The 288,358-nt window shown below is 40.6% G+C and overlaps 1 long non-coding RNA gene across 2 annotated transcripts; it reads right to left on the bottom strand.

The window, feature by feature from the left end:
• Positions 1 to 103,848: 103,848 nt before the first annotated feature.
• LOC142829470 (uncharacterized) lies at positions 103,849 to 223,470 on the bottom strand. 2 transcript variants are annotated; one of them, XR_012903890.1, is made up of 4 exons: positions 223,350 to 223,470; positions 115,851 to 115,904; positions 107,437 to 107,481; positions 103,849 to 104,836 (listed from the first exon to the last, which is right to left on the bottom strand). It is a non-coding gene; the product is annotated as an uncharacterized LOC142829470 (long non-coding RNA). The 2 variants fall into 2 exon arrangements; XR_012903889.1 differs by lacking the exon at positions 107,437 to 107,481 and having other exon boundaries at positions 223,350 to 223,455.
• Between the last annotated feature and the right edge of the window lie 64,888 nt (positions 223,471 to 288,358).

Raw genomic sequence — 288,358 nt, 5'->3', positions numbered from 1 at the left:
ATTTTCTAAAAGGGCAAAATTTGGGATTCCCTATATTGCTTGATCTTGTCTTCTTCAAAATAAATGTCTTTTCCAAACCTTCCTTCTCTGACACATGCTGAATTGTTTTGTTGTTATTCTTGGCCAGTATGACACTATTGATGGCAAATCTGTGTTACTGACCTTGCCAGAAAATTGAACATTGAATGTCATCCCAGGGGACATCATTTAGAAGTTCTCTCTGAGACTTGTTGTCATTGTCATTGTCACACTAATGATGAGGTAGTTATGACAAATTGTTAGACCTAATCAATGGTTAAATATCCTGCAGACATATTGTACTGAAGGTTACAAAGAAGGTCAGCATTTAAGCACGACAATTAGTGCGATAGCATGTGTGTGTACTATACAAGAAAAAAGCTGCAAAAAAGGAGTTATAAGGTTTCAGATTTTACAGTAAAAGAAAAAATTCTCCACCAAATTCAATAGTTTCTCTGGGAGATGCCAAGTGCCCAGTAGTTTTGAAAGTCAGGTCATTAAGGGTACATTTACATAGCATGCTTATTTCAAAATAAGCTATTTCAGATTTTTTTTCCAAAATACCTAATTTTGAAACAGCATGTCTACAGGGAAGCCTCGAAATTTGTCAGAGGCAGGCTTCTCTAAAGTGCACATGCTAAGTTGAATTAAAACCGCAGGAGACACAGGGGAGTAATTATTTTGAATGGCTCTGGAGAGGAGCTATATCAAAATAGTACCAGTGGCACAGCCACACTCTGTCTACATCTACACTGGCGGCTTCTTGTGCGAAAAATATTTTGCAGAAGAGTTCTTGTGCAAACAATCTTCCACAAGAGTGAGTCCACACTGCTATGGGCTTTTGCGCAAGAGATGTGCTTTTGCGCAAGAGCATCCATGGCAATGTAGACACTCTCTTCCTCAAGAAAGCTCTGATGGTCATTTTAAACATAGGGGCTTCTTGCAAAAGAAATTCATGTTGCCTGTCTACACTGCCCTCTTGTGGAAGAGCTCTTGCGCAAAAGGGCTTATTCCTTGTGGGGAGAGGAATAACTCTTCCAGAAGAAGCCCTGTTTTCCGACACTGTACTGTAAATGTACTTGCGCAAGAACTCTTGTGCAGTGTAGACAGCAGGCAAGTTTTTGCACAAGAACGATTTTTCTTGCACAAGAAGCTGCCAGTGTAGACATAGCCTACCGGTATAGCTATTTTGGAATAAGCATTATTACTTGTGGAATGAGGTTTACATAGCTACATACATATTCCTTGTGGATGAGGTTTGAAATAAGCTGTCCGTTATTTTGAAATTATTTCAAAATAATGGAATGTTTTTGTGGACACTTTCATTGTTATTTTGAAATAACAGCAGTTATTTTGAAATAATTGTGTTGTGTAGACACACCCTAATTGTTTTGCCCAGATAAGGATTTAGGAACCTAACTTAGGGTACCTATATTTGAAAAGTTTAGATCATATAATTAGATATTTTTAAAAGGGGGAAAGCATCTAAGCTTAATAGGATCCTCACAAGGAGAGTAGGATTTTGGCTTGTTTGGGGACCAACATTCTTTGACTTCCTAATGACTATTTTCCTCGCCAGCATTATGCGTGTTGCTAAGACTGCTAGAACAATTTCAATTGTTCCTTTTGCACAGCATGCTGAGGCATTCTATAATTCTTTCCCTGTGAATTGTGGGACAATATACCTACCTTACTGGACATATGACACATATTTCTGGGGCAGAAGGCTGGGACTAAGAATCTGCTGGTGCTCTTCTGCAGTTTAATTTATGAGGGTATGTCTACACTACAAAGTTAGTTCGAACTAATGGACGTTAGTTCGAACTAACTTTAATAGGTGCTACACTAGCGCTCCGCTAGTTCGAATTTAATTCGAACTAGCGGAGCGCTTAGTTCGAACTAGGAAAACCTCATTTTACGAGGATTAAGCCTAGTTCGAACTAGCTAGTTCGAATTAAGGGCTGTGTAGCCCCTTAATTCGAACTAGTGGGAGGCTAGCCTTCCCCAGGTTTCCCTGGTGGCCACTCTGGCCAACACCAGGGAAACTCTATGCCCACCTCCCGGCCCTGGACCCTTTAAAGGGGCACGGGCTGGCTACGGTGCCCGTGCCAGGTGCAAGCCTGCCAGCACCCAGCCAGCAGACCCTGCAACTGGCAAGGATCGAGCCACCCACCCGATGCCCCCCAACCCTCCCCCTCTTCCCGGGACCAGTCTGGCGGCTCCCGGGAACTTGTCCGGGATCGCAAGAGGTGGGCACCCGCCTGGGCACCCGCCTGACCTCATCCATGATCTCCGCACTAGGCACAGGAAAGTGGCTGGCTTGGGCAGGATAGCTGCCAGCCTGGCCACCCAGGAGCAGGTGTGCAAGAGAATCAAGGGGGTCCAGTGAGACCCCCGACCCTGAGCCCTGAGCTTACAATGGCCGTCCTGGGTCAGACCAAAGGTCCATCTAGCCCAGTAGCCTGTCTGCCGACAGCGGCCAACCCTAGGGACCCTGGAGGGGATGGACCGAAGACAGTGACCAAGCCATTTGTCTCGTGCCATCCCTCTCCAGTCTTCCACAAACTTTGGGCAGGGACACCATTCCTACCTCCTGGCTAATACCGCTCCATGGACCCAACCTCCATGACTTGATCTCACTTCCCTTTAAACTCTGTTCTAGTTGTAGCCTTCACAGCCTCCTGCAGCAAGGAGTTCCACAGGTTAACTATTTGCTTTGTGAAGAACAACTTTCTCTTACTAGCTTCAAGCCTGCTACCCATTCCTTTCCTTTGGTGTCCTCTAGTCCTTCTTTATGGGAACTCATGAAGAACTTTTCTGAATGCACCCTCTCTACCCAACCCCTGCTTTTAGAGACCTCTATCCTGTCCCCACTCCATCTCCTCTTTTCTAAGCTGAACAGTCCCAGTCTCTGTAGCCTCTCTTCATCTGGGACCTGTTCCTAACCCCTGATCATGTTAGTTGCCCTCCCCTCTCCCAGCCTTTCTCTTCCCCTCTCCCACCTCCTTTTCCCAGTCTCCTCCAGTTTTGTTCAATAAAGACAGAGTCAATGTTGGAAGAAACGTTATCTTTATTTTGTACATCAGGAAGGGGGGCTAGGGAAGAGTAAGTGGAAGGAGGTGAGGGAGGAATGGGGTACGAGCCCCCGATGGGGAGGACTGGGCTGGCTCTGCGGGCTTCTGGGGGTGGAAGCTCTCCTGCAGCCCCCCAATTGCCCCCTCTCCCCAGATGGCAGCCTGTGGCAAGTGCAGCCGGTCTGATGGCCGAGTGGTGTGATGTGCCCAGTGTGGGCACTCCGGGCACTCCAAGCCAGGACTGGTTTGCAAGCGGGGCACCCTTGAGAACTGTCTGTCCGGGGTGGGAGTCGGGTCGCTTTAAGCGCAGCCCTCGGCTAGCCTGAGACAGCATCTCCACGCCCTAAGTCCTCCTCTGATGCCCTGCCGGCACTGCTTCCGGCCATCCTTAAGCCCTTTTCAGGGTCCACTCAATGTGGACATGCTAGTTTGAATTAGCAAAACGCTAATTCGAACTAGTTTTCAGTTCTAGACGCGTTAGTTCGAATTAGCTTAGTTGGAATTAACTAATTCGAACTAAGTTAGTTCGAATTAGCGCTGTAGTGTAGACGTACCCTGAGTGACTAACTACTAGCATTCAATACTGTGAAGCTGGGAGCAAGTTGCATGCTAGAGGTTGTGTGTAAACTGGCTGGAGTGGCTGTTCACCAGTAAAACAGTTGAAAAGGCATCCCAGGTTGGAGAACACAGTTATTCAGAAGTACAGATTGTACTCTGGGTAATGTCATGGGCAGGAGGGAAGAGTCCTGTGGAATGGCACTGAAAGACTAAAAGCTTTCTAGTGATTCAGTTTGTATTCTCAATGTAAAGAGAGAGGGGGTTACTTACATGAGTGTAAGGAACACCCGGATTTTACCCCATAGCTCCTTATAAACCAGGTAGTCCAGGCTGAAAGCAACAGAAACACAAGTTAGAGGAGTTTGAATGTGGAAAGGAAGTGGTCTTGAAGTAAGCTACAACTGAGACAAGGCCCTCAAGTGAAGACATTCCCTTGATAAACTTTACCTTTAGCCAAAGAGCTAGTGTGCTGATTGGAGTAAAAAACAGTCACAAAGTGGTTTCTAGTTGGGATACAGCCCTTGTGCACCTCTGAGATTATGCAAAAGGGTTATCATCAATCTGCTAATGTACCAGAGACATTGGCAAAGAGGAATTTTCAGCTGGCACATCTGTGCCCTGCACTCAGTCCTTTGCCACCTCAGGCTACGTCGTCACTACAGGCTTCTTGTACAAGAAGCTTCTTGTGCAAGAGTGTGGCCACACTGAAAGAGCACACTGAAAAAGTGATACACTTTTGTGAAAGAGCATCCAGACTGCATGGACGCTCTCTCCAAAGGAAACTCTGATTGCTATTTACAGAATGGCCACCAGGGCACCTGAGCTTTTTTTTGATTACCTCTTTTTGTGCCAAAAAACTCCTGTTCTCCATCCACACACACCTTTTGCGCAAAAAGGAGTTATTCCTTGTAGAAGGAGGAATACCTACATCAGAAAACCCCTCTGTTCTTTCATTTTGCTTGTGCAAAAAATGCGCTTGAGGTGTCGACGCACTGCAAGTTTTTGCGCAAAAACTCTGTAGTGTAGACCTAGCCTCAGTGTACCAATGCAGTATGTGATTTTTAAGAAAGAAGCAAGTATGGATATAAAAATAAAGGGTAAGTACATATCTGCCCTGTGAGAGAGATTTTAACAGAATTTTACAAATACAAAAATTACAGGATTTTTCAAATGGGAGTTACGAATTATATATATGCACTATGTTAACAGCAAAAGCAATAAGACATTCTGTCGTACAACTTTAAGTAGAAGAGCTTCAGTCAGCAGTTCTTGTTAATTGTGGGGAATGAATTGTGCTCATAAGAGTATGTAATAATTATATTATATCATAGTGATGAGCAAGTAGCAGCATTTTAGCACTGAGTATGTCTTTCATTGTGTTTCCCTTAAACAAAATTTGTATACAAATCCAAACCCTGATACATTTAAATATCATCAAACGGAGTTTATCTATGACTCCCACCTGACTACCATTTCTGATATAGATCCAGCACATGGAAAATTAAAAGATAAGTAGCATGATTACAATCAGATTAGTGAACCGAGGCAAGTAAATGAGATTGCAGAGTTCTAGGAGTGAAAACTGTACATCCTAGAGAGACTACTTTACATCACATTATCCTAAAATGACTACATATAGGATAGTGAATGGTAAAAATTCCAACCCTTCTGATTATACTATGAGAATCAAGAGAGCTCTCCTTTTGTTATAGATTATTAAAGAATTATTTCCTGTCAGAACTTTTCACTTGGCACTTACTACTAACTGAATGACTCACTGAGATTGATCTGTTGTTCACATCAGAAGAATTAGTTTTTTATGAGTAGAATTAAAATGAGAAAGAAACCCAAGAAGAGACACCGTTTTCCTTTCATTAGCAATTGTGAGATTGGCCAAGGGATGAATTCAAGAGAATTACAGCCAGGTGTATATGCCATGCATTCAATCAAAAAATTACCTGGATGGGGGCCAAGCAGCTTTAACAATGAATGTACGAGCTAGAGCTAGTTTCAGTCTTTCAGCATTTCAGGAGCCAGAAGAATAGGTTAGGTGAAGAACTTCAAAGGATTTGGTTTCGTAGCCAGAACACAAATAGGCAGAGCTGTGCCTAACCTCAAATGTTATTGGAAACCTTTCACACATCACTAATATTAACCCTGTAGTTTTAGGGATGCCATTTTCAAACCTGATTTATGTCCAATGTAGAAAGATTCTGCTAGCTTACAACACCTATATATCCTTGTCACTGAAATGTCACACCACTTGCCACAATTTTATATGAAACAATGCTCATGTCAGCACTGAAGATTCTAGAAAAGACCTATAGGGAAACACTTTATGAAATGGCATCATGTAATACAGGATATTGGGTGCAATTGTTAAGAGCTCCTTTCACTTTTTTTAGCTAAAATGTGTTTAGACATTTGGTGGGCAACTCCTGCTAGTGCAGATAGCTAGAATTAGACTAACAAATTGTCAGAGTAATTGTTGGGGATTTCAAGATGCCACTCAATTGAACAGAATCCAGTTGTGTCCTAGAATGTCAGTAGATACTCTACTTCACGCTGAGCTTGGCAGTAATCACAAACTTTCACCTTGCCTTCAAAAATAGGCAAATTATCTCCTGAATTTTCACATCTCCCCCCTCATTCCCACATTGATTTTTGAAAATGAGTTTTTAAAAAGTTACATTGTTTCAAAAAACTCTGTGGTGTCTTGGAAATTGGGTTCTCCGTTACTTGTAGTCTTTAAATTAACTGTGAATATCTTCCTCAGCTAAATCATGGGCTTGATACAGAAATTACTGGATGAAGTTTTCGGCTCTGTGATATTGCAAGAGGTTAAACTAGATGGTGATAACCACCCCTTTCTGGCTTAAAAAATATGAAAATGTTCTTAGGGTTTTTTGGGAACATCAGATCCCAAAATTGCCTGGAATACAGAGAAGTACTTTAATATACACAAGTTTACATACTTCATACAAAGGATTGATCAATTTTTTCTGTCCTTCTCTGCTCACTTCTAGGAAGTTATATGATAAAAATAGACAACGTTATTAGAATGGAGACCATGAAGCCCATGAGAGAACTAAAGATAGCAGATGGCCACCATTATAGCTTAACATTGTTCTGTCTTATTACTTTTTTGTCTTCTTTAGCTCAAGAGTTCATTAATTCTGGGTTGAAAAAAGAAACTTTGTGCTCACCATCTCTCTGTAGTTAGCAAGTAACTTATTACTTACTGAGTACTCTATTTGCCCTTGATTTTTGGATGAATCCAAAGTAAAATGCTTTGGGGGTAAAGATGTTATGAAGGCAGGTTTTTTAAACTCATTCTTTCAAGTGAAAGAAATATTTTTATCATCAGTGTCACCTAGTTTTTCTATTTGTTCTCAGTTTATTACTCACGGAGGTATAGTATAGCCAGCAGCTTTTACCTTTAAAAAAAGAAAACTTCACATGCAAGAAGAGAGATCTATATCAAAACATGTGTCTTTTACTTTTAGGTATTTCATTGTTCAGATCCACATGTCCATTAAGGTTATAGATCTAAACAGAATTTGAATCTTTTATGGGATGTTTTAGTTCTATGAGAGTGGAGAAAAAAGGCCTACAAAGAATACAGTTCTTGTAAACATCAAGGAAAAGTGAATGCAAAATTTGATAGCTATTAAACTAGAAAACTGGCCAAACCTCTTCAAAAATTACTTTCATGTGGACCTTATAAAGTTAGAATAAATTGCATGTTTTTATATCTTTATCTATATATATTTTCTAAGCAAATCTCTCAGCTATTCAAGTATTACATAACGTTTTTGGTAGAGAGCATATTGAAAGTTTTATGGGCCTTTAAGAATTAATAGAATCATACACTATTAGAACTGGAAAGGATCTCAAAAAATCATCTAGTCCAGTCCCCTGCCCTCACGGCATGACCAAGCACTGACTAGGTCATCCCTCAGAGGGTCTAACCAGCCTGCTCTTAAATATCTCCAATGAATAGTCCCAGGACAGTTTTACAGCAGACTTGGGTAACATGGACAAGCTAAAGAGAACTTTTACCACATGACAGAAGATTTGTATGGTAGCTATTAAAAAAATCGGTGTCTCTCAAGTACTTTACCTCAGGCTTACATGCTTTACTCTGGATACTTTCTATAATGTTGAAAAGTCAAATTTTTTATATCACTTCACATTGGCAGGAAAAGAATGGTGGGTAAACAAATAAACCAACACAAACAAAGAAACAGTTATACATGGAACAAAAGAGGTCTATTCTGCCCCCCCCCCCCTTCCTCTCCCATTCAGGACTATAGCCTAACTTCAGGGTCATATAATTTACTGATAAAAATGCAAGTTTTATGTTTAAAGATAAGATTACACAAAAGCTAGCAGGTTAGTACAAACCTCCTATTACCTTTCTATCCCAGAATATTTGTATATTTAAATACTGGAGTAATTCCACATGTAGCCCCCAAAACTATTCTTAATCAAAACATAGACATACAAAGGCTGTTTACTTGCTATAGAGAAAACAAGTGTTTATATGAAATCATAAGAGGACTGAAATTAAGGAAGTTAGGACAGTTTCAGAGGTATAAGTTCATGAAAATGTAAGGGATAAAAAAGTGGAAAGCCAGCTGAAAAGGGAGAGGTTGAGGAAAATGAGATAACATGGAAGATTAAGGCTTTCACAGATTGAAAACTAGGAGTGCAACTTTTAATGTGACTTTAAGAACCTTTGGCTAACTTCCTAGCTGTGTGTCCTCGTCATCCTCCACACTGTGTTTTCAGTGTGATAGCATTGTATTATGAACTCCTTAGAGTCTATACAGTAGAAATTCAGGGCAAGCCTTTTAGATCTCTTGCCAAGTATGACGACTCTCTGTACTGTAACTTATTGCGTGTAAGGATTTAGGATAGCCCAGGTTGCATTGTTAGACAAATTATTAATGATAAAGTATTGTTTTATGGGCATATTCAGTTGAAAGCTGGATTAAGACAAAAAACCTCTACGGCTGTGTCTAGACTGCAGGGTTTTTTCGAAAAAAAAAAGTAGCCTATTTTCAAAAAAACTTTACCTGTGTCTAGACTACAGCCACGTTCTTTCAAAATTAAATCGAAAAAACACGGCTTTTCTTTCGACGGCAGTACTTCTCATTTCACAAGGAATAACGCCTTTTTCGACGGAGATCCATCGAAAATAAGTGAGCATGGACGCAGGGAGCCCCTTTTTTTGAAAATAAGGGCCTCCAGGAAGAAGCCCTGGTGGACAATCTGGAGCATGCCTTACATGTCTCTGGTTCCTGTCTGCAGTCATCTTTTAAAGGGACAGTCACCCTCACAGTCAGTTGTAGCAGAAAGCAGCCAGAGCACATGGCTGTTCCAGTGCAGCCATGTCTCAGCCCCAAGACCCTCCTGGCCCTTCCAGAGAGCCTTCTGGGGACCCAACCAGGGGCTCCAAATGCCAGGCACCGGCATGGTCTGGGCCAGAGCTCAAGACCCTTCTCGAGCTCTGGTCAGAGGAGGAGGCCTTACACACCCTAAACACCAGGCGGCTAAATGTGGACATTTTTGGCCACATAGCAGAGGCCCTGGCCCAGAAAGGGCACCACCCCCGCACCCAGAACCAGGTGCGCTCTAAAGAAAAGGAGCTGTGCCAAGGCTATGTAAAGGCCAGGGAGGAAAGCTCCTGTTCTGGGGCAGCTCCCCGCTCCTGCCCCTATTATTCGGATCTGTCCCAGATCCTTGGTGGTGGGGAAGCATGCACACTACTGCGTCTTGTCCCATCTGGCTTGGGGGACCCTGTGGTGGAAGCGCCAGAGCAGGACCTAGAGGAGTCCAGGGAGTCTGGAGATGGGGAGATGGTGCCGGAGGAGGAGGACAGCGAGGAGATGGTGACCCTCACTCTGGAGCCAGTCACCCAGACCCCAGAGACCTCCCAGGTGTCATCTGATGCCAGAGACGAAGCAGCAGGTGAGTGCAGTGAGGTCGTATAACACACAGGGTGGGGGAAGTGGGTGCACAGTGGGTGATGCACAAGGGAAACCTGTAATGTTCACTATGGCCATCATGCAGCTGGCTGTGCATGTGCCAGCGTGTTCAGTGGTAGAGTGTGACACATGGGGGTGAGCCTTACATGTCTGTGGTTCCTCTCTCCTCCTGGCCCTCTGTAGCCAGACAGGAACCCCCCCTTGTAACATCCAACACGCGGCCACCACCTCAGGGATGTTGTGTTCCCCCATGTCTAGCCGTGTGAGCAAGCACCGGAATCTCCCTTTTAAACATCCGAACGCACATTCCACCTGGTTGCGAGCCTGGTTAAGATGAGTATTAAACTGCTCCTTGCTCACATCCAGGTGGCCGGTGGAGGGCTTCATCAGCCACAACATCAGGGGGTAGGCGGCATCAGCCATTATGCACACCGGCATGTGCACGTCCCCAACCGCAAAGTCACGATGAGGGAAAAATGTTCCTGCCTGAAGCCTCCGACAGAGGTATGAGTTCCTGAAGATGTGGGCCTCATGTGCCTGCCCTGACCGCCCAACACAAATGTCAGTAAACTGGCCATGATGGTCGACCAGGGCTGGATGACCATTGAAAAGTAGCCCTTTCTGTTAATGAACTGGCCTGCTCAATGAGGCAGTGCACGGATTGGAATGTGTGTCCCATTGAGTGCTCCTCCACAATTCAGAAAGCCAAGGGCAGCAAAGCTGGCCACGACGCTGTCCAGCTCAGAATTGATGGCCCTCACCACCGGCAGAAAGAGACAGGCAACAAAATTTTAGAAGGGGCGCCTTATCTCTTAGGAGGAGAACGCACCACCCACCTTCTCCCTCAAATACCCCGGGAATCCTCTCCTCAGAACTGCTCCCCCCCCCCCCGCAGCTCAGGGTGAGTGGAGGAGCTTCCTCCCACTCCCACTCCCACTCCCACTCCACCTTGCCCTTTCCTGACAGTCTCCCTTTCCCCCCTCAAACTGTGACTGTCCCCCAACAATGATTTACCTCCATCAGGATGGACCCAACAGTAGACCTGCCCACTCCAAATTGGTGTCCCATGGAGCGGTAGCTGTCGGGGGTGGCCAACTTCTAGAGGGCAATAGCGACCCTCTTTTTCAGGGGGATGGCAGGCAGCAGGTGGGTGTCCTTCCATTGCAGAGCTGGGGCGAGCCAGGTACACAGCTCCTGGAAAGTGGCCTTCCGCATCTGGAAGTTGCAGAGCCACTCCTGGTCATCCCAAAGCTCCATAATGAGCTGGTCCCACCAGTCAGAGCTGGTGTCAAGCCTCCAAAAATGCCTGTCCACAAAGAAGTTTGGAGGCAAGGGCAGTGGGGCTGCATGACGGGCAAACCCTTCGTACCTCTGGTCTGGGACCAGATGGGGAAGTAGCCTCATCACTGTGTCATGCAGATGCAGCAAAACTTGCAGTATGATGGTGTGGGGCCATCGCCTGCCCAGGGGCAGGTCTGGCTCCATGCCAAAAAAAGAGGTCTAAATCAGAAAAACCTCCAAACAAAAAACCTGCTGGGGTGACCCAGGAAGCTGGGCACTCCAAGCAAGAACTGCAATACCTTGCTTACCTCTGAGAGGGACAGCAAAGGCAGCTGCAGGAGCAGAGCAACGGGTGTTCAGGGGCGTCCCTTTCACCACGCATCTCTGCAAAGGGCAGGCAGCAGTACCCGGAAGGAAATGCTGCCCCCATACCCTGGCAGAAGCGGTTGTGGGTGGCTTTTTCTTTTGAAAGAGCATCCAGCAGCCAGGACACTCTTTTTCAAAAAAGCAGATTGATTTTCCGATCCGCATATTGTAGTCTAGATGCTCTTTTTCAAAAGATGCTTTTTCAAAAGTTTCTTTCTTTCTTTCTTTCTTTCTTTCTTTCTTTCTTTCTTTCTTTCTTTCTTTCTTTCTTTCTTTCTTTCTTTCTTTCTTTCTTTCTTTCTTTCTTTCTTTCGAAAAAGCGTCTTTCAAAAGAGCTGCGCAGTCTAGACGTACCCTAGTATAGAAGTATGAATGGGGCAGCATTAGCTAGAAAGCCCTTACGTATGCAAAATTTGAATTTGGAGACACTGGGACCTAGCGAAAAGACCATGTTGCTGCTAGTTTGCAACTTGAGGTACAAAGTTTGGAGTGGGACAGGGGCAAAAGAGAAATGGGACCTTACTACTTCTTGAGGGATTGCTTGGAACTTGTTTAGGAGACCTGAATGAAAGATTTAAGGAGACTGATTGAGGATCTGAAGTAGGGATAGGTGAGGAAAGGTGAGAATGTGAGAGATTAGGGGCACTAAAAGAAAGGACAAAATAAGATAATGTTGAGCAGTAGAAGAGAAAAATAAGATTGGGGAGGGAAGGTGTCAGGGAAAACACAGTGAAAGATGAGAAATCTGGAATCAAATGTTTGATTAAGGTCATATTAAGTTTAGCATCAAAGATTTTAGTACTTATCCTAAGCAAATTGAAACAAATGTCTGAAGCTTAAGAGTTTCACATGAAGAACCCCTGAGGTTTTTTTAATCCCTTTTATGAGGAATCACATTAGACTTTGGTTGAAAAGGTATCTTTTGAAGAAATCTTACTAGAAGGCTTCTATTTAGAACACTCAAGAAAGTATCTATAATATGTAAAATGGCAAACAGAAAAAAAGTTCATGCCTTTGGTAAGGGTTACTGAATAGTTTAATTCGCAGCATGACAGGTCAGGGGAGCCAATGTCAGGAAAAGAAAAACAATTCAGCATTTAGAGTTCATGTAAGCAAACATACCAGGGATGTTCACAGCCAGAGTTTATTAAATTAAAGTTCTTTACAGGCAGGGTTCCTCAGAATTAAACAAAAGGGCTTCCTGCAGCCAAATTTCAAATAAAGATTAGAAGGGATTCTCACAGCTAGGATTCATTCAAAGCCACAGAGAAGGGCTTCTCACAATCAGCATTTTCCACCTCTTACAGTGTATATAGCTCTTTGATCACATTCAATACATTTAGAGGATTTCTGAATCTTAGTCTCTTTTCAGACCCTTGGGATTCATTAACACATTTCACCTAACCCCTGTTTCATTTCCTACCTTTGTCTTATAGATAACCTCTTGCATTAACTGTTCAGGAGATAGATGCACCAGGAAACAATTGCTTAAAGGGTTGAAAAAAATTGTTTCTTTAAACATCATGCCATTTTGACATATGAACAGTTTATATAAGGATAAGATACTCTTTTATTAAATCTACTCCTTTGGTTTATCTCCCCCAATACTGTGCACTCAGTATCTTTTTTTACTATTCAGGTAACAGCTAAGGTGATGGCAACAGAACTACTTATGTGCTTAAAGCTGAACACTTGCTCAAGAGCTTTGCTGATCCAGGTTCTAAGATATTTACCCATCATCACATCAATTCTATGGCAGAGCTGGGATCTGAGACTAGGTCTCTTGAATCCTAATCCAATGCCTTTAGTTATTCACATTCCGCTCCCTCTCCATACCATGCTCCCGTTGGATGCATGTACACTGCATGATAACTCAAAATAAGAATTTGAGCTACACAAATTATGCATCTTATTTAAATGCTATTTTGAAATTGCTTATTTCATCATGAGGCTCTGTCTATATGGCACCAAATTTCGAAATGAAGTGCTATTCAGAAATGTCCCTTACTCCTCTTAGAATGAGGAGTATGAAGGACGTCGGAATAGTGAGCCTGAAATAACGGGCTTGCTGTGAAGACACATGATAACTATTTCAGGATAGTACTGTATTCCAAAATAGAGTTGCAGTTGTATACATACCCTTTCATTAGGCTCCTCTGGGCTTACTCTGTGAAGGTATGTCTACACTACCCCCCTAGTTCGAACTAGGGGAGGTAATGTAGCCATACGGAGTTGCAAATGAAGCCCGGGATTTGAATTTCCCGGGCTTCATTTGCATAAAGCCGGCCGGCGCCATTTTTAAATGCCGGCTAGTTCGGACTGTTAGGAAGCCTAATCCGAACTAGCTAGTTCATGCCACGTGTAGCCGTGCGGCACACAGTCTGAACTAGCCAGCATTTAAAAATGGTGCCGGCCGGCTTTATGCAAATGAAGCCCGGGAAATTCAAATCCTGGGCTTCATTTGCAACTCTGTATGACTACATTACCCTCCCTAGTTCGAACTTGGGGGTAGTGTAGACATACCCTAAGAGCCCTACTTCGCCTGGAGCCTCTTTCAGAGCCATAATGAACATTCTTTTTGGCACTCAAATGATTTCAATCTACTTTCACAGAATAGAATGTCAGAGGAATCATCATGATCATCTTGTCAAACCTCCTGCCCTGCCCTACACCTTGGGATTTCACCAAGCCATGGGTTGCATGGTTGAGCTTTGCCAGACAGACAACCAGTTTTGATGTAAAAACCTCAGGTAATAGAAATTGAAGGCATGAGATGGGATTACCTTGAGACCACCAGTTTTTAGTTTGTTTATATACATTAATTTTAATTTTCTGAATGGCTCCAGGAAGTCTAGCTGATATTCAGAAAATGAGAGTGCCAGAGGAATTTATTCTCTGAATTTCAGATAAATATTTCGAATTAGGATTAAAGACAACCAGACAACCAGAAGCTTCCTGTACTGACACATCCAGAGTTATTTAAAGCTTTCCTTTTTGGCTTTCCCATCCAATGTCTTCATGTTATAGTTTAAATGTTCTTCAAAATTGTAATTACGTTTTCAAAGAGGTATTCGGTTTTTTGTACATGGGGGAGTGGAGGTCAGAAAATATTTTCTTTTATTTTTTTTTCTCAGATGCTCATTAGGAGGTTTGGCAGTGAAGTAAATGGATCAGCCCTAACATTCTTCTCATAATTTCAGTACGTATTCTAATTCCTCGCTTACCCTGAGTAACACCTGACTCCACAAATATCTCCATTTAAATCGATGGGACTATGCATGAGCTATCGTGCTAGTCATTGTGAGTAAGGAATGATTATTGGGATATTAGTAACTGCTGATATTAGACTTACTAGAGGAAATTGCTTTTCATTTGCAGCAGGACATGTTGAGCTATGTGAGGTAAAACTGCACAGAACTAATTTTTGTTTCTTAATCTAGTTTGTATTCTTTTTTAAACCCAGTTGTAACACAAGAGACAACACTAACCTCACTGGTTCTGCTTTCTGTGTTCTGTTTCTCATAACTGTGTGGGAAGAATGATGGAATTAAAGACACTGAAGACTCTCCAACCAGAATGCTGAGCTGATTAATCCTGTTGTAAATGTAATGAGCTAAAATGATATTACTGCTTCATGCATTCATACTTGATTTATTTTACTGTACATTCATGAAGTCAGCAAAATGAAGACACTCTTCTCAAATAGCAGCAGAGAGGAAAATTGCCTCAAATTTCTTATTAAAAGGCTTTCTATTTTGGTATAGCCCTCCTAGTTGGAAAAAAACCAGGTGTACACTCTGGTGTGGCTTGAAGGCAATGACTGTCACAAATCCTGACACCACATCTCTTTTTTTTCCTGATCCCTGTTGCTAATGAGGTAAATTATCTTTTCAGTTCTTTTAGTGCAGTCCCTATGATGACAGTTGCCTCTGTGTAAGTGTGAGCAAAACTTGGTTCTCTTTGTTATATTGTCATTGTTTCCTCAAGCTTTGTGGACTGGCTAGCAGAGAGAGTTTTATTTTTTACTTTGCCAAACATAAATTTACTGAGGGCGACAGAATCTATGCAGCCTTATATAGATATCGCTTCATTCTTTCAACTAGACTGAGCAAAACTGCTCAGTGAATTCTCAGAGGAAGCCATGTAATATATAAAATATCCCTGGAGGGAGGGAATAAATACTATTTAAGATATTGAATTGTTGGAATAAAGCCAGTGATGCAATTGTTGTTCAGTTACATTTTTAGATGAATCATCAGATCTTGAGTTAATCCCTGGCTTAGGGCTCAAGGAGTCTGTTTATTGTTGTATCCTGAACCAATGGGGGGAAAAGATATTTTTAAACAGTATCATTCTTTATCCTTTTAAAAATATTAGATAGGCATTCTCCAACTGCATGTGCTTCAAAATGTGGTGTTATAGCTGGTACCAATGATTAACTTAGAAAGAGGAGTAGATTTTGCAATTCCATTTCCTGCTTTTTGCTCAAGGAAGCAGACATTTATTTGGCCTGACTATATCATGAAAAATGAGAGGGAGAGCAACATAAAAAACTAGTTCTTAGCTTAACATCACTAAGGAAGGTGGTTCCTAGAATTAATTTAAAGCAATTATGCTTGGGAAAAAGAAAGCCCAGCTGCAAAAAAGGATTTATTAAAACATTTGGAATGTATGACTTAATCCTTGAGAATAGTTAGTTCTTCACTTCTGTCTTTTCCCTTCTATTCAGTTAAAAGTTCTACAGCAATGCTTTGTCTTTGTTTATGTGCCTACCTATTGTCTTTTAACTCAACCAATAGCTGCCAATTAAATAACATCTTCTCATTCCCCGTCACATATATATCCAGCTCCTCAAGCAATAGCCTAAACAGATCTGGCTCAACCAAAGTTATCAGCAATAACTTCTGTGCCAATAAGTTTACTCATTAGAGATGCAAATTATAGTGTTGGTCATTTGCTTGTCCTACCCTCCCTTCCCAATACAACTCCATTTTTTTAAGGCAACAGACCTCATAAACTTAATTACATGCAGTTAGGCTTAACAGGGAAAGAAATCAGTCTAATCATTTCATGTTATACATGTTGCAAGGGAATGAAAAATTAACTTGTATCATTGCTATAAGGGAAAAGCACAATAAAGAAGAACACACAGCTGCCTACAAGGAAACGACTTGGTGGTATTTGTAAAATTATTCAATTTTTTCTCACAAAATATAAATGGCTTGCTAATAACTAAGGGGAGACTGTGCCCCTGATTGGCTGTCATTAGCTACCGTATATTCCGGCGTACAAGACGACCTCTGAAGTTAAAAAACATCCCCCAAAAATCGGGGGTCGTCTTGTACGCCGGATGCCCCGCCGCCGGAGCCCCTCCGCGGCTTTGAAAGCCTCGGGGGAAGCCGGCGGCGGGGCATCCCAGGCGCGCATGGGCTGCCCGCCCGCCGGAGCCCCTCCGCGGCTTTGAAAGCCTCGGGGGAAGCCGGCGGGGGGGCATCCCAGGCGCTCCTGGCGGCTTTGCTCCCGGTGCCTCTGGTCTGCTGGGGACCATCTCCAGCAGACCAGGGACACCGGGAGCAAAGGAGGCGGAAGGGCGCTGGGGTATAAGATGAAACCCTATCTTTTAATTAAAAAGATAGGGGGTCGTCTTATACGCCCAGTCGCCCTATACGCCGGAAAATACGGTATTCTCCAAATATCTGGGTTTGTGCAGGATCTCCAGCTGCTTTTTAACCCTCCCATTCCTAGAGTAGGGCAACTGTCTCACTACAGAGCCCCTTGACTTCTTGACTTCACACACAAGGAATAAAGTGCCGTAAGGTACATCATGCCACTTTCAATGTGATTACAGTGTCGAGTTAATGAACATAACCACAAAGGCTGGTATTGTTTATCCTGTTTGAAAAGAGTCAAGTCCCTAGCTTCTCTGTTAGCAACATGCACGAGAGAACAGTTACTGAATATCTTTTAAAGTGGCAGTAAAGACAATTCAAATCCACCTCTTGGGCTCCTGATCTATCTTTTATTAACTCCACTTGCTGTGTGCCTGCTTCCGCTGTTACTTACATGCATGAAGCCAGAACTCTGTCCATAGCATGACACTGAAGCAAAACTTTCTTTCCTTTCGCTATTCCTTATGTTCACCTCCAATTACAGAAAGAACAAAACCAAAACACTGTAGTATGGTGGGTAAATTTCTCTCTTTGAGGAGAATTGTGTGTCTCCTGCTTTCTTTTATCCACATTCTGCCATATATTTCATGTTCTAGCAGCCTCATATAATGACCCAGCACATGTGGATTTTAAGAACACTTTCACTGAAGATTTGAAAAAATAAAAAAGAATGTATCAATGTGAGATTTCTAAAGATAACATCTTGTTTGTCTTTAAAGTGCTACATAGTCCTGTATTTTGTTTCAGCTACACCAGACTAACATGGCTACATTTCTATCACAGCACTTGATCCTAAGTTAAGGAATCTTAAGTATGTTCCAGATCTGAGAGGGATAAGGTGTGAAACATGGTTTCAGAAGTCTTAAAAGAGCAACACTCCAATGTAACACTCCAGTACCTAAATCACCAAAAATCCACCTTCCGCTGGTGACATCTGACTTAGATGATGAAAACTAATATGTGTCACCTCCACTGTTTTGGATCCTGTCATTACTACAGATGTATGTCCTCTGGAAAATGGTTAAGTATGAAGGAATATATGACTTTTTAGTGCGTCTGGCATGTAATATCATGCAATGCTGGATACAAGATGTAGGGATTAATTTGACAGATACTTGTGCAACATGTTTTGTACTTAGAGAACCCAGTATAGGGCCTGAGAATTACTCCTGCTGGCAATACAAGATGCCATGCAAAATGCTTGTTCTCCCTTTTAGGTGATGGTATACAAGAAGCAGACAGAATTATCTCCTGCAAATGTAAGCCAATGTGTTTGTTTGAGCAATTGGCTGAACAAGAAATAGGACTTACAAGAAATACATGTAGGCAAAGTTTCACATTGCTTTATTTTGAATTCAAATATGTAGTATGTAATCCCACTTATGTAAGTTCATCTTTCAAGACAAAAAGATTTCAAATATATATTTGCACTGTAAAAAAACCAAATGAAATACTAATTCACCCAATACCTGTTGTGCAATAAAAAAGAGAGAGCTGCATACTTTATATTCTGTGTTCTAATTGAAATTAATATATTTGAAAATGTAGAAAAATATCCAAAAATATTAAATAAATGGCATTCCAACAGCATGATTAATCATGATTAAGTTTTTTAAGTGCTTGACCACCCAAATGTTATCAACATGTCCTTTCCCTTGTGTCTTTTGATTATAATCTGTCCAGGGAAGGCACTGTTGTTTGTGGTTGTACGGCAGCCAGAATAGTGATGATCTAATCTTGATTTGGACCTTTGGACACTAATATAAATAATAATAGTATTTTGTGGGGTTACCTGTGTTTTTAAATTAATGCATTTCACCATGCATTTCACCATGTTCACTACCGATGCTAAACCCAGTATAGTCTCATTGGGTCAACTGGAAAAGAAAAATACAGGAGGGATCACCTAAGATATCAGAGATATATGTAAACTCTTTGTCTGTTAGCTCTACTTAGGATAAAGTTACTACCATGGGATCATGTCCTGTAACAAAATCCAGGACGTGCAATCCTTATGATGAGGCATAACATATGTTTTTGTAGGGACATGTAATAAGGAAGCGTATTGGACTTTTTAGGAGTAGCAGCAATAGGGAGGTGATTCAAGAACATGCGTCAATCAAAAACTGAAATAATTAAAGCCAGAGAGGAGAAGGGAAAAAATCCTATAGAAGAAAAGCTAGCTCTGTGGACACTGATGGACAAGGATTTAAAAGAAAGGTCTGCATTCCCAGCAATTCCATTTCCATCACCAGGTGTTTATTGGATAAGCTTATACTTGCACCCGCACACACACAAAGATATGCCCCCTCTATAATCAATAAAAGCTAGAATCATTGCTATGACTCAGGAAATTCATTTTCTGAATGTAGAAATAAGTAAAATAACTTCAGAGACCCAGCAAACTGCCCTAAGCTAAAGGGCCCAGAATACAAGGCAGGAGGAGGAAAAAAAAGAGAAACTATGTTGTAACAAGTTATCATGCACATATAACAGCACAAGACATGACAGACCTGTTGCTCATCAGGTTTCCAAATGCACAGTTATTAAAATAAGTAACAATGACTGAATAAATTAAATAGAAGGCTAATTAATGCAGCAAACCCATGCAACAGAATAAAATGAAACCAATCCCTCCCACCCACTTGAAAATATTTTTTTATACAAAGCAGCCAAATGCATCAAGTGAGATCACTGAAGTGCTATACATAAAAATTCATAGATAATGATAGGCATTCAAGGGCTAGGAATTAGCAGAAAAGAATTCACTGCACAACTTTAATTGTGTCATTGTACATATGCATTACGATACAGTCTAATTACATGACATGACCACACAGAATATTTTTCCATAAGACTCCTCTCTCTTTCAGTACACAGGCAGAAAGCTGCTCAGTGGACACAGATTTTCAGTCTTGCTTCTTAAACCTTGTAAGCCAGTATGCAGCTATCTTCAGTACAGACTCTTATCTCTGATGAAGACTTGAACTAAAGGTGTAACTGAGAGCAGTAGTAGGCTGTAGTCCCCTATTCAGACCAATCACTATATTACAGTGATTCCCCAAACTGTGGGTGCACCATCCTAGGGGGATGTGATATGGAGGAACATTTGTAGGGATGGCAGGGCCCTTGCCAGTCCTTATGGGGAGTGGGCAACACCAAGCCCTGTCCTGTCCTTGGCATCAGCAGCAGGTCCAGCCCCAAACCTCAGCCTCTACCTTGCAGCCTCATCCTGAGCCACAGTTTCTGGCTATTGGCCTCAACTGTGGGACCATTCCCAGTTGCAGCCCCTGGCTCCTAGCCCCAACTGCCTCCCCACTCTATGATTTTATGAAGAGGAGTGCATATTTTCCTGTCTCTAAGGAGTTATGTTTTGAAGCCTCCTTCAATAATAAAGTTTGTGGAGTGCACACAATTTTTTACATCAGTCAGAGGAAGAGGTGTTGCAGTATGCTATCCTCCAGGCTAAATTGTATTTTGATGGATGAAGGCAGCTAAGCTGATTGGCACAGACATCTCATTGTGGCTTGGCAACATTCCCACTGCAATTAGAATGATCAGAAAATTAAGGAACAAGTGTAGGAAAGTTCCACTGGTATGTAAAAGTGGCACTTTTCTGTGATTTATAACATTACCAAATCTCAACAGGCATACATAGAGAGAGAAAAACACACCTGTATGACCTCAGGACTATCTCTTTGAAAAATGTTAACATCTGATACAAAGCACCAAAGCTCTACAGCTATTCAAAAGCACGCGAACTGGCAAAACTATTTATTTTCCCATAATATTATTCACAGATATGGCTGAACTGTTTGTGCTCAAGCTTTCAAAAAAAATCAACCTGATGCACAGAGCAAGAATGGACAATTTCAGTCTGAATGCTTAAAGTCTGGCAAAATTACAAGCAAATGAAAACGTGGGCAATATTAACTATAGACATGATTGTACATGCTATCTACCTCAAGGGATTTGCACAAAGAGAGAGAGAGAAAGAGAAAAGAAATTGGCCAGTTATCATAGCTCCTCTATTCTACAGGGAGGTCAAAATAATGACCATGCATTGTATGTTCTGTAAAGTGAACTGCTATCTCACCTTGTACCCTTGGGTACTCTAATGTGTGCCTTGTACAGAGCTGATGGCTTTAATTAATAAATAATAATTATTTTGGGCAGATACCTCACTGATTTCAGCCATCAGCTCACAGTGTCAACCATGTATCTAAGGTCATACAACATAACACATATAGATGACTCAAGCTGATGTGACAAGTTGCTACTTGATGGGGAAACTAAAAGTTTCTCCAAAAGCCATATATATATGGCTTGAAAAAACATTTCAATCTATCACAATTAATAAATGGCTCTTGGTCAAGCCAATGACAGTGCTCTGATCTGCAGGATGTCTGCTTGCCGTGCTATTACAGAGTATGTGACCTTTATATTTAGTGATGGATGACAACTTTTGAGATATCATTAATAGGTCAGTAAGGAGCCTCAAAATAGTTTATTCACTACAATGGGAAAGTAACAATCTTCATAATTCTACAATGAAAGAGAAGGATATTGCCTGAGAACAGACTTCAGGAGAGCAATATTGGCAGATATGGATTGTTTTCAGACTTTGTTATCCACAAATATAAGTGGAATTTTCATTCCCCTTTTCTTTCCATCAGTTGGAAAATATATTTCAATATCTGAATTTGTTATTAGCTAGCTGGGATGGAATATAACAAGAAGCACACATGGTCCTTGTCCATTCTTTTAGTGCTTGTTTGAAGCATACACAGGGCTTTCTAAACAAGTTTAGTCACCATCACTTTTAATGAGTTTAGAGATGCTGCCTTAATTCAGTATTGATGAAATCCTAGCTTACCTTTAGTATCTCTGAGGCGTAAAGCTGTATTTCCTCATGCAGAGGAATAGTTACTTAGGCCAATGAACTTCTTTAAAATGATTATTTGTTTAATTTCTTTAAGAAATATGGTCTTGTGGTTAAGACACTAGTCTGAGACTGCAGAGATCTGGATTACATTCTGGGCTCAGCCACTGTGTTCTTGTTTGACCTAGGAAAAATCATTGAATTTTTCTGTCTCTCTGGTTCTTCTCGATGAAAAGGAATGTGAGTGTTTCATCTCTTACCTGGCTTTATATCCCTTGAAAAATACATGAGCCTGTCTTATGACCTTGTTACCTCTGACTTCCTGTTAAACCTCAGATGTCCATAAATCTCTGTGTCATTGTGACACTACCATACAAGGCGCCAGCCCATGCCAAGGGCCCTATCCCTCGCTCAACATTGAGAAATACATAGATGGAAACCAGTTTGGCTCATCTGCTTGTTAGTGTTGTTAAAATAGATGTCAATTTCATAAAAACCTATTTAGACTTGATGAAATGCTTGTAGGATGCTGCATGTAGCAATCTCACTTTTAACATTTGTATCTCATGGTATACTGTTATACTGAATGTTCACATTGGGAGCCTCTGATACTATGTAATTTAGAAAATAGGAAAGAAGCTGTAAAGTGCTGCACACATGAAGGCCCCTTGAAACTAAATGAGCCATGAAAAGGAGGCAGGCGCAAACACTCATCCCGTCAGTTTGAACTTTGGGGAAAGGGAACCAAATTGACTACCAGTAGAAAAAGTATCACTATCTTGCTTCAAATTTAAAGAGGACAACATATCTAAGTATAAGCAAAGGATTGCCAAGTTGCTTAGTTTGCTGTGATATGCAAGCTTCTATGTTCCCTGAAGCTAACCAAGTTTCTATTGCCTTTTGGAACCCAAGCCTGTCTCTCATTTATGTGTTCATGTTTAACCTTGTAAATAACATCTCCTTTTCCTAGTTAATAAATTTTAGTTAGTTTATTATAGGCTTGGCTGTAAGTGTCTTTGGTGTGGCTTTGAGGTAAGCAACTGGTTCCAAATAACCTGAATATTGTGGTGGTGGGGTGTATGTATGTGTAAGGGGCCCATCTAGCACAAAATAAAGCTTTTATGGGTAGCAAGCCTCTGGAGTATGCAAGGAGACTGTCTGAACTCCTTGGCAAGACTACTGTAGTGTCTAAGGAGTTCACACTTGTTTTTTGGTTATGAAATCTAAGTAAAGAATTTGCAGCCAGTTTGGGGTTTGGGTCCTGTTTCTTTACAAAGCCTAGCTGACCCTCATGAGCTACTCCAGAGAGGGTGACAGTAATATCCCTTCAGCTTTAGGACCCTAAGGGCTCATTTCTCCTCCAGCTCACAGAGAACAGAGAAAAATAATACCTTCTTAAGGGTCTGATCTACCCTCCTGTAGTCTTATCTCTACCTTCAGGGTGTTTTGATCCCATTCCTTGAGTGGTTTTCTTTCAACCTGCTGTAGGGTAATATTATACCACACCCTCTTATCCTAGCTGGTACTGGTAACCAATTTACCACAGCTGGAGAGAGAGAGCTACTCTGTCCCTTAAGGGCTGTGGCAGAATTGGGATTCTACACTCTACCACATAGGGAAATGAATACTTTCCTGTCTCAAAGGGGTATAATGGGATAAATAAGTGTTTTTATGTATTGAGATGCTACAGTGTGGAGAGGCAGACATCCTCATCAGAAAAGCCTTAAAAGTGAAGAATGTGTGAAACTAATTATGCAGAACAAAGTATACAATTACAGGTTTTGTTCTTCTCTTCCAGTTATTAGCAACGGCAATAAGAACCTGTACATCTTGTGTCTTAGAAAGGCTTGCAAGTCAGCTAACATACTTAGGGTATGTCTACACTACAAAGTTAGTTCGAACAAATGGACGTTAATTCGAACTAACTTTCATAGGTGCTACACTAGCGCTCCGTTAGTTCGAACTTAATTCGAACTAACAGAGCGCTTAGTTTGAACTAGCTAAACCTCATTCCACGAGGATTAAGCCTAGTTCGAACTTACTAGTTCGAATTAAGGGCTGTGTAGCCCCTTAATTCGAACTAGAGGGAGGCTAGCCCTCCTCAGGTTTCCCTGGTGGCCACTCTGGCCAACACCAGGGAAACTCTACTGCCCCCCTCCCGGCCCCAGACCCCTTAAAGGGGCACGGCCTGGCTATGGTGCCCATGCCAGGTGCAAGCCTGCCAGCACCCAGCCAGCAGACCCTGCACCTGGCACGGATCAAGCCAGCCACCCGATGCCCCCCAGCCCTCCCCCTCTTCCCGGGACCAGGCTGGCGGCTCCTGGGAGCTTGCCCGGGACTGCAAGAGGCGGGCACCTGCCTGGGAACAACTGTTGCAACTACATCATGATTGTTCTGAATGAGTTACTCTGTCTATACTGTCCATTGAACTTTGTTAGCAGCAGTTTATGTAATGCAACCATGATGGAAAATGAGTTTCAATCATAGTTCTGTATTTGCTACTCACTAGAGCAATTTTTCCTTTTGCAAGAACTAAGTAAGCTCATACTAGGCTAGGCCATAGTCTACTGCATTAAAGTACCTAGCCTCCAAGATGCAGTTTCTATAAATGATCTTTTAAGTGTGTTAGGCCCAGACATTAAACATGTAACAACCATGTTTGGAAGTAACAATGGGACAACTATAAATCAGAGGAAGGGGAAAGGAAGTAACATGTAATTGTTGAAAGTGATATCCTATGCAAAAAAAAAAAAAAAAAAAAGAAGAAGAAGAAGAGGCGGAAAAGTTGCATATAATTGTTGAAAGTGATATTCTACGCAAAAATTATGCTCACAAAAATACAAATCATAAGTGATATAACTGAAATATATTTTGAAATGTTTCAGTTTTCAAGCATCTCAAAAGCATCATCGTTTGCTTCGACAGAAATTTTTGCTCTCAATAAAAAGTGTTCTGTGACTTTAATGAGCTGGATCTTGTGCTCTCTTAAGCAAATCTGGCCACAGCAAACATTTTTATTAAGTTACAGTTTAAGGGGTGCTAAATGCAAGGTTGCAATCCAAGATCACATATAACTGAATACAGCCTTCATTCTGGTTTTTAGGTAGGAAGACAGATGACAGCATATAATACCTGCTGTGTTCTGTGCTCTACACTAGCTACTATTCACTTCTGGATGACTGGTTACTATCTATAAAATTCGAAGTGACAAGTTATCTCAGAACCTGCCTATGCTGCTTTACGACACATAAGATTAGAATGAATGCTTCCACTATCTGCCTCATGGGATAGGGAATTCTCACTTGTTTTCCATTAGAACTCCATCCAGGTCCAAATGTTTTCACTAAACCTGGCTGAAAAGCAGAAAATATCCTTGCAAGGGTTTTTTTGTTTGTTTTTGTTTTGTTTTGTTTTTAAATGTGTCCTCTTGTTTGTCAGCTTGGCTTGTTACTTTTAGAATCAGAAGTAAAACATCTCTTTGATCAGTCATTTTGCTAACAATAGTTATCTGAATTCCCTGACAATTAGCCTAGCGACTGTTGCTCACCCCCTCCATTCCTCTCAGGGAAACTGGTTTGGTTGATTGCTGCACAGGGTCATACAATACATGCTCCTTATTTTGAGAAGGTTATTGTATTCATTGAATCACAGCAATGTAGCTGTGTCTGGAGACCACAATGGGGAAAACCTTATAAATACCTGAATAATGCTAGATATTTAATTGGTTTCATTATACTGTACAACAGTCTTAGGCAGAAAAATCCTTTATGAATCTGCAATGTAAAAAAGCAAAATAAAATGCATACGTTATTTACATTTTCATTCTTAGAGATTTCCCATATACTGTTTTCATGTTGTAGAAATTTTCATTATTTATTCCTGGCTTTACATGTTCTCCACTTTTCAATATTCCATTATCCTTAATGAAATTCTCTGGGGGCTTGTGAACTAAGAGAATGTTAAAAATAGCTTACATACCAGACAGCTGTTTGCAATTTTTCACAATTCTGTGTTTTATTCACATGTACCTTAGCTTTCCAAAACCTTGAGAAATATACATAATTTCTCGTATATATATAGTGCACGTAATAGCACAATCTTGGAAAACCATGCCACCGAAAATGCATTTCAGCTGACTGAGCTGTCACTCCAATGGCACACATGCAACTTTAACAAATCTGCATCTCTTTTAACAAAGCAGGACAAATCTCTAACAGCTATTGTTGTCTTTTGGAACCTGGCAGGTTTTTTTTTCCTGTTATGATAAAGAAATGAGGATAAGAGTTGTGAACATTCTTGGTGTAATCTTAGATTATTTACCAAAAAGTGTACAAAGTCCAGTTTCCTTGGACACAATAGAAATAAACAACAGGAGGAGCAAAGTCTGTCTCTCTGCTTCTATTCAGGGTCACACTCACACCAACTTTTGCTGGCTTTTGTTTTCCAATACACAAAGCCTAAAGCCAATCCCCTAACCTGCACTTTTGCCACCAGGGATCACTTTCTTAACTTATCAGGACTAGCTCTTGCCTGTCACAATTTTCATAGGGACACTGATAAAACAACCAGAACCAAATTCATCCCAGTTTATGTTAATGGAAAGAAATTCAGCTCAGACCATTTAAATACAAACACTGCGGCTGTGTCTACATTGGCAAGATTTTGCGCAAAAGTAGCTGCTTTTGCGCAAAATTTTGCCACCTGTCTACACTGGCCACGAATACTTGCGCAAGAACACTGATGTTCTAATGCACAAAATCAGTGCTTCTTGCGCAAATACTCTGATGCTCCCGCTCAGGGATAAGCCCTCTTGCGCAACTGTTCTTGTGCAAGAGGCCAGTGCAGACAGGCAATGTTAATTTCTTGCACAAGAAAGCTCCGATGGCTAAAATGGCACATCTCTTGTGCAAAGGCACATGCCAGTGTAGACGCTCTCTTGCACAAATACTTTAATGCAAAAACTCTTGCATTAAAAGTATTTGCGCAAAATCTTGCCAATGTAGACGTAACCATAGAGAAAAGTAAATATTTACCCAGTTCTGTTTTAGAAGGTCATCAGATGCCAGCTGACTTGTTGCAAAGTAGTCATGCCCTCTGTAGTTTGGAATAATTAGCTGACTAATTGTTATTTTTCAATTTCATTTATTTAATTAATCCATCCACTGTTGGCAGACTGTGTTCCATTCATCTAGTTTCTCTCCCTAGGTCATGCTACTATTCTTGCTATGATTTATCCAATGTTCTGCTTCAGTCATCCTGCAAAGACAGATTGAAACCTTGAGAATGTTTTGATGCCCCTGCTCCAAATCCATAGTCTGTTCTGTTGCTACATCTCCTCATAATCCCTCCTACCTAATCATGTCTAACTGAGTACTTTCTAACTGGATATGAGGAAATCAAATTACACTCAATGATGATAAAAAGAACACATCTATATAAACAGTCACCAGATGAAGAGGAAATAGAGATGGGTAGTGACTATGGTATAGCAATGTGTGCAAGTGGTAGAATGTAGCTAAGAAAACAAATAATCCTGCAGAGGCCAATCCTAAAAAGTTGATGATAGAAGAGTTGATCTGACTATCAATGGACCAGATAGCTAGAAAACTCAGATCACCTTCTCCCAACAATAGTGGCAGAAGATGCAACAGGGGGGCTATATCTGCACGGCAGGCTCTTTTCACAAGAACAGTTGTTCTTGCACAAAAACTTTCCGGGTGTCTACACTGCATGAGTGTTCTTGTGCAAGTAAATTTACAGTACAGCATTGGAAAACAGGCCTTCTTCCAGAAGAGTTATTCCTCTCCCCATGAGGAATAAGCCCTCTTGCTCAAGAGCTCTTCCACAAGAGGGGAGTGTAGACAGGCAACATGATTTTCTTGCACAAGAAACCCCTATGGCTAAAATGACCATCAGAGCTTTCTTGCGCAAGAGAGTGTCCACACTGCCATGGATGCTCATGTGCAAAAGCACATGGCAGAGTGGATGCTCTCTTGTGGAAGACCTTTTGCGCAAAACAATTCTTGCACAAGAAGCCTGCAGTGTAGACATAGCAGTTGTTACAAAAAAGGGATTCAGGGATTGGATAAGGTAGATCTAATAAAGTATTAGCCTGTGGGAAATGTTTTTCTGTACTACTGAGTGTCTTTTCAGGTTTTCTTGCTGGGAAGAATCCACCTAGGTCACTAGACTGTACCACTTCTAACAGAAGAGGCTCAAGGTGCATACAAAGCCCTGAGTGATACTCAGTCAAGTTCATACCCTGATCTACAAGTGGCCATCATCTTAAATCTGCTGGAGCTTACTCTGGTGGGTACTAACAGAAGCTTTGGGCAGAGTGGTTTCTGTAAGAACTATAACCTGTGCAGTAGTTGGCAACTATGGCAAGGAAAGTCAACTGAAGGAAAAATTAGGAGCTAGCCTGAACTACCATGCCTTGGAGGAAAGATCAATTATGGTCACCATGGGGCAAAGTTTTCTGATGCAGAGAATTGCTAGCAAGGTTCCATGCGTGAGCTTTTGCTGCAAAAAAGCAGAGCACATGCAAAGAAAATGTTTCCTCATGAAGTAGTACTGTGTGGGTTGCTATTTTAGCCAAGAGGAGTGTTTGGGCTCCCATCTAATGAGGCTATCTTTGTCTTGAAGGGACATGGCCCTGGAGCTATGTTTTTATTGGAGGGAGGAGGGGAGAAGAGGACTTTGCAGAATGCTGACCCCCTTAAAGACTGGTATTTTTGTGGAGTAGAAACAATGAGCTGAGGCTAATAAGAAAGAAAGTGTTGCATCAACAGAGGGATGTAATAGCAGTCTGGAGAATGCTGCAATAGTACACAATTTTCGAGCAAATATTGGTAAGCTCCTACATTTCAGGAAAGGGATTGGTTGGGGAAGAGGTTCTGACCTATTACACAGAGGAGGGATACCTATTCAGAATAGAATCCTGGATAGATGAATGTCAGAGCTGGATTTACCCCCGTGAAAGGAGTCTTGAAGAGCAGGTTCTGGTTTGAGTGAGAAGGGAACTTAAGAAGGGCCCAAAATGGTGGATGTAGAAACCTCCATCCATATGGATCTCAAACAATGCCTAGGTGTGTGATGATTGACATCCAAGTTATGACCCCTGGGATGCATGGATCACCCAAGTTCCTTCTCACGGTGCATGGGAGCAGCTACTGGATTAATGCCAGGCAGCTCTTGAAGAGTATGATTGCTTGCCTGTGTTTGGCAGGTGAACTTGAAGGGAGCTGGAAATTCTATAGATATGGGGCTGGTGTCATAAATAAAAGAGATAGGGAAGGCAGGCTGAGATTACAAAAACACCTGTTTCTGTTACAACTTGCTTTGGGGTGGGCAAGGTTTAAGGGAGAAAGGCATATAATGTAATAGGATGCCTTTTCACAGGGCTGATCTCAAGATGCACTGAGATCAATAGTCCCCCTAAACTAACCTCTTGGGTGGCTGCTCAGGAGAAATTCAAATGCTACCCCACAGATTAGCAGAGTTCCCACAGCTGGCAGCATGTGTTTCTATGGATGGTGTACAACCACACATGCCTCAGTGCTCATAACAAAATTTATTCCACATACTGATGGGGGAAAAATAGAGAGAACACTACTGAGATGTATGAAAACTATAAACACCATTTGAAATATTAAACTTTATGATTATTGCATTTTTATGTGAGGGCAGTAGAAAGAGAAAAATACATGATATGGTAAAGGAAATGTCCTTTAAAATAGTGTCACTTATTTTTCATATGTGGCTCCCTCTCCCCCCATTCCCATCCGCTAAGGTTTTCAGCCTACTAGCAATCCACAGAATAATCCAGCCCTGATTTCAAGATGAGTCCTACCTGAAGAGTATCTGGTATTTCAGATATAAAAGGTGGCAGGAAGTTGCAGGAGAATGGGATTGAGAAAATTAGTTGAAATAGTCAGAGGCAGGTGATTTGTCAGCAAATGAGACTGTTGAGCTTAAAATTGATGAAAGATTTTGTTTGTCTCAGGACCTTTTGAATTCTCTTTTGGACTGCTCCGTTGCCAGTTCAGTGAAGAATGAATTAGAAGGTTTTGGGCTCAGAAGGAAACTGCAACTTTTGGGGATTTTCTCCTTTCCCGGTGAATAGGGAAAATAGATGTAGATTGTGGTCATGGTACTACAGAGACCTAAACTGAGGTTCCAGATGTTTGCTAATTATAGTTCCATGGTTTTTTTTGTCAGATTAGTGTTAAGTAAACATGACTGAATCCTGCACAGTTCAAACTGTGCAAGTGACATAACTGTCTTGGAAGGTTAAGCACCCAAGGCTTGGCACCAAAGGAATTGAAATAGATGAACCTCTTGATCATAGACTTTAAGGTCAGAAGGGACCATTATGATCATCTAGTCTGATTCCCTGCACAATGCAGGCCACAGAATCTCACCCATCCCCTGCTAGAATAATCCTCTCACCTATATCTCAGATATTTTAGTCCTCAAATGATGGTTTAAAGACCCCAAGATACAGAGAATCCTCCCGCAAGTGACCCGTGCCCCATGCTACAGAGGAAGGTGAAAAACCTCTGCTCACACCTACATTGCCATCCCTGCCCCTCACACCATATTTCAGGAAATCTCCTCCAAGTGTATCTGAAATATTCATGGGGAGAATTTTGGGTTGTCTAGACTTCTTCCTGAGCTACATGGGCCACTCCCTCCTATTTAGAGAGCTAGCAGGAAGATGCTTCAGGGGATTTTCCCTGAACACTGGCTAAGTCTTCTAGTTATACATATTTTGGAAGTATTTCTACATTTTCAAATGCATTTATTTCCATTATAGCCGGTCTCCTCATTTCAGGTAGGAAATCTAAATGCAACTATGAACTGGAATCTGCTAGAGTAAACTCCTTACATTACAGAAAATACCTGAGCTAAATCAGACTGTCAAGCCCAAATAAGCCTCTGAGGGTATGTCTACACTACCCCGCTAGTTCGAACTAGCGGGGTAATGTAGGCATACCGCACTTGCAAATGAAGCCCGGGATTTGCATTTCCCGGACTTCATTTGCATAAGCCGGGAGCCGCCATTTTTAAAACCCCGCTGGTTTGAACCCCGTGCAGCGCGGCTACACGGGGCACGAACTAGGTAGTTTGAACTAGGCTTCCTAGTTCGAACTACCATTACTCCTCGTGAAATGAGGAGTAACGGTAGTTCGAACTAGGAAGCCTAGTTCGAACTACCTAGTTCGTGCCCCGTGTAGCCGCGCTGCACGGGGTTCGAACCAGCGGGGTTTTAAAAATGGCGGCTCCCCGCTTATGCAAATGAAGCCCGGGAAATTCAAATCCCGGGCTTCATTTGCAAGTGCGATATGCCTACATTACCCTCCTAGTTCGAACTAGGAGGGTAGTGTAGACATACCCTGAGTTATGCTATATTTCCTGGCTGAAAGGAACTCCTATGCAATATTAAGTTCCCAATTTGGAATAAAATCTTGAGGATTGAAGCAGGCCTTAACCAAGACTGAATTCCAAACTGAGTAAGAACCTTAGATCTAAAGCAGACGTCCATCAAGGAAAATTCCAAATTAGGATGAGTCCCTTTAGGGTTATAGTTGATTTCATATTTCTTTCACATGCCTCAGAATGGATACTAACAGCTATAAAACACTACAGCCTTCTCCAAGCCTAAGAGAACTCAACCAACAAAACTCCCAATCATTAGTATACTTAAAATTCTGTTATTCAGAGGTAGGGCAAGTGATATAAGGAAAGAAAAATATCCTAAAAAACACAATTAGAGTTTTTTAATACAAATAATGTACCTTGCTCATTAAACTCTTTTTGTAAATCAGCACCCTGAGACTCCATATTTTCTGTGTTGAACAACTTTGTAGGACAAATCTTGAGCCATGTTTGCCAAATTTAGATGTTGGATTAAAGATACTGGAACAGTAAAGGAATTTGACTTTGATGGCAGTACTTAGTTCTTGGGCTGAGATGGTAATATAATATAGTTATTTTAAATGGTCATTGGAGATTAATATCATGACAAACTTAGCCTTCATTAATACTTTTGTAATATGATGGGTAAATTTGCCAAGTGACAAATAATTTACTTAATTCTACCTCAGTTGCCAGTAAATAAGTTAAAGAGCAGCAACACCAGAATATCTTTTGTAGACCCTGTAAAAATCCAGTGTTTTGTGTTCCCTCTCCTGGCATTGGAGCAACTGTACGAAAGCTATTCCCAGAGCTTATATAAATCAATGAATAATGATATCTTGGCACAATGAAGGTATGGATAACTTAGAGTCATGAAACTGACAACAATATAACTATGTTAATTTCAGCTGCATTCCAAAACTAAAATCCACCACTAAGATAATGGAAGGAATGGAAAATAAAGTTATATAAATTGAAGATATCTTTATGCTATGGGATAACTTATCAGAAAGGCACCTTCTCTTTTGCAAATTTAATTATGTCTCCAAGTCTTGCACCTGCATTTTTGCAGCACTATTTTCACTGCAGTCACAAATCAGACAGATGGAAAAGGAATTAGATTAGTACCATCATTTTACCCAGGGACAGATTCTGCTCAGAATCGCATTAGAGCATAACTTAGTTACTCCAAATACAGGTTGGATTCCCCTTGCCCAGCACCCCTGGGATATGAGTTGTCCTGAAGGAGAGATTTTGCTGAACCAGAGGAGGTTATTTCTGCCTCCCTTCTCCTGGATCCCCAGCCCAGCTTCATTCCTGGGCTGACCTCCAGCAGGCTCCCCATATGCAACCAGACCTGCTACCCTGCCATGGCAGCCCACAGTTTTGCTGCTGGGACACTCAGTTTTACCACGGAAAACCACTGCCCTGCCACCAGTACTCCCGGCCCTGCCAACCCTGCCATGGCAGCACCAGCTCTGCTAGCCTGCAGTCCCACTGCTGGAACTCCCGCTCCCCTGAGCAGCTGAGGTTCCCATCCCCATCACCACTATTGGGGCAGCACCAGCCCTGCTGCTGGGGCTTCTGGCCCACCAGCCCTGCTGCAGCAGCATCATGGTCCTGCCGCTGGGGCTCCTGGCCACCCTGCCACCAGTTCAGCTGGACTCCCACAGCAGGGTTCCTAGCCACTGGCCTCGCTGCAGCCAGCTTGGCTGGATTTGCAGCTCCCATGGGGCTCTGCCTCTGGCCCTCCCCCGGGTCTCTTTGGTCCAACAATTATTTGTATTTTAATGCAAAATATTTAAGTAAGGCAATAAATAATGTACGGCTCTGGAAACACTGACTTATAAATAGTTGTAGAACTGCATGAAGTAAAATAGGCTAGAGTGTAATCCATAAAAGTTCGGCTGCTTCCAGCACAATGTTCCACTGAGAATCAACCAGGTATTCCTAACCAACCTTTTCATTGATTCATCCCCAGAGGAGTCGCTGTTCATTCACCACTTTTGGACATCAGAGCCTGAAAAAAGCATGCTAATATACCATCAATTAATACAATTTTTCTCTATGGAAAGAGAAGCAAATGTCAAATTACATTTTATGTATCATTGCCAAATATTATAGATCAATTAAATAAGAAAGAACAAAACATTTTAAAATCTCACAAAGCACAATTGAAATCCAGCATCCAAAATGTGAAATGTTTGCTGTTTATTCCTCTAGAGTTCAGTGTTAAATTTTCAGTGTTCATGTCTAAAACTATTCTCCTAGGATGCATTACATTGCAAAAATCATGAACTGGAAAGTTGCTTGCAGTTTATTTCTGCAGCATTGCATGTAATACTTTCATTTGTAACTTTGGAACCATTATTATATGTTATATGTTTCCAAGCCCCAGGAGCAGCATAGACTATCCAACATTATCATACAGATTTTCATAGGGTTAGTATTATCCTATTCACCAGCTGGAAATTTCTTTCATGTTTCCTCCTGACAATGCTTAGTTTTAGTTTTCCGGAAGACTCACCAAAGAACAAAACACATATAAAGTGATTCATTTACATTGGTGTAAAATCAAAAGTAAATCAACCAAAATGACCAATACAAAACTGATGCAGCAAAACCAGTGCTCCAGTTTAAAGCACAATACAGCTACCACACTTTTAATTTTTTGTAATTATTTAGCATATCATATGATAGTATTACTCTACTTCAAAATGTATTCATCATTTATTTTAAAATGTTTTCTCTCCTCTGTCAGTGGATTCATTGGAGGTATTTTGGATTTACACTGGTGTAACTAAGAACAGACTTTGGCCCTCTGTTCTTCCCGCAGTTGTAGTCTTTCTGATATAGTAAGGCACTACATCCATTTGTGTGTCAAATGGTAGTATAAATACTTTATGGATGCTGCTTCCCTACATCACACAGGAGGATAAAACCATAAATGTTCGGAAGGTGCTTAGATTTTACTGAGCTGGAGACCACAAAAGTGCTTGAATAAACAGACAAATGCTTCCTAAAGTATTATTGTAGTGGTACAGCTATGCCAAATACCACAGTTTGTACATTTTGGGTATGTCTACACAGCAGGGCTAAAGTCAAATTAAGCTATGCAACATCAATTGTGTAGCTGAAGTAGAAATAGGTTGTGTTGGCTTTTGTCACTCTTCCTTTGTCTTCCCTTACTCCTCATGAAATGAGGGTTACCGTGAGTCACAGTAAGAAGTCCTCCAGCTCAATATTATTTCAAAATAAAGGCTTATAGTATAGATGCACATTATATTATTTTGGAATAAAGTCAGTTATTCTGAAATAACTATGCTGTGCAGACATATTCTTTTGAGTCAGAGTGTGGCCAGCCTTGCTGTGAGTGTATGGAGGCTGGAGGACTCAACAAGTTCACCCTGTCCAACCCCCACTTGTGCTTCCAGTTCAGGACTCACCAACAATTTTAGTCCATATTTTTCTAATGGCTCTTACCCAAGTAGAATGATGGAAGAGTGAGGAGGTGATGGAGATAGCATGGACCCTCCTTCCTCACACTCACCAATAAAGCTTGTTGTCTTCAGAGAGAATCATAGCGTTCCCTCAAACAGGACATCTCTCTTTGCACATAAGTCCACCCACTGGGCAGAACTTCAGCTTATTGCCACAAATTAAATTTATACATGCAGTACAGGATGAGAAGAATAAAGCGTATGTGGATAGAAATCAAATCAGTACAGGAATTGCCAAGAAAATTAATATATTGACCTGGAACTAGCACTTCAGCTCCCAAACAACCATCTTAACCTTTTCCCCAAAAAACCCTCTAATTAAATATTATCAAATATAACAAAAACTATTTTTCCAGGACTGAAAAATTCACTTGATTTTTTTTTTCATGTTTTGAGCCCCCAGACTTCCTGGATAGCTGAGATTATAATTAACAGCAACAAATATAATTGAACATGCACTTTATACATAAGAATAGTGCAAATGATTTCTCTCAGACTACTTGTATGAAAAAGATTTGCTGGACCTCATAGGATTTCTTTTCCACCATTTCTCTTCTATCTAGCTAAAACCAACGGATAACAAGAAATCTCATGAAACAACCTGATTTAAAGGCCCAAGAGATTTGGGTAAACATCAAGAAGGAATTTAAACTTTTGGATCCTTTCACAAACTATAGCACTTGAGTTTTAGCAATCACTAATTGTTACCATGAAATAAAACAGAACACATGATATTTTCCTGGCTCAATACATGAATGAGGTGTGTTACCATGTTAGGAGCTTCTACTTGTGGATGTAGTTATGAATGTCAATGGTTTGTGGCAAAAGTAATCCAAACCAGATAACCAAATAATAGAAAATAGTAACAATTCAAAAAGCCCAGTCTTTGAGCTATGTATGCTTATTATCTCACAGGATAAGACCCTGGAGAGGGAGAATCATACTGCCAGCAAGGTTGGAAATCATTACTTCACTTGATTAAGAATAATACTGAAGCTGACACCTTATCACATGCTCTGCTGTACTGCGATTCATTTCCTTGTGCCACTTGGGAGCATTTTAACTGCAGCCAGATCAGCAGTCAGTTTGAATTTTAAGGAATATATTAAAAGGACTATAAAAAGGCATCTTTCATTCTCTTCATATTCTCTTGCTGTTTGTAGGGACTAGAGGTATGTGAAAGCAGGGGTTGCTTTGGAAAATGTTGCTGTTTCATCACATCAAAAACCTTAAGGAAATACAAAAGCCCATCCTTGCTCAAAACATCAGGCCATGAAAGGCCAGATGTATCTGCTCAAGCCTCTCCATTGTGGAGCAAATCCCCTGCTCAGTTAATGGCCTGGGTAGTTGTGATGGACACTTCACAGATCCAGAGTCATGCCCAAACCCTACTAATACTCTGTCTCAATTCCATGCAAGAAAGGGCTGTGATGTGCAGTTGAAACATACTGATCATCTCTTTACAGTCCCTGGTAACTATAGGTTCTCTTTTCATGTAGTGGAAATGCACCACTATGCTTCCAGGAAAGACTCTTCAATGTAGGAACAGAATTTATCTCAATGTAAAAATATGCCTCCAATGGCACAAGAGATAACAACTTTATCTCACTGTAGCTGATGTCTCTCTGTACAAAAGTACTGTATCCTGTTATTGTTATGCGATAGATGAGGCTTAGTTCAAATCTCAAATAATGAGGTGGAAAAATATATCAGTTCTCAGGACTTAAAAGCATTGTGAATAAATGGGGCAAGTAGTGTCAGGAATGCCTCAATAAATAGACACAAAGCCACTGAGGCCACAATTCAAGGGAATAAATTCTTAGGGAGCTGGTTTAAAATAGTACAAAGGTCTGAGCTATTGAACAACCTGGGTAAACTCGGACTCTAAAACCAAGTTACTACTTAGTTGAAAGAGAAACAAAGTGAATATGAACTCTCTGCTAGTCTATTACTCATTTTATTTAAAACATCCATATAGTTCTTATTAGCATCAATATGGACAGTGAAAAATGCAACATCAACAGTAATACAGAATTAACACAAGAATTTCAACGAGCTATCTTCATTCCATTTTAATGTTCTCTGTGTTTCTTCATTCCTCCCTCAACAGATTAAAATATTGTTGTGCATGGCTTGTCATTTGAAAACACTACCCCACTGTGGGTATGCTTACACAGCAACATTATTTCGAAATAAGTAGAGTTATTTCAAAATGATGTCAAAATACTGTCAAGCTGGAGGGCTTCTTACTCCGACTTCTGTAACCCTCATCATATGAGGAGTAAGAGAAGTCGGAAAAAGAGTGCTCTATTTCAAAATCAGTGCTGTGTAGACACTCCCAATTTCGAAATAAGCTATTTCAAAATAAACTACGCAATTGATGTAGCTCAATTTGCGTAGCTTATTCTGAGTTAAACCCTGCTTTGTAGATGCACCTTAGTATGATCTCCACTGGCATAATGATGTTGGATCCAGTTTTGTTGACTTTCTCATCACTTCACATCACACTTCCCGTGCACCAGAAAATCCTGTCCTAAATATGGAGCTGACAAAACCATTAGCTTCTTCTGTGAGTTCCCCTATCAAATGCATTTTTTCCACTGATTGCCTAATTTTACCACTTTTGATACGTTATCAATAAACTTTAAATGATATTTTAATTGCTAAATGTTAGCAAATGTCAATTTCATTAACTCAACCAAAAATATTCCCATTGATAACAGAAATTTATAGACAGCAAAGTAAGAAAAATGATGCTCCAAAAATTAGAATTTAAGTACATTTATTTTGTATATTTTGATATGTGATGTTGACAACTTTGATTTGATGGTTATACATTTTAACTTTTGGAATCTTAATGTCTACTGTCATTAACTAATTGTTTGACTCCCCCATACTTTCATGCAACTGTGAATATTTAAACAGATACGGACAAAAAATGCTTGAAACCCATAATTTTGCACAATTGTGAGAATGTAAATTGATAAAAATATAAAAAACACTTAAACATTGATATTATCTGTCAAAATACAAAGAAATAATTCAATTCTGCCAAACCTAACTATATAACAAGAGGAAGGCTTTATCACAGATACTGGAGAACATGAGTTTCTAGGTATTTCAATTACAGAATGATAATAACAAAATTATAGAATTAGAATAACAAAATAGAAAGATCCAAAATAGATAGTTTGTTCAACCTAAGTGTTTTGATTGTCCTGATGGGCAAATGAGCTAGGTTGATCAAATAAACAGAAGAAATATTATGACTTCATCCACAATCCAACTCAGACTTGATAGTTTAAAATTAAAAATGTGGTATAGGAAGCTGCTTTGATTTCTTCAGTGGCATTCACGTAGTACTAAAAATGGAATGTAACCTTTAGGAAAGCTTTCACAGATGCAAATATTTTTATAAAGAAACATTGCATTTCTAAGAAAGTGCTGAAGACTAGGGATGTTTAATATTGGTTAATTGAATAGTCAATTAACCTCATGAATTCTTATCAGTTAGTCGACTATTCTATACTGCCCAGGGGTGGGATGGAAGCCAGTGAGCTCTGGCCCCACCCCCGAGGAGCCCCTCTGCTGTATCAGAGGCAGCAGTGTGGGGTGCCAGGCGGAAGCAGATCCACAAGGGGAGACAATTTAAAAAGCAGCTCCCCTCACAGACCATTGCCCTGTGCTGCTGCCTTTGATACAGAGGCAGCTGTGCAGGGTGGCAGCAGTTCCTGTCCAAGGGAGGGGCTGAGCTCCTGGACTTGGCATGAGCTGGAACTGAGCTGGGCTACCTTCCCACCTGGCTCTTAATACACTTCTAATGCATAGCCTTAGCAGAGTGCAGGCAGCCACTAAAAAAATTACTGGCAGGTGGTGTGAGGGGAATGAATGTAGTCTATAGCACTAACCTAGAAGCCACAATTAATCAGTTAATTGACTATCCTATTACATCCCTACTGCATACATAAAACAGTGCCTGATATTTTCACATTTTAAACTGGAAGACTTGTAGAGCTAAAATAGAGCTCAATTAGACATTCCAGTATAAAACTGATTAAGTTTTCTAAATCCATCTTGTACACTGCTGATTTGTTACGTAGGGGTTCTTGTGAGTGTTGGGTTTCTGGAAACCAGGCTTTATGAGAAAAAATGAGAGCTAAAATATTTAAGGAAGCATATATATACATATTACCTGAACTTTGTTTTTTTAATATGAATATAAGAAAATAAGATACTTTCTGATGAATGAGTCTTCCAATAGGGCTACTAACCTTTGCACTAGTTGCCAGTATTTCCAGCATTCATTTTAATATGGCTTGATGTGCAGGGGATATAGCTTGACTTGTTTTGTTTGCTTGCAGCATACAAAGAAACAGTGAGCTACAGCACAGGAGGAAGAGACTCACAACTCCATTCCAGCTGTCACTCAAAGCCTCTTGAAGAACCCAAAGGAACAGAACAGCATCAACCCCTGCACATCAGTGGTACTGAACAAGAAAAGAGAGTTAAATATAAATGAAGAGTAGTTGGTTTCATGCAATGGCCAGAAGACCAGTATAGTCACTTATTAAAGTAAGCCTAAAAAGAGAAGGTGTGCTTGCTCAACTTTTGTGCCATTTAATTCTATTATACCAAGAACTTTGTCCAAGAATGCACAGCTGTTTGAAATATGGACCTTATGATGTTGCCAGTGACTGTGACAGTAATGAAGGTTAAAGATGTACAGAAGCTGCTTATGAAGTACAGGCAGTCCCCGAGTTACGCGGATCTGACTTATGTCGGATCCGCAGTTACCAACGGGGTTTTTCTCGCCCCGGAGGACGGAAGCGGCGGGACGCCCAGATGTGCCGCGGTCCCGCCGCCTGCATCCTCCAGGGCGAGAAAAGCTGCTCTGCGTCTCCCTGGTCTTCTGGGGGGGGAGCCACCCCCAGCAGACCAGGGAGACGCTGAGCAAAGCCGCGGAGCACACGGGCAGCGGGACAGCCCAGACGTGCCGCGGCTGTCCTGCTGCCGGCGTCCTCTGAGGCTTTGCTCCCCATCTCCCTGGTCTGCTGGAGACCAGCAGACCAGGGAGACGGGGAGCAAAGCCTCGGAGGACCCGGGTGGCAGGACCGCGGTGCATCTCGGTCCGCCGCCCGCGTCTCCCTGGTCTGCTGGGGGGGGGAGGGCGCAGCTTGTGCGCCCCCCCCCCCCCCCCCAGCAAACCAGGCTTTTCTCCAGATGCCTGTGATAGAGCAGCCCCAGGCGTCCTGATTCAGCCGCTACTCAAACTGACCAGCGCTGACTACAGGAAGCCCGAGGCAGAGTTGCTCTGGCCCGGGCTTCCTGGAATCAGGCACTGATCAGTTTCAGCAGCAGCTGACTTGGGGACGCCTGGGGTTCTTAAGTTGAATCCGTATGTAAGTCGGAACTGGCGTCCAGATTCAGCCTGTTGAAACTGATCAGCGGCTGATTCCAGGAAGCCCGAGGCAGAGCAACTCTGCCTCAGGCTTCCTGTAGTCAGCCGCTAGTCAGTTTCAGCAGCGGCTGAATCTGGATGCCAGTTCCGACTTACATACAGATTCAACTTAAGAACAAACCTACAGTCCCTATCTTGTATGTAACCCGGGGACTGCCTGTATATCTAAATAGTCCGTGATTTCAGGAATGTTGGGAAATTGTATTCATGTGAACCTCTCCCTTTTCTTTTTCCATTTCCTCCATCATACTGGAATACATGATCAGGGACATCCTTAGGATTAATGGGGCCCCATGAAGTATTATTAAACTGGTGCCCATATTCTAATGGCAGCCTGGGGAGGATGATGATTTTTTAGAGATGTGATTTTATAAACTTCAGCAACACACTAATGAAATATTTTCAACACAACTTTTAAATGAAATTCCTGTAGACTAATACAGTAAATTCAAAAAGTGACAGTATATACCTGGGGTTGGCAAATGCCTTCAGTGGCTCTTTCACATGTTTGATGTTCTGCTAATAGGTCAGTGTCGCGAGAATCACAGGTCCGATAATGAATACCCAAGGGGGGAAGGACAGAACCAGGTGGACAGTTTTATCAAATAAAAAATATTTATTTATGACAGTGGTGAATTTATAGTATTTATTCTAAGATTTTAATAGACCGTGTTAATAATGAATTTACAGTATTTATTATATTTATTCTATGGTTTCTAGTAAAACGTGTCAGAGATATAGGGATGGGAATGGCAAGGGGAATAGTCTCTAATCTTAAAATATCCAGCTACAGTAATAAAATAACAGTGATAACTACAAACTCTTATGTACTACCCACAAACAACTACAACACTAAGCTTATACAACAAGAAAAAATCAAATCATACATACCAACTTACACAACACACGGAACATTTCACAGATATCGGTTCGGTTGCGAAGGCCTTGGTTACACCTGAGAGTCGGGGGAGGTGGCTGGTCGGTTGATCAGTCCGGCAGCGCTTTGAAGTATACGAGAAGGCACACGCACGGTGGTACGTGTGTTGCGAAGACCTCCTAGAGCAAACTGTGCCATGGGTATTTATCCCCAAATCTGCACATCGCTTTCCCTTTGCTTGCATATTACCATATATGGCCCAATGGTCACCAAGTGGGGAGTCTGTGTCCCAGGGGTTGGGCCGAAACTGTGCAGGTTTCATGCGACCAGGTAAGCCCCGCAGTTCTCACGCCAAGGTGATGGGTGGGAGAGTCTGAGGCTATTTTCCCCTTTTCACACCTTTCCTTTTTCTAAAGGCAATGGTATACAGGAAGGGTGCGGCCGGTTTCTCTCAAGGAGTACTGCAGAACAAGAGCGGCCTGGCCAAACTTTTTTACTGGGGGGGGGGGGGCAGTTTCTTTTCTCTAACAGTCAGGAAGGCATTTTCAGTTTTAAATTAACCATATCCCACACTTTTAGGGTAGCAGACACAAAACCCAGAGATCCCACTTTTGAGGAAGCAAAGCCACAGACCAAAGATAAGAAAGGAGGTTGGATGAACATTAAGACCTAGTATTTTCAGGTGTCCTATGCTGTTGCATATTCTACATATGGGCGAAGACTGCCCTGCATATGATCTCCTTTCATGTTCCTGACAAGTTTTCACAAATACATAGCACATTCAAAGAGGGAGGAGGCAGAGGCTGGAGAAAAATCTAACATGGAATCCTAGGCTACATCTAGACTGAATCCCTCTGCCAACAGAGAGATGCAAATCAAGCACATCGAAATTGCTAATGAAGCAGGGATTTAAATATCCTGCTCCTCATTAGCATAAACAAGGCCACTACTTTGTTCAAAACGGAGGTTTTTTTGAAAAAAACGGCAGTCTAGACATGGATCTGTCGAAAATATACCCTTTTTCGACAGATCCTATATTACTCAAAAAATAAGATTTACGGGATATGTTGAAAAAGGGTTTATTTTTGACAGATCCGCGACTAGACTGCTGTTTTTTTGAGAAGTAAAACCCCTCCATTTCGAAAAAAAGTGGTGGCCATGATTATGCTACTGAGGCACAGGATATTTAAATCTCTGCTTCATTAGCAATTTTGATGTGCCTAATCTACATCTCTCTGTCGACCAAAAGGTGTAGTCTAGACACACTCCTACTCTCAAATATTTAAAGTAAAATTGCAAAAATGAAGAAATATTTAAAGTTAAGTAGATAGTAGGAAAACAGCTTGAAAAAAACTAGAAAATGATTGGTTTCATATTTTATGAAAATTATGTTGTTTCTTTTTTGTTGTATAATCATAATGATTGCTTATGCCTTCCATAAGGTGTACAAAGAAGCAAATGTTTCCAATTCAGGCCAGCCCTTGATGGCACGTACAGCTTGCAAGCCTCCAAAAGTCCATAATCATGCTTGCACAAATAGTGAGGCTACTCATGTGATCAGGGCCGCCCACAGGAAGTGGGAGGCTAAAGGGTCACTTTTCCTGAGGGGCCTGGCAATTCAAAGGGGCCTGGGGCTTCTATCCACTGCTGCTGCTACTGCTCTAGAAGTGGCAGGTGGAACCTCATCCCCCTTTGAATTGCCACTGGAAAACCGGAATGATGCTCTGCTGCTATGAACAGCTGCGTGGGTGGGCTGGGCTGGGCAGGGCGGAGAGAGGTTCTGTGGTCTGGGCGGTGCCAAGTCCTGAATGCCCCCAGCACATCCCTTCTGCCTGAGGTCCCTCTCCTTTTGGGCATGTAGAGTCACCCCCCCCCCTCCTCCACATACACCCCTTGTCCCAGAGCCCACGGTAGCTGTCAGTCCTGCTGAATGTGATTACAACTTCTGAATTAATAATGGTATCACTGCCATTTGGTAATGACAACAGAGGCTAATTGCTCTATGTGATTTCATACTTTCAGAATGCATGACATTAGCTATATTCAGTGATCTAGGGCACCGCTTAATATTACTTGCCACAAGCCATGCATAACAAGTGAATGCTTATAATTTGGGAGCTAATAAATAGATGTAATCAAAGGCCATTCATATAACAGCAATTAATGTTACTGTATGAATAATAAAGATGCTAACAAACATTGGCTTCAGTGGGAACAGAGTTTGGCCAATATTGACCTCTTTTGAAAATTCACCTCTAGAATAAGCTTTAGTCAAGTGCTTCATTAGAAACTTTCCTTGTTTGTCAACATCATTAAGATGAGTCCACACTTTTAGATAATCAGCTTCTGCGTAGGCATTATTATAGTTAAGGAGAGACATCTGAAACACTTATTTTCCATCTTTGCATTTAACTATTCTATTTGCACCTGTGGGGAATCCGTGTAAAAAAAAAAATTAACAATTCTGCACATTATTTCAAAATTGGGCAAAGTTTTGTCAAAATAATACAATATAATCATGACTGCTTCAGTTGTTTTGATAATTTATTTCAAAATACTTGTCAGTTAGTGTGTCTGTAATGTTATAGACAACAAAGAAGATTTCCCCAGAAGTAGAAAGTTAAAGAATCCCCTGTGACAACCCAGTTGCTAATTCTCTGCTCTGCTTTTATTTGGAGCCTCATTCTGAGTATCTGTTACAGGTTTCAGCTGGGCACACTGTGGGGGAAAACTCGGCCCCTCTGGTCTTTTAGTCAATTTTTGTTTTTTTCTCCTTGCCCCAATAGGATTGCCATATAGTGGCTCCCACATAAAGGGAGGAAGGGAAGAGGGAAAAGAAAGTACAGTTGGGAGTGATGGAGGGGATATTTGGGGTGCCAGTAGGGTGTGTGTACTCGAAAGGGGTATTGGAGGGTACCAGATTCATGTGGGTGTTTATTTGGAGCTTTGTCTGTATGTACAGGAAGAGGGTATTGTGGGACTGCTGGATGGGGCTTAGTGGGGCCTTTACTCATACACCTTCCCCTCTGCACCCCAGAGCCCAGTTGTAGGGCCAAGCACCTGCCCCTCCCTCTCCTTCTGAGTCTGGACATTCAGAGGAAGAAATAGCCTGATGCTGGGATCCAGGCTTGTATGGAATTTCCCATATGCCACCTCTTTTCTTCAAGGCATGTTGGAAATGGCAGTTGCTGCTAACCCTGAAGCTCCCTCTCCCAATGGCTGTGTCCTCTATTTGTGAGCTGGGGAGACAGGCTCTGGATAAGCCAGCAGCACTGCAGCACCAAGTATGCAGGACAGAATGATATTCTGTACAAAACATTAATTCTGCCCAAATTCTGCTTGCTCAGTAGTGTAGAATTTCCCTCGGGATTCCTCACTATAGAACATCCAAACAGAGACTCATTTTTATTCATAATAGTTCAGTATGTAGAGCATGTAGGCTTAAGTGATTGATCAATCCAAAAACCAAGTTATTTGAAAGATAAAACTGTCTAGAGGATAGAACTATTAAATATGTGATACTTAACTCTGGCACTATTGCCAGAATTTCTATTTTATGATTAGCTAGCAAATGAAAGTCTGTTTTTGAAATGGCAGCTTATTTATTGTGCAGTGCTGAAGTACCAGGGCATCTATGGTACTTTTCAAGATTTCAGTGGGATGCCTAGTACACAACTGTGCACTGATCCTCTGCCCATCAAGAAAGTAATGTTATTATTTTGTACTCCATCAGGAGGCAATTTAATTAAAAACAGCAACAATAAAAATGTTACAGCTGAAGGTGACATGAGAAAGTGATAGCAAATGATGCTGTCTATGAAGCCATTGTGGTTCTTTGTGGCACAGTGGCATAGAATAAGATATGTGTAGGAAAGGATTCAGTTGCTAGTAGCATGCATTCAAGCATGAATCATGAGCAGAGAGCTTATATTCCTTGTAAAAGTCAGCAGGCTACAAGCAAACGTCTGGGTTCTTGAACATCCATGCTTTGCCAGTGACAGCAAGGGGAAATGTATGTGCAAAGATAAAAGTAAGGGGAACTTGGGGGAAGCGTCTTGCTTTCCTTTCTCTGCCAAAAGCAGAGGGAAAACATTGTTTTCTCTCATTCATTTGACTAAGCAGCATTGCCACTCAGATTCCTTTCTTCTGTAGCTGGTCCAGTAAGAGCTTCTCCTCCTGTTTGAGTCTTCTTTAATTGTTGCCCACCATCAGTGGCAACCTTTGCTAGCTACTCCCTCAGGCCTGGTCTACACTAGGACTTTATATCAAATTTAGCTGCATTTGGTCAATTTTCTATGTGATGTGTCCACACTACCAAGCCTATCACATCAACTTAAAGGACAGCTGAAGTCAATTTCAGTATTCCTCCTCTTCATGAGGAGTAACGCTATTCCTGACCTTGCCTGGTAAAATTTACAGTAGTGTAGACAGTGTTGGGCAAAAGTCAAGGCTATTGGCCTCCAGAAGGCCTCCTGCACTTCCTTGCTTTGACCACCCTGGCCAGACCTTGCATTTCTACTGCTCTCCCAGGTCAGCAGAATAAGCCCCGGCAAAAGCTGAATTGCACTCCCATGTGGCCAGCATGGTGAGCACATCCCAGAGCAAGCAACGCACTGCACCACACTAAAATGCACAATAACTCTGTGATGAGTTCCCAGGGGCCAGTCTGGAGTGTCCAGGAGATCTTGGAAATCAAAGCATGGTGAAATCAATCAACTTTTTTCTGAGCTCTGAGCCAGAAAGAAGAACATGGACATTTATGGCAAGATTGCAAGTTGTCTGGTAGCTAAAGTCTATTTAAGGGATGCCCGGAAGTGTTGAGTCAAGATCAAGGAGCTGAGGCAGTCCTACCACAAGACAAAGGAGGCAAGTGAACATTCTGGTGCAGCACCCCACACAAGCTGCTACTATGAGCAACTGGACATGAATTTGGGAGAAGGTTGACTTCCTCAGTGTGACCATGAAGTTCAGCCAAGGCATGTCTGGTGTGAGCATGGAAGATAGCATGGTGGCTGGGAGAGAGGAAGAGGAGCATGGACAGCCATCTATTTCCATGAGCCAGGAGCTGTTCATGTTGCTGGAGCAGTCCCCTCCTTCCAGGATGTTTCCAGTCCAGCACCAACCTTGGGAAGGCACTTCTGGTGAGTTCAAAAACTTTTTCTAATTACAAGTTGGTTAAGGCAATGGGGCATGATGTATGGTGTGCTCAGGGCCGGACTGAGCCATTCCGGCACCCCGGGCAAACAGTTTAATTGTGCCCTGTGTTGGGGGAGGGTTTATGCATGGCCCCGCCTCCGCAATGGCGCGTGGGGGAGGATGCATGCATGGCCCCGCCCCCGCCCCCGATCCCGCCCCTGCCCTGGCCCTGGGTGTGCTCTGTGATGGTGGGGTGCAGAGAAGCTTGTTAATGTGCCTGTAGATGGAGTGGGAGTCTTGTCTACATAGCTCCATGAAGCACTCAGATAGGAACCACAAAGCACTGCAGCATAAGGCCCAAGTTTATGGCCACATTCAGTCAGCATCCACTCCCGATCGCTTGGTGTGATTTGGAGATGACTGATATCTCTCATGGCAACCTGAATGAAGGAGGTAAGGAACCTATTAGCACTTTCCCTGGGAAGACTGAACACAAACCCTTCTCCCTGTAGGCTGGAGAAGAAGCACTCTCCATGGGAGTCCACTGTGTGCCAGACCTGGCATGTGCTGGACACAGTAGGAAGCTGCCTTCTCCTGTCCCCCACCTTCCACATGCAGGCTCCTGCCCTGGCTGGCCCCTTACCATGCCAGCCTTCCTCCAAACTGATTGTATCCTGATGTTCCCATGGGAACTTTGTGCACCTGCTGTAAAGTGCCTGCTTGAAAGCAAACATTTGGCCTTGCATGGAACACATCTCCATTGTTTTCGCAGAGTCCTTTGGTGCAGGCTAACAGATTAGAGTTAGGCTTAAGACAATGCTTCGTCTCTATTGTCTGCCCTTGTAACTTTTCATTGCAGGTGGGACAACAGCCAGCTCACAATGTACTCCCCCTCTTCCTGCATCTTCCCACCTGGCTCAGATCCACAGGCAAAAGCGAACAAGGGAGGATACATTCCAGGAGCAGATGGACTGCAGGACTCCCGCAAGGAAGAGATGTGGGCAGAGCACTGGACCAGATAGCTGAATGCCAGCAGAGAAGAGCCTCCAAGACGCAGCAGATCAGACAGCAGGAGACCGTGTTTGCTTCCCTGACTGCTGTTATGGAGTTCCTGGACTCTTCCCAGAATCCCATCTGACTCAAGAACACCCCGGTCCCTCCTCTCCCAGCACCATTACTTCAACTGGAAGAGTCTCTAGGGATCACTGGGACTCCAGTTCATGCAATGGGGTTCTCTAAGGTATCCACAATTCCCAGAATTACAGTCCTCCTTAACAGAATGTTTTTGATCTCCTTGGCTACTTGTATAACAGCAGCACCCACTGTAGGTTTCCCCACTACAAACTGATTCCCCACTGACTAGTAGCTGTCTGGTGTTGCAAGCTTCCACAGGGCAATTGCCTTGCACTTTTCTATACTAAGAGTATGTCTCATTTGGGTATTCTGGTGCCTTAGGATAGGGGAAAGCCATTCACAAAGTCCCAAGAACGTAGCCCTGAACATTCAAAAGTCCTGCACCCACTGCTGATCATCCCATCACAACATCATGGTGCAGTCCCAGCAGTCTGAGCTCGTTGCATGGTGCCAGAACCAGCAGCACACTGTGTCCACAGAATTGACTGGCAGCTGCAATAGTATCAGTGCCAGGCTTTGCATGAGCAGCAACTACATGCCAAACCAAGTTTCATCCTTGTCTTCTTACTGGAGGGGTGACATGCGTACTCTCTCAAAGTAATACACCATTAGGAGCATGATGACACACATCAGCATCACAATGGTTTGCTGCAAGCCAGACTCCATGCTTGCGCTGATCTGTCATCTGCACGGGTGACCAGTGCACAAAAAGGTGCAAGCACACTGCTTCCTGTAGCAAACCAGGAGGGACTAGATGATTGCATTATGGGACGCTGGCAACATGATCACCACTTCCCAGTGGCAAGGGAAGCATTACCTAGACTGCTAAGATACCCAATGTGTGTTGCTCTCTGAGTCAATGGTAGGTTTCCTAATGGGGACACACTACTTTCAACTATATTCAATTCTTCCCGGCAGTGAGGACACGGACCTTTGATATCCCTACATCAAGTGGTAAGAAATCTACTATAGTAGATTCAATCTTATCTTGTAGTGTAGACATGCCTCCAATGACTGATTAAATGCTCTGAATTTTGCCTTCCTATGAAACTCGCAAAAAAGCACAGATTTTCAAAGACCGTCCCCTAGCAAATGTATCACACATGCATGTACCATATTATTGAGCCATTGGAAATACCAAACCCAACCAGTGTTTTCTATAAATGGCTCTGTTATGTCCAACTACCCATTGAAACAGCATCATTCTTTGCTGGGAGAAGCTCCATCAGCACAATATTAAAATAATTAATTTTCTTATATTTCAGTATGAGAAGATCCTGCTTCCCTGTTCATTACTATGTCAAATGCTAATTAGAGCTTATGGAAGGTATGTGCAAGGGATGTATCAGGGTTGAAGTCACACACAATAAGTCTTTATGCAGATCCTAGGCATTCAGTCAAGATGAAAAATGCCATAATTAAGTGTGTGTTATTTGAATTATTTTTATCTATGATACCTGTACCATAATCCTCTACTATTTATCTAAAAATGTAAAACGATGGCCCCAGAATTGATCAGAAAGAGTATAAAAAAGTGCATAGACAATGAAAATAAACACAAAAAATAACATTTTATATTGTAAACAGTATAGTAGAACCTCTGAATTCTGAACACCAGAATTACAAAGTGAGAAGTCAACCACACATTCATTTGGAACTGGAAATGCACACTCAGGCATCAGCAAAGATTAAAAAGAATAAAAACAGAAAAGCAAATATTGAATCATAGAATCATAGGACTTGAGAGGTCATCTAGTGCAGTCCCCTGCTGTCATAGCAGGGATAAGTATTACCTAGACAATCTCGGTTTGTTTAACCGGCTCTTAAAAATCTCCAATGATGGAGTTTTCACAACCTCCTTAGGCAACTGTTTCCAGTGCTTAACTATCTTGCCAATTAGGAAGTTTTTCCTAACATCCAATCTAAACCTTGTTCTTCTCTAGACTTTCTCCAATTTGGCTACCTCTTTCCTGAAATGTAGTTGAGGCCTAATCAGCACAGATTTGAGCAGAAGAATTACTTCTCATATCTTACTTTCAACACTCCTGGTAATATATTCCAGAATTATTTCCTCTTTTTTTGCAAAAGTGTTCCACTCTTGAACCATTTTTAGTTTGTGGTCCATTATGACCCTCAGATCCCTTTCCGCAGTACTTCTTCCTAGACAATTATTTTTCACTTAGTATGTGTGCAATTGACTGTTCTCTCCTAAGTGGAATACAGTTATCTGTTCAACAAACTACTAAAGAAAAAAACCCAGCAAAACAGCATTTTTCTTCTGCTGAGTAAAATTTCAAAGCTTTTTAAAGTCAATGTTAAGTTGTAAACTTTTGAAAGAACAGCCTTAATGTTTTCTTTCAGAGTTATGAACAACCTCCATTTTCCCAAGCTGTGCATAACTCTGATGTTCATAACAACGTTAATTCGAACTAAGCTAATTCGAACTAACGGATCTAGACTAAAAAACTAGTTCAAATTAGCGTTTTGCTAATTCGAACTAGCATGTCCACACAGAGTGGACCCTGAACCAGGCTTAAGGATGGCCGGAAGCAGTGCCGGCAGGGCATCAGAGGAGGACTTAGAGCGTGGAGATGCTGTCTCAGGCTAGCCGAGGGCTGCGCTTAAAGGGTCCCGACCCCCACCCGGACAGACAGTTCTCAGGGGTGCCCCGCTTGCAAAGCAGTCCTGGCTTGGAGTGCCCGGACTACCCACACTGGGCACATCATAGCACTTGGCCATCAGACCGGCTGCTCTTGCGGCAGGCTGCCATCTGGGGAGAGAGGGCAATTGGGGGGCTGCAGGAGAGCTTCCACCCCCAGAAGCCCACAGAGCCAGCCCAGTCCTCCCCATTGGGGGCTCGTACCCCATTCCTCCCTCACCTCCTTCCACTTATCCTTCCCTAGCCCCCCTTCCTGATGTACAAAATAAAGGACAATTGTGTTCAAAAATAGAATCTCTCTTTATTGAAGAAAACTGGGAGACTGGGAAAAGGAGGTGGGAAAGGGGAAGAGAGAGGCTGGGAGAGGGGAGGGCAACTACAGTGATCAGGGGTTGGGAACAGGTCCCATATGAAGAGAGGCTAAAGAGACTGGGACTTCTCAGCTTAGAAAAGAGAAGGAGGAGGGGGGACAGGATAGAGGTCTCTAAAATCAGGAGTTGGGTGGAGAGGGTGCATACAGAAAAGTTCTTCATTAGTTCCCATAAAGAAGGACTAGAGGACACCAAAGGAAAGGAATGGGTCGGAGGCTTCAAAGTAATAACAGAAAGTTGTTCTTCACAAAGCAAAGAGTCAACCTGTGGAACTCCTTGCTGCAGGAGGCTGTGAAGGCTACAACTAGAACAGAGTTTAAGGAGAAGTGAGATCAAGTCATGAAGGTTGGGTCCATGGAGTGGTATTAGCCAGGGGGTAGGAGTGGTGTCCCTGCCCAAGGTTGGTGGAAGGCTGGAGAGGGATGGCACGAGACAAATGGCTTGGTCACTGTCTTCAGTCCATCCCCTCCAGGGTCCCTAGGGTTGGCTGCTGTTGGCAGACAGGATACTGGGTTAGATGGACCTTTGGTCTGACCCAGGACGGCCATTGTAAGCTCAGGGCTCAGGGTCGGGGGTCTCACTGGACCCCCTTGATTTTCATGCACATCTGCTCCTGGGTGGCCAGGCTGGCAGCTCTCCTGCCCTAGCCAGCCACCTTCCTGTGCCTAGTGCGGAGGTCGTGGACGAGGTCTATGATGTCCGCACTAGCCTAGGCGGGTGCCCGCCTCTTGCGGTCCCGGGCAAGCTCCCGGGAGCCGCCAGCCTGGTCTAGGGATGAGGGGGATGGCTGGGGGCATCAGGTGGGTGGCTCGAGCCATGCCAGGTGCAGGGTCTGTTAGCTGGGTGCTGGCAGGTTTGCACCTGGCACGGGCACCATAGCCAGCCCGTGCCCCTTTAAAGGGTCCGGGGCCGGGAGGGGGGCAGACGAGTTTCCCTGGTGTTGGCCAGAGTGGCCACCAGGGAAACCTGGGGAGGGGTAGCCTCCCACTAGTTCGAATTAAGGAGCTACACACCCCTAGCTAAATTCGAACTAGGCCTAATCCTCGTGGAATGAGGATTACCTAGTTCGAACTAAGCGCTCCGTTAGTTCGAATTAAATTCAAACTAACGGAGCACTAGTGTAGACGTCCATTAGTTCGAACTAACTTTGTAGTGTAGACATACCCTTTGTCACTCTAATGTTTGCTTGCAGTCACAGTCACATTGACAAAGAGAATCTTCTATAGTAATATTCAAGTGGCTAATGAGATTCAATATTTTATTCTATTTTATTCTATCAGACAAAAGACAATAACTTGTAATTCTGTGTTCCATCCATAGTTGTAGAAGGAAATATTCAAAGTGATTTTCTCATTAAAATAGTTTGGTTATAAAATACATAGCTTCAGTGACATCGTTCACATCATAACCTAAATGTCATGACTGAGTCTAGTCTCGACACAATTGCCTCACATCCCCTCACCTAAGGGGGTCAATAATTGAACCTCCAAAATCAGGACACACAATCCAGAAAACTAACACTATCAGGCCTCTGAGACTATACATACGTGACCTCACATGCTGCTTCTGAGATGCAGAAGGATCTGATAGAGTCTTTGCTCATGGAGGCCCTGGATTCTTGGGGTAATGAGCAGGAGGAGAGGTGTGGCTAGCTTATTCCTCCTTGCATTTTGATGTCTTAAGCTTTCTCTCTCATTGCTTCTAGAGACTCTCCTTTCCAAAAGATGATAGGTCCACTTCTAAAAGGTCACTTCCCCTGGGTAAAATTCTTTGGAGGTTTAAACCCAATAGAAACTCCTAGAAAGGGAAATGGGGAGGTTGCTGAGGCTGAGTGCCCCCAAAGTCCTGACAGTGCTATGGAAAGGGGCAGGCAGGATATTAGTAGGAACTGCATAATATTATCCTTTCTTCCTTCTCTCTTCTAATGTTATGGCTCTGAGAAGCAGATGCTTTCATGAATTTGTGAATCAGGGCTTGTTATCCACATCACAGAGAGAAAACATTTGGTACCTGAAATGGGGCATGCTGCAGGACTTCAAATGTTTTAATCTTTCATACGGTTATATAAGGTTAACTTTTCAGAGTACTGATTTTGTTGCAACACATTACATTTAATTACTGACCATACAACATAGTGACTATGGTAGACCATGAATCAGTAACAACTTTGTAGCTTTGTAAAGTAATTACTAGGAATCACATAAAGGTCCCTCACACAAGGATGCAGTTGTCCCCTCAGGTTTTATAACAATGGGAAATGTGCATTTACAAAGTATTTGAAGTCAACAGAGAAAGTCTTAGGAGCATTCACAACCTCACAATCATTTGAGAGGAATAATCTTTCTTCTTCTTGGGTGTTAGCTCCTTAGGCTATGTCTAGACTGCAGGCTTCTTTTGGAAGAAGTTTTTCTGGAAGAGATCTTCTGAAAAAAACTTCTTCCGAAAGAGAGCGTCTACACAGCAAAAGCACATTGAAAAAGCAATCTGCTTTTTTGAAAAATAGCATTCACACTGAATGGACGCTATCTTGCATTTAAGCTGTGATTACTATGGATAGAGTGGCCACCAGGGCACCTGCGCTTTTTTCTCTTTCTCGTCTTTCAAAAGAACTCCCTTTTCCCCGTCCATACATGCCTTTTTCCAGAAGAATTCTTTTGGAAAAAGGCTTCTTCCTCATAGAAAGAGAAAAATGGCCATTTTGCCGAAAAAATTCTACAGTGTAGACTTACCCTTAGTGTGACACCTACTGGAATCTCCCTCCATCTTTAAGATTTTTGGCCCCTTGAGTCATAGGCTAGTATTTTCCCTAATATAAATTTTCAAAATCAAGGAAGAGAACTGTTGAACCTCTGCATTGTATATCTACTAAACCAATTGCACAACTATCTTCCTATGCATCATTAGCACTCCATCCAGCATGCACTGAGGCACAGTCTGTTCTCTGTGAAAAATTTCCTACAGTTGAGCAAGCTACTCCTGAAAATGTCAGTTTGAACATGCACATCTGACTCTTACTAGAATTTGGCATACAAATCCTCCGAAGATAGTACTTCTACTAAATATTATCTGCCCCGTTCACAGCTCTTAGGGCCAACTAAGTTATGCATGTGCCAAAACCACAGAGTGACTAAACATGCTTCATCCCAGGGCTGCAGGATCTGAACTTTGCCTGCAGTTTTTGTTCTTGGCTGCTGCGAGCTACTGTGGCTCCAGGTGCAGGAACTGAGATCAAGATGACTCTCTGTTCCTCTCTTGTAGGGTTGCCAACTTTCCCAACTGGACAGACCAGACACCATTCACAGTGTTGGCATCCAGTCTGGGAGAGCTGGCAACCCTCCTCTCTTGTGCTTTCAGTGCTGCCCATGGTGGTGCCCATGCAACAGAAGAGGGAAAGGAAACTGCATTGCAGGATGGACAAACTGTGAGCAGGTGGGCTTGGATGAGGAGACAACAACTGAGAGTGTTATGTATGTATGAAGTGTGAAGCAGAAACTAGAACTGCACAGGCCCTTAAGAGGAGCCTGCCAGGGCATAAGGAGCTGGGAGGCTAGGGAGATACACTGTTATTAACTGGGCAGAGAGATTGGGACAGGAATAAAGAACCCAGGTTGGGTGGGCACTTGGACCAAGGGGGGGGGGGGTTGATGAAGTGTGGGAGTGGCGGGGTGAGAAGACTGGCACAGGCATAAGCTTCTAGGGTCAGGGAAAAGCTCAGATGAAGAACTGAGGAAAACAAGATTTTAATCGGGCCAGGAACAGACTTAAGGGAATGGGGACAGAATTATCAGTGACCATTGCAGCACATTCCTTCCCAGAACCAATAACTAAATCTAAGGTTTCTATATCTCAGCTTTCTGCTGCTGTCAGTAAATATCTGAAACCAACTCAGGTTTTTGTCTCATTCCCCTCTAGTGGCTAATCCTCATAGCAGTGGTAGGTTGTCAGCCTGTCAATTGTTCTGTTATCTTAAGTGGCAGAAACCTCTGCTGTGGATTTAAATGTTCCAGCTCTGCTGATGACTCATGTGGGAAGGTGGTCAATACTATGCTCTATTATTTTATTTTATTTTCTCTCCTTCAGTGTTTCAAAATACCTTGAAATGACACAAGGGTCCTTTGGGAGTAAAAATGTGACCATGTAATTAAAGACTGAAGGTATATGTACAAGTGAGCTGCATGGGCAGCTTACATTCTGCCATTTAATAACTTCTGAGTTGCAACTTTGATATTCTTTTTGTGTAGTGACTGATGTATAATTCAATTTGATGGTAGGAGCAGGACATTTTCTTAAGTAATCTTTTAGTGTTGCTAACTTTCAGACCAAACAATACCAAACACCCTTGCCTCGCCTCTTCTCCAAGCCCTGCCACACTCACTCCATTCATCATCCCTCTATAGCTCACATGCTTATTTTCTCTGGTCTGGGGAGTACTAGGGAAGGTGCCTTTTCAACTATGGGTTTGGTCATAAACTGGACACCTGGTCACCTTACTTTTAGGCCTTATTCCTCAGCTCTACTTTTTTTACTATTTGTTCAAGTTACAAAGGCCTGGTCTATACTACATGGGAAGATCGAAGTAAGATACACATCTCCACCTGCGTAAATTACATAGCTGGAGTTGACACATCTTACATCATTTTTCTGTGCTATCCACACAGTGGGAGGCAAATGGGAGCAAATGCTCCTCGTGAGAAGGAGGAGAACCAGCACCAATGGGGCTGCTCTTTGAGTTCATTCTAGTGGGTCTATATTATACCCACTAACTTGAACCCCGGAGGATCGACTAGGGCAGCGTCGATCTTCTGTGTAGAATAGATGTTCCCAAAGTGTATCTAGATCTGTTTGCCCATTCACTATCCATACACTAATGTCTACACTAACTAAAATGCAAATACCATACTTATAATGAGTATAGGAACATGCTTGTCAATTTGAACATTCAAAGTAAATCATCTCCCCTACTCTATACCAAGCTAAAGAAAAGATTCAAGACTTGACATATAACAAGGTTTATTGTTAAAGGCATTAAGCAGTGTCCTGACAATAACTATAATTAATGTTGCCACTGCTTTGACCTGATTAAACACTGAACAATACTACTGCCACTCTTTGACTACCTTAGGCCGGTGAGCAGCTGATGATATATAATAACTTTTGGCAGCCAAGTTAATTATAACATAGCTGAGTGCATTTCTTCAGTGTGAAAATATTTTAAAAAAATAATGGGAGAAAGAATTGTAATGAAAGCTGCCAGAATAATTCTAAATATTGCTAACAAGCATATCTAATATCTCAGAAATTATTCTTTATTTTTTCCTATTACAGTGTGTTCTTAACATTTTTTTCTTTGCAGATTGCACAAGACATTAGCAGCTAGTAGATGAACATTTACTCATACCGCTGCTCCTTCTGAGCTTTCTAATGACGAAGCCCATACAATTTCCCAAAAGGTTTACAGGAGTTGAAGGCTGTGATTTTTAGGTGCTTCAGGAATGTGCATGCCAAATTCTCATTAATCTGAATGAGAGCTGGACAGTTAAATCTCTTATGCAGCATTGAGTATTTTAGCCAAAGTGATGATTTCAGTTCTATGTATCAGAATGCTGACATTGACATAGTACATATATTTCTTACACTGAAACATTAACAGATGGATGGGTGAGGTGTGTACAAAGCAATTACACCCACTTAGCAGTAATGAATGACACTGCTACATTCCATTTTTTCAGGGTACTTTGACAGATTTTGGCTGATGAAGTTGGGATTTAGGAAACATACATTACACGTGCATACCATACATCACTGAGGTGTCTTTAAACATGTTGATGAGCACCGAATGGAGAGGGATTGCCTCCTTATAATCGAATGTATAAAAGATAAATAGATAAAGCACCTGAAGAAATGTAAACTATTGTCTGCGTGGTTTTCATAAACAAAAACTCTGCCCACAGCTTCAAGGATATAAAATGAAAATCCGCTATGGTCGACTGAAAGACTCTCTGTACCTGTAATAATTATTGAATGAAAGCTGTACACAACCTTTATTAACCTATTTTTCTTTGCATTTAAGTTACTATTTGACCTTCCTTCTGCAATACTCAGGGGCTGTGTCTAGACTGGCCAGTTTTTCCGCAAAATCAGCTGCTTTTGTGGAAAAACTTGCCAGCTGTCTACACTGGCGGCTTGAATTTCCGCAAGAACACTGACAATCTCATGTAAGATTGTCAGTGTTCTTACGGAAATACTATGCTGCTCCCGTTCGGGCAAAAGCCTTGTTGCACAAATCATTTGTGCAAGAGGGCCAGTGTAGACCGTACTGTTTTGCGCAAAAAAACCCTGATGGCTAAAATGGCGATCGGAGCTTTTTTGCACAAAAGCACATCTAGATTGGCACGGACGCTCTTTTCCGAAAATGTTTTTAACTGAAAACTTTTCAGTTAAAAGCATTTCCGGAAAATCATGCCAGTCTAGATGTAGCCAGGCAGTATTTCATAGTGGAACAATGAAAGGTAAGATAGGATTGCAAATAAATATGCCTATTTGTTTTTCAAAAAGATAATGCTTTTTACTATGTTTCTTCAAAATTGTTCTGAAATAAAACTCTCAGGCTCTCAAATTACTTTCCAAAATTTAACCCCATGTGGAATTAGCTTGATTCTTCACTGCCTTGCCCCTTCTCTAGCCATTTATACTTGTGTGATGTAGGTGTGCCTTTGTGATTGGCAAACATTTTATAACAATTTTGCACAGCTGAAAGTGACTGTCCTAGCTGCAAGGCAGTAGAGTCAGACTCATTATTGTCATGGCTCCTTCCTCACTCTGGCATGATAAATGCAGAAGTGGGGGCCAGCAAGTGTACCCCAAAGCCTTATCTACCAGGCTTTGGTATAAAACTTCCCCCAAAATCTTAAAAACCTAGATCTTGGGAATAAAACTTCCGCTGCCACCACCCAAATGTTGATAAAGAAATCAGGGGAAAGATCATTTGGGAAATCTCACCCCTAAAATAAGAATCAGGGCACACAATTAACCACTTCCAGATTAATAAAAAGAAAAGAAAGAACTTTTATTATTACAACAATATTCCAGTTGCAAGTATAATGACTAGATAGGAAGGTAACAAAATATACTCATGGAGAAACTCCATAGGCCTAGAACTTAGTTACAAAGAAAAGCCAAAACATCATTTAAGCAGTGCCAGACATCAGATCCCATACCCAACCCTTAAAACAATAAAGCCTAACGAAACTACCTAAACTTTACCCTACTTACAGAAAATGAAGAACGGTGTCTTGGAGAGAGAGAGAGACATGCTTGTCCCTCTCTGTAGCTGCAGAGGATTCACCCCGAGAGACACAAAAGGGAGAAAGGAAAAAACCCAAATTCCTTTGTCCCAGTTTGAAAGTCCCACCTACATTCCTACTGGTCACTCCACCTGGCTAGGTGTAGTTAACCTCTTAATCCCCAGGCTGCTGGCTAACCCTCATAATCATGACAATTATTTCCATGTTTCCCTCTCAGGATATCTGTTGCTCAAGGCATGCTTGAAAATACCAGCATTTCTTATTGCCTGGGTGCAAGAGCCAACAACAGTGACTTTTGTCTTTTCTTCCTTTCACAGAGCAATTATAGGAAACAGCACGCAAGTCATGTGTTCCAAATTATTTATAATTATATAAATATATATAATTGACCCATTCTAGTTTAAATGTCTGGGCTTCCCCAGTTTTTCTTTGAAGAGTGTATTACAATTATCCCATAATTAGATTCACAGACCCAGAATTTGAAAAATAAATTCAAAAGAAATCCAAATATGTACTCTAACCACAAGGTTAGGTGAGCTCTGGAACAGGTTGCCTAAGGAGGTTGTGGGATCCCTGTTGTTGATGGTTTTCAAGAATGGGTCAGACCAACACCTTTTAAGAACATAAGAACATAAGAATGGCCGTACTGGGTCAGACCAAAGGTCCATCTAGCCCAGTAGCCTGTCTGCCAACAGTGGCCAACATCAGATGTCCTGAAGGGGGTGGACCGAAGACAATGATCAAGAGATTTGTCTTGTGCCATCCATCTCCAGCCTCTGATAAAAAGAGGCCAGGGCCACCATTCCTACCCCCTGGCTAATAGCCTTTATGGACCTAACCTCCATGAATTTATCTAGTTTCTCTTTAAACAAGAAATAAATAAGAGATGATGTAATTATCTCTGGTCCTTCCTCAATGTAAGATGATGGAGCAGTTTACATCTATGGCCCTTCCAGATCTATATTTTTTATGCTTCTATGGTAGAATACACTAATGCAGTATTAAAACATCCATACAACCTTCACTCTGACATGATTTGATGCTGGCTAGATCAAATTCTAATTCAAACCAAATTTTGAAATCTTGGAATCCTCCATGATATCGGATTGCAATTTTCCAACCAGCTCTAATATTTAGTATTTCCATCTAGCTCTAATATAATTAGAAAGTCAATATAGAAAACTGTTGTGAAACATAATTTACTGTTCAGGTTGCACTGATACTGCAGTGCTGGATCCCAACGTAAGAACTAGATGGATGGGTGGATAGAATATGAGTAGGGTTAAGTAGCTGATAATAATAGCACAGAATGAGTACATAGGCCCTCTCAAAGGTCAACAAGGACTTAAATATGCATGACTGATCCATGCACTAAATTACATTTAGCTATAGCTTTTCCAGTTTTCCTTTGAGAATCTCTTTTGGCATAATTGGCTAGAATTGTAATTCTTTTCTCTCCTAACACATCCATACTAGGGTCTCAAAAACAGTATTATTATTAGACCTAACAAAAAAATTCTATCAGCTGTTAGCAGTAGTAGAATTTACTGTATATCCTTTTTCAATCCTTAAGGCTCTAAAGAGCAAAACTACTATACACTTCTCACATCTTCAGCAAACCATTGGTCCTACTGAGAATAAATAAACACAGAGCTTTCCCAGCATAATATGAAGCCAGTGTTCATTCCAGCTGTTGCATAAAAGGATACATCAGGCTCCATAGAGGGAGGTTCAAATCACACACACGCTGCAGACCCACACAAGAAATATTACTCTTACTTGAATCACGGGCTCTCAAAAGCAAAATAACAGTTCCAGCACTTGAGTTAAATGAAAATGCAAATTAGCTGCCAATAGTAGCAATACATGTCCACTTTCAGACTACTACTCCTGAGAGGACAACTCATAACAATGCTAAGCTTATTGGCCTAAGATTCAGTCATGAAATCTGTTCTGCTGGAGTGAATGGTAAAACTACCTTTGACATTGAGTGAGAGGGCACATTTCAATAAGGGTTTTAATATGAACACTGACTCTTGAAGATAACAGGGAATACATTAGGTTTTGAGGAAGAATCCTGGCTTGTTCTACAAAGACACATATCCTACTTGCTAAAGGAGTGGTAAAGGAGAAATTACATAATGGAAAAGTTGTAGAGGTGGTTGAAAAATGGCAAAAGGAGAAATTTTGAATTGTTTCCATTTCACAAGTTTTGAAATGGCAAAATATTTCATTTTTATGATATTTTCCATGACATTTTTAGCCATTGTTTTTTCTTAAAACTTCAATCAAAACAATGTTCAAAATAAATAAAGAAATTACTCTTTTACCAAAATTCTCTATGCATCTACACAGCACCCTAAACTTGAAATAAGATGAAATTTGCACAACGCAAATTGTGCATCTTATTTTGATTCTATTTCAAAATAGTTTATTTTGAAATTTGGCAGGTCTACACAGCACCAAATTTTGAAATAATACCCTATTTTGAGACATTCCTTAACCCTCATATAACAAGGGTTTCAGGGATGTCAAAATAGAGCACCTGTTATTTCAAAAAATATTTTGAAATAATGGCTGCAGGTATCCCAAAATAGAAGTGCAGTGTAGACATATGCTTACTGAGGACTGGCCTTTTGGCAAACATAATATTTCTGAAATGATTGTGATATAAATCTTTTTTACAATTTTCATGACAAATATTGCAGAACACTGTGCAAAAGTCCCCCAAAATATCAATAATGTCAACAGTGTTTAATGTATTTTTTTAAAGGGACTATTTGAGAAAAAGGAAAATAAAAACAAAACACCTTTTTGCATGAAAAGTTTCAAACAGCTCAGTGAAGTTTCCACCTTACTTCCCTGTTAAAACTCTTTTTAAGGCAAGGAGATCTGGTCCTTGGTTACCATCTCCACTGACATGGAAAGAAGAATTTGAAAGTTGCTCCAGAATTGTGTTTTCTGAATTATATCCCAAGGCAATCATTTGAATCACACTGAATTCTGTAATATAAGCACATTTCATCTAATCACCATTTTAGATAATTCTTTGTGTACATAGAAAGAATGAATAAGAAAATATGACTTGGTTCACATCAACATGAATTTATATTGGTGTATCCTCTAGAATACTTGGTTTAAAAAAATCTTCACAGGCCTCTCAAGACAAACTGCTATGGTAGGCAAAACTTTAAAGTCCCCATCCCCCCACCAACCGATATTCTCAACCAGGGGATGACCCACCACATCAGACTCCCTAGATGATACGGGTGAGCCTTTTGATGGTTCAGATAACAGAAGTGGGAAAACTAAGGTCCAGATTGCAGCACAGCTTAGGTTTTTTCCCAGCTGCCCCTTGTTGTGATGGTGAAGAGACCAGACCTAATTTAGGTGAGGGATATTGTGACATAGCACCAGAGGTTGAAGCACTGATCAGATTTGGCTGAGTAGTCCTAGCTGCCAAATTTGGCTGTAGCTAAAGCAAATGCTATATATACACTATAGTTAAGCATCTCCTGAAAGTGGTTTTGCATCACAAATCTGCTAGGTTTTGTGTTAATAGACTACAGTATGACACTGAAAAGGGACTCGTTCCAAAAATAATCCATAAATGGAAAGTGAGAGGGATTTTTGTCTGTGACTGTCACAAAATGGGACAATTCGGAGATAGTTGTTTCATAGCACTTTTCTAGATTAAAATGATGCCTAGCATTAGATTTTCTAATATGAGGCTGCTCATCAGAAACACCAGTGTGAGCATTTGGTTCATCCTTGGTAAGAGGTTATGATCTGCTTCTGTCATCAGCACTGGATTTAAAAAAAAAAAAAAAAAAAAAAAAAAAAACCCTGTAGGAATATACTGAATAATTCAAAGCTGGCAATTTTTTTGAAGGGACTGAAAAGTAGTAGGATTTTTTGGATAATAATTTGTTATTGAGGGTGGGAGAGCAAACCATGTATGGCAAATTGTAGAAGAGATGAAGAAAGGTGAACAATTTCTGCAAGACTTTATCATTTTGGGGAGAACAATCACATCTGGCCAATAATGTTGCATGTAGTACATGAGAATACAAAATTTGTCCGCTATTTTCCTTTCTAGTGATAAGGTTATTACTATCTTTAGACAGGCTTATTTTCATATGTTTCTGATTGGTTAAAAAATTAACCTATGGCCTGGATTCATTTAATGCTGGTTTTATTTTACAGAACTCAAAAGAGCTCTTGGCCTGATTCATCTAAGAAATCTTAATGTAACCTTATCCTGCCCATGAAAAACTTTAACAGCTGAATCTCTGTACTTCTAATTTATATCTCTTGTGTCAGATTCCTCTTCTTTACTTCAGTGGAGTTATGTTCACTTCCAGGAGTCAGATTAGCATTTTGTGCTTCTAAGGTAAAATTTTCCCCAGTTCAAATTCCGCAAAATCCTATGTATTGCTTCATTCCACACTTCAGCCCTTATATTAGCATTTAGGTAGGATGTAAGGGATGCACAATGCCTTGTGCAATTCATCTGATGATATGTCTAGACTGGGTCACAGGGGTGTGAGATGCGGTATCTGCTTCCACACTGGCCCTTTAAGGGTTAAAACCCAGCCCTGGGAGAGGACTGGAGCAGTGGAGTTGTGGAGTCAACAGGTGTGGCCAGAATGAGCCCATTAAGGCCCAGATGAGACTGTATAAATAAAGACTCCTTGAGGGGTGGAGACAGACACATTCTTTTGCTGGTTGGGGAGTAGGAGGGAATTGCTGACAGGGAAGCCAAAGGCTTCCCTAGACAAGGCCTGAGAATACTAGGGAGGTAGTTAGGGCAGGGCTGGGGAAAGGTGGGCAGGGCTGAGGTAGCTCTGGCCAGACAAAATCCCAGGCTGCAAAGAGGCATCCAGAGTATGCAAAGGCAGCAGGTCCACATCCCCTTGCCAATGATGAGTGGCCATTTCAGACTGCAGTTTGCCCCTGAGGTAAGGGGCTAGATGAAGACTGGCAGTGCATCACTGAGGCAAGATGGGCATAGGGGGTTATGGGTTCCAAGAGGGGGAGAACCCCAAAGTGTAGGGGCACTGTGACAGGACAGTACCCAGAAGGAGGACACCACAGTCTGGGAGGGTCGTGGGTCTTAACACAAAGGTGAAGAATAGGTAACAGCAGGTGTGACACCAGCCAGAAGGGGGTGCTCTAGTACAAAAGAACATATTCTATGAGTGACAAATAGGAGGTGGTGGTGAGTCAGACTGTGTTACAAGATGGTACAGTGAAGACAAACTAGAACATATTCATTTTGAATACTAATACTTTATTCCAAAGAAGTGAAATCCCACTTTTCCCATTGCAGAACATGTTGTATTCAGTTTAGATAGCATCTTTCATTCAAAAGATTTTTCAAAATGCTTTATAAATAACCAATTATATATTAGCAAGGGGATGACTTGATTAGTAAATGGATGCAGTGATCCACCGGAGATGCAGTAATAGGGTGTAGTGATGCTTTGCGCACAGTATATTAGAATTGTAGCTTAGCCACTTGTCCCCTAACATGAAATACTCTTGGGATAGCTGATCTCCTGATATTCTAGACCTTTGCTTCTGTGCTACAGCAGTGACTGCTCTTAATGAATTTACATATTTCTTAACAAGATTTTATTTGATGTTTAATTGTGAGGTACCACTGGGAACAAACTGTAAAAACAAGCAGACATTCCTACAAGCATTGAAAAAATAAAGTAAGTAGTCTGCAAACAAAGAACCTGACATGCTCTCGTCATAGTCCACCCTGCTTACAGGTCAATATGGACTATAATCTTTTACCAAACATCTCCTAAGAAGGCTTGACACTGCCCAGAATATTACAATGAATATCAGGCAATGGATAAGGAGTTGCCACAGCAGCATAAAACTTACTGTGTCTTTAACTTTATTACAAATTATCTGACAATGTGAACTTAATAAGCATATTCAGTTTTCAAATCTTCATTACTATGTTGCAGTCCCAGCAGGTTTCTGTCATAGAAATTTCAAAGACTCATTTGCAAGTAAAATATCAGCAAATAAGGAAGCTAAGTAGATTTAAGAGGGCCAACTGCATATATGTTGATAAAAGCAGCAGTCAAATTTTTCATTTCCAGCACTGCATGACACAAAGTTGGACCACTGAGAAGAATGTTTTATGTTGCCATTTCTGGTTTGGAAGACATTTCCCCCCAGAAGATCAAAAAAGGCAGCATGAAACTACTTTTAGCTAATTGTCAGTTGAGAGAGCTTCTTGTCATTTCAGGAGCCTGATTCTCCTCTCTCTTATATTAGTATAAAATGGCAAATTTCACTGAAGACAATGGAGCCCCACTGGTGTAAAACTGTCAAGAGGAACATCCAGACTTTGAGCTGAGTAATGCCTTCTTGACACAGGCTAATAATAGTTGCAGCAACCAATCAAACCCACAGGATCAAACCCACTTGTTTACTCCTTAAGATATGTCAAAGGGTAGCACAGATTGTGAATTACCATCAGCTTAGATGCATGCTCATGAACATATGGCCAACAAAGGAGTGGATATAAGAAAGGAAGTGGCAAAAAAAAAAGTGATGCTGGGATCAGCAGGAGAGAAACTTATGGGCTACGTCTAGAGTGGCATGATTTTCCGCAAATGCTTTTAACAGAAAAGTTTTTCCATTAAAAGCATTTGCGGAAAAGAGCGTCTAGATTGGCACGGACGCTTTTCCGCAAAATCACTTTTCGCGGAAAAGCGTCTGTGCCAATCTAGACACGGTTTTGCGCAAGAAAGCCCCGATCGCCATTTTAGCCATCAGGGCTTCTTTGCGCAAAACAATACCGTGTTTTCTATACTGGCCCTCTTGCGCAAAAACATTTGCGCAAGAGGGCTTTTGCCCGAATGGGAGCAGCATAGTATTTCCGCAAGAACACTGACAATCTTACATGAGATCATCAGTGTTCTTGCAGAAATTCAAGCGGCCAATGTAGACAGCTGGCAAGTTTTTCCGCAAAAGCAGGTGCTTTTGGGAAAAACTTGCCAGTCTAGATGCAGCCATGGAGTCTTGTCCTTCTGTCAGGCACTTCTCTGCCTCTCCTTTGGTCTCCTAGTAACAGGGCTGCCAACATAGATAGGTAAAAGGAGCAGCTACCAAGGGGCTTACTACATCTGGGGGCTCAGAGGTGTAAATCAGATCTAAATAACACCACAGAATACTGAAAGCCATGACTGATGGCTTGCAAATAAACTTTATGGGACCATAGTAAACTTGGCCACACATATGATAAGTGGACATCTGGCTAACTAAAATCATTCTAAATCATAGATGTTGCTGAGTTGCTGAGTGCCAGAGTTGCTGAGTGCCGGACTAGAGAGGTTCAAATTCTTTTTGCACCATTCCAATTGCACAAAGAAGGCATCAGTGAAGATTCTGTTAACTGTGTGGTCTGGGTGGGCACAGGCCAGGGACATGATTCTACTGAAGGGGTAGGAGGCTTGAGACTGGTTTAAACCACTAATGCCTCTCTTCTTAGTTCCCAGGCAAACTGAAATCTGTTCTGGCAAGCTGGGGATCCAGTCTAAAGTACTGTCAAACACAAAGCAAACAAACTTGAAATAAAAAGGGATATAAATATTTGATGGTGTGTCTGTTATAGTAACCTTTCAGGATACTTAGTACTGCAGTATATAAAACTTTCTGGCTGAGATTCTTCTGGTACAAAATTCTGCTCTGGTACAAATAAAGAGAGGAACTTCCTCATCCAGATGAAGAATTTGGCTTTAATGTTTTTCATATGATATCAACACTCTTTTTTCTATGCCACATATATAACAATAACCTTCAAAAACTTTTTATCCGTTTGTTTTTAGAGTAATTTAGCACAAGTCACAAATAATAGGTTTCTTCTTAAGCTATGTTCTTGTAATGCTCATAAAATGGAATTTGTTGCATATGATCTGCATGGAAGAAACATTGTTTTTTTTTCATTTTTATTGTGTACTTGTTAATCCATTCAAAAGGTATTATGCTAATTATAACAGTGTAGTTCACGTTCAGCATCTGAATTGCTCATTTTCAAGTTTTTTTTTCCAAATTGTAATCTGTTAATTACTTGTTTAATGGAGTGTGTAATTACCTACTTTAAGTTAGGAAACTGTTTCCATTTCAAAGTGAGAAACCCATTCCAGGAATGAAAGTATGTAAATGCATTCCTTCCAGATACAGTATATAGCTTTTGCTTCCCTAATGGTTTCAGTTGGGTATGAAAATAAATTGTTGCCTACCCTTTTTCTATAGCTCTAGCATTCGAGTAGATTGCCTCATTACACAAGGAAGAACTGTTTATTAGAAAACATGTGAAGAGGGGTCTATAATGGGAAATAACACCTTTTTAATTAGAGCTAGGTAGGAAATGTTTTTTTTTTCTGTAGCATGAGAATTTGAGGTTTTCTACATTTTTCTCACATTAAATTGAGACTAAAAAGTGAAATCTCAAAAGTGTTCATGAACTGGAAATATGGAAAACATTATGATTAGTTCAATCCAACCATTTTGTTTTGTTAATTTTAAGTGCCCTCAATTATTTTACTCTACGGTTACTATGCATTAACTTAAATTTTAAAACAGTCATTTTGAAAGGAAAAGGAGGTGATTTTTTGCTTTGAAATTATCAAACTGGGACATTGAACATTTAGATTTTGGAGAAGTAGTTTTCTTTCCCAGTAGGGTAAGCGTGATACTCACTGACAGGAGCATCTGAAGACAGATACTGAATCATTCTTTCCTGGTAATGCTGCTTTTCCAGCTCACAATATCCACTTTTAGGTATGTCTACACTTGCAGCCTATTTCAGAATAGGGCTGCAAATGTAGGCATTTGGAATTGCAAGTCAAGCCCGGGATTTAAATATCCTGTGCTTGATTTGCATCTTCCTGGCCGGGCACCATTTTTGAAATTTACAAGCCCGGAATAACTGCCCACGTCTACACGCAGCAGTGAAACGGGTGTTCAAAATAAAGCCCTATTTCGAACTACCTGCTAAACCTCATTGCAGGAGGAATAACAGGTAGTTCAAAATTGGGCTTTATTTTGAATGCCCGTATCACTGCCGCGTGTAAATTTCAAACAATGGCTCCCAGCCGGGAAGATGCAAATCAAACGGTGGATATTTAAATCCCAGGCTTGATTTGCAATTCCGAATGCCTACATTTGCAGCCCTATTCCAAAATAGGCTGCAAGTGTAGACATACCCTTTCAGACTCTAATGACCCTGAAATGGGCCTGTACAGCTGTTTTACTTGCCTGCATATCTGAGGTTGCTAGTGCTTTGTGATCCCCAGAGTTTCAACCTTCTGGACCTCTACCCTTCAAAATAGAATTCTTAATTTTAATGTAACTCTTATCCAACTTCACCTCTTTCCCCCCATATCTGATCATTCAAGAACTTATGTGAATGCTTAACTTTCTATAGGTGGTTCCATAATGAAGTCAATGGGAGAAATGTTGGCCTTATTAAAGTCAATGGGTTCACTCCCATAGACTTCAGTGGTGTCTAGATTCAACCAATCTGACTACTTAGAGAATCATGTTAAATACATGATTAAATCTCTTTGCTTGCTGCATTCCTCATCTGCGGTCTCACATCTAAAATGAAAGTGTAAGTGACTCAGAGAAATATATTTGTGTTATTTATTCTGTAAAATATCTAGCTAAATAAATAGTTATACATAAAATTCTGAAGTGTTTGTGCTGCAGTATCTGTTAGTCTAGTCGCAGCCTTAATTTTAAAAAAGGCAAAAGAAGGGGGTTGCAGCATACCTCTGAAAAAGAAAGATAGACTAACACTCATCCTAGACTTGGGCATTGCGACAAGCAAGGAATAAACAATTACATAGTTGGAGTCTAGATTCACTGAAAAATATTGTACAACTTTAAATATTTTAACTCTCGGTTATCATATTTTTTAATTCTTTTGCATCCTACTACAAACTTCTATGTTGCAAGCCTTAGTGGTAAAATTTTTTTTTGTTTTTATGTGCTTTCAGGTCCTTCAAGAGCTGAGGGTAAGTCTCATTTATGTAGATATTTGTCACCTAAATATTTTAATCTGTTAATTGCATGATTGTCAATCACTCCTTGAGCTCTTTTGTTTCAGTTTGCACTCCAAGAGTTGGTACTCTTTGTGATTCTTTCTCTATGTAAAAGCTATTATTTTTAATCCTTTGTTAACCTCAGTGTCATGTTTCTCCCACACTGTAACAAGATATTTTGAGAGAAACAGCTCAAAGTCTACTGTGAAAGGCTGTTTCCTGAATTTACATAGAATCATCAAAGTGGATACAGAGTTTGACAGCTGGAATGTGGCTGAATCTATTTGTTTTGCTTTGCTGCTAGTGTTACAAAAATATCTTTAAGAAGCACCACTGGCTTAATGAACAAGGCTTTCACCTCTGGAGGCCTAGATCCAAATCCTGTTAAGGTTACAAATGAGTGAGTTTTGGTGGTCTCTTCTAAAACTCAGTGAATATCTGTCCACATCACTGAATCCCACAAATGAATTAGCATGATTGGCAGTTCTGACCAGAAGTGACTAAAACCAAGACAGCATGATTGTTGCAGATCAGGAAGAAGGTGCATTGAAGGTGTGTAGTAGTTTGCACAAGGCTTAATTGTATTCTGCTTGGCTCTATTAAATCAAAAACATATGAACAACCAAAGAATAACTTTTTGCTGTAGGTCAGTGTTTCCCAAACTATGGGCCGAGGCCTGGAACTGGGCCGCAGGAAAAAAATACCAGGCCTCAGCATGGCTTCTGGGAGGGGAGCAGAGCGGGGTGGACTGGGAGGAGGTGTGTGTGGGGGGAGGGGGAAAACTGGCCACCTGGAAGCAGGGTTGGGGGCAGCATGGATGTCCCACGGAGATCCGGACGGGCGGGCGGGCAGCGAAAGCAGAGTTAGGGGCAGTGGGGCTGTCCAGCGGAGATCCAGGCGGGTGGGCGAAAGTAGGATTAGGGGCACCCGGGATGTCCAGCAGATATCCGGTGGAGATCCTCTTGGCTTCCAAAATTCTTGTCAAATTAATTATAAAAAATTCTGTATTAAAAAGGGAGAAATGTTTCCTTTTGTACTTAAAAATATAGAATCAGGACAGTTGCCATCACTCAGAATTAAATAAATAACTTTCAGAGGCAGCATATGGTAATCCTGTAAATATCTTTAAATTTGTATTTCTGCCTGTTTTTCCACTGCAAAAAATCAAAGGGGTCTTTGGGAATTTTATTCTTTTGTTCCCCTTCACAAAGATGAATGTGAGCCTATATAGCCAGGTGTGTAAGTTGATAAAAGCAGTACCTCCAAATAACTATATTTAAAACAATTCTTGTTTAAGATCCAAATTCTGTATGATTCTTTTCTTTCTTTTTCCCCTCTCCTAACCCCACGAAGTCAAATATTTGACCTAAATGGAATCTTCTAAATAGTTTTAATAACTTAACAATGGAATTCTGTGTTTATATAAATATATAGGGCTAAATTCTATCAAAATGCTATCAAAACATATTGTATAAGAAAGGCAGGGTAAGACTCAGCAAAAGTGCACCTCAGACCAATTCACAACCATGTCTGTACACAGTTCCAAAGTGGGTATGGAATGAAGCAGAGGTTTTTGGAAAGAATAGTAGTATCAGACTATGTAATGAAAGACTACATTCAAATAATACATATATCCAAGTGGGGAAAACTTAAGATTGTGAAGGTAACATTAGAATCATAGAATCCTAAGGCTGGAAGAGATCCGAGGGTTTGTCTACACTACCCTCCTAGTTCGAACTAGGAGGGTAATGTAGGCATACCGCACTTGCAAATGAAGCCTGGGATTTGAATTTCCCGGGCTTCATTTGCATAAGCGGGAAGCCGCCATTTTTAAAACCCCGCTGGTTCGAACCCCATGCAGCGCGGCTACATGGGGCTCGAACTAGGTAGTTCAAACTAGGCTTTGTTCCACGAGGTGTACTGGTAGTTCGGAATAGGAAGCCTAGTTCGAACTACCTAGTTCGAGCCCCGTGTAGCCGCGCTGCACGGGGTTCGAACCAGTGTGGTTTTAAAAATGGCGGCTCCCCGCTTATGCAAATGAAGCCCGGGAAATTCAAATCCTGGGGTTTCATTTGCAAGTGCGGTATGCCTACATTACCCCACTAGTTTGAACTAGGGGGGTAGTGTAGACATACCCTCAGGAGGTCATCGAGTCTAGCCCTGTGCCCAAAGCAGGACGAACCCTAACTGAATCATCCCAGCCAGTACTTTGTCAAGCTGAGACTTAAAAACCTCTAAAGATGGAGATTCCACCACTTCCCTAGGTAACCCATTCCAATACTTCACCACCCTCCTAGTGAAATAGTTTTTCCTAATATCCAACCTAGACTTCCCCCCTGTAACTTGAGACCATTGTTTCTTGTTCTGCCATCCATCACTAATAAAAACAATCTCTCTCCATCCTCTTTGGAATATCCCTTCTGGAAGTTGAAAGCTGCTATCAAATCCCCCCTCACTCTTCTCTTCTGCAGACTAAATAAGCCCAAATCCCTCATCCTCTCCTCATAGGTCTTATGCTCCAGTCCCCTAATCATTTTGATTGCCCTCTGCTGGACCCTCTTCAATGCATCCATATCCTAGAACTGGATGCAATACTCCATATGTGGCCTCACCAGTGCCGAATAAATGGGAATAATAACTTCTTTAGATCTGCTAGAAATGCTCCTCCTAACACACTCTAATATGCCATTAGCCTTCTTGGCTACCAGGGCACACTGTTGACTCATATCCAGCTTCTCATCCACTGTAATCCCCAGGTTCTTTTCTGCAGAACTGCTACTTATCCAGTCAGTCCTCAGCCTGTAACAATACTTGGGATTCTTCCTTGTTGAACCTCATCAGATTTCTTTTGGCCCAATCCTCCAATTTGTCTAGGTCACTCTGGACCCTATCCCTGCCCTGCAGCGTATCTACCTCTCCCTCTAGCTTAGTGTCATCTGCCAACTTGCTGAGGGTGCAATCCATCCCCTCATCCATGTCATTAATAAAGATTTTTAACAAAACCAGCCCTAGGTCCGATCCTTAGGGCCCTCCACTTGAAACTGACTGCCAACGAGACATTGAGACACTGATCACTAACCGTTGGACATGACAATCTAGCCAGCTTTGTATCCACCTTACAGTCCATTTATCCAATCAATACTTCTTTAACTTGCTGGCAAGAATATTGTGGGAGACCATATCAAAAGCTTTGCTAAAGTCAAGGTAAATCACATTCACTGACTTTTCCATGACCACAGAGCCAGTTATCTCATCATAGAAGCTAATCAGATTGGTCAGGCAGGACTTGCCTTTCGTGAATCCATGTTCACTATTCCTGATCACTTCTCCCTCTTCCAAGTGCTTCAAAATGGATTCCTTGAGGATCTCCTCCATGATTTTTCTGGGGACTGAGGTAAGGCTTACTGGTCTGTATTTCCCTGTATTATCCTTCTTCCCTTTTTAAAAGATGGGTACTACATTTACCTTTTTCCAATCATCTGGGACCTTTCCTTATCTCTACGTGTTTTCAAAGAGAATAGCCAAAAGCTTTGCAATGACATTTTCCAATTCCCTCAGTACTCTTGACTGCATTAAATACAGTCCCATGGATTTGTGTATGTCTATCTTTTTTAAATGCTTCTTAACCTGTCCTTTCTCTGCTGAGAGCTGCCCACCTCCTTCCCATAATGCGTTGACAAGTGTGGTAGTCTGGGGTCTGACCTTGTCTGTGAAGACAGAGGCAAAAAAATCATAGAGTACTTCAGCTTTTCCCACATCATCTGTCTCTAGGGGTGTGTCTAGACTACATGCCTCCTTCGACGGAGGCATGTAGATTAGCCAGATCGGAAGAGGGAAATGAAGCCGCGATTAAAATAATCGCGGCTTCATTTAAATTTAAATGGCTGCCCCGATCTGCCGATCAGCTGTTTGTCGGCAGATCGGGGGAGTCTGGACGCGATGCCCCGACAAAGAAGCCTTTCTTCATCGACACAGGTAAGCCTGGTTTCACGAGGCTTACCTGTGTCGATGAAGAAAGGCTTCTTTGTCGGGGCATCGCGTCCAGACTCCCCCGATCTGCCGACAAACAGCTGATCGGCAGATCGGGGCAGCCATTTAAATTTAAATGAAGCCGCGATTATTTTAATCGCGGCTTCATTTCCCTCTTCCGATCTGGCTAATCTACATGCCTCCGTCGAAGGAGGCATGTAGTCTAGACACACCCATGGTTACCTCCCCCATCCTCTAAGGGCCTCACATCTTCTGTGATCACCCTCTTATTGCTAACATACCTGTAGAAACCTTTCTTTATGCCCTTCACATTCCTTGCTAGCTGAAATTTGAATTGTGCTTTTGCCTTCGTAATTACGCCCCTGTATTCTTGAGCAATATATTTATAGACCTCCTTAGTCATCTGTCCAAGTTTCCACTTCTTATGAAAATAATCAGCATAACGGCTTTGCGCAAGTGTCAGCCAACAGTCAGGGCAGTGTGTATGTGCTATACACCCGAGACTTTAACTGCTGAGACCGGGGCCCCTTGCAGCAGGCAACCTAGAGGAGGTTAACAGGTGCCCAATAAGTGTACAGGGAGAGCTTATAACACCTTAGATTTCAGCTGCTAGAATTCATAATTCCTTTGCAGTGGGCAGCCTTGGGGAAAGACTGAAAGATGCCCCAGTAGATTCTGCCACCTGGGTGTGACACAAATCCAAATGCCCAAGCTCTTCCTATACTGTGTGTGTACTATACACCCGAGACTTTAACTGCTGAGACTGGGGTCCCTTGCAGCAGGCAACCTGGAGGAGGTTGATGGGTGCCCAATAAGTGTACAGGGAGAGCTTATTACACTTCAGATTTTAGCTGCTAGAATCTGTGATTCCTTCGCAGCGGGCAGCCTGGGGGAGGCTGAGATGTGCCCGAGTGGATTCTGCCACCTGAGTGTGACACAAATCCAAACGCCCAAGCTCTCCCTATATCTGTCCCTTAAGACTGGCTGAAGTTCTTTTAAATTGTGCCTGGTTCTGTTACAGCCACTGAAAGAGTCAGGTTAAAGCTTAAACAGTTACAGGTTTATTGAGGAAGCTTATAAATCATATGGTTGCAATGGCTATTGTTCTATTTCTTAACTGCTGGCAAGTATATAAGTATATATATGTATATATATATATAGAGAGAGAGAGAGAGAGAGAGAGAGAGAGAGAGATCTTTTAAAAAAATGGTTACAAGGGAAAATAAAGATAGGAAATAGAAAATAATGGTACCAAATGACAGCTTAATCTTTAAAGAGCTCTATTCTATGCATGCACTAAAACAAAAGGACACATACGGGTACAATTTTTACCCCCCTTCTACGTTGCTTGGTCCCAGCATGTCAGGCCAGGATCGGTCCCTCAATTCCTCGGAAAGACGAAAATACGAGGTGGGCATCCCCGTGGAACCTCGGGAGGTCAAGACACCTAACCCGACCAGGAGGTAGAGGGTAGTTTGACACTCAAAAGTGAGTGCGCTGCTGTACCCACTTTTATATTCATTGGGTCACGTATTTCTCTTTCTTATCTGTAATGCCAAATGGTGCTGGTCTGTCTTTTGTGAGACCAGTTCATACAAGGGAGTTGTGAACTTAATTTACACTTGTAAGAGAGAGTTGAGAGGATTAAATTGGAAGTACTGGGCATTCTTTTTCTCAGTGGGAAATTCCTTTCCCAGGGACTGTGTGTGTTCGAATCAATATGGGTGCCAGCCGGGCACTTCTTCCAGCCTCGAGCTCAGTTTATTGCCTTAATCGTTACTCAGAGTCAGGGAACACTCTCATATCCTGATCTTGCATCAAAGCAGATCAAAGCTTAATGGCTATGCTGATTCTCTTATTGTTCCTTCTCTGCCCTGTATACAGACATCTCAGAGGGCAAGCAAGATTGTTTGAGATGGGGGAGGGCTGTCTGGCTACAGCAAGAGGGTTTTTCTTGTGCAAGAAGGGGTAGTGTAGACAGCTCTGTCTTGCGCAAGAACCTCTTCCACAAAAACGGCGGCTCATTAGTTATACAAATGAGGCTAGGCGATATTACACGCTGAGCTTCATTTGCATAGTTCTGGCGCAAGCTCGTGGCAGTATAGACACAGCCTTGGAGAATTCTATTATGCTTAAATGCTTTGATGAATCACAGACATATTTTCTGTCCACACACATATGATGAGGCAGGTAGAGATAGAAGGGGCCACAATGTAGTCACTGTGGGTCATTCTCCAAAAGTGTAAAGAGGATCTGTGCTAGGTACTTATCAACATCAAGATCTCTCATTCAATTAGGAGTGAAGATGAAGTGCCAGAGCACTGGCAGCTGTGAAAGCAGGAGTTGCAAAAGGGGTAAAGACAATGGCTCAAATGCAAGCTGACATCAGTTGTTTTTGCATTTCATTTTTTCAGCATGATTGACGCTGAAGAGCTGTGGGTAAGGGGGAGACATAGGTGAATTCTGATTTCCTAAACTTCTTATGCTTGCTATCAGAAATACTTAAAGAATAGCATGGAAATGTTATTTATCTACAAAGGCCTTTCAAAGGTTTTAGGGCCTGCCGTTGTAATCTCACACACCTGTAAAACATGTCCAGAAATACTGTAAATAAACAGTTTCTCATATGATATCTAGCACTTCCACGTTTTTGCAAAGTGGGAAATAAGCTGGTCCTGAGTTCGTGAAGCCAAGGGAATTTTATTATTCAACCCACCAGAGACAGATGGTATAAAATACTTTTCCCAGCGATTGGGAATCTTGTTCCACCTGTAGGATTTCTGGGGTTCCAAAATAAAGCATCATAATGTCTGGGGAAAACCTTTCTCCACACACAGACAAAAGAAACAAAAAACAGAACTATGTGGCACTTTAAAGACTTACAAGATGGTTTATTAGGTGATGAGCTTTAGTGGGCCAGACCCACTTCCTCAGATCAAATAGCAGAAGAAAATTGTCACAACCATATATACCAAAGGATACAATCAAAAAAATGAACACATATGAAAAGGACAAATCAAATTTCAGAACAGAAGGGGGATAGAGGGAGGAGGTAAATGTCTGTGAGCTAATGATATTAGAGGTGATAATTGGGGAAGCTATCTTTGTAATGGGTAAGATATTTAGAGTCTTTATTCAAACTTAGACGTAAAGTGTCGAATTGAAGCATGAATGACAGTTCAGAGGATACTCTTTCAAGTGTAGTCTTAAAAGGCCTTTGAAGCAGGATGCAGGTAATCAAGTAGTTGAGACTATGTCCTTTCTGGTTGAAATGGCAAGAAACTGTTTTTTCTTTGTGATCCTGTCTAATATCTATTTTGTGGGCATTGATCCTTTGGTGAAGTATCTGAGACGTTTGTCCAATGTACATAGCAGACGGACACTTTCGGCACATGATAGCATAAATTATATTTCTGGTTGCGAAGGAATATGTGTTCTTGATCTTGTAACTCACTTGGGGTATGTCTACACTACAACGTTAATTCGAACTAACTTAGTTTGAATTAGTTAATTCGAACTAAGCTAATTCGAACTAACGGATCCAGACTAAAAAGCTAGTTCGAATTAGCATTCTGCTAATTCGAACTAGCATGTCCACATTAAGTGGACCCTGAACCGGGCTTAAGGATGGCCGGAAGCAGTGCCGGCAGGGCATCAGAGGACTTAGAGCGTGGAGATGCTGTCTCAGGCTAGCCGAGGGCTGTGCTTAAAGGGTCCCGACCCCCACCCCGGACAGACAGTTCTCAGGGGTGCCCCGCTTGCAAAGCAGTCCTGGCTTGGAGTGCACGGACTACCCACACTGGGCACATCACACCACTCGACTATCAGCCCGGCTGCACTTGCCGCAGGCTGCCATCTGGGAAGAGGGGGCAATTAGGGTGCTGCAGGAAAGCTTCCACCCCCAGAAGCCCACAGAGCCAGCCCAATCCTCCCCATCGGGGGCTAGTGCCCCATTCCTCCCTCACCTCCTTCCACTTACCCTTCCCTAGCCCCTTTTCTTGATGTACAAAATAAAGATAACGTGTCTTCCAAAACGGAATCTGTTTTTATTGAACAAAACTGGGGGAGACTGGGAAAAGGAGGTGGGAGAGGGGAAGAGAGAGGCTGGGAGAGGGGAGGGCAACTACAATGATCAGGGGTTGGGAACAGGTCCCATATGAAGAAAGGCTAAAGAGACTGGGACTTTTCAGCTTAGAAAAGAGGAGACGGAGAGGGGACAGGATAGAGGTCTCTAAAAGCATGAGTGGGGTGGAGAGGGTGCATACAGAAAAGTTCTTCATTAGTTCCCATAAAGAAGGACTAGAGGATACCAAAGGAAAGGAATGGGTAGCAGGCTTCAAACTAGTAACAGAAAGTTGTTCTTCACAAAGCAGAGTCAACCTGTGGAACTCCTTGCTGCAGGAGGCTGTGAAGGCTACAACTAGAACAGAGTTTAAAGGGAAGTGAGATCAAGTCATGGAGGCTGGGTTCATGGAGTGGTATTAGCCAGGGGGTAGGAGTGGTGTCCCTGCCCAAGGTTTGTGGAAGGCTAGAGAGGGATGGCACGAGACAAATGGCTTGGTCACTGTCTTCAGTCCATCACCTCCAGGGTCCCTAGGGTTGGCCACTGTTGGCAGACAGGCTACTGGGCTAGATGGACCTTTGGTCTGACCCAGGATGGCCATTGTAAGCTCAGGGCTCAGGGTCGGGGGTCTCACTGGACCCCCTTGATTCTCTTGCACACCTGCTCCTGGGTGGCCAGGCTGGCAGCTATCCTGCCCTAGACGGCCACTTTCCTGTGCCTAGTGCGGAGATCGTGGACGAGGTCCACGATGTCCGCAGTAGCCCAGGCGGGTGCCCGCCTCTTGCGGTCCCGGGCAAGCTCCCAGGAGCCACCAGCCTGGTCCCGGGAAGGGGTGAGGGCTTGGGGGCATCGGGTAGGTGGCTCGAGCCGTGCCAGGTGCAGGGTCTGCTGGCTGGGTGCTGGCAGGCTTGCACCTGGCACGGGCACCGTAGCCAGCCCGTGCCCCTTTAAGGGGTCCAGGGCCGGGAGGGGGGCAGAAGAGTTTCCCTGGTGTTGACCAGAGTGGCCACCAGGGAAACCTGGGGAGGGCTAGCCTCCCACTAGTTCGAATTAAGGAGCTACACACCCCTTAATTCGAACTAGCTAGTTCGAGCTAGGCTTAATCCTCGTAAAATGAGGTTTTCCTAGTTCGAACTAAGCGCTCTGTTAGTTTGAATTAAATTCGAACTAACGGAGTGCTAGTGTAGTGCCTATGAAAGTTAGTTCGAACTAACGTCTGTTAGTTCGAACTAACTTTGTAGTGTAGACATACCCTCAGTTATGTCCAATCATGGTATCAGCAGAGTGAATATGTGGACAAAGCTGGCAATGGGGTTTGTTGCAAGGGAAAGTACCAGAGTTGGTATTAGTGTGGCATGTCCTGTGGTTGTCGGTAAGAATCATCTTGAGGTTAGGTGGTTGTCAATAGGAGACTATGGGTCTGTCTCCCAGTCTCCTCTTGGTCTTTAGTATCCTGTTCCAGTATAGGCTGTAGTTTATTGATAATGTGTTGGACAGGTTTAAGTTGGGAGTTGTAGGTGATGACAAGTGGTGTTCTATTGTTGATTTTCTTTGGTCTGTCTTGAAGTAGATGGTTTCTAGGTATTCGTCTGGCTCTTTCAATTTGCTTTTTTATTTCTCCAGGTGGGTAGTTGAGGTTTATAAATGCTTGGTAGAGATCCTGAAGTTTCTGGTCTCTGTCAGTGGGATTAGAGCAGATGCGGTTGTATCGAAGCGCTTGGCTATAGATGATGGATCGTATGATGTGTTCTGGATGGGAGCTGGAAGCATGTAGGTAACTGTATGAGTCAGTGGGTTTTCTGTAGAGAGTGGTGTCTAATTTTCCATTGCTGATTTGTACTGTGGTGTCCAGGAAATGGATCTCTCATGTAGAATGATTCAGGCTGAGATTGATGGTGGGGTATAGGTTGTTAAAATCTCTGTGGAATGTCCCCAGTGTTTCTTGGTCATGCGTCCAGATCATAAAGATGTCATCGATATAGCGTAAGTAGAGAAGGGGTAAAAGGGGATGGGAGTTGAGGAAACGTTCTAGGTCAGCCATAAAGGTATTAGCATACTGTGGGGCCATGCGTGTACCCATGGCTGTGCCGCTGATCTGGAAGTATAAGTTGTTCTCAAACTGGAAATAATTGTGGGTGAGAACAAAGTTACATAGGTTTCCTATCAGATTTTCAGATTGTCCTCTGGGATAATGTTTCTAATTGCTTGTAATCCGTCTTCATGTGGGATGTCGGTATATAGGGCTTCTACATCCATGGTGGCAAGTATGGTGTTATCGGGGAGGTAATCGATGTTTTGTAGTTTCCTTAGGAAGTCAGTAGTATCTCGGAGATAGCTGGGGGTGTTGGTTGCGTAGGGTTTGAGAAGAGAGTCTACATAGCTGGATAAACCAGTAGTGAGCGTGCCAATACCAGAGATGATGGGACGTCTGGGGTGTCCAGGTTTATGGATGTTGGGAAACAGATAGAACAATCCTGGTCGGGGGTCAGAAGGTGTTTCTGTGTGGATTTGTTCCAGAGTAGCTGTAGGAAGGCTTTTAAGGAGACAGTGTAGTTTCTTTTGGTATTCAGGTGGGATCAGAGGAGAGAGGTTTGTTTCATGTGCAGGCAAAAGTTTGGGAGTGGGCTATTTTGCTTACGAGAGTAAATATCTCCACAATAATACTTTGATCTGCTCTCAGAGATCTCATCACTGTACCACAAGCTCTGTTCTACACTTGGACCGTAGTCCAAAATATCTCCCCCCAGTTCAAATTAGGAAGTGGTGCATCCACACTAACAGGCTGGTTATTTCAAAATAATAAATCTACCTTTTCATGAGGAATAATGCTTGTTTTGAAAATATTATTTCAGGAGTTATTATTTCAAAATAAGTTATTTTTAAATAATTTCCTAGTGTAGACATTCCCCTAGGATCCCTACATTACTTTCACCAGCCTCACAGAAGCATAGCATGTGGAAGCCAGAGATTACAATAACTATATGAAGCTGGTATGCACTTTAGTTGAAAAGCATTTCACTGCCTGTACTTTATTATTGAAATTTTGAATTAATTTTTTTCTTTCCCCTTTCTGGGATAGAACTGGACATTCCTGGGCTAGAACTGGTAAAGGATGTCCTGCTCTGGAGGAAGAGAAGAGCAGGATTCTGGCAAGTTAGATTAAGTCTTCCCAGGGACAAGAGGATGAGTAGCCCTTCCTGGGAAAAAAGGTAATCAAGAGGTTGGTGTCGTGTTAATAAAGGGACCAACGAAGTTCCTAAAAATCATGGAAGTTCCTAAAATATCATAGTAACCTGCAGTAAAAAATGTTGATAGGAAAATGTACAAAAGGAAGATGGACAAACTAAATCAATCAAAACAAAAAGGCCTCCTGATAAAACTTAATAACTGTTATAATCATACTTGGTAAACCAAAAAAGTATGGAACCAAAAATCAGGAAACCAAAATTGGTGTGTCAAAAACTAGGTCTCACTGGTTTAAAAGAAATGAAGATTTGGGCTATTCTACCATTTCTTTTGTGTGGAAAATGAAAAATGACCTTGAGGGGAAAAAATTGCTTCTGGAGCAAGCTTCACCCTGATAACTGCACTCTCGCCACTTCTTGGCATCCTAGGAATCTGTGATCCTGAAACTATCCTAAGCAGATTGGTTAGAGAGAAGGACCCAAATGATATCACCATCCGTACCAGCTCCATCTGAATCCCAACCACCACCTGAGATGAGTAAGGCCAGACTTTATTAGCAGTATCAACAGCAACTCCAGTCTATCTCAAATAACTTCTCTTTTCTCCAAAAGGACAGTTATTACATCTTTAAACCATCCAAAAACTGTCAATGGGGTTTTACCTTCTAAAGAACTCTCCAGATAAAGGGGGAAAGAATACTGGATGTTGTTAAAATGAAAACCTTACATTTCAAATACTTTAACTCTTCTCCCTTCTTTACAATACCTTTGACAGAAAGTTTTAATAAATGTTTAATGGTGTGTTTGCCATGATACTCAGCGGGTTGAGGTCTCTGCATGCTGACTTTTAATCTTGGTTAATACCATTTAATATTAGACAGTAAGTGAGTTAGGTTAATACTTTTGTCCCATATATTCAATCTATATTAATGCAACTCCAGTTTCGGGGACATGTGGAATGCGGAGAACTGGTTCAGTAACAGCAAGGCTACATTAACGGTAGTTAGTACTATGATCATAGGAGTACAAGAGAGACTCGTGGTACCACTCCTTATAAGAGAGAAGGCCTGTGAAGCTGCACAAATGTATAGCCACTGAGCCTCTGTAGCCATAGGTCTCATTTATCCAGACTGGTTTGTTCATCCCTAGGTTGTGCTACTGCTAATTTATTTGAATCAGTTACAGACCTCACAGACCAGGGCAGTAACTAGTATAGAAGGCAGTTCAAAAATCATACAGAAGACTAGGAGACCGATCAAAATTTCATCAAGGCCAATGGGAGATTTGTAATTTTCTTCAATAGAAGTAGCATCCGGTCCCAATTACCTTTAATAACAGTGCAAAGAAAGTGGGGACAAAATGATTGAAAACATTTATATAGGATTCCAATGAAGAGGGATGAAATAAACCTATATTAACCAAATTCTCACTTGCCCTTTAATGAAATTGAAATGTAATTTTTTGATTATTCACTCAACATTATTTTTGAATCTTCCTTTGTGTTTTAACATTGCATTTATATATTTTTATACAATGGGATGCATTCCATAATTTAAAGTATTTAAAATTCTATTTATGTCATACTATGTATTATATCTTATTTTGGGTTGTAAAGTATAATTATTAAATCTTTTCTTATCATACCACTGCTTCATTCTTTTGTTTTGCACATATACAAATTTGACCTTCAGAAAGGGAGAATACAAAATGAGTTTATAAAATAAGCTGCCTACCCCTCCTCCCTCACTTCATTTGTGTCTTTGGATAGAAGAAAAGGACATTCATGTGCCTACACAGAAACAAGATGTTATATAGTTTGTCTATTGCCAAAATTTTAGTGGGGAGTTGTAAGGATAATAGATACATTTGTCAAAATAATACCATAAATGATTTAGAAGCCTAAATTGCACTTAAAGTCAATCAGATTTTAAGTTCTTGATATGATTTTGAAATTTTTACCAAGTGCTCAAAATTTAATTTTGAGATAGGTAACAACCTAAATTTCCAGAACTCAGTTGTCCAGGCATTAGAAATCAGAATGTTTAGCTTTTCCTGAGGTAGGAAGAAGGCAAGACTCGATTGTTTTCTCAGCCCTGGTCTACACTAGGCCTTAGTCTGAAATAACTCCCTCCTCAATTCAAATTAGTAAGATGTGCATCCACAGTACCAAACCCATTATTTCAGATTAACTGGCCACAGAATTTGAACTCTGTATGCCTGCTTTTCATCAGGAATAACACTTATTTAGAACTTGTAAGTTCAAAATAACATTAGTATAGACATTCCAGAGCCACAAATTTGAACTAATTCGCCTCTGGAAGGCCTCCTACAGCTCCTGGGGCTCTGAGTCTGAGGTAGCATATCCACATTAACAGATCCTGCCTTGGACTAATTTTGATGCTTCCTCATAGTGAGGAAATGCAAGTTCAAATCTGTTAAATCAGGATTTCTTAAATCGAATTTAGTAATTTCACAATTATTTCCTAGTGTAGACATGTCCTTACTGTATTTTGTCTAAAGAGGGCCTGAACCTGCAATAAACATTATTTAGTATCTGGGTAGTGCCCTGTTGAATTCATTTGGTCTCCTCTGAAGACCCATTTACTGAAGTTTGCCTATATAGTACTTATTGCAGGATCAAGGCCTGAGACTTTGGCACAGACACTATATAATATTATGTGTATAAAATACATAACACAAAAGGTCATAGATCACAACTGACACTTTTAGTGCTCCATATTAAAAAGAACAACACAGGGGGAATTCTTTGTTTTAGCAGCTCCACACAGAGAAGCACCTGTCGTTCTTTCTACCTCTCTACCTTCCATGAATTAATCACAGCCTCTGTTATCTAATCTCAACACACAGCCTGGTCTAAATAATCACAGAAGGGATTTCTCACTACACCACAGTGGGACAGAAAAAATACCTTCTTTGGATTTGATTTATACACAGACTTACTAGTGGCTCAAAAATGTGGGTAACAGGTGACATTACAATATTTTAGTTCAAATACAAGATTTTGGCCTTGCTGTAGGAATCAGTGAGTGAAATTCTGAGGTTTATGTTATATGATGTGGGAAGTCAAACTTGATGAGCACTATATTTCCTTCTGACCTTCAAATTTGTCAGAGATAATGACCATAGCATGACATGTCCAATCTTTTAAGTCTTACAACTAGCATCTCAACATTCAATATCAACCAGCCAGGCTATAGGTATAATAAAAGTCTGACTATTGATTCTTCTGGTTACTGTTTTGTCAGAAGTCCTCTATTTTTTCCTTTTTAAAATGAATACATCTTTAAAGTCTAAGAAGTGTTTCTTGTACTTGAAACAGCATGGAGTGAAGTTTATGAAGATCATTACTTCCTGGGAGGATTTGTTCCTTAATCTTGGACTGGCTTTCAGGAAAGTGCTGTCTCCTGTGCAGATTAACATTAGCTATATGATAGAAAGTTCCATTTTGTCTGAGAAGTAGAGTAGTTGATCATAGTTTTCATCCTTACTTTTAGGTGATATATCTGTTTAGCTGGGTGCTGGCCATTGAGCACTTTGAATATAATGATAGACTTCTTGAACGTCATTCAATATTCGATTGAAAGGTTGTATGTGTTTACAACAGATCATATTGCTGAATACATGTGTTGTAATATTCTGTGTTAGTTGGAGTTTCCTGGAAGCTGATGGCTTAGGGTATGTCTAGACTACATGGCTCTGTCTTCAGAGCCATGTAGATTAGTTTACTAGTCATACCCAAATAAGGCGGCGATTTAAATAATCGCTGCTTCATTTAAATTAAAATGGTTGCTGCTCTGAGCCGATCAGCTGTTTGTCGGCTCAGAGTGCTAGTCTGGACGCACTGTGGCCGACATCAAAGGCATTTGTCGACCGTCCCGGTAAACCTCATCCCACGAGGCATAACGGGGCAGTCGACAAATGCCTTTGATGTCAACCGCGGAGCGTCCAGACTAGCACGCTGAGCCGACAAACAGCTGATCAGCTCAGCGCAACAGCTATTTTAATTTAAATGAAGCAGCGATTATTTAAATTGCCACTTCATTTGGGTATGTCTAGTAAACTAATTTACATGGCTCTGACGACAGAGCCATATAGTCTAGACATACCCTTAGTGTCCAAAAATTTTGCTGTCAAATCCACCAACAGTCATTCTGAGCCTGAGGGCAGAGTAGTGAATGGACTCCCAAGCATACACAAACTGTGCCTGAACTAACTCAGTCCACCTGACATTTGAGAGGTGTTGTATCTGCACTGACTTCTGCCTAGTATGCTGCCAGCTGTGCTGCTGGTCATGCTTTTTTGGCATGGCCAGGGACTCTACATGCCCACCCAGGAGGGATGCCAACTGTCTAATTACACAAAACAAAGACTCTTGTCCCAAACTCTCCCAGCCCCTTCCCTGAGGCCCCACACTTGTCCCATCCCTTCTCAAAGGCCTCACCCCAGTAACTCCTTCCTGCAAACCTCCACCACAAACTGTCTCTCAAACTTGCTCACTTTCATCAAGCTGGGGTGGGAGGTCGGGGTTGGGGTGTGGGAGAGGATGTGAGATACAGGCTCTGGGAGAGAGTTTGGCTGAAGGGGGTTGATAACTATTATTACTTTTTGAGAAAAAATGTAGCACTAATTCTAAAAGTGTGCTAAAAGCTTTATAAACATGCGTGAAACGTTCTTACACAAGGAATTTTATAATCCAAATAGAAAATATACAAATAGAGAACAGGCAACGGCTTCCCTGATTAAAACATTAATTTGAACGCCTTTCTGACTAGTTCCACATTATTGTATTTTGTATTAATCTTTAATAACAGTGCTTTTGTTGGTTTGTTTGATTTGTTTTTATTTTAAATTTACGATCATCTGATTAGTTAATATTTATTTCTGTGGCGGGAGTTTGAAGGCTAGGAATTTTCAAACAATCATACTTCACAAGAAATAGTTCCTGCCTGTGCCAGGGTTGTTGAAGTTAACATAATACAATTTTAGTGAGTAATATACGAAGTGTGGAATGCTTTTCATGTTCCTTGAAGACTGCCTCAAGAGTGTGTTACTGCAGCGAACCAGAAGAAACCTTATGATCAAAAGTTGATCAGTGATTACCACCACTCCTGCTTTCTTAGGCTGTCTAACAAACAAATATAATTATGTTTGGTTGCTACAGGTTGAACCCATATAGTCTGGCACTCTTGGGAGCTAACTCATTACTCACCTATAGATACAGGTCCTGAAAGATTGCGGGAATGTGAGAATTATGATTTGAAACTTGCACCCTATACTTTCTTGTCACTCCTGGCTCAGAAATGTGGAGTTCAGGGTTGCACTTATAGAAATGGAAAGAGACTTGGGATCCTCTGTTTCAGTTTCCTCTTCTGTAAATTGTAGATAATAATTCTTATATAAAGAGCATTGGACTAGGAAATATTTCTAGATCACTCTATATTCCTTGGTTGGCAGTTAGTATATAAATGGAAAATATTATATTGCCAGATTATGAATACATAAAACTTATTTTATAATGGAAGTGGTAGAAAATTTAATATAAAAGTCACCATCAATTTCCCTTTCTGCAATACTTTTTTCCCCATCTCAGTGGGAAAAAGGGAAGGTTTTATTCTTCCCAACTTTTTTTTCAAGTTAAACATTCCTCTGCTCTGCGAACCAAAGTATGAAGACAGTGTTCCATTCTGGAACAACCGGAAAGAGGTACTGCCGAAAAAAAGCTATTTAATGATAAGACTACATGAAATTGATAATTCTGTTTTCACTGAGTAGAATGAGAGACATTTAGAAACTAAACAAACAGGATAAATGATGAAAAGTGTATCAAATTTTTAAAATTCTTTCAAATATAATCTGATATAATTATAACTTTGGGGCTACGTCTACACTGGCATGATTTTCCGAAAATGCTTTTAACAGAAAAGTTTTCCGTTAAAAGCATTTTCAGAAAAGCACATCTTGATTGGCAAGATGCTTTTCTGCAAAAGCACTTTTTGCGGAAAAGCGTCCGTGGCCAATCTAGACGCGGTTTTCTGCAAAAAAGCCCCGATCGCCATTTTCGCGATCGGGGCTTTTTTGCAGAAAACCACTCTCTGCTGTCTACACTGGCCCTTTTGCACAAAAGTCTTTCGGAAAAAGACATTTGCCCAAACGGGAGCAGCATAGTATTTCCGGAAAAGCACTGACGATCTTACATGAGATCGTCAGTTCTTTTCCGGAAATTCAAGCGGCCAGTGTAGACAGCTGGCAAGTTTTTCCGCAAAAGCAGATGATTTTGCGGAAAAACTTGCCAGTCTAGACACAGCCTGGGTGTGTCTAGATTACAGGGTTTTGTCGACAAAAGTAAGTCAACAGAATGTGGAAGTTTTGTCGACAGAGGTAAACCTCATTCTATGAGGAATAATGCCTTTTGTTGACAGAGTTCTGTCTACAAAAGGTGCTATTGTATCCACACTGTGCTTTTTAAAAGGACAGCGTCTAGACTCTCTGTCGAAAAAGCGGCTTGCTTTGTCAACAGAACTGGCTGTAGTCTAGATGCTCTTTGTCGGCAGAGGCTTTGTTGACAGTATCTGTCGACAAAGTCTCTGTCGACAAAAGCCTGTAGTCTAGACGTACCCTTTGTGTTCACTCTAATACTCTTAGGGTATGTCTAGACTACAAAGTTAATTGGAAATAACAGCTGTTATTTCAAATTAACTTTAAAAGCATCTACATATACAAACCACTATTTCAAAATAAATTCGAAATAGTGGAGCCCTTATTTCGAATTTGGTAAAGCTCATTCTATGAGGAATAACACCTAATTCGAAATAGCTAATTCGAAATAAGAGCTGTGTAGACACTTATTTCGAATTAGGAGGCCTCCAGCCCTTCCCAGGGAGCCCTGATGGCCACTCTGGGCACAACCATGAAAATTTGTCTGCTCCCCCTCCAGCCCCAGAGCCCTTAAAGGGGCAGACTCTGGCCACAGTGCCTGTGCCAGTTGCCAGCCTGCCAGCACACAGCCAGCAGATTGTGAACCTGGCACACCATGAGCCAGCCACCTGCTGCCACCCAGCCCTTCACCGCTCCCCAGGACCAGGCTGGCAGCTCTCAGGAGCCTGCTGGGGCCGCAAAAGGCAGGACCCTTCCTGGTCTAGTGTGGAGATCGTGGGCCTCATTGAGGTTTGCGGGGAGGCCTCCAATGCCCACGATCTCCACACTAGGTGCAGGAATGTGGCCGTCTACAGCCGCATGGCTCCCAGCCTGGCCACCAGAGGCCACATGCGCACCTAGGAGTAGGTTCGGAATAAAATAAAGGAGACGCGGCAGGCCTATGCTAGGGCATCCCAAACAGGGGCTGACCCAGAGGCCTGCCTGAACTATGAGGCCCTGGACCTCTTCCTTGGGGGTCAGATGGTCCAAGCCCCCCTGATGATCATTGACCCCAGGGCAGAGGGCCCTGCCCCTGACACAAGGGAAGAGGAGGAAGAGGAGGACAGTGGCAGCCAGAAGCCTGCAGGGAGTGTGCCCTGCACCCAGAACCCCCGAGCCAAACCAGAGAGCCCATCAGCAGCCTCATCCGAGGCCGGGGAGGCCTCCACATGTGAGTGCCATCACAGTCTCCGTATGTGGGGCGGGGGGGGGGAGCCCAGGGGCCGTGTGCATGGACCTTTCCAACCATGGAGCAGGTGCCAACCTGTGCATCTGTCGTGCCTGCCGGGACTTGTGTCCCCAGCTGGGTGCCATGCAGGAGCCCTGGCCTGTTCTCCACATGCGTCCATGTGTGAAGGCACATGACAGGCTCTTGATCCCGGGGACAGATACTGCACACTGCCCTCCCTCCAGATGCCTCTACACAGAGGCAGGGCACATATCCACCCCCCCCACACACACCACACTATAGGCAGCCCAGGGGCTGGGGTGCAGCCTGGGCCAGCTCACATTCCCGGGGATAGCAGGAGGTGATGGTGCAGAGATCTGCCATCCTTGCCTTGCAGAGGGGGGCTGGGTTTCACCCACAGTGTCCCCAGGGAGAACTGACCACTTCTCTTGTTTTCACCACAGCCGCAGCACCTGCAAGTGCAGGACGCACCACCCCGCCTGGACCCTCCACCCGAACCCGGGCCAGCAGGCACACCCACAACCTGGAGGAGTTCCAGAGGCAGCAGCTGCAGTTGCAGGGAAGGCCAGGAGCAGTGGGTGCAAGAGGACCTGCAGATGCGGCGGGAGAGCTTGCGGGAGCTGCTGGAGCAGGGCCGTGCCCTCCACAAGCACCTGCAGGCCCTGGTGGACTGACTGTTGCCTCCTGCTGCTCCAGCCCCTGCATCCGCCCCAGCTATTACTCCTCCTCCCACCTTTGCTCCCCCTACCACTTCTTCTGCCCCCCGTCCCACCCTCCATACCCACTCCCTCCCACCCCAGGAACGCCAAGGCCCCCGCACCTGCAGTGCTCCGAGACGGGAGGGCCATCAAGACCCCCAACCCTGAGCTTCCCCTCCCCCTTCCTCCCCTAGACTCCCCCTTCCATCTCCTCCCAGGTTTACCCGCTCTCCTCTCCTCCCCTCATTTCCCCCCTCTTCCCGCCCCAGTTATGTTAAATAAAGAGATTTTTTTGTGGCAACACAGGTGTTTTAATTGTATATCAGGAGGGGGGCTAGGGAGAGGAAAGGGGAAAGAGGTGGGGGTGGAATGTAAGGCATGCCAGTGGGGCACACCAGGGGAACTTCAGTCCTCGTCCTCCTGGAAGCTCTCCTGCAGGGCTTCCCAGATGCAGACAGCCCCCTGAAGGCTGGCATCCATGTAGGGCTGTGCATACTGGCCAGCCAGGTTGTCAGCCTCTGTCATCCAGGCTGGCAGGAAAGCCTCCCCCTTCCTCTCACACAAATTGTGGAGCACACAGCATGCTGCCACCATGGGTGGAATATTGTGCTGGGAGAGGTCGAGGTGAGTGAGGAGGCATCTAAATCGTGTTTTCGGTCAGCCAAAAGCACCCTCAACCACAATGAGGGCCCTGCTGAGCCTGGCATTGAAGGCCTGCTGGGAGAGGCTGAGGTGTCCCGTATAGGGCTTCATCAGCCAGGGCTGTAGGGGGCAGGCCGCATACCCCACCAGCCACACTGGCATGTCCATGTCCCTAACCCTGATGTGGAGGTTGGGTAAGAAAGTCCTGGTGTGCAGCCTGTGGCACACAGAGGAGTTGAGGTACACCTGTGCATCGTGTGCCTTGCCTGACCAGCCCACATTGATGTCCGTGAACTGGCCCCAGTGGTAAGACACGGCCTGCAGGATCACTGAGAAGTAGCACTTCCTGTTGATGTAGAGGGAGGCCTGGTGGTCCGGGGCATGGATGGTTGCCCCCCTCCCCTGCAGTTGGGGAAGCTCAGGGCACCGAACCCCTAGATGACCATATCCAGGTCGGTGAGGTGGACGACTCTGAGGAGCAGCACCCTGTTGATGGCCTTGACCACCTGGAGAGAGACACACAAAACTGAGAGTCACTAGAGTGCCCGGATGGCTGGGAGTGTTCGCGCCCCGCTATTGCCCCGCACCCCACTCCCAGGAGCAACCCCCACTACAATCCTGGCCACCGTAGGTGGTCTGTAGCGCGGCCGGGACAGACCGAACCCTCCCAGGAAGGGCACTTACACCACCTCTCCCCCGTTTTCCCTGGGGCAGCCCATGTCCTCCTTGCAGCCCCCCCCTCCTGGCCCAATGGCCAGTGAGTGCCGTACCTGCATGAGCACCACTCCGATGGTGGATCTCCCCACACCAAACTGGTTCCTGATGGATCGGTAGCTATCCAACGTGCTTCCATAGGGCGATGGCCACCCGCTTGTGGAGGGGAATGGCGGGCCTCATGCATGTGTCCCATCACCGCAGAGCAGGGGCAAGCCACTTGCAGAGCTCCAGGAAGGTGTCCTTCTTCATCCTGAAGTTCTGGGTCCACTTCTGGTCTCCCTAGAGCTCCAGGACGATGTGGTCCCACCAGTCGCTGCTGGTGTCCAGATGCCAGATACGGCGGGGCACGTTGGCATCCAGGTGCCGCTCCTCCAGGGCCCTCAGGGGGGAACAGGGGGAGGACCTTCTGCCTGGCCTGAAGCAGAAGGTGCCAGGCAGCCTCCAGCAATTGCTGCCAGGCTTGCAGCAAGACGTTCAACATGAGCACCAGAGTGCCCAGGGGCAGCTCTGGCTCCATGGTGCTGAGTGCTGCGGTTTCCCAAATGACAGTGACCGAAGTAGGCGGAGAGGAAAACGCTTTGCTGTCCCTCGGCGAGGTAGGCAAGCAAGTGGGAAAGCTGAGAACCGGCTGTCCAGGGGTGGTCCCTTTAAGCACGAGCCTCAGATAGCCTCAGACAGCAGCCACACAAAGCAACTACTGACCTGATGCCCTGCTGGAACCGGTTTCAGCTGCCCTTAAATGCGATCCAGCTTCCAATCAGTGTGAAAATGCTATTTTGAAGTAGGAAAACGCTATTTCGAATTAGATTTTGTGTCTAGATGCGTTATTTCAAATTAGCTTATTTCGAATTAACTAATAAGTTAATTTGAAATAGTGCTGTAGTGTAGACATACCCTTAGGGTGTGTCTACACTACAGGGTTTTTTTGAAAAAAGTGGCTTTTTTTCTAAAAAGCTTCCCCTGCGTCTAGACTGCTGCCAAAGTAAATCGCAAGAATGCGGCAGTTTTTTCGACCACGGAAAACCTCGTTTTATGAGGAATAATGCCTTTTTTTGAAAGTGCTCTTTTGAAAGTAATGCAAACTGTGCTTTTTCGAAAGAGAGTATCTGGACAGCCTGGGTTCTCTCTTTCAAAAAAGCAGCTTGCTTTTTCAAAAGTACTGTTTGTAGTCTAGACGGTTTTTTTTGAAAGAGGATTTTTTGAAAGTATCTTTGAAAAAAGCCTCATTCGAAAGAGGCTTGAAGTCTAGATGTAGCCTAAGTCTGACTAAAAAGTTAATATGGTTTTGATTAGTATTTCTGCTAACTATAATCTGCTTACATCTCCGTTCCTTTTGTTAAATATTTTTGTTACGTGCTCCATTTTTGTGCACTTTCCTCTTTCTGGCTACTCAAGAAATGTTGCACCTAGCTCACTCTATGTAGTGTTATTTCTCATTCTTGAAGCAGTTGATGCTTTTCTTAGGGAGTACACTATCTAAAAAGAAATTATATTTTTACTCTGAAATGTTGACATGTTTGTTGCTAATAGAAATTATTGCGGGGTTAGACAATGCATACTGGTTATTTGCTACATTGGACTATGGGTCTTTATGCATTCTTTAGGGGTCTATATCTGACTGTTAGGATACAGTTGTGTCTATAAGGTAAATTATTGAAATTGCAAATCTCAAAGGTAAAAACAAATTAACAATGTGCCATTTAACAAAATAATAGAATACAGAGTAACTAAACTTAACAAAACTATATTGATTTTTCCCATCAAGCACTTCTGTCAAAAGTTGTTGATTTACTTTATTGTATAAATACTTGAGCAGAGAACTCACAAAACAATTTCACCAAAAATACTGTTGTCCAGTCTTAGGTTGAGTTGTTTGGATTGAGGAATGAATGGTACATATCATTGAATCTAATGGATATCCACCTGATCCTGATCCTTTGTCATTAAGACAGAGTCTATAACTGAAAAATGGATTGAAGTAGTGTATCTTTGGAGTGATGTGGACTTGGTGGCTACAGGACTGACCAGAGCTTTTGCAGCTACCCTGCAATTGGAGCTCTCTTCAGGGGAACACAGTAATACAAGCTAATTGAAGCGACTGACAGAGGTTTGAAAATGATGCGCTCCTGTACATCAATGAGCTATAAGCATCATGTTTCTTTTACTGTCTTGTGTCACTATCCAAAACAGTATATAAGGGTATGTCTACACTACCCCGCTAGTTCGAACTAGCGGGGTAATGTATGCATACTGAACTTGCTAATGAAGCCCGGGATTTGAATTTCCCGGGCCTCATTAGCATAAAGCCGGTGCCGCCATTTTTAAAAGCCGGCTAGTGCGAACCCCGTGCCGCGCGGCTACACGTGGCACGGGCTAGATAGTTCGAACTACGTAGCCATTCGTGGAACGAGGAGTACAGATAGTTCGGAATGGCTACGTAGTTCGAACTATCGGCACGGGGTTCGCACTAGCCGGCTTTTAAAAATGGCGGCGCCGGCTTTATGCTAATGAGGCCCGGGAAATTCAAATCCCGGGCTTCATTAGCAAGTTCGGTATGCATACATTACCCCGCTAGTTCGAACTAGCGGGGTAGTGTAGACATACCCTAACAGTAATAATAAGATAGCCTATGATTCAGTATTGGCATCAGTGTAAACTTAGTAATCTTTTACCCAACAAGCGGATAGCTCAGTAGAGGAAAGATAAGCTGGATAGGCAGGGGTGGGTTTGGTACAGTCTATCTTGATAGTCACTCTGCTCTAACAAGGTCTTCCTCTAAGGTCCATGTTTTTAAAGATATTTAGACTTTGTTACCCTCAGTGATGCAAGGCCTAAGGACCAGAATTCTAAAGATACATAGTTATTTCTGTGCTCAGCATTCATAGAATCATAGAATACTAGGACTGGAAGGGTCCTCGAGAGGTCATCGAGTCCAGTCCCCTGTCCCCATGGCAGGACCAAATACTGTCTAGACCATCCCTGATAGACATTTATCTAACCTACTCTTAAATATCTCCAGAGATGGGGATTCCACAGCCTCCCTGGGCAATTTATTCCAGTGTTTAATTATCCTGATAGTTAGGAACTTTTTCCTAATGTCCAACCTAAACCTCCCTTGCTGTTACAATGGGTAACAGATTTAGGATGCTATATCTCATCAAAAGGAGTTTAGGCACTGTGAAAGGGTCTGTCCCCCTACTCTGGGGTCCCCCTTTCTTCCTGTTCCTTGTCTCGGCTCTCCCGATCACACTCCCTCAGTCAGCGTGGCAGTGACCTCCTTTTTATACAATCACCCCACTCTAGGGTTGAGGGGGGCCTGGGCCCGCCCTCTCTCAGGCCCCAGCTCAGGGCCCTAAGGTGGGGGGTGTCCTTTCTGTACGCCAATCTCCTGGCTGATGGGCTAACCACCTAAATGCGTCAGCCTGCGAGCGGTTCTCTGTCCGCCTGCCCTGGGCTGCTTCCTCACCCCCGAGCATCCTGGATCTTCCTTAGTCCTCCACTCCTTTAGTCCTCGGTCCTTCCCCTTCGATCCTCGCCTCCTGCACCCCTTTGTCCCCTTCATCTTCCCTTTTCATGGCTGCCGTTCCCTCCCCTGCACCTGCCCCGGCGTCGTGTGTCCGCTCCTTGCCCCGCCACCGGTGACCCCGCCTGACCTGCTTCCCACTGCACCTGCGTCAGCGTTGAGGCTCATGGAGTTCAAGACACCTGCGCAGCCCGGGTACGGGTTGCCGCTTGCCAGCTCTGCTTCTGCTGCCAGCTTTGCTCTCGCCGTGGAAGGGGGCAGGAGCAACTCGCCCTACTCCGGGCGGGGGTCTAGTGGTGGGAGCACGTTTAGTTCCATGACCCAGTCACAGGCATCTAAATGCTATTGAATAGAGATGGGTTTAGGCCCCTAAAGTCTCTTCGAAAATGAATTACGCAATGCAGTAATGAACATAGCAAAACTTAAATTCCTTTAAAAGTCTAGTATAGGTTGAACATCTCTAGTCCAGCACTTTCAGACCTTGTAGACCTGACTGGTGCTGAACCAGAGACTTTGTGGGATCATGAAAGATCAACATTATCTAGTACCATTACCAACATTTCTACTGCTTAGTGGGCTCTTAGAAGACATTTAGGGTAAATTAGAGAAAAATAACAGCACAGAACACAAAGGGTACATCTAGACTACATGGCTCCGTTGACGGAGCCATGTAGATTTGTTTATTTGACAAAGGGAAATGAAGCCGCAATTTAAATAATCGCAGCTTCATTTACATTTAAATGGCTGCCGCGTTCTGCCGATCAGCTGTTTGTCGGCAGATCGGGGCAGTCTGGACGCTCCCCTATTGACCTTAAAGCTCTTTGTTGATCTCCCCGGTAAACCTCATCCCACGAGGCATAAGGGGGAGGTTGACAAAGGGCTTTCAGGTCGGCACAGGAGCATCCAGACTGCCCCGATCTGCCGACAAACAGCTGATCATCAGCTGGTCGGCAGAGCGCCGCAGCCATTTAAACTTAAATGAAGCCACGATTATTTAAATCGCGGCTTCATTTCCCTTTGCCGATCTGTCTAATCTACATGGCTCCGCCGACGGAGCCATGTAGTCTAGACACAGCCTAAGAGTCAGGACTGGTGGCTGTAAGCAAACTTTATAGTGCCACAGGAAACTTAGTCACACTCATGATAAGTTGACATTCAGGTAACTAAAATCATTCTGAACTATGAATGTTGTCAGACAAGACAGGACTAAACTAGAGAGGTTCAAATGTGCAAAAATACGCAGTTGGGGTTTTTAAAATTCAATTAAAAATCTTCTTGACTTCTTGGAAGCTGTGTCAGTACTACTGATCAGAAGCTGGGGTATCTGTCAGAAATATTGGTTAGAAGTCACTTGTTTGTGAGATGGCTGCCAAAATCCTGAAAATTAATTGCACTGATGTGGAAAAGCTTCTTATACACATTCTAGAATGTGTATAAACAACTTTTCATTTGTGACATGGTATGAATGAACTAATTTTCCATCTTTTAGAACTAAAAGACAGAAATATCATATGCCATTAAGTAGTCAAGTGGTTATGTGTCTTTTCCTTTACACACTGTTGGTTCTTTTCGTTGCATCATTAGTCTAGTTTATTTTGTTTGTACACTTTTCTAACTATCTTCCTTCATGCATTTCTCTTCAGGCAGTATACAAACTCAGAAGTTCTATTTCCAAATGTCCCAAGTAAAGTACCAGGAAGAATGGAAAGCAAAATCCAGTGATGACTTACCAGTGAGTTAATGACAGACTAGTTTCAGCAACAGTCTAAGGAGATTTTGGCACTGAGAAAGAGAATATAGTTGTTTGTCATTAACAAATTTCCACAAACCTGTTGTGATTATCCTTTTCTATCTGGAAAAGAACAGCACTATGGTGATAGTCTGAATAACCTTTCTTTTACTTTATTTTACATCAACAGCACCACAAAATAAGAATGAACAAAGTAGAGTCTCCATGACAGAGCACAATTTGTGTTTCTCCTCTCCTCTATAGAAGGCTCAATCTGATTACAAAATGGCAGAAATAGGGATAGAGAACTTCTTTCCATTAAAAAGAAGCAGTACACTGAAAACAAATCATATAACAAACATCCTGCACACATGCCACCTAGGTTTTCAAACTATCTTGTTTCTCTGGGCTTGTAACTAGATCTTAGTGTCTATTTTTTTGAAAAGAGTGTGTTTTTGTCAAGGGGAAGGATGTCAACAAGATGATTATTATTTAATTATTGAGACAAAGATAAAATAATTTAAATGAGCTAAAGAAATACCTTGCAAATATATCTGCATCTTTGTTTAGGAAATGAATAATGTCCCATTGTTTCTACATAAAAGAATAATTAGATTAGTTCTTTTTCATCTAGGTTCATAAGCACAATCTATTGGCTTCATTTATTTAATACTGTAATGTCTTTTTCATTCACATTGTATCGATCTGCATACTCTTTCATTTCCACCTACAAAAAAAAAAGTCATATTCCAAACTTCTCAGGTAAGATGTGCTGGACTATAATATAGAGAAGACTAATATTATCAATACTATTTCATTTTACAAACTGCAATAGAGAATATAAATATCCCACCAAATAATTAAAACTAGTTATCAAGTGAATGAAAGGACATGTTTTGATCAATTAACTCTTCTGTTTTTATTGTTAATCTTCTTTGGCCTCAATTGAACTCAAGTTCAAGTCCCTAGGAGTTTTACTATTTATTTTAACTTGAATTGGATTGGGTCACAAACAATAGTATTTTACAATAGATCTTCCAGCCATTAGTGTGAATTAATAGGGTTCTGTGGTATTGCAACAGAAGTAATGAATTTATGCCTTGGAGTATTGTAGTTTATTGAGTAACCTTTCCCATCCTTTCTGTAACTCGGATATTAACCAGTGTTTTTTTAATTCTTTTGTATTTTCTTAATTGTATTATGTGCATAAGCTTGATATATAGACAGAAATCATTACTAATGTGACTGGCCACCTGAAAGTAATTAAACATTCAGTTTTAATTAATTATTTTTGCCTGGAAAAAGAGCCAAAAATTCTTATGCAAACTACTAAGTGAAATATGTTTACACCTCTTGCCACATGATCAATTAAAACAATGACTATTCTTGCTCAAACTAACCATAATTGGCATTTTATACTGACCCAATTAAAACAATGTGGAATTCAACAAATGAGGTAACCCTAGTGTCCTGGACAAATTACACATGGTTACATTATCTGCCTACCTAAACTCTCGCTGTAATTTCATTGAAAACCAGTCTTCTTTACTTCCTGCCCTAAAGTATTGTGTGATATAGTTTTTCATGGTCAAACATCTGCCATCTAACTCAATACTGTTATTGCAGATTGCTCGATGCTAACAGTTTGTCAGTCCTCTGATCACTAAGGCACTAATCAGTTTCCCTGCAGAAGTCTGATTTGGGATGTGAAGCTAATTAGCTGACCAGAATGGGAGGGCTAATGAACTAATAAGCCATTAGCTCAGAAGTAAAATAAGTCAGTGAGAGAAGAGGTCATGTAACATACTATGCAGTACTTCCAACATTCCCACCAACTGGAGAAACCATCCTTGCTGGTATTGCAGAAAGTGCAATAGAAGAACCTTTAGAAATTGATCTCAGAACAAGTGCAAAAGCAGCAGCAGTTTCTTCAGAAATTGGTAAGTCCTGGTATAGGAAACAACAACTGAACTGGAATCAGACTATATGAAGTGAAGCCTGTGAATGAACCTGATACATTTCTAGCGACATTTTAAGAGGGTAATGACAGGTGCAGGCTGGGGTAGAGGAATGCGGATCGCCTGGTTAGCAATGCCATCACCAGAAGGCATCTAGATAGACTTATGTGCAGTGCGGAGGAGGAACCGGTGGTTGTGATACATGTAGTTACCAATGACGTAGGAAAGGGTAGGAGAGACATCCTGGAGGCCAAATTTAGGCTGCTCGGAAGGAGACTGAAATCTAGGACCTCTATGGTGACATTCTCAGAAATGCTTCCTGTTCCACATGCAGGACCAGGTAGGCAGGCAGAACTTCAGAGTCTCAATGCATGGATGAGACAATGGTAGGGAGGAGGGGGTTTAGATTTATTAGGAACTGGGGACACTTTTGGGAGAGGGGGAGACTATTCAGGAAGGATGGGCTCCACCTAAACCAAGGTGGACCCAGACTGCTGGCACTAAACATTAAAAAGGTCGTAGAGCACATTTTAAACTAAGAGATGGGGGAAAGCTGATTGGTGCAAAGGAGCACATGGATCAGACGGAGACTTCTCTTAGAGGAGAGTCCATTGATGGAAAATCTCTAGGTTTTAGTCAGAAAGAGAGGAGGGGAGATGATAAAGTATGGGCCATATATACAAGAATTTAATACAACAGGGAAGGACAGACAAATAAACAGTGGCAATTTTTTAAAGTGCTTCTACACAAATGCTAGAAGTCTAAATAATAAGATGGATTAACTAGAGTACCTCGTATTAAAGGAGGAGATTGATATAATAGGCATCACAGAAAACTGGTGGAATGAGGACAATCAGTGGGACACAATCATACCGGGATATAAAATATATCGGAAGGACAGATTAGGTCATGCAGGTGGCAGAGTGGCTCTATTAGTGAAAGAGAATGTAGAATCAAATAAAGTAAAAACCTTAAATGAATCAACATATTCCATAAAATCACTAAGGATAGTAATTCCACACTCTAATAAGAATATAGCAGTAGGGATATATTATTGACCACCTGACCAGGACAGTGATAGTGACATTGAAATGCTAAGGGAGATTAGAGAGGCTATCAAAATTAAAAACTCAGTAATAATGCGGGATTTCAATTATCCCCATACTGACTGGGTACATGTCACCTCAGGACGAGATGCAGAGATAAAATATCTTGATGCCTTAAATGACTGCTTCTTGGAGCAGCTGGTGCAGGAACCCACAAGGGGAGAGGCAACACTCATTTCAATTTGGGAATCTGGGAAAGGACATTCACACAGCAGGGACATGCAGGATGCCTCCTGCTCAAACATTTTCTTTCCAATCAACCATGCTGTATTCACACTTTTGGCTGGGAACTCTGTCATTGCATGCTGTTTATTACCTCTGGTTTCTTGGTAAGGTTGTGTAGAAAGGTAATTTCCCTGGCCCAAACTACAGGACTTAGAGAAGTTTCCTTCAAGTCTGTATGACTCTTTGTTCCTATGGAGCTCAGGGCTTTTGTGATGGGTAGGAAGAGTGCTGGCCAGCACTAAAGTGTTAAACTCAGGTAGCGAGTGGGGATGTGGGCAGAAAACCCAATGGGAAAGATTATTGAAATTTGGATTGTGTATAGGTACCTAGCTGCTTTATCCATTGAATGAATTCTAAGTTAAGGGCTGGAGTGAGCAGTATGGTGGTAATCAGGATTACCATGTCTCCAAGGAATTATAATTTACGCTTCTGAAAGTTCATAGGCCTCTCTGGTGGTCCTACTCCCCAAACCAGATGGAGAAATCCACTTTTGCGTGGACTATCATAAGTTAAATACTGTAACTCACCTAGACAACTATCCAATGCCCTGCACAGATGAGCTATTGGAGAAAATAGGATGCACCCACTTCATCTCCACCCTACACTTAACCCAGGGATACTAGTAAGGGATTATCCAAAGGAATATGGGGAATGGAAGTGGACTGGACTGAGATGGGATCATGAGTTAATAAGGGGAGAAAGTTTATTTAGTCTGAGGTATTTTTCTTTGTTTTGGTTGTTTAGTTAAACTTCTCTGTGTGAATTTCATGTGCCTTTCCTCCACCACTCTCCATATTTGAGCTACAACCCAAAGAGATTGTTTCTTTATGTTTTCTCAGTTGCTCTGTAACAGCTAGCAACCAAGTATGCTTTATCAAGTATATCTTTTTGTTTTGTTAATAAAATAATATTTTTAAGGTGATGATTTGATTCTTTTGTGCTGGAAGGTATCAGGGAGTCTGTGTGTGAGTGTTTGCTCAGCCTGAGAGGTCAGCTATCAGAGACACAGTTTTGTTGTTTTTTTCTTTTTCAAGCTCTCTTGTGGCAAAAGAGCTTGGAGTACCTCTGGGGAAGAAATTCAAGTGTTTTCTCCTGTTTGTTCAGGGTTTAAATCATTTGATGGTGGCAGCTATTTCCCAGCGTCAGTGCATCAGTGACACAGGGGAGTTTTTTTGTAAGCAGAGCCTACAGAGGCAAGGTATTTAAGGTCTTTTGTGTGCTCCCACCTTCTGCACTCAGAGTGTCAGAGTGGGGAACAGCTCTGACAATTTCCCATCCCTCTTTCTCTCAGTCTTAGATATTAATTTATATGTACAGGGAAGGTAAATTTATCTCAGCTGTTTTCTTTTGGATATTGGTGGGGTAAAAAGAGACCTCCATCACCTCTGTCAGTTATTGACTTTACATTTATCTAACACTGTCCTTTGCCAGTCTGGAGCTAACTGAAGGGGAAATGACATGATGGCTTTAAAGGTGGAAGGTATGAATTACTGAGTCCAACAGTAAAGAAAATGGAATGTCTGCCAACACATCTACACTCAGCACTACTGACCCCTCTTTGGATTTGTATGTTGTAGGAAAGGCAAAAACTTTCACTCTGGCAACTTTAAACTAGTTTTTACACCCTAAAAATATTTGATAGGGTCTTATGACATAGGGTTTATTTATAGTCTAAGCGGTCTTGGTATCTCTCCACACAATCACTAACTCCACATTAACTTTCCATCTTCCTCCCCCACAAGGGCTCTAATAAATCTGTACCAGGAGGGTGAAACATGGCAGGGCAGTGGTTCTGGTATGAAAGGCTTAGCGTGAGCATTATTTGCAATTGTTGGACTGGCTATGCGATTCTCTCATTGGAAAGAATCAGTCACTCAGTTAATTCTGAGATATTGAGGTGCAGATGGTCTTCCAAGCATTTCACTGGGCCTCGGGAGCAGAGTGGGCAATCCTAGGCATAGTGACCCAGCTGGCCACAGATGAGACAATTATTTTTCCACATTCATTTTGTGTCTCTATTCATTCTGTGGAGTGAGTCTTTCAGTCCAATCCCTATCTTCTGATCCCATTCCATTATATCAAACCCAGGCCCACTATCAATGTAATCATCTGCCAGTTTCCCACCTGTGGGACATAGAACAATTCTATAAACTAACTCCATTACTTGGTAGACCTCATTGACTATGGAAACACTCCAACCAGTTCCCCATTTTCTTTTATTTCTTCTAATTTGTAGTCATGCCTCAGCAAATGTCTTTCCAAACCTTTTACAAGTCGTGAGGGGACCTCCCTTGGTCCTATCTGCTTGATAGATTTAAAAAAAATGATGTGATTCTATTTAAATACTGCTTTTTAATGCCAATAGCTCGATTGGTCTCTGGAAAACTAAATTTGAATTAGTATATGCAACTCTTCCTTTGGGATAGTACTTTTATTAATGTTTTTACCACCTGAGTCATTTGCCTTAATCATTTCCCAACCCTCTCCCTCATCATCACCATGCTTTTTAGTTCCTGGAGGAAATAAAAGTAACATCTCTCTATGGAACTGCAAAGAATTCCTTGCCTGCAATGAGTCCCAAGCTTAATACAATAAGGTCTTGAAATTTTTTGTGGGCAATTGCTGAATCAGTTACACTTGTAACTAGGTTTAATGTGCCTTCAGCTTAAGCGAAAGGCCCACAATATATCTTTTCTTCTCTCTTTTGGGAGAGAATCAGATCTTTTCCTGATCTTGCAAACCACAAGAAACCAGTGACTTGGGCGAGAAGAATCCCTGCCTGAGAACACCACTAACGTGAAAAGATGGAAGAGTAGGCAGCTAGCACCTTAGGAAGTGAGTTGGTGTAATCCACACACCTATGGAGTGTGGTTCACTGTCCCACTAGACCACTTAGACTGGGAGATAAGAACAAGGGAGATCTACAGCCTAAGCTGAGTGGTAGCTGGCTTTATAGCTCAAGCTGCAGAGATTCCTACACTAAGCTATAGAGGTCCCAGGTTCTGTTCTGCCTGCCAGTAGTTGCATTGACCCTTCCAGGTTATGTTGTTTGGGGACTGATAGGCAAGGACAGGCTTCAAAGGGTCTGAAATATAAGCCTGTGTATCACAGACCTGGTGTGAGGCCTTACGCCTGGGAGAAAAAAGTCAAAACTTGGCTAATATAAAGCAGATTGGATCTGTGAGCAAGAAATCCTGCTCATAGAATCTCTTACGAACAAGGCTAATATTCCAGAAACACATACCTAAGAGATAGTAGGTACAAATCATATAAATAAATTCCAGTGTAGAACCAGAACACCCTGATACCAGCACATGCCTCATGCATAACAACAACATGACAATGTTCAGGGTAGTGTTAAGATAATAGCACAATGGATAGTGATATTCTGATCAGACTAACATGTGCAAAGTAATGAGTGGCACCTTGACACTTCAGGAGTGATGTGTAATTTGTTTGTATCTTTGTATAAAGATGCATCTCACAGGGCTGTCCTTGTCCAGCCTAGGGACCAGTGGCCACTGACATAGCCAGTCCATTACAACAGGCAAACGTGTTAGTGGTCTGATAGAATTTGCAGTATTCTGGGACCATTTCACTGACAACAAACCTGGCCCGGTGCTTTCAGCCCTTATCTGATTTTGTGGTTACTGGGGAGTCTCTTGGAGTCTGCTGTGCTGTCTGTCTGTGCAGAGCAGGGAAGCGCACAGGGGGATCACATAAACATAGCTGAATGGTTATCAACATTTGACAGAGCAAGATACATGTCAGGACAACACACCAGTGACATCTGATGATAGTGACCTTCCCTTAGAGGTTTGAATTCATATTTTCAAATCTCTAAATGAATATTAAGGAGTTAGCTTGGTGCCAATCCCTTGCAATCAAAGCTGTAGAGCTTATTAATTACACTGAAGCATTCAAGGTTTGTACAGCTCTGCTCTCTTCTTATACCACAAATCTTTCAGCATGTCATCTGAACACAGGAAACCCACAATGGAAAGTGTTTATAAAATTGCAGCTAAGTGCACAGCTGCTTGCCAAGGGCAGGCTGGAGTCATCTAATATGTTCACTAAGGTCTATAACAACAATGGATGGTTACCTCGAACATGAGGCTGAATCTTCATAGACTGTTTGCAGAATCACTCTACCCACAGAGATTCTTTCTTTGTAGGCAGATGCATGGGATGGGCAGTAGACTCACCCACATGACTACTTATGCTGGGTTCTAACATAAGGACTTGGCCTTTCATTCTCTTAGAATGAAATGGAATCCTAACATAAAAGGAAATGTCAGAAATGTCAAGGTACTCATATTTGAAAACTATTTCCTTTTCATACATTGATGTAGCAAATAAGCTTGACAAGGCTATTCTAATTCCAGTTTTAATTCCTATTTATTTAGTCTTAACTACGCACATAACCCTTTTGTCAGTTACCAACAGCAGTAAGAAGGGTCAGGACTTGGAATGTTTAGGAAATTCTAGTAATTCAAATAAAATACTGGGTTTGAGCCCCATCTAATTTATTATTTACCCCCAAGTTTTAGAAATTAAAAATCTTAAACACTTTTAGTCATACCTTTATATCAGGGATGAGGAACCTAAGGCAGGGGCTGGATGCATCCCTCTGGCTTTCTTGGATCTGGCCTCTGAGGCTCAGGGCTCCCCCCCAGCACTGTAGAGAACACGCTGACACTCCTTCACGCTGGCAGACCTTTTACAACTTCTCTTGAAGCTGGAGCATACAAAATCAACTAGCCTAGGTTCAAACGAGGCTTAGGTGTGCAAGGGAGGAGTGTCCTTCTTCTCAGTCAGGAGCCTTGACAGTGAGGATTTGTATTTTGGATTTTTGCTTCTCACTTGTGTGAGGCCCCAGACTGATTTTTCTGTGGTACAGCAGCCCCTGATCCAAAAAAAGTTTCCCTACCCCTGCTTTATAGGTATTTCTTCCCTATTCACAAACCACTAGGGTGTCCTTAGGCGATATGAAACACAAATGTTTTTTATGTGGGAAACAAGATGAACAGCTATTTACATCAACTCAGAGGGGTAGCAGTGTTAGTCTGCAATTTTAAAAATTAGTAGATCTGTGGCACCTTAGAGATCAACAATAATATATAGTATCATGAGCTACTTCTTCAGATGAGCTAGAATTTAAATAAAACAATTTTTACATAGCAGAACCAGGATGTGGGTGTGGCCTTCCCCATGATCTCATTTGCTATATATTTTCAATTTTTTTGGGTTCTAAGACTCATATTTATAACACTGTCCACATCTACTTATAAAATCATAGGAATGTAGCATTGGAAGGAACCTTGACAGGTCTTTTAGTCTAGTCCTCTCAGGCAGTACCAAGTATTATCTAGATCATCCTAGACTGGTGTTTATTTAACCTGTTCTTAAAAACCTCCAGTGATGGAGATTCCACAGCCTCCTTAAATAATTTTTTCCAGTACTTAACCACCTGACTCATAAACCCAATGTTATTCAGTGGTGACCTGTTGTCCTAGGGAGGTGGCACTGCTCTTTTCTAGCCCAATGAAATCCCCATCACAGTATGCTGCTGAAAGCTGATGCTGCCAGGTAAGATCCTAATCAAACCCCAGTTTGATAAAATCAGCTCTATAAAGTCTGCCATTGCTGGGTTTAGTGTTACAAAGTTACCTCCCTGCTACAGCAAGGTCATGATTCTGTAAAATCAGCATGATCCGAACTCTAAAAGGAAGCCTACTGTAAGATATTCAGACAGTGCGCTGCTTCTTTCATATATTTGGGGCTCACTTTTGAATCTAAACCTGCCAGGCATCAGCTAAGTGTAATCTGCTCCCTTTAAAGCAGTGGTTCTTAAATTATGGGTCAGAAGCTCAAAGTGGGTCATGACCCAATATTAATGATGTTGCTAGGGCTGGTATGAAACTTGCTGAGGCCTGGGACTAACGCTGAAGCCAAGGGCTTTCGCAGGACTCAGGTAACAGGCTGCTCTCACAGGCTAAAGACCTTGAGCCCTGGGATGGTGGAGCTTAGGCAGTCTCGGGCTGCAGTCCCATCGTCTGGTGTCATGTCATAATTTTTGTTCTCAGAAGGGGGTCATGGTGTAATGAAATCTGAGAACCTCTGTTGTAAGGTGTACCTTTTGTAATTTACAATTTCATACATATTGTCCATGAACATTTTGATATCTGTTCCCCAAATAGCACAAACTCTGAAAACAAACAACCTCCCCCTCCACATGCAGCATGAAACCACTGCAAGGTAAAACTACAGTTTATGCAAATTAAACCTCACAGGTGGCATGCTTTCTCCTTTTGCATATAGTGCATTCGAATGCAGTGAAAAATTATCATGAAATGCTGATTAGTAAATTTGACATGAGCATAAAGAAATAGGAAGGTGGCAACAGGTAAGAAATGTGGCAAACTATTGCTTGGAATATATGGTGCTGGCTGTACTGTATCATTAAGTTGATTAGCTTCCCAGACTAGAAATCAGAAAGAGGGATACTGCAGAAGCCTGCAAAGGCAATTGGGGAACTTCATCATTGAATAATGAAGATCCCTCTCAAAGACCTTGGATCTACAGTGATTATTGAACACAACAACATGGAAGGCAAATAATTTCATTCAATTTCACTCAATGACCCATAGAACATAAATAGATTCATGTCCTTGGGAATAGCTACAACATGTGGAAGCTTGTTCTGACAAAGCATCTATATTAAGTTACAAAAGAATTACTTCAATCTATCCCATTACACAACAGGTCCAGAAGAAAATACACTGAAAAGAATACATTGCTAATTAGTTCTGTTGGATACTGTGGAACAAACACTGCTGTGCATGCTGATTTATAAGCCCTCTCATGGTATTTGCCTTTTATATGTGTGAAAAACACCTTGCAGAAATATTCTCATTGTGAATAATATCTTGGGAAGTAGATAAAAGCTATCCAAGAGGGTACAGCTACATTCAGGGAAGCAGTATAAGTGGACCAGTCAAAAGGACACAGATAATCATTAGCAAATCATTCCCTGAAGCAATGTATAGTACACAGTCTACAAGATTCATAGCTTGAACACAGCAAGTATTCATTTTTGTTCTAGGAGACAGGTTGCCAAGAAGTTTGACACTATGCATTGAAGTCATCCATAAATACCATAATAGCTCTTTCACGAGCTGAAAGATACTACAAACTTTCCAACTGAAGGTAACCATGATGAATCCATTGACAGTATGACATTCACTCCAGCAGCCACCAGGAGTATTAGATGGATAGATGAGTCAGACAGATTTCTTCAGGTGACAACAGGAAAAGTATGCAGTCATAATCACTATTTTGGAACAGATATCCTAATTTGACACCGATGCAGAGAGGTTTCCATGCTGCTTTGTAAAAATGGACTTTGTTGTCACATTGGTGCCTCTGTGTGTAAAACATCCTGTCACACTCAAAACCTCTATTGCTGACTGTTGACGGGACTTCACTTATTTGCAAGACATTTTTTAAACAGAAGAAACAATGCAGAAACCACATTTTCAACTCCATCCAAAAGTGAAGTGTCAAATTCAATGTGTGTTGAGCAGCCAGTTTTGCAAGCCTGGAGAAGACAAACCAGCCAGAAGAAACATTAGTTCTTCTGATCCTCACTACTAGCAAAGAATATTTGCTCACATGCTATTTACAGTTTTTTTAGACTATGCTACTACTCAGTGTGAGGAGCAATCTCACCATGCAGTTTGGGGTGAAGGCAAAGACCGACAGTCCTTATTTAAGTAAAGTCTTCTTATGATGTCAGAAATGTGTTTATAAAATGAGCCTCTTGTTACTACACATAAAAGCTTCCCTAACACATTTAGCTTCTGAGTCATATCTGCTTAGTTTACTAAGGAGGAAAAAAAGTTTAATTTTTGCCATCTTGGCAGAGCCAACATGCAGTAGAAAAGCACAGTAACTTCACAGTAGCTATATCCCATTCATCCTTAATCCTTGGCAACTGGTAGTCAGATTCTCCTTTGAGAATCTTAATGCCTGTTGATTTTTAGGTATTTGGATAGAGGCCAATGATCAGGATTTAGAGAACAATGAAAGAAATAAAATTTAAAAAATCACATAGAGCAATACAAGTGGAGGTTGAGTATTATAAACTGAATTCTGTAAATATTCTTTCATAGCTTCAAATGAATTCATGTTGACAGTGTTTGCATCTCTTTAGTGTTCACTTTCCCCAAACATGCTAGCAAATGAGTTTAGGGGCAGTGATAGTCACTGAAGCAGTGAATTTTAAATGAATATTTCAGGGTAGTCATGGAAAGCAAATTCTGAATTTGTGATCACAGTAATTACACCACAAACCTCAACCTAATATACTTAGTGAGGCAGAAACGAACACATACAATGGCACTCATATGTTCAGTCAGAGCTTGAATTTTGAATACTAACTATACAAGAATAGCTGTTAAAGCATTGTTCCTTTCAAATCTGAAGGGCCCAAGTCTGCAATTGTATTAGTAGAAACCCATTGAAAGAAATAGGGCTATCTGTAAACACTGGAGTCTGCATGTGTGCTCTTGGCCTTGTCTGTGCTCAGACACTAAGCGGACCTAGGAGTGTCTAGTATTTGGACTGAAGATATCTGAGCAACTTAGGTGACATGGGAGTCCGCAGCCACATGTTCAGAGTCTGGATTGGGGCATACCTGCTGAATTGTTTAGAATGATCAATATATGAAAACCATCTGTTTGCTGGGAAGTTGTTACCAGAAAATGAGATGCAATTAAACAACTAGATCACTGTGTCTAAACCATTCATTGAGCTGTCAAATTGAAGAGTTTTCTGATAATATTAAGATCTTCTAAAATAAAATATTGTTTTCACTAGTTACTGAATGAATCTGATATGGAGGATGTTAATTCAGAATGAATGTGAGCATTTCTTCTGACTATAGCCACATATTAAGTTAAATTGATTTCAGAATATTTTTCATGGGAAGATAGAGTCTGGCACATTATAAGTGGACTGTTAATATGGAAATGCAAGGGCCAGGAACAATCTGTCTCTACAGCATGAATAGGTAATTTTTTTCTGCCTGACCTCCTATTGTACAATTGACCTACAATTGATGTTTTTCCTTAACAGAGTGGAATACTATACATCTGGAAGGGAAATGAAAAGAGATAACACTCACTGATATTTTACTAGATTCAGGGGGTAGCTGAGTTAGTCTGTACAGGATAAACTTAAAAAACAATAGTCTGGAAGCACTTTAAAGACTAACAAAATATGCAGATGGTATTATTAGCTTTCGTAGGCAAAGCCCACTTCTTCAGATGACCAGAGTGTTGGATGTCCAGAACAAAAATAAATAAGGGAGAAAGGAGGGATTGTGGTGGAAATAAGGAAAAAATGGGAGGGTGAGGAACAAGGGGTATGTCTACACTAGCTCGTTAGTTCGAGCTAGGTGGGCAAATGAGGGCAACCGGAGTTGCAAATGAAGCCTGGGATTTAAATATCCCAGGCTTTATTTGCATGTTCCCGGGCGCCGCCATTTTTAAATCTCCCTTAGTCCGAACTCCATGCCCATGGCTACACGTGGCACGGAGTAGGTAGTTCGAATTAGAGTTCCTAATTCGAACTACCGTTACTCCTCGTTCCTCATTCCATGAGGAGTAATGGTAGTTCAAATTAGGATCTCTAATTCGAACTACCTACTCCGTGCTGCATGTAGCCGTGGGCATGGAGTTCGGACTAAGGGAGATTTAAAAATGGCGGCGCCCGGGAACATGCAAATGAAGCCCGGGATATTTAAGTCGCAGGTTTGATTGGCAACTCCGGTTGCCCTCATTTGCCTACTTAGCTCGAACTAACAAGCTAGTATAGACATACCCAAGAAGAGGTAGTGGGTATAAAAATATCAAGGGGAAAGCCAAGCTGGAATATAACAGGAAAAACTAATAGTATATAACTCTCTAAAGACTGGATAATTTCCTGAGAAACATAAAGGAATTTTCATTTAAAGGGGCAACAGACCAAGGCAAAGTCTGCTGCGCTGGCTTCAGTGTAGTTGTGTCCAAATAGAATTTGGCCTGTAGAAGTTCTGAAGAAACAATGATGACCATAAAGGGAGATTTGATAGCAAATGGAGAAGATTTTCAAGGGCCCAGATTCCCATTGACAAGAGTCCAACAGTCATTTACATACCTGACAATCTCTCCTAGTGATATATTAAAGAACCTTGGAAAAAACCTGTGGATGAAGTTAGCACAAGTGAATTTACTGAGATCCTTCCAGTTTCAAATGACAATGCAGTAAGGAGAAGACTTATACATGTGCCAAATGGTATAAAGAAAAAGGTCTTAATTCTTAACATAATACAATGTTTCCAACTATCATCTTCTGCTTTCAAATTGCATATACTTTTTTCCTTACTGACCTAAAAGCTGAAATCAAGACACTTCATAAGAATTTCAGATTTCATTTTTTTTAATATTAGTATCTAACCTTAGGGAACAAAGCTTGAAAACAAGAAGCAAGTCCATTCTAATGGTTCAGAAAACAGAATCCAAATAAAAAGAACCTAACTTTTATTGGTTCTTTTAAAAAAATAAAGGAGCTTCCTGCAAGCTCCTCATAGTCCCTAGCTAAAACTGAACCCCAACACATTAGCACACACTGGGGGGCCTGCTCACATTTTGAATCTTGGTTGAACATTTACTTACTCTTTATTTGTACTATTTATATGAATTTTTAATATTTATATAAATTGTTTATTTGGAGAAATTACTGCTCTATATAAACAAAGAGAGCCAGTAAAATTCTGTCCCTGGATTCTCACACTTTCTTTATGGGAAGTGCAGCATCTGGTCAGTTATAATATGGGTCCATGCTATGGAAAAGGCTGTGAGTCTCTAAAAAGAATAATAATCTAGTTTCCTTTTTACTGAAAACATTAAATTGAAGGGAATGGTGGTGGTGAGAGGAGAAGTATTAAAAAAAATGAGGAGTCCTTGCTAAATGGAAAAAATAGTACATAAACAAGATGAGCAATTGATCTCTGTACATGAAGAAGGATAGAATTTGTACTTTGTGCTCTGGAAAGCATCTGGGAGAGGAACTATGATACCACATGGAAGCGAATGACTCCAGGGGCCAGGGTTTTCTGGGTAGATGGGTAGAACCAGGTTCTCAGCTGGCTTTTAAATATTTTGCATCAGGGCTGTGGTGGCCAACCCAGGGCCATCCTGCTCGGCTCCAGCAAGATTAAAACTCTTTTGGCATTTTGCCTGGCACCTGAAAAGCAGTTTCCCCCAGCAAGGGGAAGATTTTACTTCATATTAATTTGGAGCTCTTGGAAATGAAGTGACATTCTGACTTTTAAAACATAAAGAGTATAACCAAAATAAGATAAATAAATAATAGCAAAACTCCAGCAAGAAATATTCTATATAACAATGTTTCGCAGTAGGCCTTGTATATTTTATATGTCAGTAGGTTTCCTTATTTAGGTTTTCAATGAACAATTCTATCTTTCTGGTCTGATTTGAATAAGTATGGTTTCATTTAAATTTCTTTTTTTTTTCCTGCAGGTCAGTATGCTATCAGAGTCCACAGGATAAAAGCTTTGCTATTCAATAGAAATATCATCTAAGAAATTGAAATTTACTCCTGAGGCACAAGTTAGCTGAGCAAAAGGTGGAGAGATAACAGACTGTTTTACAAAAAGGAGGAGAATATGCTAATTTCATGTTTCCTATTCATAGCTCTCTTTGTTCAAAAGTTGACACATTTAATTAAAAAGATCTTCATGTTTGGAGGAAGAAGGTATTTCACTAATGAGAACTCACAAGAGAATCCTAAGGATGTGGTTGATGATCTGGTGCCCTGGAATTTAAAGTTGTTCCAGATGGCATTGAAAAAGGAATGAAAATCGAACAAAGCAATGAAAGTTGAAGTGAGGATGCCTTTGCTGATGGAACAAAAAAAAGCAATAAGAAATATGGCCCAGGAGGAAGGTGAGAGGAAGGCTATGTTTACACTGCAGTTATTTTTCGGAAAAAGGTACACAATTTGCAAACCACAATTTGCATACCTTTTACCGATTCTTTTTTTGGAAAAGACTTTTCCAACATTTGGCCCATCTATATGGGGCCAAATGTGTGAAAAACCTCCTCTTTCAGAAGAGCCCTTATTCTTTATAAAATGAGGAATATAGGGATTTCGAAAGAGTATACCCATTTTTTCGGAAACTGATCCGAAAAAATGGACGCGTACCCTGGACACGTCAGAGTTTTTCCAGGATACACTACAAAACTCTGTAGTGTAGACATAGCCAAAATGTAAAGGTCATCAAGGCAAGGTAAAGAAGCTGAGTATGATAGGCAGCTATAAGTCAGTAGGAATTCTAGCGTCGATAACATGGTCTGATTGACAGACAAAGGAAGATATCTATAATGGTTGCATTTTTGGACATCTGGAGAAAAGAGAGAAAAGAATCAGAGAAGCAGTGAGAGGGGATAGTTGCCATATTCAATACAGCAAATAGCTAGGGTTCAGAGAAAAGTTGAGTACATTGGGGACAGAAAGTAGGGTCAGATTTTCCATATGGTATTGAGGAAGAATTGATAGGATTTGGAGATTTCCTCCTGGATAGGAGGAAAAGTCTCTGATACATTTCTAGGATTTTATTTTTCCTCCTGTGTTGTAGTACATATAAAAGAGAAAAGCCTATTTCTGACAAGAAAGCTGTTTTATTGCTTTTGTTTAAAACAAATTTCTCCAATATGCCCAATTATTTAAAAGTTTGGAAATGAATTCTCAACTATTACGCCACTTTCTCACCCATCAATAGTTGGATCTAGTATTGAGCACAAGCTGAGCAGCTTTAGATTCATATCTCATAAATTTAAAGCCCTTCTCTAATTTTAAAGCCTCTCTGAATAATTCAACCTTGAAGTGAGATGTAGGATGTAAAATTTCAGGAGAATATGTTTTTTGAAAGGAAGTTTGGTGTATATGCCAGATATAGAGAAAGAGAGGGAGCAAGCACACAAACAACCTTATCTGTTACATATTATATCAATTGACTCAGTGGTGCATTGACAATTTACAACAGCTAAAGATCTTCCCTAAGGTGTCTAGAGTGCTCAGTCATACATGGCTTCATGACTAACCCTTTTGTAAATCCATGTCAAAACCCTACTAATTTCAATGGGAGTGAAAGCAAACGCTATACAGGCAGTCCCCGAGTTACGCGGATCCGACTTACGTCGGATCCGCAGTTACGAATGGGGCCGTCTCCCTGGTCTCCAGCAGACCAGGGAGAGGAAGCAAAGTGGCGGAGCATGCGGGCAGCGGACAGCCCAGACGTGTCTGGCCTGTCCGCTGCCCGCGTGTTCTGCCGCTTTGCTCCCCGTCCCCCTGGTCTGCAGACCAGGGAGACGGGGAGCAAAGCAGAGCAAAGCAGAGCAAAGCAGAGCAAAGCTGGTCAGTTTCAGCAGTGGCTGAATCAGGATGCCTGGGGCAGAGCAGCTTGGGTGCTGCTGGGTTGGTCCAGTAGTGCTGAGGAGCGGCGGCGCTACTGAACCAACCCAGCAGCACCCCAGCTGCTCTGCCCCAGGCGTCCCCAAGTCAGCCGCTGCTGAAACTGACCAGTGGCTGACTACAGGAAGATCCTGCCCCAGGCTTCCTGGAATCAGCTGCTGATCAGTTTCAGCAGCAGATTGACTTGGGGATGCCTGGGGTTCTTAAGTTGAATCTGTATGTAAGTCAGAACTGGCGTCCAGATTCAGCCGCTGTTGAAACTGATCAGTTTCAGCAGCGGCTGAATCTGGACGCCAGTTCCGACTTACATACAGATTCAACTTAAGAACAAACCTACAGTCCCTATCTTGTACATAACCCCGGGACTGCCTGTATTTGCTTTTAAATGTCACAAACCTGACAGCAGGGGATATATGTTATAAATACATGATTCAGATGGTTTTGAGAGAAATTGTTAGATTAGAATTGTTCCATTTAAAATTTGGACAATGCATGTAGAATTGCAAACAGAACAGAAAGAACAAAGCTTCACAAGTACTGTATTTCACTCAGACTTCAACTAATTTATAAGTGTTTTAACAGTTCCATTATTCTCTCAGTGTGGCCAGCCTTATAAAAGTGTTTGATTTTAGTGAACATGAGAATGCTGTAAAAAAAACAGTTATAATAAGTGGTCTACTTTACACTAAATCAAAAGGTCACAAGGGTCTTCTGTTACTAAACAAACCTCATTGATGTCGTTCATTAATACAATTAGACAAAGTGCACTCTCCAATTTCAGATATCTATTTACTCTAAGGCACTTTATGCCTTACTTAATCAAATTTAACTTGGGAGTTTTTTTCCAGCTACCATAATCAACATGTAAATTAAATTGTGAGGGTATTTAAAAAAAAAGACAATTATTTTATCGGTTAAATTTTCTGTATGATCTAACACAAGCAATGTTTAATTAAAAAGGAGAAATATATATATATATATATATATATATATATATATATATATATATATATATATATATATATATATAAAATCATTTTTCTCTTTTTCTGGGTGCTACTTTCATTACATTTCTATGGCTAACCCAGAAAATTGTTTTTTTATATTACAAAAGAGGGCTTATATTTATTATGGGATGTCTGCTTTTTAACAGGAAAGATGGTTTGATGCAGATCATTTAGTGCTGCTAATGATTTGCATTATATGCTTCATTAATTGTATGTGCTATGTAGCTTACGCTTAAGTGTATACAATTACGTCAAGCTCATTTATTTAGCAATATGCACTGGCATACTGAAGAGCTGTTATTTGTCTAATCTAAAATCTGCAAACCATTTAGTACACTGTTTAACTCTGGATTAATACAGAACACCAACAGCTACTATATAGGAGATTAAAGCAGGAAAAATGAGAACTCATATGGTATTTCATCAAGGAAGTTCATGTACAGTTCATTTGGAGTTTAGCCCATGAACTGTTGAAGGGTAGTGATGAACACAAGATATGAACTATTGATCCAGCAGACACACAGTCCCTACAGGATAGTTGTGAGCAACTTCATTTACAAATATTAAATGATGCCCCTTGCAGCCCTTTGGCCATATAATATATATTCCAAAATATGGATATTTTTAAAGGCTATTTTCTGCCTTAGAGTCATAACTTTGTGGTTTCATAACAGAGTCTGCCATGGACTCACTATGCAAACTTGGGCAACTTATTGAGATTGTTTTTGTCTACATCTCTATTATGGCTATAGTAGTAATGATTTAATATTACAGCTCTGAGATTAAATTCATATTTCAGGAAAAAATGGTCTGAGATCTTCAGAAGAAAGATACAATATCCAGTTAGTGCAATATGTATTGTTCATATCAAGTTTCAGAATTATAAAAATTAAAAAAACATATTTTCCTCTTGTGGAATCAGCTAAAATATGACTTTATATATCACATTTCTGTCCCTAGATATTAAAAATAGTGAGGTCATAAAATGGGTTCCTGTAATATTATTTTTCATTTATTGCAATTTTGTAATTTGACCTGAGTCACTTCTTGAAAATAAATAAATAAAAAATAAATAAAAGCAATGCATGTAGAACCCCACTGATTTCAACAAAATCATGTATGTATATGGGTTAGTCTCTGTCATTGGGTTTTAGTCCACTAATAATTCTACCCCTTAGCAAAGGAGGCAGGTAAATATAATTGGGTTCTGCTTATTTCTGTATTTTTTTAAAAATATGAAAGGGCCGTATATTAACATCTACAATCAGATGTTCCAGCACATATGGAATAATAGATGAATGTACAAAGAGTTTGAATGTATCCTTCCCAGTATTTGTTGGCTCTGAACCATATTCACCTTGTAAATCTGAGCCTATGGCTTTAGAAATAATTACACAGTATGGGTATGTCTACACTACCCCGCTAGTTCGAACTAGTGGGGTCATATAGGCATACCGCACTTGCAAATGAAGCCCGGGATTTGAATTTCCTGGGCTTCATTTGCATAAGCGGGGAGCCGCCATTTTTAAAACCCCGCTGGTTCGAACCCCGTGCAGCGCGGCTACACGGGGCACGAACTAGGTAGTTCGAACTAGGCTTCCTAGTTCGAACTACCATTACTCCTCATTTCACGAGGAGTAACGGTAGTTCGAACTAGGAAGCCTAGTTCGAACTACCTAGTTCGTGCCCCATGTAGCCGCGCTGCACAGGGTTCGAACCAGCGGGGTTTTAAAAATGGCGGCTCCCCGCTTATGCAAATGAAGCCCGGGAAATTCAAATCCCGGGCTTCATTTGCAAGTGCGGTATGCCTACATTACCCTCCTAGTTCGAACTAGGAGGGTAGTGTAGACATACCCTAAGGGACAAGCACAACTGATGGCTTCCAACTTGCTCCAGGAGTGCTCAATCCCCATGTAGCCTCAAACTCCACACTTAACCCCTTCTCCCAAACTCCCACCCCTTCCACCAAGGTCCCACCTCTGCCCAGATTCTTCCTACCATTGTCCCACCCACTCCCAAGCATACACTATCCCCACTACCTCCCCTCTCTTCCAGTGCCTCTGGCTTGCCACAGATCAGCTGTTCTATGGCAGGTAGAAGTCACTGGGAGGGAAGAGATCAGGGCTGTCAGCAGACGAGAAGTACTGGGAAGTGTGTGGAACTTGGCTGTTCATGGGTACTAAGCACCTGCTATTTTTTTTCTATGGGTACTTTGGCACACATATGTCTGAAGGGGTGGAAGGTTATAGAACCCAGATCCCAAATCCTGTTCAAAACCTTAAGTAAAAGAACATCTCCTTTCTCTCAGGATGTGACCTTAAAGCTCATTGACAGTTAAGAAGAATACCTAGAAAGCTAAGACACAAAAGCTGTATAGTAGTAATGCCTATTACTTGACTAACACTATCCATCATCATATTCTCCTTTCAGTTGTTTGGAACTTTAACAAAAACTGTAATCTTTTTGGTGGACAAGTTCAATTCTTGATTTCTTCTTCAAGTTTGATTGCAAAGTCATAGAATCATAGAATCATAGAATAATAGGACTGGAAGGGACCTCGAGAGGTCATCGAGTCCAGCCCCCCACCCTCAAGGCAGGATCAAGCTCCGTCTACACCATCCCTGACAGATGTCTATCTAACCTGTTCTTAAATATCTCCAAAGAAGGAGATTCCACCACCTCCCTTGGCAATTTATTCCAATATTTGACCACCCTGACAGTTAGGAATTTTTTCCTAATGTCCAATCTAAACCTCCCCTGCTGCACTTTAAGCCCATTACTCCTTGTCCTGTCCTCAGAAACCAAGAGGAACAAATTTTCTCCTTCCTCCTTGTGACACCCTTTTAGATATTTGAAAACCGCTATCATGTCCCCCCTTAATCTTCTTTTTTCCAAACTAAACAAGCCCAGTTCATGAAGCCTGGCTTCAGTCAAACACTGATAAGTTAAGGAATACCAATATTAAGGTTGTCCACAACATTAAATATTGCCCCTTCATACATATGCATTATAATACAGTATTTTAATACATAATGCTGATAAAATTTAATAATATAAGATTGTCCAAATAGGATCTGACCAAAGGTCCAGCTAGCCTAGTATTTTGTCTTGTGACAGTGGCCAATGCCAGGTGCCCCAGAGAGCCAGTAACAGAACAAGTAATCATCAAGGGATGCCATCTCTGTTCTCCATTCCCAGCTTCTGACAAACAGAGGGTAGGGACACCGTCCCTGCCATCCTGGCTAATGGCTATTAATGGACCTATACTCCATTAAATTATCTAGCTTTTTTTTTAACCCTTCTAGTTCCTTTTTGAACCCTAATTTGGCCCTTAATTTGCAGATGATACAAAGGTTGGCAGAATGGTAAATAATGAGGAGGAGAAAGCAGTCATACAGAAAAATCAAGATAACTCGGGAAGCTGGAGCCATTCAAACAAAATGAATTACCAAATGTGAAGTTATATTTCTAGGAATAAAGAATGCAGGACATACCTATGTACTATACCCTGGAAAACAAAGACTCTGAAAATTATGTAGCTGTCATATTGGACAAGCAACTGAATGCGAGCTTTGGTGTGATGCTGGGAAAAAAAGGACTGATAAGATTCTTGGATGTATAAATGGGGAGAAGTGATTAGGTACCAGGATGTAATTTTATGCTGTATATTTAAATTGTTCATCTCATACTAATGACAACATGTTAAAAAGAGTGCCAAAAAAATGGTGACAGTGCAGGGTTTCATCACAAAACTTAACCAAGAGCTGCAAAAATGACTAATTCCAGATCTATGTTCCAAAACTTTATTATCCAGCAAAAGCTCCAGTGTGCTTCTGAAAGCATAGATGAGTTTTTCTAGAAGGTGATGATGCTAGATTTGCCAAAAATCTCCTTTTGGAATAATCAACATCCACACTAAGAATTCTACTGGTACATATATCTCCATACAGTTCTCTAAGCAAAACCCAATAATTGTAGATTAATCCTTATGGGGAGGCCTTTTAGCTCAAACTGTTTAGTTCATCAAAAAGAAGATCGAGTAGTGACTTAATTACATTGTGTACATACCTTGATGTGGAGAAAATAGCAGATACTAATGGATCTTGTAACTGGAACCAATGGCTAGAAGTTAGAACCAGACAAAATCAGATTAGAAGGAATGCACTCATTTTTAACAGTGGGGGGGTGAGTAAATTATTTACAAAAATATGAAGGGAAGAAATGGATTCTCCATCTCTTGAAGTTTTTAATATTAAGACTGAATAACATTCTAACAGATATACTTTAGGCAAGAAAAAGTTATTTGCTTCAGTACAGACTAACTTGATGAAATGTTATGTCCTTTGTTATATTGGAGGTCAGATTACAAAAAAATCTAATATATAAATTAGATATAAATGTATACAAATCTACAAATAATCACATACTTTTTTTTTCATAGAATCACAGAATACTAGAACTGGAAGGGACATTGAGGTCATCAAGTTCAGTCCCCCTGCCTTCATGGCAGGACCAAATATTATCTAGATAATACCTGATAGATGTTTGTCTAACCTATTTTTAAATATCTCCAGTGATGGAGATTTCAGAACATCTTATTTATTCCAGTGTTTAAACCCTCGGACAGTTAGTAAGTTTACCCTAATGTCCAATCTAAGCCTCCCTTCCTGTAATTTAAGACAATACCCCATTTGAGGTCTAATCAGCATAGAGGAGAGTGGAAGAATGACTTCTCGTGTCTTGCTCACAGCACTCCTGTTAATGCATTCCAGAATCATATTTGCTTTTTTGTAACAGTGTCATACTATTCACTCATGTTTAACTTGTGGTTCTGTATGATCCCTAGATCTCTTTCTGCAGTACTCCTTCCTAGATAATCACTTCCTATTCTGTTTGTGTGAAACTGATTGTTCCTTCCTAAGTGGAGAACTTTGCATTTGTCCTTATTAAACTTCATCTTGTTTAACTCAGAGTATTGCTGTAGTTTGTCTAGATCATTTTGAATTTTGACCCTGTCCTCGAAAGCACTTGCAATCTCTCCCAGCTTGGTATCGTCTGCAAACTTAATAGTGGTACTCTCTCTGTCATCATCTAAATCGTTGATGAAGATATTGAACAGAACCAGTCCCAAAACAGACCCCTGTGGAACCCCATTTGTTATGCCCTTCCAGTATGATTGTGAATCATTAATAACTATTCTCCAAGAATAGTTATCCAGCCAGTTATGGCCGCACTTTAAAGTAACCCCATGTAGATTGTATTTTCCTAGTTTCTATCATGTCCCCTCTCAGTCATCTCCAAATTAAACAAACCCAGTTTTTTTCAGTTTTCCCTTGCAGGTACATGTTTTCTAGACCTTTAATCATTTTTGTTGCTCTTCTCTGGACCCTCTCCAATTTTTCCACATCTTTCCTGGAATGTGATGCCCAGAACTGGATGCAATACTCCAACTGCAGTCTAACCTGCTCAATCATTAGAGAGGAAGATTTACTTCTTGTGTTTTGCTCACAACACTCCTGTTAATGCATCTCAGACTCATGCTTTTTTTGCAACAGTGTCACACTGTTCACTCATATTTAGGGGACACTATGACCCCTAGATCTCTTTCTGCAGTACTCCTTCCTGGATAGCCACTTCCCTTTCTGTATGTGCAAAACTCATTTGGCTATTTCATTTGATCCCTGGCTCATTTAGTGCTCAGAATGGATGGCAAATGAGGTTGTGATGAGAAGTTGTCTGACCTTACTACATTTGTTCTATTCCAAACTAGAGAAAAAAATCCCCCTTTAATTTTTAAGTCCAATTTGCAACCAAATGAAAGAGATAGGCATAGATTTAAGGATCTCAAACCAAAACCTTCCATTCCTGACGTGAAGTATTTGGACCTCAGGTTTTAGTTCTGGGCCATCTGTAATGCACACTATATTTTTCAATAACGTATTCTCTCCTACCCTGGTCTTTTATTCAAAATCTGCTGGGGGAGGGGGACATGTAGGGGAAGCTGGCATGCACTTTCCGTTCTTAATCCTATTTTTACAGTATTCTTCCCTTGTCTCTCTTCTCTTTGTCCACTTTCTGTCCCTTTTTCAGTTTTTGAAAAGCAGAAATGCTCTATTATATTCAAGTGGGTTTGAAATTCAGCCAGACAAATTCACCCAACCTAATGAATATATTTGTCTGATAACTTACTATGAATTACTTTTCTATCAGGACATGTATGTGGCAGGTAATTATTAGTTGACCCTAATCAGTTTTGGAGTAACGCATGACTGAATTAGTTTTTAACTTGAAAGAGGGCATTCTTACTCCTTATGGTTGTTTTATCTGCTTTCCATGAACCATTTTCTCCCCAGTGGCATTGTTGCTGTATTTAGCCTTAATCCATTTCTGTCCTCTAATATTAATGACTGTGTTCAAAGTGTTAAACAAATCCAAGTGACTACTACTACATCCTTTGAAAACACTCCTCAGAGCTAGAGATGTGATAAGTATTGCAGGTGTTTGGTATTTGAATCCAAGTTAAATAATTGCCTTTACATATGAAAAGAAGGCAATGTTTTCTGGAACACATGAAAATAGGACATATCTATAATACATCTAGCAGGGTTTTAGATGACATTTCTGATCTGCAAAAAGGCAATGGTAAAGTAACCAACAGCATCTAATGATAAGGTTGTTTTGAAGTAAACAGTTTAGAAATGGCTTATTTTGGCATTTAAAAAATAAAGTTTCTTAAAGAAGCAAATGTAAGCAGATAATTTTGTGTCCCAAAAAAAGAGTGAAATTTCATATTAGAACTGAAATACTGTGAATTTCTTTTCTAGTTTTTCATCACTTATACTCATAAATATTCATTTCCTTCTGAAACAACATTCATGGCTGGGCAACAACATGAACAAGTCTTTGTTTGCAATTGTGGTTAATTGAGTAAGTCTATAAGTGCTTTGGTAGATGCAGAAGACATTAATCAATGACTCATTTGTACATCAGGGTCCTACGGACATAATTCCATTTTGCAATGCACTGACTGCCCCTTTCATTACAAGTGCTTTATTTTCAAAGATACCATGCTGGGATAATGGCATTCACAGGGTTAAACTGTGACCATTTTGAAGAGCAAAGGAGCAGAATAATAATAAAAAAAACAGCTTTTGTATTATTTTTCCAAAGAAAAACACATCACATAGCAGAGAAAATAGGCAGATTTTCTAATGAAAAATGTAAATTCAAACTTCATGGATTATTCATGAAGTGTCTTTTACCACAATTGTTATTTTGAGTAGTTAGCTGTAATGAAAAGCATCTTCAATATTTATTGATGCTAGATGTTGACTGCTGAATGAGACAACTAATGATCTGGCTACACTTCTTAACTGAATGAGGCCCGTTATGCTTTAGATTTTACAATAATATTTGTGTGGCAGTGGAAGATTAAAATGAACCATATAGCTGTGTTGCCTTTTCATAAAGTAAAAACAAACAAACCCTAATTGTGCCAAAAGAACAGGGTATATAAGCTAACTCTCTAGTGAACAGACACATTTTGTGTACTATTTGTCCTTTTAGCAGATGACAGTCCCATCTGGTCTAAGACCTGGCCCACTAGCTTTATATAGCATGGAGGCCACACACTACTTCTTGGGATTTGACCTTCTTACAAGCAAATGATCAATAAGATAAAAATACATCTTCTCCCTTGGTATGGTTGCTTGGGTTCCTACCTCAAAAATGCTTAAAGATTTTTCTCTGTCTCAATCCACAGATCTCTCTGCCAGCCTCTGAAACCTGCTTTATCTCATTTTTATTGCTCTCAGATAGTGAGGCCTCAGCTGGAATACTGTGCCCAGTTCCAGGGTGTGGAGAAAACACACGGTTTAATTGGAGAGAATCTAAGGGTACGTCTAGACTACAGGCTTTTGTCGACAGAAGTTTTGTCAACAGATAATGTCGACAAAACTTCTGTTGACAAAGAGCGTCTACACTACATTCAGTTCTGTCGACAAAGCAAGCTGCTTTGTAGACATGGTAGTGTAGATGCAAAGGACAGTTTACATGCAATAATACCTTCTGTCGACAGAAACTCTGTCGACAGAAGGCGTTATGCCTCATAAAATGAGGTTTACCAGCGTCGACAAAACTGCTGAGTTCTGTCGACGTTATGTCGACAGAACTCAGCGGTAGTGTAGACTCAGGTATAGTTTTGTTGACAAAAGTCCACTTTTGTCGACAAAACTCTGTAGTCTAGACACACTCTAATTTTCTAATTGTTCATGATTCAGGTGAAAATTGGTGAGTTGACTAATTCAACAAATGCTGCCATGTGGAGAAAATGTGTATTCTTTAGTAGCCACAAATAACTACAGGTTTCTTTATATCGAAGGAGTCATTGCCTTGAGGTTTCCCATTCCCTAAGGCTGTGTCCAGACTCAGGGGGTTTTTCGAAAAAAAGTAGCCTTTTTTCGAAAAAACTTCACCTGCGTCTAGACTGCAGCTGCGTTCTTTCGAAATTAAATCGAAAGAATGCGGCTTTTCTTTCGACGGTGGTAAACCTAATTCCACGAGGAAGAACGCCTTCTTTCGAAAGTGCTCTTTCGAAAGAAGGCGTTCTTGAAAGCAAACAGGCTTTTTAGAAAGAGAGCATCCAGACTCACTGGGTGCTTTCTTTCGAAAAAGCGGCTTGCTTTTTCGAAATTCCGCGTGCAGTCTAGACGCTCTCTTTCGAAAGAGGCTCTTTCGAAAGTATCTTTCGAAAGAGCCTCTTTCGAAAGAGGCTTGCAGTCTAGACATAGCCTATCTGTATATGGCATGCAGATGATAGGAAATTCAAATGAAACCTTTGAATAATCATATATATACCAACCTGCTTACATACTAATCACACTAAAACATTGTTTCTGTTTGGAGAAATGTTAACTGTTCCAATAGCTCCTATCATTGTAAGTATATGGAATATCTGTCCTACTGATACAATCTGTCAAAAGAGTTAGTTATGGAGGAAATGAAGTATGTCTTTAAAAAAGAGCAAGGGGGCAGAAATGTGGGTTTGTCATCTGAAAAAGCAACATGTCTGATTCTTTTCACACTTTTGTTTTTTTGCCTCTCTAACCACATTACTGCCAATTTCTTTGCTTATTAAAATTATTTTAGACCTCATTTCAACTCTACATTGTCCCTTCACTCAAGCAACCAATTTGCTGAGAACTGTACTTTCCTTTAAAGTGGGTTTTTTGAATAGACTCCTGATTTAAGATTAAACTACATGGTTGGCATCTGTGGACATGGAATTTTGGGGACACAAAGCCCATAATTATGAAGTTACTTTTTATTTATACTGATGTAATCATCATGTTGTCTAGGTTTATTTCTATTTAAATTGTTGGTATAATAAGTACACAAGAGTATTACAAAGCTGAAGTTTAGCATATCATTCATCCTAGCTCTATGGCTTTTTATTTTCAAACAGTTCGATGAAAAACTTTCAATGTGCCACCTTGGGTCTCCCACTCGCTCTCCCCCTGGTCTTTGAATATTAGCTGCTTGTGAAGTAGTATGTCTTTGTCAGCTGTAGAGTAAAAATTATGTTTGTGTCACATTATTGGTAACTGCCATGAATAGAAAAGTGACAAGGAGGAGACAGTCCTATGGAAATTGCTTTCAGTGCACTGTTGATGAGATTCTATTGAAATCAAAGTGTGACTCACACCTTGTGACTGTATGGAAGTATGAGAGAGCTGAGACAAATAGCATTTGCCTAGGTATTTCTTAGTAATAGTGTACATGAAAGGACAATTTATGGAAGAAATTTTAAGTTTGAAAAAAGAAACTTGTTCAGAACATACACAAGTAAAATAAGAAAGAAAGGTTTAATATATTGGTGTATCTGAATTATTGTAGAGGTGCCTTCAGGCCATTACTGTTAGGATTGTGTCAGCAGTCACATTAATAACCTCACATTTTTCAAAGGCTTTATACCTCAGTTGCAAAAGATTGCTTGCAATGTCCCAGCTAAGGAACAAATATGTTTTTTGGAGTTTGAAAAAAAATTGGCTAAGTGGGAAAACAAAATGAAAACAGAATGCATTTTTGTGCTTTTGACATCAAAACCACTTTTGAATTAAAGCAAAATAGTCTGAATCTAAAATGGAGGTTTGTGTATGAAGAAGTTAAAAATATATAGTACAACCCAAAAAAGTTTTTGAGAGGCTTGTCTTCATGGCAATTTAGTGAGAATCAACCAACTAGCATGCCACACACTAAGGGTATGTCTATACTACAAAGTTAATTTGAACTAACAGCCGTTAGTTCGAATTAACTTTCATAGCGTCTACACATACAAACCACTAGTTCAAACTTAATTCGAACTAGCGGAGCGCTTAATTTGAACTAGGTAAACATTCTACGAAGACTAACGCCTAGTTCGAATTAAGCAGTTTGAATTAAGGGCTGTGTAGCCACTTAATTCAAACTAGTTGGAGGTTAGCCCTTCCCAGGTTGCCCTGTGGCCACTCTGGGCACCACCAGGGAAACTCTTCTGCCCCTGGCCCGGCCCCGGAGCCCTTAAAGGGCCACGGTCTGGCTACAGTGCTTGTGCCATTGCAAGCCTGCCAGCACCCAGTCAGCAGACCCTGCACCTGGCACGGCATGAGCCAGCTACCCGCTGCCACCCAGCCCTCTGCCTCTTCCCAGGATCAGACTGGTGGAGCTTGCCTGGGGCCGCAAGAGGTGGGCGCCCACCAGGTCTAGTGCAGAGATCGTGGACCTCATCGAAGTTTGGCGGGAGACCTCCAACGTCCACAACCTCCACACTAGGCACAGGAATGCGGCCGTCTAGGGCAGGATAGCTGTCAGCCTGGCCACCAAAGGCCACATGCGAACCCAGGAGCAGGTTTGCATGAAAATAAAGTTGGTCCACTGAGACCCGCTGACCCTGAGCCCTGAGCTTATAACATAAGAACATAAGAATGGCCATACTGGGTCAGACCAAAGGTCCATCTAGCCAGGTAGCCTATCTGCCGACAGCAGCCAACACTAGGTACCCCAGAGAGGATGGACTGAAGAAAATGACCGAGCAATTTGTCTTGTGCCATCCATCTCCAGCCTTCCACAAACAGAGGCCAGGGACACTGTTCCTACCCCCTGGCTAATAGCACTCCATGGACCCAACCTCCATGAATTTATCTAACTTCTCTTTAAACTCTGTTCTAGTTCTAGCCTTCACAGCCTCCTGTGGCAAGGAGTTCCACAGGTTGACTATGTGCTGTGTGAAGAAGAACTTTCGCTTATTAGTTTTAAACCTGCTGTCCATTCATTTCACTTGGTGTCCTCTAGTCCTTCTATTTTGGGAACTAACAAAGAACTTTTTTTTATTCACTCTCTCCACGCCACTCATGCTTTTATAGACCTCTATCATTTCCCCCTCAGTCTCCTCTTTTCTAAGCTGAAAAGTCCCAGTCTCTTTAGCCTCTCTTCATATGGGACCTTTTCCAAACCCCTAATCATTTTAGTTGCCCTTTCTGAACCCTTTCCAAGGCCAAAATATCTTTTTTGAGGTGAGGAGACCACATCTGTACACAGTACTGAAGATATGGCATACCATAGTTTTATACTTCCCCTCCTCCTTCTTCCCCTGGCTTCCCACTTCCAGCTCCCTCCTCCCAGGTTTTCCCCTCCCCTCTTCCACCCTCTGTCTTCCCCTCTCCCACCTCTTTTTCCCAGTCTCCCCAGAGGTTAATCCTCCTCCCCCCAGTTTTGTTAGATAAAGAGAGTTTCTATTTTTGAACATGTGTCCTTTATTTTTTATATCAGGAAGGGGGGCTAGGGAAGGGTAAGTGGAAGGAGGTGAGGGAGGAATGGGGTAACTCTCCGGGCTACTTGGGATGGAAGCTCTCCTGCAGGGCCTCCTGGATCCTGACAGCCTCCCATTTGACCCCCCCGGATGGCAGCCTGCGGCAAGTGCAGCCGGGTGAGGGCACTCCAAGACAGGACTGCTTTGCTGTCCCTCATCGAGGTAGACAAGCAAGCAGGGATCCCTGAGAACTGTCTGTCCGGGGTGGGGGTCGGGTCCCTTTAAGCACAGCCCTCAGCTAGCCTGAGGTAGCAGCTCCACACTCCACAGTCCTAATGTGATGCCCTGCTGGCACTGGTTCCGGCCAGCCTTAACTTCGGTTCAGGGTCCACTCAATGTGGACATGTTATTTTGAATTAGCAAAATGGTAATTCAAATTAGTTTTTAGGTCTAGTTTTTAGTTAGTTCGAATTAATGCTGTAGTGTAGACATACTCTAAGTTACCATATGGCCCCAGTATGGCACACTCAAAATTACTTAGTGTACTTTGACACACCACTGAAATGTAATGCAATCATCATGCAAGTACACTGTAAATTCATGGTAAATCATATCTCCTTGTAGATAGGCATTGGCTGCTGTTTTGCTCCTTAATGTAAACATTTTCCCCAGTCAGGAAAGTATATAGCATATGAATTCTGACTAGTCAATGTCATTAAAGCTATTAAATGTGACATGTAAATAGTATCTTGAATTCTTACATCTTTGTTTTGAATATTTTGAAAGCAAATGTTTGTTTATATATGTATATGTTCATTTGTTTATTCAAGTTTATACAAAATTAGAAATCGGCACTATGAAAAGTTCTATCAGAAACTGTAAAAACAAACATAACTAAGAAGCTTGCAACACACAAAAAGAGCACAATGTCTTAACATTAGACCACTACTTTGCACCAGATATCAAATGGCATAAAAGGCCACTTACACCAGCTAAGAAACTGTGCTTTTATCTTTAACTTGTAAGGTCATACTGTTTTTAATCTGTTCCTTGATGATCTGAATTAGGGCAAAAGATCTCAGTTCTCAAGAATAATGATTATATTGGAGCCTCAAATCTTCTTAATGAACGTTTTATTCAATTATTTGAAAATTCAATGGATTGGGTAGTAGGTGCATAAATATCACTTTATGCACCATATGTAATGTTTGGATGCATAAAGCTATTCCAAATTGTCCATTTTAACTGACTTTCTTGGTCTATATGACTCATACCTAAGTATGCTAACCTAAAGCACATGAGTAAATCCATCTTTATTCACCAAACTATTTAAGCATGTCCTTAACTTTAATCATGTAAATAGTTCTATGAAAGTCAAGGAGTATTCTTATGTGCCTAAATTCAATCATGTGTCTAATGGGCTTTGTTAAAGAGAGCATGCAAGTGTTGAGATCCTGAATTCCTCAACTGAAAATCAAGCTCAACATGTTATTTGTATTAATATGTATTAATATCCATATATTATTTCCTACTAATCATTTACTAAGTACATCTGAGAAAGGTCTAGCCATGCAGTACACTAAACTAGCTATCAATCTCTGATTCTTTAAGGGTAAATATGTGTTTCTGGCTATAGTCTGGATTAGTGGCATTTCATTTGATGAGCACCAGAGCGCACACATTAGGGTGAATGGGCACTTGTAGAGTATCAAACACATTCCACAAGTAATGGGAACACCTCATAATTCAACTCGAGCCAGTACCACAAATGAGTTATAAATGTCTTTGTTCTCAAGTGAAATTGATTCCACACAATGTTACAAATGTGTATTATGTATTCTCTTTATTCCACAAGGAGGAAAATTGTAATTCTTTTTCTAGTCTGTTAAAATGCCAGAGAGTAATGTAGCTTATTTGGTTTCAGCTTAACTGTTCCAGTTTCACTTCAGATCAAATTCTCTGTGATGTCTGCTGTGATCTGTAAACTGCTGTGTATTACTGATAATATTGCTAGTATTTATTTTAAAATGAATTAATATTAGCAACACACTGATATGATATAATGTTATACGATAAATACAATTGTATTATGCCGGCATTCTCACTCCATAAGGAGTGTAACTATACATTGCTTGTGAGCATAAACAAATTAGATATTGGAATATCTATTGTTGATACAGTGCACCCATGTTTTGAGTAGTATGTGAAGTATATTGCTGGTTTGAATGAAGCTTTTATTGGACTGCAGTCCACAGCACAGAGACACCATGAAAAATTATATAAATTGTACTTTTGTTGGCAGTCTCTGATCAGATGCTAAAATACTGAATGAACCATGGAGACTGAGTGTCCTCTCACAGTAGTGTGCCTGAAGCCTTGAATAACTTATTTTTTAAGATAAAAAAGCATGCAAAGAAACTAGAAAATTGATGCTGTTTCTCCTGAACAGGGTGAATATATATGATGCACAATACAGATGTGTGTCATTGTTTTTGTATAGACTTGCTCTGTGGGTTAATGGAAGACTAAAAATTTCCACTTCTATCAAGGAAAAACTGCATGGGATTTTTTTTTAAATGGATCATTGATTGCCCTAAAACATTTTCAGACAGTAATTAAAAGAATCATACCCTATGTCTAAAGCCAGATAGAACCAACCAGTTAGTTTGTTTGCTAGTTAGCTAGTTGCACAATAGAATAATGTCATGTATGTATTCTGGTGAGGATTAGCTCATATATGTAGTTTAAGGACTATTTCAAAGTTTACATACAAATAGGAAGATGTGGAACAAAATAAATATTAGATTGTAAATGACAGATTTTTAGAGGATTTTATGTGCCTGAAAATGAAGATACATGTTTAGTGGGATGCCCAGCTCTCATTGATTTCTACAGGCCTCTTTCCTGTGACCCTACCAAGGAATACCAAAAAAACATGAAAAAACTGCTCATGAAACTCCTTGATGCTACTCAGGACCAAATTTACAATAACAACCCTCCTAATCTCCGACCAGGAACCTTCTATCTACTACCCAAAATACACAAACCTGGTAATCCTGGACGACCCATCATCTCCAGTATTGGCACACTCACTGCAGGATTATCTGGCTATATCGACTCCCTCCTCAGACCCTATGCCACCAACACTCCCAGCTACCTCCGCGGTACCACTGAGTTCCTGAGGAAACTCCAAAACATCGATACTCTCCCTGAAAATACCATTCTGGCTACCATGGATGTAGAAGCCCACTACACCAACATTCCACACAAAGACGGATTCTAGGCCATCAGGAACACCATCCCTGATAACAACACTGCACACCTGATTACAGAGCTCTGCGATTTTGTCCTCATCCACAACTACTTCCAATTCAGAAACAAATTCTATCTCCAAATCAGTGGCACAGCCATGGGCACATGCATGGCACCACAATATGCCAACATTTTTATGGCTGACCTTGAACAATGTTTCCTCAGCTCTCGCCCCCTAATACCCCTTCTTTACTCACGCTACTTTGATGACATCTTCATCATATGGACACATGGTAAAGATACTCTTGAAGAATTCCACCAGGATTTCAACAACTTCCACCCCAATACAAACCTCAGCTTGGACCAGTCCACAAAAAGGAAATCCACTTCCTGGACACTACAGTAAAGTTAAATAACGGACAACTTTCAACCACCCTATATCATAAACCCACAGACCGCTACACTTACTTTCATGCTTCCAGCTCTCATCCCAGACACATTTTTCAGTCAATTGTATACAGCCAAGCCCTACGACACAACAGGATTTGCTCCGACCCAACAGACAGAGACAATCACCTACAGAATCTTTACAGGGCATTCATAAATCTGAGATACCCACCTGGGGAAGTGAAAAAAACAAATCAACAGAGCCAAAAAAGTACCCACACAAGAACTACTTCAAGACAGACCCAAAAGAGAAAATAACAGAACTCCTCTTGTTACTTATAGTCCACAACTCAGACCCCTCCAATGCATCATACACAATCTACAACACATCCTGGAAAATGATTCCTCACTCTCAGAGGCCTTGGGAGAAAAACCTATTCTTGCTTACAGACAACCCCCTAACCTGAAACGTATTCTTTCTGATACCCATGCCACACAACCACATCATAAGCCTCCAGGTACCCGGCCCTGCAACCAGAAAAGATGCCAACTCTGCCCATATATCTACACTGACGAATTCATCACTGGAGCAAACAACACTAGCCACAAATTCAAAGGGTCATTTGCTCATCTAGTAATTTGATCTACGCCATCAAATGCTAACAGTACTCCTCTACTATATATATATTGGTCAAACTGGACGTTCCCTATGTGAAAGAATCATGGAGACAAATCGGATATATGTAAAGAAAATACTCAGAAGCCAGTGGCAGAACATTTCTGTTTACCTAACCATAATCTCACAGATCTGAAGGTGGCGGTCTTGTCACAGGCCAGTTCCTTAAGCCAAATCCTTAGGGAAAGCTTGGAATTAAAATACATATGCAAATTCAATTCAATTAATTATGGACTTAATCAAGATATGGGGTGGTGGAACCTTTATCAATGAAGGTACTAACTACTTTCTGAATGGTATCCTTCCTGCCTTATCCATCCACTGACTTTGATCTTTATCTACTCAGATTTAACACCCTTTTTCCTGATACTTTATACATAGAGGTAGGTGGGGGGTAACAGAACATCTTTCTTCCCCTCACCCCTTCCCTTCCCCTATTTATTTCGAGTTTCCTTATCCTCTAATCATAACTCCAGTTATCTGAAGAAGTGGGCTATACCCATGAAAGCTCATGATACCATCTACATGATTTGTTACTCTATAAAGTGCTACCAGATCATTTGCTTGCATGGGATTTAAGCCAATGAGACATTTCTGAAAATTCCATGTAGCACATACATGTATCTTTGGGTGCATAAACACCCTAAAACAGTGTTTCTCAACTTTTTTTTATAAAGTACCCCCTTTTTAAAAACATTGTAAGTACTCCTAGTACCTATAGTTTTCAGACGTGCAATTATTTTTCTACTATTGCAACACGTTTGTTTAAGCAACTTAATTGTAGCTGGGTGGGTGAGGAAATTTTTGGGTGTAAAAAGTACTAAAATAATAAAGCATTATAAAAACTTAAAAACAAAAATTCAGAAGCTTCTGGGGGTAGCCAAGTTACTCTGTAAAGGAAAAAAAACAACAAATGGTCTGGTAGCACTTTATAGACTAACAAAATATGTAGATGGTACCATGAGCTGTCGTGGACACAGCCCACTTCTGTAAAGTGCTACCAGACCATTTGTTATTTTTAACAAAAATTCAGTTTTCTCCAAATTTTAGTTGTGTTGATGTACCCCTCCAGATTTCTCTCAAATACCCCTATGGGAACTTATACCACTGGTTGAGAAACACTGCTCTAAAAGATCTGATGTTAAGTTCACTGGGGAAGGGACTTCTCCTGTTATAGGACAGAAATGTATCATACATGGAGGTCCTGATCTCTAGCTGCTAATATAATAACTTTGATATAAAAATTTCATTAAGGAGAAAAAGTGGATGTAGATTACTTTTCATTTTTTTAGTACAAATAAAGGCTAACAAATCGTTCAAATGGGTTTGCTGTAATTTTTGGGTGAAGGAGAGTGGTTTGAATAATTTTGCTAAGGTTAAAACTTTGCAAATTCTGGTAGGTCATCACCCTGGATTGATTTCTCTCAAGTCACTGAATATTTTGCCAGTTTTTAAGCTGATTTTCCAATCCACTGGTATGTTTTATGTTTGGCTAGAGCTACTTCATGTGTGCAGGGTAATGGGTAAATGCAATCTCACTGCTGCAAAAGTCATACATAAACATGCAGTTAACAAAATCATGAAAAATAAAACCTTTGGCATGTTCACAGAGAGCTGAAGTAGAACTGCTTTATCTTAAGTAAAATGCAGAAAAGGATGAGGCTCCTTCTCTACACTGTTTACATAGCCACATGAAGTAGCTAAAAGATTTGTTTGAGTATGGGAGGACCAGTGAATCAACGAGAAACTGTAAATATATTTCAAAGATTAGGGACCTTACCATGAGACCAATTAGCAATTGTAAATATACTAACAGGCTTGGGATATTCTAGATGTATGATAATAGTTCTGGAATGTACTGCTTAAACTAATGTAGATACTCTGACAAGCCCTAATGTATGGCTGAAATAGTAGGAACTACTTGATTAATTAGAGAGTTTTCCTTTCCATTGAAGTATCATAGAAGGTCTGAATTGAAAGAGACTTCAGAAGGTCTAATACAACTCCCTGCTCCAAGCAGGACCAACCCCATCTAAATCATTGTATCCAGGGCTTTATCAAGCCTAGCTTTAAAAACCTCTTAGGATGGAGATTTCACTATCTCCCTAGGCAACCCATTCTAATGCTTCACCACCCTCTGAAAGATTTTTTCCTAATATCCAACCTAGATCTCCCTCACTGCAACTGGAGACCATTGTTCCATCTTCTCTCATCTGCCACCACTGAAAACAGCAAAGTTGCATCCTCTCTGAAACCCCCTTTCAGATAGTTGAAGGCTTCTATCAAATCCCCCCTCACTCCTCTCTTCTGCACATCTGTGATATTTGTCTCAATATCACTGATATCCATTTTGAAATATTTTCAAACAAGATTTTGAAGGTTAAAATATCCTCTCAAATACCACAAAACAGTCAATCAATCTCAGCATACTTTAACTCGCAGCTAAACAAAGACTAACTTTTTGGTGTGTACCTTACAGAGGGGCTTAATGATAGGCAGCCAAGTAGTCATGTACATGCAGTGTGTAGGCCTGGATAGGGCAAGGAATGTCCTCAGGAATCTTTCCAACTTAATGCATTCCCAGTTGTGAGATATTTTCATGGCTCTTGATTGCATTATCTTATCAATAAAGAGAAGCTGAAGGAGTTTTTTTACTGCAATTGCATTATACGGGCAATATGCAATCGCAGGGATTTTTTTTCTTCATAAATATGCATTACTGTTTTGCTGTTTACATGCAGTGCTAAGACTGCAGTATTATAAGATTTGCCATAGTGCTAACTGTATGAGGCGCTCACTGTGTGTCAAAATCATTATTCTGTGTAGATAGTGCACATTTAAATCGTAATCTCTATTACTTGCTAAGAACAGGTACAGATATTAAGAGTGTTTCAGAACACAATAACTTTCAACACATCCAAGCAATAACATACTTTAGAGCCCTATTTACAAGATTTTAACTCTCATGACTCCATTTCTTTGTTTAAATAAAAGTCTGTCTCATTTTATAGCTTGTTTGCAATTCTGACATGAAGCACCTTATTAGAAGGAGGCTCTAGTGTTCATCTGAGGAATCCATGATATATGGCATGTGTGTGTGTGTGCATGCTTACAGGTGCAAAAGGTACTTTAACCCATTTTTATGCCACCTCTCTCCTAATCCACAGCACAGTGCTGTGATTTACTCAGCCTACTAGTGACACCACAAGGACATTGTACCAGCATGATTGCCAGGATAAGGGCATGCCTGGACCACATTTCCTTTACTTGGCTACATTCTCTGAGCCGGGTTCCAGCAGTATGGGTAGGGTCACTATGACAACACCATGCTCTCTGGTGAACCCCCTCCACTCCTCTCCTCAGAAGGAGTTATCTTCCCCTGGATAAACATGCTATCTTTCAAGTTGAGTTATATACACCGAGCAATCTAAATCAGCCCTAAATCTACCCGAAACACATGCCCTGACTTTGTTAACCACTGCCACAGCTCACTCATTCATGTGTAGCTATATCACTTTGTCCTGTGATTGTTAAGTGTTCTAAATATGCAGGATGAGAGCCGGTGTATTCAATTATATGAGAGAATTTTAAAGAAAAGCTGTGATTGAAGATTCAGTAGATGGCCACTGAGCCAATGCAACAGTGTAGTGTCAGAGGAACAATATTGTTGGAAGTGCTGACTCCTGTATGACTGTAATGTTCTGGCCACATGTGGCCATTAAAGTTCTTATCACACTTTTTGCAAGAGTAGGAGAATTAGCAGCAGTATTGTATTGTTCTGGCCAAATTCTAATTGAGTGATTATTTTCTGCCTCTCTACATCCCCCTTCTGTTTCAATTGGATAAGAATTCTTTACTTTCAGCCTTGTGGGATGTGATTAAATTGCAGATGTTACATACAAAAGAAGTAACTGCATTATACTGATGGGTACAGTGATCTTTATAATGAGATAAAGAATTTTATAGAGCACCTCTGAAACACTGGATAAAAAGCACTCTGGTCAAGTTTTTTTTTTTTAATATATGGATTTATGTGGCTATTTAAGATAATCCAGTAAATGCCTTACATTTATTATTCTATAAAAATATGAATGAAATGATTTAATAGTCTAGTAGGAAAAATGCACATATGAAAGGATAGATCCAAGACCAGTGGCTGTATTTGTAAGGAATAATTCCAGACACACTGGGTGCAGGTGAAAACAAGCTGAGGATTTATTGAATACCAGCTGGTGGAGTACCCACCGGGGGTTAACCTGGTGAGCACTAACTTAACCAAAACAAACATTAGATTATATAGGCAACAGATGCACGGAGTGGAAGTGATTTGATAGGTCTAGCAGCGGAAAGATTATGAGCACATAAATCAATGAACTACAAAGATTACACAGTATCTCCACCCATTGCCAATTAAACATCTTATCAATAATACAGGTAGTTATTCCTAACAAACTAAATAAGCCAATATATACAAAACAGACATGTTGATGGGAACTTGTTTAGCTGCAATTGTGATACTGCAATTGTCTTCTGCGAGATTACTACTTCCTTGCATTGGCACAGTCCTTAGGATCCAAGCTGATTTATCTAAAATTACAGGAGACAGTGAGAGAAACTGCACAGCCTGGCTGGTACCAGCCAGGCCTCATCAGAGTGAGGCCCCTTTGGAATGTGGTTGACAGGTGAACCAGGGTTATGGTAACTGCCTGTCTGTATGCTTCCCAGGCCTGGCCTAAGGATTTAGGATTTGGGTTTACAGTTCTCAGGAAGATACCATGGACTGCCTCAGTTTACCCATACAGTACTAGTCATAAAATTTAAGGCCAAAAAGAACCGCAGATCATCCAATCTGATATCATAAGCCACCAACACTGCCCAGCACCTACCCAGTATATTTAGCCACCAAAAATAGTCCGAAAAGTATTACAGCCAAGAATTTCTTGTATAAATCCTATGGGTTTTTCTTTTTTTTTTTTACTATAGTTGAAACAAAATTGAATGACACAAAAGTGATTATATTAAGGGTAAAAATTTCTACGTCATTTTGAATTCTGTTTTTTACATTAATTCCCAAGGAGATCTTTTATTGCAAAATATAAAGGAAGCCATATTCATAGCAGGTGTAAATCAGTGTGCCTCTTGGATATTAATAGAATTATTCCAATTTACACCAGATGATGATATGACTCATAGTTTGAAATAATATAAAAATATAGTTAGACCAAGCCATGTTGGTATCTACTTTACTTCTCTTTTCAAGTAATCAGCCACATTTTCCTGCCTCCTTTAGGCCTGGTCTACACTGAAGGGGAAAGTCAGCTTAAGATATGCAACTCCAGCTACATTAATTATGTAGCTGGAGTTGACATATCTTAAATGATGCTTTTGGGCCATCCACACAGTGGACAGGAGTGTTTGTTCCCATCGTCATCCCTTACTCCTCATCAGGAGCAAGACTACCGGTGCCTATGGTGGTGAGCTCTCAGTTTGAATTAGTGGGTCTTCACTAGACCTGATAATCTGAACCCCAGAAGATCAGCTATGGCAGTATCAATCTTCTGTCTAGTGTAGATATGGCCTTAGAGCAGGGGTGGACAACCTGTGACTCCAGAGCCACATGCGGCTCTTCAGAAGTTAATATGGGGCTCCTTGTATAGGTACCAAATACAGAGCTGAAGCTGCAAGTGCCAACTTTCCACTGGGCTGGAGGGTGCTCACTGTTCAACTCCCAGCTCTGCCCTAGGGCCTCCCCCCCTAGTATCCTGCAACTTCCCACCCTCTACACTGAGCCTGTCAGTGCCCCCCTCCAGTGTCTCCCAGAAAGAGCTGATCACAGTGGGCAGGAGGAAAAAGAGGAGGTGGCATTGACCGATGGGGCTGCCGGTGGGTGGGATGTGCTGAGAGTGGTTATGGGGAGATGATCAGGGCTGGTAACATATAACTGTTGCTCTTTGGCAATGTGCACTGGTATATTCTGGCTCCTTCTCAGGTCTAGGTTGGCCATCCCTGCCTTAGAGTATTCAATTATGTCTGTAATGCAATAAGTTATTTGATATTAACATGTTGTTTTTAATTGAGTTTCACTGCTGACTGAAAAAAACAAACTGACAAACTTTTTAGATATGTTTATGTTATGGGGAAGAGATGAAGAAGAAAGAGGAAGTAATTTTGGAGACAGAAATAGTGAACAAGAAGAAGCAAGGAATATAAGGGAGTATAAGATGAATACTGGAAAAGAACAGTTACAAGGGGAAAATTGAAATTAAAAAATTAGATTAAATTGATGTTTCATTTCAGCAGGTTGGGATGAGACCTTGTTTTTTGAGGAAGTTCAGAGCAATGGAGATTAAGATACTGATACGAAAGAAACACCTTAATATTAACTATAACACTGCTACTACAAGACTATAATAAATTACTAGGTCAGAATGTATATGATAGGTTACATGCTATTCCAGGAAGGACTGCTAAGCAGGGATGGATTCCACCTTTCAAGGAGGGAGAAGACAGAATGGCTAACCTAGTGAGGAGGGCTTTAAACTAGATTTGACGGGGACTGGTGAGCAAAGCCCACAGGTAAGTGGAGAACATGGAAACCTGGGAGATGGGTCAGAAATGGGAGGGAGTGTGGGCTACAATGGCAGAGAGAAAGGAGGGTCAGGGCAAAACTTGGAGGCAAGGTCAAATCAGGATCTTAGATGCCTATATACAAATGCGAGAAGTATGGGAAATAAGCAGGAAGAACTGGAAGTGCTAATAAATAAGTACAATTATGACATTGTTGGCATCACAGAAACTTGGTGGGATAATACACATGATTGGAATGTTTGTATAGAAGGGTACGGGTTGCTCAAAAAGGATAGACAGGGAAAAAAGGGAGGAGGTGTTGCTTTATACATTAAAAATGAACACACTTGGAGTGAGGTGGAGGTGGGCATAGGAGACGGAAATGTTGAGAGTCTCTGGTTTAGGCTAAAAGGGATTAAAAACAAAGGTGATGTCATGTTAGGAGTCTACTACAGTCCACCTACCCAGGTGGAAGAAGTGGCTTTTTTTAAACAACTAACAAAATCATTCAAAGCCCAAGATTTGGTGGTGATGGGGGACTTCAATTACCCAGGTATATGTTGGGAAAATAACACTGCGGTGCACAGACTATCCAATAAGTTCTTGGACTGCATTGGAGACAACTTTTTACTTCAGAAGGTTGAAAAAGCTACCAGGGACAAAGCTGTTCTAGATTTGATCCTAACAAATAGGGAGGAACTAGCTGAGAATTTGAAAGTGGAAGGCAGGTTGGGTGAAAGTGATCATGAAATCATAGAGTTCATAATACTAAGGAAGGGTGGAAGGGAGAACAGCAAAATAGAGACAATGGATTTCGGGAAGGCGGATTTTGGTAAGCTCAGAGAGCTGATAGGCAAGGTCCCATGGGAATCGAGACTGAGAGGAAAAACAACTGAGGAGAGTTGGCAGTTTTTCAAAGGGACATTGTTAAGGTTGATAAGGACCCAAAAGCAAGCTATTCCGATGTGTCAGAAAGATAGAAAATATGGCAAAAGACCACCTTGGCTTAACCATGATATCTTGAATGATCTAAAAATAAAAAAGGAGTCATATAAAAAATGGAAAGTAGGACAAATTACAAAGGATAAATATAGGCAAACAGCAAAGGAATGCAGGGGCAAGATTAGAAAGGCAAAGGCACAGAATGAGCTCAAACTAGCTACGGGAATAAAGGGAAACAAGAAGATGTTTTATAAATACATTAGAAGCAAGAGGAAGACAAAGGAGAGGGTAGGCCCACTGGTCAGTGAAGAGGGAGAAACAGTAACAGGAAACTTGGAAATGGCAGAGATGCTCAATGACTTCTTTGTTTCGGTCTTTACCGAGCAGTCTGTAGGAATGCCTAACATAGTGAATGCTAGTGGAAAGGGGGTAATTTTAGAAGGTAAAATAAAAAAGAACAAGTTAAAAATCGCCTAGAAAAGTTAGATGCCTTCAAGTCACCAGGGCCTGATGAAATGCATCCTAGAATACTCAAGGAGCTGATAGAGGAGGTATCTGAGCCTCTAGCTATCATCTTTGGAAAATCATGGGATACAGGAGAGATTCCAGAGGACTGGAAAAGGGCAAATATAGTGTCCATCTATAAAAAGGGAAATAAGAACAACCCAGAAAACTACAGACCAGTTAGTTTAACTTCTGTGCCAGGGAAGATAATGGAGCAAGTAATTAAGGAAATCATCTGTAAACACTTGGAAAGTGGCAAGGTGATAGGGAACAGCCAGCATGGATTTGTAAAGAACAAATCATGTCAAATCAATCTGATAGCTTTCTTTAATAGGATAACGAGTCTTGTGGATAAGGGAGAAGTGGTGGATGTGGTATACCTAGACTTTAGTAAGGTGTTTGATACGGTCTTGCATGATATTCTTATCAATAAAATAGGCAAATACAACTTAGATGGGGCTACTATAAGGTGGGTGCCCTGGATAACCATACTCAGAGAGTAGTTATTAATGGTTCACAATCCTGCAGGAAAGGCATAACAAGTGGGGTTCCGCATGGGTCTGTTTTGGGACTGGCTTTGTTCAATATCTTCATCAACGATTTAGATATTGGTATAGAAAGTACGCTTATTAAATTTGCAGATGATACCAAGCTGGGAGGGATTGTGACTAATCTGGAGGATAGGGTCATAATTCAAAAGGACCTGGACAAATTGGAGAAATGGTCTGAGATAAATAGGATGAAGTTTAATAAAGACAAATGCAAAGTGCTCCACTTAGGAAGGAACAATCAGTTTCACACATACAGAATGGGAAGCGACGGTCTGGGAAGGAATATGTCAGAAAGGAAACTAGGGGTTATAGTGGACCTCAAGCTGAATAGGAGTCATCAGTGTGCAAATGAAGTGCAGGATATTTTAATCCCCGCTTCATTTGCACTTTCGATTTGCCTAATTTACATCCCTCTTTCGACAGAGGGATGTAGTTTAGACATACCCTTAGGCAGGGCCGGACTGAGCCATTCCAGTGCCCCGAGCAGACAGTTTAATAGTGCCCTTGGTTGGGGGAGGGTGCATACGTGGCTCCCCCACCGCGCCAGCACATGGGGGAGGGTACATATGTGGCCCCACCCCTGCGCTGGCGCATGGGAGAGGGTGCATGCGCAGCCACGCCGGCATGAGGGGGAGGGTGTGCAGAGCTGCTGGTGGCAGGATGCGCATGCCCGGTCTGGCCCAGCCGGGCTCCCACTGCTGGCGCACAGCCCGGGGCCACTCAGAGTGGATAGAGCCGGGTCTGGCTGTGCAGGGCCCTGCAGCCATGGAGGGAAGGGCACTGCTGGTCAGCACTGTGGGGGTCAATGAGGCCCCCTCCCTGGGCGGCTGCTGCAGGGTTGCCACTGGGAGCTGCTGCAGCCCACAATCCGGGAGCTGTGCACCAATTACAGCTGCTATCAGGTGCCCCCCATAGGTTGGTGCCCCAAGCAGCTGCCCGACTAGCCCATGCCTTAATCCGGCCCTGCCCTTAGGATCTGCTTTTCAGAGGAGGTGAGCACTTACAGACTCTATTGTCTTCAGTTGGAGTTGTCTCTGTTCAGCTCTTAAAATCAGAGGTGAATTCCTGACTCCATTGAAGTGAGTGGCAAAAATCCCATTGATTACTTGCAACAGAGGATTCTTTGCTAGGGAAATACAGCCAAGTGAGGAGTATAAACTTAACATTTATAGGGTTTGGTTGAACCCTTAAGTCGGAGCTCATTTTAGGAGGGGTAGGGTGACGCAAATGGAACACTGTTCCAGTCGGAACTTGGGCTGTATGGAACTTCTGGCAGCCACAGTACTGCTCATTTCTGTGAGGTATATGGCAAAACTATGGTCAATATTCTCATCTGTTTTTAAGAACAACTATGATCTCCTCCTTACACATTTCATTCTCTGCTCTCTCTGGAGAGGCTCAAACTGTGGTCAATGCCAGCCTCTGAGACACCCATAGACACATATTGAGGCATTCACAGAAAGCAAGGCTTTGTACCCAGCACCTCAATCAAGAGTGTGTGTGTGTGTGTGTGTGAGAGAGAGAGGGGGGGGGCAGGAAGGAAAGTGGAAGAGGGAAGAAAAAGAAGTGAGCACACTACTCTCACTCTCTTGAGAGGTTCCAGTGTAATGTTTCTTCCCTGCTCGTTGAACCAAACATGTTACATAGTATGGACTGTATGATAAAAGAAATGTAACCTCACTTGTTATGCTTAATATCTTCATAAATCTTCCATTGTGGTTTTGCTCTCATTACTGAATGAGAGAGATAACAATATATTGCTTTGGGAGGTTTTAAAAGCATTTCTCTGCTGTGCCATCTAATTTAGAATGACTTTATGCAAGAAGCAGTATGCAAGCAAATCCCTTTTGTTATACTAAGTGCTCTAAGTGCAGTACATGATAAAACTGGTAAAAGAATCAAACCATAAATTTAAAAAGTCAACAGATCCCAACATTGCTCTCCAAGGGTAAGTCTAGACTGCAATGAAAGCCTCTGCTATGTGATACTAAAGTCTGTGAATTCTGGGTTTCCAAGCTTCCATACTGTACACTGGGCTTGATCATGCACCTGTATATTGATCCCAGGTTTAGAATTTCTGGTCCACACTGCAGCACACAGGTCTAAGTTTTCCTAGGCCCCTCTCCAGCTGCAGCTGCTGTTACCCCTGATTTATGTTGCAGTGTGAAACACTTTAGCTGTCTACCTCACATATTCCAGTTATGAGTCACAGCCTGCCAAGTTGCTAGCTCATCTGGTCAAGCTTTTAGATCTGTCTGCTTCTGGCAACCAGAGTGAGGAGGAATAACAGTTGAAGAGTTTTTCTTTCTAATCCTGTCACTTCTGTTTCAACAGCTGGGCAAAACCTGAGTGGTAGACATTCCATACGTGGTTTCTGACCTACGAACTATGCCCAATGGATGACAATACAGACTCGCTGATTCTGCTTATGACTCTCCATGTAGCCACAGATGCCACCTATGTAGGAGCAGGGCTAATGCATAGCATGGGATCACATTGTGTTGCACACAGCAGAACTTTCACATGAAGAAAAATACATTTATGAAGCTTTGTGAGCAGCTGACTCCAACCTTCCAATGCCATTACACACATATAAGATGTCCAAACTAGTCCAGAAGTGGGTGGCTATAACCATCTGGAATCTGGCTGTCCCATTATAGGTCCATGGAATTTTTAGCATTGGAAAGTCAACTGTGGGTAAATGGTTATGGGATTTCTGGAGGCAATCGGGTCCATGATTTATCCATATGTGATGGGAATAAACAATACACCCAGAGTAACTGTCAGTTTGGAGAGAATGGAGTTGTGATGGGTTTGATCATAGTGGTGCCTTTGAGACTGTTACCCAATGTGCAGGTCATGTCACTGAGCCCACCTATCTGCCCTATGGGGTGCCCCACCACACTATCCTGCAGGGATATAAACTCTGGTCTTGGCACAGAGTTGGGGTAACAGCCTCACCCCCGGAAGAGAAACACAAATATTAAACCAGCTCTGAGAGGGCTTAGCTATAAATCTGTTGACAGCATCCAGGAACACAGCTCACCAAAGAGGAGCAAATCTGTCTCACTCTGTGTACAAGTTTTACAAAGAGAAAGCACATAAAATCAGTTTCCTTTATCAGTGAAAGAGATACGCACAGTGGTTGCTCTTTTCCTTATAACAATTATTTACAATGGATAAAATAAAAAAAGTATTTTTAATAAGTATGCAAAGTAGGATTTAAATGAAAACAGACAGATCAAGGTAAATTACTAAGGCAAAATAAACAAAACATGCCAGCTAATGCTAAGAAAATTGCAACATGTAAATTCTTACCCTAAGGGCACATCTACACAGCAGGGCTAAGGCCAAAATAAGCTATGCAACTTGAGCTACATCAATTCCATAGCTCAAATTGAAATAGCTTATTACGACTTTGGGTGCTGTCTACACAGAATGAAGTCCAAGGAAGAGCACTCTTTTTCTGACTTCCCTTACTCCTCATAAAAAGAGGGTTACAGGAGTCAGAGTAAGAAGTCCTCCAATTCAACATTATTTTGACATTATGTCAAAATAAATACTTGAAGGGTAGACATGGACTATGTTATTTCAGAATAATGTCATAGAATCATAATATCATAGAATCACAGGGCTGGAAGAGACCTCAGGAGGCCATCGAGTCCAGCCCCCTGCCCAAACCAGGACCAACTCCAACTAAGTCATCAATGTCAGTTATTCTGAAATAACACTGCTGTGTAGACATACCCTAAGGCTATATCTACACTGAGAGCTTCTTGCACAAGAACTCTTGCGGAAGAATTCTTGTGCAAAAACTCTTCGGCTGTGTCCAGACTCCATGCCTCCGTCGACGGAGGCATGTAGATTAGCCAGATCGGAAGAGGGAAATGAAGCCGCGATTAAAATAATCGCGGCTTCATTTAAATTTAAATGGCTGCCCCGATCTGCCGATCAGCTGTTTGTCGGCAGATCGGGAGAGTCTGGACGCGATGCCCCGACAAAGAAGCCTTTCTTCATCGACACAGGTAAGCCTCGTGAAACCAGGTTTACCTGTGTCGATGAAGAAAGGCTTCTTTGTCGGGGCATCGCGTCCAGACTCTCCCGATCTGCCGACAAACAGCTGATCGGCAGATCGGGGCAGCCATTTAAATTTAAATGAAGCCGCGATTATTTTAATCGCGGCTTCATTTCCCTCTTCCGAGCTGGCTAATCTACATGCCTCCGTCGACGGAGGCATGGAGTCTGGACACAGCCTTCCAGAAGAAAGCATCTACACTGGCATGTGCTTTTGCGCAAGAGCATCAATGCCAGTGTAGATGCTCTCTTGCTCAAGAAAGCTCTGATGACCATTTTAACCATTGGGCTTTCTTGCGCAAGAAATCCATGTTGTCTGTCTACACTGGCCTCTTGTGCAAGAACAGTTGCGCAAAAGGGCTTATTCCTGAGTCAGAGTTCTGGTGCAGGAAGTCCTGATTTCATACATTAGAACGTCAGTTTACTTGTACAAGAACACGCGGCCATTGTAGACAGGTAGCAAGTTTTTGCGCAAGATCGCGACAGTATAGACACAGCCTAACAGTTGTTCTAATCATCTCTTTCACAAGCCAGTAAGCCTCCTAGCTTGGGCCCAGTCCTTCCCTCTATTTCATCTTAGATGATTTCAGCAGGCATCTTGGATGGTAAGTGGAGGTATCATGGCATCTGACAACTATCATATTGTTTGATTTCCCACCTTTATATCCCTTTTGCCCAAGGCAGAAATTCTTCATGTTCAGTTCAAATTTTTTCCACCTTGAGTAGAAAAGCTCCAAAATGGGTTTCAGCATCAGGTGGCCTGGCCACCTCTCTTTGAAAGATCAGCCACAGTCTGGGCTTACAGAACCTCCCCCCACACACATTTATGGATCATTGTCTTGAACACCAGGCCATTATGTATCCAGAGCATTTCAAATGGCCCTCTAGAATTATAAACAGATCCACACTTCATATTTCTAACCTCACATGAAAGAACAATACATGCACCAAAATACAAAATACGTATTCAGCAAATTTTAACTTTAAAAATGTCACATGATGCTTTTGTCTAAAGTGTCTTCAATTATGCATATTCATATGCCAATTTTCATAAAGTATGGGGGAGGGGCATGCCAGGGTTTCCATCCAGCACTGGGGATATCAATAGCATTCATGTCCATCATTTGCCCTCCTGAAAGAGCACATGAGTAGTCAAACAGCAGTTTCATATACTCTGTTCTGATGCAGGACCTTTTAGACCTCACTGATTTATAAATACCATTGTGGGCTGCACTGATCAAATTCATGATACCCAAGTTTTCTGCTGATCAGGAGTCTACATTCATCAAGTGGCTGGGAAGCTATTCCCACCAAATATTGTTATAATGGAATTACTATACTCACTATTAAGCCAAGGCAAAAGAGATTATGTGGGTCCTCCAGGTTATGAAACCATATCCTGATCTCAGAGGCCTAGCAAAGAAGGTTCTGTTGCACTCTTCTGGTGCAGAATATGCATTTGACAGACTTAAATACCGCTGGTGCTCTTTACAGACATGTTTGGTTGTTTGCACTTTCAGAACTGTCTGCATTAGTGTGCTCTTCATAATCTTTACGAAGTTAACAGTGAACCATTTGCCCCTGCATGGAATTGATAACAATGGGTGGGGCAGCATATACTTGGGCAATCCAAGTCAGGAATGTTCTATGCTCCCACATATTGGACTTTAATGGACCAATGGAGTAAGGCGAATAGTACATTTATGAATGTGTTTGTGGAACTTTACATGAAATGTGCATGTGAGGGGAACAGATTGCCATACTTTGTAATTATGAATGAGACTACTACTTATAAGGCAAGTGGCAAGAACAATGGATTTACAGTATGGCTTTACAGAGAAATGTATGAAAATACTTTCACAATACAACTTCCCAGTTGTCCTTTATCCTGCATTTAGCTTTATGATTTGAAATAAATATTACATGATTTAGCGAGGGCAATATAATTTGTTAAGAAAATTAAAACTTTTGTTTTCAAACCTTTATTTAAAAAGCACAATATTAAACCATTGCCAGCCAGGCCAAGTGCCATTAGCACACCAAAACACCAGGGGCTGTGTCTAGACTGCATCCCTTTTCCTTAAAAAGGATGCAAATTAGACACATCGCAATTGCAAATGAAGCGGGGATTTAATCCCCCCGCTTCATTTGCATAAACATGGCTGCTGCTTTTTTCCAGCTCTGAACTTTGCCAGAAAAAAGCGCCAGTCTAGACGCAGATCTTTCAGAAAATAAATCCTTTTCCGAAAGATCCCTTATTCCTCTTAAAATAGACTTGTGTCTAGCCTGGCAAGTTTTACTGCAAAATCAGCTGCTTTTGAGGAAAAACTTGCCAGCTGTCTACACTGGCCACTTGAATTTCTGCAAGAACACCAACTTCCTACTGTCTGAAATCAGTGCTTCTTGCGGAAATACTATGCTGCTCCCGTTCGGGCAAAAGTCCCGTTTTTGCAAAGCTTTTGCACAAAAGGGCCAGTGTAGACAGCTCAGATTTGTTTTGCACAAAAAAGCCCCGATTGCGAAAATGGTGATCGGGCCTTTTTTGCTCAAAAGCATGTCTAGATTGGCACATACGCTTTTCCGCAAAAAGTGCTTTAAAAGCATTTGCGGAAAATCATGCCAGTCTAGACGTAGCCCAGGATTCAACCAACACCAAAGCCATTAAGAAAAGTAAGATGCATGAACAATAGTAATAGTGAAACCAGTTCTAAATAATAATTCCCCTACTGTTTCAAGTCTCTGTTATCTCCTGCCCCTTTCTTATTTCCTTTCCATCCATGATTAGGATGAACTTGATGCTGCTGCATGGAAGGGAAGAAGTGAATAGTTTCATGAGACTGCATGGGATAGATTTGCCCTGTCCAGCTACTGTTTGGTCCCAATCGTATGGGCCACAGAATTGTCCAAAGTGCACCAGGTCTGCATCACATGGAACTATGGAGGGGAACTCAGAATGTAACATAGGTACCTTGGAATCTGTTGACTATAACCATAAGTATAAGCTGTCTCTCAAAGCCTGTGTTTTAAGTATTTTAAGTGGTAGAGAGAAGGTCTCTTAAATATGGCCCCTTTAATATTGTTGAAACTTTTTGCTGACACCATTTGACAATTGTTGCTCTTTTGTCGAGCTCTAGCTCTAGCTCCACCTGTTGGCCAAGGCCTTACAGGGTGCTTCCCAGTGAAGGAGAAATTAGTAATGAAATGTGTTTTATTTCAACTTCCATACCAGTCTTAGATCATAAATGGTCACATTGCATGCTGGGCCATCCACTCTTCCAGGAATCTCAGCCCAACACCAATTTCCACTTCTCAAAATACAACTCTACCACAAGAACTGATTTTGAGTTGAGAACAAAGCAGAAAGCAAATTCTGCAACTGCTTGCACAGCTGCCTCACTTCTGAAGTTGCCTCTACCCTAGGTAACCTTGCAAACCCCACAATATTCACATATTCCCAAGTGTCAAAACTTGCATGTGCCTGATTGAGGACTTGGAAGACTGTAACACCACCACCTATTATGGTGGACATCTGCAATATACATAATGCACATAATGGTTTTGTTTGTTTTTAATTGAGTGTTCTCTCCATCTGTCTGGCCCTATTCTATCAGTTTCTCTGTATTTGGTTTTCTTTGTACTCCTTCTAGGAGGCGGTCCTGAACCACAGACTGTCCTTCTCCTCCTTGGTTTATTAAAGCAAAAACCGGATGCCCTATTGACATGCAACAAGTCATGTCTGATTTTCTACAAGGGCAGTGGGGTGAACAGAAAGTATTATTTGCTTCTGTGGGTGAAGGGGCTTTTTTTGGAGTTTACTGTCTTTGAAATTGTATGTTTTGTAATGATGATGATTATTTTTGCTGCAGTAACACTTAAGAACTCCATATCACGGACCAGGGCTAAATAATGCCAGGCACTGTACCAACAAAACAATAAAATGGTCCCAAAAAGCTAACATTTTTATGACATAAAAACAGTAGGATAACAAAAAAGGGGAGTGCAAGGAGTCTACAAGTAGAGAATAAGAAAGGAAAGAATGATTGTAGCAGAATAAGGACAATGAACTTAAAAAAAAATTCAGGGAATTAATGGGTAAGAATTACTAAAGTACATGTCATTTTTTCATTGGCACTTTTCTGAATAGAATCACACTGAATGTGGCATTAGTTACATGTGCTAAACACATATTCAGGTGACTAATTCAATTGTATGCATATTTAGGCAATATTCAGAAATACATTAGGACATATTCCCTCCTGTGCCACTAGTCTATGTGGTTCCAGCTCCATGATTTCTATAGTGGGGGTGCTGAGAGCCAACTGAGTCAAACTGCTAACCCATATGATAGAAACCACTCTATGGAAGTGGATGTGGTAACACCCCAGCACTCCTAATTCCAACACCTATTTCCAGCTCCCTAAGTCTTGAGGCCATGTCATAATGATGTTTAGAACTTTTCCTGGGTGCCTTTATATTCTAAAAATGTCTTAGGGTACTTTGTGAAGCCTACATCATTGGTGTGCCAGATTTCTGTTTTCTCTCACATGCTGTAGCCTTAACATAGTCCCTCTTTGTCTCCTATGCTAGAAATGGGAGGTGGAATGGGGAGGGGGGTAGTGTGCTGCAGTGACTATCTGAACAAATGTGCAAGTAAGAAACTTTCTGACAGTGGAACACTTGCTGGATATTTGCAGCCAGCTTATGGCCCCCTTGTGCCATATCAGTGGTGCAAAGGTGTGCTAACTCAGTTTGAGAGCCTGGACCATTAACTTCAGGGAAGTGATAAGAGTGGAGATAATATATTCTCACATCTATTTAATATTTTTTTCATAATTTCAAAATTTCAACTCATTTTACATATTTCCTTCCCAACCACCCCCATACTCAAATATAAAAATAAGTAGCTAATCTAAAACATATATTAAATAAAGTAAATAGTCTATCTTATTCCAAAATATTCTGTGTAAATAAAAATAGTGTGTGTGATTCAAATTCAAATATGAGGTTACAACTCTGTCTTATCCTTCTTTATTGGACCAAAGAAATTCAAATCAGATTGGACTCAGTGCCCTTTGCCCAAAGTCAAACCTTCAATCTTCTATTTTGCTTAAAATACCCATAACTTTCACATTTTTTTATCTTAGACTAGTGCCTAGAAGGCCAGACCAGCATCAGTGCCCCCTTCTGCTTGGCATTGTGTATAAAAATGCAGTATGAAAGTATGTGCATTGAACAATTGACTGTTCAACTAGAACATGGTTGGACAATTTATCCCCATTTTTCAGATGGCGTCCCCAAGAACCTGTAGTAACTAACCCAGGACCACCTATGTTTGTAATAGAGCAAAGAACTGAATTCCTCTCCTGAGTCCCAGCCTTGTGCTTTAACCCAACGAAACCTTTTTTTTATCTCAAATTGTAAATTGTGCATGAGATCAAAGCAGTTTCAGTTTTGCCCGCCTCCCAAAAGAAGTGGAAATCATTGAAAATGTAGACGTATGTGACTTATGGAGACAAGTACTATTGATATCTTTACCTTTTTTCAGCGTATAAAAAATATGCTTTCAAAGGAAAGGAAGTGTAAACATGAAGTGGGAAAACATGTAGCTGAATCATTAGGAACAATAGTACAAATCATACCTTTGGCAGATTTCTATATAGATAAGCACAGAATGGATTATCTTCTGTTTGCATGCATAGTCATATGCAACCCTACTAGGGAAAAGAAAAAGGAATTTCTCTTACATATGAAGGATGGAACTTCTCAAGATTTACTCTGTAAATTAGGAATCAAAGCATTTCATATTTCTCACTGTACATAATATACTCTGATACTGGTAAAGAGAGAATTTTTGTTCTAAACTGCCTGCAAGGCATTTTTAATAATTGAAACATTAATTGCTGCTCTGAAATTTCATATTCAACTGTGGTAATTGTTTTAAAAATGAAGGTTTAAAAAGGGAAATATATATTGCATTCTTCCAGCTGAGCATATTGAGTAAGGCTTAGAAATATGATTTTGGCCAAAATTAGGTTCAAATGCTGTATGGGATTCACACAGTTCATGGTGCACTAATAATATATTAGGATACAGAATATATTAGGTTACTCTGATACAAATAAGTAAATGGAGCCGGTCAGAACATTTTTAGTAAATATATTTTGGTTAGAATGGTGTTTTGATTTTTTGTCACAGCTGCAGTGTTTCAGGAAGATGGGTGGATATTGGTAGAGTAAGAGCTGAATCAAAAGCCTGACATTTTCAATCTGAATTAAGATGTTTCCAGACAATTTTGTTTATGAATGTGTTCAAAAGCTTTGGGTTTTTTTCCTAAGGTAAAATAAAAATAAATTTTGAATCCCTGAATGTTCTTCAGAAACAATCATCATCCTCTAGCCAGCTTCATAAATGGGTCAATATCTATCAGGTAAGAGGGCATCTATTTAGCTAAAAAAAGATGCTGAAGTGAGGGAGGAGTGCATGCACTGAGCTCAGGTCAGGTCCACAATACAGGGACAGGTCCATCTCTATTAAACGCTGCTCTTAATCATGTGCTTAACTTTAAGCACCAGTTTAAAATCACATTTATGCTTCTTTTTGGGGACCAGGGACACCAAATGGATAAAAACAAATAATAGAATGGGACCAGAAGAAAAAAATCCACATGCTGAAATCTGCTGCATGAACACAAAAATAACGAGATGAATCAAAAGAAGGAAGAACAGGCACTGAAAGAAGAGCAATGTTAATGTCATGATATATATCATCTATAGTGTCAGATATGATTAACATATTACATTATGGTGTATGCTGAGCTTAATTAAATTCTTAAATTAGAGAGATCTGGTTGGTGAAGTAGTATCTTCAATTTCTTTTGGTGAGAAGGATGGGCTTTCAAGCTACGTAGAACTCTTCTTCATCAACAGAAATTTGTCCAATATAAGATATTACCTCAACTACCTTGTCTACCTAAAATCCTGGGGCTGACATGGCTACAACTACATTGCAGTTATTGTCAGTCAGAACAACAACAAAATAACAAAAGTGGTGAGGAGTCTTGTGGCACCTTACAGACTAACCGAAGTGTTGGTCTATAAGGTGCCACAGGACTCCTCGACACTTTTGCAAATTCAGACTAACACGGCTACCCCTCTGATACTTAACAAAATAACAAAAATTGTACAGATCTATAGTGGATAGGAATTGGGTAAAATTCCTTTAACTCATTTCTAAATCTTCTTGTGGTCCTCAGTGTCATGAATATTTCAGAAGCACTGATAACTTACTGTATATAGTAATTAAACAGATTTTTATGATGTTATTAAATTTGCTATGTAAAGTATAAAAGACATAAGGGACAAGTTTTCCTCACATATAGGCATTCCATCTGCACATACACATGGCCACTGAACACTGTTACATGGTTGAATGCACAAAATCTTGCTTACACATATGTAAATGCTGGACTCTTATAGATTAACAGGACATTCTGATATAATATAATAAAATATAATACTTTTGCGTTTGGATTCTTGTATTTATCTCAATATATTCATAGTCACTGAGGTAATGGGATAGGGAGAATTCAAGACAATGTTTCCAGTATTATGATGAAAGGTGTCCTAACCACTCATGTTTGTTTTTTTTTTTAAACGGTGACATGATATTGGCTGGGGGGCAGGAGGGGATTATTTGAGAAATTCCAGCCTTCCCCTGAATCTCAGCCCTGTGACTGGATGTCTGTCACACTTGCCCACCTCCTCAGGCAAAATAATCCATCAGAGCTGATACAGGAATAACTTTCTCCCTCCATGAAGCAACTTAAAGATATTCTCTTATGAGGTGAGAGGAGTGAATTAAAGAGCCTGGCTGTTAAAGGTAGCTCTGCTCACTCTTTCCCCTCCTTTCCTGTGAGCAACAGAGAAAAGAATCTCTCTCTCTTTTCCATTCTTCCAGTGCCTTGCTTGGGAAGGAGAATGAAGTGGGCAAAGAGTTTCTTCTTTAACTTAAAAGGTAGAGAAAGGGACTCCATTGTAGTCCACCCAGATCCAGGAGAGTGAGGTGAAGAAACACAGGAGAAGAGCTGAGGCTGGGGTTAGGGCTGAACTGATAGGTAGGACTAGAACTTGTAGGCACGAGTAGCTTGTTGGATACAGAATTTATTCATGGGTAGATATGGAGGTGAGAGCTTCTTCACCAAAAGCAAAAAAAAAAAAAATCGCCTCAATAAATTTGGGAAACTGAGGAGCAACTAATTGCCCCAAAGACTGAGGATGAATAGAGCGTTTTTAAAAAATCAAGAGAGACCACAAACTATAATATAGTATTTTTAAAGAAACATATTTGGGGCCAGACTCTCGCATTTTTGATCTCTTAAGGTTGGCAACATTATTTAAGCATACTTAGATATCTTTCAGAAAAGATCTTTGCTGAGATACTGAAATGGTCACTGCAACATTTTATATTTTTGTTTCACGTAAGCGACACATTAAAATGGCACCTCTGAAGAATGAAAACAAGAAGACAATCTATCTTGGAACTATTCAAAATGCAAATGCAAATTGTTCCATACAGTTCTCCAGTGATACTTATTTACTTATTTTATACTCATTTACCAATCTCTTTGATTGGCAACACATTTAAAATAACTGGAATAATAAACTGGATTTGCTTGAAATACTAACATTCCAAATGGGGCTGGATACTAATATAAAATGTCAATCCTATTTCTATGGTTTTATAGGCTGCTTTAATAATCCCTGATTCAAGACAGAATTTAAGCATATGTTTAACAGAATAGGGATGTTTTCCCTAATCAGAGCCAGAAGCTGGATTTTTCTGGGAAATGCAATTACTGACATAAATTAACCTGGATTTTTATTTTCAGATTTTATTTTAAAAGCCTTTTCTCGATATTTTTAATTACAGGAGAAAATGTGAATGTTCATTCTTCAGCCTTGCAAATTTAATCCTCCTGTAACAGGAAGCTGATCAAAATGAGTCTATTAAAACTGTGTTTTTGTTGGGAAGAGTCTTTTGTCAAGATGATCATATAAACACTGTTGCAAGTGGGTCAAATTTGCAGGTGGATTGTGAGCTGCTAGAATGCATAATGGAAAACTCAGAATTCCAGCTATTGCTTAACAGACACTTGTGCTACAGCAATCTGTAATGTGCTTGATAGATAAAAGAAGAGAATCAGGAGCATTAAACAAGCTTTTTTCAGTCCTTTATTCTTTGTCAGCCTACCAATGGAAGAAAGTGTTCAGGATCAAGTAAAGGCCGTTTAGCCCATCAAGGATAATTTCCTTTTCAATACTTCAGTACTCTGGATGCCATCTGTTTCATAAAACAAAAACAGTGCTTTGCCTCTGTAACCTTGGCTGGCAGATTACTCTACATTTATAGTTTGGTTACAAATGTGTCTGCTGATCTTTCTTTAAATATTTTTATCATTACTCCCTTTTATTTTGCCCGTGTTAAAACAAATGTACTTACGATGCAGTTTCACTAAAAATATATGAATTTTGCAATATAAAAGTGTGAAGAAGCATCGTGTTATTCTTTAAACATGAACTTTTGGTATGTTATGCAGAAGTGGACTCAAAAGCTAAGCTTTTTTTGAAATAAAATTATTGTCTTTATGTTATGAATATTAATGCATTGTGACATAATACATCTACTTTCTTTTTCACGTTTTGTAGTCTCGGTATAACATTCAACTCAGATGAGGATTGTGTGACAGACAAATTAGATTCTTCCCCTGCCTTCTGCCCAAAAAATCACCTATTCTGCTTTGTTCTGTACCTGTTCAAATATTACACTATCTATAGCTATAGGTATATATGCAATATAAACCCACATATATATTACAAGATTCATTGGATCAAAGAATGGTATAGGAACCCAATAGGCTTATCTGCTGTTTATAAGATGCATGTAACAGCATATATATCTTGGTTTTTTTAAATTACTCCTCCATTTGGCATATTAGTAAAGAACCATCATAACTCTGTGGTCCCTGCAAAGAAAACATTTTAGGTTTATTTAGGTTATTAAATCTAATATATGGGTGTATATGGGTAAGTTTCAGAGCTAGAAGGGTTAGCACTGATCTACATGAATAATTAGTCCATGGGAAGTTGAGCTGTAAATCTACTCAAACAAAAAAGCCTGAAACAAAACTGCATAGTGTATAATTTAATAATATGCTGCAAGCAGTAAACAAAAAATACAGCCCTCACAATTCCTTTCCTAATGACGACAAGTTCCCATAGATGCACTTATATATTGTGACTCTTCCCACCAAATACCTAATGTATCAGTACTCTTTCATAGAACGTTTAGGAGCGTGATAACCACCTCTAACATCTTTAGAGACTATACTTCCCTGATTTAGCTGCCCACTAGGTGCAGGCTAATGGTGCCTTATATGCTGGATGTTTTTCAGGTAAAAGTCTTCCACCTCAGCAGAGAGCTGTATATGGTCACTCTCTGGTTTTCCTTCTATATTCATTACAGTCCACAGAAATGTTGCCACTGATGTCAGTGTTTATAGATCAATCTGTCTGCTGCTAGTGGTTCATAGGAAGTGAGGGCTGAGACATGCCCTGTAAGTCTTTGTAAGTGGCCGCCAAGGAATTCTCATATTGTAGACCAGCTGAAAGCAGGGACGGAGCATCATGCCATTTCTACTGCTTTTCATCAGTGGTTGATGTCCCCTGCCCTCCCCATATCCTCAGCCACTGACACCTTGTGCCAGTTCCCTGTCCCCCATCTTACTCTGGAGCTGGAGCACGTGCTTCTGATATGTGGGTGTCTGTTCCAGGACCTGATGTGACAGCCAAGGAAAAGAGAACAGTCCCTACCTATTCCCTGGTGGCAGGCTGATCTCATATGCCACAATGGCTATTCCAGCTCCTCTTCTGGAACCTACTCTCTCTTCCCCCTGCTACCTTCAAACTAGCTGATACAAGCGTAGAAATGTGACCAGGTCCTGTTCTCATCTCTGAGAGATATTGTGAGAGCGGAATTCACATATCAGCCCTCCCAGTCGTTCCATTTCCGGGATACCAGCAACCCTCTCCTCCCTCACCCCCACAAGTTCCACCATCCCTGCTTTAGACAGATCCTGCAATTAGAGCCTGAAAGCTGTTAAACAGCCAAAGCTGTGGCTGTTCAGCACTTCCTAGGATCAAACAATTTTCTGACTGGCTTAGAAAATGTAAACAAATGTAGCATCTGTGAGAAAGAGCAGAAATGGCTTTTGCTAACACTCCTGGCCACTGCCAACATCATAAGGCTTTGGTCAAAATCAACTAACCTAGATTGGAATAGTGACATAATTGTGGCAAGTTGTCAACCCAATATAAAAATGCCCCCAAACCTTCCATCCTACTTCATACCCACTAAAGCCATGCCTGCTTGTGATCCTCCTAGAGCCCTCATCCTCAAACCCCACCCCCCGGAGGTCATGACCGTCAGGTGGAGAATATTTTGTGCATAACATTTCTTTAAACATTTCTAATGCTTTGCTATTATCCTGCTCCCATGGCATGAGTTCAGTTTGTGAGGGTTTAATTTCTGCTTTAGGTGTATTAGATTCCAAGTCACATAAGAAAATAAGAACAGCCATACTGGGACAGACCAAAGGTCCATCTAGCCCAGCATCCTGTCTGCAGACAGTGGCCAATACCAGATGTCCCAGAGGTAGTGAACATGTGACCCCTTCCCTGTCATCCATTTCCAGACAAACAGAGACTTGAGATACCATTCCTACCCATCCTGGCTAATAGCCATTGATAGACCTAACCTCCATGAATCTATTTAGCTCTTTTTTGAACCCTGTTAAAGTCCTAGTTTTCACAACATCCTCTGGCAAAGAGTTCCACAGGTTGACCGTGTGCTTGTGAAGAAAAATTTCCTTTTTGTTGATTTGAAACCTGATGCCTATTAATTTCATTGGGTGACCCCTAGTTCTTATATTATAAAAACAAGTACAGTAAAACCTGCACTATCCAGAACTTAAGCATCAGGAAAACTGTAGAAACTGGCAAATTTCTGATACCGGGAAAAGCAAAACAAAACAAAACAAAAAGAAAAAGGGAACTGGCCTTTTAACTGCTGGGCCGCTCCTCAGATGAGCATGCAGCACATACCTGGGGGAGGAATGAATGGCAGCCGGAAGCAAGCAGCAAGCATCTTGGCTTCCCTCACGGCTCTAGCCCCCAGACGGCTCCTGCACCCCCCCAGCAAGCCGCCCCTGCCATCTCCACCTCCCGCCCCCCCAGCTGCCACTCCATCCCCGCCTCCCTCCCTCCTGCGGCTCGTGGCCCCCCACTAGCAGGCCACATCCCAACCCCCACACAGTTTCCGTGCCACACCCCCGTAAGCTCCGCATGGCTCCAGCCCTCCCCCCGCAGATAACCAGAATTACCAGCACTCCTTAATTCTTGGGTTTTACTGTAGATAACTTTTCCTCGTTCTCTTTTTCCATACCAGTCATGATTTTGTAGACCTCTATCATATCCTCACTTAGTCTCCTCATTTCTAAGCTGAAAAGTCCAAGTCGTTTTAATCTCTCTTCATATGGGGCCCCTTCAAAATCCCTAATTATTTTTGTTGCCTTTCTCTGAACCTTTTCAAATGCCATTAAATCTTTTTTTGGAGATGAGGCAACCACATATGTACGCAGTATTCAATAAGATAGTCTCTGCCTTATTTTCTATCCCTTTTAAAATGATTCCTAACATTCTATTTGCTTTTTGACTACTGCTGCACATTGTCTACACTGCAGTTCTGTTCTGGAAAAAGGTACACAAATTTGCATCCCTGTTTCTGATTCTTTTATCGGAAGAGGCTTTCGACATTTGGCCAATCTACACAAGGCCAAATGTGGGAAAAACCTCCTCTTTTGGAAGAGCCATAAAATGAGGAATAAGGGCTCTTCCAAAAGAGGAGGTTTCCCTCATAAAATGAGGAATACAGGGCTTCCGAAAGAATGCTCCCACTTTTTCAGAAATTGATCTGAAAAACCATAAGCATTTCTGTTCTCTGTAGTATAGACATAGCCTGAGTGGATGTTTTCAGAAAACTATCCACAATGACTCCAAGATCACTCTCTTGTAGCTAAATTAATCCCCATCATAATGTATGTATAGTTGAGATTATTTTTTCCAATGTGCATTACTTTATATTTATCAACATTAAATTTTATTTGCCATTTTGTTGCCCAATCACTTAGTTTGGTGAGATCTTTGTGAAGCTCTTCACAGTCTAATTTGCTCTTAACTTTGGTATTAACTACCTTGAACAGTTTAGTATCATGTGCAAATTTTGCCACTTCACTGTTTACTCTTTTCTCCAGATCATTTATAAATATAACCCTTCTGTCAGGTATCACTGGCAGCAGCCAGGGCTGGGTTCCCTATCTAGGGATTACTTTTCATTCATCCCACACAGAACTGGCTTGAACCCCCAGCCAGTGACCTGGGAGATTCACACACTCCTGGACACCTCTGAGAAGCAATGCTTCCCCACCCACAAACAGAGTCTGAATGTAAAAAAATAAACTTTTAATGAAAGCGGGAGAGCAGTAACGTGGCATTAACTTAGAAAAGCACCACAAACAGAGTTCATAACCAAACCACGAGTCAGTACCTCCAGCAGTTTCAGAATGACAAATTATTATGTACTTCCAGACCAATTATTCCATGTGAGAACAATATTATCCAATTATCTGACATATATGCTTGCTTCTTGATTTTTTTCAAGTGCACTCAGCTATGACAACTGTGATGCAGATAGACAAGTTCAGTGGACTAATGAGCAATTGATAATGAAAAGAAAGCATTGTTGAGGGCCCACTTGACTACAAGCTTATAAATTGAAAGATCCATTTTAGTCACTACTAAAATATTTGTTTATTTCCAGAAAAGTTTAATAGTATAATGAACGTTAATTGAATAGACAATTTAGAATTTCAGCAAGTTTCTTGCTGAATGGCAAATTTTTCAGTATAATAAACAATCAATGCTTTTAAATTCACTAACATTTGTTATCCTATGACTTGTAATAAAAATATAAACCCATCTGAGATGGTAATGAGAGTCAAAGCCAGTAGGAAAATGTAAACACATGTACTATCTGGAGAAAAAAGGAGGACATTTTCTACTATTTTGTAGAAAATGCTTGACATTCTATCCTTTTTCCAGGGCCGCAGAAGAAGGATTTGACACACACTGAATCATTAAGTCTTCTGCAAACTGTTACATAGCTTTTATATGTAATGTAATGTAATGTAATGTATTACTAGCTGTTGGGCAAACCTAAATCTGGAAGAATATTGCTGTGAGTTTTGTTCTGATTATACAAAATGTAACAGTAGCTGTTACAAAAACCTTAAAGACTCATATTGTTGAATTGTTATCTGTTGAGTGTAAAGTCTGCTGACTGCCCCTTGTTGCAATTGGTACTCATCAGATCCCCAATATTTTTGTTAGCAAGCCCTCAAAATAATGTTCCATAATGCCTCCAATGCCCTATGCAACTGACTTAAAACCATACGACTGCCAGAACCCTATCTTTAAAGAGAAGGTTAGCGAAACAGCTGGGAAATCACTGCTGGATTTCACTATTCTGGAATATCTCCCATTTACCAAGCAGGAAGACAATAGTATCTCTCTCAAAGCTTAGATTCCGGTTGGCTTGAATTTTCTCCTATAAGAAGTCCCTTGCCATTTGACCCCACTATCAACTGCTTGGCTGGCTTCCAACCAAATCATTCAGCCTGAGGCATACCATCTAGCAATGTCTGGTTATCCAAGATAAACACATTGAATACAATGTCTGAACAATGAATCCCATTGGGATGGAGCAATCCAAAATAATTACAAGTAATACCAGCATACACCAGGGTCTCACCAATGAAATCCAGAATAAATGTTTCCAACTCATGGTTTAATTTTATCCAGGACTTATTCTGGGTGAGTTGACTCCCTTATACACCAGTTGTGATAGCATATCTGACTAGACACGAGAGGGGACTGAGACTATAAGCCTATTCAGGCTTTTGTTTAAACCTTGAATCACTAACAAAGTAATTTCCACCTAAATATATGAAAATCTTACCACATGGCATACAATGCCACCAATACCAGGCAGGTAAATTAGTCCCACCTCATATTACATGTACTGCACCACTTAAAATGTGTACATACAAAAATGTGTAGTGTATAAACAAATACCCATTGTACATATGCAGTTATTCATTTGGGCTCCCATGCACAAATCAGAAACCAGTCTTGAAAATATGTTCCTCACTGTATATAGGAAAAGAAAACACCTGAATGGTGAAGGGAATTGAAAAAAAAACCCAAGAAGTTACAGGTAATGCTGATCTTCCAGTAAAATAAGTTGCATTTAAAGTGAATGAATGAGATGCTTGTGACAAACAATGACTATCTGTGTCAAACTATATGTATGTGGAAGTATAGCCACAGGCAAACCTGTGTCAGGAATGGCACCTGGGGACACACTGAACCAAAAATAAGATAATCTGGGGGGAAAAAAGAGAGAACGTCTTAAATTGTGTTCTTGCTGCATAAAGAGAGCAGTTAGAGCAACAAGAGAACATCCAATTCTTTTTCTTATGGGGAAAAAGAGAATAAAACTCTTTTTCTCTCTGCCTGGAAACAACCCTGATAATAGAGGACAGGCAAAGAAGAAGAAAGAACAGGAATAGATCATCTGTGGCTTTCTACAATTGCCAGTTAACTGGAGTAGATTAATATCTTAGACTGGGCTACAATGGGCCAAGGTATGGATTTTTGTTTTTAAGTGCAGCACAGTGTAGCATAAAGGAGCCTGTGCATTTCACTTTCAGGATGATGTGTTATAGTGATGCAGTAAGTTATCTTCTAAGAGCCTTTCTGCATTAGTGAACATCACTGATCTTGCTCAGCAAGAAAGTCAGACAGCCTTCTTTCATAAATAAACACATCAGATGCATTGATTTTATTTCTGCATTAGTCAGAGCTGTTGTCAAAACCCTTAACAATGTACCTTTAATAAGAGGAATACTTTCGATGATTTTTAACCACCATTAAGTTTCATGGACCCAAAGTTCTGCTGTCAGAAAACAGCAAACAGCTAAAGATGGTCACTCTAAGCTTACCATGATAATTATTGACTCAAAGATTTGTTCTTTTTCTTGAAGTGTCAGAACATTCTGGGAGTACTCCCTTCTAAAAGTAAATATTTCACAAGGATGGCAATAAACATATGTAATTTCAGGACAGTGCAATAGTGTTCAAATACAGGAGACAGAAAAAAAGTGTTAATAGGATAAGTACCAGAAAGGATTAACTATGGTTAAATAGCGGAGAGGATTAGCTATTATCCTGTCTATACAGAAACCTAAATTTCATGTGGCCAAGTAGATAGGACACACAAAGTCATCACTGTGAAAATAGGGTTTTATTATTCCCAAGCCTATATTGAAATCAGGTTTATTAAAGCACATAGTTAAAACAGATCACATAACTCATGAACTCTAAGTTGGATAATCTATAAGGAAAAGAGTTTAAATTGTAACATCAGGATAAGATTATTAAGAAATGCTTAGATAAACAATTGTTTCAAAAATACAGATTTAATATATGCAGTTACAGTGGATGTCTATAGGAAAAAATAATTCAAGCCTCTGTGGCAATCTACCAGTCTGCATCAGTACACACTGGGTCAAAGAGATTTTGCTTTTTTAAATTGTGGGTTAAAACAGTTGCTATCAACAAATTCTACATTACAGCATAGATATCTGATCTGGCAGTGTCTAAGAGAATGTCTACACTATAGCGCTAATTCGAATTTAGTTAATTCGAACTAAGCTAATTCGAACTAACGCATCCAGACTAAAAAACTAGTTCGAATTAGCGTTTTGCTAATTCGAACTAGCATGTCCACATTAAGTGGACCCTGAACCGGGGTTAAGGATGGCCGGAAGCAGTGCCGGCAGGGCATCAGATGAGGACTTAGAGTGTGGAGCTGCTGCCTCAGGCTAGCCGAGGGCTGTGCTTAAAGGGACCTGAACCCCACCCCGGACAGACAGTTCTCAGGGATGCCTCGCTTGCAAAGCAGTCCTGTCTTGGCGTGCCCTGAGTACCCACTCTGGGCACATCACAGCACTCTGCCATCAGCCCGGCTGCACTTGCTGCAGGCTGCCATCTGGGGAGAGGGGGCAATTGGGGGACTGCAGGAGATTTTCCACCCCCAGAAGCCCGCAGAACCAGCCCAGTCCTCCCAACGGGAACTCGTACCCCATTCCTCCCTCACCTCCTTCCACTACCTTTCCCTAGCCCCCCTTCCTCATGTACAAAATAAAGAAAACGTGTGGTCAAAAATAGAATATCTCTTTATTGAATAAAACTCGGGGAGACTGGGAAAAGGAGGTGGGAGGGGGAAGAGAGAGGGTGGGAGAGGGGAGGGAAACTAAAATGATCAGAGGTTTGGAAGAGGTCCCGTATGAAGAGAGGCTACAGAGACTGGGACTTTTCAGCTTAGAAAAGAGGAGACTGAGGGGGGATAGGATAGAGGTCTATAAAAACATGAGTGGGGTGGAGAGGGTGCATACAGAAAAGTTCTTCATTAGTTCCCATAATAGAAGGACTAGAGGACACCAAAGGAAAGGAATGGGTAGCAGGCTTCAAACTAGTAACAACAGAAAGTTGTTCTTCACAAAACAAGAGTCAACCTGTGGAACTCCTTGCTTCAGGAGGCTGTGAAGGCTACAACTAGAACAGAGTTTAAAGAGAAGTTAGATCAAGTCATGGAGCTTGGGTCCATGGAGTGGTATTAGCCAGGGGGTAGGAGTGGTGTCCCTGCCCGAAGTTTGTGGAAGGCTGGAGATGGATGGCACGAGACAAATGGCTTGGTCACTGTCTTTGGTCCATCCCCTCCAGGGTCCCTAGGGTTGGCCGCTGTCAGCAGACCTTTGGTCTGACCCAGTATGGCCATTCTAAGCTCAGGGCTCAGGGTCGGGGGTCTCAGTGGACCACCTTGATTTTCATCAAATCTGCTCCTGGGTGGCTAGGGTGGCAGTTCTCCTGCCCTAGACGGCCACTTTCCTGTGCCTAGTGCGGAGGTCGTGGACAAGGTCCATGATGTCCGCACTAGACCAGGCGGGTGCCTGCCTCTTGCGGTCCTGGGCAAGCTCCCGGGAGCCGCCAGCCTGGTCCCAGGAAGAGGGGGAGGGCTGGGGGGCATCGGGTGGGTGACTCGAGCCGTGCCAGGTGCAGAGTCTGCTGGCTGGGTGCTGGCAGGCTTGCACCTGGCACGGGCATCGTAGCCAGCCAGTGCCCCTTTAAGGGGTCCGGGGCCGGGAGGGGGGCAATAGAGTTTCCCTGGTGTTGGCCAGAGTGGCCACCAGGGAAAGCTGGGGAGGGCTAGCCTCCCACTAGTTCGAATTAAGGTGCTACACACTCCTTAATTAGAACTAGGAAGTTCGAACTAGGCTTAGTCCTCGTAGAATGAGGTTTACCTAGTTTGAACTAAGCGCTCCGTTAGTTCAAATTAACTTTGTAGTGTAGACATACCCTAATAGAGGATCCAGTTCCCAAAAGTAGTTCACAAAAGAGACTTTAACGGTATATATAAGAAACATAAGGGACATTTTTCAACAAGCTTTCAAATATAAGAAGTTTCTTCCTAAATCGAAAGAATTAAAGATTGATTGAAGATTGCAACATGACACATTAGATCAGGGGTTAGAAAACTTTTTGTCCTGAAAGCCACATTGCTTTCTGACAGCTGGGTAGGTAAGTCTAGGGAAGGCTGTGCCTTCCCAAAGAGCCAGATGTAGCCTAGCTCCTATTCCCAATCCAAGCCCCCTGTTCCCTGATCACCATCAGGATCCCCAGGATCCTTTGGTCCCTATGCAAGCCTCCTGCTCCCTGCTGCTTGACAATGCTGTCTGGAGCATCAGCACTGGTAGCAAAATGATCTGTGGTTGCAGAAGAGGGGGATAAAAGAAGAGGGAACAGGAGTTAGCCTCCCCAAGAGGGAGCTCAAACATTAGACAGAGTGGTTCTGTGAGATGGACGTGTCCTGTGGGCTGAAGTCCCCTCCCCGACCATTTGCATTAGATAAGGCATATTATATGCCTTGCAATTTTTTCTTACTCTATCTTTCTTATTATATCCCTATCATCTTAGTAGTTCAATACCTACCAAATCTATAAAAATATAATTTTTTCTATTCCCAGGCTCTAGGAAAACAGCTGGGATACATGACATTTTTGTTTGTATTTATATTTGTGGCTAGGGAATTAGCCTGGAGTTTGCTACTTTACCAGAATTTTCTGCTATACAGGCAGTCCCCGGGTTACGTACAAGATAGGGACTGTAGGTTTGTTCTTAAGTAGAATTTATATGCAAGTCGGAACTGGTACATATTGTAGGGGAAACTCTAGCCAAACATTTCTCCAGAGCTCAGTTTTATTCTCCCACACCTCACTTCCCTCAGTCCTTTATTCTCAAGCTGAGGTGTCTGTTGAGAAAAGCCACTCTGCGTCTCCCTGGTCTGCTGGGGGGGAGGGGAGGCGCTAGCTTCACATCTCCCTGGTCTGCTGGGGGGAAGCAGCTAGTTCAGGGTTGCCTCACCCCGTTTGTAAGTAGGGATCTGATGTAACCCGGGGACTGCCTGTACCAGAATTCCTGTTTTCTCTTGGACAAGGCCTAAATTCCTCTATTTATAAATTAGGAGTAATACTATTTCCCTACTTACGTGTTGTGTGAATAATACATTAAAGGTGTTTGAATAGTAGGGAAATAGGTACCATGTATGTGCCTTAGATAATATTTGATTAAGTATATTGTGTGAAGACTGTATTGAGAGGAAACTAAGGCCAAGTCTACACTAGGGATAAGTTTGAATTACTATGAACTCTAGCTTTGTTAATTGAGCAAATGGAATCAATTTACTTTCAACTTTGGTGCCTTCTCCACAGTGAGAGGTCGAAGAGAGAAATACGCCTGTCAACTTCCATTACTCCTCTTGAGGAGTAGGAGTCCCGGAGTCAATGGAGGCACCCTGAGCATTCAATTTAGTGGGTCTTTACTAGACCCACTAAATCAAATGCCAGAAAATCTACCTCCAGAGCATCAATCCATGGATAAGTATAGCTGTGGCCTTAGACAAAGTGACATTTGCATTTACTTCTGAAAGTGCTTAGTACTCTAACTGTAACAGACCAACTTGGATACCCCCTGAAGCTCTTGGTACTCTACTTACTCTTATCTCTTGGGGGAATGATTTTCATGGCCTAGGTGTCCATGTCAGCTATTAGCAGAAATCAGTCACAGAAGTGGTAACAATCTTCCAACTTACTATAACCAGTCCTTCCACAGGATTAAGTATCAGCCTAGAGACCTCGAATGCATCTCTATATTCAGTGCAGAGAGTAGAGCATGGTGATAATATGTTCATAGCAACTTCAATTTCTAAAAAAGCTGCATTTTGGGTTGGAACCACATTGGTGAGTATGGCTCTATTCTTAGATATCATGGGCCAGATTCTCACCTGCTGTGAATTATCATAAGCATATTTATACCAACTGAAGTTCTTATCCAATAAATGAGAATAGTTAAACCTAGTGGCAAAGGTGAATGTAGGCCAGTGTGCCCCAATATAAGGCACCAATAAGATAGCGGCCAGGTGGTGGTGGGCCTCCACTCCCTGGGGCTGACAACCACAACTCCATTACTCCTGAGCAAGTATGCACCATCCTTGGGTGGTGCAGCCAGAGTGCCCCTAGGCTTTAGCCCCAGTGTGCGGCTGGACAGAGTGGTTTCCGCCCCAGAATCTGGCAGCTGGGCAGGGCTGCAGTTGCCTTACCCCAGCCAGCCCAAGGGATTGGACAGCTGGGCAGCATGGTGGCTGCACTTCCAGTTTACACCCAAGCCCTTTCCATGATTCCCACAATCCAATCTCCTACCATGAACCCACCCACACCCTACACCCCCCTCCCGCCTTGATTCCTGAACACCCACATCCCCAACTCCTGCACTGACTTCCCCAATCCATCCTACACTTATATTTCTTACAGATACTGTTGTATCATAACCCCCTCACTTGTTGTTCTGATCCCCTCACAGGGGAGGTTTTGTGATATGACAGTACCTAGTGTTACCTTAAAAATATTTTCACTGGAGACCACCCAGGGTTACACTAGTATGGGTTTATTTCCACTAGGTAAAAGTAAAGAGGAGAAAGCAACCACCAAGGCTGTGTCTAGACTGCATCCCTTTTCCGTAAAAGTGATGCAAATTAGACACATCGCAATTGCAAATGAAGCAGGGATTTAAATCCCCTCTGCTTCTTTTGCATAAACATGGCTGCTGCTTTTTTCCGGCTCAGAGCTTTGCTGGAAAAAAGCGCCAGTCTAGACGCGGATCTTTCGGAGAATAAAGCCTTTTCCGAAAGATTCCTTATTCCTCTTAAAATAAGGAATAAGGGATCTTTTGGAAAAGGCTTTATTTTCCGAAAGATCCACGTCTAGACTGGCGCTTTTTTCTGGCAAAGCTCCGAGCCGGGAAAAAGCGGCAGCCATGTTTATGCAAATGAAGCAGAAGGGATTTAAATCCCTGCTTCATTTGCAATTGCGATGTGTCTAATTTGCATCCCTTTTACAGAAAAGGGATGCAGTCTAGACACAGCACAAAAGTTTAATCTAAAAAAGATAGATCTCTCTCTCCCTCTCTCTCTCTCTCACACACACACACGCACGCACGCAAGCACACACCCCTCCATTCATTCACACCCATTCATTCCTGCCCTCAGGCAATCACACACTTACACAGACATGTCGGCTGTGTTTAGACTGGCCAGTTTTTCAGGAAAATCAGCCGCTTTTCCGGAAAAACTTGCCAGCTGTCTACAGTGGCTGCTTGAATTTCCGCAAAAGCACTGACTTCCTACTGTAAGAAATCAGTGCTTTTTGCGGAAATACTATACTGCTCCCGTTTGGGCAAAAGTCCCTTTTGCGCAAAACTTTTGGGCAAAAGGGCCAGAGTAGACAACTGAGATTTGTTTTCCGCAAAAAAGCCCCCGATCGCACAAATGTCGATCGGGGCTTTTTTGCGGAAAAGCACATCTAGATTGGCCACGGACGCTTTTCCGCAAAAAGTGCTTTTGCGGAAAAGCGTCCGTGCCAATCTAGACGTTCTGTTCGAAAATGCTTTTAACGGAAAACTTTTCCATTAAAAGCATTTCTGGAAAATCATGCCAGTCTAGACGCAGCCATGGATTGCAGAAGAGGCCAAAGCATGTGGATCCTGGAGGGTCTGTCTGTTCATCATGGCTGGGGAAGCTGGTCAGGAGGGACACTGAAGAGGAGCTTCTCAGGAGCAGGGGAAGGAAAAAGAGAGTCTCAGATGTGCTCCTTCTCTTTATATAGTGTCTGAATGGCTCCTGTGACTCATTCACCTCGTCATCAGGGAGCCTGCCCAGACTTTCCTTTATCCAGCAAGCAGCATGCCCATACTATGATGACTCATAGAAATGTGCTCCATTGTTCCAAGCCTTCTTCAAACACACTCTCACACTCTCTCTCCATTCACTCAGGGGAGAATTCAGCTTAGGGAAAGTTACAAGCAAGAGAAAATGTACCAGTGTATCAAGACAGGCAAAATGATAATCAGAACAATACAAATGTATATCAACAACAAAAATGGTAATCAGAGAAAAAACCTGGCCAAAGGCTTTTTTACAGAGATGGAGGTGTTTGGTTGGAGCTGGGGGAGAGTTTAACAATAAAACAATACAAATGTATATCAATAACAAAACAAACAAAAAGGTATCAACAACAAAATCAAACGGGAAAAAAAAACAGATAATACAAATGTATAACAGTAACAAAACAAACAAAATGTCAAACAGAGAAACTAAAAATAAACCAGATGTATTGGGGACTAAGGCTTTTTCACAGAGGTGGGAGTGTGGCTGGTAATTTGGTTGGAGATAGTGGAAGTAGGGGAAAATGAGTGTACACTAGGTATTTCTCTTTTCCCAAACACAACACTGCTAGCGCAGGACACCCACAAGACAGACACAGAACACAGAGCATGCAACACAGAAAAGCATGGTGTTTCTGTTGCTCTCCAGCTGGTACCAGCTCTCTTGGGCTGTGTCTACATTGGCACCCCTTTCCGGAAAAGGAATAAGAGATCTTCCGGAAAAGGCTTTATTTTCCGGAGAATCACGTCTAGACTGGAGCTTTTCTCCGGCTTATCTCCAAGCCGGAAAAAAGCAGCAGCCACGTTAGTGCAAATACTGCGGGGGATATTTAAATCCCCTGCGGATTTGCCTATTCCAAAGTCTATATTAGCATCCCTTTTCTGAAAGGGAGGCCAGTGTAGACACAACCCTGATGTTTTGTGATAACCTGAAAAACCTTTAAGCATTTTAAAAACTGAAACTTTTAAATTGCAAGAACTTAGGCTTCACATGCACTGCAAAAGAGAGAAAGAACATAAGCACTGGGTTAAGGTAGGATGAAGCAAGTAACTGGGGTGGTTCCTCCCACATGGTTAAGCTGCCCTCGGCGGGCCCACTTCTCATAAGGGCCTCAGTCACTTTGAAAAACTTTCAATCCCATGATGAAACCACCCCTGGGACCCATGAATCTACTCCCTTGGTGCCCAGAGAAGGAGGGGAAACTCCATGAGGAGTAACAGTTAATCCGAACTAAGGACTTAGTTTGGATTAACTTTAAACTGCTGCGTGTAGCCGCGAGCAGTTCGTTCGAACTACGGGGGATTTTAAAATGGCGGCCGGACTGGAACATGCAAATATAGGCCGGGATATTTAAATCCCGGGCTTCATTTACAACTCCGGTTTCCTGATTTGTCTACCTCGCTCGAATTAATGAGCTAGTGTAGACATACCCTTATAGTCTTGGTCTTCACAATATCCTCTGGCAAAGAGTTTCACAAGTTGGCTGTGGCTTGTGTGAAGGAATACTTCCTGTTATTTTAAAAGGGTACACAGTGACATGGCAAAATTTGCAGATGATATCAAACTGCTCAAGGTAGTTAAGACCAAAGCAGACTGTGAAGAGCTTAAAAAAGATCTCACCAAATTAAGTGATTGGGCAACAAAATGGCAAATGAAATTTAATGTTGATAAATGTAAAGTAATGCACATTGGAAAAAAATAATCCCAACTACACATAGAATATGATGGGGACTAATTTGGCTTCAACTATCCAAGAGAGTTCTTGAAGTCATTGTGGATTGTTCTCTAAAAACACCCACTCAGTGTGCAGCAGCAGTCAAAAAAGTAAGTAGAATGTTAGGAATCATTAAAAAAGGGATAGAGAATAAGACAGAAAATATCTTAATGTATATAGATGTGGTCACTTCATCTCAAATGATATATTGGCATTGGAAAAGGTTCAGAAAAGATCGACAAAAAAGATTAAGGATTTGGAACAGGTCCCATATGAAGAAAGATTAAAAAGACTTGGACTTTTCAGCTCAGAAAAGAGGAGACTAAGGTCGGATATGATAAAGGTCTATAAGATCATGACTGGTGTGGAAAAGTGAATAAGAAAAAGTTATTTACTTGTTTCTATAATATAAGAACTAGGGGGGTCACCAAATGAAATAAATAGGCAACAGGTTTAAAACAAACAAAAGGAAGTTTTACTTCACTCAGTGCACAGTCAACCTGTGGAACTCCTTGCTAGAGGATGTTTTGAAGACTAGGACTTTAACAGGTTTCAAAAAAGAGCTAGATAAATTAATGGAGGTTAGGTCCATCAATGGTTATTAGCCAGGATGGGTAGAAATGGTGTCCCTAGCCTCTGTGTGTCTGGAAATTAATGACAGGGGAAGGATCACATGAGGATTAGCTGTTGCTTTCCCTCCCTCTGGGACATCTGGTATTGGCCACTGTTGTAGACAGAATACTTGGCTAGATGGACAGTTGGTTAGACCCAGTATGGCCGTTCTTATATTCTTATGTTCTAAACCTGCGGCTTATCAATTTCATTTGGGCTATGTCTAGACTGCAAGCCTCTTTTGAAAGAGGCTCTTTCGAAAGAGAGCGTCTAGACTGCACGTGGAACTTTCGAAAAAGCAAGCCGCTTTTTCGAAAGAAAGCACCCAGTGAGTCTGGATGCTCTCTTTCTAAAAAGCCTGTTTGCTTTCAAGAACGCCTTCTTTCGAAAGAGCACTTTCAAAAGAAGGCGTTCTTCCTCATGGAATTAGGTTTACCATCGTCAAAAGAAAAGCCACATTCTTTCGATTTAATTTCGAAAGAATGCGGCTGCAGTCTAGACGCAGGTGAAGTTTTTTTGAAAAAAGGCTACTTTTTTCGAAAAAACCCCTGAGTCTGGACACAGCCTTGGTGACTTCTAGTTCTTGCATTATAAGGAGTAAATAGCACTTCTTTACCTACTTTCTCTACACCAGTCATGGTATTATAGACCTCAATCTTGTCTCTCCTTAGTCTTCTCTTTTCTAAGCTGAAAAGACCCATTAAGTAAAAAAGTCTTATTAATATCTCCTCCTATAGAAACTGTTCTTTACCCCTTATAATTTTTGTTACTTTTTTCAGAACCTTTTCTATTTCTAATATATCTTTTTTGAGATTGGGTGACCACATACACATATACTAATTAAGCTGTAAGCATCTCATGGATGTATACAGAGACATCATATTTTCTGTCTTATTACATATCCCTTTCTTAATGATTTCCAACATTGTTTTTTTTACTGCTGCTGCACATTGAGTAGATATTTTCAGAGAACTGTTGATACTGACTCCAAGATCTCTTTCTTGAGAGGTAACAGATATTTTAAACCCTATCATTTTTATGTATAGTTTGGATATGTTTTCCGATGTGCATTACATTGCATTTATCAATATTAAATTTCATCTGCCATTTTGTTGCCCTGTCATCCAGTTGTGACAGATCCTTCTGTAGCTCCATGCTTTCTGCAGGGGACTTAACTATTGTCAGTAGTTTTGTATCCTCTGCAAATTTTGCCACCTCACTGTTTACCTCTTTTTCCCTGAGGAATCATTATTTACCTCTCTCCTTTCTGAAAGTTTAAAATGTATAGCTATCCTTTTTTCCCCTATATTTTAACCAGTTACCAGTGAAGGACCTTGTCAAAATCTTTCTATATCCCTTTGTTCCCCTTTCTCTACATGCTTGTTGACCCTCCTCAAAGATTGATAAAGCATGATTTCCCTTTACAGAAACCATGTTCACTCTTCTGCAAGAAATTACGTTTATCTATGTCTCTGAAAATATTGTTATTTACTAGAACTTCAACCAGTTTGGCTGGTACTGATGTCAGGTTTACGTGCCTTTAATTTCTGCGATCATGTCTGGAGAACTTTTTAAAAAAAATTGTCATCACATTAGCTATCTTCCAGTCATTTTGTATATTTTAAGATTTAAAGTAATTGAACCTCACCTACATAGAGGAAACCAATAGCAACCAGCCTCATTTAAATTACGATGTTTAGCCATAGTTTGTATAGTACTTTGCTGCTGTAGTAGGAATATGTTTATGTGACTGTTACCACAGTGATAGTAATGAAAGGAATAAGAAGTTAACAAGATATGTTCTGGAGTATGAGGCTCACCCTGACTGCATAGATCTGTGACTCTAATTTGAGTATAGAATTTAGATTCACCAGGTTAAGGGCTCTCCCTCTAAGAGGTCACAGAGATTGTACTTTAGTTTTGCAGAGCCTGAACTAGGAAATGGCAGAGATGCTCAATGACTTTTTTTTCGGTCTTCACCGAGAAGTCTGGAGGTGTGCCTAACGTAGTGAATACAAGCAGAGAGAGGGTAAGTTTAGAAGATAGGATACACAAAGAACAAGTTAAAAAGCACTTAGGAAAGTTAGATGTCAGCAAGTCACCAGGTCCTGATGAAATGCATCCCAGGATACTCAAGGAGCTGATAGAGGAGGTATCTGAGCCTTTAGCTATGATTTTTGAAAAATCATGGCAGACAGGGGAGATTCCAGAAGACTGGAAAAGGACAAATATTGTGCCCATCTATAAAAAGGAGAATAAGAACAACCCAGGAAACTACAGACCGGTCAGTTTAACGTCTGTCCCAGGGAAGATAATGGAGCAGGTAATTAAGGAAATCCTATGCAAACACTTGGAAGGTAATAAAGTGATAGGGAATAGCCAGCATGGGTTTGTGAAGAACAAGTCATGCCAAACTAATCTGATAGCTTTCTTTGATAAGATAACGAGCCTTGTGGATAAGGGAGAAGCGGTGGATGTCATGTACCTAGACTTTAGTAAGGCATTTGATACGGTCTCGCATGATATTCTTATTGATAAACTAGGCAAATATAACTTAGATAGGGCCACGATAAGGTGGGTGCATAATTGGCTGGATAACCGTAGTCAGAGAGTTGTTGTTAATGGTTCTAAATCCTGCTGGAAAGGGATAACAAGTGGAGTTCCTCAAGAGTCTGTTTTGGGACCCGTACTGTTCAATATCTTCATCAATGATGTAGATATTGGGATAGAGAGTACGCTTATTAAGTTTGCAGATGATACCAAACTGAGTGGGGTTGCAACTTCTTTGGAGGATAGGGACATAATTCAAAATGACCTTAGCAAGTTAGAGAAATGGTCAGAGGTAAACAGGATGAGGTTTAATAAAGAGAAATGCAAAGTGCTCCACTTAAGAAGGAACAATCAGTTCCATACATACAAGATGGGAAGCGACTGTCTAGGAAGGAGCATGGCGGAAAGGGATCTAGGGGTCATAGTGGACCACAAGTTGAATATGAGTCAACAGTGTGATGCTGTTGCAAAAAAAGCAAATATGATTCTAGGTTGTATCAACAGGTGTGTTGTAAGCAAAACTCGTGAAGTCATTCTGCCGCTCTACTCTGCACTAGTTAGGCCTCAGCTGGAGTACTGTGTCCAGTTCTGGGTGCCATATTTCAAGAAAGATGTGGAGAAATTGGAAAGGGTACAGAGAAGAGTGACAAGAATCATTAAAGGTCTAGAGAACATGACCTATGAAGCCAGGCTTCATGAACTGGGCTTGTTTAGTTTGGAAAAAAGAAGATTAAGGGGGGGACATGATAGCAGTTTTCAAATATCTAAAAGGGTGTCACAAGGAGGAAGGAGAAAATTTGTTCCTCTTGGTTTCTGAGGACAGGACAAGGAGTAATGGGCTTAAAGTGCAGCAGGGGAGGTTTAGATTGGACATTAGGAAAAAATTCCTAACTGTCAGGGTGGTCAAATATTGGAATAAATTGCCAAGGGAGGTGGTGGAATCTCCCTCTCTGGAGATATTTAAGAACAGGTTAGATAGACATCTGTCAGGGATGGTGTAGATGGAGCTTGGTCCTGCCTTGAGGGCGGGGGGCTGGACTCGATGACCTCTTGAGGTCCCTTCCAGTCCTATTATTCTATGATTCTAGGAACTTGCAGCTGTAGGGCAGTTACATAAGCCAATAGCATATGATTTACTCAATGTAAAGGCCATATGATTTACTCAATGGCCAACATAAGACATTTATTTGAAAGAATTTTTTGAGACGGTTAAGAGCCCATTTTGAAGGCAATGGGAGTTAGAAGGAATGAAAGTTTTAAAACTGATTCATTTTCTGGTTAGACTGAGGTCAATTAATCATTCAAGCAGTAATAAGTTGTTTTTAAGTGGTGTCATGTATATCATGTTATACAGTTCATTAGAATCAGAGCACCTGTATCTTTTATTTGTGGGATTTTACTATTACTTAGAGGTAAATAAAATAAATAACTAAAAATCTCACTGATGCCATACATATAAGGCTTATTTAGAATCTGTGCATATGCTTTGCTTAGAAAAGAGCAGACCTCTGTGACAGATAATTTCACTCTAAAAAAACTTGGATGCAGTGCTGTTTATTGTCACATGTAGGGCTGGTAATACCACCCATTTTTAAGGTTACCCACTTGTTCACATTTCTGGACCTTGGTTTCAGTTGCTCTTTTCTTTGCCAATGATTAAACCATTTTCTATAACAAATGTCTGTCTCAGGCTAAATATTTCTGGAAAATTTCAGTCAAACTGTATCAGTCATTTTCTAGTAGAAAGCAAGGGAAATTATAGTGTTTTATTCATATAAAAATGCTGCTGATTGTTTGACAAGTATTTGCTCTTCGTGCTTTTGACCAGGGACATGATATATGCCCTTCTGTCAGGGAGGAGTTTTTTGCCATCCCTGGGAAAATTCCATTGAAGTGTAGTCAAGTTAAAAGCCATTGCAAAACAAAAACAAAAAACAAACAAAACAAACAAAACCACAAAGAAACAAAAACTAAAACTAAAACAACAAACAAAAAGAGGTTGCACGTTACTTTGTTGAAAATTCCATCTTCACTGAGCAAGCTCCAACACAGGGGTGAGGGAGCTGAACAGGACTTTTCTGCAATTGGGTGCAATAGGCATACCACAAAAGCCAAAGGGTGAACCTAAAGGCTGAACCTACCTATTCCGGCATCCCCAGGACCTGACCAGTGCTGGACAATGGGAGGACAATGTTGTCTAGCAGCATTACCAAACACTTCCACTACTTACTGGGATCTTGGAAAACATTTAGGTGTAAATTAGAACTAAATAACAGCACAGAACACTGAGAACCAGAACTTGTGGCTGCAAGAAAACTTTATGGGGCCATGGAAAAGTTGGCAAGATCCAAGATTAGTGGATATTGGGCTATGGATATTATTGGACCAGAGAATGCTAAACTACCAAGGTCCAACCTGTAATAAGATATGCAGAAGCTCATATTAAGCAACGTTAACTAAGTAGCATTCAGACATTCTGTGTAATTTCTCAACACACCTGGCTGTGTCAGGCTATGCTGGGTTAGGGCACTGTAAGTGAAAGATGGGATTTCTTTTTCTTTGCTTTCAATGCACTTCCCCTGGCTCTGCCAGTCCCCGGCAACATGGAGGAGGAACTCACCTGAATTGAATGTATATGGAAAAAGGGCCACACTTCCATTGTGTTTGGGGAACAGACTGAGACCAGGAGCTGTTTGGGAGAGGGTGTTAGGGAGAGGGTGAGAGAGAGATAATCTGGAATCCATTTTGAAGCACTTAGAAGAGGGGAAAGTGATTAGAAATAGTCAACATGGATTCACGAAGGGTAAGTCATGCCTGACCAATCGGATTAGCTTCTATGATGAGGTAACTGGCTCTGTGAATATGGGAAAGTCAGTGGATGTGAAATACCTTGACTTTAGCAAAGCTTCTCATATGGTCTCCCACAATATTCTTTCCAGGAAGTTAAGGGAATATGAATTGGATAAATGGACTGTAAGATGGATAGAAAGCTGGCTAGACTGTTGAGCCCAATGGCAGTAGGTTTCTAGCTGAGTGCCCAAAGGATCTGTTCTAGGAATGGTTTTGTTCAACATCTTTATTAATGACCTGGATGAGGGGATGGATTGCACCCTCAGCAAGTTCGCAGATGACACTAAGATGGGGGAGAGGTAGATACACTAAAGGGTAAGGATAGGGTCCAGAGTGACCTGGACAGATTAGAGGATTGGGCCAAAAGAAATATGACGAGGTTCAACAAGGAAAAGTGTAGAGTCCTGCACTTGGGACGGAAGAATCCCAAGCATTGTTACAGGCTAGGGACCGACTGGCTAAGTAGCAGTTCTGCAGAAAAGGACCTGGGGATTACAGTAGATGAGAAGTTGGATATGAGTCAGTGTGCCCTGATAGTTAAGAGAGCAAATTGCATATTAGGGTGCATTAGGAGGAGCACTGTCAGCAGATCCAGGCAAGTGATTACATCCGTTAGTTCGAATTATCTTTGTAGTGTAGACATACCCTTAGCTACATGTTTAAAATGGATTTTTAAATATAAATTAGGGACATGTGTTTATAGGAAACGATGTTATTGGAAATAGTCACCACTGTCCAATTAAATTTTGAAAGTCCAAATGGCACAAAAATCAATTCTTGCATATTCTTTTAATTTTGTATTGTATTTTCAGCTAGTTTGAATATTTCAGCATATTCTGCATTCCTCATAGCCTTTAATAAGATACAACATTCACTATTATGTTACAGAATTAATATATAACCTGATATAAAACAATGTTCATATCATACTAACTCCATTTTAACCTCCATTTTAAGACAATTATTCAGTGATTTGAAACACATATAGTATGCAATCCAAATACAAATTTCCTTTCAGTGACCTAGATGAATACTACAAGGATCTGTATCTTGAATTAGAAGTATCAGCATTAAAGCAGTGAAAATAAGATGCCATTGACTTCAAAAGAGTAGTAGCCATAATATTATGATTTCTGTTATTTCATAGCACAAAGTTCATACTGAACTGCACAATGTTTATTGATATTGTGGCTCTTTGAAAGGCACTGAGATCACTTTGCTGTCTCCATCAAAGTGTGAAAGAAGAACAAAAGTGATACAAAAAAATCCTAATTCTGATTCTGAGTCAAGGGTATGCTATTTACTTCAAATCCATTTCTCTAAATTTCTCTGCCATAGTTCCAAGAAAGCACTTCTATCCAGCTGCATGAGGCAAGTTGAACTCAGCTCAAAGACATTTAGCAAGGTCAGAACAGAGACAATAAGACGTGTCAAGCTGTCACCCTTTCCTTAACAACTTGTGACCTGCAAAATCATACTGTACATATAAGGTGTAACCAGAGGGCCCAATCTTTCATTTGAAGACGCCAGTCAGTTTTCTTGCTCTGTTACCTGGACAATGGTGGTGGAGGGAGCAAAGAAGCAGTATTGGTGTAATTTCTTTTTGCCTCTTACCATTTGCAAAATGTCCACAAGACTAACTTCCTTGAATGTATTGTTGTAAAAATTGTCACTAGATAATGTTTCATAAGGAGCTAGTTGCAAACATTTGATAGTCAAAAGTCTACATTTACATTGTGATTATTAGTTTTGTTGGAGACCATTGGTCACTATGTTTCTGTTCCTTGATTGGTTAAACAACCCTCTCAAATTAGGCTTCCGATGCAAATATTTACTAATTCAAAAATTATTTTAGTATTCACTGAAACTGAGTATCTAAGAATACTATTCTTAATATACTTCTTCAGAATGCAAACATGAAAAGCAGGGAAGATAAAACAGTTCATTTTCACATGCACTGTGATTCACAGGAATATTTGAGAAATGTTTTGCAATATTTGGCAATCTTTCAGTGAAATGCTTCACTTCTGAGCGTGTTTGGTGTATTTTTTTCTAATTTATAGCTGTGAATTAAGAGATCTGATTTACATGGCTTACCATATGCTTGTTGCTGCCTTCCATATATTATAGACCTCTCTGTTATTATTAGAAGTTATTGAAATATTAACTTTTTTGCTGTAACTACAGTGTAAGGAAGCTCCATTTTTCAGCATTTGTGCTGGCTGAAATACATTCTTTCTTGGTTTTATCTGTATGAACAGGTAAGGTAAGCTTTCCTGAGTAATCCAGTGAATGGTGTTGCAACCTACTGTTTGCACTTTGCCTGTGAAAATCTTCTCACATAACCACATCTGTGAGGTCTGTGTTGTCCTGATGTCAGGCTGTATGAATCTCAGAGGGACTCTTTCATCATCTTGTCTATATTGTAGACAGCACCAATGCAGTGTGACCCATTGTTCCATTGAAAATTGAATGGAGGAAAGGCATAACTGAGTGCTCCTTTTTTAATGTTGCCAATTTAGACATGGCTTTCAGAGGGGTTTAAGATTTGATTCTTTCTTTAAACTTATTTGGAAAGTGGCACATCTCATTCATAACTATGCTGTCTCTAGAAGACAGTGACTGGAAAGAAATTCAGCTGCTGTAGTACTAAATTTGTGCCTGTGTGTCAGCCGACGGTAAGGGCAGTGAGTCCCTTATGACCGGCTGAAGTTCTTTTAAATTGTGCTTGGTTCTGTTACAGCAACTGAAGGAGTCAGGTTAAAGCTTAAACAGTTACTATTTTATTGTTACAAGGTAAACTTAGTTGTTAAATGCTATTGCTGTGTTACAGATAACACAGCCACTACAAAGGACAGGACAGAAATTACACTAAGAAGTCACTTACAGGTACCATGAAACCCTTTTGGTTCTCTGAGCTCTTATTAAATGCATGCAAAATAGACACATAGCAGGTATATATTCTCACCCCTGCGTTCCAGACTTGGCGTGGCCAGCGTCTTTCTCTCAATCCCTCGGGAAGAAGTAGGGCGAGGTTGGGCGTCCCACAGACCTCGGGAGACAATCAATACCTGCCAGCAGGTATAGATGATTGGAGCTCAAATGGGGTGGGCTGCTGAACCTCTTTTATACCCCTTGGGTCATGTAGGCTTCTTCCTGGGCTCAAGTGGCCAATTAGGAAAAATGGCTTTGAATGCCAAGTTTCCCACAAAGGGTGCAAAGCATAATTCACACCTGGGAAAATGCAGACAATGGGCACCTCTGGTATGTGATGGGCGAAGATTCCTCTCTGGGACAGTGCAGGCGTGTCAATTACTGGTACTAGCCATCAGGGCGACGGGAGGCCCCTGGTCGTCAGCTAGCCCATTTACTGTCTGGTTTCTGTTTATGGTAGAGTCAGGGACAGGCAGCAAACCTGTGTTCCCAGGGCATCAAAGGCTGACTGCCTTTCTCTTGCTCTCTGGGGGGGGGGGGGAAACAAGATGGGGTTTTGTGTCTGGCTACACTGTGCCTGTAAGCAACCCACACTAGAGAACATGAAAGGAAACCTTGAGGCCTGCCTTAACTTTCATTCTTATGCAATGACTTTTTGAGGCTGTGGTAACACAGCAGACTAGTCAGATTATAGATGTGTGTGACTGGGTGTTATATACCCCACAGTGGACCAGGAGGGCTTAATACACTATGGGCAGAGATGTCATGCCTCTTTTCCCCCTCCTGCCCCTCTCCCCACCATACTGGGCATGCTCCAAGTGTGGAAGCAATATAAAAGGGGAAATTTCAGTTCACTTTGAGCTGGACACTAGAGGAGAAGGACCTCCCACAGGAGTTCTAGAGACTCCTCAGCAGGAGACATGGGAGACTACCTTCAGTCCTGGGGATAAGCCAGTGCTGCAGAACTGGAAGACCTGGAGACCACATGGCACCTCCCTCCACTGATGCTGGTAGGAAATGACATGGGGAGGGTGCACAAGTGGTATCTCCCACCTGAGTGAGCTCGGTGAGTTGTATTCCCCTCTGAATGCTCTGCCACTCACGGGGCCCTGGGTTAGGACCTGGTAAAGTAGGATGGGCCTGGGCTCCCCGTCGGTGCTGCTGCCCCAAACTGCTAGCTGTAGTCATTAGGCTATGTTATCCTGAACTGAAGGCTACAACTACTGACTCTAGTCATTAGGCTGTACTGCCCTGAACTCCAGGTTGTGCCATTGAGTCTAGCCATTATGCCATACTGTCCTGAACTGAGGTTTTTGCCATTGACTCTGGCCATTAGGTTGTGCTGCCCTGAACCCAAAGGAAGCTATTGGGCCACACGACCTCAGGATGAGGTGCGCTTGCAATGTGACAATGTGTCTTATTCATTCTCCATATTTCCATGGAATGCCTTCAGGGTTTGCACTAGGCTGGGCATACTAGTCCCTCATCTATGCAAAGGGACTACAGAGAAAGTAAATTTTCAGGAACTGGTGCTAAAATTCCAGTGGGAGGCATTTGAAAATTGATGATTTTCTTCTCTCAAGTGGTCCTATCAGAAAAGTGAGGACTCCTCACACTTCCCCACTACACATTCCTCCTTGAGGGCACACATGAAAATCAGATAGGTTTGTTTGGAGCACTTTTCACAGACGACAATGTCTCTGTCCATTTGACACAGTTAAGAGAGGAAAGACAAACTCTGTACCCAGAGGCGAATCAACCCCAAAGAGCAAGAGACCAGAAACAAGATTCCACTACTTCTCCCACGGATAGGACAATAACAAGCACTGCTGCTAATTATCCTGGATAGTAACCTGAACAAGAGTAAACATATTTTATACTTACCCCTGTTTTGCTGAATAGCTTCTTATAAATCACTTTATAGGCTCTCTTGAGCTAATCAGTTACCACAATGTAAATCCAGAGGAATTCTGTTGACTTTATTAGTATAAATATGGAGCTAGTCCACAATGTAACTAAGAATAGATTCTGGCCCTTTGTGTGAACACACATCAATTATTCTAAATACATGAGGTTCTCAATCTAAGATGAACTTGGTGTTTTTAATGGATGAGATAGCATCTTTCCACCATTGTAAAACAACTGCTCTTCCTGCAGTTATAGCAATGCCCACAGAAGAACAGTTTGTTCCTCCCTTCATCTTAAGGAAGAAGTGCCATTACTCTTTTTTAAAGAGATTTTTCACTCAACTGTAAGGTTGTACCGTATTTCATTCTCAGATGAATTGAGACTAATGCTGACTTAAATGCTTTAAAATTATATGCTCTCATTCTAATACTTATGGTGAAAATTGCAGTGTAATCATGGTGGTTTTTTTATTTTACTTTGGGTGTTGTAGTTTTCATTTTTCAAGTAACCAGGAATGCAGAACATCATGGTAAGTGTGTTCTATATCAAGCCTGTTTATGAAGCATTTTTACTGGTAAGTTCTGCTCTTAGTTATATGAGTGGCAATCCTTGCTGGCCCACCATTTTCCTGTTGCCAGGTGAGGGTTGGCAACAAATACACTGATGGGGAGTTACAAGTGGAGCCAGACAGAATACTTTCTGGGGAGCGTGTGCTCCACTAGCCGTGCTACCAGCATGGGAGAGGGTGTAGCATCCACTCTATTCCATACTAAATCAATTTGGCTGGTCTTTGGAGTTCTGAGGATGGAACTGTACTTCCACCTTTACCTTCTGCATCTCATGGAGGTTAGTGCTGTTGGCAGAGTTCATTGTGCATAATTCTAGTACTCTCCACACTGAAGCCATGTCTATATTACAATAGATGCTGCTGCGAACGGTGCAGCAGGAATCGATTTAGTGTGTTTGGTGAAGACCTGCTAAATAAATGATGGAATACACTCCAAGCGAGCCCAGGACTCCACTGAAACGAGACTAAAATTAGTTGATGGGACAGTGTCTCCTGTCAATGCAGCCGTGTGTAGACATTACAGTAAATCAACCTAAGATAAGCCACATCCAATTATGTTATTCATGTATCCTACATTGATTTACCATGGCAGTGTAGACAAGGCCTAAGTCATAGCTGATCCTCGCATAGAAGGCAAAGTTCCCCTCACTTTCCTCCTCCCTGCCATCCCAGATCCACCTAAATACAGCATTGCACATCACAAGGCTAATCACATTCTAGTCCCTGTTTTTATACATAATTTTGAAGACTTCAGAGTCCAATCCAAGGCCACTTGCTATTAAAGCATTTTATTTAGATATTTTTCTTTCCTTTTCTCACCACTGTGGTACAAAGACTAACAGTATTTAGGAGTTTGAAGGCAAGTTAAAAAAAGCATAGCTGAATGTTTTAGAGTCTAAGTAAAATTGCCTCGGTAAAGTAGAGAGGGAAGATTTCATAGAGCTAGATAGGACTGGAATGTATTCCAGAACTCCCCTGCAGGATATCTAACTACCAGATTACATCATTAGTACAAAGTCTCATTGGCAGATCAGGCAGCATGACATTGTTGCTATCTGTTAGTAGCCTTATGGGCATTAAGTATTTCATAGCTGTTGTTGCATATAATGCAATCATATTAGAGCTATCTATTCATCCATGATTGACTAAAATTTAGCTACAGAGAATTTGACTGATGAGTGGGTTACTTAGGCTATTTCCCTACAACTGTACTTAGCAGTGTATAATGTTGCCCCAACATCTAATTTTTCACTTTTGAGATAATACTGACTTCAGTGTTCAATGTTATTTTGACGTGCAGTTGTGAAGACTAAATGTGTTGTCTGTAGCTACTGATATGCTTAGCCCTGACAGACTACAAATCATTTAGCTGCTTGTACTTTGTTTTTGTTTTGTACTTCATTATTCTCAGCTTTGGTTGAACATGCCAATCGGATATTGTCTTGGGAAACTTTGAAAAGGCTTTCCAACTCCTCTGGGCATTATAATCAGACAGAAAGGCTGGTCCTTCTGTTTCAAGATAAAATATGTGGGGTTGGATTTTTTTGGTATGATGGTTTTCCCAGTCACAGACATTATTTGTTTGTCTCTCCATCCACAGTTCTGATTATTTATTTCCCTGCCTGCACCTTTTGTCATTCATCTACTACGATATGTCTATTCCCTTTTCTTGTTGCTCAGGTGTGATCATCATGTTTCTTTCTGTTAGATCAACCTTATTGAATGAAATATAAAATGCATTTAGAAACTTAAAAGTTAATGTTTTCTTGCATAATGTCCATTTTGATAGGATATACTGACTGATAGACAGCTGACATTTAAACTACTTAGATTTACTGTCCAAAATACTAAAACAATACTCATCTTCTAAAACTCAGAGTCTTTTAAAATATTAATTCAGACATGCATGCATGAATCCTTTTAAATATTAAGGGCTACATTCTCTCCTCAAATGAATATATGTTTCTCTCACATACATCCGAGGGTAATATCTGGCTAATAAATAGGTAGTTCTCACTACCTTCCACAGTTTTGTTAATCAAGAGAATGAAAAGGAATGGTTCCAAACAACATCCGTAAGATTTGTGGGAGCAATTGGTAGGATTTCTGACTTTAAAAAGAAAGAGTGCTCGGAGGTCTGTAGCTCTAATTGCTTTTTGAGAGGCTTGGGTAAGGGATACAGTGCAGATGGAAGTTATTAAAAGTATGCGACACTAGCAGTTCCATATATACTTGGAGAAGGATGGAGTGTCATCAGGAGTCTGATGGAGGAGCAATTGCATATGTGTATTGTTTGCTAATTTTGTGGGATATGTTTCAGGTTCATCTCTCTTATGAAATGAGCCTGTTTACTCAGGCTACGTCTACACTGCAGAGTTTTTGCCCCAAAATGCCCATTTTTGTGCAAAAACTTACAGAGCGCCCACACCTGAAGTTCATTTTTGCACAAGAAAATTTATAGTGAATCGACAGAACAGAGGGGGTTTTGTGATATAGGTATTCCTCTTTCTGCGAGGAATAACTCCTTTTTGCGCAAGAGTTATTGTGCAACCCCCTTCCCTTATTTATTCTTGATTCTGGACTTCTAACACTCTGGTCATCTGAAGAAGTGGGCTGTACCCATGAAAGCTCATTGTACTAGCTCTGTGTTTTGTTAGTCTTTAAAGTGCTACCAGGCTATTTGTTGTGTAAGTTTTTTCCTGTTACAGACTAACTCAGCTACCCCTCTGAAACTGAAGGAAGAGTGTAAGTATGATCATCTGTTTATATACTATCTAAGCCTACCTCTACACTGTACCTCTCTTGTGCAAAAGCCTGTGCAAATGAAGCACATATTAGCATATTACCTCACTTCATTTGCATAATTAATTAGGGGCTGCTTTTGTGAAAGAGCCTTTTGCATTAAAAGGAGCTGTGTAGTTGTCGCAAAAACCCCCTCCTGTGCAAGAGCCATTCTTCCTCATTTTTTTCAGGAAAAATGCTAATCTGTGCTTCATCTACATAGGCCTTTTTGCAAGAGTGGTGCAGTGTAGATGTAGCCCAACAGTGTATGGGTCTTCAATTTAACTGGGGAAAGCAGAGCATAATCCAATGGTATATCACAACCCAATTTGGAAAAATTGAGAACTGGAAACAATGTGTAATGAGAGTAATTAGCCACTGAAACAATATACCAAGGACTGTGATGGATTCTCTATCACTGATCATTTTAAAACCAAGATTGATGTTATTCTCAAAAGATCTGCTCTAAATGCTATTGTGGAGAAGTCCAATGGCCTATGTTATACATGAAGTCAAATTGGAAGATCACAGTGATCACTTTTGGCCTTGGATTCTATTGAAAAAAAAAAAAAAAAAAAGAAATTGCATCTCTTGTTTCACTTCATCAGAACATCCAGAGGACGAAGAGGTGACAGTCTTATGTCATGGGCTATGGCAGCCTGACTAGTAGTCATTCTACTGAGAAACTCTATATGGGCTAAGATTATTGATAATGTTTTCCATCAACTGCTTCCAATTAATCATGTTAGCTAAAGATCTTAAAAAAAAAAAAAAAGAGCCCGCAACACACAGAAAGTTCAAACTCTTTGCCTTTATTGTTTTGTTTTGAAAATAAAGGATGCCTGAATGATATAATGTTCCATGAAAGTTTGAATGTGTGAATGAATGAATAAACGTGTGTATTTTCATGTAAATAATTTCCCCAAAATAAACATCAAACTGTCAAATTAGTCTGTAGATAATCCAAGGTTAAAATGTAGAGAAGTAGAAAATTGCTTTTGTGTATTATTTCACCTACATATTATTTTTACAAATTTAATACATATGTAAGTAATTCAGCAGAATCATAGCACATGACTCTGAATTTTAAAATGAAGATACCAAGAAACACCCTAATTGTGTACTTCCATAAAGTGAAGGAAGACAAGATTACCCACTTTGAGCCATTTTCGTTTACAAAGGCCTAATACAACTATGGACAATTACTATAAAATTGGCTCCCGCTTAAATTTTCCCATTGCAGGATCAAGAAAAGTAATTCAATTTGCCACTGTATTGATTTTGTAATTGGATATTTTGAACCTAATGATGTATTGTTTCCATTTTAATTGTGATTTTGATTTCATCTTTATTTCATTTACTTCTAATTAGCTAAGTAATATGTTTATTTAGGTCTATATTTTCTTGCTTACTCTTATTAATATAGTCTATAAAATATAATGCAGAGCAGGTTTATTTTATCAAAATTGTATTGGGTCACAAAATTCTTCCTTAAAGAAACAGGTGAATTCAAAATGCATTTCAGAGCCCTTTTGCATTTTCCTTGAATTAATTCCTATATCCCTTTCCCTACATGAGTTATGCTTAGACCAGGACTATTCAACCTGGAAGCCCTGGGGGCCACAATGATACTCAAAGCACATGCTGAGGTCCACAACTTAAGTGAGGTTGCATATACATGCAAATATATATGCAAATATATTCTTTCACACTGAAGGGAATGAATACAAAGATTAAGGCAAGACTACACAACATATAGGCCCCATTTAAGTCAGTTCTGCTGATATTAATAAAATGCAATATTTGTCCGATTTCCACCCCTATGATCACACTTTTAATGAGCAATGACAGTCCAAGAATTTAACTACTAAAACGCATATCAACAGGGGACCATTATATTGACTACTCTTTTGTTTTAGCTCCGACCCATGAGCCACTCATTGAGCCCCGCCTAAACCCAAACCGCACTGTGGCTCCACAAACAAACGGGCCGTAGGCCACAAACAAACAGGCCACAGGACGCATTTGGCCCTTGGGACACGTTTTGAGTAGCCCTGGCTTAGATGTCTACATTGGCCAGTCTTGTGCATGAACATATGCAAATGAGGCACGGCGATGAATATTGCCATGCCTCATTTGCATACTTAATGAGCCGCCACTTTGTGCAAGGAACTTTTGCGTAAAAAGGAGCAGTCTACTCTGCTCCTTGCGCAAAATCCCCACTTGCGCAAGAGCTGTTCTGCTGCTTATTTTCAGGCAGAATGGCTCTTGTGCCAGAGGGGGGTTTTGCACAAGAAGGTGCAGTGTAGACTTCTTCTTGTGCAAAAGCCCCTTGCGTAAAAATGGTGGCTTATTAAGTATGAAAATAAGGCGTGGCAATATTCATTGCTATGCCTCATTTGCATATGTTCTTACATAAGATGAGCCACTATAGATGCAGCCTTTGTGTACAATTACAATTGGTCCACAAAACTCTTGTTAACACCCTCACCCCTGAAAAACAAAAGTTTTGCTATGACAAGTGTGAACACTGCTTTCTCAACAGGAGGACTCTCTTGTCAACAAAGTGAAAGCTATTTGTGGGGACTATAAATGTTTTGTCTGCAAAATTGCCAACAGTGTTCACACAGGTTAGCTTTTAATAACAGGGCTGTGTCAACATAGCCTTGTTGCTAAAAGCTGGGTAATGTAGCCATACCCTAAGTGATGTTCAGGACACACTGGGAGAACCTTCCATGAAGAAGTGAGCTAAGTAGTTTCCAAAGGGGAGACAAGTCTCTTATTAATGCAGGCTTATATGACTATTGTTCCAGTATACAATTTTAGTGGGTGCTTTTATAAATATAGAAGTACTTATAGTTTAAGATAAAGAAAGAAAGAAACAAAGAAAGAAAGAAACAAAGAAAGAAAGGCTTGAGAAACTTAGAGTGCAGTGTGAGCCTCATTTCTCAAGACACACTGGGTGTGTTTACACTGCACTCCTAGCTCAAAATAAGCTAGGTCTACAAAGCACCAAATTTCAAAATAAACTGCTATTCTAAAATGTTACTTAATCCTTGTGGAATGAGGTTTACACAGATATTGGAATAGCGCACCATTATTTCAAAAGATATTTCAAAATAACAGGTGGGTTGTCAAGATACGTAATAGCTATTTCAGGATACGGGAAGTATCTTGAAATAGCACCACAGTGTATACATACCCAGTTCCGCAAGGATTAAGGAATGTTTTGGAATGGTGCTCTATTTCAAAATTAACTCAAAAGAAGCTATGGAATTGGCGTAGCTCAAATTGTGTAGCTTATTTTGAGCTAAGGATGCAGTGTAGGTGCTCTCAGAGTGTTTGTCCAGACAAAAGGGAAATTAGGGCGTTTAAGGGTAGAGCTTTTTTCTGGGTCCTTTTTTAACATAGGTTAGGCTTCTATATTCCATTCCCTCTGAAACAATCTCACGCCAGCTGATGAATATTCCTTATTGTTTCTCACATCAGGATTGGCCTTTCTTTCATATGCAATCGTTTGATCCACGGGATCTGTGACAGTTCAAAGTCCTATTTGAGTGGGTTACAAAATGAATGATATGGTTCTGGAAGCTGTAATTTGGTGAGAGTGCAGTAACTCAGAAGAAAGCAAAATAAGAGACAAACAATAAGAACCATAGATGAGAAAAGGTCATATAGGAAAACCAAAATAATGGAGCTATTCCCATAGAGAAAAATCAACAAACCAGAATTAACTAGAGGTTAGAAAGAGTTGCATGAGGAAATGGCGATTCATAGACTCTAAGGTATTTCATAGAAAAGTCTTTGATTCAACAAAATTTTGGCAAATCAAAATCAATGTTCCATCATATTGCTGCTGACTTATGAAATAATATAAATATAAAAATACAATAAAGAAGATTAAATACATTTCAAAATGAAGTTTTCAGTTATTTTAAAGATGAAATGTGTCTAAGCTTTTTTTGGGAGGGTAAGAAATGGTTTATTTCCTGAAAAGTTTCCAAATTATCTAGTTCTGTTGCATTTTGAAACAATCAAATTTCAAAATATCAGAATTCCCCCATAAAACAAAAATCTGTGTTTCAACAAATTCTAGTCATAACACTAACGGCATGGATCCTATTGAATTCCATTGAAGTTTTTACACCTGTTTTAGTGGAAGAAGATTCAATGATGACAAGGCAACAACAAACAAAACAAAACAAAACAATACAGAAGTTTCAAATAATGTAGAACTCTCAATGCCTAACTTTTATCACAACATAGCAATGGGAAACTGACTTTATGATTTTGCCAAGGTTTTTTGCTGTTTGGTGAGGCGTTTTAAAACTGCATCTTTCACTATTTTTTAAACAATAAATCTTTGAAAGATGGGATGATTTCTATATCCATCAAGAGCCAACCTCTGTTCAGAAGAATAATTGCACAGAAGTCCTCCTTCCTCTCCCACTTTTCTACTCTGCCATATATGTAATATATATTTTTTTGGTCACAAGCTGGATTTGAGTGAATAGTCCGTATATATAAATAATTTGTGTTCCACGAGGGCAGATGCCAAAGAGTCTATGTCCTCTAAATTTTGTTTAGCTGTCCTCTATATTCTTTGTGCTATGTATGAAAGAGGGTGCAGACTGCAGCTTACTGCCAGCTGTCAAACACTTCAAAAGTTACATCTTGAATACCTGTAGGTTTTATTTTTGCTAGTCTGCACATTGAAAAAAAAGCTTGATTTAAAAAAAAAAAATCCTGGCAGCCGAAATATTTTTTCACTGAATTGATCCCTTTTATGTTCTCATCCTTCTTCTGTTAGAGAAAGACTTGCCTCCACTTTTCAATAAATAAATTTACTGCAGACAACTTTCTCTCAGACACAGTTGATTTCACAGATGATCATAAAATGGCCAGGAGAGGCTGGAGTAATGGAAAATATGACTGCCTGACAGAACACTATTGCTGTACTTGTTCATAAATAATAGTATATGATTAAAATGCTGTGGAGGAGATGACCACCATTACATTCAACTAGCAGAGAGTGAGTGTTACCAGAACTCATCTATATCTTTCATCTCTTATTTCTCAGATGTGTCTTCTGTTTCCATACCTCCTTGCTTTCTGATACTTCCATTTCAGCTACACATTATAAACATCCCATGCTTTTAAAATGAAAGCACTCAGCTTTTGTATTTTTCTTTAAAAAAATATCAATATAGTGATATTGTAGGAGTAGCTTTGTGTTAGAAAAGTCAAGAGAAGCCTTGTAGTGAGTTGACATAAAAAATAAGCCTCCATTAACCCTTTGAGACACACATATGGCAACTTGATTGCATATGTTTGAGCTTCCCTTTTGAATATTTACCTCTCATTGGAAGAAGCAATTGGTTAGTGCTAAATGATTAGATCGGATGGTGATAAAACTATCAACTCATAGCATGAAATATTCAGTTTAATTTAAATTAGACAACTCAAGAGATGACACTGGGTATGTTCATAATATTTAAGTAGCAATTTTTTTCACAACTTTCAAACTCAGTATTTACCCATAGTGAGCATTTATTTAGGCTTGTATGAATTCAAGCAATATAAAAGTATACACAGAATATCCATTGATCTAAATGAATAACTTATAAATTAAACATAATAACTATACTGTATTCATACTTATCTTGAGTCTATTGCCTGTTTCTCTGAAACTTTTAGCAACACTAACAGATAGTGTATTAGTTTTGTATAAGGAGAATCAATGAAGTGACAGTCAAGAAAAATGTACCAGTTGGGCTCTCACCATTTACCAACTCCTCTGACCATATTTAGTTTTCATTGTTGTGAGAAACATGCACTGCTCTAAGTTACATTTTAAAAACACCTGTCTAGATGCATGACCACCTGCTGCTCAAGACATCTTATTCTGAACTCAGTGAAAGACTGTTAACTTAATTAACTTCAATCCGAGAATGAATGATCCTTAAAAGCTATATGTTGTGAATGTGAGCAAATTAATATTGGTGATTCAGTCACATTGTGACTAATATTAAAACTAATAATATCATAGTAGAGAAATAGGTTCTTAACATTTAAAAGAACAAGGAAAAGAAATTAAAACAAAGTAGATCCAGATATGTTCCTTAAAAATTATTTGTAAGCCAAAGCAAAGCTGAACATTTGTATCTATTATGCTGTTAATATTCCATCACATCAAGTACTGTGGATAGTTTTCAATATCTTCCAAACCCACAGCATGGCCCACCTAGTCTGCAGAGTTTCTAACTTCTGGGTGAAGGTATTACAGGTAACTTTGAGAAAGATATTTGGCTCAATCATATTTCATGGGCTTGATCTGCCATAATGTTCAGTACAACCCTGTGTGAACCTATTCCCCACTCAAGTTTCTGAGGGCATGTACTGAAACTTCCTGACAATGAAAGCTGACATTGAAAACAATGTGTTTATCCAGGACAGCCAACTTTTTTCTCAAGATAATGCTGTGGAAAATAGTTCTTCAAATTCTACCTTTAGCTCTAAGGTGCCAAAATCCACAAACGATTGATATGTCAGATTTCTATTGAGTTGGAAGAATAATACATTATGACCTTAATTGATCTTTCTTTGACAGGATTTGGTCCAAATGAATACATATTCAACTTCTTCCATTCTGTACTTCAAAACATCTGAACTGCATGAATCCAAAATTTCTTTCAAATCAGCAACTTTGTATGTTTTTTAACACCTAGTCCCCTGTGTTTAATGAAGTTTTATAGATGCACAGGTAAAATTCACAATCTTAAAACTGCCTACTTATAATCACTGAAACATAATATTGTTTCAAAACAGCTTTTACTTATGCAAAAATTAATGACTTTCCAACATTTTCTTAAGTTAAAAAGCAAAACTAACTTTCAGACTCACAGGTTAGATGTAAGAGGGGAAAAAACCATACAGTTATAGACAATGATACATTTGCACTTTGACCAAAATGACATTGCCTGTTGAGGAGAGATGGGCTATTAGGCTTTGACAGAAACATAAGCACTAAGTGGGAATTGAAGAGAAGGTGTTTTTGGAGACTTGATATGAGGAGAGAGTGAAAGTGCATCTGAAGTGTTTATATGTGTGTAGGATGCAAAGAGACATGTTTCACTACTTCAATTTAGCTGTGCATGAGAAGAACGACTGTGTTTTATTCCCCAGTAAATCATTCTCATTCACTGTGCATTGTATCTTTTAACAGCTTTCCAATAGCAAAAAAGCGTAATAGTAAACATACAAAGGTGAAGAGAAAATAATCCCTTAAGGCTAAACTGTTCTGATCCCAATGCCAATTGCACTATAGCAATGGACACTGTTCACCCAGCAGCATAGATAATGAACATGATTATATAACACTTTGAAAGGCCACATTGCAGTTACTGGGTAGCATATGACAATTTTTTTTTGTCTCCAATTTTAATGTTGACCATTCAGTGTATGTAATGGAAAGGAGCTATCCTTTTAGACCTGTTTCTTCAGATACTTGGGGACAGCTCTTCAAAAACAAAAAATATCCAAGGAAAGTTCCTCTTTTTAAAAGTGCAGCTATATGGAATGCTGTACAAAGATGTCTAGAGACAAATCCACTTCAGTTTGCCTAAACTGCACAAGATTTTTATACCATGCAGGGTGATTTCTGTTGAATTCCATTTAGTTCCTGAAAGAGAAACTCCCTTCCTACAGAACAGATGGCCAGTTAAAAGGGATAGAGAGTACATTTTCATAACAAATTCTTATCTAAATTATATTTGGCATGGCAGGTATTCCAGGATTCTGAAAACAAAAATATGTACAAATATGTAAATATGGTGGTTAAGTGAGCCTTATACTTAAGTCATGTAGAAGCATAGTGTTTAAAATATATAAACAAAGAAGATTAATGCAGTGTTGAATTTACCAATTATGTAGAATCAATAGTGTCTACCAGCTAAAATAATATGTTTTTATGGCCCTGGGAAAATGGAAATTAAAGTAAATGTGTGACTGGCCTGGTCCTGCTTTACTAAAATCATGCCATTGCATGGGGTCAAGCTCATGATACTATAGCTAAATTACTCAATATAAAAAGGAGAGGCATTTGAGGATCTACCATTTAGGGAGCTATGGCAGAGATTTTTCCCTTTTCAGTCAGGCTTCATGCAGGAAAAAAGGCAGAAAATGTACATTCTCTCCATAGGCCGCGCTGGGCCCATGCTCTTCCATCCCTGTCTTATCTGTTGTAAGGAACAGATTCTGTATTTTCAAGACATGCTATAGTATCTCACGGAGGGAGAACATAGTTCAAAGAGAGGATTCTTTGAGTTACGTAATCCTTCAGTGGGATTATGTAGAGAACCTTCCATGGTACCCATTCATGTCCTCAGTGTGGGGAAAGAGTAATCTGCTGGTCTTTAAGTAATTTCTTCCTAGATAAATAAGCTTTTAACCTGATTATCCAGGTTTTCACATTTCAACAATGTTTGTTGTGTAGCATTATAGAAATATCTGTGAACATATCTGATCATTAGGTCAAGTCCAAACAACTATTGACTGCTGGTTCTTTACGCACTGTTTTGTAAATACACCCCAAACTTGTAATAGACTGAAGGCATGATTTTCCTTTCCAGGTGTTAATATAATTGAAATAAGTATAATTGGATAATAGTTGAAAGTATCATAAATTCAGGAATTAACATGAAATTTTAGCAAGTGCTAAATTAATGTGCAGAGTTATTGAGGGCAGCAATAGTAGTCTGAACATACATACTTATCACTTAGTGTTAAATTAATTTGAATTATGAATGCTGGTTTGTGCCTTCAAATTTGTAGCCTCTTTAATACAAACTTCTGATAAAGCTTTAAAATCTATGTTAAAAATACTGACACAAAATAACAGACATGAATCAAAGGTCTTCACTGGATTTTATGAAACTTTATTTAAAAAAGGTGAACAGTCATGTGATTAGTATATTTAGAGGCATGCAAAAGCGTTGTGAGGGGAAGTTACTGAAAAAGACGAGAAGAAATTCTTTCCTGAGAGATTTTCCATTAACCTCCATAGGTCCGTGATTTCATCCTCAAATATATAATTTAGAGTGGGAGCAAATAAAAGGTTTGTGATATAGACAAATAAAATGAATAGTGGAGGAAAGGTCAACAGAGAGCTTCTTTATTCACTTCTGAGTACCCCTCAAAGGGCTTGCACTGCCATGTGCTCCCCTAACAAAATTGGCTGTGATTAAAGCTACACGATGCCGTTAACAAGACTGATTAAAAGACAAATCCATCCTCTATTACTATCACAATATAGTTTTATCACAGCAAATTGAACTAAGTCACATCGTTTTAATATTTATTTGGAGTGTTAACTATGTTTAATTTTGTGTGTCTGGCTGATCCTTTTAAATATGTGGAAAAGAAACTCATTGATAAGATGTTGTAATATGATGACTATCCTGTTTTTTTTTATAATGGAGATTGCCTATCTCCTAGAATTGGAAGGGACCTCAAGTCCAGTCCCCTGTCTTCACAGCAGGACTAAGTACCATCTCTGACAAATTTTTACCCCAAATGTCCTCCACAAGGATTGAACTCACAACCCTGGGTTCAGCAGGCCAATACTTAAACCACTGAGCTATGCCTCTCCCTGGTTCCTTTTATGCTACTCTTTCTGGTATGTATAATCTGCTTGGTGCTGTTTCTTTCCACTTAGTCCCTTAATAACAACTATTCTTTTCCTCTACCTCATCAGTTTACTTTGAATATACTGTGGACTTTTATACTTAGGTATGTGTCAAAGGTAAAACCCTGTTTTTGTTAAATATCCAAACTTATTTACACCTTTTCACTAAGTGCCCTGATTCTGGCCCACGAAAGCTCATCATCTAATAAACCATCTTGTTAGTCTTTAAAGTGCTACATTGTCCTGCATTTTTCCCTGATTCTGGCACTTTGTTCTTGGCATATATGATAAATGATTTATATCAAATAAGTGACAGATCCAGGTAACTGAATTAATATCTAACTTGCACTGTATGAACAAATATTTTAAAGAGGGCTCCATTCAACCTCAAAGCTCTTAGTGCAGTTTTGCATGCATAATCATTTGCTTGTGCAAATATTCAAATATTCTGTTCATATACAGAAACTCTAAACTAATCTTTAAGTATACATTAAAATGGTATATAAGTAGTGATCTACATTCACAACCAGAAAAGATGTAAAGGCCCTTGTAAATTTGTACAAATCCACCCAAAAAGCTCAACCCTATACTCCCACACCATGCCCTCCCAAAAGGGTAGGTAAATTGTATTGTAATTTGCCCAAAAGTTGAACAGATGCTGAGTGACATTTCGGTCTGATTGAAATCAATGACAAAATGCCTATTTATTTCACTGGAGTCAGGATTTTACATTCTAGTGCTAGCAGGCAAGAATGGCAATACATTTCAGAGTCAAAAGCCAAGAATTCCCTAACTACGTTTGCTAATATAAAATTACTGGGTCTTCAAGCAATGCATCCTAACTGATCTCAGCAGATGAATTATAATACTTTATTTGTGCCTATTCTTGCTAAAAGCAATATAAAAATCCATTGACCCCCTGATTTTCATTATTAGTCCTTAAGAGAAGGCTTCTGAGGTACTTAGGTTCCAAGACATAATAGACATTTTCAATCAAACTACTGCACCTAGAAATAAAAGCCAATTCAGACTATGGAGCAGCCATGTATGACACTCCCTGTACAGATGCATTCTGTGCTAACTGAAGGAAATGTGAAAATGGGTTCTACACTAAATGAATTTTCCAAGCAGTCTTGAAACTTTGCCCCACATAAAGCACTTTATGGTAATTCAAGTCAAAGATCATGTGTGACGCTCTGCTTCAGAAATAAATTGTTATTGTCTTTTGCTACTTATAAATAAAAATAGTGCAATGATGGCTATCATAGCTGTCAGATCACATGGAGGTAGCCCAGGATCCTAAATAGTGACTCTGAGCCACATACACTTGGAACACTCCATCAGAAAAAAAAATTGATTGTATGCTCTCTGACTCCTAAGCTTCCCCTAAGCAATATTTAGTAGTTAATGTATCTGGCTTACCAGTAAGCAAGTACAGATCCCATCTGCAGGTATACATTCAATTTTACTTGTTAATGTCTACATACTAAACTCTAAGCATCAATTTAGAAAATAGCGTATGCTTTTCTTTGCCCTAGATAACTGTATTGTTAATACATTCTGGGCTCAGGGAAGAAACGTAATCCTTCACCCCTTATTCAATCAGTCCAGGCCACTGACTCCTATGATATTTACCCAGTGTTGTCAAACAGGGAAACAGCCATGTGTCATACTCTGTCTTTACTTTGCCTTCCAGTTTCTTTAAGGGTCATTAGACCTGTTTAATTCCATTCAGGAACTTCAGGAAATAAATGGATAGCCCACACACTTATTCTGATATTTTGTGGGGACAGGACTTCTGTGGGACTGAGGCCATGTATTTTGTATATATATCTGCAGGGTGGACTTAGGGAAATTGCACCCTGGGCTAATTTGTAATTTATCCCCCCACCCAGCCCAATAATCACTGGTTCACTAGAGGCCACCAATTCTCAAACATCTCCAGGGTAGTTTCCATTAGGAGGGGGTATGGATTTCTGTGTTGGGGGTGGAGGGACGAGGTCATAAATTCAATGAGACCTCCAAAAATTAGCATAAGATCACAAAGCATATGGTAAACCCTGCTCCCTTTGCTCCCACTGGAATTTTTTTTTTGTCAGAAAAAGGGGAATATGCCTCCTCTCTGTCCTATAGGAAATTTCTCACCCTACATGTTGAATTCTATCATCATTCTATAATAAAGGCATTGCCGTATGTAGGACAGTAGAAGGTGGATTATGAAGGCTCCAGGACTGTAGGTTTCTTAACTAGTTCTTAGCTGCTCATGGCAGTGTTACAGCAACTTCTGCTAGCTTTGTGTTTACATTGTGCCAAGCACAATGGGGCTCTGATCCTGATTATAGCCACCAGGTGCTTCAGTGATACAAATAATAGTTAACTGTTGGCTAATGTGCTGGCTAGCATATTATACATATCAAATTAATAATGTGTATTATCCACACCATATATATTCACTAGTATGCCTGAAGCACAAATATATTAACAATGAAATAGACTAACTTGGCCTATAACATAATCCTTTACTCTTAGGGTACGTCTAGACTACAGGGTTTTGTCGATGGAAGTTTTGTCGACAGATACTGTTGACAAAACTTCTGTCGACATAGAACTGAATGTGTCTAGACGCTCTATGTCGACAAAGCAAGCTGCTTTGTCGACAAAACCCTGTAGTCTAGACACAACCCTACAGGCAATAACACCTTCTGTCGACAGAACTCTGTCGACAGAAGGTGTTATGCCTCGTAAAATGAGGTATACCAGCATCTACACTACCACTGAGTTCTGTCGACATAATGTCGACAGAACTCAGTGGTAGTGTAGATGCTGGTATAGTTTTGTCGACAAAAGTCCACTTTTGTTGACAAAACTCGGTAGTCTAGACATACCCTTACACTGAAAGTAAGCATTTGGCATAAGCACATAGGAAACTTGCCAAAATCAAGATACAGTTGTTCTATATCTTAATACAAGCTAAGAAAGTACCTTCACAGACCAGTATTTAAAATGTCAGTATCATAAAACAAAGATCAAGGAAGAGCAAGTTAGGAACAAAGTGGAGGATTGGTTGTTAATGATGTGTACAGAAATGGGTAACGAACACCAGTTGAAGTATGTATCTTTGGGGAGCACACATGCAAAAGGTGACTGTAACTTTCCTCCATTAGTTATTTTGGTCTCTTGTCTATATTTCATAACAAATCAATAATGCCAAAACATCATCAGCCTAAAACAAACCCAAATGTGTTCAAGCAATTTAGCAGCTATACCAATATCTAATATCATAGACATGGAACCTTATTCCTGTACAATATTAATAAACCAGAGTGACATTGGTTACTTGGTCTCTTGTTTATATTTCAGAACAAACCAAAGAATGGTCAAACAATTGACTATACAATTTAGCATATTTACAAATAATGGCAAATCATGATCAATAGCCTACATTTTTTGGGGGGGGAGGGGGGGAGTCTGAGATGTGTAGGAGGTCATTTATGCCCCTATATATGTGTAGACCTCTTTACTATAGGAGTCTCTGACCTTTATTGGGAAAATCCTATGTACGCCACAATCTTAGCCTTACATCTCCCATGATGCATTGGGAAAAATGGAAGGATGCTGTTGTCTTCCAGGAGTGTTCATGCAGAGAGAGAGAGTGTGTGTGTGTGTGTGTGTGTGGTGGGCTCGAATTTTTCCAGAGAGGAGCCAGATTGCTGGTATGAATCACTGTCCAGAGCAGGAGCTGCTGCTGGAATCTAGAGCTTGCTACTGAGAGGTAGCTGGGACTTTGAGCAAGCAGATAGCTTCAGAAGCTCTTAGTGGTTTCCTTGAAGCAGAGAGACTCTTACTGTGACTGGAGCTGACTGACAAGGGTCTGCAGTGAAGGAACTGTGAGTATCTGAAGCTACTTCTAGACTGCAGACTTCTTTGAGAAGAAGCTTTTCCAGCAGAGATCTTCTGGAAAAAACTTCTTTCTAAATAGGAGTATCCACACAGCAAAAGTGCAACAAAAAAGCAATCTGCTTTTTTGAAAGATAGCATCCACATTGATTGGATGCTATCTCGCATTTCAATTGTGATTACAGTAGATGGAGTGAACACCAGGGCACCTGTGCTGTTTCCCAGAGGCCTTGTCTTTCAAAAAAAAACAAAACAAAACAAAACAAAACAAAAAAAACCATTCTCTTCCACATCCACACATGCCTTTTCTTGAAAAAGCTTTTTTCTTTTCTTTTTTTTTAAAAAATGAGGTTTACCACTTTGTCAAAAGAATGCAATTGCAGTGTGGACATAAGTATTGTTTTTCTGGAAAAACTCTGCAGTGTAGACTTACCCTGAGACTGTTTGGGAAAGTGCTTTAAAGAAAAGGAACACATCAGAGAGACTGAATTTTAGCCTGAGGCCAGGCAGAGTGATATTCCCTGTGAACCAGGATCCAGTATGGCTGGCAATTGGTGGGGTTAGCTCCAATTTTAGAGGGGTTACTCAGCTTGTTGTCTCGTCTAGTCTGATACATAGAACTTGAAGATGCTGTCTCCACTCCACCTGCCAACCTTCAAGCTCACCCTCACAAGCAAGTGTCTGGAACTCTGAAATCCAGAGGACTGTACACTTTGGAATAGGATAAATGGTGGCAGTATAAATGCCAGTGAGATTAGTTTCATTTTACTGCATACTTTGTTAATTGATATTACTTAACTGCATTCTCTGAATTTAACGAGTGTGACAGTCTGTTAAATCCCGTTTCTTTAAAATTTTAAGAAATTGCGTGCTAAGTCTAATTTTACATATATTACATGTGTATTATTTATCATTGGTATTTGAGTGACCCAGTGAGAAAAGAGGACGGGTTACATTCACTTACCAGGAAGTTAATTTTTCAGGTTGTACATTTTTTAAAATTTTTCTTTCATAGCCTCTGAAATAATACATCTTTCCATGCCCTTTTGATCTAAGAGTTGGACTTTCTTCTTGTGGGTAGTAAAACAGTGTTAAACTTTGCAAACATGTCCCTAATGAAAGGGAGCTTTCTGAGGACAAATTTATCTTTTATTCAATATTTTGTTATTCTTGATTCTCAGAAAAAAGATTGTCCACAAGACATATATGGTACACTTTACATCTCACTTGCAGATAAAGAAGCCTCAGTAAATGGTGTTTCTTTTCTCAGTTCATGGGGACGCAATCTGAAAAAAATTTCTACTTCAATGAGGCTTCATTATTCAGAATTTTTTCTCCGAACTATCAGTAGCAAATGGACAATATTAAATATAATCAAATGAGCTTAAAATAGAAACAAAAGCTGACCAAGAAAAGTGTGTTATTTCCTATAAAAATTTAAATCAAAAGTATCTGCATTATGCACATGAAACTTATTAGATGGCCTTAAGAACCTATGTAAGCCTTCCCCCTTTTCTGGAGCTTTTTTGGAATCTTACCATGGATTACTAGGTCTTCCAAAACAGTCAGATAATAAATAATTATAATTATTGTAATTATAATTGATAAACATAATTATAATTAGAACTATTATTATAATTAATATTTCAATGACATGCTTAGGAGTACCCCTTCCCTTTTCCCACCTAATTCCCGCTTATTTTTCTTCTAAAACTGTCACTACATCTTGCTGATTTTTTTTTTTTTTAACTCCACCATAATGAATGTCCTGACTATAAGGAATGACCATGAGATGTAGTATTCATATGTAGGGTATGTCAATCTCCACTGACATCAAGCGAAGCCTTTGATTACTGGAGCTGGTAAAAAAAAATGGATTTGTTATGGTTGTAGTACCAAAACTTGAGATTTGAAAAGAAAAAAAAAAAAGTTGTGGCAGTGAATTGAGAGAAAATCTATTTAATGTTTTTAATTAAATGAAGTTAAAATATAGAGAATTTCTTTTGTACATTTGAAACATTGTGTGTTGATTTTGACCTTCATATTTACATAAAATACATTTGAAAACAAAATGTGAGTCCAAATGGGGGAAAAATACTTTTCAGTCTGAAGTTGTTGGAATGACATATTTCAACACTTTAAATTTCCCATTTTTTCCTAACTGGAAATGTACACAGAATGACATTGCAAAAAATGTTAGTTTTTTGGATGTACAGGCAGTCCCCGGGTTACATGGATCCGACTTACATCAGATCCCTACTTACAAACGGGGTGAGGCAACCCCGCACTAGCTGCTTCCCCCCAGCAGACCAGGGAGACGCAAAGCTAGCACCCCTCCCAGCAGACCAGGGAGACACCTCAGCTTGAGAACAAAGGACTGAGGGAAGTGAGGTGTGGGAGAATAAAACTGAGCTCTGGAGAAATGTTTGGCTAGAGTTTCCCCTACAATATGTACCAGTTCCGACTTACATACAAATTCAACTTAAGAACAAACCTACAGTCCCTATCTTGTACGTAACCCGGGGACTACCTGTATATTTCTCAACAAAAGTTTTTCAGCTATTTTTAGTCAGTATCATCCTCAAAGCTACACAAATCACACTCAGTGTATGTTTACACTACCCCCCTAGTTCGAACTAGGGGGGTAATGTATGCATACCGAACTTGCTAATGAAGCCCGGGATTTGAATTTCCCGGGCTTCATTAGCATAAAGCCGGCGCCGCCATTTTTAAAAGCCGGCTAGTGCGAACCCCGTGCCGCGCGGCTACACGCAGCACGGACTAGATAGTTCGGATTAGAAGCTTATCTAGTCCGTGCCGCGTGTAGCCGCGCGGCACGGGGTTCGCACTAGCCGGCTTTTAAAAATGGCGGCTCCGGCTTTATGCTAATGAAGCCCGGGAAATTCAAATCCCGGGCTTCATTAGCAAGTTCGGTATGCATATATTACCCCCCTAGTTCGAACTAGGGGGGTAGTGTAGATATACCCTCAGGGATTTATAATCATTACAGTAAGTCAGCTGGTTCAAACATAAAATGTAATAGCTTGAAAAAAAATCATTTCAGCTATTGCTATTGTTTGCATCTGATGACAACAGTTTAAATGGAAGTATCACAAAAGAAAGTGACTACTTATACTCTCCAGTGAATGGTAATACTGGTAAATGAAATAAGATCTGACAGTTTAAATTTAATCTGTATGTCTGTTTTGTCTTAATAGAAGAAAATCATCCTAGCTAGAGTACTTAATTTACTATCAGCAATAAGAGTGGGGTGATGAAAGCTGAAGTCACTCACTAGTTGGGTGTAGAGGGTCTGGCAATTAGGACTGCAAATAACAATTCAAATTAGATTTGAGTGGCTGTAGGCCTTGCTAATTTAGTCAAGTATAAACTTGGAAAGCACTGTAACCTCAGCATAACAGGTTCAGCACTGAATATATTAGATACTCAATTGTATTATTTCCTCTGTTCTTTTCTGGCACTCATGGCATTCTCTACTTTATTGTGCATATGAAGTACCTGCTGTGCTATGCAGTGAGGAAATACAATGTTAAGGTGTTTGAGTAAAGAGAAAGAGAAAAGAAACACCTGTCTTCCTGCTTTTTTACACCTAGTTTTTCTGGTAGAACAGATGATTGTCATTGTGATGAAAGTCACATTTTCCTCAAAGTTATTGTAGGCAACAGTGGTCAATCTGCCTACAGTTAACATTCCCACTTTAAGATATTTCCCATTATAAGACCTAGGTTTCAGTTGCTCTTCATTTTGTACCAGTAAAGTTAATATTTGTAACATTTGAGTAATGATTTTATAATCATAGTGTTCTTTAACTTCATACAAAAATGAAGTTATCAGTATTGTGGGAGCACTCAGAAACCCTGACCTTGATGAGACATGATTGTGGCTAGTGTACAAACAGTTCTAGACACTATCACCTCCCCCCACAAAAAAGAGAAGATTCTATGAAAACAACAACAGCCGCCAAATTACTGGTTCCTTGGACACCTAAATGTGATTTTTTTATTTTTGTGAATTTGTCAGGAATTTAATGTCAAAAGATCATTGTGAGGAAGTAGGAGTCTGGACCTTTTGTTTTTGCTCTCAGCTCTGCAAATCACTTATGTGACCTTAGGCAAGTAACTTAGCTTCTGTATACCACAGTTTATCCTTGTAGAAAGTGAGTATTGTAATACTTCCCATATCACACATGGAGGCACAGAACAGTAAGCAACTATAATGCAACATATATAAAGCAACATATTTGAATAATCTAAGTGTCGTCATTTTACAAAATAAAATTTTCACAACAGAAAATACCAGATCTGGTTGGAAAACAGAAATTCTATCATGAATTTTTTTTCCTCCATTCAAACTGGATTGAAAAGTTTGGAAATAGAAATGTTTCACATTAAAAAATTCTGATTAGGGATTATGTTTTGTTTCAATAATGTTAAATTGTTTAATTTAATTAAATCATAGAAATGTAGGGCTGAAAGAGATCCTTAGAGGCCACTTAGTCCAACCCACATTCAAGGAAGGTACATATATACCTTTGTCAAAATGAAATTTTATTAATTACATTAAAATATTAAATACTGGTATTATAGGCAAAATTTAATTAATATAAATGACAGTGGAAACAAGATATTTCTACCACACTTGAAAGATGTTTCAATATTATAAAATTAAATTAAACAAGTTATTTATTTTTACTTTTTCCACAACTGTTTTAGTTTTGACAAAACTTCGTATTTGACAGAAATTATGTATTTTTTTGATCAGCTCCAGAAAATGTTAAAAGAGTAACGTTTCTAGTTTGTTTGAAAAATAGAAAATGTTCAATAATGTCATACTATCCAGTGGGTACAATATGCAATAATATGCAGATCTATTAATCTGCCAGAGAAATGATGGAGAAGCCCTAAAAGGTTGGTAGTACCAGGGAGTGAAATAACTTCAATGTTTATATTTTTATTAAAACAGAAGTCCAACTTTCAAGTGAAAGGGATTCTTTTCATTATCAATGGATTATGATCAGGCTACATGAATGATCCAGGAGACTGATAAGTTGGAATTCTGAGGCTAAGAAGAAGGAAGGTAGCAATGTTCTTGCAAGTGTTCCTTTCTGAAGCTAGGAAATCACCTTTGGATCTTTGATTTTTGTTCAACAAAGTTTGCTTCTAAATTGTGCCATGATACAAATAATCCATCATTGGACTGAGGTTTGATGCTATGAAATGTAGGCCATATCGTTGTTTGAACAGTGAGTCTATACATTTCTCTATAATTCTTAGGTCTGAACAGCTAAAATTTGTCATCTCCTGTGGTAAGTGCAGTTTTGTCAAGAGCCTGAACTATCTTCATATCAGGTAATCTTACAATATTAATGGTTTATTTTCACAGAGCATAGGTAATCCTGATATTTCACAAATAAATTAGCCCAGTGGGATTTTTTTAAAGTAATATTTATGTCATGTACATGTATGTATGCAGTCTCTGAAAATATTTTTCTTTCCTTCAGTATATCCATTTGTCAATTTGTGGTATTGTTATTTAATAATGTTTTAAACAGAAGCATAAATAAAGCATAAGTAAGAGAATATATAGTTAAATAATAAATAGAAATAATGCAATAGAATATAAACATAAATAATGCTATTATTCAAATAGAAGAATCAATTACTACTGTTTTTTCATAAAGGTCAAATGACTTTTGTTTAACACTCGGGTTCAATCTGTTTAACATAGCTACTGATAAAATTTCAGCAAAATACTTCCAACAATTCTGAATTCTTTATTTAAAGTTAAGAAACTTCTTATAATACAGTAAAATATGTAATTATAACTAAAATGATTTAATTTTTTGCTCAACATTTTGCTTAAATGATACTTCTAATTGCTTTATAACTTTCAGTGCATCTAAGAAAAAGCCAAATGTGAAGGAAATATATTCAGTCTTTTTAAAATTAAAAGTAATTAAATGTCTTCACATATGAACATATGGCCCAGAGAATTTTGTACTGAATCTCATACAATTTTTGTGGTGATCTGCCATTAAAATAATGCACAACAAAAAAGTCAATTATAACTTTATGTTCCCCTTTAAATTAATCCTATCTGATTCCTGGATTGTAAAGTTTACAGATGTGGTACACATATCCAAATGACAAGTATTATGGACAAAATCCTATGAAGTGTTCAGCAGTTCACTAAGTCAAACCCTATTATTACAAAATTAAAAAAAAAAAAAAAAACACCCAAAATTAGAAAGTACACAAATTCAATTGTTGACCTCTCATGAGTGAGTCAGACTTCTGCATGGGAATGTTGAGTCCAGCTGACTGGGTATAAAGTATAAACCACTAAAATGGCACTTTCTCTGCTGGGTATCATAAACCGCAATGAACAATTTTGATTCACATACTAAGAATACAATCTCTGAAGGAAGAGATGGATTTACATCTGCCTTTTGCTTATGGAGTCTATCTATAGAGTTGAGCTCCTCCACCCCACTTTCTTAGCTCACATTAGGACTTCTGTGCTTATTTCTAAAAGGTGACAGATTTAGAAAAGCCATTTTAAATTATGTGTTATTCTGATACTGAGTTAATGCACTTTATAAGTTGTGTTAGATAATTTGACATTGCTGCTGGCTAGTGCTTAAAATCATCTATGACATAATTAAACAAATGCATTATGCTTTCATTCTACTGATTTAAATGTATGAAATATACTCTGTTCAATTGTACTAAAAACACGGTGACTGAAGGAATTTATAGATATGTTGAACTGATTGGCATCATTACTTTGGTAAGAACTGCATTATTTTGTGAAAGAAGCCATGAACACGTGGACTCTGTTGGCAATATTTTGTTTCTAATATAATAACTTCCAGAGTCAGACACATTTGAAACATGATTTTTTGCAAGTTTTCTATTACTTGTTTACTTCTTTTAAGAATCCTTTTGTTGAAGCAGCAGGAGTTGATTAAATTTTGCTGCATTTTAAACTGAAAAATGTTTCTTCTCCAGCAGGTGTGATTCCATGTACACATACTTACCATCCCTAATGTTTTTTAAAAAGTTGCCCTTTTACAAATACTTTTGCTGTGTTATGGCGATAACAAGCCTACAGATTTTATTCAGACATTATATTTGTCAAATATCTGAAGAAAAGTTTAATAAATGCATTGAAAAAAGCCTTCATTTACACATGCATCTTGAAAATTGTTCATAAAAGTTATGAATGAATACCTAAATAAATGCCTCTATGTGGACATAGTTTTCTGTTTTCAGGCAGTATTTTCAAATGTCAGTATGGAGTTTTGTGGTGTGGCAAAGTCAGTCCCACTCCTGAGTCCCATACGCCTGTTCTGTCCACTAGCCCACAGTTTAGGAGCTGCGGTACAAATCTCGTTCACCTTTTCCAGTGTATGGCCTTCTGTTCCTCTGCAAAACAACAGAGTGTTGGAGCTGATGCTCCAGGCCAGTCAGGGCTGAGTAAACAGTTCTCCTCTGGCTACTTGGGAGGAAGGGAGCCTCCAAACATTCCTTGTTGGAGTCCCTCACTTCCCCCTGCCACCTTTAGCAGTGATGATATTGTTCTCCTCAGTATCTCTGAATCTCCTTAACAGTTCTTTTTTCCTCTCCCTCTCCAAACTCCTTCTCCACTCTCTCCTACTCTCTTCCAAAGGGAAGGTGTTTAAAGAGGTCATGTGGAAGCCTGAATCAGCTCATCTGGCCCTTAATTGATTTATAGCAGTCCTGTCTCAGCTGCCCCAGATTAGCCAGCCATTGCTGTTTTTAAGAGCTGCCTCTCTCCCCTTTCACCAAGCCCTCTAACCTGCTCTGTCATGTGACTTTGAGGCGGAGAGAAGAACCACTCTTCCACTAAGCACAGCAGGCTGCTGGTCTGAGCTTGTTGTGCTTCTCTCCCCCTCGCCCTCCCCCCCCCCCCCCCCCCGCACTCCTCTTCTCCCTTTTTTGGGAGGAGTGTGGGGGAGGGGGGGACTACTGGCATTGTGGCAGGAAGGCCTTGGCTACACTGTGGGCCAGGTCCCCTCTTCTCTCTGCCTGCTCTGTTTGCAGGCAGTTTCCTTCCCCTCCACCCCTCAGTTGGCTGCAGGAGCTCCTGGATGTTTGGAGGTGGTGAATAGGGGGGGCCTCTGCTGCCCTCAACCTGGGTGGGGGGAGGAGGACTCCCATTTTCCATCTTTTTGGGAACTGCCTGGCCCCTTCTCTGCTGCAGGCCTGGACTTCACCATTCCAGTGGCTGCTATACCCTCTGGAATAGAGGAGGAAAGGGGGCTGCTTTAGAGCAGCTACTAGGGTTCTTCCTTCCCTCCACAAGTCTGGGGGGGGGGGGACAGTGTTTGTAAGGAGCCCTCCTGCCATCTGGGTCCCTAGGTGGCAGCTGGTACAACCTTTGTGGGGTGGGGAGTGGCTCCCCTGACCCCTCTGGTTCTCCCCTGCATCTCTGCTGCTTCCGCTGCTGCTGCTCCCTCCCTAGCCCCCAATGTTGCACGGGCCATTTCCATCCTTGGCCCCACTGCTTGCTTCCCCACCCCACCTTTGCTCTGTTGGGTCCTGTAGCACGTGCTGTGACCCTGCCACTCAGGTCCCCTAGAGCACACTAGATCTCTCTCCCCCACCCCCAACAGTGTATTTTGTTTGGTGCCTGAGCCTCCCTTTCTTCTTTAGTTACCCTCCCCCCAGGCACCATTTCACTTCCCACATGTCTTTCAAATAATTTACCCCCTCACATTCCCAGTGAAGCTGGAGGAGCTGTTCTTACCATGCTGTGCTGGGAGCTGTACCCCTTGTTCCCTTACCCCTCACTTCCTCCTATGAGTGTTGCTACCCTCTCACACCGCTTCCAGCCTAGCAGGGGGAGTGGTGAGCCTCTCTCTCCCTCCACCTCTCCCCTGCCCCTTGCTCCACCCCCTGGCACTATTGGTCTCTCCTAATTGTCCGTCCTGTGTTTCTCCCCCCCCCCCCCCATCCATGAACACAATGGAGGGGCAGTCATGTAATGCCCCTGCCACCCCTTGCCCCCTCCCACCCCCATCACTGCCTCTATGAATGCTGAACCCTCCGAGTCTGCTGGGTCACCTGCTCACACAGCGGAGGTGATGGATGTGGACAGAGAGGCCAGGACCCTGATCGCTCCTGCCACAGCACCTTATGCCACTAGTGTCACCACTAAGAAAGCCTTCCTGAAGGGCAGAAAGGGCCAGGGGACCAAGAAGGGGAAGAGCCCTGCCTGGAAGGCAAAAACCTCCTGTGGCAAAGGCTAACCCAGCTGCCACGGACTCAGCCGCGACTTCCCCTCTTTCCTGTTCCTTCCACCAGCTCTGGGGCCCATGGTGTACACCCAGGGCGTACACCCAGGTAGCTGCCACACACCGCCAGCTGCCTCCCGATCCAGTTAAGCTGGCTTCCAGAATTCCATCCCTTGTGGCTGCAGCCTCTTCCCCACCTTGACCGGGAGACACTGAGTCCATTGCCTCCTAGTGTCGGCCTTGCCCCATGTGGAGACCTCTGTGCAGGCATTGGCACGCATGGTGGGGCCCGCAGACATGGTGACAGCTTCCAAGAAGTTTGGGAAGGTGGTATTCTTTCTGTCATCCGAGGCTGCCACCCAGGAGGCAGTGGAGAAGGATTTGGGGGGAGTCCATATTCCCCTTGAGCCTTTGGAGGACCTGGGTGTACGGGTGTTTTTTCCCCCCACCATTCCTCCCTTCTTCCCCAATGCCACTCTATTGCCTTTCCTCTCCACCCTGGGGAGGCCCTTGTCAGTCCTAAGTCCCCTTCCTTTGGGCTGCAAGGACCCTACTGTAGCCAGACAGCCCCCAAATCTCATCCATCTATTTTGCCTCTCTGAGGTTCCCGAAGCATACAGGGCAGAGAAGGAGCAATAAAATCAGCATAGTCTATGCTGGCTCATCTGATCCTGAGAAGTTGAAAACATAGATATGAGGAGAGAGCGATTAAGGCAATAAGCTGGCCTCGAGGCTGCGAGAAGTGCCCGGCTGGCACCCATGTTGATACGAACACACAGCTGTCCCTGGGAGAGGAATCCCCCACTGAGAAAAGAATCTCTAGTACTTCCAATTTAATCCTCTCAACTCTCTTACAAGTGTAAATTAAGTTCACAACTCCCTTGTAAGAACTGGTCTCACAAAAGGCAGACCAGCACTATTTGGCATCACAGCTAAGAAAGAGAAATACGTGACCCTATGGGTATAAAGATGGGTACAGCAACACACTCACTTTTGAGTGTCATTCTACCCTCTACCTGCTGGTCAGGTTAGGTGTTTGACCTCCCGAGGTTCTATGGGGAGGCTCACCTCGTATTTTCGTCTTTCCTAGGAATTGAGGGACCGGCCCTGGCCTGACACGCTGGAGTCGATAGGCACAGAAGAGGGTAAAAATTGTACCTGGATGTGGTCCTCTGTCTTAAGTGTACACAGACTTAGAGCTCTTTAAAGATTAAGCTGTTACTTGGTACTATTATTTCTGTTTTCCTATCTTTATCTTCTTTGTAACCATTTTTAAGATCTATATTTTGCTAGCAGTTAAGAAATAGAACAATAGCCATTGCAACCATATGATTTATAAGCTTCCTCAATAAACCTGTAACTGTTTAAACTTTAACCTGACTCCTTCAGTTGCTGTAACAGAACCAGGCACAATTTAAAAGAACTTCAGCCGGTCATAAGGGACTCACTGCCCTAACCGTCGGCTGACACCTACCCTCTGCCACGTTCTCTCCTTCCGCCGGCAGGTGCAGATCTAACTACTGATGGCGGGGCATGATGGAGAAGCCCTAGAAGGGTCATTTCTAGTGCCCTATCAAGGAGCCCAATAACGAGTATATTACACCTTGTGGGAGGCCCGGTGTTTTCTCTGTCGGGCAACGGGGCATGCCCAAAGGGACTGCCCTTTGGTCTGGCTCAGAGGTGCACTCAGGACCCCGGTGGCCATGATGGTGTGGACACTTGGGTCTCCCCTCCTCCAACGATGACTGTCATCTGTCCTGCTTGAGCTCCACAGGGCTCAGATGAGTGAATGTTATTGCCTCCACCAAAAGTGGCAAGGCCGGGCCTGCAGAGGAGAGGGTGGTGGAGTTGGTGACAGGATTCAGACAGGGCCTACCTCAGGGTGAGGTTTCCCCTTCCCCAGCTACCCACCACTGGCCTTGACTCTCCCCTCCCCTCCCCCCCAATTCGGGCCCAGGCCTCCTCCTCCGAGGACTGGGAGGTTGCCATGGGGAGGCGCTGCAAATGAGCCTGGCATTCCACCCCATCCACTGAAGGGGAGGATACTTTCCTCATGTCTCTAGAGGTGGACGTCAGAGCCATCCCTCCCTCTGAGCCTCCCAATGCTTCACAACATTGTAGGGTGGCTGAGATGGCCACGGTGGTTGCAGAAGGGGTAAACACCTCCCTCCTAGAATCCCTGCAAGAGGGAGTGTCCAAGGGGGATGCTCCCAATGTCCCCTCCTCCACTGTGAGGGCGACTGCTGACTCTGCCACCAACAAGGGCGACCACATAGCAGCGAGCAGCAGGCTTGCCTTCCTCTCCCAAGAGGTGGAGGCTTTACGATTAACCCTGACTGGCTCAGAGGGGGAATCAACATGCCCTGAAGAGACAACAGTTGGTCTCTCGTTCCGTTTCTAGCCTGCTGCTCTCCCTTTTTCCTGCCTCTGGGTTGCCCCAGGGTATAACCAACTGCCCAGCCATTGGCAGCACTTCAGCCACCGAACCCCTGAGGGATCCTAACAGGCAGGAGTTCCCATCATTCCCATTCATCCCTGGTGCTGGGTCCTTGGGAGCCACAGTAGGGGCAGACCTCCTTGTGGAGCTCTGCTACACAAACTCCATCTACGTCTGCAGGCCCCAGAGTCCCCCTCATGTGCCAGAGACTGGTCCTGGCAGAAGTAACAAGTATTGGAGACTTCCTGGACTATGACCAGGGAGACTGTGTGGACCCTCAGGTGCTCGCCCAGCGAATGGGGTTCTCCACCCTACGTACTCCCCAGCACATGCTTCAGGAGATGAAAGATGCTTTGCCACCCGCTGCTTGGGTTATTCTCAACAAGGTCCTGTGAGAAGGTGCACCCTGCTCACCCCTAGCCCGCCATATCTATCCATCAGCCTTAAGCCCCGCGTACTTCCCCGATTGCCTCCCCCTTGTCACCGGAGCCGGCTGCATGCATTGCAGCCGGTCCCTTTCTGAACCATGCTAAAGAGTCACCTGTATACGCTCGTGCTTCACACACTCCACTTCCCCACCCTTGTGTCCTGCCCAGATACCAAGTGGCATGACCTCCTACCACCAAGAGAGGGTGGGGAGCCCCGGTGGCACAGTCTCCATTCCACCTTGATTCCATGGCCCACTGGGGACATCAGCTGGAGAATCCTGCATGGAGCTGTGAACAAGGGTGTGTATCTGTTGCGGTTCACCCCCATTCCCAACACTTGCCCTTTCTGTGGTGAGAGGGAGAACCTGATGCATGTTTATCTTGAGTGCGCCAGGTTACAGCCTCTCTTTTGGCTCCTCCAGAACCTGCAGCACAGGAGCAGCGCCAGCCCCGGGCGTGTAGCACATGGGCAGTACTGGCCCCGCCCATGGGTGCGTGGCGCAAGGGATGTGCTGGCCCTGGGCGTGCTTCATATGGGTGGTGCCAGCCCCTGGGCACAGCACAGGAGTGGAACCAGCCCTGGGCATGCAGCAAAGGAGTGGCGCTGGCCCCAGGAATGCAGCTCCACCCCAGGCGCATGGCATGGGAGCAGCGCCGGCGCTGGCTCTGGGAGTACAGTGCAAGGGGGCACCAGCATCGGGCGCACACCGTATGTGTGGCCCTGCTCCCAGGCAACTGCATGGCCCCGCCCCCGGATACCCAGCAGCCCCGAAAGGTTGGGGACCACTGCACTAAATATATTAGAAAGCTGAAAACTACACATAGTTATGAATAAGGATTCATAATATCAGTTATATTTAGATTTAGGTATATGATTTTCAAAGATGCCTAAGTGACTTAAGAATATGTTACATCAAAGTAAATGGTACTTTAGACAATTGGAAAAAAATAAAACCTCAGTTATTAGTAATTCTGTGTTCCCAAATTATACTTAGTGACAATAGTGATTTTTGTAGGGCAGATGCTCAGCACTTTCTGAAAACTGGGCACCAACCAATTGTTCATATGAACTACAGGTTGAACCTCTCTGGTCCAGCAATATGTGTGGTCATTGCTAGACCAGAGAGCCCTTGGCCCAGAGAACAGTGGTTCAGGGCAGCAGAGTCTGGGCTCCCTGAGAAGCCTCAGGGCTGTGGAGTGCCGGTGGCCCTGCAGCTGGCCATGGAACTTTGTTGCCATGGGACAGAGAAGCCCCAGTGATTCTGGAACTGTAGAGCCCCAGTGATCTGGAACAGTGGTCCCCGGCGGCCCCAGGGCAATGGAGTCCCAGCAGCCCAGAGCAGTTCAGTCTGGCTTCCTTGGGGCAGTAGAGCCTGGTGATTTGCTGACAGATCATGGAAGAGCCAGAGTCTGTCACCAGAGAGACAACATCCCTTGGTCCAGCAAACCTGTGGACCAGTCAGGTTCTGTGGATGCTGGACCAGGGAGGTCCAACCTGTAGTTACTTTGGAAAATGTAAGTCAAGGATATATGTCATTGTGTGAAATGCAGACAGCTCTACACAAGTCTTACAAATCTAACAATGTCTGAAAGTGCAACTCAGTACTATTTCATAGTTTAGGAAAGGAATCAGTGAAATCTGAACCCCATAACCACAAGATGGATATTAGGCTGACAGAATATAACTAATCTGGTCACAGCCCTGGAATTAATGCCACTTTTCCAATGGAAAATCTCACAGTACCGTTTATGTATTCATCAAGTCAGGGACATCAGTTTTGATTCTCATGTGCAAGGTGGCATAACCAATTGTAAAGTGACTCATAGTACCACACATGATGAATTAATAATGAATTACAGACCTAGAACATAGCTTGTGCAGAAGTATGTGATTTGCTTGAAGCCTTATCCCAAAGCATACCAATCCCCCAAAGTATTCCCTAATGGCTTTCCACGACTATACTTTTGACAGTAACCAGATGTAGGGGTTAATTGCAGAAGAACTTTGTACATGCAAATCATAGGGGAAGTGTGCATTCCCCCACTTCCCTTATATCTGATAAGCCAGAAGCAAGCCTCTAAAAACACAAGCCATTTAAGATAAGCATTGGTGCTATTGTAGCAAGAATGAGTTACAGATAAGGGTAGGAAAAAGAACAGGAACACACAAAAATCTTTTTTACCCAGATGTACTGATCATGTAAACAATGTCAAAGGAAAAGTAGTACCAGATCAATAGTTAACAGCTGAACTATATATTAGCAAGTAATACGTAATCCCCGGAAATTTCCAAACTGTAAAACAAGGTATTTAAAGCTACACCACAGTATAGCAATTTGGACCTCACTGATGGACTCTGGTACTGATGCCTGGAAAGCCTAGACAGCCTCCCACTCATCCGCAGCTGAAATGGGGTTCCCAGCTTGCAGAAGGGACGTAGGATGCCAATTTTCCTATGATGTTGTTCTTTTAGTAAAAGGGAACAGTTGAAAACTGTCAGGAAATAATCTGCTTGTATTTGACAGATTCTGGTGCAGCGTGTTTTGTACTTAGAGAACTCAGTGTCAGACCTGAGACTTACTCTTGCCAGCAACACCAGGCCATCTGATCACAAACCTATTAGTGTTGGGCCCCTTTCAGTGTTACAGTATTTTACCTCATCAAACCTTTGCACCATTGGAACAATCCATCTGTCACTAGGGTCTCTTGAGTCAATTTTTCCTTTATGCAAGGGATTCCAGACTTTTGCCCTACACATTCAGATTAGGATTAGTTCATTTTCCTTCAGAGTCCCACTGCACAGGAATATTTGCTTTTCCTATCACCCAGTCCTGCTCTTTTTAGGATCTACTAACCAAAAGAATTTACTTCTCCTACATTCCATCTACCCTTCTCTCTTGGTTGTTCCTTTTTCCTAGGCCTCCAGCTAGTTTTCTTTCTAAGCTCTAGTACTTTGTCTCACTAACTTTTTTCCCCCTCAGGTGATAATCATCAAATTAGATATAACTTTTTACCTGATATTTATGCTCTAGGTACTATTTAGATATATTATGAGTCTTGACCACCACTAATTCCACCATATCTGGGAGCCCTTTAAAGGGGTCCTGTTACTCCATAACACATTCCTTTGCAAGCACAAAGGAGGTTCCTCTCTTCTTACCTGGTGCAATCTGTTAACACCATGGTCAGCAATGGGTTGACTATGAGGGAGGCTTTCTGAACTTCAATTTAAAATGTCAGCCTATGGTAAATTCAGGAGTGTTGCTAATTTTCTGAAAACTCACAGGTGGACACAGTTTGGGTATGTCTACCATACCACTCTAGTTTGAACTAGGGTGGTTAATGTAGGCAACTGAAGTTGCAAATGAAGCCCGGGATTGAACGAGGTGTACCGGTAGTTCGGAAAAGGAATCCCAATCTAAACTACCTACTCCGTGCCGGTGTAGCCGTGGGCACGGAGTCCGAACTAGCGGGGCTTTAAAAATGGCGGCGCCCGGCAAGATGCAAATGAAGCCCGGGAAATTCAAATCCCGGGCTTCATTTGCAACTTCGGTTGCCTACATACCCTTTGAGAGACATACCCTTTGAGAAAACTTTGACCAAATTAATAAATAGGGTATTTTTATGCCAACTGAACTTCAAGAAAACAGTAATTTTTAATTAATGTGAAATGTCAAAAAAAACTCTGAAAATTGGGTATTATACATCGCAAAGGTTTCAGCAATCCAGGATTGTAGTCAATCTACAGCAAATGCTTTTTTTTTTGCTGTGCTTTTTGAAATATACAGTATTTGGTACAACCATAATATACCTGAACTTTAAATATAACTATGGATGTTGTACACAGTTACAAGGAAAGTGCACAGACATTAATTTCACTAAGGGTAAAAAAAGATGTCTAGGTAGGAGACATTCCTTATTTTAGAAGATCATTTATATGTGCCTGACTTCTATAAAAACTTCAAGTTCCAAACACAGTTAAGTAAGTAGATAAAGATGCTATTTAGAGCTCTTTTCATAGTCTGTTCTTTAGGAAAATGAAGAGTAATAAAATAAATATTCTCCAAGGTGCCCTGTTATTTTGTTAAGTTACAGACTCTATAAAAATAAACATGCACTTTTGCATGTGACTAGCATTTGAAGGGTTCATGTGTCCCCATATATTACAAGTAACTACAGTCTCCTCCCATGGGCTTCAATACATTTTTGCCAGTAAATCAATGTATTTAATCATTCTTAGCAGCACAATAAAACAAATTTACATGACGTCTGCTGTTGTTAAAAAGGCTTAATGTATTTAAGCCAAATGGCATGAAATACAGATGAGTATTTACATTTACTTAGCATAACATCTTTAATTGCAAAGGATTACTAGCACTTTACAAATGATACACATATACTACTGAAATGTAGCCACCTTAACAGTGCTGTGCAGCAAGCCAAGAAGATAGTTGGTACATACCATACTTCGTTGCTGTTGAATATGTGTATGCAATATTTGAGTCTTCAAATTACTCTTGTCTTGCAGACTATTTTTGTCCTACAGAAGTTTCTTCTTCATATGGCTGATGTAAATGCAGAATGGCAATCATTCATAGCTGTGTTAGCCCCTTTCAGCAAAAAACAAGAAGGATTCTTGTGGTACTTTAGGACATGTCTACACTAGGAAACTATTTCAAAATAACTAAATTCTGCTTAATAACTCCCCATTTTACAAAATCAAAATAGCATATCCCCAGTACAGGGAAGCCTCAAAATGAGTCCAAGGCAGACTCCGTTAATGAGGACACATCACCTCATCTTAGAGCTAAGGGAAGCATTGGAGAGTATCATAGAATCATAGAATAATAGGACTGGAAGGGACCTCAAGAGGTCATCGAGTCCAGCCCCCCGCCCTCAAGGCAGGACCAAGCTCCACCTACACCATCCCTGACAGATGTCTATCTAACCTGTTCTTAAATATCTCCAGAGAGGGAGATTCCACCACCTCCCTTGGCAATTTATTCCAATATTTGACCACCCTGACAGTTAGGAATTTTTTCCTAATGTCCAATCTAAACCTCCCCTGCTGCACTTTAAGCCCATTACTCCTTGTCCTGTCCTCAGAAACCAAGAGGAACAAATTTTCTCCTTCCTCCTTGTGACACCCTTTTAGATATTTGAAAACTGCTATCATGTCCCCCCTTAATCTTCTTTTTTCCAAACTAAACAAGCCCAGTTCATGAAGCCTGGCTTCATAGGTCATGTTCTCTAGACCTTTAATCATTCTTGTCGCTCTTCTCTGCACCCTTTCCAATTTCTCCACATCTGTCTTGAAATATGGCGCCCAGAACTGGACACAGTACTCCAGCTGAGGCCTAACTAGTGCAGAGTAGAGTGGCAGAATGACTTCATGAGTTTTGCTTACAACACACCTGTTGATACAACCTAGAATCATATTTGCTTTTTTTGCAACAGCATCACACTGTTGACTCATATTCAACTTGGGGTCCACTATGACCCCTAGATCCTTTTCCGCCATGCTCCTTCCTAGACAGTCGCTTCCCATCTTGTATGTATGGAACTGATTGTTCCTTCTTAAGTGGAGCACTTTGCATTTCTCTTTATTAAACCTCATCCTGTTTACCTCTGAACATTTCTCTTACTTGCTAAGGTCATTTTGAATTATGTCCCTATCCTCCAAAGAAGTCGCAACCCCACCCAGTTTGGTATCATCTGCAAACTTAATAAGCGTACTCTCTATCCCAATATCTACATCATTGATGAAGATATTGAACAGTACGGGTCCCAAAACAGACCCTTGAGGAACTCCACTTGTTATCCCTTTCCGGCAGGATTTAGAACCGTTAACAACAACTCTCTGACTACGGTTATCCAGCCAATTATGCACCCACCTTATCGTGGCCCTATCTAAGTTATATTTGCCTAGTTTATCAATAAGAATATCATGCAAGACCGTATCAAATGCCTTACTAAAGTCTAGGTATCTGACATCCACCGCTTCTCCCTTATCCACAAGGCTCGTTATCTTATCAAAGAAAGCTATCAGATTAGTTTGGCATGACTTGTTCTTCACAAACCCATGCTGGCTATTCCCTATCACTTTATTACCTTCCAAGTGTTTGCATAGGATTTCCTTAATTACCTGCTCCATTATCTTCCCTGGGACAGACGTTAAACTGTCCGTCTATAGTTTCCTGGGTTGTTCTTATTCCCCTTTTTATAGATGGGCACAATATTTGCCCTTTTCCAGTCTTCTGGAATCTCCCCTGTCTGCCATGATTTTTCAAAGATCATAGCTAAAGGCTCAGATACCTCCTCTATCAGCTCCTTGAGTATCCTGGGATGCATTTCATCAGGACCTGGTGACTTGCTGACATCTAACTTTCCTAAGTGATTTTTAACTTGTTCTGTGTATCCTATCTTCTAAACTTACCCTCTCTCTGCTTGTATTCACTACGTTAGGCACACCTCCAGACTTCTCGGTGAAGACCGAAACAAAGAAGTCATTGAGTATCTCCGCTATTTCCAAGTTTCCTGTTACTGCTTCTCCCTCCTCACTAAGCAATGGGCCTACCCTGTCCTTGGTCTTCCTCTTGCTTTTAATGTATTTATAAAAAGTCTTCTTGTTTCCCCTTTATGCCTGTAGCTAGTTTGATCTCATTTTGTGCCTTTGCCTTTCTAATCTTGCCCCTGCATTCCCGTGTTGCTTGCCTATATTCATCCTTTGTTAGTTGTCCTAGTTTCCATTTTTTATATGACTCCTTTTTTATTTTGAGATCGTGCAAGATCTCCTTGTTAAGCCAAGCTGGTCTTTTGCCATATTTTCTATCTTTCCTACACAGCGGAATTGTTTGCTTTTGGGCCCTTAACAACGTCCCTTTGAAATACTTCCAACTTTCCTCAGTTGTTTTTCCCTTCAGTCTTGCTTCCCATGGGACCTTACCTACAAGTTCTCTGAGCTTATCAAAATCTGCACAATAATTATGTCATAATAGCGGCAACAGAGAGTCCACATCAACGCTATTTTGAAATAATACTAATTTTGGAAGTTATTTCCTGAGAAAGGCAGGAGTCCAGATTTTGAAATAAGTAGTCCATTATTTCAAAATAATGGGCTTGGTAGTGTGGATGCTCCATTTATAAATTTTACCTAAGAGGGGTTATTTTGAAATAAAGCCCTAGTGTACACCAGGGCTAAAAGACTAACACATTTATTAGGGCATATAACCTAACAAATTTGTTAATCTTTAAAGTGTCACCAGACTCCTTGTTGTTTTGTATTATAATTCAGATGATTAAGCCAGATGATTGCATCTGTAGTACCAGAGTGATGCTTTCTTGGCATTTGTGAATGCTTGTGATGCTTTCTTGTTATTTGTGAATCAGCCATGGAGGAGTTATACCTTCTAGGGCCTGTTCTGGGTGACTATAGTCACACACCGGAGAATCTTTCATCTTCCTTTTGTGCAGCAAGTTTCCTTATCAGCTGGGATTTGTGCATCATGTGTGACCAAATGAATGAACAACAGTCTTCCATCCCTATCTACTCTGGGCCTTCCTCTAGGTTTTTGAGTCCCATCAGTTTTATTTCTCTGAGTAATCATCAATGGAAGCATCATTTCAGGGCTCCTTTTGTATGTTCCTCCATCTGCCCAAATATCATGCCTGCCACGGCAGATGCTCTGGCTTCCTTCATAGCACAAGTACCAGATAGTTCCATCTTCCTTTTTTTAGATAATTTTGGAGACAATGAATTATTGAAGCCTCTGAATTAATACAAAATTCTGAGACTAGTCATTCTATTTAACATTATTTTCCTGAGGCACTTGCTTCTGAAGAAGTATCAGAGGGGTAGCCGTGTTAGTCTGAATCTGCAAAAGCAACGAGGAGTCCTGTGGCACCTTATAGACTAACTGAAGTGTAGGAGCATAAGCTTTCGTGGGCAGAGACCCACTTCGTCAGATGCATGTAGTGGAAATTTCCAGAAGCAGGAATAAATATGCAGGCCAGGATCAGGCTGGAGATGACCAGGTGGATCCAATCAAGGAGGATGAGGCCCATAATACACACCGCACCATAATAACTCGAACTCAGGAACCAATCCTTGCAACAAACCTCGGTGCCAACTCTGCCCACATATATACACCAGCAACACCATCACAGGACCTAACCAGATCAGCCATACTGTCACTGGTACATTCTCCTGCACATCCACCAACGTAATATATGCCATCATGTGCCAACAATGCCCCACTGCTATATACATCGGCCAAACAGGACAGTCCCTACGTAAAAGAATCAATGGACACAAATCTGATATTAGGAATGGCAACATACAAAAACCTGTAGGGGAACACTTCAATCTTCCTGGACACACAATTGCAGATCTAAAAGTAGCCATCCTGCAGCAAAAAAACTTCAGGACCAGACTTCAAAGAGAAACTGCTGAGCTACAGTTCATCTTTAAGTTTGACACAATCAACTCTGGATTAAACAAAGACTGTGAATGGCTTGCTAACTACAAAAGCAGCTTCTATTCTCTTGGAATTCACACCTCCAGATCAGCTGCTAGAAGTGGGCCTCATCCTCCTTGATTGGATCCACCTGGTCATCTCCAGCCTGATCCTGGCCTGCATATTTATTCCTGCTTCTGGAAATTTCCACTACATGCATCTGACGAAGTGGGTCTTTGCCCACGAAAGCTTATGCTCCTACACTTCAGTTAGTCTATAAGGTGCCACAGGACTCCTCGTCGCTTTTGCTTCTGAAGACACTGTGATACCTGTCTATATTTATATATGAACTTAAGGATGACACGTTCCATTATGGAGATTAAAATTGTTCATATGTTTTCAACAAGAATCTGAACTTTTCCAATTGGATCTCTGAAATCTTTACTCCCTTCAGTTGATGGCTTTTCCTGTTACCATGTAGTTGTCTCCTTTTTTCAGTTTGGATGCAATTGGAACAATTAGAGCCCTGAGATATCAGCATATTTGTTTAAAAAAATTGGAAGGATATGTTTAGTAGCATTTATAATTCTACAGTAGCCTTTTCCAGCAACTACTGGCACTACTGATCTGACAGCCTCCACTTGGCTGTCCAATGCCAAATGTAAATGCTGAATAGGAGCAATTTGGAACTCATGGTTAGGGAACCGAGACAAGAAATGGGGATTATTTTACTATTTACTGATTGAACATTGTTGGTTATTAGGCATATTAGAGTGCAGAAATTCCATTTAGCATTTTATATTAATAAAACTACACTACCTGTGCTTTATTATATTGAGTTATTTATGGATTCTACTTTATTTCGAGAAAGTCGTATTTTGCATGTGGCTAAAGTTACTTTTTGCCAGCTAATGACTTTGGCTTCTATCTGTTTTTGCTTGGATGATTCTGTTGTCGGCTACTTTCATGTGACACACATTTATGCTTTTTTCATTGGACTGTTAAAATTCTTTGCTGATGGACAGCCCTAAAATCTACCTTTATATTCTGGAGACAGCTGGAAATATCCCTATTCACCTGTCTTATTTAATGTCATGGTCCCCTTTCATCCCTCTCTTCTTTTATTTGTCTATATTTTATTACATGAGAAAGTATAACATACTCTAACCATGGAAAGGTAACATTGCTTCTTAATTTTTCTTCTTTGGGAAAAAAGTTATTGATACCTTACAGTAACTATATTTACAGATAATATTTATATGTCATATTTTTATTCTTATTCCAGCCAGGTGTATTAAAAGGGATAATTGCACAATTATAAGATCCTTGTTCCTTAACTGCCTCATATCCAGTTCATCCTGTTGCAGAGCATACCATTTGAAATCATAATAATAATTTGGTGACCTTAAAATTGCAAGATTGTGGCACAGTGATTTCTTGGTTCATGACTGGGGCTTGTAGAAACTTCTACCATACAAATAATAAATGCTATAATTGAAGAGGCAGATAATGTCAAACTGAGAATTAAGGGTATGTCTAGACTGCATCCCTCTGTCAGCAGAGGGATGCAGATTAGGCAGGTCGACATTGTAAATGAGGCAGGGATTTAAATATCCCATGCCTAATTTGCATAAAAATGGCCACCACATTTTGGGATCTGTGAAAAAAGGCTTTATTTCTCGACAGATCCCCCTTTAGACTGCCGCTTTTTCCCCGACAAAGTGCTGAGTTGGCAAAACGTGGTGGCCATTTTTATGCAAATTAGATGCAGGATATTTAAATCCCTGCCTCATTTTCAATGTTGACCTGCCTAATCTGCATCCCTCTGCTGACAGAGGGATTCAGTCTAGACATACCCTAAGACTTAAAGTCAGGAATAAGCCTGATAAATCCTAAGAATCAGCAGTGTTGTTTTTAAGTAACTATCTCAAATAATAAAGAAGAGTGAAAGAATGTCCAATAACAAATATTACACACAGTGTTCTTTAAAGTTCTCTGTAAATCCACAGAGGGTTTTTTCCTCTCTGAAAGGCTGAAAATAGCTTTGGGAGATGTGGGAAAAGCTAAATAAAAGTAGACACACAAAAATAATCCTGACACTGTTCACAACATCCCCCTCTGACCTCCCGCCCCATTTCTTCCCTGTCCCTCAGACTTCAGAGTTGGGTCCAAAACAAAATCCTGGTTTCAGCAACTCTAGACTACTTATGAGTTACATAGTTTAAGCCAGGAAGGTACTTTCAGATTATATAACCTGCCTTTCTGTATTTCACAGACCACTAAACTTCCAAAACTCCCCTACATCAAGCCCAGTAACCAAAATTATACAAAAGGAAACTTAATTATTGTATGCCACAGTCAAAGAACAATATGGTTCATCCGTGCCTGAAGTCTTTGTAATGATGGGCAAAGAAAGATTTTCCAGATGATTCTAGCAAGTGACTTGTGCTAAAGAAGATAGTAAAAAAGAGCTCCAAGGCCCCTGGCCAGTATGATTTGGAAAAAAAAAATGTCTTCCCAACCTAGAATATCACAAACAGATCCTGAGCATGTGAGCAAGACCCATGATCCAACCACAAGAGAGAAAATTCTCATTACCACTTCAAAGCACTGGCTTATCCTATCCAGTGCCCCATCTCCAACCTTGGCCATCTCTATTGCTTCAAACAGTCTCTTCCTGGCCCCTACAGGTGATCTGCAGAAGCCTTAAAGCAAGAGATTTTAGGAAAGTAAGACATGAACTAGAAGGCTCTACCAGAACTATTGTATATAACCCCACACGACAGCAGGGAACCAAATTAAATAATCCCATTTATAAACAGTGTATGTGTGTGTGAAATGAACTCCAATATCTGAATTTTTTAAACAACTGTTACCTTTATAATGGGTTAAAACCATGAATAAAACTTGTATTAATTTCAGGGTGATTGAAATCTGATTCAAATTTCACAATTTGAGTCCAGCTTTCATAGGATACAATGGTAAATGCTAATGCAATTTTGCTATTTGGGTGAATGTTAATATGATATTTTCCCTAATCTTAACTCTATTCAATCCACCCTAATCTTGCATAGATCTCTTTGCAGGCGAAAGTAACAAAAATTCCTTTTTCCCATAACTTCTATTTTAAATAATTGTGTATAGTTTTGTAAATAAATATGCTTATTTTATTCTCTGTGCATTTTAGCAAGTATGTAATGTGAACAGCTGAGTTTTATATTATATTTTGTACATTCCAGTTAATTTGCTTTTCACAAATTTTTGAAAAAAAAATCCATCCTTCCTTATTAATCATCATAATATCAGTAATCTCATTCTCTCTCTGCTACAAAAACATGAAGCATGTTAGACCTATATTTATATAATCTGGATTTTTGCAACATATATTAAGTTATCAATTACTTCAAAAGAATGTTGCTAAATGGAACTCCAAAAATAGCCGTTTTTGTTGGAGAAGGGTTGAAATTTAATTTTGTAGATGCTCTTCACAGTTTACCTACAGAATAGGCACACAATGAAATAAAATATTTAGTAATAAGACAGATATTAGCTCTTGACCTGTCCTGTTGAATGTCAGTGAGAGATTTTAGCTTTACCTTATTCTGTACCTTTTGCAAGGCTTGTTCCATGCAGACTTCCCTATTGAAAGTTATGTATATGTGACAGACAATATGGTAAATATCATATGTATTCCATTAGATATAATTAGCAACTGATGTACTGTGAGCAAGGAGTCAGGGGAGGAAATAGCGGCAACAGCATTTTAAAAGTTTTAAATGTTGAAATATTGATTGAGAGCTTCTGTCAAATAAAGACAGACCCCATATTTTTGAATTAAACCAAAAGAAAGTTTGCCAGCTTTGCCAGCTGAGTACTTGCACCTGGCTGACAAGCTGCTGATGCAGATGGCAGTTAATGTAGCAGTTGGACACATTATCTACTGGCTACAATAAAATTACTTTAAAGGGGCATTGAGCTAATATTTTGATCTCCCTATTGAGAGAAAAGGTCCATGGACACAGAGAAATGTATTTGCATAAAAGGTCCTTCCTTTTACATTGGCGGAATCAACAAAAATTGTCCAGAATAGTTCTACTTCATAGCAGAGATTTGCAGAAATTTTCAAAGATTCTTCCTTCCTTCCTTCAAATGACCAGATACAAAAGCACTATCTTTCAATTATACTTCGTGCACAATTGCTCAGTTAAATTATTACAAACATCTGTAAGTTCCTAGTTTGCTACATTTCAGTTTTAATATTAAACTTCATGTGCTGGTTGTACACTACCTAGCACTTTAGCAGTTCCTCTCCTATGCATTTGTTTTAATAACCTTAAATCAGGAATGATACTGAGAGTATTAAAAAGTCTCCCATGGAGCCCTTATAATTTCTCTGACTTTCAGAATATAAGATAAATGAAAAAAGAAAGCAGAGACATGTGAGATATTGTTGTAAAGTGCAAAATGCTACTCTTTCATTTTAAGACACAAAGTACAAATGCTCAAGAGAAGCATATGATATAAACAGATGCATCATCAATTTAATGCACTGCAGTGAGTAATACCATAGTATGCACTAATTAGAGAATGTACTTATATATCCTATTTCTTATGAAACTCTGGTCCCTTGCTATTACTACCAGTGCCTCAGCCAAAGATTCAATGCAATCAGGATAGTGTTATCTGCAGCAGAACTAAAAGTCAATAGTCCATACCTTAATTTCAAATGTGAGTAACCATCCCAGACTCATATTCTGTGTGCAGGAAAATATCTAGTTTCATAGTCTATATCAAAGTTATTTACATAATAATAGGAAGACTAAATCTAACATTAGACAACAGTGTGGTATCCACTAGAAATACAATGACTGATGAAAAAATTTGCACACGTGTTCAATTATCAAATTAACTGAGATAAAAGTGAAATTGACTACTCTTGAGGACTTAAGCAAGCACACTATTGATTGAATATTAGCTTTGGTATATTCAAAGAAATATTAAAAACCTAGATTTTCTGTTGAAAAATAGACTGGAAATCATGGTTAAAGCTAACTAGTTAATTAAACTTAAACAACAACAAATAGTCTGGTAGCACTTTAAAGACTAACAAAACATGTAGATGGTATCTTGAGCTTTCGTGGGCACAACCCACTTCTTCAGATGGCCAGAATGTTGGTTATCCAGAACTAAAATAAATAGGGAGGAAGGGGGAGGGGGAAAAGGAAAAAAATGGGAGGGGGGAAAGAAGAAGAGACAGTGGGTATAAAAATATCAGGGGGAAAACTGAGCTGGAATGTAACAGGAAAAACAAATATTCTGTAAGTACATAAAGACTAGATAGTCAAAAGAGGCAGATAAGAACCATTAGTAGGCAATAGAGAGGAAGAGTACTAATACCAGATACTATACAGACAAAGAACCATTGGCACTTTCATTGTTTGGTAGGTTGATAATGTCCCAGCCATCTGGTATCTTTAATTAAGACATTAGCATTAGTATCAAACTTGTGATGAATTCGCTTGAGCTAACCACATAAGCCACCAAATCAGAGGTTAATTTAATTGCTCATCCAGGAATGTAATCTATGCCATAAAATGCCAGCAATGTCCAATATACATTGCAGTGGGGCAAACTGGACAGTCCCTACAGGAAAGAATTAATGGACACAAATCAGATATCCATAAAGGGAACATACAAAAACCTGTTGGGGAACACTTCAATCTGCCTGGGCATTCATTAACAGATCTTCAAATGACTGTTTCGCTACAGACCAATTCCACAAGCCAAATACACAGGAAAGGACTGGAACTATAATTCATTCACAAGTTTGATACTCATACTAATGTCTTAAATAAAGATACCGGATGGCTCGAACATTATCAACCTACCAACCAATGAAGGCGCTAATGGTTCTTTGTCTGTATAGTATCTGGTGTTAGTACTTAGTACTCTTCCTCTCTGTTGCTTAGTGATAGAAATGTAGCCGTGTTAGTCTGGTGTAGCTGAAACAAAATACAGGACTATGTAGCACTTTAAAGACTTACAAGATGGTTTATTAGATGATGAGCTTTCGTGGGCCAGACCCACTTCCTCAGATCAAATAGTGGAAGAAAATTGTCACAACCATATATACCAAAGGATACAATTTAAAAAAATGAACACATATGAAAAGGACAAATCACATTTCAGAACAGAAGGGGGATGCGAGGGGGAGGGGGGGAAGGAAGGTAAATGACTGGGAGTTAATGATATTAGAGGTGGGGAAAGGTAGATGTCTGTGAGCTAATGGTATTAGAGGTGATAATTGGGGAAGCTATCTTTGTAATGGGTAAGGTAGTTGGTGTCTTTGTTCAGCCCCCCGCGGAGAGTGTCGAATTTTAGCATGAATGACAGTTCAGAGGATTCCCTTTCAAGTGCAGATTTGAAATTCTTCTGGAGTAGGATGCATGTGATTAGGTCGTTGAGACAATGTCCTTTCTGGTTGAAATGGCAAGAAACTGTTTTTTCTTTGTGATCCTGTCTAATGTCTGTTTTGTGGGCATTGATCCTTTGGCAATCTGTTGCTTAGTAATGGTTCTTATCTGCCTCTTTTGACTATCTAGTCTTTAGGTACTTATAGACTATTTGTTTTTCCTGTTACATTCCAGCTTGGCTTTCCCCCTGATATTTTTATACCCACTCTCTCTTCTTTCCCCCCCCCCCCCCCCATTTGTTTTCCTTCCCCTCAATTTATTTTAGTTCTGGACAACCAACACTCTGGTCTGAAGAGTGAGCTGTGCCGATGAAAGCTCAAGACACCATCTGCATGTTTTGTTAGTCTTTAAAGTACTAGCAGACTATTTGACTACAATCAGCTCTTTAACTTAGTGCAAGCTGTCGGTATGCTAGTTGATTCTCAAATCAAGTATCTGTCCTACAGATTGTCTTTTCATGGTTTCCATGAAGTTACCCATGTTTTTCAATGGAGGAACTAAGAGCAGAATTATTGGCCCTGTGTCTTGAGCACTTAGTGTTAGGTTTTTTCATTGATAAAACACTGTCCTGTTTTTCAGAGGGGCTGAGCACCCACAGCTTCCCTTGAAATCAATATTCACTAATATTTATCAATACCAGAATCAATAGAATTTATGGGTACTCGGAACCTTAGAAAATCAGGAGTTTCATTACACTATCTACAACAGGATAACAAAGCATAGTTTGTCCATGAAAATGTTTGGCATTATTGCATACGCTGTTAGATTCCAGAGTCTTATTCTTACATGTCAGCCCTGTATCACATATCTCATTGGCCAAGTTTTCTGAGACCATTCATTGGACACTGATCTATCACCTTCCCTCACTCACGCTAATGAGTAACCTGAATAAAGCGTGTGAGGTTTTGGAAACTGTGCATATGCTGGGACACTGCGGCAGCATTGTATTCCCTCTTCCTTTTTCTTATCCAACTTTTGTCTCCCAGGCAGACAAATAGGATGTGCTAACACATATACGTCTAGACTGGCATGATTTTCTGCAAATGCTTTTAACAGAAAAGTTTTCTGTTAAAAGCATTTGCGGAAAAGAGCATCTAGATTGGCACCGATGTTTTTCTGCAAAAGCACTTTTTGCGGAAAAGCGTCCATGCCAATCTAGATGCGGTTTTGCACAAAAAAGCCCCGATCACCATTTTCGTAATCGGGGCTTTTTTGTACAAAATAAATCTGAGCTGTCTACACTGGCCCTTTTGCGCAAAAGGACTTTTGCCCAAACGGGAGCTGCATAGTATTTCATCAAGAAGCACTGATTTCTTACATGAGATCATCAGTGTTCTTGCGGAAATTCAAGCAGCCAGAGTAGACAGCTGGCAAGTTTTTCTGCAAAAGCAGATGCATTTGCGGAAAAACTTGCCAGTCTAGACACAGCCATACAGTGTCTGCTGTCTGATACCTACTTCAGATATCTAATGCTAACTGAATTGTGTTTTACACATAATTCCCCATCTCAAAAATAAGAATGCAGCTAAATCAAGTTCCAGCTGTGCATTAAATAAGAGAGCCAAGAGGCACATATTTTTTCAGGTTAAATGCATTTATCCTACCTTTTCAACTATGGAAGTTGAGACTTGGGGTGTGTCTAGACTACATGGTTCCGTCAACAGAGCCATGTAAATGAGTTTACTTGGCAAAGGGAAATGAAGCGGCGATTTAAATAATCGCAGCTTCATTTACATCAAAATGGCCACCGCACTGTGCTGATCAGCTGATTGTTGGCACAGCACGGCAGTCTCGGCAGGGATCTGCCGACACCAGAAGCCTTTGTTGTGATAGCTTTATGCCTCATAAAATGAGGCTTACTGGATCTGACGACAAAGTGTTCTGGAGTCGGCAGATCCCCATCTGGACTGTCATGCTGTGCTGACAATCAGCTGATTGGCACAGCGCAGCGGCCATTTTGATGTAAATGAAGTGGCGATTATTTAAATCTCCACTTCATTTCCCTTTGCCGAGTAAATTCATCTGCATGGCTCCGTCAACGGAACCATGTAGTCTAGACACACCCTTTTAGAGGTTAAGTGTCTTAGTTATTGGCCACCAGGATACTGTTGTCAGTATAGCGCCGGGAATCAGGAGGCTCCCTACCTCAGATACTGATTTCATGTGACCATGAGTATTTATCCACCTGCAGATTGGTTCTTGAGGGTGGCACTGTGAGGATAGTTTAATGTTTTTAAAATGTGAAATACCATTTAAAAACATTGATAAAGATTGTAAGTGGCTGAGTGGGATGGAAAACATAAGAGTCCCTGGCTTCTAAACCCCTGGAGATCATATAGGGTTCAATTAATTTCATTACAGAATGCATTCCCTTTAAATATTGCTTTTTCCTTAGACCTCAATAGGATTTACTAAGTTGAAGAAAATTGTTTGGGCCATTTTAGGAATTGCCTTCATGCATAACTCAAATCAGAATGTACTTCAGAAGTGTTTTTCTTCCCTCACAAATGTCAAATTATATTTTGCTTCTCCTTTCAAAAACATAGAAACAAACAAACAAAAATCAAATCTGGGCTGAGACCAAGAACACTTCAGAATTAATATAATTTGTTTCAGAAACTTTATGAGCAAATTAAAAAGATGTACTTTAATGAAAATTGGATCTCAAACTGTGGCTAATCCTGCATAACACTAACACATAAACAATGTATTTGCTACAAAACACTTTATTAGTAACCCATTCTTAAGAATAACATATTTCAATTGTGTTCAGTATCTTTTGGCACCCATTGCTGCATAGTTTCCACTTATAATGATTCCTAATTTGTTAAAACTGAAATGTGAAACTTTTCTTATCTTCCACTAAAACATAACCTTTCCATATTTCTCACTTGTTCTTGTCAAGACAAAGAAAAATGCTGAAACTCTGATTCATAAGAATCTTTTGGAAATAAAGTAAAATCAGTCATGACTATACCAGATATCATAGAATTTTTCTATAGATGAAGGATGGACATTGTGGCCTCAGAGAAGTCAATGGTAGTTTTGGCATTATTAGAAATGGAGCCAGGATTTCACTGTAGGTATGCAAACCTTAATGTCCTGTTCAAAATCCAACTGAGCTTATGTAATTATCTTATACTTACCTAGTTTCCTTCTTTAGATAGTAATAGAAACACTATTCTTCACTACTTTTCTTAATCCACTGTGCAGTATTGTAAATTGTGAAACAGTTACCACATTTCATTGCTGAGGTGGTCCGGATACATACTGCTCTTTATATAATAGTTCAAAAAGCCCTTGGGACACTTTGGGATGGAAGATCGCTATTGCTCTCATTGCCTAGTTATGCCAAATAGTGAGACCTGATTGAAAAGAACTTTGACAAATATAAACTGAAGAAAATCCCAGAATACAAGTATATCAGTTTAGTTAAAGAAATATATGACAAAGCTAAGCAGATAATAGCTTCCCATTGTAAATATTATGCCTGTTCTGTGATTCTGAACTAATGTCACATCCTTGTAATACTTGAAGTTGACAAGCATGCAAAGCCAGGTCTTTGCAGTATTATATTAAGCTCAGTTGCAGCCTTCAAATCTCTAATCAAAAGAGGATGATTACATGGAAAACATATGAGTTGATACATATTTCAAGACCCAGTGTACTATTTTCCCCTTACTACAAAGCTGAAATGGCTGTACGTCAGGGGAAAAGTCAACCCTGACATGTACAATTAATACTTACCATTTTTTGAATAGGTCCCCCATGGAGCCTGTTAGGAAGTCTACTCTCCACATGACAGCAGGTTTTCTTTTGAGAGGATGCATGTGGGGGCACTGATAACCCTACTCCCCATATAGAGGAGGTTTGATTGAGCACGTTTAATTCTTTCTTCTCACAGGCCACAGTGATTGATAATCGCTCAAGTGAGTGATAATAAAGCCAGGTCTCTGAGAAGTTGCCAATTAAGTATTAGAGATGAGACAGCCTGCAACTAATTTACATTATTGTGAAAGTTGTACCTTCTACAATAGGTCCTGAATGGTTAAGAGGGGTTGCACTAGGTGTGGTCTCTTCTACACTGGAATTTTAAGATGGCTGAAAATTTTCCAGGCAGTAAAAACTGTCTTTGCTTTCTAGCCTGTATTTTAGTCTCTATGGCTGATTTTCCTCTTATACCAAGGGAAATCAGAAATAGCTCCAGCGAGAACAATGGAATTACACTGAAATTATAATTTCAGGCTATCGAATATACATCTGGTAGTGTACAAAAAGTCAGTGGGAAGTAAGACCATTGTGTAGATGAACTCTAAGGGACAGTATAACTGGATGTGATAGAGTGCAGCAAACCAGCAGCTGAAGCAGCACTTTGGTCACTCTACATCCAGTTAGTTCCCTCAGAGGAGAGAGTCTGATGGAGGGAAGAAATGGCTAATTACTAGATCAATCAGAATTAGGGGGAGCTAAGAAACAAATTCACCTGTTAACTGCTAAAGTAGAAAAGAAACACAGGAAGGAAAAGGAAGGGGTAAGATGGGAGTGAATGAATCAGTGAGTCAAGCAGGGCCAGGGGTTTAGGGAAAGTGCTGCATAGAAAAATATTTTCTCTCTCAATTTTATGATAGAATTAACAGAATCACTGCACAAGATTGTAAGATAAAAACACAAATAAAGTGCCCAGGGGTGATTACAAACTGGAGGTATCAAAGCCATTCATAAGACAAGATAGGAACATTAATTTTAAATAAATTTGTGGTTTAAGCCTGGTACATAATTCAACTTTTTATTGTTAGCTGATTAATCCAATTATGATTATAATGGTCATTTATTTTTTATTTCTATGTGACATAATTTCTATAATATAAGCAAGCAATTATTAAATTTCAGTCTTTGAACAAAATTAATTACAGATTAGCCAACAATACAACTGTCAAAGATTATTCATCTGATATGACTCTTTCCCATTGGAGAAAAATGGGAATTAGAGAACCTGTTCTAGACCCAAAAGTAATTGTCAGTAATTTTATTACTTGAAAAATAGTATAACAATATAAGAATATGGAAAGTGTAATACTAGACCACATAGATGAATAATCTATTACTGTATTCTCTTATGTAATTGTGCAGTGTATACACAAAGTACAAGAGACACAAAAATGTCTAGGCAGAGTTGGTAGTGCTGCCTATTAATTTTGCCTTACACTTGTTATGTGTAATGTTAGAAAATTTAACCATTTTTTTCCAAGCTGATATTTGCCTCAGTCTGGTTTTGGCTTATTTGTTTGTTTGTTTCAGCCAAAATGGTTCACTATTTCTATGAAGTAGGCTAGGAAAAATGTTGTTTTATCTATATTTAAAAATAAATTCTGGAGACCTTTTCTGTGTGAGGTTTGAGCACAATATGCTTTGAAAAATAGATTTGAAAGTCTTTGAAGCAGAGACCGAGGAAATTCCAACCAAATTTGGCTAAGTGTAAAACCTTTCAAAACCAGTTTGCACATATTCAGTAGAAACATAGAAACACAGAACACTAGAACAGAGAGATCATCAAGTTCACTCCTCTGCCCTCATGGCAGGACCAAGCAGCATCTAGATCATCCCTGATAGATATCTATCCAAACTGCTTTTAAATATCTCCAGTGATGGAGATTCCACAATCTTCCTAGGCAATTTATTCCAGAGTTTATCCACCCTGACCATTAGGAAGTTTTTCCTAATGTCCAACCTAAACCTCCCTTGCTGCAATTTAAGCCCATTTCTTCTTGTCCTGTCATCAGAGGCCAAGAAGAACAATTTTTCTCCCTCCTCCTTGTGACACCCTTTTAGATACTTGAAAATTACTATCATGTCCCCACTCAGTCTTCTCTTTTCTAAACTAAACAAGCCCAGTTCTTTCAGCCTTCTCTCACAGGTCAAGTTTTCAAGACTTTTAATTATTTTTCTTGCTCTTCTCTGGGTCTCCTCCAGTTTCTCCATATCTTTATTGAAATGTGGTGCCCAGAAATTGACACTATACTCCAACTGAGCCTTAATCAGTGCAAAGTAGAGCAGAAGAATGACTTCTCGTGTCTTGCTCACAACATTCCTGTTAATGGATCCCAGAATCATGTTTGCTTTTTTGTAACAGTGTCACGTTGTTGACTTATATTTAGCTTCTGGTCCACTATGACCCCCTAGATCAGTGGTCCCCAACCATTTGAGGTTTCCGGGCATCAGGGGGCATGGCCATTCGCCTGCCGGGTGCCAGAGGGCGGGGACACTTGTGTGCCTGGGGGTGGGCCCCCCCATAGCTGCGTGCCCAGGGGTGTCCCCACTCTAAGGGCTGCGCGCCTGGGGCTGGTGCCCCCACCAAGTGCCGTGCACGTTGGGCCGGTGCCCACTCCCCCCAAGCACCACACGCGCAAGCGCCGCGCGCCTTGGGCCGGCAGCCGCCCCCCCCAAGTGCCGCGCGCCCAGGGCCGGCGCTTCCGTCCCCACAAGCGCTGTGCGCCCGGGACCGGTGCTCCCCCACAAGCACCGCGCGCCCGGGGCTGGCACTTCCCTCCCCACAAGCACCGTGCGCCCGGGGCCGGCACTTCCCTTCCCCAAAGCGCTGTGTGCCCGGGGCCAGCGCCCCTCTGAAAGCGCCATGCGTCCGGGCCGGATCCGGCACCATGTATGCGCCACGTGCCCAGGGCCAGGCCAGCCCTGAGCACTTGGAAGGCACACACAAATGCCCCATGTTGGGGACCACTGCCCTAGATCTCTTTCCGCAGTACTCTTTCCGAGACAGTCACTTCCCATGCTATATGTATGAAACTGGTTGTTCGTTCCTAAGTGGAATACTTTGCATTTGTCTTTATTAAACCTCATCCTGTTTACCTCAGACCATTTCTCCCATTTGCACAGATCATTTTGAATTATGACCCTATCCTCCAAAGCAGTTGCAACCCCTCACAGCTTGGTATCATCTGCAAACTTAATAAGCGTACTTTCTATGCCAATAGCTAAATCATTGATAAAGATATTGAGCAGAATCGGTCCTAAAACAGACCCCTGTGGAGCCCCACTGGTTATACCCTTCCAGAATGATTATGAATCATTAATAACTACTCTCTAAGAATGTTTATCCAGCCAGTTATACACCCACCTTATAGTAGCCCTATCTAGGTTGTATTTCCCTAATTTATTGATAAGATGGTCATGTGAGACCAAATCAAATGCTTTACTAATGCTGTACGAGACATTTGCAAGAGTTTAACTCCTACAGTTTCTGAAGATTCCACAGTGATTGAGCATGCTTAATCTTCTCAGAGTTCCTTGTGCTGACTAGACAAAACATATGAGCCTGGGTCAGCTAGCACTGGCCAACTGCCAGTTTTTCTTTGTGGTGACCACACTGCTGGAATCCAGGAAGTATGGAATCACTGTAATTTGGGCTTGGAGGGGGAGAATGGGATTGGTTAGGCAAGGAGGTTGGGACTTAGTGCTATGGGTAAAGATTGCAACTGGCAGTGGGGAAAATACTGAGATGAGATGATACAGTGACTGGCTAGGGAAGCAGATAGGAAATGAGAACTAGTTTGGGGAATGGGAGCAGAAAAAAGAGAGAGAAGAACCTGACTTGGAGCTATGGAATGGTGGTCAGTGTAAGGAGAACTTGAACTGGCTAGGAAAAGAAACTGATAAAAAGATCTAAAGGAAGGGTGCAGGGGCAAGACTGAAACTGGATGAAGAGGCTGGGGAAGAAGACTGAAACTGGGAGCCAGTGCATGCGATGGGGGAGAAAGAGGGATCAGATGAGAAGCTGGGAAGAGAGAACTAACATTGGCTAATCAAGGACTTGGACGGGAAGGAAGAAATAGGATAGACTGGGAAAAGAGACTATGATTTGGCGTAGGGAGGACAGAGACTGCAAGTTGATGGAGAAACTGAGACTCAAACAATGAGTCCAGAAGGGGAGACTAGAATTAACTGTACTAAGAGAATGAGACTGAGACATGGAGCCAGGAAAGAGAGAGTGCTCATAATGGTAGAGTACTTCTGTAGGCTTGTTGGCTGACCCTATTTTTCAAGGCAGGGAAGAGGCTAAAGTTTGTATTGGCCAGAAACCTCACAAAAATCAGTGGAAACTTTAGGATGAATGAGTTGCACCCTTATGGGCCAGGTCCAGTCACTGAGGAGGCAACCTGGTCACATTAGGAAATTACACACAAAAAACTCAGTTACAAGAACATTATTAAGCATGCAAATGTAGGCGCTCAAATGTTAGGAAATACCAGAATCAGGGTTGCCTGTGCAAACTTAATTTTATCCCCTTAGTGCAAATGCATCATGGGATAGTCAGTAAGTCTCAGGATGCTCCACATTGTATTAGCTTGAAGACTGGGGAATGGTGGAAAGCCATTCCCTACCCTCAAGTGCAGCTGTAGTATAATGATTTATCCTAACATATCAATAATATTAAGACTAAAGAAAACAGGGGAAGATATGCAGTATTAGCATTCATAGACATCAATTCATTCAAGCAGTAGTGTTACAAATTAGACAGTAAGAGTGTCATGAGGCTTGCAGCAATTTGTAGAAGTCATGATGATTCATATGGGGTTGTGGGCACTCTTTACCAGCTCTCCAGAACAGCAGAAACAACAGAAAGAAATTCTTCTGTGTCCTTTTGGAGCACTCAGCAAGCATACTTAAGTGTAGTTTATTCTTTTTTTACTGATAGAAAGAGGAAATAACATAACAAATGTATGCAATTCATCTGTGAACACAATCAGTTAATAACAATTGTAAGAATAATGTACATCACCTACAGTGAATTTTTTTTTTCAAATGTCTGAGTGAGCTACAATATTTACAACACTCTCTTCAGACAGACATGGTTGCTAGGTGAATTCCAATTGGAAATTTTATATTTTCTTTGCTCTTCACCTTTCTATTGACAAGTGTGAATAATGAAGACTGAAGTCAAATTAAGAGTTATTTTTTTATTCCCCGGTTGGTGACAGCAGAAAACCTCTTACCCTTGTGTCTAATAGGCCTCTTCATGTTTTCTTTTTTCCCCTTCACATACACACCACAACTTCCCAGGTTGTCATGCAGTAGCACACAGTACCTAATTGGAATATTGCACTTAAGATTCTTCCATTTTGGATAGTTTGTTGAGAAGAAGATGACTATTATAAGACTGCCTGGAGACCTGTGGGAGGGAGAAAGGTGCTGCTAATTATTAAAAAGCCATATTCTCTGATAATTTAAGTTGGTGCAGCTCCAGGCTACATCTAGACTGCAGTGTCTTTTGGAAGAAGCTTTTCTGGAAGAGATCTTCTGGAAAACTTTATTTCAAAAGAGAGCATCCAAACTGCCAAAGCGCATCAAAAAAGTGATCTGCTTTTTCGAAAGATAGCGTCCATGTTGACTGAACTCTATCTCACATTTAAGCTGTGATTACTATGGACAGAGTAGCCACCAGAGCACCAGTGTTTTTTCCTGGAGGCCTCTCCTTCAGAAAAAAAAAACAAACCCTCTTCCCCATCCACACACTCCTTTTTCCAAAAGAGCTCTTTCAGAAAGAGGCTTCTTTCTTGTAGAAAGTCATTTACCACTCTTGGAACCTTTCCTCCCCACAATTCTTTCAACTTTCTGTCAAAAGAACGTAATTGCAGTGTGGACGTAAGTGTAGTTTTTCCGGAAAAACAGCTGTTTTTCCAGAAAAACTCTGCAATGTAGACATACACCCAGAGACTTTAGTGGAGCTTTGCCAGTTTCCCACAGAAGAGAATGTGGGCTAAATAGTAAAAGCTTTACATAGGGGTAGAATGTAAATAACCTATGCATAAGCTGAGCCACTTACGTCCCTTTATTTGTTTTTGGAAAATGCATAATATTAACTTTTCTTGAGTAAATAAAATTGTCAAAATCATAATTCATTCAGCTTATTTAATAGAGAATCAGAGATTTGTTGAGTGTTGCATAATATTAGGAAGTATGCACATATATCTGAGATACTTCTTAAGCAATTAGTTTTATTTATATTCCTTTTATTTTAGGGTAAATTCACCCCTTTGTTTGGGGTCTAGCCAGGTTCCATGAAATAGGATTTACATGGGACTTCACTGTTAAGTGGATTTTCTGCTTATGGAGAATGTTAATATAGATAACAGTACTTTTCTCTTATGTCCACCTTTCACCTAAAGATCTCAGATCAGTTACAGAATCTAATTAATTAGCTCTAGCACACCTGGTCTAGCCACTGGTCCAAAATCCTTCTTACATATGTAATTTTTGCATATGTCCTTCTCTGAACCAGATTCTGATCTTATTTACTCAGGTTTAATTTAAAAAGAGCTCCCTTGACAATTAAACAACCTTGTTAAAATGTTTGTCTTTGTGTTAGTGATTGTTTTTCTAAGGAATCAAATAAGAAATCAACATAGACACAATATTGCAGCACACACTATTCAGTTCCAGTACACACAACTAAGTTAGACATACTAATTATTTTTTGGACAGAGAGGCTTACTTTTACAGCTAACAGTTACAAATCTACGCAGCTTAGATATAGGCATAGCCAAAATAGAAACAGAAAGAAAGCCAAAATTTCTTTATGAGCCCAACATGAATTAAGCCAATGTAGGAACCCATTGAAAGTCTTTGGGGAAGGAAAAAATTAGTGAAAAAACAAATATACTGTCATGGTAGATGTCTACAATAGACCACCTAAAAAAGAAAAGGTGGATGAAGCTTTTTTATAACAATTAAGAGACTCATCCAAAATACAGGACTTGGTGGTGATAGAGGATTTCAATTACTCAGACATCCATTTGAAAAATAATATATCATGGAACAGATTATGCAACAAGTTTTTGTAACATGCTGAATATTTTTATTTTGGAAAGTGGAGAATGCAAGTAGGGAGAAGAAATCTAGATTTAATTCTGACACAGTAAGAAACTGGTTAAGAATTTGAAAGAAGATGACAGCTTGGATGAAAATGATTATGAAATGATAGAGTTAATGATTCTAAGGAATTGTAGCAGGGAAAAGAGTACAATAAAGACAACATGCTTCAGGAAGCCAGATTTTAGTAAACTAGGAAAATTGGCAGGTAAGATCTTTTGGGAAGCAAGTGTAAGGAAAAGAAGAGTTCGAACTAGGGTGGTAGTTTAGACATACCCTCTTATAGTGTCTGATCTGGGGGTGGGTATTCACAACATGGGCATTCATGTTTCAGCACCCTTTTACACCAATGTTTGAAACAGTCAGAAATATATGCAAAAAATGTCCTTAATGTAGGTAAAGAGTCACAGGCTATGTTTATACTGCAGAGCTTTTCCGGGAACACCTCTGTTTTTCCGAAAAAAAATTCAGAAAAGCATATGTATTTTTTTCAGCATCCCTGTAAACCTCATTCTACAAGGAAGAAGAGATGTTCTGAAAGACGGTTTTTCTTTTCTTTCTTTTTTACATTTGGCCCATGTAGACTGGCCAAATATCGGAAAATTTGCAATTTGCGTATCTTTTTTCTGACTCTTCTTTGTAGTGTAGACATAGCTACAGTTTAAAGCTAGAAGGGACCACCAGATCACCTATGTCAACTACCTGTGTTTCAGAGGCCATCTTTGCATTGAGACCGCTAGCTTAGCTTAGACCAAAGTATTATAATCCTTTGTAGGATCTTGATGTCACAGTCATAGAAATGGAAGGGTTGAGGTGCCTGAATGCCTTTGGCCTTAGTAATGGCAACAAATTGATTAGGAGATATGTGCTCAAATGAACTTTGCAAGCAACTTGTGTGTCATGTTACAGAAGAAGGCAAAAATAAAAAACCTGGGAGAAAATTTCTTCCAGACTTTGAAAATGATCAGAAAACACTGTGCATATACTTGCTTTCTATTCTCTTGCTGTGTCCCTCTTTGTTATAAAAATTTTAAAGTGTCAACATTACATGTGTGTACCCCTAGGAGGTATTTCACATTTATTTTCACAAATGAAACATGAAGTTTAGCAGGGTTTTTTTTCAGAATCGGAAAATGTGATATTTTTGCTCAGTAGTGTTAGTAGTAAATGAGTGTCAGGGTCTCACTCAATTGCCAGTTGAAGCTTCACATACTCACATGGATTGTGGAACTCAGTGGGTATCCCTGCAGCATGGAAAAAACAGAAAGAGATCATTATTACCAGTCACCTTGTTTGTTAAGCTAGCACATGTTACTGGATCAATTATGTTGTGGGCAGAGCTCTGAGTTACAGAGATGTGCAATGGAACTAAATCATTTAAATGATCAGAATAATTACTCTAACTGTAACTGGCTGGGAATGGGCAGAGAAACACTTTTTAAAAGAGTATCTGAAGGAATAGGAATAGTTGCACATAAAAATTAAAAGGAGAAAAAAGGAAAGAAATTAACAAATGTGGGCAGAAAATATATTGAAGAATAGGGAGATGAAAGGAGAGAAGACAGAGACACAGGTCAGTTAACAGAAGCAAAGAAGAGAGAGAAAAAGGCAAGGGAGATGGAAGGAGGCAAGGGAGAGGAAGGTGGGAGAAAGGGGAGATGAATGGAAAATTAAATAGAATGGCTGAAGAAAACGGTAACAACAAAATTCTAGCGAGTTGGAACTTTAGGGTCCCACCTGATGTATTTTTTTCTTACATATGTTATACCCCTTTTAGAACTGCCTTATACTTGTATGATGTCCAGAAAGGAAAGGGATACCTCACAATCTGTGGACTGTTCCAGAGTTTCCTGATGCTACTGGTAGGTGCTTGATGCCTCCTTCTAGTGCGCTAAAATAAAAAGCTACTTGGAGGTGTCTTCGGTGAGACAAGAGATTAGCCACACTAAGGCAGTGGCTACCACTCTTGAACTTGCAAATAATTCAAACTCATTCGAGCAAACAAATTAAAAACAATGACTCTACACTTTTTTTTAATGATTTCATTAAACATAAGCAATCATTACAGATATTAAATGATTAACATTGAAGATATTAATAATACATTTTAATTACTTAGAGAATACTGCTAGGATATTGTACAATATGAATCTTGTTCTGTGATTTTTTTAAAAAAATTGTGAATTAATAAACTGCTCTGCACCAAGATGTAATCTACAATTTAGTCCAAAATGAACCCAGCAGAAAACAGGTCAGGGACATTACAGGAATTGAGATATGTAGTAAAGCATTATTAAAGGATAATTGTGTAGTTATGCCAATATTTAATCATTGCTTATTAGCAGAGACCCAGATGTCATTCTCTGGATTTACAGAATTGTCTATAAAGTTTGGGAAATGAGTCACTTTCCAAAAAGACTGGAAAAATAGCTGCATCAGAAAAGGAGTGAAATTTTAAAAAATAATCTTTAGAGGATCTTCTGCATGTGGACACTATAGACTTATTTAGAGAAATTACAGATCAATTACAGCTACTTCTGGAAGAATGCTGAAAAACTACAGAACCTTTCAGACTTAAGATCCATGGTGAAAAAACCCACAAAGCTATGTATGCCTCTTATACCAGAAAGAATGATACTGTATGTAGATGAAAATGCATGTGGATGAAAATGATTGTAAATGGGAAATTTCATCTATTTGAATAGTCAGCTGATTGCAGGAGGTTTTATATCCTAAAAAGGAATCTTTCATATTAGTCTAGCCTCCATAGCATTTCAGCTTTTCCAAAGGCCTTAGTTTGGGTGACCGGCTTTCTCTGTGACAACTAAGATGTGAGCATTTGATGTGGTAGTGATGACAACTCTGTTATGTGGAACAGTTAAAACAGATTAGGAGAGGACAGTAAATAATTTTCAGTGTCAAAAATTCTAGTGTATTCTTAACATCTGTGGGTTTGATTTTGTCACAAATCAGCAAATATTTAGATGATCCCATCAAGTTTCAATTTTGCTCCTGCTGAGAACAAGATCATTGTTATGATGGGGTCATATTCAATGTGTAGAAGATAGCACATTTTAGATAAGGCTTATAGAATGACAGAAGTAGAGCAAGAGGCTGACTATTAATTTGGTAGAAAGATATAATTATAATAGATTTAAGAAAACTAAATACTCCTGTGATGGGGTGAGGTCACAGACAACCCCTCGGGGGTGCCTCCCGGGGTGCTGACCTGGCCACTGCCACTCTCCTTCCTGCTCTCTGGGGCTCCTCACCGCCCGATCCTGCTGGGCCAGCTCCCTGGCCTCCCCCAGCTAAGGATCCAAGCTGAGGTCCCTGCCCCCAACGAGAAGCAGTACAGACACTGAACCTCCTCAGGTCCAACGAGAGTACAGTTTAGGGCCCAGCCTCCTGTGAGTGCACTCCCCAGATGGGATCAAATCCCAAAGAATTAGGTAAGCCCACTTTAACAATGAAAGGGGGAATGTGCATGCTGGTTGCCCCTTCTTCCCCTGATAACAATCACTTACACTGGGTTTGATAGAAATAAAAATGGTTTTATTAAGTTGAAGCAGTAGGATTTAAGTAGTAATAAGTGAGACGAGGCAGAGCAAAGTAGGTTACAAATCAAAAGAAACAAAACCACTTGGCTAATTTTACACTGGAACCTCAGTGCAAATTTAAACTCACCCTAAAACCTCTTTTCCAGTTGCCAGTCTAAATCAGGGCTGTCTTCCCCACCCTGGGGTCTCAGGCTCCTTCCTCCAGGTGCAGCCCAGCCAAAAGACCAAGTCCTCTCCTCTCCTATTCTTTTTTTTAAAGAATTGAGGCCCCTCCCGACCAACCACTGCTCAGACTGAAGGTCAAAAGAGTTGTAACACCCTCTATGTCCCTATGAAACCCACAAACCCTATGAAACCCTCCATGTGTCTAATTTTCCACACACAAAATGCTACATACAACAAAGTAAGATAAACAGAACCAGCAGATCATGACATGAAGATTGATGGGTTACATAAAATAATTCGCTCAAACCACCTTTGAGTTATGTATATTCATGTCTATGAGTCCATTTAATAAAACATGGGGAGGGGGTCTGTCACAACTCCCATACTGATTCTTGCCAGATGAAGACGACTTGCTAGGGGCCATCCATTACAGATGCCCTTTCTATGTACTACAGTGGCTATACGATGGCCAGGTGGACCTGCTGTTGGCTAATGGCCATGCTGTCATTAGTAGATTTGGCCATATTTTTTTTTCCTCATGGAAAATTTTGACTTTCTATCAGCAATCAAAACACGATCTTTTTGACCAAAATTCCAAACTGAAAACTTTTCAGTTCTTAAATTTTCAGGTTATCATTAAAAAGATTGCAACCATGGTCAGGGTGTATGCTCATCAAAGTAGGTGTTTGCCCAGCTGGTTAATACTACTGTGACATTCATGAAGCTTTCACCAAGATTAAGCAAACTTAAATCCAAGTATACAAAACCTTTTAAAACTGTTGTTTCTTGGCTCCTACCCCATTTTTTGGCTCTTCAGGTACATGTACACTACAGAGAAGAGTGAAGCTGCCACTGTCGAACTTCCAGGGTTCTAATTAGCAGGTCTAGTGAAGACATGCTAATTCGAACTGAGAAGGGCACTCCAGTTGATGTCAGTCATCCTGCTTCCATGAGGAGTAAGGGAAGTTGAAGGAAGAGTGTTCTCTCATCAACTTCGTGCAGTGTGGACAGTGCCAAAAGCTGAGTTAAGGTACTTTGACTTCAACTATGCAATTAACATAGCTGAAACTGTGTATTTTAATTCGACCTACATTAATAGAACTGTTGTGAGTAAGATACGAGAAGTTATTCTTCCACTCTACTCGACACTGATTAGATCTCTACTGGAGTATTGTGTACAGTTCTGAGCACCACATTTCATGAAAGATGTTGAGAAATTGGAGAAGGTACACAGAAGAACAACAAAAATGTTTAAAGGTCTAGAAAACATGAGCTATGAGAGAAGACTGAAGGAACTGGGCTTGTTTAGTTTGGAAAAGAGACGATTGAGAGGGGACATAATAGCAGTTTTCGGATATCTAAAAGGGTATCACAGGGAGGAGGGGAGAAATTGTTCTCCTTGGCCTCTGAGGATAGGACAAGAAGCAATGGGCTTAAACTGCAGCAAGGGAGATTTGGGTTGGACATTAGGAAAAACTTCCTGTCAGGGTGTTTGAATACTGGAATAAATTGCCTAGGGGGGTGTGGAATCTCCATCGCTGGAGATATTTAAGAGCAGGTTAGACAGACATCTATCAGGGATGATCTAGATGGTGTATGGTCCTGCCATGAGAGCAGGGTACTGGACTTGATGATCTCTCGAGGTCCCTTCCAATTCTAGTATTCTATGATTCCATGATTCTTATCCAGTAGTGTAGATATACCCTTCTTTTGTGTCAGTGAAGCTGACTAATATGGAAACAGGAACACCCATAATATTGCCCATATTTTATGTTTTGCCACATTGACATATCATGGTTTTCAATAGCATTTTGTGCATCAAGCTGCACCCAAACTCAGAAAGTTACTCAAAAAGATGTGTAGCTGTAAGTACATGAGTAGTTTCATATGATCACTGGCTCACTGGCCTGCTGAATTGAGAGTATGGGTCTTCATAATTTTTCTCTTAGGCTCCCAGAAAAAGGATGATATGTTTTCTGCTTGTTTGTTTGGGAATTATTGGTTCCTTATGGTCTGTGGCTTTTTTTCTTTGTGATGGTAGTTTGAAGAATAAGACAACATAATACAATCTATTTTTCTGCTAATTCTTTTCCTGGAACTTTGTTACCATTTATTTTTGTTGTATGAGACAGAAAGAAGGCCAAACTTGCTTAAATTAGAACATGTTAGCTAATGTTCACAGAAATTTGTCATAAATTTCAAACTGAATGATATTTCTGGCTCTAAAAATGATATTCTTGTCTTCTTAGTGTTTTGGTCTATCTTAGGCTCCCATAAATCAGCTGCATAAGAATGACCGAATAACATAAAGAGAAGTTAATCAAACACTGAATCAAGCCAAAAATTCCTGGAAGAATCTAAGCCTTTAAAACCAAACTAAATCAAATCAAATCAAACAAAACATTCTTTATTTTAAAAAGAAGAGAGCTCCCTATTTCTCTCACATTTTTTGTTGCTTTCCTGGGATGTCTATTAAACTAAACTTGTTGGTGACATCTACACTGCACTGTTTTGCAACAAGAAATATGCAAATGAGGCGAAGCGTGGCATGTTGCTGCGTCTCATTTGCATAATTAATGAGAGGCCGCTTTTTGCGCAAGAGGCTTTTACGCAAAACCCCCCTCTTGCACAAGAGCCGTTCTTCCTAAAAATAAGCAGATACGCTTTGCCTCATTTGCATATTTCTTGAACAAAACATCTCAGTGTAGCCGTAGCCGTTGTGTTATAAAGTCTAGAGTGTATGAAATATGTGACATGCTTCTTAAGTGTCTCCAATTTTCAGTCTCAGAGGGTAACTGTGTGAGTCTGTAACTTTAAAAACAATAAGTAGTAGTCTCTACAGGACTAGTCTACAGGACTACTTGTTTCTAATTTTCAGCCAACTCAGTGATTTTGAAGTTTTTCTGCTGAATATGGCTATTATTCCACAAGCTCGTGGACAGATACAATTTGATGTAATATATTTCAAGATATAAACTGTTCTGCTAGTTACTTAAGATTTTTAGTACAAATGTTTTTGGAAAGTGTATCTTGTGGGTTTTCCTGAGGTCACTGGAAGGATACTAATAGCAATTTATAGAGCAATTTAAGCTGGGAGATTTCTGAAATCCAGCCTTTCTCTGAGGGTCAGTGGTGCATAGCTCCTATTCTGGTCCTCGGTCCAGACAAATTTCAACAAGTGAGCACAGCAAACACCGTAAAGGCCACATTGGTATAAAACAGGATAACAGTTAATGTCACAATAAATTAGGCACACACTGATCCTAGTGAAAGGTTTGCTCCCTATCTACCTTACTCTTTTTCAGATAACTGTGTTTGTCTCTGACAGGCACACTGGACAGGCACCCTGTCAGAGACTCTTTACAAAGAGGAAGGAACATTTCCATTCCCTAATTAGAGGAGAGAGAACAATTAACAATGTTTTAAATACTCATTCATGAACTTAATAGTCTTTTAAATCAATTTTCATGGACAGTCTTTAAATGCAAAGAAAACAGATAACCTATGTAACCAAGGGTTTATTTCTTTTTTTACCTTTTTTGTTCTCTATCGTGCAGGCCTGCCAACAGAGGGAGGCAAAGTGGGCAGTTGTTCCTAGGCCCAGCAATTGAAAGGGCTCAGTCTGGCAGCAGCTGGAGCCCACGTCTCTTTAAATAGATACTGGAGCACTGTGCCATGTGCTCTATACCACTCTGAGGCCTGGAGTGGGGTCAATAGGGTGCATTCTGGGTGGTCTTCTTCTTTTGAATATCATGTTCAATGCTATATTTCTTCATCAAAGTTGGATGTCTAAGTTCTCCAGCCAGTGAACAGCATTGTTGGTTAGATTGTGGATATCCTCCAATGAGCCAGTAAATTTTCGTATTGGGCATTCTGCAACAATATCATGCATAGTTTGTGGACTGCAACAATCACAAAGTGGAGATGGCAACAAATTCTACTTATGCAGTAGATAACCAGTTTAGGACATACCACAGTCTCCGGGGAAGATCAAAGCCTTTCTGCTCAGTGGTGGGATCCGACACAAGATGTTTATTTGGGACATCTACTTGCTGCCATTCAGCTTGCCATAGTTCCTTGACATTGACCATGACTTCCTTTGCTCGCTGCCAGGAAGGCTTACGGGATTTTAGATGTGATGTTGGTGGCTTATAAAGGTATTTCTGGATAGAAAGAGGTTGGCTGCTGTGGTTGATACATTGGTATAGTGTGTATTCCTGCTCCTGTCGACAAATGGTTGGTGGGAAATGTTTGCCAGTGGCGGTAACCATTCTATGACAGTGGGTTTTAAAGCTCCCATTTTCACTCGCAAGGCGCTATTCAGTTGAGTTTCAACTAGCTGGCTGTGTCTACACTGGGCTACTTATTCCAGAAAATCAGCCACTTTTCCGGAATAAGCTGCGAGCTGTCTACACTGGCCCTTGAATTTCCGGAAAAGCAACGATCAGCTGGAATCAGAAAATGTCTGTCATATCGCAAGTTCTCTTAGACACCTTATCTACCCTGGACTGTATGACTCAGCAGGAGTTTTTTAGGGATTTCCAAGATCATAAAACTCTGATAGAACCTAGGAACCTGTATTAGCATGAAAAGGTTATTTCACTATGCAACTGAATCTCTCTTTTAAATATTGCCTGTTGCTCCACTTAGGCTAGAAATATTTGTGTATAGTGGTAACAACTCCTTGAGATGTACTACACACAGATAACATGATTAAAATACAATAACTTCGGCTAAGTCTAGACTAAAAGCCTCTTTCAAAAGAGCCTTTTTTGAAAGAATCTTTCAAAAAAGCCTCTTTCAAAAGACAGTGTCTAGACTGCAACCACTTCTTTTGAAAAAGCGAGCCGCTTTTTCGAAAGAGAGCACACAGGCAGTCTGGATGCGCTCTTTAGAAAAAGCCCTGTTTGCATTCAAGAATGCCTCTTTTCAAAAGAGCACTTTCAAAAAAGGCGTTCTTTCTTGTAAAATGAGGTTTACCATGGTCGAAAAAACCGCTGCATTCTTTCCATTTTATTTCAAAAGAATGAGGCGGCAGTCTAGATGCAGGGGAAGTTTTTTTCAAAAAAAGGCCACTTCTTTGAAAAAGCCCTGTAGTCTAGACACCCACTTAATGTGATCACTGGAGTCATGTCTACACTAGGAAATTATTTTGAAATAACTTATTTTGAAATAATAACTCCTGAAATAATAACTTTGAAATAGCATGTCTACACTATGGGAAAGCCTTGAAATTAGTCTGGGTCAGGCTCCATTAATGTGGAAGCACTATCTCAACTTAGGGCCCAGGAAGCACTAAGGAGTAATTACTTTGAATGACTCTAGGGAGTAGTTATTTCAAAATAGCAGCAGTGCACCGTCCACACTACCACTATTTCAAAATAACTATTTCAAAATAAGCATTATTCCTCAAGGAAAGCAGGACCTATTATTTCAAAATAACCAGCCCCTTATTTTGAAACAACATGCTTGGTAGTATGGATGTTCCATTTGTTAATTTGAAATGAGGTAGACCACGGCTGTCTTATCATCTCTGATATACTATGTATCTGCTATAGAGTTTAATATTTACCTGTTAAAAAAGTCACAATATAACAGTATAAAAAGTGTGAAATAAACAATAGCTATCTCAAAAATTAAAATTTACATTTCCAGCCAACCCTCAAGCTGTGGGAAATGAATCAGCATTTTAAAAATTACATGTTTTAAATTTAGAGATTTTCAATTTTGAAAATAAATGTGTTTGTGGGACTATTTTGAAAAAAATGGTCAACTTGCTCTTGCCTTTTTTGGGGGGCCAGCTTTAGCAAATGACCAATATAAAGGGATTAGGACTAAGTGAATATTGCTTTTCCTCTCATTCTTTTAGCCTAGAGCACTAATGTAGCTAAACCAGGTCAACATTCAGAATGTATGGCTAGTGCATGAAATGGCACCAATACATGTGACATGAAAGAATGAAAGTAAATAGATGGAACATCTGACAAATATGCTTTGAGCTAAAAGAATGATCTCTGAAATATAAGTAAAGTTTGGCAAGAAATCTTAGGGCAAAATTGGTGCACAGTATTTTTCGAGCACTGATTTTTGAAGAAAACAGCAAAACCAATGTTGAATGCTATCCTTTGTTTCTTTAGATTTAGTGATTCAAAGCATGCTGTAATTTAACTTCTTGTTACATGGCTAATGCCACTACACTTAGTTCAGTAGAAGCATTTGATTTCCCCAACCAAGGTCTGTGTTAACAGCCCATACACTTGCTACATTTTAAGTGGTTGTGTCCAGGATAAGCTATGGCCAAATGTAATAATAATCATCACAAAGGTCAGGCAGACAGCTCAAGAGAATGGCACAGGCAAAAACTTAAATCCTTTAAAAAAAATTCTGATTTCAAACATGCATATTCAGTTCCACAGGGGAAGCTGTACATCACTTTGTAACCCCAGAAGGGCATTCCAGTGGAAAATTATGATGGCTTTGACCAGTGATCATCAGTGACACAGGTGGTTTCTAGCCTGAAAACATGACTCAGAAAAGAAATTCTTACGCAGATAGTGCTATTGATTTCAATAACAGGTGGAGCAGAGCTGTGAAGGTCTTGGTGAGGTGAGTGCAAGAATCTTGCACCTCTTTCTGTCACAGGAAAGAGAGACAATGGTAGAATTTGTACAACATCAGAATGACAGGGAAAGGAGATAATCTTAGCAACTGTGTTTTCCACTGACTGGAAGTGAGGAATATAGTCTTGTGACAGAATTTCTGAAAAATGCATTTTTCTCTTTACTCCTAAAATTTCCGTTATGCTCAGACGCATGATACTTCATCGTTGTGTATTGTTGTGTGCAAAGGACCCAATCATGCAAAGCGACAAGCATGAGACATCCTTGGCCATGCAGAATGCTCATTAAAAATTTCTCACACAAGTTTTTTTTTTTTATCAGCTCTATAATAAGGAAATAATTTTGATGGAATTCCACACTAATTTTTCTAATTTTTTTTTAGATAACTGTAGTCCCTGTACACTCTCACTCAGCAAAGATGAAAAATTTCCCCACCCACAGAAGAAGACCACCAATTCTCCACTCAGATCCTACTTATGTCCTTCAAAATAGAGCCAATTAGTCTTGTTTATTTTGAAATTATAGTATGGAGCAAGATGTGAATACAGGTGTATGGTACACAGAGCGTAGACTTGGCTCCAAACTGAACTGAGCTATTCCTTTGTAGGAATTAGCATTCATTGTTATTATATCTGTTGCAATTAAGAATGCTGAATAGCTTCAAAATTACATAATATCTTCATCATAAGGCTTTAAAAATCTTTTGCTTAGTTGTCTGTTTCATCTACAGGGAGAGACAGGATATAATGTCCATGAAATGATTCAGAAACAAGAAAATAAAAACATGCCTACACAGCTCCCCTTATTAATTCAGTTAGTCAAAATAATAATCAAATATGCAAAAGGTATTAAAACTATATATTAAAAGCAACACTTTCCTCTGGAATTGCCAGAATTCATTTCTATGGCTGTAACAATTTATTGCTCACACAAAGCTTTCCTTATCTTTTTGGTCTTGCTAACTTTTCCATTAAAGTGTTTTTATAGGGTTATTTTCTTGACATTCCTTTTCATTCTCCTTGTTCTGTGTTTGCAGCTGTATATACTATTACTCTTACTAGGCTACTTACTATGACTCATTGCCATAGTATTTGATCCAGCAGTGGTTATATGTAGGGCTTGCTGAACTGCGGTGAGCCCCACTTGCCAGCCGTGCTGTCCGGCGATCTGCGTATGCGCAGATCGTTCTGCTCATGTGCAGATCACCCGAACCTGGCTCTTCTGGGTTGCAATCTACTCGCCATGGGTAGATTATTTTTCGAGTCCTGGTTATGTGAATAATCTAATGGGATACCTTGCATGTGTCTGGATTGCAATTTGCAATTAAATACCAACCCATGTAAACTCTAAAAGCTACCGAAAATTCCTGCATCTCAGAGAAGAAGCTGCATTTGTCTTGTTCTGGTGATGTGAACTTATCAAGACTTCAGTACATTTTTTTCCAGAAACTCTACAACACAACAGCTGGGATGTCTAACATTGTTAGACTATTGTTTAGTATTTTTTAAATTGTGAAAGCCATTCAACCTGCCTTAATGCTGACTATTTGGGCTCTATATAAGTGCCATGTGGTGTTGCTGAAGAGATGAAATCCATGCTCTTAGCCTTTGTCCAGGAGAAGGCGGTAGGCTGTAATAGTTACTTGCAGCCCCTCCATTCCAGTTGCATGGGGGACTGGATCCAGGGGATCTATGTAAAAGTGGACTGTGGATCCTTCCCAATTACCTTCTGCGCTTCCACTTCATTACATGGAACTGGCATGTAAATCCGCTCCATGGTCTATGGGAGAGTAAAGTGGCATTACCTCTTTACCAACAAATCCCAGTTCTGAACCCCATGTGGGAGTTAAATGGCAGTCTGCTCCACTGTCACTACACGCTGCCTTCCAGGACCACTGCACCTCACTTCTCCACAGGAAGCAGGAACTGGAGCACCCTGGGACAGAAGACAAATGCAGCAGATGGGGACAGGGCTGCAGGGTGTAGCATAACAAGCTATTGGGCAGCTCCATAATTCCCCCGTCCCTCTTGTCCATAGGACAGTTGGGGCAGCCACTGTAGGGCCCCCAAAAATACAGGGATTGGGGCAGCCACCCTGATTCATACCATGGATAGGATGGCTCTGTTTGCAATCATAATACAATTTCCATTTCATAGAAAACTGACAAAAATTCAGTGAATGAAATTTTGTCTGGTTAAACTCCATCGGAATTTTGCCATAATTTTCAATGTGGCCAGGATTGGAATGGTTGACTTCAACTAAGTGTAGCCCAAGGTCCAGTGTGTTTCAGCAGCAGTCCTGGGAACTACAAGTTGTGGACTACAAACTGCAGCATGTTGGGAGAACTTCCTGGTTCCTGCCAGGATGCGCCCTCTGCTCCCAGCACGGTCTCAGCAAGGACTGTGCTAGAAGCAGCATACAGGCTGCATGCTGAGAGGAGGGACTGCTGAACTGTTTTCCTATTCTGTTTTTTTACAGAATAAAGCCTGTTCCTGGTGTTTTGTCTGAGTGGTTCTGGTCTGAGGTCCGTGCATGCACTTATGCAGACACACACACACACAACCCCCTTTTTCCTCACCGGGTTACTCAGGAGCAGGTCACCCTCACAGGTCTGCCTGGGCGCCTGATGGTCTTGACATAAAAGGAGATCCTGAGTACCCTAGTGGTGATGTTGTTTAGTTGGGGAAACCCTATCCCCCCCTTTCTGCTGTCCCTTGCTCATAAAGAACATATAATGGCGGTGCCTCCATCTGGCTGGCCCTCTAACACACTTACTGGTGTGCCTGGGGAACATCCAAGAATAAGCTTATTCCAACAATAACCTGGATCTAACTCCAGAACAATAATTACAAATCATAAATAATATAATCTAATAGATTGCATTAGAATGAACAACAACAAAAAACAGGATTTTACAAATTAACAGTGAATAACATCAATTAACAAAGAACACAGAAGTGAAAGGAACTTATCTAGCTGCTAAGATTGATCCCACCCCAGAGTGTGCACACCCCTGGACTCAGAGTCCCAGACTCTTGCTTGTGTGGGCGCGCTTGAAGAATTGCAGCTGTAACAGAGATTCTCTGTAGGTAGGGTATATGTAGGTCCAAGCTATGCAGCAGCTCTGGTTCACTGGGTTGGCCTCTCTTTGAACCCAGAGTTAGTCTGTATCTCTGAGGTCTGTCCCAGGCAGCATTTCTCCAAAGATGCCCAGTTACTCACCGTCTCCTTCTGTGTGCTGGATGCAGAGTAGCTTCTAGCCACAAGTACAGCCAAAGGGAAATCAGAAGCAGCCTGCTAGATCCCAGTTACAAAGGTTTGCTGTCCCAGTCTGTAGCTGCACTCTAAGGGTATGTCTACACTAGCTCGTTAGTTCAAGCTAGGTAGGGCAATGAGGGCAAGTGGAGTTGCAAATGAAGTCTGGGATTTAAATATCCCGAGCTTCATTTGCATGTTCCCGGGAGCCACCATTTTAAATCCCGCTTAGTCCGAACTCCATGCCTGCGGCTACACGCAGCACGGAGTAGGTAGTTCGAATTAAAGATCCTAATTCGAACTACCGTTACTCTTCGTGGAATGAGGGGCTTTAAAAATGGCGGCACCTGGGAACATGCAAATGAAGCCCGGGATATTTGAAGCCCGGGATATTTAAATCCTGGGCTTCATTTGCAACTCCGCTTGCCCTCGTTACCCTACCTAGCTCGAACTAATGAGCTAGGGTGTGTCTAGACTACATGCCTCCTTCGACGGAGGCATGTAGATTAGCGAGATCGGAAGAGGGAAATGAAGCCGCGATTAAAATAATCGCGGCTTCATTTAAATTTAAATGGCTGCCCCGATCTGCCGATCAGCTGTTTGTCGGCAGATCGGGGGAGTCTGGACGCGATGCCCCGACAAAGAAGCCTTTCTTCATCGACACAGGTAAGCCTCGTGAAACCAGGTTTACCTGTGTCGATGAAGAAAGGCTTCTTTGTCGGGGCATCGCGTCCAGACTCCCCCGATCTGCCGACAAACAGCTGATCGGCAGATCGGGGCAGCCATTTAAATTTAAATGAAGCCGCGATTATTTTAATCGCGGCTTCATTTCCCTCTTCCGATCTCGCTAATCTACATGCCTCCGTCGAAGGAGGCATGTAGTCTAGACACACCCCTAGTGTAGACGTACCCTAACAGCCCCTGGATTGGATCAAACTCCTCCACAGCAGCCTGGCTCCCCTTCTGTTCCAAAATCCGAGGGCAGAGTCCCAGACTGCTAGGCCTCTCTTCTCATGCACTGGAGGGACCCAGATCTCCCACAGAAGAGTCACTTCCTTCCTGTTTTTCCCAAGGGCTCATGGGAATTGTAGTCTATGAGGCTGGATTGCAGCACACAGGGTCTTCCCAGAAAATAAGCAGAGGCACCTTTAGTAAGGGGACTACACACATAATACACAATGCAGAGTATCCCAAGCAGCCTTAGGCCTAGCCTCCCATAGTAGTGTAAGAAGTCACAAGGCTTCCCCTATGGTGAAAACCTCCCACTGGGCTAGCCAGCAGGAGGGATTACATAAGCATGACTGGGAGTTGTTTCCATCCATTAGAACTTCAAACTTTAAAGGGATTTTGCATGAGTAAGAACTGAGATAATTGACAAACTGATAATGACCATAACATGAAACAATATTTATTTTTTATCTTTGCTTAAGTGCATTTATAGTGGAAAGTATTTCTGCACATGGAAGATGTACACCACAAATTAAAGTTACACTGACTTGTGATGTTACTGTGAAAATAAGTCACTTTTTTCTTTTTTGACCCAGTCAGATCGCAGGGAATTATAACCGCATGCTGATACTTATGAAACTCTATACAACTACCCAAAACAGCACATCTTTTAGAGCAGGGCTATTCAACACATGGCCTGAGGACCGCAATGCAATGTGGTTTGGGTTTATGCAGGTCTCAACTTGTAGCCCGTGGGTGGGATCTTTTGAACATAGCCTCCACTGGGAACATGCTCCACAATGGTGACTCAGTAATAATGGTCTTCTGTTGATATGCATTTTAGTAGTTAAATTCCTGGACTGTCATTGCTCATTAAAACTGTTGTTATATGGGTAGAAATCAGGTAAATATTGCATGTTATCAATTTCAGCAGAACTGACTTAAATAGTGTCTGTATGTTGTGTAGTCTTGCCTTAATCTTGGTATTCTTGCCTGTCAGTGTGAAAGAAGCTATTTGCATATATTTGCATATATTTTTGCATGTATATGCAACCATACTTAAGTTGCAGCCCTCGACATGTGCTATGAGTATCATTGTGGTCCCTGGAGCTTCCAAAGCTGAGTAGCCCTGCTTTAGAGTATGAAATAAGTAAGAGCATGTCTTCACTATGGGGTAAGGTTGATTTAAGATATTCAACTTCAGCTATGTTAATTGCGTAGATGAAGTCAAAGTACCTTAACTCAACTTTTGGCACTGTCCACACTGCAGGAAGACACAGGGAGAACTATCACCTTTTGACTTCCCTTACTCCTTATGGAAGCAGGACTACCGGCATCACCCAGAGTTCTCCTCTCAGTTCAAATTACTGTGTCTTCGCTAGACCCTCTAATTCAAACCTTGGAAGATCAACAGCAGCAGCTTCAATCTTCTCTGTAGTATAGACATACCACAACTATAAAAGCTTAGTTCTCATGAACTTGAAATGTATGAATTATATACTGTCCTTCCATGTACTACTCCATCTGCTTGGCAGATACCACAAATACCCTACTTTTTAATAAATGTTCTCAGGCACAAAATAGAATCATACGTTTTTAAGCCCATTGCTTTCCAACAAATTTATTTCAGAATATGCACATAATTAAAGTTGAAGCTCTGTTTAATAGTCTATATTATATCATTACATGCCAACCCCTACATTGTAAATAAGATGTACCATATCAATATCTCAATGTGATTCCTATTTCAATATTTTGCATGCACACAAACACACACACAATATTTGAAAGTGAGAGAGGCATTTTAGAAACAGACATCAAGGGTCAGACTCTGACAGGGTCATGTTGATATTAGTTTCTGTGCATGTAACTCGATTAAAATAATATGATGTTGGGAACAATTAGAACTGTTACACTGCATCTCAGATAAGATGTTGCATTTGTCTTGTTCTGGTGATGTGAACTTATCAAGACTTCAGTGTATTTTTTTCGGAAGCTCTGCTACACAACAGATGGGATGTCTAACATCCTTTTCTATTTAAAACATGCAAGTTCTAATCAACAAGAGGGTTTAGAATGTTAAACCAGCCAGCCATAAGAAATGTGTCACACAGTTTGCTGTCATCCTAATTAATTAGATAGCATTATTTGTTGTCCCCAATGAACTCAGATGAGCTCAATGCCTGATAATAGCTTCATTCTTTTCAGGGGTTTTCTTTTATTTTTATTCACTTTATTTGAGATAGAATATTGTAAGGGGGGGAAATGATCACTAAATAAGGTTATCCACAAATAGATTACACTTGTGGCTTACAAATATGACTGAATACTTAGCCTCGTATTAAGGTTATTTTAATTTTAAATTTTCCAGGCTAATGTTTCATGAGTAATTACTATTTCAGCAATTATCTTTCGCTTTCCCAACACTTTTCTAGACATGCTTTGTGATACAGTTCCTGCCCTTCCAGTCTGAGCTTCATTTATAGTCTAGGACAAATGATATTCAGCTACTTGTAAGGGTTAACATGATAGAAAAATTTTTCGAATCAATATTAAATAAAAATGTTAATGGGCTGTTGTTGTTCAGGGAAGCATAATTAATAGCTCTTTGTACACTTAATGCTCCGACTTACACTGCATGAGATGGACAAGATGTGAGCAAGATCAAATAGCAAGAAATCTTCAGCTGACAGAGAGAAAGAGTTAGCTCCATGACATTTGATCTTCTCATGGAAACCAGGAAGAAAGCTGAAGATGATAGCAAAAAACTATGAACGTAAGGGCTTGGAGTTAACTGATTATAATGGAACAAATGAAAAAAAACTGTCTGTAATAGTTGAAAGAAAGTAACAAGTAGTCCCGTAACACCTTAGAAATAGAAACAAACAAAAATACAATAGATAGATAGATAGATTATCATTAATTTTCATAGACAAAAGCTGTGAAAGAAAAAACTTGGTTTTAATATGTGGTTGAATTTTATTTTACTACTCCTGATTCAGCAGAGTATTTATGCACATTTATAAGTCCCATTGAAGTTAATGGGTTTTCACCATGTTTTTAAAATTAAGCACATGTTTAATTGCTTTGCTGAATAAGGATGTTTTGATCACCTGGGACCACTGTGAGATGCTGTGCATCTTCTCCAAGGTACTATTGAGCAGCCTCATCTTCCTATGAGTTCAGCAGATGTCCACCTTAGAAGAAGCACTTGGCAATTTTCCGATTACATCTGTCCACCAGAAAATGAAAATCCTGGTTATGGTTAAAAAGAATACTACAATTACTGTCTCAAAAGGACCAGACGTGATGGGGAGTTTGTTATATCTGTGACCAATCATATTTTTTCTGAATTATGTGTTAAGAACATTGGCCTCAATTCTCAGAAGAATTTAGTACCCAGTCCTTATTTTAGATATCCAAATTCCATTTTTAGCTCCATAGCAATGCCCAATACCTCCTGCCAAATTCTGTAGGCACTTAGTCACTGTGCAACTAAGTTTCATGAATAATTTACCTAACTGCCTAAGTCTCCAGTGGTAAATTGACCTTAGTGTCTCAGATTCCATCTGTGTGAGTATTGCTATCTCCCTACAGGTATGCAGATACCTATCTCATGCCTCAGGCCCATGATTATGATCAAATTATCTAGCATAGGTGCACAAACCAAATCAAGTCTACAGGGCTGAATCTGGTAGTCATACTCAGAGCACATAATCCTTCCTCCAACACAGGGGACCAAAAGATACAGTATTGATTGGTGCATAAAAAAGATGTGAGAGTCACAGAAAAGGGTAGGAAGTGTCCAGCTGAGAAAGTTTAGGTAGCAAAATGTAGACAACAGTGCAGAGATCAGCTTAGTGAAGCAAAGATTAGTTAGTGGGCCATCTAAGAAGATACAGAGTAAAGCTTTGGAGTGGACAGGCAGGGCAGGAAAAGGGAACAACAGATAGCCAGGGCAGAGAGGGAGCTAGGGCTAGACTAGGAAGTGAGAAGAGATATCTGTGCATGGAGGAGGATGGAGGAGACAGAGAAGCTGATGATAAGGATTCTGTCTATGTACTTAATACTCCAAATAATACTGCATTAGAAAGGGTGCTGGAGAACAGAAATATACCACAATGATAAACATGCTGCAGAACCTTCTCTGCCAGCAAGCACCAAGAGAATGTACGAGGGCAGTGACACCCCAAACTGAACTCCATTCTGACAGCCATTGGCCACATATTCTAGCCAAATCTAAAGACCCTGACAAAATTTCATGAGTCTTTCATGATGAGCATTATGCAGCACTATTGCCTGGTCCCAGGCACACTGATGCACCAGTGAGAGGTACTACATTAATTATCTTACTACTATACATACAGGAACCATGCATTCTCCATCCCCACATCAGAGCTTTTAGAAGCCTACATGCCATTGAAAATCTGACACGCAGCCTCACTTGGTTTTCCTTTTGCTTTTTCCCCATCCCATGCATTGTATAGAACCTTGTGAGGTTTCCCCAATCATAGAATCCTAGGGCTGAAAGAGACCTCAGGAGGTCATTGAATCCAGCCTCCTGCCCAAAGCAGGACCAATCCCAACTAAATCATCCCAGCCAGGGCTTTGTCAAGCTGTGACTTAACCTCTAGGGATGGAGATTCCAGCACCTCCCTAGCGTAACCCATTCCAGTACTTCACCACCATCCTAGTGAATTCGTTTTTCCTAATATCCAACGTAGACCTCCCCCACTGTTATTTGAGACCATTGCTCCTTGTTCTTCCATTGCTCACTCTTCTCTTCAGCCCACTACATAAGCCAAAATCCCTCAGCCTCTCTTTGTAAGTCATGCGCTCCAGCCCCCTAATCATTTTGGTTGCCCCCTGCTGGACCCTCTCAAATGCATCCACATCCTTTCTATAGGGGGGACACGCAGAACTGGATGTAATACTCCAGATATGGCCTCACCAGTGCCAAATAAAGGGGAATTATAAGGTCTCTAGATCTGCTAGAAATGTTCCTTCTAATGAACCTTAATATGCCATTAGCCTTCTTGGCTACCACGGCACACTGTTGACTCATATCCAGCTTCTCATCCGCTGTAATCCCCAGGTCCTTTTCTCCTGAAGTGCTTCTTAGCCATTTAGTCCCCAGCCTGTAACAATGCTTGAGATTCTTCTATCCCAAGTTCAGGACTCTGCACTTGTCCTTGCTGAACCTTATCAGATTTCTTTTGGCCCAATCCACCAATTTGTATGTCGTATTTTGAATGTCTTAGTGGTTTTGCCTGTATTTTTTTAATGGAAGATTTACCCATCATTGATCATGTCCTTAACTCAATTATCTTTTGTTTATTTTCATTAAATCATTGCTCTGGTGTGAGGCTGAAAATGAGGGGTTCAGTATTCAGGCTGCCCCAAGGAGAGAGGACTAACTGAGCCCTCTCTCACACCAACAGCTTGGAGACAGGTGAAAAGTGCCTCTCCATGGCTGCTGCAGCTCCAGCTGGCACAGCTGGGGAAGGAATATATGTCCCTTGGCTGGAGCATGTCCAAATTCATCTGCCTCTGTGCTCCCCAGCCAGAGTGAGGAATGGAGCAAACTGTGCACTTTCCTAGCCAACAATGGCTATGTCTAGACTGCAGGTTTTTTCAGAAGATTTTCCAGAAGACATCTTCCAAAAAAACTTCTTCTGAAAGAGAGCATCCACACTACCAAAGCACATCAAAAAAGTGATCTGCTTTCTTGACAGATAGCTTCCTCACTGAATGGACACTATCTTGCATTTAAGCTGTGATTACTATGGACAGAGGGGCCACCAGGGCAGCTGTGCTTTTTTCTCTTTCCTCTTCTTGTGAAAGAACTCCCTCTTCCCCGTCCACAAACACTTTTTTCTGAAAGAGCTCTTTCAGAAAAGGGATTCTTTCTCATAGAAAGAGGTTTACCAATATTGGAAAAAAGCCTCAGTTCTTTTGGTTTTTTTTTTTTTTTTTCCGAAAGAATGAGATTGCAGTATGGACTTAACTCAGGTTTTGTCAGAAAATGGTCATTTTTCTGATAAAACCCTGTAGTCTAGCCATACCTAAAGTTCTCATGTTGATTTGGGGGTGGGAACTACAGCTACTCCTTCCCTGCAGAGATCTTGCGGATGAGGGGCTCAGAGCTGGGGCAGTCTTGGATAAGGGAATGATTCTGTATCTTTTCTTTATGGTTTTGTGCATACTCATATGAATGGGAGTTTTACTCCCTCCCCCCCCGCACACACAACCAAGAGTAATACACACACAATAAGTCCCAGAATATCTTACTGCCCATGTATAAAACTATGGTACGCCCACATCTTGAATACTGTGTACAGATGTGGTCTCCTCACATCAAAAAAGATATTTTGGCCTTGGAAAGGGTTCAGAAAAGGGCAACTAAAATGATTAGGGGTTTGGAATGGGTCCCATATGAGGAGAGGTTAAAGTGACTGGGACTTTTCAGTTTAGAAAAGAGGAGACTGAGGGGGGATATGATAGAGGTATATAAAATCATGAATGGTATGGAGAGGGCCGATGAAGAAAAGTTATATATTAATTCCCTAAATAGAAGAACTAGAGGACACCAAATGAAATTAATGGGTAGCAGGTTTAAAACTAATAAAAGAAAGTTCTTCTTCACACAGCATGTAGTCAACCTGTGGAACTCCTTGCCAGTGGAGGCTGTGAAGGCTAGGACTATAATAGAGTTTAAAGAGAAGCTAGATAATTTCATGGAGGTTAGGTCAATAAAAGGCTGTTAGCCAGGGGATAAAATGGTGTCCTTGGCCTCTGTTTGTCAGAGGCTGGAGAGGGATGGCAGGAGACAAATCACTTGATCATTGTCTTCAGTCCACCCTCTCTGGGGCACCTGGTGCTGGCCACTGTCAGCAGACAGGATACTGGGCTAGATGGACCTTTGGTCTGACCCAGTATGGCCGTTCTTATGTTCTTATGTAACCAAACCCTTATCTTGTTTAGAATTATGATAACAACTTGAACAAACAGATGGACAGACGGATGGGCATGCTCACTCACTCAACTACACCTCTCTCAAATACATACAACTCTCTCAAATAGATTTGCCTAATGGTTTTGAGCATTCAGACTATAACGTACATCTTAGTTTTCCTATTCAATTTTATGTTGCTATCTGACTGAATGCATAGAGTTAAATCACAAAAAGGCTGTAAGTTTGGGTTGTTAGGGTAACCAGGAAGGATAAAATCATGACTCAGATTAGAGACAGTCTCTCAGGTACCCTCTTGAAGTGACTTCAGACAGCAGTGGCTGGGTCATCAATGGGGCGGGCGGGGGAGAATCTATATGGCTGGCATCATTCCAACAGAATGTTTTTCTCTTCCCAAGGCTAGGGCTGAGATCAAAGGACCCCGAGGGTTAAAAAAAGCCTCAGCAGAAAGGGAGTGTCAAAGCTATCAGTTCCCTTGGAGGTTGACAAAGACACAAAGGCAGCATGCAGAATGCTGACATACTGAATAATGACTTGAGAGTCAGGTTATGAAGCAAGTGAGGTGTAACTTGTAGTCTTGCCTATTTAAGGGCTTGAAGAAATGTCAAGCACTGGTAAGACAGGATGCAGATAGCTCTTTTTATTTATCAATCTATTCCTCTTAGTTCTGTGTACAATTTGGGGCAAAAAAAACCAAAGTTTTGGAGAAACTGCTCCTGTGTCACTGCATGCTATTATTAGTTACAGTCCCCTAAAGAAGAATTTAGTCATGGTCCAAAGCCCAGTTGGACCTACTAGGTATCAAGAATGGTACCGAGGGAGGTGTTGCCTGGACACCCACTTGGGGTATGTCTACACTACCCTGGTAGTTCGAACTAGGAGGGTAATGTAGGCATACCGCACTTGCAAATGAAGCCCGGGATTTGAATTTCCCGGGCTTCATTTGCATAAACTGGGCGCCGCCATTTTTAAATCCCTGCTCGTTCGAACCCCGTGCCGCGCGGCTACACGCGGCACGGACTAGGTAGTTCGGACTAGGCTTCCTAGTCCAAACTACCGTTACTCCTCGTGGAATGAGGAGTAACGGTATTTCGGAGTAGGAAGCCTCGTCCGAACTACCTAGTCCGTGCCGCGTGTAGCCACGTGGCACGGGGTTCGAACGAGCAGGGATTTAAAAATGGCGGCGCCCAGTTTATGCAAATGAAGCCCGGGAAATTCAAATCCCGGGCTTCATTTGCAAGTGCGGTATGCCTACATTACCCCGCTTGTTTGAACTAGCGGGGTACCCTTGGAGAGTGATTGGATTACACCCCACATCAAATTGAAATGGAAAAATAGACCTGACTCTTGAAAGTATTAGGGGGGACTGGAAAAGGGTCTCACATGGGGGCATCCTGTTCAGGGGCTGCTATGATGTCTGCAGGGGTTCATGGCCATGAATGCCAGTCTCAGGGAAGACTGCCAAGAACCAGGGCAGGAACCCCAAACTGGTGGTATGTTATACAGTTAGATTTCACAAACCCAGCAACAAGTGTAAAGACCCAAAGAACAATAGGAGTCCTACCATGTAGTCACATGCAGGTTTTTTTCTTCTTCAGTGTTTTCCCTGTAGGTGATTTGCTTTAGATGTTTGTGTGCCCCTGCACTCATAGTCAGAAAATTTGGTAACATTGCCTGTTTCTGTTTCACATAGGTGGTCCTTGTCAACTGAGGTTACAGACAGTTAATTGATGCTGCAATCAACCCCCACTCAGTTTTTTCTCTACCACTAGAGACTGAGCTAGAGCAATCAACAGCACTTCACTGCTTAGTAGTTAATTAGTTTACAATTCGTTACTTAGTTTCCTTATTAGCAGCTACTTAGCTTGTTTCCCTTTCTTTTCTCCTTGTTAAACACCCTCCCTTCCCTAAAACCTCATTTTTTTCTTTCTTGAGTTGCAAGCTACTGCCTGAGGGGAACTTTAGTCACACACTGGATACACAGCTATTTTCAACTCAAAAGTCCCTCCCTGAGAGGAATTCCCAATTTCCCAGGCTTTAAATGCTGCCTTACCTGCAGATGATTTCAGATGGCCATCAGTGTGTTTGCTGCCCAAGTGAGTGACACGTTCCACAAAAAGTGTCATTATTGCCCCAAGCTCACCTTCAGAACAAGAAGGGCTAGAGATTTATAGCTCGAACTCTTCCTTATGGATAAATCTCTCAGATCTGCATCAAAGCCTGAAACTTGGAATCCTCCTGGACTCACTTCACGACTTCTGACAGAGGTCCTTCCTCCCACCCCGCATCAGAGCACCCTGCCAAAAATCACTTCAAGAGGCCAGCACAGGGTCCCCACCTCGTGAATGAGACAAAAAGAGCCATTACACAGGCACAACACATCCATCACTCCACCAACAGAAAATTCTGCAGAAAATTCTAGCACATCCAGCCGTGCGAGAGCCAGGGACTCTACAAAAACCAGCTCTGACAGAGGCAGTAAGGAGAAATTAAAACCCATGCCTCTGAACTGCCAATGAAGAAACCACAACCTGCAAACAGAAGCACAGCACTGATAAAAAAGTTGCCTTCTTCAAAGGCATGTCCAACACACATGCAGACACAGCCAGCAGTGCCACCTTATGCGCCACAGCTTCTGGCAGTGACAAATATGCAGCTAGAGGGGCCAATGAAACCAGCACAGCAGCAGTTCCTTGGGCAGAAGGATATGATAGTTGACTCCGTGTCTCTGCCCCTAACTCCATATCCTCAGTAGTGATGTGAACATGGTACTCTCAACACCAACTCTCTTTTTATCCCCAACACCACCAAGATTCTTTGCATCCCCATCATCACTTTATCTGGGCAAGGAAGATGAGGAGGGCAGCAAGGAAGAAGAAGCTCTTCCTCCACCATTCTCTATTTACAGGAACTAGCCAACCCAAGAGCCCCTCAGAGGGTATATTACACTGACCCCAAGTACTAACAGTGGTATAGACGGCCCTGGGGACTCCCTATGCTGCCCACACTCCATCGGGAATATGGAGGTGCATGGGCTACATACTCCACACTCAAGCACTGCATAGCACATCCAGACCAAGCACACAGCAGTTGCAGGTGGCTCCTCAACTTGTATCCTCAATGATGCCAGGGGAAATGGAGGAAGATGAATCCCCTCTTCTAGAGGGAGCGTCCCCTATCCACTTGCCATCATTGTTCACAGAAGACACTGTCATACCTCCTCCTCCTAATATATGTGATCATTTCAAAATACTCCAAGACCTATTGAAGGGGGTAACTAGCTCTCTGGACATCTGCCTTGAGGAGATCCAAGTAACATAATGTCAGCTAGTGGACATTTTGCATATATCTTCTTCCAAAATCACCCTTCCCATGAATGATGCACTGACACCTGCAACTGTCTCTGCCCTGCAAGAGGGCTGACAAGAAATATTATGTACCATCCAAGGGCACAGAGTTCCTTTTTTTGCATCTAGCATCTAATTCCTTAGTGATAGATGCAGTCCATGAACATGGCAGGTAACAACAGTCAGAAACACAACTCAAGGTAAGGAATGGAAAAGACTTACTCCTCTACATTTCACCTCCGTGTAGCCAATTATGTGGCATTACCAGTGACATATGACTGTAGAAAGTATACAAAAATGTCCAAATTGACTAATTTTATTGCTGAGGACAACAGGAGACAATTCATGGCACTTGTGGAAGAGGGACAACTCATTTCCAAGCTACACTTGATTCTGCAGACACAGTAACAAGATCAGTGGTGATGGCTTCTGTAATGAGAAGGGCCTCATAGCTCCATCTTTCTGGTTTCTTCAAAGAGGTGCAATTCTCAGTGGAAGACTTGCCATGCGAGGGGCACAAACTATTGCCCGAGAAGACAGACAAATTCCTCTACTCCCACAAGGACTTATGAGTGCCAGATGCTTTGATTGTTGTAAATCCAATACCCATCTGGACAACCTGAAAACACAAATACAATAGTCTGGTCCCCAGCTACACATTTGTCAGTGCTTGGCTGAGACCTAAAGCCTTGACAAGAACTGGCACCTAAGGTATGTCTACACTGCCACCCTAGTTCGAGCTAATGGAGGCATTCGAAGTTGCAAATGAAGCCTGGGTTTTAAATATCTTGGGCTTCATTTGCATCTTGCCGGGCACCACCATTTTTAAATACCCCTTAGTGCGGACTCCGTGCCCGCGGCTACACCTCATTCCAGCATTATTTTGAAATAACAAAATGTGCATCAACACAGCAAGCCCATTATTTCAAAATAATTTTGAAATGAGGGGCTTCTTACTCTGACTTCTGTAACTGTCATTTCATGAGGAGTAAGGGAAGTTGAAAGAAGAATGTTCTTCCTTCGACTTCCTGCAGTGTAAACAGTGCCAATACAACCTCCATGAAGGGCAGTAAAAGTCACAGCAGAAGGGCCTGAACATTTAAAGAAAACTTCCTTCCCTCCAAATATCAAGTTAGACATAAAGGCCAAGTTTTAGATTAAAATCTGTCAGGTCTGATTTATCTATTTCTGGTTTATATGATTCTAGTTAACACCATGCCCATTTCTGCATTTTGCCCGGTCTCCATCTATCTGGTAGGATTATAAGTAACGGGAATGTAGTTCCCACTTTACTCCAATGCTTGCAGTTGAGATATTAAGACATGGAGGATCTTATTCCCAATTAATGCTCATGAACAGTAACATAGGGCCATATCATAATTTGGCCCTTAGCTACTGAACATTTTTTGGTGTACATATTATGGCACAGCAGAAGAAATCATAGGTCACATATTTAAGTACTGAGTCAACTTGAGTATCTGTCTAATGTAGGAATTCTGGATGACATTGAGAAAACATATTATGAAATTGCTGTATTTCTGAATGCTTCTGAACATGTTAATTCCACCTCATCTGGAATGGGTTGCATCAGATCCGCCCAGCACAGATAAAGCAAGGGTTTATTGGAATGAACAACCCTATTCAGGGGCAAAGACTGGGTAACAGTAGGTGAACTCATGCTGTGGAAATATAATTTTAGTTTACCCCTCTGAAGGGTGAAGTTTGGTGATAGACGCAGTGGAAATTCACAAGCAAAGGAAAGAAGCCAGATGACCTGGAGTGGTTTAAATGAGGAAACGCAAGGACAAAGATCCAGAGAGAGAGGAGTCACAAAAGCTGGGGAAGGGACTTAGGGTGACCAGATGTCTGTTGTTTTACCAGAACACTTGATCACTTGAACACTGAACACTTGAAAAGGGATCCTGGCGGTTCTGGGGTGTTGTTGACTATCTAGTGGGCAGTTCCATTCAGAGGAGCTGGCAGGCTCCCTGCTGGCTCCTTTGCTGTACGGTTCTTGGGAAGTAGTTGGCATGTCCCCTGTCTGGCTCCTATATGTAAGGTCAAACGGATTCTTCATGCTGTGACCCTCCAAGTGCTGTCCCCACTACTCCTCTATTGGCCAGAAACCACAGCCAGGGAGAGCTGTAGGGGTGGAGCCTGCAGTGGGGTCAGTGTGCATGGCCACAACTTCTCCTGGGAGCCAGAGGGGGGCAGAGCTTCCAGGAGCTGTTTGAAGCACGTGCCATCTGGAGACTGCCCCACTGACACTGTCCCAGGCTCCAACCTACTGCCCCAGCCCTAACCCCCCTCAACCATTCTTGCATCCCAACCCACTGTCTCAGATTGGAGATCTTTCCTATGTTTTGAACTCTTCAGTCCCAGCCTAGAGAATCCTTCAACATCCCCATCTCTTCATTACCAGCCCCACCATAGAGCTCACTCCCCCAGCCAGAGCTTTTATTCTCCTTGCACCTCAACATCGTGCTACAGCCCAGAGTGCCCTCCCACACTAAAAAATCCTCAGCCTCAGGTGAGGAAAATGCCTGCAGCATTTATTGTTTTCTCTGTGAGATGCATTTATATGAGAAAGTGTAAAAAATGCAAATGTCTTCAACTCCAGACAAAGTGTGTGGAATGCTATGAGGTGCTTCCAGAAAGCATTAAATTATAAACCAGAACTTTCATGTCTTTGGGGGATTGTTCTGGGATGGCTTATGTTTAAACATGGGATGTCAGAAAGGTCATCCCTGTACTCAGAGGAGTTAGGCAGCTTGGCATTGGGATTCAGTTCTCAAGAGGGAATGTTAAACTGAAGGTCTATACTGAAAGTTTAGGTAACTCAAGACTGGGTCAGTAGCTAGACTGTTCAGACTCCATTGTTTATAACAGCTGGGATCCAAGATCAAAGGTTTAGATTCCCCCATAGAAGCTCAATGGGTGACTGGAAAGAGGAGGCTAGATTTGTGACAATTTATTCCACATCATGTTGCAGTGGTAAGAAAGAAATATACTCTTAATATTAAAGAAAGAACATTAAAGCTGCTGGACTCCTTGTACCTCCCAAGCAGTTGACTCTTATACCCTTTTCTGGAGTCAAATAGACATGGATTTACCATGGCAAACATGTAGGCTGTGTCTAGACTGGCAAGTTTTTCTGCAAAATCATCTGCTTTTGCAGAAAAATTTGCCAGCTGTCTACACTGGCCGCTTGAATTTCCGGAAAAGCACTGATAATCTCATGGAAGATCGTCAGTGCTTTTCCGGAAATACTATACTGCTCCCGTTTGGGCAAAAGTCTTTTTCCGAAGACTTTTGAGCAAAAGGGCCAGTGTAGACAGCACAGTAGTGTTTTCCGCAAAAAAGCCCCGATCGCGAAAATGGCAATTGGGGCTTTTTTGCTTTCCGTTAAAAGCATTTTCGGAAATTCTGCCAGTGTAGACGTAGCCCTCAATTTTGTATTGAATGTCAGAAGTTATAGAGGATGCAGATTGTTAGCTGTATGTTCAAATCTGTATCAAAGAATTTTCTTTGCACATGTTCTTATTGAGTCAAGTTAGGCAATTTTTAAATTATCCTGCTTTTTAACAGATGGATAGACTTCCTTTTGTATCTTAAGCAGGATTTGTTGTAGGTCACAGATTTTTCTCATGATTTAAGAGGCACTGTGTTTTGGTTAAAGTAAGAATGCCATAATTGAATCACTTGATTTGAACCCATGTCTCCAGAGGTTAAAGGCTAATGAGCATTGTAACTCAATTTTGCTGATTCAAGAAATTCTAAATTGTGAGTACTTATGTGAACCAAAAACTCTGAACCTTTTGTTATTTATCCATCAACATTATAGTCCAGAATAGTTCATTAAGAGCCATTCCAGTCTTGGGAAAATAATAACCTTTAAAAAATCATATAACAATATATTTGCTGAACTGGGCTATTGGGGTTTAAGAAGTGAAGTTTAAGATTATGTCATATTTTCCCATATATTATATACATGTTATATTCTACTAAACAGGTTTTAGTCAAACTAAGTTAATTTCAAGACTCTTTTATTTTACTAATAGTAAAGTGTTTCATGTGATAAAGAATTGCCAGTTTTCAGTCTTTAAAATATTTATAAGTTTCTGTCAGTGCTGATTCTCTAGTCTTTTTCTCCCCATTTTAGTAGAATCAGTGTGTATCTTGGCTGACAGTTCTCTGAATAATTTCATCATATTTGTTGTTTGCTTACCCAAAATAAGGATAAAATTCTTAAGTAATTTAAAATGCTCTTGGCAGGTTTCAAAGAAGTGTGAAATATCAAGATCAAGAATTTCTGAAAATCAGTATTGATTATTTATGCTTTTTATAGTACTTCGTTATCTGATTTATTTGTATGGAATTTTGAATGCTGATATATAACTCGCTGAAATTTCCAGGGCAAACTGAAAAAGTATTCTCTTTTCAGACAATTCTGATTCCTCTTCTAACAGTATAGTTTACAGCTTCTGAATTTCTTCCTCACTAGTGGTGTTTTTATCTGAAAAAGAAACTTAGTTTTTTTCAAGTGCTGAATCTTAGCTCAAGAAACTCATTATACATCTGAAAATTTGTGGAGCTACCAAAAACCCATATTCTAAAAAATTGATCCACTTGTCTTCTTATATCCCTCGCCCTCCCCCCCCAAAGGTATTTCTAATTGTCCCTGTCCAAAATGGCTATTGGCCTATAGAAATTATATGGCTAATCTTGAATCATAGATTTCAACTCCAATGGGATGAAGTGGCAATACTTCAAGAAAAGATTACTGGAGTAAAAGACCAGTATATATATTACATCAGAGAGACTGAGGTTGTTTTGAACAACCAGACTCAGGTTGCATCAACACCCAAATTCAAGGAAGAAAGTAACAGGTCATCACTGAAATAGACAGAAGAAGTCAGAGAGGAGATCTGGTAGTTCATAACCAGTAAAAACAAAAAGTTGAGATAGCATTGTACACAGCTGCATAATGTGGTTACCAGGTAGAAAAAGACCATGAGGAATCCCACTAGAAGTTTCCAACTGTAACCCACAGCTCATTGTGGAAACTATAGAGAGGCCAAGGTATATGAAACCCATATATGGATGGGTGCTCAGGCAAGCTCAGAAGAAAAATCAAGAGTGCTCAAAAAGAAATCACCAATTGCTAAAAGAAGATAGGCAATCCATTCTGGAGGTTTTAAACTAAGAAGAATGTGAAAAAAAACATTCTGAAAGAGAAAGGCAGAGAATAGAATGATATACTGCCCTCTCAGACCCAAGACAGAAGATGTAACTAAGATTTTGAAGTCAGAGTGCAATAATGCTGCATGTCAGCATTAACAAAACTACCTTATAGGGTACCTTACAAATTGTAGACAACTTCAGATAATTTGGAAGGGTTCTGAAGGAGAATGTTCATGTAGTCTTCTTGGAGATCCTTCGTGTCCCATGAGTGAAGGAACACATAAGGCAGAAGATTTTGAAAGGAACCACTAGATAAGAAAGTAATTAAAGACAAATAGGTTTGATTTTTGAATCTGTATGAGAGGGGACTGTATGGTTTTGGGTGGGCTTCATCTCAGTAGAATCAGCAGGGCCTGTGGCAGGTAGATTACAAGCCGGCACAGCCACGCAGCGCGGTCTGCACATGAGCAGCGTGCCGAACCCCGCGGCTGGCAAGCGGGGCTCACCACAGCTTGGCAAGCCTTGAGATTCAGTATTCCTAGGGCACAGGTTAGTTGGAGTAGTCAGGAGGGCATTTAAAAGGGAAGGGTGAAAAAAAAAGAACAAACACGAACTCATTTAGCACAAAATCAAGGTTCTGGAAACAAAATTAATCAAGACATCAAATGACATGAAAAGAAGAAATTCTTTAATTTCCTAGACCAGTGGTTCCGAGCCTCTTGTTTGCGGACACCTGTTGGCTTGTGACGGTACTGCAGGCAATGGAAAATTTAAAATTAACTTTTCTTTTCCATTTCCCTTTCCCTTTCCTTTTCCTTGTCCTTGTCCTTGTCCTTTTTTTCTCCCTGAGGTGGGGGTGGGGGTGGGGGTGATCCTGTGAAATTTTAATAGATTGAAAAGGGGTCTATATACTTGAAAAGGTTGGGAGCCACTGTCTTAGACCCATACTAGAAGTGTTAGTATAAGAAGCAAAAGGAATTGAAATTGCTCATATACAAGTATGAGTTGTTGGCATTACTGAATTCTGATGAGAAGATTCACATTACTAGGATATTAAAGTCAATCATTATAATCTGTTTTGAAAGAGAGAATGGGCAAAAGGAGATGGGGGAGTGGCAGTTTAGGTCACCATTAGGTATTAAGTCAGACAACTCAGAAGCAAGTGATTTTGAATGCTTATGGATTAATATTATACTAGATAAAGCACTAGACAAGATATAAGTTAAGGCTCTGCTATAAAACACCATACTAAAAACCAGGATGAATTGCATCTTTTTATAATGTGTAGGAGGAGAGCTGTGCTATCATAGTACATTTCACTTTCAGTGACATTTGCTGGCTCTCTTATTGCCAGTACTGAAACACTTTTGGAATATCCAAAAAATATAAATAACAATTTCCTAACTGAAAAAGAGTTGCATTCAGCTCATAAAAATTCTACATAACCCAATCTTAATAGAAACAGAAGTTGACATGACAACTAAAAGTCATGGGTAGTTTAGGCACAAGTGATTATGATAAGAACATAAGAACATAAAAATGGTCATATTGGGTCAGACCAAAGGTCCATCTAGCCCCGTATCCTGTCTGCTGACAGTGGCCAGTGCTAGGTGTGGATCAAAGACAATGGTCAAGCGATTTGTCTTCTGCCATTCATCTCCAGCCTTTGACAAACAGAGGCCAGGGACACCATTCCTTACCCCTTGGCTAATAGTCTTTTATGGACCTAACCTCCATGAATTTATCTAGCTCTTTTTTAAACCCTGTTATAGTCCTAGCCCTCACAGCCTCCTCTGGCAATTAGTTTTAAACCTGCTACCCATTAATTTCATTTGGTGTCCTCTAGTTCTTATATTATGGGAACAAGTAAATAACATTTCTTTATTTATCATTTCTATACCACTTATCATGTTATATACCTCTATCATATCCCCTCTTAGTCTCTTCTTTTCCAAATGAAAAGTCCCAGTGTCTTTAGCCTCTCCTCATATGGGACCCATTCCAAATCCCTAATCATTTTTGTTGCCCTTTTCTGAACTTTTTCTAATGCCAAAATATCTTTTTTGAGGTGAGGAGACCACATCTGTACGCAGTATTCAAGATGTGGGCATAATGTAGTTTTGTATAGGAGCAGTAAGATATTCTTCATCTTATTTTCTATCCCTTTTTAATAATTCCTAGCATCCTATTTGCTTTTTTGGCTGCCGCTGCACACTGCATAGAAGTTTTCAGAGAACTATCCACGATAACTCCAATATCTCTTGCCTGATTAGTAGTAGCTAAATTAGCCTCCATCGTATTGTATGTATAGTTGGGGTTATTTTTTCCAATGTACATTACTTTTCACTTATCCACAATAAATTTAATTTGCCATTTTGTTACCCAATCACTCAGGTTGGTGAAATCTTTTTGAAGTTTTTCACAGTCTGCTTCTATCTTGACCAGTTTAATATCGTCCACAAACTTTTCCACCTCACTGCTTACCCTTTTCTCTAGAGTGTTTATGAATAAGTTGAATAGGATTGGTCCTAGAACTGACCCTTTGGGAACACCACTTGTTACTCCTCTCCATTCTGAAAACTTACCATTTATTCCTACCCTTTGTTTCCTTTCTTTTAACCAGTTCTTAATCCATGAAAAGATCTTCCCTTTTATTCCATGACAACTTGAATTACACAAGAGCCTTTGGTGAGGGATCTTGTCAAAGGCTTTCTGGAAATCTAAGTATAGTATATCTACTGCATCCCCCTTGTCTGTATGATGACCGAGTTATATTTGTTATGTGCAAGCAGAAGAGTGTAAAGCAGTAATGTATGCACTTTGTTTTAAAAGGGAGAATGACACATAGCTGAACACAATAATGAAAAATTAAGTTGGCAAAAATATTTAAATAGAAAAAATGTGATGTATAACTGGGAGTTATTTAAGAATATTTTACTAGATGCCTCCATAACTCATCACAACTGAGCAAACTATACTGGTTACATAACCAACCTGGCCTAGAAGAGAAGTAAAAGTAGATACAAAAATAAATCTAAAAAATAACAAAGAAAAATAGAACAAGTGGAGGAATGGGGAAGCTTATAGTAAATATAAATCAGAAACTAAGAATTGTAGGGTAATAATAGGCAAAGGAAAAGGTCATGGATAAACGTATGGTCACTTGAATTAAGGACAATTCAAAAGAGTTTTTCAAGGGTAGTAGGAACAAAACAAATTCTAAGAATGAAATTGTTCCATTACTGGAAGAAAATGGTTGACTTGTCAACAATAAGGCTGGCAATTCAGAAATGTTCAATAAATATTTCTGTTCCATATTTAGGAAAAGGTAAGATGTAGTGATATCATATAGTGGTAATGGAAAAGAAAACAATACTACTAACTATGGAGGATATTTAGCAGAAGCTACCAAAGTTATTATCAGGGCTCGACAAATAGTGTAATCTACTCACCCGTGGCGAGGAGATTGCACCCCAGAAGAACTGGCACGGAGCGATCTGTGCATGCGCAGAGTGCAGAACCGCACAGCTGGCAAGCCCTGGATATTATCATGTGGAAAAAGCAAGGAATGATGTCACCATCCTCACCACTAAAAATTCTTTAACAACAATACCTCATACCTGCCACATCTCCCCAAATATACATCTACACTGTAGCACACAGCTCAAAATAAGCTATTTAATTTGAGCTATGTAAATTGGGTAGCTTATTTTGAGAGAGCCTATTTTGAAATTTGTCACTGTCTCGCTGTCTAAAGAGTGCTAATTTTGAAATAGAGAGCTATTCGGACAAGTCCCTTAATCCTTGTGAAATGAGGTTTAAGGGATATCAGAATGACAAGCCTGTTATTTTGAATGTATTTCAAAATAATAGGCTCACTGTTAAGATGAGCAGAAAGCTGTTTCAGGATAGTGGACGTTATCCCAAAATAGTGCTGCTGTGTAGACATACCCTGTCAAGGCTATGCCCCACTCTGCCATGATGAATGCAGAAGTGGGGGGCCTGCAAAATCAACCCAAAACCTGATAGCTATACGCTTTGGTACAAAAACTCCCCCCCAAATATCCTAAATTTTGGAGAATCTGCTGCTATCAGCAAGTGCTTTTGAACCTACAAACAAGGGTGGACACTTGAATCCAACCCCAGGGAACCCCAAGTTCTTTTTTTCAAAGAGCTTGAAAAGAAAAGAGAAAAATACAAGTTGTAGTCTGTGATTGTTGTCTCCTCATCAGAGGCATGGAGATCCCACATACAGAATTTCCAGGACACAATAATGAACCAATACCAGGTTAATTTAAAAAAAAGAAAGAACTTTTATCATTAAAACAAGCATACAAGTTACAAGCATAGTTGGAATGGCTAGATGGTAAGAGACACCAGTTAATATACTCATGGAGGCCAAAATTTAGTTGCAAAAGAGAGGAAAAATAATTTCTAACAGCACAGACATCAGATCCAAATTCCCAAACCAGACAACAATAAAATCTGATGGATTTATCTAGACTTTACCCTACTTACACATTATGAAGAGTCTTTTTCTTGGACAGAGACATGTCTTCTGTCTCCCTCAGTATCTAGAGAGCAAAACTGGCTCAGAGACAGAGGAGGGAAAAGTTAAAAATCCTTTGTCCCAGTTTGAAAACCCTATCTGCATTACTATTGGCTGAGCAGATACCTGGCTAGGTACAGAGGCATAGTTAACCCCTTAGTCCCCAGGCTGCTGGTCATCCCACATGGTTATGACATACCCCAATAGTCAGAAGAAAGGAGAATTATCTGACTCTCCATCCCCATAAAGGAAACAACACACTTGAACATTATATGGACTGCTTCAGGGGGAAAAAATGAATGAAATCCTTAACAATTATGATCCACCACAATCTCTCCACCCCTGAAAATATAGCAATACATTCTCTGAAATTCACACACCAGCTAGTTATCACATCAATGGACAAAAAGGGTGCATTGTAGTTTTCAACTGGGGAGGTTACGTCCTTTTTTAATGTGATTATGAGTTTGATGGTTAAAGGTAGTAGTGTTGATGTAATACTATTAGGGTATGTCTACATTAGCCACACTAGTTTAAACTAGGGTGGCTAATGTAGTCATTCGAACTTGCAAATGAAGCCCGGGATTTAAATATCCCAGGCTTCATTTGCATGTTCCCAGGTGGGCGCCATTTTTAAATCCCCTTAGTTTGAACTGACTGCCTGTGGCTAAACATGGCAGTCAGAAGTTAATCCGAACTAAATCCATAGTTCAGATTAACTGTTACTCCTCCTGCAATGAGGTGTAACAGTTAATCCGAACTAAGGACTTAGTTCAGATTAACTTCTGACTGCCGCGTGTAGCCACAGGCAGTTAGTTCAAACTAAGGGGATTTAAAAATGGTGCCCGCCTGGAAACATGCAAATGAAGCCTGGGATATTTAAATCCCTGGCTTCATTTGCAAGTTTGAATGCCTACATTAGCCATCCTAGTTCGAACTATGGGGCTAGTGTAGACATGTAGTGTAGTATAACTTCTGATAGACATTTGAAATTGTACTGGACCATATTCTGATTAAGAAACTATAATATAAAATCAACATGGCACATATTAATGGATTAAAAACTATCTGCTAGGTTTCAAAATGTAGTTGTAATTGGGGAATCATCAAGCAGATATATTTCTAAAGCAGTCCCATGGGGGTCAATTACCTGGGAGAAAACAGAATTATTACTGATAAAGTTTACAGATGATTTCTGCTTGTAATTCACAGCCAGAAACACTCTCATGGTGTTATGCACCTGAGCTGTTTCATGCAAAAAAAATGAGAACATGCCTGACTCAACACAAACCAGCTGAGATCGGGAGGAGGATGAAGATGCTTCCATTATAAAGAGTAAAATCATCACTGATAAAAGTTGTAGATAACACAAAAGTGAAGGGTGCAGTAAATAATGAAAAAGACAGGACATGGATATAGAAAGATATAGATCATTTGGTAAACTAGGAACAAGCAAACAATATGCATTTTAATACACCTAAATATAAATGTATGCATCTAGGAACAAAGAATATATGATATACTTACTAGGGGTACGTCTAGACTACAGGCTTTTGTCGACAGTGTAGATGCAATAACGCCTTCTGGCGACAGAACTCTGTCGACAAAAGGCGTTATTCCTCATAGAATGAGGTTTACATATGTTGACAAAACTGCTGAGTTCTGTCGATGTTATTTTGACAGAACTCAGCAGCAGTGTAGACGCAGGTATAGTTTTGTCTACAAAAGTCTACTTTTGTTGACAAAACCCTGTAGTCTAGACACACCTTAGATGAATAACTCAATTCTGGGAAATTGTGACTGAAAACCTTTTGGGAGTCATGTTCAGCTGATTATCCACCATGTTCTCACAATGAGATTCTGTGACTGCAATGTGTATTGGATGTATAAACAAGGGAATATTGGTAGAAGGAAGGAGGTTATATGACCTCTTTACTTGGCACTGGTTCAAGTGCTGCTGGAATCCTATGTCTAGTTTTGATAACCAGTGCTTGAAAAGAATATTGATAAATTGGAGGGAGTTCAGAAACAAGTCACAAAAATTATTAAATGATTGTGAAACAGGCATCATAGTGTAGACAGAATTACCGAATCCCTCGGGAAGGTGGGAGGGCCTCAGATCGAAGGGAAGGATCTGAGGGATAGTCTCCCCCAGTCCTTCAGTGCCACCTAGAGCATGCTACCTAGGGCTTCAGCAGCAATTTAAAGGGCCCAGGGTTCAGGCTGCGAGGGAGCTCTGGGCCCTTTTGAATTGCCAGGTCCTGGAGCAGTTGTCCCCTTTGCTATTCTCCCCCAGGCAATCAGCAGACCTGTTATAGTGATAGACTCAAATAGCTCAATTTTTAACCAAATAGAGTTAAGGGGTGACTTGATTGCAGTCTATAAGTACATACATAGGCAACAGAAATCTGATAACAAAGGACTCTTCAATCTAACAAATGTATTATGAGATCCAGTGTCTGGAATTTGAAGCTAGACAAAATCAGACTAGAAATACATCAATTTTTTTAACAGTGAGGGTAATTAAACTTTTGGCAAATTACCAAGTGTCGCAGTGGATCCTCCATCATAAGAAAAGTTAAAATCAAGATTGAATGATTTTCTAAAATTGTCAAGGCCAAATTGTGGACAGCCAGGCCAAGTAATCAGAGCCAGAATCCACAGTCAGTTGGGTCAGCAGATTAAATCACAAGTTGGTAACTAGAGTCAGGGTAAGTCAGGATAGTCAAGGGTTTGAGACAGGAGACAAACAAGAGATCAGCACTACAAGTCAAAGAACAGGGGAACGGCAAATCAATCTGCGGGGTGGGCCCTGCTGCTGGCTTAAGTAAGGCCAATAGGCCAATTGACTGCTCCGGGACTCCACCAGTGGGATGTCAGGGGACGATCCTCAAACTGGGGTTGGGCCTCATAAGTCCTGGATCAGCTACAGTTAGGAGTCTACCAAATGGAGGATCAACGTGTGATTACTCCTGTAGACTTGAGTTTGAGGTCATAGGTTGTGATAAATATATGTATCCTTTACTTCAAATAAAAATTAATTCAGGGAAGTAATTTGGCCTATGCTATATAGAAGGTCAGACTAGATGATCAGAATGGTCCCTTCTGTCTTTATAATTTATGAATCTCTGTGTGAAAGCTCAGCAAGATGGGTACTTATTACCTAATGATTATTAAGTTAGGCACTGTACAGAGAAGAAAGAAGACAATTCCTGCCCAAGAAATACTGCCATCCAGAGTCATGATTCAGTGCCAGCCGAAGTTAATGCAAGGTTGTCCAGTACAGGCTATCCCTGACTTAATTTCAGATGATGTTGGACCAAAAGCTTCATACTGAACAGGAAATACCATATAGAAGAAACAAAAGTGAAAGTGGAAGAATTGGTAACAGTAAAACAAAGAAATTTAAGCACAAAAGCAGAAGTTTCATGTTACTCTGTTATACCAAATAAAAGCAAGCAGGATCTTATGAGGGGGATAAGGCAAAAAGCCACATTTATTGTAAAGATAATAATAATAAAAAAAATAAAATAAAGAAAAGATAGAAGCAAACAACCTTGTTTAAATACTTATTCCTAACATTACTTAACCCTTATACACTTGTATATATATATATATACATATATATATATATAACCATTCATTCATACATCCATTCATTCAAGTTCTGTGTATAGTTACCAGCCTGGAAGTTGCTTGTGACAGAATACTGGCCAGGTACTCTGTACACAAGTGATGGTAGTGGGGAGCGAAGTCCTGATCAGATGCGCATCTGAAGCTCCTGGTGGGCTGGCAGCAGAACCTTGGACTCTGATTCCATAGTTTTTTAGTCCAGTTCTTATACGAATTTCTTCCTATGCCAGTCTATGGAAATTGCTGCATCATGCTGATGTCTCCAGGGTGGCTGCCAGGTGCTCGTCAGTGATCTCATCGGGTGGACCTCCAGTTTCTCCACTTGACACCTTTTGGTTGCACAGGCACCTGACGCCTTCTTCAGCCCTTTGTTGCTGTATTCTCAGGCTGGCACTTCTCAGAACCATTCATTCATCGTCCAAGCACTCTCTCATACATTCGTACAGTATTTTGTATAATAATAAAAGTTGTAGTTACAAAAGTTTCTGGGTGGTATTGCTTAAAACATTCTCTGAGTGCTGAGTAAAGTTACAATGTTTTAAAGAGAACAGGCGTCAATTAAGTAACAATGCCCTTAGTCAATTACAGGGTTTGGCTCCCATAGCAGAGTTAGTGGCTTGACAATGCATTGTTACAATGTATCTCTGCAATGTCAATTTCAAGCAGCCCCTTGCACAAGCTTGAGCATGCCCTGGAGCACGGCGGGGGGGGGGAGGGGGGGGACTGTTTCTGGCTACATAGGATTATATTCTTAACAGTTCTAAGTTACATGACCTAATACATTATATTCTAAAGGGGCAATAATAATAATAATAAATCTAAACATTTAACAATCTTAACAAATAATAATAATAATAAGAATTAATAATAAATCGAAAACACTTTAAGTTGTGGGGAACAAATTATGGGGAGTCACTTCCATTTGGGGGAATCACATTTTTAATACATTAATATGTTAACCCTACAACTCACGTGGGAAAACTGCTTCTTAAGTAGTATTCTCTAGGCTGCAACCACCCCATTAATCCAATCACATACTTCACACAACCTGCTAGCTATTTGGTAAATTTCCTTATGCATGTCATGTTAGGTCACTCATATTAACATTAATAAGCATATGGTGAAGAGTGACTCTTCCTTTTGGAATGGATTTTTTCTTGCCTTGGTTTATGGGACATTACAAAAAATGAGTAATCTGCTAAGAAGGGCATGGTTATCGGGTCCTGATTTCCCAATCACCCACCATCTGCCAGGTCTGGGGTTGCCACCAGGCCTCAGAAATGCAGGACTCTGGGGTAGCCACCCAGCCATGCACAGTAGAGACCTGCATTGCTGCCTGGCCCCATAACTTCCATGCAGCAGGATTTGAAGGTCTGGGGCAGCCACCAGGCTCTGAAAGCGTGAAGGTCCAGGACAGCTGGACAGCCACATGGACTCTGCTGTGACACCTGCCTGCGCTCCTACCTCCCCTTCCCCCGTGGGTGGGGCTCTGGACTATAGGCAGCAAGAACATGTAGGACTTCTGGGACAGCTGCCAAACTCCATAAGCTCCAGGACAGCCAGGCAATGGAGCAGCCAGACAGCCCCGTGCAGACAGCCCCAGACAGACAGCCCACCCCAGGAGGTGGGGTTCTGATGTCTGCATCTTGGCTGACCCTGCTCTGCCTCCTGGCTCTAGTGGTATCCCCCACTGAAGCTGTAACAGTGTTTGGACAGATGCCTAGAATTTCTGAAATGGGACTGCTGCTGCTCTCAGAGTTGCATTACATGATAATTGTATCCAAATCTGAGAGCTTGGACTTCTATTGAGACACTAACCAGATGTGAGATAGCAGGAAACAATGTTATGAGCAGAAACACATACTGGGAATGCCAGGATCAAGGAGAAATATTTTAAATGATTTGTGCATTGTTTCAGCTGTTGGGCATTAGCTGGATAGTATATTCAGATCACTGTGACCTCTGTCTTTCCTTATGGTGATAAAACAGCATGCTTTAACATATTTGGGTTGAATAAAACATTGTTTTTCCTCTTAAGATTAATAACAAAATATATCTGGTGTAGACCGTGTGCTGGAAAATATACCTTTACTACTGTAGGAGTTTCATTAAGGCAAATTGCAGCAAATGTAACAGATTGCTGATGGTAGACAAAAGTACCTTAGCTGCCCAGACTGCATTATTCTGAATTTGTAGTAGAATTCTGTTAGCAAATTAATAGGTTTATATACATTATTGCAGTCAGTTTTGATTAAGGTACAAAGAATATAACAAAGAATGGAAATGAAATCGTATTAGCGTTACTATTTTATTTCCTTTAATTTAACTCAGATACTGCCCACTCAGAAAGACAGGGTCTTTGCTTGGAAATACTCAAAGCACACAGAGAAGACGACAAAGTGGGTGGTAAAGACAATGATTAGTCACACCTTGATCATAAAGTATTTTGATATATTATAAATGGTATAAATATAACCATGGTTGAGTTAATAAGCGGTACTGGCTATCCAAATCATTCCTTCATCACATCATTATTAGTCATTATTTTTATAGAAATAACAAATCACTGGCATTTTCCAAAGATTCTGGTGATTTCTTCATGACTGTACATGTTTAGACAAAGGCAGAATGTGTTTTGATACAATTGTTCATGCACTAGTTTAAAGCACAGGCATTGGATTTGAAAAAGCACTTAATTCAGAGATGTCATATGGTGTGTATGTCATGGGGTTCTTGAGATGCAACCTGCACTCTGGGGCCTCTGAGCCCTCTGACCCACCAAGCTAGAGAGCCCCTCTCATTCTGTGATGCTGTGACAAGCTACAACTCTCTAGCAGATACTGCACTTACACAGACATCTTCAAGTGAGTTATATGAGAGGCTTCAGCTAATTCTCTGGAATTCCATCCCGGAGCTGTACCATCTTGCACTGGTCAGAAGCCTGACTATTGTAATTTCATTACCCAGTCTGCTCCTCCCTTCTTGTGGAGAGAACATACACTAACCTTTGTAAACTGAGCTGAGATTTTCCAGGCATTTCAACCAAAATATACTGTTTTAGGTAAAATATAAAACAAATATATTAACTACAGAAAGATAGATTTTAAGTGATTATAAATTGTTAGCATAGAGATCAAAGCTGGTTACCTAATAAAAGGAAATTCACAATCTGAATTCTATAAATTAAACAGGATTTGACACCAGCAGTGTCCAGCAGATCTCAGAACACAGGATTGAACTCTCCCTCGGCCCAGGACCCTCTCCCTATTTCAGAGTCCTTGTGTTCCCAGGTGTTGGTTTGTGATGGAATGGGGACAGTTCATGATGTCACTTCCCCATCTTTTATATTGTTTCTAGTTTGCTGGAAATATCTATGCTTGTGACATGGAGGGTCTGCCCACATTGGTCAAGCATTCTCCACTGTCTACATACACACTTTGAGAAGTCTTCTGGGATGATCTGTAGGAATAAGGATTCCCTTTAATTGCCATCACCATATCTGGCTACTCCACTGTTGTACTTAAGGCCTGGTTGTTGGTTTTCCCAACCTTACAACAGATTTTAATAACATATGTATAGAAAAACTTCATATCTACACACATGATGAGTACCCATACAATCCAACAGGATATTAATGTTCAATAGAGCGAGATGTCCAAAATAACACCTCACAAGGCATACTTTGTACAAAAATATCAATAATTATGTGACAGTTGTGAATATGGAATTCCAGGGTGTTGCTTTGAAGTACAAGAGTGTCACAATGTTTTACTCAGGAAATCAGACTAGATCTCAATAGTCCCTTCTGGCCTGGAAAATGTCTGTGAAGATAGAGATGAATCTTCAAGGATGCTGAGGAGGGGACAGTGTTCTTGTGGGTCATTTCACCAAAGGGCACTCCTTATCTAAGGAAAGGAAGCACACTGACATTTGTGGATGGAGTGATAAACAGGATATTTCTGGTGGAGTGTAAATCACTGGTAGGCAGAGGCAATCCAAAACCAGACAAATGAAGCGCAAAGTAAAGCTGGGCCTCAAGGGACGGACAAGGAGCTTCATGAATGTTATGCAGAGGAGGAGGAACGGCTAGTTCAAGGGTTTCAAAGAGAGATGGCTCATGACATGTTCAAGTTGATAGGTAAACATATCTTATTGGCCACCTCTCCTGCCCTCCAATCCATTACAAAGTGCAATGTGTACTTAAGTGAGATCAGACATGAAGATGTTTTAGCATATTCTAATTTTTTCTGTACTATTAATTTAACACCGAAGACCAAATTCTGTCATCTGGGCCCTGCAACATGGGAGCAAGTGATAGCAGAATAGGCAAAAAAAATTGCAAAGATCATTATAAAATCATTAGGAGTTTAATTAAAAAATGAAGCTATATGATTTGACAATAAATGCTTAATTAATGAGACAGTACAATAGATGCTGCATAATTAGGAATAGCTACACTATTGCAAGCACAACTGCAACGGAAGTGTCTATGAGGTGATCCAACTCTAGTTGAAGCGGGAGAATATAACTGAAGCCTGGTCAATTATTCTCCCATCCACGTCTGAATAGATAGATGTCATTTTGCTTGTAATGTAGTGGAATACCATTATTTACAGTCTTCTTTTTTCTTTTTATGAACTACATTTATAGCAAGTATGTTAACAATGTTGGAGACTTTGATTTTATCCTATTTACTTTGCTAAATGTTTTCCATTTTAAAATGAACCTATTTCTATTGATTCTGGATGCACTATAAATCTTAAGATATAAGAAATAATAAGAAAGCATAAAGACCAGATACTCATACCTTAGGAATGGTCCCACTGAAATCAAAGCTACTTCTCAGTATAGTTATGAATATCAGATTTTGAGTCCAAATAAACAGAAAAGGTGAAATTTGGGACCATTAAAATCCATGGAAAAACTCCCCTCAACTTCAGTGGAGCCAGGATTCTACCCATGGTCTTTGCACATCACCATAAAAATACTACAATAACATTTACAAACAATAAATTCTGATGCTGTCAAGACTCAAACAAATTCCATAGTTTAGGGTTCTTCTTCCTAGAAATGTTTGCAAACAGCCCTTTGACATTTGGATATAAGAATCTTAGCATGAGAACAGTGTTACAATTGTAGACAAGAGCTATCTCAGAACACCCCCTCATGACCTGGACTGATCTTTCAAGCACCCTGGCTTAATTTCCCCTCAATTCCCAAAATGATCCATTAAAAGCCTGAGTCTTTAAAACAATATTCCTCCTCTCCTCATATCTAATATAGTCAGATCAATGAACTCTCCCAAAAAATTCCTTTTAAGATTCAGGGATTCACAACTTTTCCTTTTGTGGGCTGTGCTTGTGCTTCTTATTTTGGCTTCCCAGTCTGCAGACTCTCCTCTCATTTGAGGTCTATAAAGTTCTCATCTTTGGGTCCTGCATGATTCCTAGACTGTAGACACCTTCAAGTTCAGTGATTCCAAATTCCTTTTCCTTAAGGGTGTAAGCTTCAGATCCCAGCTTTCAAAATTTCTCCTTTAAGTCTGGGGTTTCACACCTCTCATTCTAGACACTGTTTTAGTGAGTTTCAGCTCTTGCTGCAGCTCCTTCCTGACATTTGCCTCCTTTTCAACCACTCTACTTGTCAACTAATCATTCTCTTGATCCTCTTCAAGTGTGTGAACTAACCCCAAACATCTGTTTGTGCTAGCTGGAAGAAAGGAGAACCATGCCTTGGCCATTTTAAAAGTCTCCTGCTCCCAGTCCCTTAATGGAACAGTCATCTGGAATGCCCCTATTACTTTCATCTTCCAAAGGCTTTCTCTTGCTGACTATTCCTTTCTCCCACTAATTGCTACATACATGTCCCTGGACTCCTGGAATTGGGTAACTGGCCTTTTCTGGCTTATAATAAACGCAGAAAAAGAGGAGGTGTCTCAGGCAGAGAGGCCGCAGACTACAATTAGCATTTTGGTACTTCCAGTGTCATGTTTTAAGGGCTTAAAAACACCTCAACACTGTCCCACAGACATGTGAAGTTCTTTCATGTGCTCACTGTTCTATCTAAAAAGATAAAAGCTCCTGGAAATGAATTCTATCATTTCGTTAGCTAAGTGCTCTTAGTTTATTTTAGTATTAAAAATCGCATGTACTATAAGCTGAATATAATTTGGTTTGCAGATTTTTAATTAGCACATTTTTGTATATAATGAAGAGTACTATAACATCACACTTTCATTTCATGCCCATAGTGAGTTTATTTAAGTACCTAATCACATCTCCTCTTATTTTCAACTCAAATCACTGTATTTGTGTCTACAGGAAACAGTGGTATGTTTATTTAATGAAGAGATAATTTACTTCCAATGTGTGGCCATTCTAATGTGTAGCACATTGAAAAATGCATGTGTTTATTTACCTAGCTCACATATGTCTACAAGAACATTGGAATGTGAGATCTAGTGATCACACATTCAGATAAACAAAACTCTGATTTTGTTTGTTCTCTTGTCTCTTCTTTCTTGTACTTTATAGAAGACCCCAAGGAAATATTTGTGCTTTTCTCTGGATATAGTTTTTTCAATCATTATGGTAAGACTTGAAATATTGTTTTACTATTGAAGCTATTGTTTTATATTGTTAAGCACCCTGAGGTGCTCTATCAAGGGCCCTATATAAGGAAAGAAAGGAGAACAAAGATGGGAGGAGAGAGGGGAAGAGAAGAAACAAAATACATTGCTGCCTTGGAAAATATCAGGTCAAAATTTATCTTACATCTTGATTTACTTGGAAGATAGGTACACAAAATCAATATAGTGCCATTAAAAATACAACAGTGCTATGCTGAGTCATCTGAAAAGAGCTGGGATTTCTTTGTATTTTATCAAATGTACTTAATTGTAGAATATGGATAAATTCAGTGATCCGTGAAGGGTAATAAAAGTGATGTGCTGAATCTAACCTGTAGAGACATCCACAAGTTACCAGGAATGTTCCAAATTGGACTAAATTGTCTAATTCATTCCAAAGGTAATACTGTCAGCTTTTATCTGCAGGTCATTGGATCAGCATTTAAGCGTGCTTAAAAGCTATTTTAGTTTTTCACTGATGTCTTCCAGACAGAATCTTAATATTTGAAAATCTTTTAGGGGTAGATTTTTCAAAGGAATTAGACAGACAAAGATACAAATAGTCACCTGATGGGATTTTCAGAAGTACATACCTACCCAGCTCCTAAGCACCTTTTAAATTTTGGACCTTAATAATTCAATGTTTTATTTCAAAAATAAATTATTATTTTTCAAATAATTATCAAAACAAGTAATGAACTTTTCCTGATCTGTGATACATCTGCTTTAAAAGTATTCAGCTTTCCATGCTTGCTCCATAAATGTCTTTGAAGCAGGATGCAGGTAACACCAGACTTGAAAGAGAATCCTCTGAACTGTCATTCATGCTTAAATTGGACACTTTACACCTAGGTCTCAACAAAGATGCTAATTATCTTACCCATTGCAAAGATAGCTTCCCCAATTATCACCTCTAATATCATTAGCTCACAGACATTTACCTCCCCCCCATCCCACCTCTGTTCTTAAATTTGATTTGTCCTTTTCATATGTGTTCATTTTTTTGATTGTATCCTTTGGTGTATATGATCATGACAATTTTCTTCCACTATTTTATCTGACGAAGTGGGTCTGGCCCACGAAAGCTCATCACCTAATAAACCATCTTGTTAGTATTTAAAGTGCTACATAGTCCTGTTTTTTGTTACAGCTAGATCAGACTAGCAGGCAACATTTCTATTACTATTCACCATTAAAAAGAGAATTAATATAAAGTTTCTACAATATGAAAAGACTTAATTATGAAAGGACCATTATAACTATTATAAGACTAGATTATAAGGCTAATACAAAGTTTCTATAAGACATTATGAAAAGACTTAATACAAAGTTAAAAGACTTACAAAGTTCCTATTACAGACCAAATGCTTGGCTGTAACTCAGAATGGTCGTAACTCAGAACCCATTGAGTTACATTGCGACCGCGCTGGTTGTAAGTGCAGATTGCGTTTGTAACTCAGAGCCCGCATTTACATCTGCTTTGGTCGTAAGTGCGGATGGTCATAAGTCAAGGTGGCTGTAAATTGGGGACCAACTGTATTATAAAATGATGAATACAAAGATTTATCTACACACATACACACTGAGATGGCTAGAATACTGCTGTCTGTTGATTCCTAGTTCCTCAAATGGTTCCTTAGAATCTGTTGCAGTCAGTGTACATTAGAGGAGCTATGAGATTTCTCTAATTTGCTATGGAGGAGGAATGGGCCACAGCTGCTCTCATGATGAGGCCTATTATAAGGCTGCTCTCATGATGAGGCCTGAGAATACCTTTCCCTTTCTCCATAGGTTCTGTGCAGCGAGGAGCTATAGATTTGGACCCATTTCTCTTTCCAACTCTTTTCTAAAAATTTCTGCAGACTTTTGAAGCATATCAAAGTTAGTAGCTTGAACACAGTTTTTTCATCATTGGTTGGAAGAATTCCCTTGATAAAAGGGTGGAATATGTAACAAAGAATATATTGTCCTTTTTAAAGTACAGTTTTAAAGTACATAAATCAGAGTTATGAAAACCAAACTCTTAATTTTGTGCTTTCATTTCCTTTTTCTGCTGACAATTTCTGTATTTGTGGAACTTTGTTGAATATACCATATTATATTCATCTTTGGTGTAACTCCAGTGAAGTCATCTTGAACTGAAATAGAATTCTGTATGCTTAATTAAATATGAGGACCAAAAAGTGTTTAGAATTTTTCACTCATCTTTTTTCATGTTGTTCCCATACGGTATTTTTGGGATGTGTAAATACGAATATCATTAGTGCTTTCCTCAGAAATAAAGGACATTTTTCAAAATTTGTTTTACTCCTCTCAAGCTCCAACAAATGTACTCCTCTCAAGCTCCAACAAATGTACATTTTACAATATACATTATTTTTTTCTGTAAGTTAAAATCCTCATGGGAAAAGGACACCTTCCTTCATTGCCTGCATATTTACGTTTTTATTTCTCTTCTAAGTACATAGAGATAGGATTAAACTAAACAAATAATTGAAAAGCCACACTCATATAGAGATACTGTAGAATCTAAATAAGCATTGAGAAAATAAATAAATTGTGACAGATGACAGTAGTCTTGGTCTAAATCAGTCTGAAAACTAATTTCATTACACAAATGTTTATTTTATTACACCAGTGTATTTTACATTTTTGAACACATGCAATCATCTGCCAATTAGTTAAGTGAACAGTGAAAACAGAGCAGAAACTAGGACCAAATCTGGACTGCACTTTGAAAAACAGACCTCTGCCTTCAAGTTAGCTGAAAGCTTAGTGGGCAGTTTTGCCCCATCCACCATTTTTTCAGCTAATCATATGCTAATTGACTCAGTAAGGAATGTGCTCACTGTCTACCTCATTTAGAGCAATCTCTCCAAAGCTGTCTGTGTGACTACAATGATTTGTACAAGACAAACAAATGGTTGTTAAGTCAATAAATCTGTTAAATATGGTCTTGTTGATGACATAAATGTGTCATTTTTTTCAGTTTGCTCTTTACAGACACTTTTTAATAGTTGAGAAATGAAACTGATTTTAAAAGTCTGAAGAAAGGCGAATTAATTTTCAGCAAGCAATGAGTTTTGGCACTCCTTGTATTTGACTTTACAAAGAGCTGAAACCATCCAGTGAATTGATAATGAAGAAATGTTTACTTATTCCAAACATGAGGTATAGATTCAGTCAATGTTTTTATATTGACTCCTCATCTCTTTGTCACACAGAAATTTTCAGGTGATAAAACTGATGGTGGTGTGATTAGAAAATCCTGGTGATGCCTTTAATGTTCTGTGAATACTCAGAAGTGAGGATAAAAGAAACAGTGCTTTTATTAATGGAATATTGTATACTAGAAATGCTGGCTGCTTTTTTTAAAAAATAGTTAAATGCGGTTTCAAGTACTAAGCTACCCTTCTGTTCCCCATCATTTTTGTGGCTTCCCATACACCTTTCCCAAATTTTGAAATGTGTATTTGGAAAAGCCACCAAAAAAAAAAAAAACCAGAAGAGGAAACAAGCTATTTATGCACAGGGATAGGAAATTGGCTATGCACAAAGTTTTGTCAAGTGCACAAAGTATACACGACAGGTTTCCTTTGGTGTGCCATTGGGATGTGGGGTTCTGCTGACCCCTCTGACCCATCAGCCTAAGTTCCCTCTCATACTGTGCTTCTGTGACAAACTGAAACTCCAACCAGTATGGATATATTACCCAGTTCACCTCAGTGGGGAGAGGAACATACAACAAATTTGTGTTAACCAAGCTGATATTTTCCCCCAGACACTTCACTCAAATGTGCATGGAGTTAGCTAAAGCAAGAAAGAAAAGTTAGCTACAAAAAGTGATCATAAGTGATAGCAAACAGATTGAAGCAGATTCCCAATAAACAAAAAAGCCACAAACTAAGTCAAAGATACTAGAAAGGTTATATATGAATCAACAATTTCTCACCCTAACTGATGATACAACTGGGTTTGCAGCTCTCAAGACACAAGCTACATGGCTCCCCTTCTCCCATTTCAATTTTTTTTCAGAGCTTCTTACAAGTGTTGAGTTATGCAGGAGTGAAGAGAAAGCAGTGATAACATTCACTGTTTTATATTATATAGCTTTTCCATATAGTGGGAACTCTTTGTTTCAAACTTGTTTCCTAACCAAGCTGGTGGAGAAATATAGGTATCCAAAATAAAGTTCAGAGTCATGTGTTCTGATCACCTACCCTTGCAGAGTCATAGCAGCCATTGCTTAAAGTTTGGCTGAAATGTTTACAGAAAGGCTAACAATTTCACAGCCCATTGTCTTTGTTGTTGATGATCCATTAGCAGAATCTAGCTTCTTCATTATTGTAACTGAAAGGCTGTCTATGGCTGTTTTACAGAGTAAGCCCATTTAAAATACAGATCCATAGTCAATATGTATAATTTGAAATGTCAAATGTATCCATATATGATAATAATATTAATCAAATCATAACTTTTCCAAGGATACCTTACATGACCCATCAGAAATAGATCAGATGAGTTAATTTTCACTGGTATGGAGCATCTTAATTTCCCAATGATTTCAGTAGGTTTTGTGATAAATAGGAAGTATAAAATAAATTGAAGAACAGTGTGATTTTAAAAAGTTACCAGCATCCATTTAACTCCATGCAAATTAATCCCACTCTGCTTTTGCTTCTGTCTTCTGGAAACAGTAAAAACTGTACATGCCTAGAGATTTAACACAGGTGTTAATATGATTGCATACATAGTGGTATTTTATCTTCTAATTTGTATAGGCAAACCTATATTATTAATTTGATACCCATCTTTAAAATACTAATTCTTATCTCTGGGCTCATTGAGTGATTAACCTTGAAGGATCATTTCAGTTGATGCCCTGAGACTCAGACTTAAATTTGGCTATACTTCCCCACCCATCTGATGATGCCTCAAATCTGTCAATCATAGCAACAGATGGACTGTTACTGTTATTTGAAGATTTTGTTTTTATTAATAGGACCAGATTATCCATAAATTAATAGAAAGCATACTTTAAAGAAAACTACTTAAGGTCAATGGCCTGAATCCAGAAATAGAATTGAACAATTTAACAGTGAGTGCAACAACAGTATCTTCTCTTCTTTTGCTTGTGAAAGTTCTACCTGGATTCCATGCAAACTCTCCCTACTCCTCTTCTAAAATCACCATTAGCTAGTCAGCTAACTAAATATCCAAACATTCATTTTAGGTACATACATTAAAAACATTGTCCTGCTGCAAAGAGCTTCAGGGTTAGAGACAACAGCTTGCTTACTGATCCTGTGACCCAAACTACACAAAGGCACATGGACTTGGTTAAGCAGTTGCCTTGAATACTTGCCCTTCTAAAGTGTGAGCCCACAAGGAGCCTCTTGAGCATACTCAAAACTACCATGCCCACTGCCCAGTCTCAGAAACTTCATTGTCTAGAGTCCCAACTGCATCTGCCTAGTAACAATGAACCAGACACATCACCCCTACCCCAATGCCTGGTCTGTGGATATTTTCAAGATGTATCTCCTTATTAGGCACATGAGTTATACATTATTTAAACGAAGTGTTCTAGTTGTATCAGATAATACCCCCTTGTATGTTTAATATGATTTTGTTATGACATAACTTTGTTAGAACAAGTAGAAGGTATTCTACTCAAGGATATAAACAAGGCCACAATGCTAGGGGGACAGAGGCCCACTTTTTTCACCTATGTTGGCTTCTCAACAGAATATGGAGGAGTAGTCAGGCCAACTTTAAATGAGTGTCACTGTGACCTTATGTGTCAGGTTGCAACATCACTTTCTCAAATTTGACCATCCTATATCCCAGTCATGATGGATACCAAGTAATTCTATCACTCTATTCTGTGCAGATAAGGGCTCAGCTGGGTTATTGTGTCTAGTTTTGGAAGCCACATTTCAGGAAAGTTGGGGATAAACTGGAGAAAGTCCAGAGAAGAGCAACAAAAATTATTTAAGGTCTAGAAAACATGACCTGTGAGGAAAGATTGAAAAAAAATGGCGTTGTTTAGTCTAGAGAAGAGAATACTGAGGTGGGGAGGCATGATAACTGTTTTCAACTACATACAATATTCTACCAGGGTGAAAAATTATTCTCAGCTATGAGGATAGGACAAGAAGCAATGAGTATTAATTTCATCAGGAATGATTCATGTTGGACCTTAGAAACAAAACTTTTTGACCGAGGTATCCCGAAACAGCTGCCCTGTGTCTACACAAGCCACCCATTATTTTAAAATATTTTTTGAAATAACAAGCATGCTATTTCACCATCCTGGTAAACCTCGTTGCATGAAAGATAAGGGATGGCTCAAAATAGCATGTTATTTCAAAATTTGACACTGTGTAGACATGCCAGATTTCAAAATAAGCTATTTTGAAATAGTTTCGAAATAAGATATGCAATTTGCATAGCTTATTTTGAGTTTCAGGTGCTGTGTAGATGCACCCAGAGTATTAAAGCACTGAAGCAAGTTGCCTGAGGGAAGATGTGAATTTTCAGTCATTGGAAGTTTTAAAGGTCAAGTTAGACAAACACCTGTCAGGATTATCTCATTATTATGTAGTCCTGCCTTGAGTGCTGGGGACTGGACTAAATGACCTAATGAAGTCCCTCCAGTCCTGAAACTGTGATTCCATTGAGTGGTGGGCAAGGCAAACTTGGATGGTACTGTACCTCCTGAGCCAGGTTGCAATGCTACTCACTGAATTTTGGCCTCCTGAGACAGAGGGGCACCTGGACTGAAAGTGAATGAGTGGTGTTGTTGTGACTAGGTGTATGGAATCACAATTCCAACCAATTTTGGAGCAGCCAGGAAGGCAGCTCAAGACCATTCCTGAGCAAACTTCTGTTGTGCCCCCCTAAAAGAAGTACAGAAAGAATAGTGGTTTTGTGGATCATGTGTAGAAGGAAGAGTGAAAGACTGCAGGGCTGTGTCTACACTGGCATCCCTTCTGGAAAAGGGATGCTAATGTAGCACTGTGGAATAGGCAAATCCGCGGGGGATTTAAATATCCCCCGCAGTATTTGCATTAACATGGCTGCCGCTTTTTTCCGGCTTGGAGATAAGCCGGAGAAAAGCGTCAGTCTAGATGTTATTCTCCGGAAAATAAAGCCTTTTCCGGAGGATGTCTTATTCCTACTTTCAATAAAAGATCCTCCGGAAAAGGCTTTATTTTCCGGAGAATCATGTTTAGACTGGTGCTTTTCTCTGGCTTATCTCCAAGCCGGAAAAAAGTGGCAGCCATGTTAATGCAAATACCGCGGGGGATATTTAAATCCCCCGCGGATTTGCCTGTTCCACAGTGCTACATTAGCATCCCTTTTCCGGAAGGGATGCCAGTGTAGACACAGCCCACAGGTTCTTGTTGGAGATGGTAATATATAGATAATGTTGGTTGATAACCAAAATCTCTTTCTGCAAAACATTTAAAAATTTTAACTTTTTTGGTTTTCATTTTAAAGCTGTTAGAGTGGACTCATAGTTTTTGAAAGTAGTTAGAACTTTGTATTCACTAATATCTCAGGGTATGTCTACACTACCCCGCTAGTTCGAACTAGCGGGGTAATGTAGGTATACCGCACTTGCAAATGAAGCCCGGGATTTGAATTTCCCGGGCTTCATTTGCATAAGCGGGGCTCCGCCATTTTTAAATCCCCGCTCGTTCGAACCCTGTACCGCGCGGCTACACGCCACACGAACTAGGTAGTTCAAACTAGGCTTCCTAGTTCGAACTACCATTACTCCTCGTGGAATGAGGAGTAACAGTAGTTCGAACTAGGAAGCCTAGTTCGAACTACCTAGTTCATGCCGCGTGTAGCCATGCGGCACAGGGTTCGAACGAGCAGGGATTTAAAAATGGCGGAGCCCCGCTTATGCAAATGAAGCCCGGGAAATTCAAATCTCGGGCTTCATTTGCAAGTGCGGTATGCCTACATTACCCTCCTAGTTCAAACTAGGAGGGTAGTGTAGACATACCCCCAGTCTAAGATAAGTACAACATTTCAATAACATTGGTAATATTTTCAATATATTTTAAAAAATCTCAAAAAAGAACATTTGATGTGAAAACCAAAAGTTTGATTATTGCAACAATTTCACAAAAATCATTTTATAAAACAATCATTTTGTCAAGGTCAGGCCAGAGGCTGCTACAGAGTAGGGGAAATGCAACCCCCAAAGGGCAAAAGGTCTGCTAATTAGAAGTGGAAGGCTATAGGACAATTAGAAACATCTGGCAGAGACCTAGCCCAGGCAGATTGGGGCAAGCTGACTCCACTTGAGGCCTGCCAGAGGCCTTTAAAAGTCTCCTCAGTTAAAAGGTGGGTTAGAAAGTGAGAGGAGGTAGAGGGGCAGTAAAAAGAATAAATGTTGCCAGAGACAGCAGGGGAGGAAGAAGAAGTGGCTGGGGTCCCTACCTCAGAAACCAGCTGCAAGCCGAATTCTTGGCAGAGGGAGAAAAGTTGCTGGCCCAAAATGCTGGCCAGGAAAAGGGGAACCCTAGTCACACCATTTTTCAATAAAATGTTATGCAAAAAATATTGAACATCACTACTGATGACCAACTCAGCAGGAGTTCTTGGCAGAGATCATGAGAATAGGGGGAAAGGGGAAATCATAACAAAAGATTTAACAGTCCACTCTGTAAAACAGTACTATACAGTATCTTTGCACAGGTTCAGTTTACATTTGTTGATTTCACTGTATCAAAATTAACTTCTGGTTACAAGCGATGCCAGGTTTCTTTGCTTCTAGTTAATTGCTCTATATGAAACCTGCCTTTTTAGAAAGGGATTCCAAGTCTCACCCACCATATCTGGTTGATACTTTAATAAATTTTACCTGCCTTTGAAAAGCCAAGCTTTTGTGCTATGCATATTTTGCATTTTATATTAACTTTCCTTCAAATTATTATACTATTGTGTAATGGTTAGACATGATTTATAAATGGATGAAAAAACAAGTAGAGTGCACAACAAAAGAACTGAGGAAATACTGGCTTGGCCATGAGAATCACATAATATGTCTCTTCGGCAAAGTGAAATTCATGTTCTATAGTGTTAACAATATTTCTGTTATGAAGTGTACTGCCCTTCAGAGCATTCTTTCTCTTTTATATGATTTTTGCCATGCCACAATCAGCAAAAAATAAATCTTTTTCAAAATGAGAAGTGCAGTTTTGTTTTCACTCGCTGAATGAAAATGACCAACTCCAAAATCTTGATAATTGCCATTTCATAAAAAGATTTCCCTTATGATTTATAGCATTCCTATTTTTTTGAAAGTCTCCAGAATGTGGAATAATGTGGAATGCTACAATTGCAAGGGTAATGTTGCCCCAAACTCTGTAGTGACAGCTTTTAAATTGTAGTAACCTGCGTGCATGCTTATGTTAGAAATTATCAAAAGAAAATGTGGTACCAGTTAAAAAGGCAGCTCAGAACACCTATGCAAGGATGGTAATAAGATAAAGTCAGAGGTAACTTTTCAACTCTCCAATTCACTGTTCTGTGACAATGATTCTGATTTCTGACTTATTTGATTTTAAATGAGAATCATATAATTATTTCCCTGAATCATGATGAAAAATATTATTACTAGTTGCATTTTCATAATAATGTGCACCAGTGGAGCTGGATGACTAACCAAATATTGTGGTTTGCTAGTAGTTCCAAGTATTAAAACAGACAAACAAACAAACAAAAAAGATTTTGATCATTGTCATAGGTACATGAACTTCTTACTTCCTAGATGAATGCTAAAGAGTATGTCTACACTGCAAGCTTATTTCAGAAAAAGCTATTCCAGAAGATATCTTCCGGAATAACTTATTTCAAAATAGAGCATCTGTACCTTGTCGAAAAGCAGCATAAACCTCATTTTTTGAGGAAGAGCTCAAAAGAGTTCAGCATGTCTAAACTACTTTCACTTTTGAAAGCTCTGTTTTCGAAAGTGAGATCGGAAGAAGAAATGCAAATTCCCATGGAATTTGTATATCCTCTTTCGACGCTCTAGTGTAGTCTAGATAAGCCCTTAGAATGTCCCTGGTGAGGAGCTATTTTGACATAGCAGCAGTGGAGCGTCTACAGACACGCTCTTCCAAAATAGCTTTTTTGGAAGAGGTATTTCCTCATGGAATGAAGTTTACCAATGTCAGAAAAAGCTGGTTTTTGTTATTTCAAATTACTTTTGAAATAACACAGTTGCTGTATGGATGCTGGTATTGTTTTTCCAGAATAACAGCTGTTATTCTGGAAAATTGGTGCAGTTTAGACACACCCTTAGACACCAGTCTGTTGAGTCACTCTCACAACTCATCTACTGGCCCTAGTCAAATATTTTATACGCAGTGGAACTGTATTAACAGGGAAGACTGAGACAGCTGCATAGCAAAACAGCCCATAGGGCACTATTAGGATATTTACTGAGGCGTGGGTGATCCGTGTTTAAGCCTGGTCGCAGGCTTGGAAGCTGGAAGGTGTAAGGAACCCTGCTCATCACCTGTAAGTGTTATTAGCATTTCCATTTGCCCATTATTCCCCCCACCCGTTTACATGATCAGGGCCAGAGGTTTATCCCTTCCCCACCCAAACATCCTGGCTACGTCTACACTGGAATAATTTTCTGGAAATGCTTTTAACAGAAAAGTTATCCGTTAAAAGCATTTTCGGAAAAGCGTGTCTGGATTGGCAGGACGCTTTTCTGCAAAAGCACTTTTTGTGGAAAAGCATCCGTGGCCAATCTAGACGCACTTTTCTGCAAAAAAGCCCCGATCGTCATTCCAAAATGACCTCTATATATTATAGTCCAAGCTACAGGGTTCAATGTAGATCAACCACATAACTACCAGAATCTATGCAAATATTGTTTATGATCAGAAAATATTATATACCTATACAGCATATATAATATGGATATAATGTAGTTGATACACACACACACACACACACACACACACACACGCACACACTTAAAATAACTATTGGTTATTATCAGACACTGGTACTGACAGTGGTTCAACTTATCACAGCTGAATTCTGTTCATTAGTTTATTTGATCGTATACAAAAAATCTTCTGTGCTTTTATAGAGTACTTTGTGTGCTGTATTTTATACCCATGAGGAAAAAAAATCACTCCTTTTTCTCTCGCTTTAACAGTGCCCTTTCCTTAAATACACTGCATACTGCTCACATGGTTCTTAGAATTTAAATGTGAATTCAACCGAATATGGAGAATTATAAAGTGTCAACGCTTAAACACACTGCTAATTCCTGAATAGTCAAGTTTATTTATTCCTCTATACCTGTACACTATATTAGGCACAAAGAACAGTAAAACTGAGCAAGTAGCTTGGAGGATATAAATATGAAGCATGTTAAGTAATTATAGGGCTGCTGTTCATGTCACCATAGTTAAGGTTATTTCGGCTGTGGCACTTTTATTACAAACAGCTCTTTTCACGATGCTGAGGGTTTGATTGTAAACATTTTCCTTAGAGATAAAAATTGCCGTATAAGGTCTGACCCAGGAAGCCATTCATATTTATTAAAAACCCATATTTCAAAACAGTTCATTTGTCCAATTTGAAGGAGTAGGTATAAAAAGAGAGATTTATTCTGGGCACCTTTCTCCCTTGTCCCCTATCCTTCCCATAATTGAAAGAAAGCTTCATTTTCAAGGAAATGCAATAAACAAATAGAAATTTGAGAGCTTTTACTCCATATTGTACATTGTAGTTATAATCTTACTTTTTTAAAATAACAAGTCCAAGCATCCAAAATATTAAAATTTAAAATTTGCTATGATTAATGCCATTCAAATATAGATTTTATTTGCAATTAATGGAGAATTTCTTTATAAAACCTTTAACCCACATTTTAATTCCTCCTCCCTTCCAATTGTTCCTTTTTCTCTTGACGTACATATATACCTTGAGATTTGACAAAAGAATGAGGGCACTACCCCTGTTTTTTATGTCCCATTTGTTTCAGTATCACCATTTTCATATGCTCTGACAAAGGGTAACACTGCTATGCAGAAATATGCAACTCCAAGCAATAGCAATGGAATGGTAGCCAAATAACTTGCAGTTATTTTCCTGCAACTGTCTCATTCAGAGTTCACAGTATGAGGCAAATAACATTCACATACAATGCTATAAGCAGTACTGAGGAAATTTACAATGAATCCTGAAATAAATGTTGAGATTGTTGATTTATGTGTTATACACTACTGGTATATAAATTAACATATGGGTAGTGTTTGTAAATCAGTTCTCCTGACATTTATTTCATAATGCATTTTAAAGCCTTTCAACTCTGTTTATTGTCTTTTTTTAGCATGCTCAAATGAGCAAATCTCTAAACAGAATTGATTTTACCTTGTGAAAAACAAATGCCTATCTAATTATAAAAGAAAGCCTATGTTAACTCTTCAGTTAACTTCACCACATGTACCATACACAAGAGCTCTCTCTTATGGCTATGAATTTATATCTACTCTGTTTCTGCTTTGCTGAAAATAATGGATCAAGCTTTAAAAGGCATCTGTCTGTTTTTCATAAAGTACACAGATATGCAGTGAGTGAAAGGAATATATTTGCTAGAATAAACTTAAATTCTATGAAATATAACTTGAAATATATCTAGTTAATAAATGGATTTTTGATATGCGTGAAATTACTTTTCTCATCACCCTGGCACAAGCCAAACATAAAATACAAATGTAGCATTTGTCAAGAACTTTGCATTTTGTAACTTTTTCAAGAAAAATACTGTCATAGGAATTAACTCTATTGAACATATTAATCTAAGAATTTAAAAGAACTGTGCTTACTTTTGGAAGGGACTGATATTTAATTTTAATTCAATTTCTAGTAGAGGTGATCTAGAGATGATGTTAAGATCATCATTAGATATAGGCTGTGGCTTGGTTTTGCTTTTAAAGACGAATCAAAGGTTGATTTCA

The sequence above is a fragment of the Pelodiscus sinensis genome, chromosome 5, assembly GCF_049634645.1.
Source record: "Pelodiscus sinensis isolate JC-2024 chromosome 5, ASM4963464v1, whole genome shotgun sequence".
In the NCBI taxonomy this organism is placed as follows: domain Eukaryota; kingdom Metazoa; phylum Chordata; order Testudines; family Trionychidae; genus Pelodiscus; species Pelodiscus sinensis.
Note: the sequence above shows the minus strand (reverse complement) of the source record. Positions and strands in the feature narration are given on the sequence as shown.